Source organism: Ascidiella aspersa, chromosome 3, assembly GCF_963924565.1.
Source record: "Ascidiella aspersa chromosome 3, kaAscAspe10.2, whole genome shotgun sequence".
Classification (NCBI taxonomy): domain Eukaryota; kingdom Metazoa; phylum Chordata; class Ascidiacea; order Phlebobranchia; family Ascidiidae; genus Ascidiella; species Ascidiella aspersa.
Genome location: NC_139449.1, coordinates 29533658 through 29749544, shown reverse-complemented (window position 1 = coordinate 29749544; position 215887 = coordinate 29533658). Strand labels below are relative to the sequence as shown.

The 215887-nt window shown below is 37.6% G+C and overlaps 13 protein-coding genes across 13 annotated transcripts; 9 read left to right on the top strand and 4 right to left on the bottom strand.

The window, feature by feature from the left end:
- The first annotated feature begins 21980 nt into the window (after positions 1–21980).
- LOC146161478 (uncharacterized) lies at positions 21981–30192 on the top strand. Its single transcript, XM_083383848.1, has 3 exons — positions 21981–22616; positions 25465–25684; positions 28667–30192. Exons 1-3 carry the CDS (start codon positions 22143–22145, stop codon positions 29194–29196), a joined length of 1224 nt encoding a protein of 407 aa, XP_083239974.1. The 5' UTR covers positions 21981–22142; the 3' UTR covers positions 29197–30192.
- A 1393-nt stretch (positions 30193–31585) lies between these two features.
- On the bottom strand, positions 31586–33149 carry LOC146161477 (voltage-gated potassium channel subunit beta-2-like). Its single transcript, XM_083383849.1, has one exon. The coding sequence runs from the start codon at positions 33060–33062 to the stop codon at positions 32073–32075; it is 990 nt and encodes a 329-aa protein (XP_083239975.1). The 5' UTR covers positions 33063–33149; the 3' UTR covers positions 31586–32072.
- A 491-nt stretch (positions 33150–33640) lies between these two features.
- LOC146161476 (PAN2-PAN3 deadenylation complex subunit pan3-like) lies at positions 33641–53239 on the top strand. Its single transcript, XM_083383468.1, has 18 exons — positions 33641–33911; positions 34893–35102; positions 36664–36741; positions 37435–37619; positions 37972–38158; positions 38668–38817; positions 40226–40390; positions 40940–41064; positions 42114–42276; positions 44132–44290; positions 45521–45637; positions 46579–46704; positions 48163–48292; positions 48902–49016; positions 49082–49194; positions 50087–50216; positions 51711–51914; positions 52736–53239. The coding sequence occupies exons 1-18, from the start codon at positions 33866–33868 to the stop codon at positions 52871–52873; spliced, it is 2541 nt and encodes an 846-aa protein (XP_083239594.1). The 5' UTR covers positions 33641–33865; the 3' UTR covers positions 52874–53239.
- A 4401-nt stretch (positions 53240–57640) lies between these two features.
- Positions 57641–85836, bottom strand: LOC146161475 (uncharacterized). The gene is made up of 23 exons (XM_083385167.1): positions 85721–85836; positions 78786–79094; positions 78093–78229; positions 77275–77400; positions 76702–76807; positions 76572–76616; positions 75707–75830; positions 75048–75151; positions 74699–74795; positions 73906–74055; positions 73215–73412; positions 72657–73153; positions 68919–69021; positions 67845–67992; positions 66550–66792; positions 64904–65129; positions 63068–63112; positions 62655–62778; positions 61832–61935; positions 61268–61364; positions 60460–60615; positions 59455–59623; positions 57641–57756 (listed from the first exon to the last, which is right to left on the bottom strand). The coding sequence occupies exons 1-23, from the start codon at positions 85834–85836 to the stop codon at positions 57641–57643; spliced, it is 3540 nt and encodes a 1179-aa protein (XP_083241293.1).
- Positions 85837–88608: 2772 nt separating this feature from the next.
- Positions 88609–96476, top strand: LOC146161474 (uncharacterized). The gene is made up of 5 exons (XM_083384747.1): positions 88609–89045; positions 91005–91120; positions 93507–93654; positions 94135–94345; positions 95127–96476. The coding sequence occupies exons 1-5, from the start codon at positions 88749–88751 to the stop codon at positions 95312–95314; spliced, it is 960 nt and encodes a 319-aa protein (XP_083240873.1). The 5' UTR covers positions 88609–88748; the 3' UTR covers positions 95315–96476.
- Positions 96477–96707: 231 nt separating this feature from the next.
- LOC146161473 (acidic leucine-rich nuclear phosphoprotein 32 family member A-like) lies at positions 96708–100966 on the top strand. Its single transcript, XM_083385166.1, has 8 exons — positions 96708–96900; positions 97787–97933; positions 98185–98304; positions 98491–98659; positions 99106–99278; positions 99850–99975; positions 100576–100660; positions 100831–100966. The coding sequence occupies exons 1-8, from the start codon at positions 96853–96855 to the stop codon at positions 100887–100889; spliced, it is 927 nt and encodes a 308-aa protein (XP_083241292.1). The 5' UTR covers positions 96708–96852; the 3' UTR covers positions 100890–100966.
- A 1530-nt stretch (positions 100967–102496) lies between these two features.
- On the top strand, positions 102497–104565 carry LOC146161472 (uncharacterized). The gene is made up of 3 exons (XM_083385356.1): positions 102497–102779; positions 103302–103422; positions 103635–104565. Exons 1-3 carry the CDS (start codon positions 102548–102550, stop codon positions 104476–104478), a joined length of 1197 nt encoding a protein of 398 aa, XP_083241482.1. The 5' UTR covers positions 102497–102547; the 3' UTR covers positions 104479–104565.
- Positions 104566–105473: 908 nt separating this feature from the next.
- On the top strand, positions 105474–130658 carry LOC146161471 (ral GTPase-activating protein subunit beta-like). Its single transcript, XM_083385165.1, has 29 exons — positions 105474–105713; positions 106405–106454; positions 106590–106795; positions 106905–107071; positions 107856–108042; positions 108815–108946; positions 109158–109333; positions 109761–109867; positions 110567–110819; positions 113299–113518; positions 114477–114635; positions 115172–115286; positions 115918–116062; positions 116598–116720; positions 117126–117244; positions 117690–117875; positions 119289–119443; positions 119834–120042; positions 120948–121029; positions 121951–122128; positions 122677–122747; positions 123501–123651; positions 124970–125098; positions 125598–125760; positions 126576–126802; positions 127441–127573; positions 128227–128296; positions 128541–128680; positions 129283–130658. The coding sequence occupies exons 1-29, from the start codon at positions 105572–105574 to the stop codon at positions 129561–129563; spliced, it is 4476 nt and encodes a 1491-aa protein (XP_083241291.1). The 5' UTR covers positions 105474–105571; the 3' UTR covers positions 129564–130658.
- A 2744-nt stretch (positions 130659–133402) lies between these two features.
- LOC146161470 (uncharacterized) lies at positions 133403–156972 on the top strand. Its single transcript, XM_083385164.1, is given in 28 exon segments — positions 133403–133656; positions 134213–134310; positions 134435–134543; positions 134649–134788; positions 135295–135446; positions 136221–136414; positions 137397–137552; positions 139422–139821; positions 140636–140743; positions 142019–142100; positions 142734–143089; positions 143789–143929; positions 145310–145372; positions 145805–145927; positions 146056–146263; positions 146683–146764; positions 147115–147219; positions 148265–148458; positions 150087–150204; positions 150983–151085; positions 151873–152020; positions 152922–153084; positions 153640–153778; positions 154382–154506; positions 155097–155222; positions 155600–155754; positions 156142–156274; positions 156857–156972. Coding segments are annotated over 28 exon segments (4284 nt in total). The 3' UTR covers positions 156966–156972.
- A 14214-nt stretch (positions 156973–171186) lies between these two features.
- Positions 171187–198404, bottom strand: LOC146161469 (intraflagellar transport protein 140 homolog). The gene is made up of 33 exons (XM_083385163.1): positions 198258–198404; positions 196110–196334; positions 195077–195216; positions 194408–194553; positions 193998–194122; positions 193079–193218; positions 192526–192626; positions 191985–192127; positions 190995–191169; positions 190527–190633; positions 190371–190443; positions 189503–189615; positions 188877–189004; positions 187709–187826; positions 186996–187132; positions 184998–185169; positions 182669–182800; positions 182388–182465; positions 181817–181962; positions 180978–181155; positions 180095–180178; positions 179743–179849; positions 179416–179511; positions 178625–178757; positions 177874–178017; positions 176538–176666; positions 175833–176015; positions 175201–175304; positions 174770–174866; positions 174153–174365; positions 172902–173068; positions 172106–172247; positions 171187–171564 (listed from the first exon to the last, which is right to left on the bottom strand). The coding sequence occupies exons 1-33, from the start codon at positions 198402–198404 to the stop codon at positions 171334–171336; spliced, it is 4554 nt and encodes a 1517-aa protein (XP_083241289.1). The 3' UTR covers positions 171187–171333.
- Positions 198405–199582: 1178 nt separating this feature from the next.
- Positions 199583–201856, top strand: LOC146161468 (peroxisomal 2,4-dienoyl-CoA reductase [(3E)-enoyl-CoA-producing]-like). The gene is made up of 8 exons (XM_083385841.1): positions 199583–199945; positions 200025–200093; positions 200167–200284; positions 200441–200510; positions 200591–200715; positions 200793–200886; positions 200958–201062; positions 201338–201856. Exons 1-8 carry the CDS (start codon positions 199758–199760, stop codon positions 201544–201546), a joined length of 978 nt encoding a protein of 325 aa, XP_083241967.1. The 5' UTR covers positions 199583–199757; the 3' UTR covers positions 201547–201856.
- LOC146161466 (nuclear pore complex protein Nup85-like) lies at positions 201701–214415 on the bottom strand. The gene is made up of 20 exons (XM_083385840.1): positions 214308–214415; positions 213334–213436; positions 212871–212969; positions 212623–212686; positions 212315–212388; positions 212182–212216; positions 212042–212111; positions 211625–211776; positions 211381–211446; positions 210879–210926; positions 207465–207587; positions 206726–206857; positions 206211–206297; positions 205591–205691; positions 205162–205379; positions 204584–204669; positions 202561–202693; positions 202392–202491; positions 202008–202128; positions 201701–201904 (listed from the first exon to the last, which is right to left on the bottom strand). The coding sequence occupies exons 1-20, from the start codon at positions 214344–214346 to the stop codon at positions 201800–201802; spliced, it is 1956 nt and encodes a 651-aa protein (XP_083241966.1). The 5' UTR covers positions 214347–214415; the 3' UTR covers positions 201701–201799.
- Positions 208337–210894, top strand: LOC146161467 (uncharacterized). The gene is made up of 4 exons (XM_083385842.1): positions 208337–208549; positions 208903–209138; positions 209247–209342; positions 210438–210894. The coding sequence occupies exons 1-4, from the start codon at positions 208413–208415 to the stop codon at positions 210653–210655; spliced, it is 687 nt and encodes a 228-aa protein (XP_083241968.1). The 5' UTR covers positions 208337–208412; the 3' UTR covers positions 210656–210894.
- Positions 214416–215887: the final 1472 nt, after the last annotated feature.

Sequence of the window (215887 nt, the reverse complement as noted above, 5' to 3'; positions counted from 1 at the left end):
TACACAAGTAGCGGAAGATCTTCTTATTTTAGTTCCACTTCTAAATGAGTGGATCTTAACCCCTGGCTTGTGACCCAAACATAGGTCACTAAGGTTGGTAAACTCTGGCCAAAACGGCCTGCGTGTGGTGCCATATTTAACGTAGACATGAAACCCGCGTAAAGGTCCTGGCAGTTTAAAGAGTTTCGCCTGTAAATATTACTATGTTTTGGGTATAAAGCCAGAAATGAAGGGAAAGAAAGCTTTTAATTGTTAAGTAAGTTTTTTCCACGAAAATGAGTAAGATCGCAAATTGCGGATGAAACTTCTGTACGGAACTGGACCTGAAGAGAAAACCGACACTATCACTTGTCATCTGGTGTCGCCTCTGATCCAATCGTATCGGACAACCCTATTGGCCAAAACATGCAGGAAACGCAAGGTACCCAGATCGACCCCCGGGCGGGGCCAGGCGGCAAACGAAAAATATACACGGATGACATTGATCGCAAGTTTCTATCGTACGCGACGACGGAAAGGGCGCGTTCTTCTAATCGATGTTCAACGGTCGGCGCTCGCGTTATTCGAACAGGATGCAACCGTCCGACGGCGGAGGCCTTGCATCGCATCGTATATCGATCAAAAATCATAATGAGGCGAGCGACGACCGTCTGTTCGCCAAGCGCCCGATGTTTTCCGCAATGCGAGCGCGTGTGTTCTATTTGTCCTATAGGAGCGGCATTGTTCCTTGGCATAAAAAGCGGAATCCAGTACTTGCAGTGTAGCGCATTTCCGACAAGTCAAAGGGGTTGTACTAAGAATATCTATACAGGATGTCTTTATCAGGGACTGTAACAACACCACGCACAACGTAAAATGTCACAAAAAAAATATAAAAATACGATAACCAACGAGCAAAGTCTAAAAAGGCGAAAAGGGCTACGACGCACAATTTTAGCTAATACACGTCATAATATTGTATAACCTTTTTCTAGTAATGTAGGATAAAGCCCCAAAAAGGATATATCTGGAAAAATAAGCCCAGCGTATTTCGAGGTGCTCATGTAACAGACAGAAACGAACCCATAGTGACGAGTCAGAAACGAACCCATAGTGACGTGTTTGTACTCAAAACTTTAAGGAGAAGCTTACAAAAACTAAAATTAAGGAGAAGCTTACAAAAACATATCGACAATGGAGCTGATTGACGCAAAACGTAACCAATAATAAAAACATCTGTTATTTTATCACCTAATGTAAACTGAATCGCAAAAAACGCAAAAATAGCATTCTTATGTCAAACAATATGGGTTAAGGGCGAACGTTAAATCACGAAACCAATTTTAGGGAATTACGCCTCACGTTTTTTTTGGCTAAAATCATGGGAGCCCAAACGTTTTTATGGGGCTTTCTACTAGCTCGCATAAAAGTTTCAAAAATTAAAGTTACAATTATACAAAAGGACTAAAAAAATGTTTATTATAGCTGAAATAAGAATATTAATGTTTACATTTGGAAAAGCGCCAGACACACTCTCCAACAAAGCTTCTGCGTCTCTTTTCACCATTTTACAGAATACTTTTTGCCACCCTGCAATTTGGACGAGGGTTTTTTAACAGGTTGAAAAAAAAAACCGTGCTGACCGACTTCTCACAGGAGGAACAGACCCGACAACTCACACCACCCGGCCAGGTTTCGCAACCATTTCTGTGTAGATAGACTCACACGGACACAATTTCGACATCGGACAAACACGGCTGCACGTTTAGTCAAGATTCATGAGGTTCAAAGTAAATATTTGCTTTGAGTCGCAACTGCGCTTGGAAAAGGCAAATGCGAGCAATGTTGCGATTTAGTTTTAGGAATTTCGAATGGAATTGAATAGCACTGGAAAATGTAAATAAGCTTGAATGCCAGAACAAAACGCAGAAAGCTACGTTTTCTTTCAGTGCACCTTTTTTATACGGTGAATGTCTTTATCTTTCCTGAACTCTTACTACACACCAAGCTTGACAAAGAAAACTAAATCGCACCAAGAAAAAGCGTATGAGTTAAAAATATCCATTTTTATCAAAGTTAACACAAAGTATCTTTCAGGCTAAGGGCGCATCTGAAAGCTAGACAAGTGGTTCTTGACCTTTTTAATCGCACCCACCTTTTGTAATTGTCCTGTAACTTGCGTTCATGTATTAATTAGGTGACATACCAAAAGTAATCGGGTATTTCTAGATCAGTAAGACAAACATTGATATACTAATGCGGGCTATTGATTGAGCAAAATTCCAAAAATGAATCTCCTGACAAATGAGTAAAGTATACGGAAGTTTTTAAAGAACTAAGCTTCACTCACCTTCACTAAACGGGCCTGCCAATTGTAAGACACGGGCAGAACAGCAAGCATGCCATGATGTAAGTGACGTCATCCATAAATGGGGACTTGATCGAACGCTGTCGTGTACGCAATTTGCATACCCGATTGATTTTTTGCAAACTAGTTACGGGTGCATTTGGTCACACAGCGGGAATACCTGAGTGGATTGATTTATAACCGAACAGCAGTATGAGGTAAGTAAAGCACTTTAAAAATCTCTCGTCTTATACCCTTTTGTTGAATATCGACTGATCCTACATTAAAAGGTCACGAAATGCGGCCCAGACGATTTTAATAGCAAATCATTTAAAAAACAAAAAATCAAAATTTTTTTTTGCCGAGCTGCCTAGCTAAACTCTACACAACTTTTTGCGTTTGAGACACATGTTGTATTTGGAATAAAAATAAATGAAACTTGTTGAGCAATAATTCTAATACCTCGACCTTTGTTAAAACTGAAAAATCCCACTTCGTTCTGCCACACCCAAGTGATTTATTTTCGCTGTACCACCTGTTAATTATTTTTATTCATGTAAAACATTTTCATTCATGTGCGAAAATTACTAAAATCGTATGTCACACGAAAAAAAGTTGCAAATAAAAACCACAATGCTCCCACATTTATTATTTCTTAGGAGTAACATAGATAAAACTATTTGTTTCTTTGCAATTTTGTCGAAAGGCCTGATCACGACCACTTAAGAAACGTCCCTTTTGGGCAATTTTCGTTTTTCCGTTTCAAGTGTTTCATCCGTTTTTGTGCAATTTTCGCTGGAGTCCGATTTGGGAGTAAAACGTATAAAAAGAGACAGGATACAAAAGCGCGCTTATAAAGTAGCCTAGCGCTTTTTAAAACGGCCACGTCGAGACGAGAGGGGCGGCAGCTGCGACCGTTTGCGAAAAAAAAAAAACGCCGAGAACGAAAATCGGGGTCGTTTCGTGACACGGCGTTACGAGCGCGGTTTTACCAGAGACAAAGGTGTCGTTCGCGGCCGAAAATCCGACAGACAATAGGCCGACCCAAACCCCCCACTGCTCGTTTTGGCCCCTGGGCGCGGGGCGTCGCGTCCGACTGATAAAAAAACAAATCCAACAATCCCGGTTCGATGGTTAAATTTCGTCAAGCCATTGAGCGGCGCGACTGGCCAAAAACCTGCTGGCCCGGTTAACGGCTAAAAACTTAAAAATGGCAGAGAAATAAGCCTTTTATTACTCTCTTCTTTACTTGTTTTCTAATTTTCAATTTTTCCTTGCCTTAGTTAGGGTGCACATTTGTACGTTACCGGAAGTAATGATCATTATGAAAATATCTACTTAACGCCCTTTACAACTATGGCGTTTATCATTTTTTAACCGGTTGCCAGCTTTCATGCCCGTTTTGAAAACATGTGTCCTCATATCAGGCGCAAGTAGAACAGAAGCAAAAAAGCGGCAATCAAATTTTAGGAACGAATAGCTTAAGCCAATTAACGTGGCCACTTCGCTATTAGCTTTCGATTTAGGCACTTCGGCTTTATTTTGCTTATTTTGTAATACATTGCACTGGGGCAAAATGGCATCAAATTCGCAACGATATTGAATGTGTCGTCTGTTAATTGTAATTTAACCATTCCCAGAGGAACTGTTTTTTTTATTTATATTACTATGCCTGGTAATAACAGTTTATATACAATGTTTCCCACTGCAAACGGCCACGATGTAAGCGCTAATCGCACTTTGGAAAAAAAATCTTCTTGCATCTTGGGAGATGCAAAAGGCACAAAAAAAACGACGCACTACGCTTCGGGGAGCGTGACGTAACAGTCCTTTTCGTGTCGCCAACGCCAGGAGATGGATTTGCTTTTGTTTGTCAAAGCGTCGCCCCCCTGCTGGCACGCGTTCGTTGTTTATGGATTTTTTCACGCGATTTCCTCGGCTGTGTCGAAGAACGGGCGAAGTATGCCAGGGTTATGTGTTACGTTACACAAATATATCCCGGAATTTGGAACTTTAAGCCAAGTTTCCAAACAACTGAACCTTAGGAGCACTAAACACGAATCTGTTCAGAATCTTCAGTAGAACAAGAGTGGCCCAAATAAGTTTACCGCAATGAAGATGGCATAAGCATTTGCCGAAACGTATGCAAATAAAAAAAATAAATGAATCTTTTATCATTTATAAAATGAATCTTTTATCATTTATTTGGGCCACTCTTTTTTAACTGAACCTTTTTTTTTCAAATGACTTATCGGATTTGTGAAACTGGGTTAAAAATACAAATTTTGTAAAATGGTATAAAAGGAGAGTGCCTTAAACTTTGAAGCAACTTAATAAGAATTGAAGTTGAAATTTAAATTCTTTGCTTATCTTTTCAAAAGTGTTTTATTTTAGGCCGAAAATGTCCCTGGCAAGAAAGCGCAGTTGAGGCTTCCACGTCACGAGAGCCACAGGTTCAATAGCAAGTTTGCAAAACGTTCACAAAGTCGTGTATCGATGTGCTGCTAACAGTGAGCATAATGGCTAATTGATACAGAGAACAGATGGTGGTTATGGCAAATATAGAATCGTTCAAGAATTGCACATTTTATGGAGACATTCTCCTTGTTTCAAAGCAGCACGTTAACAACCGACGAGTCAAAAAATAATAACCAGTGGGTCGAAAACGTTGACAAAAGTTACTTGTTACAGAGAGGTATTACTTTACGTGTGAGTTTATGCGCTTCAAAAACTCGACATGCCTTAAAAACGAAATGTACGTTAAGATGACGCCTCAGCCAAAGTGTTGGTTTGCTGGGTCAAAGATAGCTTATTTGTATCACCGTCGTTGTTGCATACAACAATTTGTCGCTTGATTGCAGGTAAAAGCCAAAATATGACGATTGTTGAAGAAACACTCACTTTAAAATTCTATACGACGGCACACTATTACACTAAAACGCTTTCAGGGAAACAAACTCTAAACTAGTCACGTTTTCACAGTACATTTAAAAACAATACCCAGCAACTGGCAGTGTTGTATTGAATTAAGTCAATGACATGACTTAAGTGCACTTAGGTCACTGTTTTTAAATGGCTTGACTTAAGTCGTTTCGGTAAAATGACTTAACTTAACTTGAATTAAGTCTCTTGGACAAATGACTTGGTTTAAAAAAAGTGTTCATGCTTAATGTTGAACAACATAAGCTTTTTGTCTCATTTTTTCCACCTAAAACAATTAGATTGTTAAACGTTGTTTCTGGTTAATTTTTAATTGGGTTATTGCTCATAATCGGACGAGTTAATATATTTGAAAGGTTTATCGTTATATTTTTATATCAGTGATTTGATTGTAGTTAACTTGCTCTATAAATGACTTGGCAGGGAATTGACTGTTATTTTTTGAAAAGACTTGACTTGGACTCAAGTTATTTTACAATGACCCGACTGGGACTTTCAAAATGACTCGTTTACAACACTGCCAGCTGATCAACAAGTTTCGGCACCTGATTAAACGAAACTGAACAAAACAACCGCAAGAACGACGCACACATAAGAACAGTTGCCTAATCAACTTAGCAAGCTTTATTTCCCAGCCGGTCCAGCAGCTGTAGCAGGCCTTGCAATGTTGCATCAATCAAACGTTTTCTTGTAGACGCGGTTTGGCGCAGTGGGGCGGCATTTCCTTTTCAAGCGTCAGCCGCTATAAGTGTATACAGAAACGCGGCTGACGGTGGCACGACCTTTGTATAGCCTTAAAGCCGTCCTGGACATGACACTGGACTTGAACAGCAATTCTCTCAAGGCCAGTACGAGTTGCTTTTCAATACCGATAGGTTCAGTTTCCTTACGCCTTGCTTTGTAAAGCCGTTTTCGCAAAAACAGTGTCGCGCCAAATTGAAAAGGCTCGAAAAGTCATGGTCGAAAAGCGTTCACCCTACCACTTGTCCGTAAAAAGTCACGTTATGGGGCTTATTACAAACGAAATTAACTCGTGTCGCGTAAGTGCCTTTAACATCGGCGGCAACAAATGCACATTAGTGACTCAAGAATGTGATTCCTTTATGTGTTCTGAGTATCTACCTCTATGTTTTCTGAGTAGGTTCCTCTATGTTTCTGAGTAGAGCATATTTCGTAGATTGCCAAAACAGTAAGCAGTTTACATTTGGGTTTCATAAGAACACTGCTGAACAGCTGCAGTTCAACAAAACTACACAAACGTAAAAGAATTCTGTCTCTTTTTTAAAGACTCTTTTCTATTGGTTGTGCTACCGTCGCACCCGCAGTATTTTGCGCAACTACCCCACCTTAAAACACACTGTTAGCAACCTAACTTAGGGTTTCGCCTGCGCGAACTAATCGCCTTTCACCAAAAAAATCGCCTTTTAAAAAATAAGCCGTGGTGAAGTGACAAACCGTTTTTTAAACGAAACACGCGGCCGCTGGAAAAGGATCAAAAGCGAGGCTGGCATTTAGAGCAAAACGTTTATAGAGCGGAGAGGTGGATCGTTTCGATCCGAAAACGGCGCGTTTCCATCGGGAATCGATCGGCGACCGCGGGGCCCGTCTCGAACACCCAAGACGCGGTTTGCGCGGGGGTAGAGCGGTTGGGGGGGTGGGGGCGCGGAGTAATGTTTACGTCACGCGAGTCTTACCCTGACTGAAACTGGTCGACGCGCCGCGCATATTAGGCGTAAACTCGAAAGTGCGCACGTGCTTGCGCTTTGTCTGCGCCAAAGGAAAGACACGCGTGAATTTTAACACAGAGGAATGGACAATTGCAAACCTAATGTTTCGAGAAGATATCGCCCGCCTTTGCGAGTAAACGACGAAGGTGACTTCAAATGAAAGCAGATTTTCCGACTCTTCCGAGTTTTCTAGAGACTGGCGGTGATGCCATTTTAGGCGAACTTTATTCCTCTTTACAACTTTTCATAAAATGAAAAAAAAAATAAAACTACTGACTTTCATTGTGCCAGAAAAGTCTAAAGAATACTTGCAAAGAAATGAAAACTGACTTTGCCAAAAAACGCCCCTTAGTGTGTTTTAACTTACGAGGATATGGATATCCATTGTTATTTTACTTTTCATATTAACACAAAACAGGTAAACGGTATTAAAGTCGTACTTTAATACCTAAAGAGTAAAATGCGTATCCTGAAAAACGGCCAATCCGTTGGCCTCCTACAAAACTGTAACATGAGCTGCTAAAAGAAAATGCTATCCGCTAAAAAGCCCTTCGGAAAATCAAGCTGACGTATTTCACCGAATTACTCACGAAGGTAAACTGTTCACAAGCGGATGTTTGAAAACAGAAACAGGAGCCATCAAATGTCGACTGAACGGCAGCCGAATCCGGTCGGTTTTGATTTGCGTTACGTTAAAGCGAGGCGCGCTATGCTCTGTGTCTGGGTGGACGCTTTTATGGAGAATCTGAGCCCAGAAAACAAACACTATTCGATTCCGGGTTTAAGACGCGCAAGGAATATCAAGCGCCTCAATTGGACGCGAATACAACAAAGGATTCGGGTTCGGATTTTATTTTGCCAAAATATACGCGCAAAAACGCAGAAAGGACACATTGTGCTCTCTCGCTATAAACCTTGCTCTGAATATACTGTTGCTGCAAGTAATTGTTTAGAATTGTAAAAATTTTTTCCGGCAAACTTCTATTTAAATACCAACATTTCAAATACTTATTCGGACATCTTCATCATGGCAATATTATTGCAACTATATGTGAAAAATATATGCACTAGACAAACAATAAAGGAAAAACAATTGACCGTGTTCCAACAAACTTATACCACAATCCATGCCCATTTACGAAAATCGAAACTGGCTTCAATTCTATTTTTCCAGTATATTGTTCAGAACACTAAAGACAAAGGTATTTAACGTCAAACAAACATGAAATGCTATCACTGCTTTACAAAGGGCACAGCCTTTGGTTAAGTTCAATTTAACAATAGTATCAACAGCCATCGCCTGCCACAGCCAATGAGCAAAGCTGTCGGGGCCTAATACGCTGCTAAATTCTCTGCCGTTTGACTCCAATACGCGTTTTAGTGTGCCTGGCAGTCTAACCGGGCGAACACAGAGCAGCAGACGAAGCTTCTAAGGCTAACGAGCGATCTTAAAAGGCTTGCCCCGCTGAAATCGACCGGCATAATATCTTACCGTCAATGCGCGCAAATCGATTTTTGCGCCGGCGCATTTCAATAGATGGCCGACCGAAACGGATTTCTGCGCTGTATTTCTTCAGCTCGAGTCGCTTTATAAGAAGCGCCCTGACTTTTTTGCCTTTGCCGCAACTTGTATACATTGCCAAGGTTTCTGCGACGGTGTTAAACGCAACGAAACCCAACGCAAATCCTTTTTTTGGGCCGCAAACTTTTAAACAAAAACATTGGCGCCGTCTACCACCTCTTTTTTACCAGTACCCTTAAAGGCTTTAAAACTACGAAGAAAGACGCGGTTTTTGGTCATGTTTACTGGCCAACTTTGGCAGCTAAATCAGTTGGACGCGGTTAAACCGCAAAAAAATACGTTTGAAACAATTACTTATCCAAACATTGTTAATCTTAATTAAAGCCTCCGAGCTGCAGAAATTCAAAAAGGGTCAGAGTACGTATCTTCAAGAGAGATATAACTGTAACCTTTCTTATCTACATATTAATTTGCAGAGAATCACAGCATATTAAATCCAATAAAGTCGCCGACTTCAAACCAAATGGCGGAATATATCGGCTCTTCTTTTCCTTACAATACTCTACAAACCTCTTTCAAAGTGCCTTGGTCCTGGCTTTGTGCCCGCACATGCCGGCATGGCTGTTTCAGCTGTCGGCCAATAAACTTTACGGCGTATTATTGTTCGCGATTGCGGACATTCCTAGTTCCGGCACAAGGCAAATCTTCAACCAGACAAGCGTAAAAAAACACCGCCGCCGCTGCTACTGTGTTGCCAAATCCAGGTCTGCCTGTCCGGCGCCGTTCAGCCGAAAACAGAGCTGCGTGGAACCTTTTTTTTAAAAGTATGACGTCGCCTGCCTCGTGACGCGACGCTACCAGCACTGTTTTGTTGCTGAATTGCCAGGGACAACAAGAGCTCCAATGCGAGCCCCAATTTTAACTCCCGCTGAGGTAAAGTTGTAAAACGCAAAGCGCTTAAATCGTAGGCTCTAAAGCAGTGGTCGGCAAACCTTTTTTGTCACGGCCCAAAATACTCTTTCCAGGACTGTTATAGGCCCACTACGTAAAAGCACAACGACAACAGGGGAGGATCCAGGATTTTTGTTTGTTGGCGGCATAGAAATTTTTAGAATGACGTCACAACGCTACGCCACACACAATAACTTATAAAATTTAGTACAATAAATGTTCGGCTAGCAGTCATGGGGCCGACAACTGCATAATAAAACTGAACTATTAAAAAGTAGCTTACGGCCCACTAAAAATGGCTCTGCGGCTCACTTTTGGGACGCGGCCCACAGTTTGCCGACCACTGCTCTAAAGGTTTAAAGAAATGGATTCATGTTACTACGTCTAAGCCAGTCAACTAAACACCAGGAGTATAAACACCTTTCTGTTATTGTCTACATTCCGGTCAGAAAAATCTAGAAAAATGCACAGATTATTATCAAAGCAAAACACTTCTTTAGAACGCTAGTCTGGCAGCAACACACTTAACAGCGCCTGTCACTCAATTCGCGATTCGTACTAGCTCCGCCTATAAACGCCCAACGAAATTGTGGCTTTCTCGCGCGAGCTACCGAGTCTGCGGGCTGCTCCAGTCGCCTTGGGCGAAAAAGAGCGCCTCTGTTTAACACTTGTATTTGTTTTACACGACGAGGTCATGTTGTGTTTAGGTGTAGATCGGTAATTTGCCGTACGATTAGATGAAAGCTCCGTAAGACGATTCTGCTGGATCTATGGCGACAGTTGACTCTTCCAAAGCGACCTTTCCTGTACAAGACAGCCAACCCAACGCTTTTGAAATGACGATCAAATTCAACACTGGATAAAAATGGTTTAAAACAGGTTTTAAAGAGAAACCCTTGTCTAGCGCATTGGCACTACTTGTATTGTCAGCTTAATCGATACGTTACAAAGTTAAAACGTTTCCACTTGTTAGCGTGACGTTAGGCAAAACAAGTAAACTGACTAAATAATGCGTTTTGGCTTCATTATCAATGAGTACCAGCCACGCATCAGGGAATAGATGTGACGTCATAGACGACCTATTTCAATAAGGTGTAGAGTTACTTCGAGTATCGTATGCGTTCAATACAGGATAAGCCATGGGCTGTAAATCTCTGTCAACATTTTTTTACAGATTTAACTGAGAAACCTTTCAGTTATTTACAATGGCAAACTTAATGTTATAACGCACATATATTTGACAACCAAAATGTTTGCACTTTGGAAGCCAACATTTTAATGAAATACTTTTTACATACTATTATAAATATGCAGTGCTATGTACAAAATAATTAACCAAACAAACCATGGTCTCACACAAATAAACATAAAAAGTTAAAAAAAATTATAAAAAATAGTGTTTAAAACTGACAGTTATTGCCATATAAGCTTTGATAAATAATAAATAGTTTGATTGCTTATATTATTGATTAATGTTGTTTGAAACTGGTTATAGAATATCAACATTCATGGATTAGACCAGAATTGCACTTTAAAAACATAAAACCAGTCAGGCATAACTATCCAAAGACATAAACATGGAATGTTTTACAGTTACACATATGGTGAGGTTGTATAATTTAGAAGAGCTCTACATTATTGTTATATTAGATTGCAAGATTACTATGTTTTGTATATCGAGTCTCATTTTTAAACAATTTGCAATGCATAAAACAAAAATAAAACTGATAAAATATCATAAAAAGACTTGAAACACAAGTTCATATGAGTCAGAAGGTAATACAAAGCAACCCCAGTCATATGCCATTGATCGAAATAGTTTCACAATATTGCCAGCTGGAGACAGATAATACAAAAACACTGTGTGAAACAAAAATACAGGACTAAATGGTTACAAGGCTGTTTTACAGCACCACAAAGCCAAGAAACAACACCGTGTGCTGTATACCGAGCTGTATAACGTCCGGTACACACCGCAAAGAGCTCACAGAGCTAGCTTATTAAAGCCTCTATACGCCTATAAATGCAGTTCTGTAAAGCCATGGTGTTCTAACTGTATATGACAGCACATTTAAGCCCATACCCTTGGCCTTACTCAGCACAACTGAAATGCCAGAGTTCAAATCGAGTTTAGAACTGTCTAACGCAATCCATTTTAATTGCTTCGCCCGGCATACACAACTAACTGTAAAAAGCAATTGTTAAGAGCTCCCTCAGCACTTTTTCACATTGACTGCATAAACCTGTGTCCGCGGCTGTAATCCATAATTCATGTGCTCTAATTTTTACAAAGCCACTTCGCTATTTAGCCGTAACTATAGAAAACTTTCAGCGTCCGGCCAAAAACACACGCTTACGCGTTCGACAATTGCGTGTTGTGGCTTCTGAGAACAGCCGTTCCACTTTAGCAGATTCGCGCATCGCAATATCAACAAAAGAGACGCGAGCGTAAAACAGGGGATTTTTTAACGCTTTGCTGCCCTCGTGCAGATTAAAGTTTTCACTATTTTAGACACAAAACAACTCCGTTGAACGACACATCAAAAGGGGTATTTGGCAGTGTTGTAATAACTTAAGTCATTGACTTGACTTAACTGCATTTAATTTACTGTTTTCAAATTACTTTACTAGACTTAAGTCTTTGGGACAAATGCCTTGACTTGGATGTAGGGCCTACTTAAGTCATTTTGTCAAATAACTTTAATTTGTGATTAAAAAAAGTGTTTTTCATTTGCTCTCGTAATGACTTGACTTTGGCAACCAATGACTTGGACTGGTACTTGACTTGTTATTTTTGCAAAAGACTCAACTTGGACTAAGGTTTAAGTTTTATTTGGAGCACAAATAGCACCATTTTGAAAATGAAATTATTTCAGTTTATGTGGGGTTTTAGGTGGGAGTGAATTAAGAGCCAAAATGATTCGCAAACACCAAAAATAGAGGGGTAGCCTAAATATGCCGGATGTTGACGCATCTCGTTGAACATTAATTGGTTATCTAGACCTTTTGAAAACGAATGCAATGTACCGCGAAAAATGATGGAGAAGGTCTTTCTGGCAGTCAGAGGATTCAATTACATTTTTTATATTTCTTAATTAAGTTGTCGCTCAACACAATTGTAATGCTTTAACATTTTGTTTTTATGTCAATGGCGGACATGACTTGCTCTAATTTGACTGGGACTTAACTTTGGCAACTGATGACGTGTGCCGATACTTTGTTATTTCTATATAGCTTTTTAACCACACTGACTATCGCTAAATAGAAGAATAACGTTAAAAAGTGCAGTTTTATTATATAAACAGACATAAATCGTGTTGTATTACGCCATCTTTACGAGTCACTACTACCTTGCCAGAATTTAACAATTGGAAAACCGGAAGTGACGTGAGCCATCAAGATTCACGCTGAGATTTAGGTCGTGAGCAGGCTATGTACGTGCGGATGAACAACAATTACAAAAAATGTCAGCGAAAGTTTTTCGGGCAAAATTAAAGTTTGTCTATATGTGTTGCTTTGCCCTCAACTAGTTTATGAAAAAAGCAAAATATTACGTTTGTTAATTTTCTTGTATTACTTGACACGTCCAAGTGTTAAGGTATAGACAGGGTTGCCATACCGTCCTTGTTTCTAAGATTTGTCCTTATTTTGAAGAGCCAGGTCTTACAAAACCTTCATTTCCTTATTTCTAAGAAATGCCTTGTTTTCGATTTGCGTCCTTATTTTGTTTATTTTCAACTGCTACTGAACTTCGATCGTTTTCCTCTGGTAGCCGGTGTTCAATAATATTCTGAAATTATGCTTTTGCGCCAAGATTTTATGACATCATAAACGAAAAGGTACTCCTGTGGCGTACAAGTCTCAGAATTTTACTTGTAAGTGGTGAGATAGGTAGGGCAGTGAACACAGCAGCAGACAGCATTTTAGCAGTAAACAGCAGTACAAGGTTGCTGCTGTTTAGGCTACATCAGAATAGGGTGCGACAAAGCAGACTTTTTTGCGAAGTGGTTGGTAATGAGAAACGGGTGCGCAGTGCAGTCGACACTGTGATTAAATCAGCAAAGCTATAAGCAGGGGTTACCAACACTTTGAAGCAACATTAACAGGAGTAGACCAAAAACCAAATCACAAACCTTGATAAATTGCTGAAGCAGATTGTTTCTGGCAAAAAGTATGGAATGTTATATGACACGGCTCGCATAAATACAATACATTTCTAAAAACGTTTTTTGAATTCTTATCTAATTTTTCGGTTGTACTTATTTTTTGTCCATGTCGATGGCAACCCTGGGTATAGACCAGGGGTGGGCAATTATTTATTAACCGCGGGACGCATGAAAAACTTAAACTGTTGTGGCGGACCGGGTTCACAATAGGATCTCAAATACATGCAATGACGTCATACTCTGACGGTATAAAATAAATGAGCCAATGAACTTGTTATTACGTTTGGAGGTGTGCGCAAATATGCGATTTAAGTCGAATTTGAAGGCCATGGGGCGTTGTTGACAAAATTGCGACTATAGGCATTTGTTTTAAAATGCAACTTTAATTTAAATTTACAGGAAACGTGACGCATGGAGCACAGATAAAAAATGTACATTGCTTGATATATTGGCGTTTATCAAGTTGTGTTGACCCAAAAGTTAAGATTAAAATATTTTTTCTGCTTTTTGAGGTTTTAAGTTACCGATGTGTTACCTGCGGTACAACGGCCATTTGCAAAGACGATATAAATCGGGAGAAACACATAACACGGCATTAACTAAAAATACTAAACTTATCTGAATTCGAAACATTTAAAACATTTTTCCCCAGTGTTGAACCAACACAGTATATTACCAATGTATAACCAATAAAATACCAATAGTTCAATACACTTGAAGTCAAATAAATCTGCCCTTAAAAAAATTATCACGGAAAAAATTTATTAGCATGCTAGACTGTTAAAGCGTTACGTCTAAAGAACCTCTGCATTAAAGTTTAACAGTTTTGTAATGTTTGGAAGTTTTGTATTAATACGACATTCTCGTGTATGTGGAGGCTTTAACTACATCCGTTTTAAAGACGCAAAGCCTCACAATATGTTTATTGCTTAAGTTGTTCGATTTAAATCCACCAAGAAACTTTGAAAACTATTTTCTGGTTAGGGTGTGTTTTTCAAATCGAAAAAAAAACATTCGACATAGCCTAATGATGAAACAGGTTGTACAGCTTAATGTAGCGTTTCACCGTTGCATGGAGCCTGTATTTAGGGACAGGCTTCATCCGGCGCCTTTTGACATCTTGAAGTGACAGCTTCCGGTGCGCGCGCAGGCCTGATCCTTTGTGCGGTCACAATGCGTGCGACGATCCCAACCTCGTTAAACAGCAGTCCTGTACATTCATAATGCGTTTGCTGGGTGCTTCGGGTGGGAATAAAGCATAACGTAGAATCACAGACGATACTGATGTTAAGCGTTCGCATTCCTACTGTATACATGCCGATTCCACCAAATAAATATGTGCATTTCAGCCATGGTTTACCTTTTGATTTGGGATTGTCAAGCTTGGAGATGAAACTTTACAGAAAGAGTAAATACCTTTTGAATTAACTAAAGCTTATCATAAACGCTAATGCACATTTTTTCGAACGACCTGGAAAGCATTACCTTAGCATAAAATTTTTTACACATATCAGGTATTTGTATGGAAAAAAATCGCTATACGTACGAATAGAGGAGGAAGAATGCTCTGAAAATAACAAGATGTATAAAATCACCAGCTGTTTTTTATTCAGGTTAGTATGCTTGCGACGTTATTCAGGTAATATCATGCGTCCCGGGTAATGGGCTTTATAAAACTATTTCTGTATATCGTATAAGTAGGCCATATCGACGAGAGTATGGGTTTGTGTGGCAACTTTTTATTGCTGTAATATAATATCCGATACATTTGACAAGTGGTTTTTCATATTCAATACCAAAAGCAGTATTATCGAAATTAAAATTGATATAAACCAAACCAAAACTACACTGATTAAGGTCCAAAATTGTTTGGAATTTTCAATATTAAAATACCAGTGTTTAAAAATAGTACACGTTATTATTATATGTGCAGAGTATAGGCTACATGTAGCAAATAGATTTTGTAATTAGTGTAAACCAAACTCGTTTTTGTGTATGTCATGATGATCAAAAGGCAATATCTCTAACGGCAAAATACAGATTTATAATGCACGTTTTGACGTAGCCCCTTTCAAGGATCACCACGCCAAAAATTACATTAAACAAAGCAATAAATGCCCACGAGAAAAAAGGGTACCAATTTCTTTGCAATCCCGCTTTATTTTGCACTTGGCATGCCACATTCAACGGTTCACCATACAGGTCAAGGCGTTCAAAAATCACAAAGCGGCGGGGAAACGAAAACGGAGGATTTATTCGCGTCGTCACGTTGTGTCTAATGTCGCGTGAAGCCACCTCGCAGCGTCACGACAGCAGGCAGTGACCAGCACCCAGCAGCAATCAGCAAATAAAGCGGTGAGCCGTCGCAAACGGACAGCGCGTGCGGTGCGCTAATTACATGGGCCCATATCGCACTACGTTAAATTGTTATTTGCCTGTACGGGGCCCTGCTGTACAGGACGGCGGGCGTGATTAATAGCAAAACATTGCGCATGCGAACAGGAAACGACGCGATGCAGCGTGATGTCATACGTCATGCAGCCAGGCAGAAGAGCATCAGAAGCTCGACGGAAGATAAACAAAGAGCACTTGTTTAGCACTGAGTGTGTCGAACCACACACGAGGCGCAATTAGCCGGGATTTCAGAGAGAACGAGAAAGAGCAAGGGGTGTCGGAGAGAAGTGTTTGTTTGTGTTTGCCGGCGTTATTGATGAATCCGGTATGCTTTGTTTTGTTTTTTATTGTTTTCGTATTTGCTTGGCCTCTAGGTCGTTATTGCTGCCGTTGCCTTTCTGTCAGGCTTTTTAAATTTGTTTATTGTACACCGTGGATTAATGAGTAGAGATAAATCTCTTTTCGTTTTGCTTGTAGCGATATGTGCTTTTGCAACAATGTGTGCATTTGTAGGGGAAAAACTAATCGAAGAAACGGGAAGTGAGTTAAATGATATATTTTTTTCAAAAATATGTGTTTAATTTTGAAATGCTTACAGGGGGAAAATAATATAAATATGGCTTGTTGGTAATATAGTCGTAAGCAATTTTAATATGAAATCGCGACGTTGAACAATGATTGGCTAAAAATGATTAAAATAGTAAAGCAGGACTGTCACAACTTCTTTCTTAGTCGTAAAAGCTAATGATTGCCGTTAAGGTTTATTGGTTTTAAAGCTACCTATTAGCGTTTATTGAAAAAATAAATGGGGTTTAAATTGCCTATATAATTTAAAGATAACATTAAGAAAAACAGTGGCCTTAAAACTTGAGTACGCGGACACCTGTGCGCCCGCCATAAAGTTTCAGGGAAGTTGATCGACTGTAATTTATATTCTCTTATTGAGTTTCAATGATAATAAATTTGACAGCGCTTGTGTAGATAAAGTATACGTTTGTATTCTGTTGTAGTTTGGATTTTCAATAATGGAGTAACTATTAATTTGTTATTGAGTTATTTTTATTTAAAATTTATATGATCGACCATTTTTTTAAGAAATTAAAATAAGTCTGGCAGGTACAAAGGTTTTAGAACCAGAAAAATACGGACAGATTACGTTGCACTGATGCGTTTTACTGCGTTGGTATTTCAATCGAATGGGCTGAATACGTTTGTTGTTTTGCTTCTCGTCTTTATACAGTATAATAATACAGTTGTGAAATATGTCAAAAAATGCATAGACATAGGGCTAGTGATTCTTAACCTTTTATGGCTTACGCCACCCCTAAAAAATAATAAGTAAATTTTCGGCACCCGACTTGACTTTTCGTTAAGTATTTTGCTGAAAGTGTCACTATAAATGGAACTGGAATCAACTTACAACTTGTACGAAAATGTCATCTTATATAATTGTATCTAATCGTACACAAATAGTTGTATCAAGATGCTTACCAACTCAGTAAAAATCAGATTCTTAAAAATTCTCAAATACTTATCGGCACCCTTAAGCATGAGAAATGGCATACAGGGCGCCGCGGCACCCCGGTTGAGAACAGCTGCATTAGACGCTTTAACATAATAAAGGTTATTGGAGTCCTGCTCAATCTAGGCAATGATCAGTTTTCGGGAGTGACGTCACACGTTTGTTGCAAGGTCTGACGAGGAAGCAGGTATACGAAGTGACGTCGGTTGTCCGTTTGTCGGAAGTTTCCTGACCTCTCATTGTTGCAATAGGACTGTCGTGTGTTGCCTTCCAAGGTTTAAAGCAGTGGTTCTCAACCGGGGTGCCGCGGCGTCCTGATGTGCCATTTCTCATGCTCAAAGGTGCCGATAGGTGTGTGAGAATTTTAAGAATCTGATTTTTGCTCATTTGGTAATATGTCAAATGACATTTTCCTCAATGTTTTTAGTTTATTGTGTTGTTCCAGTTCCATTTATAGTAACAATGCAATAAAATACTCCACGAAAATTCCAGTCAGAGTACCGAAAATCTATTTATTATTTTTGAGGGGTGCCGTAAGCCATAAAAGGTTAAGAATCACTTAAAAGTTTTAAATCAATGGGTGTTAAACAATGGGGACCCCTGGAGGTCACCAAGTCACCAAGAAAAAATTCGTTGACATCTTTAAATTCGTTGACTGGTAAATTATATTAGCTGGAGAGCATTCTTTCGTTTGAGATTTATTGATATAACAAACACTTTGACACTTTGTTTACAGCAATTCGTTTTATTGTTATAGTTTTCATAGAATGTTAGCGTAATTAAGTACTGATATTAATTAAATATTTCGCGTTTGAAAAATCTGATAGGTTCCTCCATTCGTTGCAAGAAAGTAAGGTCTGACAGGTGAAAACGTTTTAGAACCGCTCGTTCAAAATATTCCAAATACTATTATCGTGTAGCGGCTTAGCTATCCAACTTTAAAAAAACAGTAATGTTGATCTTTTATTGATTAGTTAAACTTGATTTTTTTGGCTCCAAAGTAAAAAGGTCTGGTGCATATATGTTTACAAGCACCTTAATGTTAAAGGAGGAAAATAAATCTTAGTGTGAAGATCGAATCTGATAGGTTGAGGTAGATTGTGTGTTTTGCTCTATATACGCTGCACAATAGCGGTCTTTAACATTTTTTAACAACGAACAACTTAACTGCATTTAAGGCACTGTTTTTTGGTTTGTTTTTTGCTTGACCTGACTAAAGTAATTTACGCAAAATGACTTGTTTACAACACTGCCTAATCTAAAATAGAAGGTATCTCGTTGCCATGTTTTGGCTAACTTTCATATGATGTTCTAGTTCCAATAAACTATACCCTTCAGTACAAGAAACCTTTTTGCTCACTTCCACGTATGCCTTTGCTCAGCTAGATTTATCATTGATGTTGTACACTAACAATATTTCGTGAAGTCATTTTGGTGATTTTTCGTTTAACAGGAGTAGGATTTAAGCAGGGTTGGGTCCCTTATATTTGTTTGAGGGGGCACGGTAAAAACGTGATGCCATTAAGTAAGTCTCGTGCGCAAATATGCAACGGAAATCAAGCAGAATCATTAAAGGGCAAGGCGACAAAATTCTTAACCTTTTACGCAAATTACAGAGAAAGCCATCGCAGACCCACCAAATCTGTCGATCAATGATGCAAGCAGGACAGGCTAGAAAAACAACTAGCCTGTAGTGAGGTTTAGGCAAACTGTCATACGACGCACATCATGTTTATACTGATAAAATTTCTCAAACGGGCAAAGACATATTGAAAAGGCAACGAGTTTCGCATTTAATAAGTTAAGATAGGCAAGCAATAAAGCACACGAAAGTTGACACTGAACATCCTAAAAAACTGAAATACAACCTGAAACGTAAGAACCGCATAAAACTTAATATTGAGCCGCATGCGTCTCGCGAGCGACTGTTTAGCCACCCTTGAACTATGGGATACATTAAAAAACACATAAACATAAGTCAGTTTCCTTTAATGTTAAACTATGCTAACCCTACCTTACTTAAAAACTGCTTGAAATGAGCTATTGAATAAACATGAACCTATATTGCAAATAACAGTAATGAGAACGCTTTGGAAGACGTTGGTCAACTTGTTTTGCTGCCACGCAGAACTTTCTTTATAAAGCTCTATAATAATGTAGAAAAAAGCGTATGACACCTGCTAGTTCGCAAGGCGCGTTTTACGACGGGAAGAGGCTTCTATATATAATACGAACAGGCAAGGACGAAAAAGGAGAAAGCTTCATTAAGTTAGTAGATTGTTTCATCGGTCAGAAGTACAGAGTGACAGAAAACAGAAATTATAGACTTCATCCCAATTCAAGTTAAGTTTTAAGGCTATCGGCTTATCTGTAAAACCCTGTCGAACAAGACCGTTATGTTTAACCTAACACTGTTTCCGAACACTGTTGAATTTAGGCTATTCTTTATCATTTGTTGGAGACTATTGGAAATGGATCCACCACCTATAGGTTTGTTCTATATAGGTAGATTGGACCTGTCTACCTTGACATACAATATGACAGATGTTGTTTATTATTATTTGTGTCTTTAACGCTGACCAAAATGTAAATTGACTTGGGCCTAAATTCAAATGCTGCGAGTTGCAACAATTCATATTAAAGTATATCAGCGACATGTATGTCATCTTTGTTTTAAGTCTAATTTTGTCTCTCTCTCTCTTTCAAAAAAGTAATTTAAAAACTAAAAGAGTTGGGTAAACAAAGCATTTTCGTAAAATACAAACCACATTGACTTTTTACCGTAGAAATGTTTCCAACGTTATTGATTAACGCACCTGTTGATAGGGTTGCCAATTTTGTCAATGGAAAATAAAGGACAAAAAATAATATGCATATGTTTTATATATATATATATATATCCTTTTTAACAAAATATTTAAACATAACCATTATGGTTGCGTTACATAACTTAAAAGTAACAAAAACACGTATTTTCCTTTTCAACAATTTCAAAAATGGTAATTATGAGTTTATGACATGCATGAAATAACACAAATAAGAAATACATTATAGAATGTTCATTTTTTCGTAGTATATTTGTAACTATTATTTTTTTAAATTATATTTTTTCTGAGATTTTGCTGTCTTAAGTAGCACAGAATCTTGTTTTACGCTTTAGTAACGATTTCATTTGCTTCGGTAGCTAGTAAGGCATTTTCACATACATGATACATGCTCTTGATTTTTAATAGATATTCTAAATAATAACGTTTTTGAATGAAATCTAGTACAAAAGATCAAAATAAAGGACATTTGGCGTCCTTTATGAATGTCAAAAAGGACAAGGACAAAAAAGGAAAATAAAGGACTGTCCTTTGTAATAAAGGACGGTTGGCAACCCTACCTGTTGATTAGTTAATTGGTGAAATGTGTCTTGTTTAGTTTGTCAATATAGTATTTAAGTCTCAGTGATTGGTAATATCTTGTATTTGTGGACAACTTGAAATTTATATGCCCGTTTGCTTCCTTAAACACTACAAAGTAATAGGTCTACGTTTAATGTCAAACTGAAATAATGTCTTTCACGAATTGGCCCGTACAGCTTTGTGCGCCCAGCACGTTTAATAAAATCAGAGATCGTCAGAGTTAATCAGCATTTGCTTCTCTTGTGTAACTACATAGAACGACTGGAAGTGGACGTAGGCTGTGACAGCTTAAACTGGTACAGCAGCTATAGGTTCAGAAGGCTGTATACTAATATACACTGCTGATTTGTTATTATTGGTGGTATCAATATACGATATTGGCGAGTGTTTTACTACGTTTTACGTCTTTTACAATTTTCTTGATTTTAAATGTTATTTAATTGTTGAAATATTAAGCTAGCTTTAGTAAATTTAGACAGAATGGTTTAATACTTAATTGTTTGGTACAGTCGATGTCAATATATTTAGTTGTAAAGTGATCGTATCTTGGACCGATTTGCTTAAAATTAATTTGAGGAGGCAAGGCTATTTGAAAGTATTTTTTATCAACTTGTTTATGACACTAATACTATTTAAATGTGTTATTTTAGGCGTTATCAAACTTTTTCTCCGTGAAGGGCCGGATAACTGGACTGGCGATCACACCGACGGGATATAAATTGTCGAACTTTATTAACTTGCTTATTTATCGTTCAACAACGTGAAGTTTAATAACTATTGAGTAAGAACTGTAACAATTAGCGTCATGACATTCAGTTTAAAAGTTCATCAAAACTTGGTTAGTAGGGCCTTATTGCATCTGACAACTTTTCACATGTATTTTAACTTCATTCGTTATTTAGTGACACTGTGTTATTTGAAACTTTTACGTTTGTAAGACGTCAAAAAGGTCAATTTGTAAAATATTTTAATGTAGTCTGTTTGCCATATTCAAATTGTCTACTTACGTAGCCAGTAATAAACATGTTGTAGAACAGACTAAGCCTGTTACTTGTTTCGACAGGTGAAGCGTGTCCATAAACAATTAAGCATGGCGACATAACCCACGATACTGTAAAGCTGTACAACAGGAACCTACGATACCGCAAATCTGCACAACGGCAATCCAGATTAAAGCAAACAGTATTATGGATGCAAACGCAAATGGCCGTCGCGAAGAACGGGAGCACTTCTTTGCGGGCGAAATTAGGGCCGAGAGTTCGGCAGATTCTCCGACTTCATCTACGTCACAAACCAGGCTGCTGCGAGACTCGATCGCCTCGCTCCCAGAAGGGGGAAGTCCGCATCAGCAGACGACTGAGAGAGTGTACGAAGTAAAGTACAGGAGCGGTCGTGCCCCCAGCGCACGTCACACCCCTGTGGGCGGACACAGGCTGGATAGGGGCGAAGGCAGGAACTACGTCCGTCGGGCACCGTCGCCCATAGTCGGAGTCGGGCCTTCTGGTAGGAGGCCACACTCTGCCAACTCGCCGTTGCAGTTCGCCACGCGAACCAGCACCTCGCAGGAATACGTTAGCAACGAGGTGTTCCTGCCAGCCAGCAGTTCAAGCAGAATCGGCTACCGGGTTTCGGTCACCAGCATTCCAGGTGGGCTGCTAAGTGTGTGCTCGTATTTAGTAGCGTGATTAGTTAACTTAGAGGCTATTTTGGTGACGCCATATGGCTCTTAAAATGAGACAATTTTGTCCGCAGATAAGGCTAAGCTATCATTCTAGCATGATGTGAATAAAACTGCACGTGGCTATATGGCCACTTTCCAAACTATACTTTTTATTTTTTAATACGAGCTTTGCGTGAATCCTATTTGTCTATTGGTTGTTGTTAGTCCGTTTGAATCTCTTATTGTTCCAAACGTCATGTTGGTATCATGGCACTCTGTAATTAAAGTTTCGTAAACTTAACTAATGCACTTTTTCGCGCTTAATATGCTCTGTCTTTTAAATAAGAACAGAACAAACAGCCCTATTTAACTCATCATTTTGTTTCAGCATAAACTAGATGTTAAAACATGTTTATATGTCTCTTATCAAAGTACTACCAAAAGTATTCCGCTTTTATGGCTCCTTTAGGTAAAAGGTTCCCGACCCATGACTTATAGTAACCTTCACTGACAATTGTTGTACGAAACAACTTCGGTTGTACTATTATGGTTTTGTTGTGTGGTTAACGCTCGAAATTACAGCGGAAACTAAAACACTCATGCACAATATATGACTGTGTCAACAACGGCACACGTATCAATATTACCTCAAGAGCCTTTGCGGAGCCGTATAAAATCATTTAAACTATATAAAAAGAAAACCTTTCAGAACAATAAATTTGTAAAAAAGATATATAAAACTGTATGACTAGGTCATGTTCTTGTGAATATGAAACAGCATTTACAAATCTCCATCATAATGCGCATACTTCCTGTAATTAAATTTCAATTGGTTGCAACAAGGTATACTCGTTGTTGATTGCAGAAAGAAACCACATGCTTTTGTTTTTATAAATTAATTGGTTTTGTTTAATATAGTCCGTATAGAAATGTATAATTAAAGAGGTGTGATTATGCTGTCATTTAAACCAAGCAGCATCCATTCTTATTAATATTATTATTCAACGCCACATATCTGACATAAAGTAATAGGCGAACCGCTTATTTAAAAGGAATAGTGTAAGACAATAAGTAAGTTTGGTTTGAACTTTTTTTAACTTTGGTTTGAAATTTTTTTTTTAACTTTATGTTTTTGGGTGTTTAATTTGTTTTGATCGTTTGAAAGCAATTGGACTGGGTTAGTAGCACTGCAAATTTGAGTTGAAAGTAATTTACTGTTTTTATGTGTTTTATAGGACGAAAAATCCATAATTTTTTTTTCATAAATACAAAAATAACGGTTATATTTGGAATTTGGGGCTGTCGTTGAGAAATTACAGCATGTTTAAATTATATAGAGCAGTGCTCCTTATACCAGTTTTGCCAATTTGTTTATTCTGCGCGTCTAGCCTATTGCCAAAGAAGGTTATGCACGGATACATTCGGCCAAGGGGTCTAATATACATCAAGGAAAAAGTGATTCGTTAGAATAATCTTTTTAGGACGATATTTTGTTTCAAATTGCCGTTATATTACCCTAGACTCGTTATAGATAAGGATGGTATTAATAAAGGCTGGAATTCAATGAAAGCTAGCTCCTTTTATTGACAAAATGGAAAGTTATAATTACAAGAGAGCGCGAGCAATTGGCGACGACCCAGATGGGTTAGTTTGGCATTTATTTTTGACCAGCAGAGCTGCGCCTCATTTACATTGTAAGCGCTCGGCTGCAGATATCGAAAGCATAACTGCTCTTGTTTCTGTGGATAAATACTTTTGTAGTGCAAGTTTTAAAAAGCACTTGCGTTTGGTCTCCAGCAGTTAAGTAAAATATGGAATTTTAAAGAATAAGAAATGTCATGTTTCTCGATGATGGCTTTTTATATCGTACATAAATAAAAATTGGTTGACTTTGAATAAAAATCTCAGTAGGCCTAGCTATTGTTAGTACTTTTTGGTGAAAGAATTGTCTTGTTTGATTTGGTACCTTGCACTGATCTGGTAAATCTCTTTAGTGGCGTACGATTTAATTCGGTAAACTTACAGTCTGTTTGTAAGAGTCGTTTTGTTGTGACGTAATTGTTTTTAGTAGCGTTATGCTATGACGTGTTTCCGTTGAAAAGTCAAACCGGTTGGAACTAAAAGGATTAACATGTTACTAAGCCCTTTAAAAAAAGACAAACACGAATAGTTTTATAAGATTTAAGAGTTTATCCAATAACGGATCCCACTAAACCAGTGCATTAGTAACAGATAATTTTATTTTTATAGAAAAAGGTTTTGAAACAAAACATAACGAAAAAACAAGTTTATGGTGGTGTACACATGAGATTAGGGACAGGGATTCCCAACCAGGGGCACATGAACCCACAATTGGCCGTAAAATGGTTACAGGGGTCTGCGAGCTTTCTGAAAATTTACATACTGAACTCGCTGCTTATCTCTTGGCCGTAGCTTTTAATGCGAATTAACGAATGATCCTGGTTGGCGGTGCAATGGAAGTTTGGAATCAGAGTAAGTCAAGAAAATGTGGTGTTCTACAAAATATTTGCAATTAGAGGCCCTAAGGGATTTTGACGATAAAAATTCATAGCTTATAAAACACTCAACATTCATAACTCTCTTGACAATTTTTACGCGTGCCGTGAAAACATTGATTTAGTTTGTTCGAAGACTTATCTGCCTAATATTCATGCGTATAGAGATCCAATCCTACACACAAAAGAAAATTTCGACCAGAACCACTTTCTTTCATCTTTTATCCCAATCTTTGATTTTTCTGTAGCCCTTTTTCATAGCTTATAAAACACTAATCATTCAACTCTTTCTCTCTCTCTTCAGATGCGCACCGGATGGTTTCGAGGAGCGAGAGCCGTCATTCGCGCACATCTTCCTCCGGGAGTGTGTCCTTTCTCTCCCGGACTTCCTCCTCCGTGAGCGAGATGCACAACATCCCTCTGCGCGAGAGCAACCTCGCCGAGGAGGCGCTCAACGCTCCACGCATCAGCGGAAGCCAGTCGCGAGCCTCCGGGAGGCAGAGCATCGGGCAGGAGTGGACGCGACATCATTGGGATAAAATCAAGGACCTCGGTAATTGTGTGGTTTTAGTGTTAATTTGCCTTTAGGCTAGAAGTAATGCTTTCAAGCAGTGGAGTCCAGAAACTCCCATAAATAGATTACAAGAGTGCGCAAACTCTGGAAATTGACAGAAAAACAAATTCTGGAAATTGACAGAAAACAGCTTCAGAAAAATGTTTAAATTAGCTATTGTTGTAGGACGCTATTTCGTATGAGTTATACCCACAATTCGTTAGATTCGTCACTGGCTGTCGTTATGTATTCTTTCCAAAAAACGAACAATAACTATAAAAAGATCTTAAATGTCGTTCTTTCAGTTACGTTACATGATTGATTCTAAGTAATATGAAAAACAGCTTTAAATTTTAACATCAAAACGATTAATTATACAGACAATAGACTAAAATACTTAGAGGCCTGCTTTGAATTTGCTTTGTGAAAAACTTTGTTCAACTCACAGCAGCTAAATGCGAATATATCTTTGAACGAATTATTTATGTGCATAAATTTCGAATTCATTCAACTTTTGTTATTTTTCTTTGGTATACTTGACTTTTTGACTTTACCCCACTTAAGTTAAAAAGCAGTGGCTTCATAAAACACAAACTAGGTGTGTAACATGAAGACTTGTTTATGCTTATAAAAAATGAAAATAATGCTTTTTGATCGCTAATGCATCGATTACGTGTCGTACAGATATAGCATATTAAAATATGTTAGCAATAAAAGATTCAGCGAAATACGTTGGTTAATTGACAAGTCAGCAATGACCTTGTGATCATTACCAGTTAAAGTTGCGTGTAGAGCTGACGCACTTAAATCATTTCGAACAAACCGACATGAAACGTCGCTTAATCATTTTAGCAGCAGACAAAATCGGAAAAAAAACGAATTAGCGTCTTGCAAATCAAGGTATATTTGTTCTTTTGAGCGAAATGTACTTTATAAGCGAAATAAACCTGAAATAAAATCCTCTCGTAAGCACCAAGATTTTCGTTAGTTTAGTGCTTGTTCAATGTCGGACAATACGCTATGACCCTATGATAATAATGACTAAAAATTTACAGCATTATTGGTCATTGGCCGAGTTTTATCATCATAACGTAATTATAAGTTAGTTACACACAAACAACGCCCCAGACGCTGATATTTTAAGATGGGACCACAAACCCCAATTTTGTTTGGAACTTCCAAATATAAATACGCTGTTAAAAATATCCTGAAACTGACGTATGCAAATCATGCGATTTATCAGGGAGTTTATTCATGAATTTCGTGATAGGTATGTAAGGCTAAGTGGGGCTCCACGAAAAGCTGTCATGTCATAACATGATAAGATAAAATAAATATTAGCCTACATTTTTTTAGGGTAGAGTTACAACCTTTTCATTCAGTCTTTATAAGTATGTTCACTTCTATTAACTATTGGTCGAGAAATGAAAACCAAAACTTTATTTTGGTAATTAAGTAATGTCACATGAATATCTCGGTAAATAAAAAATGCTGGTAAAATATACAATTGTTTACTTAAACTAATTCTAATAACAGAGACTTCGATTACGGATACGAAAGCGACAGTAAACAAATGAGTTAATACCGGGCCGAATTTGAACGAATTGAAAAACCATAACTTTTTTCAACGCCCACCTGGTTGAAAAATGGTGGTTAGTGTATCAGTAACTTCTATCAACCAACCAATGAAAATTTACAATTTTAATCTTGATAACAAAATACATCGAAGATTTTTCTTCTTCGCATAAGTTAATATGTTTCAGATAAAATCGTGTATTATTTTAAAATCATGTGAACCTTCTAAACTACATGTTCAGCTCGAGATGAAACTAAACGTAATATCCTGTAACATAACATGATGTGCGAAATGCGTAAATTACATTGGATGAACCTATAGAACGCGGTTTATAACTCAGGATAGAATGGTGCTGAACACGACAAGTACTTGAGAATTATCGATGTAAATCAAAAATATGGCGTACTTTAATAAACGTTAAACCTGGAAGTGTAAATTCTTTAGATTCCCCCTGCCCAAAAGATGGTTAACAAGTAATTTTGCAGTCACTAAGCATTTTTTCAATATAAGTCTGTATCTTTAGAAATGCCTCGTATAGCCTACACCGTATTTTTATATAATATAAGAAAGCCATCCTTGCCTATAATGTTCAAGGCACGAAAGATCTAAGAAAAACTCCGTAAAAATAAATCTTTTACGATATGCAAAAATTAGCGTAGTTCTCGCTCCTTTTTAAACGCTTTGCTATATATGCTATCTTATGTAACCATGTGAGTAAAAAAATAGTAATAGAAAAGTATAAAATCAGCCAATTTTTAAAATATTTAGGGTCTTTCATTTTACAAAAAAATTAAGAGCCTTCTGCGCCAAAAGCTACCGGTTACTGCATTATCCTTACTTAATTTTCAAGTTAAAGTCCAGTCACAAAATAATGAAAGCCGTGACGAAAATGCTGCTATTTCAATAAAAATCAATAGGCCAAAAAGTGCAAAAAATCAGCATATATAGTTTCCTCTTTTTTAAACGCTTTGCTATATATGCCATCTCATGTCACCATGTGAGTATAAAAAAGATATTAAAAAAGTATAAACTCCCCAAATTTAAGTATTCAGGGTCTTCAATTGTACAAAAAATTTAAGTGCGTTTTGTGTCAAATGCTACTGGTAACTATATAATCCATGCCTATATTGTTGAAGTCAAAGACTAGTCATGAGTAACGAAAGTCCTAACGGAATGCTGCTGTTTCAATAAAATTAAATAGGCCAGGATGTGCAAAAAATCAGCATAATTCCTGATGTTTTAAACGTTTTGCTATAATGCCATCTCATGTCGTCAAATTTATAAAATATTTAGGGTCTTTCATTTTAATTAAGAGTGTTCTTAGCCCAAATGCTACTGGTAACTTTATCTTCTTGAAGCGTTAAAATGCACCAAGTCACCCATAATGTATTTATTGCCTCCCACAGAGCAAGAGTCGGAGCGCGCGCGACGCTGCTCCAAGCTTTCCAGCGGTTTCGCGCCGCTCATGGTCTTCGGCGGCCTCGTCTTCGTCTGCATCGGCATCAGCGCCAGCACCAACACAGGCAAGGACCAGGCTCGCCTCAAGAAGCTAAGTGCGGCGCCTATGGCAATGGGCATTTTCATGCTGGCTCTCGGCTTCTTCCTCATTGCTTCGTGGTTCGGATGCCGCGCCAGGGCCAGACAACTCGACCGCAAGCTTCTACACGGCTCGCGACGCAACTCGCTTGAAGGCGGAGTCGGCGGTGTCGCTGTAGAGGAAAACCTGGTCGACGCCGTGCTGGCAAAGCTGTACAGCCAGGTGGGCAGCATTGTGACGGCGCGCGGCAACCGCCCGGAGACGCCAACCCTACCCGGTGTGACTCTGGACGGCGTGATCGCGCACAAGGAGGCAAACACTAACGCGTCGTCGTCCAACGACGGCGGTTCGGCCCCGGGAAATGCAGAGACCGCTGTTTTGCGAGAGACGAGCCTCTAGCGTGGATTGCTGTTCTTGTCTTTTGCGTTTCCGCAGAACCTTTACATGCCGTTTTAGTCTGGTCGAAACGGTAAGCTGTACACTCAACAACTGCCGTTTTTTTGGCGTGCATAACGGTGTCATATGCTAAGCGTTGAGTGGCGCTTGGGCCACGTGAAACGTGTGAAAGAAGAGAATTGGACCGCATGTAGCCGAGAGTTGCGCCCTTCCAACTTTAAATAGCCAGCAAAATAACGCCTAATCTGAAACATTGTCCTGCAAACGTTTTCCTTACATTGCAAAACATTATATACGCCCGCTGCAAATGCCTGTAGTATGGGCAAAAACTTGTGATTTTGTCTAAAATGAAACTGCTTTTTTAGTTTTATATATTTTCCTGGCTAGGGGCCCGGCCCTAGTGACTCCACACTCTATTGTCGTTTGCGAACTGATCCATTTTGTAAAATGCTATAGGTATTGATAACCATTGTGCATACCGCGGAAAAAACTCAAAGGCCAGACCAGGCAAGGTGAAAAACAGTGAACCACCGCCGTCCACTGATATTAACAACAAAGTATCTCGCTAAAGCCGGATATGAACTAAAGGTATGACAGCCAGTCATATTGGTTTGTCATTTTCGCTCGAAAGAGCTGACGACAACGAATAACATCCGCTTCGTGAAAAGCCTAAACAAATACTAGTCAGCGCTTACCTTATTACTAAAAGTCAATTGGCCCAGATAAAACACTGATGTGTTTATGTGGTTCCTTCAAAATTCGTTATCTATTCTCACTTCATGTCATACTAAAAACTGAAGCCAAATGTTTTAAAGTGTGCTGCGGTAGGCTGTTCACTGGCCTACTGGTTATGACTGACTTTGCACCAAGGCTACGGAATAACTATATAGACGCACAAGAGTTGCAATCGTTTACTGGTTTATTGTGTACTGCCTTATTGTTGTTTTTAAGTTACTTTTAAACTCCCCAGGGACATATATTTCGCAAATAAAAACATATATACTGTGAAAACTTGGGTGCTCTGTTATAAGCTCATAACAGGATAAGCATATTACCTCATATTTTAAAATACGACAGTACAGAGCTTACATAAATCGGTAGTCGGTATAACACAAATTCGCATAAAGACCTAAATGCATGCCAAGTTAAAGCGGTGACTGTAGCTTTATAAAACCCTTTCAAAAGAGCAATTAATAAACTACTTTTTCCGTTACAGTCGGTTGCAGCGTAGCTTGGAACGCAGCAGCTTTACAAATTACAAAGCTCTTACAAAACAACAATCGAGGGCGTATACTCAACTGGTTTTATTTAGAGAAAGGTGTGTGATGCAATACCAAAGATATAGGCAAGTTTAAATAATTGCTTGAACACACATTTAGCCCAATCGCCAGACATGCCGCAGTGTTCGAAATGACCTTTGCGCTTTGAAGAAACCGAAATGTTTAAGCCTGCGATTAACGTGATAAATGTATGGCAAATGGGTAAAGACCAAATGGTAAGGGGGTTGTATGACGACGCTCATCAACCATATTATAACAGTAAGGTGGAAGCTATTACTGGACTAAAGTGTTCAAAAGGATTGATTTTATTAGTTGTGTCTGCGCCTCGTGAAGTTTACACAGGGCAAGATAACCCGCACAAATAGTCCATCGAAACGTACAGTTACTACAGGCGACTAAACACGCCTGATGCGTCTCGGCCGCTGTGGTAGCGAGTCATTGGTGATGGGGGTGCGGTCGCTGATTGAGGCGATCTCCATACCGCCGAGATCCAGACCTCGCAGTGCGGACCTGCGTCCGGGGCCAATGCCTCGGATCACGACCCTCACGTGCTTGTGACAGCCCTTGAGAAGGCTGCGCTCGGCTGCCGTGCGGCCCACAGTCTCGCCCGCGAGCTCGCTTTTTTTCTGCGCCTTCTGGAAGCCGACGCTGCGACAGGAGATAAGGCAGTAGGTGGTATCGCGCGTTGTCACAGCCACTTGGGTGTTGTTCCAGCCCGCGCGCACGTAGACGACCGGCAGCTTGTCGTAGGTGAGCCCGTCAAAGTTGAGGTGCCTGCGGCGCTGAAAAATCGGCGTCGGCTGCGCAAAGGGTCCCGTCTTCGGTGTTGATTCCTCCATAGGGATTGGCGCGAAGTTTTGGCTACGCACGCGAATGTAGGCCGGGTCGTCGGTTACTTTGAACAGCGGCTTCGCCCCTGCTTGATTACTGAGGAATGCCTTTCTTGCACAACCGACGTTCACTACAGCAGAGGCTGTGGATGCGCGCTTTAAACAGCCCGCCATGGCTCCGATGCACACACGCACGGCCATGTGGAAACCGTGCTTCTGCTGGGTTTCTTATATTTAAACCTCAACCACAGTCTACATACATAAGATTTGTTATTCATTGAGCAGAAAAGTAACAAATATGGAATAAAAAGTACAGTGTAGCTTGGAAAGCATAGTACAGTGAGCTAATATAAAACTATATATATATATATATAATATATGAAATTTTTAATTGAATTCCCTGAAAAACAGTTTTAAATAAATCACATGGAATTTTTAACTGATAAATACATAACTACACAACCTTTAATTAAAATCGAACTTTTTTTAAACTCAATTAGTTTTGTCCTGAATACTTTGCAGCCACTTGGGTCTGGTTAGTCTTCCAAAATGTATTACTTGGGTATAATGCTCTTGATGTCTGCCACTAATTATGAATGACACTACAAAAGTGTTTGAACCTCACTACAAAAGTGTTTGAACCTTGTTCTTTATACAAGGGCATGTATGGTAAAAGTTTATAGAAATATAAAAGCATTTAAAAATGGGCATTTTGAAAAATATGACATGCAGTTACAATACATTAAGACACATTCATTCCCATTTTAAGTCATTCTACATTGCTTGATGGGGAGTTTCCTAATATCGAATCGATTTCATTTAACACGGAGGGATCCACAAGTTTTGGAAGACACTGCAGCGACTTGAGATTTTCGTAAAGTTGCTCAGTAGAAGAAGCACCAATTATAACACCACTGTTTATGTCATAGCGAAGGCACCAGGCAATCGCTAACTGGGCAACAGTACACCCCAGCCTGTCGGCAACAATCTCAATTTCCTTGAGTTTTGCCTGTTGTCTTCTCCCATCTTCGGAAAGGATCTTTTCCTTTAGCCAGCCAAAACCTTTGAGCTCTGCTCTCGAGTAGGCAGGAATTCCCTGGGAGTATTTTCCAGTGATTGTTCCGCAGGCGAGTGGTGACCATGACAACGATCCGATCCCGAGTTTTTCATGAAGAGGCGGAAACAGGCTCTCAACCATTTCCCTTTCAAAGAGGTTGTACTCGGTTTGTTCTACGACCGGGGCGATGAGGTTCAATTGTTTTGCTACAGAACACGCCTCCATGATCTCCATCGGACTCCACCTGGATGTTCCCCAGTACATTGCCTTGCCCTCGTTGATGAGCTGTGTAAATGCACGCACAGTTTCCTCCATAGGAGTCCGTGGATCTGATTTGTTGGCAAACACAACATCGACATAGGTGAGCTGCAGTCTCTGCAATGACAGGTTCAGCCCTTCGATAATGTGCTTTCTGGACAGTCCCTGTTCAGTTTCCGCTTTCCCACCCCAGAATAACTTTGTCGATATGACCAAACTCGAACGACGCCACTTCTTCTTTTTTAAGATGTTCCCAAGCAGTATCTCGGCCCGCCCTCCGGCGTAAACCTCCGCGGTGTCAAAGAAGTTGACGCCGTTTTCGTACGCGATTGTGACCAGTTCTTCGGCCACCTCGTCGCTAATTTGGTTCGCGAAAGTCGCCCACGTTCCCAGGCCAATGCAAGATACGCGAAGGCCTGAGCTGCCTAGATTTCTGTATATCATGTTACGCCAAAATGACTAAAATAGAAAACGTTTATCTAAATTTAGCCTAAATTTGCCTTTAACCGTGTGTTAAGTTTACTAGAAAGTTTTTCCAAAACCAGCACCTGAACTGTTTGAAACGCTTGAGTAATTATGTGCAAAACTGTTTTTCATGATAAAACGGGGCGATCAACACAAATAGACCTTAGTAGCTAGTTGTCTGCGGTTACTAAGAATCCGTATTTATTGAACTATATGTAAACAAAATCACAACATAAATTTTATTTAAACCGCACTATTATTTGTGATACTTATCTATTAAAATATTTATGCAAAAATATTGATATGAAAACTGAAAGAAAACTTTTTTGTTGCATTTGTACCGAGAAAAGTCCGTTATGTATTATTTTCGACACAAACTTAAAGGAAAAAGGCATGCAAAAATGTTCCAAAAGGTGCAACAATATTTCAACAGCCAACCCAAAATTAATCTTATACTCACGTTGATTAATGCAGCTGAACAGAAGGTCGCAACCTGCAGCTAAAATTTGTAAAAAAAAATGCGGCAGATGTCTTTCCGTAAATCATGCATTGAATTGTTTACTTACGGAAGTGGCATTGGCTACAAACTTGCAAACACCTGTGTTTATTTTGCAGCGTTTGTAATTTTTTACCGCCAACAAAATCCTATTGTTCCTGCCAAATAATTCCTCAGGTTTTGACATTTTTATTTCATTAATTTGTAACGAACTTTTTACGATGTTTTGAAATCCATGAATGTCCACGTACTTGTGGCTCTATATTCCGTTTCATAAAACTTCAAAATGGGCGAATTTTCGCCCAATGATCCGTCAATGTATGCAGAACATAGTAAGTAAAGCATAAACTCATTTTTTTTTTCTATTTTTATACTGTAAACCTTTTTTTTAATTTACTTCACTATTTTAACATCTTCGTGGACTGTTTAACTGTTTTTGTCGTGAACTATGTTATATTTTGTAAGAAAAAGCATCTTTAGTCTGTTTCCATCAGTGTAATTTGTATGATGTTTATCACAGTTAATATGATATGCACCTGTCTTTCAATTTGACCTCCATTATTCGATAGTGATTTTATACTCCCATGTCGCTTACTTGTTTTCAATTTAAAGAATGAAGAGGTATCACAATGCTTTTTATAACACTATGTTTATAATGCTATACAACCTCCCACTGGTGTATTGTTTACCTTACATTAAGAATAAAGTCGGGCCCACATATCGCATGTTTGCAAACCCACTTGATCCCAATGCATTATTCCTGAAATGTTTTGTCAAGAAATTAGCTTAGTAGTGTTCGGTCAAAAACCCAACCAGTGATAAGATTGACTTTTGCCATGTGTTTAACAAACATATTTACACAAATTTTACCAATTTACAAATGTTTTGGTGAAGATGATTCAAGGAAATGTTATTAGAAGCTTACAGGTTAAATTTGTAAAAATATTTGTCAATTTTAAACTATCGGATTAGGTTGTACCAGTGGTAATAATATGCAATAATTTTTATCTTAATTAGGATATACAAAGTAACTCATTGGTTTATTTTGAATTTCTCGTCAGTTTTCCTTATGCATGCTTCAAGGTTAATTATTTTACACACCAAATTTTTTTCACTTTAAGACAATGGAATGACCTATGCATCAAACGCTGCAAAATATATAATTGTTTCATGACTTGTAATTAAGTGCCCTTGATTATATTTTGAATACCAAAAACGAAGGGCCATACAAGTGGTTGAAGCGTTTTATTTAGGGTTTGGGTTTAAAAAGGTTTAAATATACATTTTTTTATCAAGTAAATACTTGCTTTCAGTCAACAGCGCCCTCGTCGGCGAACTTCCGTCGTTCGGTATCGCAACCGAATCAAAGTTCCAGCAGCTGATGCAGCGAAGTCAAAGTCAGACACCGGAGGGACAGATGCTCAGTAATCAGCAGCACAACAACATGATGACCCAAGACATGCAAGGCTACGGACTGGACACTTCACTGTCAGTGGAAGCCAAAGCATTCCAACCAATTTCAGGTTTGGTTTATATAAACACTTTTTATCCTTGTAACTTTTTTGTAAACAGAATTATTGATAAAATATTTTCTGTTTGCTGTAATATTGCTGTTTTTCTGACCAGTTCATTTACCGGTAAAAATATTCTTGCTAAGAGACCGATTTAAGTGTAGGTGTTTAAGGTAGGGTATGACTATTACTTGCATTGCTTAACTCTGTTAACTATCATATTGGCTTTAGAGAAGCAGAATTGTAAAATAAACTTTTGATGTAAATTATCTGTTAAATTATAAAAAAATGGGAGAATATATTTAGGAATACAAAAGTATATGTTAAAAATACACAACATGTAAACCTTTTTAGCGTATACAGCAGGGGTCTGCAACCCCTGGCATGTGTGCCACTTTTGGCATGCGAGATGATTTTTCAGGGCACGCCAATTGATTCAACGCTCATGCTATATCACCTTACAAAAGTACAACCATTGCATCACTAACACTAGCGCTAACTAAATGGTTGAACACATTTCCAGTTCGTGTCAGGAATATGTAAACTGTTGTATTTAACAGATTTTTATGGGTGTTAAACTTGTTGTTTACGACTAAACATTTGTATTACGTCACAATGCCCCAAAAGTGGCATGACTTTCACTGCTTCAATGCAGGGCATTCTACATCAGTAATTCTCATCAACCGCCAGTACGCGTCAACTTTCCTGCCGGTCCGTCAAATATATTACAATTTTATATTTTAATTGCAAAATGCAAGATGTTGAAGGCTGCTTGTCCATCCAATTTAGAACTTCACCAGTTCTGTAATTTGCAGCATTGTGACGTAACATAGAGTTAATGGTCTACTGTGGACTTTATTGTACGTCACAATGCTGTAAGTGTCGTGCCAAACTGTTTAAAATTAGGCTACAACTCATTTAAGTCTTAAACTTTACGACCAGTTATACATGAAAGACTTAGAAACCATGTAAAACACATATGATGTCAAAAAGACAGCAGAAAATTGCTCATTACATTGAAGTTTTCGTTATTTGCTTTCAAGTTGCATACTTTTGTCGTTATTATATTTTGGGTTGATTTTCATTTTTGAAGGTCCACCGGTCCGCAAAATTTTGTTTTAAAATTTTACCGGTCCATATGCTAAAAAGGTTGAGAACCACTGTTGAGAAACCAACTAAAAGAAAAACTTATAGCTATTATTTCTAGGTATCCGCTGAAAAACATTGAAGTATGTTTCAAAAAAGATACGTAAATTAGATGTCAGATCACAGGGCTGCAGAGTCGGACTCCCGACATGTGCGCGTGCGTTTCAAAATTAACAAGATAGAAAACAGTGCAAAACTAAACATAGAAAAATGTGTACAAAAGGTTGCCGACCCCTGGTATACAGAATATATATATATATATTTAATATTCATTCATGTCAACTGTATTTTTTATATATTGTTTTACCATAGATTGCCCGCAACTAAATTACACTGTGTGTCATGTACTATTAATTGGGAATGTCATTGAACAAGTATATATTATGCTTAATTATGATTGACTGAAAAAAATATTTTGTTTTTGCAGCATCTCCATTTATGCCCCAGTCATCAATGGCCAATGCTATCAACTCGTTTGAAGCGCTTGACATTAATAATGGAATGGGTAAGGCTCTTGTTTTTGCCATTTATAGAATTTTGTAAACAATTTTAATTGATACTATGTTAAAAAAACTTTTATAGAATTTTTTTAAGTGTTTAGCTAATCTGTAATATGCAAATTTATTTAAACTAAGTATAAACTTTTATGTGCATGAGACTAGGACCATGTGTTTAAGTGTTTAAATCGAACAAAACTGGGCTTTTACAGTAATTATATTGTACATAGATATTTGTCAATTATACATCTTATCTGTGATATATACATATAGATGGCCCAAATATTTTGGATAATTTTAAATTGCCTACACACGATGCCAAGTGGTATTATCAATACTAGGATGGTATTGATATAGATACCAATGTTATTTAATTTTAATGATTTTAACTAAGATTTGCAATTGGACAGAGCGTTTTTAACTTTAAAAGGTACATTTTTTAGAAAGTATAATATCAACAATAAAGTTAACCAAGCTTCCCCACACTAAAGCAATTGTTTGCTTAACATCCCAGTAACTTATTTTTGCCCATTGTAGTTGGTCTACATTGCTTATTGAAACAGTTAAACATCATTTTTCATTGTCATAGTTTTATTGGGATTCATGATGCCATCCCCAATTGTGTACATATCTTGCATATATACCATTTTTGTCACTATCCCTTTAACCAGGTCCTGCATTGTCACTATCCCTCTTACCAGGTCCCCCAAATAACATGCAACAGATGGTTGGACACGGTCAGCCGAATCCAGTGGCCAGGGAATTTGTTCCGAGAAACATGTCTGCCCCTAACCTGAACCACGTTCAGCGCAACACCGACACATTCCAGAGCATACCTGAATTCATACCCAATCGCAATGCTCACAAAATAAACGGAATGCCCCCGGTTTGCACAAGTTTTGTATTTTTGTTATTTGCTTGTTTTATTGGTTATTCTTGGTTTTTAATAACAAAAATGAAAAAGTCCACAAAAATTAAAGTAAAAAAAAATTAAAGGACCATACTAGGTGTGAAAATAAAAACTGAAATGACCATACTTGGCGTGAAAAAAATTGTCAAGGTTGTGCGACTAAAATCAGTTTATTTAAAAGTTTATTAAAATTTGATAAGTTATTGAACACATAGGAATCTTAAATTTGTATTTCACAATACAGTATTTGTCATTTGATTTGTAGCGAAGTTATTTGTTCTTTAGAGCATCTTGACAAAATCAAAAAAATAATTTTACTTCTGTACAGCAACAACAGCAACAACAGCAGCAGCAGCAACAACAGCAACAACAGCAGCAGCAACAGAACCAGTTTGTGCCTCCCCAGGGCAACCAATTCTCAGTTCAGCAAGGGGGTCTGATGGGGAACCACCCTGAACCTGGTGGGGTCCGAATGCCAAACAGCAACAGCTCACCCATGATAGAATACCTTCCGGGTAAATATATCCCTTTTTCGGTAAATATATTTCCTTTTAAATATATTTCCTTTTTTGTGGCTCACTTAAATGTCTCCATAGTGCAATCAATAATGCAGACGAGTTGTACATATTTTTTCCAAACTGTTTGTCACGAGACAACCACAGAGGTTTATTAGGAAAATATACAAGCTTTAAAATCGCAAGAATTTGTTGTAATTTGTAAATAGCTTTGTTTTTGTGTTATTTATTTGTGTTGAGTAGAAATCAGTTTGAGCCACATGCTTGAGATTTAGAGAAAATTTACTACAGTTGGTTTCTTGTACTTCAGTTATCTGATTAAACGACCTGTCATTCATCATATATAATTAAAAAGTGTTAATGTCCGTTTTATGCTATTTCATTTCTTCTGATTGAAATAATATTGTGGCCTGCTTTAGGACTTCGAAACATTTTGTTACCTCTCACTGCAAACTGGCACTCATTGCGTTGTGTTTGTACTAACATCTTGGTTTTGTTTCACCCCAAAGGCACCCACATACCATCTCCTGCCCCAGGCCCCATGATGGACCCGCGTTTATCCTCATCTTCAGTATTCACCTCCCCCCAGTCTCACAACACCTCCTCCCCCTACTATGGTGGCGACAGCAACACCCCACTGACTGCGAATTCAATGGGAGGTCAGTTGTTCTTATCACATGCTGTTAAACCTATTTAAAGTTGGAAGTGTTTGTTTTATTGTCTTTTAATAAAAAATATTTTATTTTGTTGAGCCTTTCGTTTTATACATATATAAAAATTGACATTGTTCTGTTTATCAAAATTTATCTGAAGATAATTCAGAAATTAGGCTCTAATAACAAGCTTTACACTCAAGGAAATTTTGTTACTCCGCACTTTCTTGCTTTTCTGCAATTTATAAAATACCAATGTGAAGCGACTGACCCTGTTTCTACAAAAAAGTTTATAACAGCCTTTATCAGATAGATCATATTAACATTGCATGGTTTCATTTGGATTTAATATCAGCAGAAATGTTTTATTTAAAGCAGCATGGGTGCACTGGGTTCTTGAGCTTAAAAGTTCAAATCTGTACTTTGTACTCAAATCTCATGAAGGCTAAATCGTGCTTTAAATCAACGGTGCATTACCCTGTTTTGTTTGCTATTTTTTAAGTTTAAATTATTGACTTGCAATTGCAAACAGATTATTACTTTTGTTTTTCAATAGTTCATGGTAACCTTGTGTTATGAAGTTAATTTATATATACCAAGTCAGCTATAAAAAGCTAAGTTTAGCTATCTTTAGTGAAGCCATAAATAATCTTACAAATAAGTTAGGTCGACCTTTGTAGCTAGTGTAATATTACTAGTTGGAACAATCTCCAGGCATAAAACAGTCACACAGAATAGTTAATTGGACCTCAAGACAAAGCAGTCTGTCAAATGGTGAGACTGTTTGTTTACTTTCCTGGTCTCATTATAACCTTACTGGCGTGTTTTGAATACAATTCAGGAAAAAGGAGAAAATGCAGCAAAGATTTAAGAGCCAGCCTGCGATTCATTGAAGAATATGTGCAGAGATTTCTTAACAAAAAAGATGTGATTGACATCTGCAAAATTGATACCGACAATGGTTTGAGTCAGTGCAAATTTAGCCTTTTTTAGGGGTTGATAAGAAACCTCCTTTACTTGTTACCAACATTCCAGTGTAAAATCAAAAAATTTCCTGTTTGTATGCATGTATCTATTTATTAACAGAAATCAAGAAATTAAAGCCAGGACTGTACTTAATGCCATATATCAATTAAAAAAACATGTTAATATAATGCTGACGGTTGAAATATAAGAGTTAGCTAGAAATCAAATTTCCAGAAACCATTAATGCAGTCTACATTATTCTTGAGCTAACATGTAATACAGTTTTGTTTTGGTCAGTGATTAAAAATGTACAAAATTATTTTATTTTAATTTTATTTATACTGAGCAGTTTTCCAGCAGCACAGAAACTTTTGTTACAAGCAAAAAAAAAGTACCAGTAGTGCAGCTTTTTTAGTAAGAATGCCAATTTAAAAAAAAATGTTTGCAGCATTTTCCACTCCTGGGTCACCGTCCCCGTTTCCACGCCAACCGGTGGATTCCCTTTCTACAGCTCACGCCACTCCGGAGCGCACATCTCCACTTCTGACGAGGCGCTTGAATGTTCACCGAGGGTCTCCATCGCTTGGACCTGTCAGCACTGGCATGCCCATAGGTTTGTGTGCTTTTTCTACTGTGGTTGTTTCTGATAATATCAAGGGCAGAAACCATTATGATTTTAAATTTTCCTAAGTGGGATTATACACACACAGTATATCAGTATATCAGTTAGTGCTTATTGGGTGGAAAACGGGTTTTGGTTGGCAAGACTTGGGTTGTTTTTTATTTGATGCTTCCAGCCCCTGACTTGGGTGGAAAGTTGTCAAAGAATGTTTTAAATATTTTATCTTCATAGTTAAATGGATATTAAAGTGTATTGTACATTTCAAAAGGGTTAAATACTCTTTAGCCTGAAACTTTATCGTCTTTTTAATTATCGTAGCTTCTATTTGTTGTTAAGATCAAAATTGATGCTTAACAATCCAGTATTGATAGCAGTCTACTGCAAGTCGACTGTTCTTTTAGGACTAATATACTACAAAGACAGATTTAACTTGAAATGAATTGGAGAACAACACTTTAAAGTTTTTAAAAAGTGTACGATGTTTTTCTCGTACGAAGATATTTCCAATATTATGAAAAATCTCTCACCTATGGTTTACAGATCGCTCCAAATCAAAATTCAGCGACACGGACGGTGGTCACAATGCCCAGCAGCATGTGATTCAGGAGAACGGTGGAACCACCTACTTCTATACACAGAAGGCTGTGCAGCAAAATATGTCGGTTGTAAGTATTTATAATGTTGAAGTTTCGTTTAAATTGGAAAAGAAATAAGCTTTCAGCGCTTGTTGCTTCAAATTTAAGCCTTAGTTGTGATTAGTGGATAAACTAAATTTTTGCTTGTGTTGCTAGATATTGCGCACTTAACCTTTTTTATTTTCAAACTAAAAACAATTATTGTTAACAAAGGCGACTTTAGTAGAAAAGTCGTTTACTTTTGCATTTTGTCTTTGGTTTATACTTCAATTTATAAATTGCTTCAAATTTAAATTAAATTCCCTTTTGTGTATCTTCCAAACATTGAAAACAAAGAACACACAAAAATACAAGGACAGTGAGAGGACATTACGGCCACCTAGCCTTCGTTAATGTAAATTACAGCAATGACAGTTGTGCAGAATGCAACGAAAACAGCATTGCACTAATGTATTGTTTAACCGTTGGTCTGTTACCCGTTAATAAAATTTATTGGCAAGTACAACCCCATTCTCTTTACTTAGTTCCAAGGCAACAATTGGACCGAAAATCTTCCCTATAATGTGGCAAACCACAACAGCGGCAACAATGCACGGCCTAGCATTATATACTCCGAAGGAAAGCAACAAGCCCCTACCACACTTGTATTTAACATATAGTTTATTTTATTGCTAAGCAATTTGCAGTATTAATTAATTTTAAACTATTACAGGTGACAGGCATTTTGTAGTTACCTAGTCTAGAGTGTTTTCATACAGACTTATGCCATTATTAACATTATAATTTGACATGTTTAAAAAAATAATTTACGATATTTGTATTTAAGAAGAGATACTCAGTCTATAGTAGTAGAACAATTATAAAGAGCTTTTCTTTGGCTTGTTGTTGTAAAACCACCATGAAGTTTCGCTTTTTTGCTTTCTTGCTTGTTTTAGTCTCTTGACTAATTGTCTTTGAATGTTGACAATATTTTCGCAACTACAGCTTGTCGACAGTTCCATCCGATTTCCAGCCTTCAAAAGAAATCAGAAACGCTATCATTATCTCAAAACCGTAATCACCCTCGCCTCCTATCCTAGGTGATGCCGTCATTCCACATGTTCCCCGGCTCACCGCCCAACATCGAGTACATGACGCTCAAGGCCAACGCTCCCTCCTTCTTCATGTCGAACGAGCTGCGCCAGGTGATCATGCGCAAGCACAACCTCGCCATGCTCACCGTCGACACCGAGCAGGACCCCAGTGAGTAGCATTGTCAGGCAATTGTTTTGGAGGGAACTTGTTTATTGCACATTAATTATTTTGTTGAAGCCTAATGGACGAAGGTTAGTGGAATGGATATCAAAGCCCGCATAGAAGTAGGTAACATTGTTGAAAATGGTGAAAGAGTAATTCGAAACGTACAGAAATGTTACCTACTTCTACTGTGGCTTTAATATTCGTCACAAGTCTAATTGTATCGTGTTACGAAAACCTTTGCGAGTATGACTATAATAAAGTGTGGTAATGGCACTCTATTCAATGTACTCCATTGAATGCAATGTAATATAGTCTTCATAGTGTTTTTTTAAATAATGAGACTGTGGAAAACGTGATCGATAGCAGTTAATGCAACTGTTTAAAGTATCTGCGGTGGCGTAACATTATAAAAATGAACTGCAGCGAGTTTAAACCTAAAAAAGCTTAGTTTCGACTCAAGGTATTAAAATGGTAAAAAAAAATTTATTCAACAGCAACTGCCTAAAATAAAATTGTTATTGCCAAAGTTTGTACTAAAAATCGCTTAGATTCGGTAAATTCACTCTGGTCAGTCCAATTACGCACTGTGGCCTTTCTCGCCATGCAGCATAAGACCAGCAGGCAGATGGGGAAATAGACCGGGATAACGCTTTTCCTATATGGGCGTCCTTCTTAATACTTTGCGAAAACGGAAATTATTTAAACTAGGTATTTTGGTGATACTAATGCCCGCCAACTGTTTTGGCAAGGTATGCCCGAATATTTGGCGTTTTTTTTTTGGTTATTTGAGTTTTACGTTTAATGAACACTGTAAATAATTTCAGTTTTTTACCGAGACTGGAAGAATGTGGCATACAGATCTAAACATCCTGAAGGCTTGCTAAGAGCGACTGATTAATGTCGTTTTAAAAAATGATTTCTACTTTTTAATTAAGCTTAATATGTGTTTCCACAGCAGAATCTTGCCCTCCAACAGAACACGTAATGCCGACGATTAAAGTTCTAAACAAATTTTTTTATTTAAGGTTTAGAACTTGCTGCCTGATTTTTGTTTCTTGGTAATTGCCGCTATACATGTTGATTAACGACCACTTTCGACTCTAAAAGAGCACAAACATCACCTAGCTAGTCTCTCCTGTCGTTTTATTTGCTTCTATTCAAATCCGGGTGCGGATAAAAGTGCCGTGAACCAAACCGCATAATTCTACTACAGAAGTGGAGAAACGCACTTTAAACGAACAATAGCCGGGTGTTTGGCTTCGTGAAGACACAATTTGTTAAGGCCTTTCTAAATCATTAATATTTCAGTACGCGATTTTATGCATCAGTCTATTAAAATTCCATTACTGATATTTGTAGTAGACTTTCGATCGTCGCTACCACGTTATAATACCAATTTATGGTATTATATATTTTACATAAGTTCATGGTAGATTTATAGATTTCCCAGTCAGATAAGTGCGATATTTCAGGATGACTTTTTTATATCAATATAAGTGTGGCAATACCGCCTGTAGGCGTTCGTTCCTCATGTTTACCAACTATGCTGTGCATAGACCTGTTTTATGAGTTACACACCAGAATTCGTTTACAAATTAGCAATATAAACCTTCAGTGAATATGCTGTTGCTGCCAGGCATTGTTTCAATTGTACAATTGTTCTTCCGGCAAAACTTTATTAAAGTGCCAATGTTTCGACCACCTATTCCGGCAATCTTTTTCAGGGCAATATAATTGCATCTAAAGGCGAAAACATATTGTTTGTTAGTTACAATAAACCAGAGTTGAGAGGAGAAACACCGTTCCCAAGCGTTCCCACCACCCCCTGCATTTTTGCATAAATTTCTTCTTATTCCAGGTATCCCGGCGGAGGTGGACAGCTACCACAGTCTCTTCCCTCTGGAGCCTCTGCCCGAGAACCCCATCCACAAGTCCAACACCTATGGCTTCATAACCTCCTGCTACAAGGCCATCAAGTACAAGGACGGCCTGCCCTACTGCCTCAGAAGAATACACGGTAAGTTTTCGCCACTTTTTGCTTATATTTTATAAAGGAAAAACGAAAAAAAGCGTCCCCCAAACAAGAGCGATGACTTTTTGAGTGAATACTAAACCACAAGCTTGCTTTTGACAAGAAGTGAAACCGCCAATACTTCTATTAATACAAAGATCGGAAGCTTACACTCGAGTTTCGATTACTAAAAACAAAACACTGCCTTAACGCTCCACACGCACTTAAGGCTAAACTATCTCCTAAGTTTAGCTTTGCAGGCCTAACTTGCCCTATTGAATATTTTGGATATTTGTACATACTTTTTTATTTATTTTTTACTAAAATGTAATTATTGTAGTCTAAAGTATAAGTTGAAGTGATAATGAGACGTAGGTGCCGATTAAGACATTTAGAAGAAAGCTATTCTTAACATTTTTAACAATATGATCTCAAATTGCGACTTCACAGCTGCGCTTTTTTGGCCCGAAATTACTTGCGACCTAATAACGTGTTATATAACCAATCGTTCTAAATATATATAATTTATACGCAGCCATTAACTACGCAAATTGAAACCCCTATTTATATCATATCTTCTCTGTAACAACAGCATTTACTTGAAAAAATCGCATATAAACTAACTCCTCACGTGCGGGTTGGCTAAAGTAGACACATCCGCCGCCAATTTACAAAAAAACTCTCTTCTCTTTACTCGAAGTGTCACCTTTTAAGTGCAGAGAGGTAAAAAATAGAAAACCGCCTTTAATATTGCTTGCTGCCGTCTATAGCGCTTTATAAGAGAGAAAGAGTCAAAAGTCAACATAGCCGCGCCTATTGGTCGGTTGTAACCGCCCTTTGATTTTACACTTTCTTAAATCAATTGCATACACCATTTCATATTCTCAGGCTGTAACTTGAAACCGACTTTAAGTTGCGTTAATCTGCTACATTTTAAACCAAACAACAAAAGTCGTAACCCGAGTTCCATTCGAAGCTTCATTTGAGCTTTAGCGGTAAGATAAATGTTGTAACCTGACATCAATTTAAAGCCAAACTTAAGTCTTAACCGAATAAGAAAAGCTATAGCCCGCCTTCAATGCGAGGCTTCATTTGAATTTTAGCCGTAAGACAAAATTTGTAACCGGACTTCCATTTAAGGCCAAATTTAAGTCTTAAGAGATAAAAATTTGTCACCCGACTTCTATTAATTTAAGTCTCTGCCGAATGAAACATCGCTCGCCTTTTGATTGACAGGTTCGAGCCGCGTGAACGAGAAGTGCATGGTGCTGGTCGACATGTGGAAAAAGCTACAACATGCCAACGTCGTCCAGCTGCGAGAGGTCTTCACATCCAAGGCCTTCGGCGAACATTGTGAGTAAAGGCCTGAAATGCGCTGGTGTGTTTAACTTGCGTATTATGCTATCGGGTGTTTAATCGATACTAGCCCTGTAGTTTACTTACGGGTTAATGGTGATTCGCTTTAGGGATTTCAGATAATATCAGAGCCGATACCCGATGCCAAGTGGTAGTATCGGTACACGTCCAATATTAAGGTGGTATCGGTGCTGCTGCGATGCCAAATTAATGTAGAAATTTCAGCTAAGATTTGCGATCCAAAACAGCGATTCTCTCGTAAAAGGTAACATTTTATATTAGTAAGTTAAGAATAGAGCATCTCAACGCTAAAACAAAGCGTGGCCATAAACGTGAAGAAAAACCTCTTAATGGTCGAACTGTATCTATTTAGCTTGCTTGAGCATAATAATGCGTCATTTGGCATCGGACCACAATACTTTTAGCTCAAAAAATCGGGTATCGGTATCGGAATAAAAGTATCGGACATCCCTAGTTCGGTTTTTCCCGGCACATTGTTAAGTTTACCCTTTGCCAGATTGTGGTGGGGGGGGGGGTCGTCCAGTGTGTGTTTTTATAGATTTCGCCGTTTTTTATTGACAGGATAAAAAGTAGCATATAATTTAGTCACTAATCGACAAAAAGGATTTTTGTGCAATATGAATAAAAAATACCTTGTAAGGTTAACTGACTGTAAATAACCACTAATTAATGCAATTCGCGTCCGATCTAAATGTTTCTACATACTGTGTGGCGGTGTAAAAGATTGTTCTATAAACCGTGGGACAATTTTATCCACAAAAATATGCACTCGTAAACTTTACGACCAACTAACGGTAAGACCGCTGACCTACAACCCTATTGTTCTTCGGCAACTTTGTAAAAAAAAGCTGAGACGCGCCTTCAAACGTCGTTTGTTCCGTCACAATTCACAATCACTTGTTTTTGTTCAAAACCAGCCCTGATCTTCGCGCACGATTTCCACGCCGGCGCCGAAACGATGATGTCGCGTCACTTCCAGAACCCGAGCAACAACTTCGCGTCGAAAGCAAAGTGGAACGGAGGCACGACGAGACAGAACGCAGGTAAACCTGTTTGGAACAAACAGTAGTTTAACCTGTAAGTTACAAAGTTTTGATCTAGATTTTTGTATTTCATTTGCTCGTTTGAACACCCACTGCGCAAGAAGTAGTCTATTTTGTAAACTTGTAAAGCATTGTCAATTATTGCGTCGTCTTTGTAAGAACCCCCTTTTTTTCAAATTCGAAACCCAACCTACTTTTATGAGGTAAAATACCCGTCTTTTTATGAGAAATACGCGTATTTTTTTAAATTAACAGTGATCTAACTAAAAGTAAATTCTTTTTTTTTTTTGCGAATTCGGATCTCCAATCAATTTTTGCCTTCTGAAAAAGCTTTATTTCTAGTCTTTCAAATCTGCTTACGTCAACCGCATTTCTGCCCCACTTAAAATAAACTGTATTTTGAATGAAACACCAAACTTAAATTCTGACATCCATCTTCGCCCAATATAAATGCAATTACAGGAAAACTGATTACGCCAAGTTTTCACAGTTTTAAAAATGAAAATGGTTCAAATCGAAATGACCAAAATAAATGTAAATTTGCCTGGCTTTTTACGTAACCTCAATGCACTTTTTCTGGTAACTAATTTTCCGAGATAATTATTTGTCAATCAATTCATTTAAAGTCACTGTAAAGCATTTATCACCTAATGCGTGTTGTAAAAAAAAGATTTTTCTTTCGATTTCAGCCAAAAATTCAAAAAGAGATAAGTTCACGTTATTGCTTGGTATGGTTTTAATAACTGACTTTATGTCAGAAAAAGTAAAAAAAACACTGGCGTGTTCACTTTAGTATTTCCATTGGATCGGAATCAATAGACTATAATTATGCTTAGGCACTTAGTAGGAAGACATAATTAGCTCAAGTACTATCAGGAATAATTAGTGAAAATGTTAAAAGGGCTTCGGTCAATACTTCGACCTTAATAGTAGTGCTGGTAGGTATAGTGGTGCTAATAGTCAAGTATTGATTAAAACCTCTTGTCTTATAAATACTCTGCTTTAATGTTCGCTTGGCTAAGCCGAGCGCTAGTGCATAAGCTGGTTTGTAATGACTTGTATTGATTAGACTTTTGTATTGATTATACTTTAATACTTGAATTTTTTATTCTTCGGGGCAAAATGTCTTAGCTTGATTTAAGTCACTGGACAAATAACTTGAGCCGGACTCAATTTTGCAAATTATTTGTCCCGTACGCGTTTTGGTTAAATAAACTTAGTAAGATTTGCCTTTTCTCTAAATTTTTACTGGTAAACAGGTGACTACTGTTTTGCGTTTTTGTATTGTAAAGTATTGCCGGGAAAAGGACTTCGGCAACTGATGACTTGGAGTTGATTTGCAATTGAATCAATTAGGCTTGGAATTTACACAACGCCTTTGTCAAGTGAAGCCTTTTTATCTTCCCAAAACCTCCCCAAGGTTATCGGCCAAGTTTAACTTGTATTTTTTTGTTGTAGGCCTACTTCCAGAGAGTTTGATATGGACGTACGTCGTGCAACTGACTTCAGCGCTTCGCTGCATTCACACTGCTGGTCTGGCATGTCGAGTAGTGGATCCCACCAAGATTTTGATCACAGACAAATCAAGGTAATGTCTGAAAGATTTAACTTAACATTTTTCAGGTAGTCAGGTTTCCACTTTCATTTGGTGAGTATAAAACTCAAATATATATATATATATATATATATAGAAGGGCGTAATGGTTTTAACCCAAATAAAACTGAAAATAATGGTCCACACTAAAAGCGCTGTGTGTAAGGCAAACGTCGGCACACGAACGTAAAAATAGATTTGCGTCGCGGAAATTTGAAATATTCAACTTAGACATTTTAGGTTGTGAGCGAGGAAATTTGCATTAACGCAGTTGCAACCTACTCTAGCGTTTGACGCGTGAGTCGAGCTAAAATTTAAACTCGACTGACCTTATTTCGAACCAGTATAACGAATTTAAAAATTCCAACCTTTCATTGAGTTGGATGGCACCACACGCATGTTGTTATGCTATGCATTTATTTTAAAATACTATGGATGGTCGATCGGCAATTTTTGTTCGTAAACGTTTGAATATGCATAGAGAAATCGTAAAATAGCCTATAGTCCAAACCAGCCTTAGGAATTCTGGCGTGACGTTGATAAAACGATATGATGGAAAAGGCCAACCCCGCTAAAAACCTTTTTTCGGCCGTTTTTCAACAGAATCCGCATTAACGGAGTCGGAATTCTGGACGTCCTTGCCTTCGACAGCTCGCACGCCAACCCGCGAGCCCACATGCAGCAGTACCAGCAGGACGATATGGTCGCACTGGGGAAGGTGCGCTTCTTTGCATGTTGTCTGCGTTCCGTTGATCAGGCTTTGATTTAGTTTATTTTCCTTAGGTTGTGTTGGCGCTAGCTTGCAACTCGGTGAGTTCGATCCAGCGCGATAACCTTCCAAACTCGCTGAAACTCGTCGAGATGTACTACTCGAACGACCTGAAGAACCTGATCTTGTGAGTTTGAAGGAATTTGTTTGCAGTTCTCGAGGTTATTTTAGGCCAACGCCAGGCGGGGCATAGACAAAGCGAAGTTTGGCGGCTTTAATTTTAACTTACAACGGAACAGAGCTCTATTTGGCGACCCTTCTTTCTAAGAAATATTTCGAAACCAACTATTTTGTTAAATAACTGGAAAACAAGCAAAAAAGAACGGTGTTTGTTCAAAGAGAGTTATTGGCCAATATACCAACGAACGCGAGTGTACCAAAACAGATGACACATTTAAATTCATTCATTAATATTTGTTTCGTGCAAATCGATCGTTATTGGTGTTCATGTTCTGTATTTCACAACAAGCATCGTGGTAGTCAAACAATATTTATTCCAATATTCACAATTAAAATTGCCATTACTGGTATTTAGAGGATTGAACAACTAGTACGACCCATAAGCCTGGTTACAAATCTGCTCTTAGTTATGCCCGTTATAATTTAAGTAAATGTTAGATACGTTCGTTTGTTTCAAAGCACAAATATAACGCCCATTTAGTTAACATTGGATCAGCTCTTAGTGTATTTAATGGTCCGGCGTCTTAACCAATTATGTTTTAGCGAACGACCGTTTAGTTAACATTCGAGCGTCTGTGTATTTATTCTGTATTTATCTGGCGTTTGAACCACTTTATTAAGCAAACGCCCGTGGGGTGGATTCGTACAATTCATTCCCATCTGGGTTAGATTAACATAGGGTGTAAAACAGCATTATCCGCCCTGAAGGTTAGAACGTTATATCCACCTTTGGGTGTTTTACGGAAAATAGAACCCAGGGGCATAAAATTGTTCACTAGCGAAGGTAGATACAGTATTTCCACCTTTTCAGTTCACAGTGTGTCTCGTTTTTTACCCAGGTACCTACTGACTCCTCAGCAGCGCCCACATAGCGTGAATGACATCATGCCCATGATCGGCGCTCGCTTCTACACGCAGCTCGACGCGTCACTGCTGCGTTGTGACGTCATCGAAAACGAACTCGCGAAGGTAAATGTCAAGGAGCCGATTTTAGTGGCTTCCTGTTTTGAGGGCGAAGGCCCTGATCATTAAGCCAACTTTTCGCGTCTCATTTCCTAGATTGTTTCGCTGGCCTCAATTTACAAAGTACTAGCGTCGAACTTTAGATTTCAATAAAAATATTAAAGCTATTATATTCGAAAATCGACATTACGCTGTTACACACGTTTCGGCCATAAGTCATGCCATTATCAATGTAAAAATAAGTCAAAATACAAGTTTTTATTAAAATTACTAAAAAAAACGTGTAATGTGTTCCAAAGAAACTCAAAACTGTTCTGCACAATCTGCAAATAAAATACATTAAACATTTAAAGAACTGCCCGGAGCCATTCATTTTGGCCTAATGTAAGACCCTGCAAAAAATGCCCAAAAAAGGTCAAAACAAGTTAAAAATAACCATTCTCGTGAGAGTGATTTGTGATTAGAGAATGTGTTAGGTCGAAATCTCTTAATTGGCATTAAAGGTTTGTCGTCCACCGTTCATAAACTCCCAGTTTTACTTTTTTTTATGGGACGATGTAAGTTTGTTATTGGTACCGAGCGGCACCAAACGGCAAACAGTATCTGTACCCTTTTGATGGAAATGCCTTGAGCATTGGAATATCGTAAGCACTGACTTTACATGCGACTCATTTTATGCTTTGTTTTTCCTGACCTTTAACCCTTTCTCTTTAAATATTATAAAGAAAATTATGAGAAAACAAAGTTATGCCGGTGCGCCAAAGCGACATTACCTCTTTCCAATCGGCTGGAACGGTCGAAAATACGATATTTCCTACGTCGTATTTTATTTTCCATCCTTTTCTTTTAAATAATATGAAGGAAAATAAGATTTATTTCGAAAAGCATACGAAAACGAAATTATGCTCCAAAGCGACATTACCCCGTTTCGAATCGGCTGGGTCAAATAAAAAAGCTAATCGATTTTTCTACTCTTTTATTTTTTTTATTATTGCTAACTAAAAGAAAGCAAGGAAAGTAAAATGTAAAATAAATGTAAAGGTGACGTGGCGTATTCTTCCCATTGACCAAAAAGTAGCTCGGGAATGCCTGAAGTGTTAGTATTGTTCGAGCCCAGTCCTCAGGACAACCATTCTCCCAAAGGGAGATGGTGCCGCCACTTGGAGGTAGGGATAGAGTTGAACTGAGCATCGGCAGAAGGTTAACATTTTATCTTTTTGGTTATGGTGTAAGTGTTAATATCAGTGTAAATGTAAGTTATAGTTTTAGTATTTATACTGGCCAAAAAACAAACGGTTTTACCCGGGAAAAAATGCCACGACACAAACCCCGCAGTGATCCGGTTAAAGACCACCGTCAGGTAAGTATCTTTTTATTTTTCTACTCTCACAAAAGAATATAACATTTAATCCAAATTGCATACTAAAGAGGAAACATATACCAATGCTCCAAAGCAACACCACATCTTTTCAACCCTTCCATTTTCAACCACTCCTCCAGGAAATGGAGAACGGCCGCTTGTTCCGGATGCTGGCCAAGCTTGGCGTGGTCAACGAGCGACCGGAGTTCGGCATCGAGCCCACCTGGTCGGAGACGGGGGATCGCTACCTGCTCAAGCTCTTCCGCGACCACCTCTTCCATCAGGTCACCGAGACCGGAGCGCCCTGGATCGACCTCGCCCACATCGTACAATGTCTCAACAAGGTAACGTCACTGAATTTAAATTTATACTACCGCCATCCAAACCCCAACACCTACCCCAGCCCTAACCTAAGTCAATGCTTGATCAGCGATCAGCTTAGCACGTATGGGTAAAAGATCGATCCGGGCAAATAGCCGCTTCGTGTTTTTTTTACTTGCTCTCGCATTATCGTTCAATACATTAGGACACGCGCGTGTATCTTTGCCAAAACATCTGATTTTAAAGCGGGTTTAAGGAACTGTAACTCACAACAGACCTCCCCCCCCCCCCGGAAATCTTTCTATACGTATACGCAGTATGGCAAAATGCTGGCGACTTGGCGAGTATGTCGGCCGAAGAATCATCTAGAAAAACGAAGAAATTGGTGTGAAAAAATTAGGTAAAAAAAAAAATTTGAAATTTTTTTTCAATTTTTTTCCAACATCCAATTTACAAAATACCTTGTGGTCGTTTCCACACATATTTAATCACATCTATTTTTGAACAGCGGAAATATGTAATAACTAGGGCCTTTTTATTATAACCTAAAAAAAAAATTTTTTAACTTTATTTTTATCAAATTTTACCTTTATTTTAACCTAACGAAATTGCTTGTTTCTAGAGGCCACAGTTCTTCCTTGAATTGATGCCAGTTACCCAAACATGATATTTTGTCGATTTCAGACTCAAACGTAATATTTTGTCGCAAAGTCAAGGTGTTTTATGGATTATAAAAAGTGCATCAGTTTTTTTGTCGATAGATTGAGCTTGCTTAGGCATTTTTGTATTATTTACTGGTAAATAACCCTATTTATAAATGTTGATAATCCCTTGCTTCCTATAGCTTGACAGCGGTGTTCCCGAGAAGGTGTGTCTGATGTCGCGCGACGAACAGAACGTGCTGGTGGTCAGCTACGCCGAGCTCAAGAAGGCCTTCTCCAAGTGCTTCAACGAGCTGCTCAACACCTCCGTGCGTCAGTAGCGATGACGTCACCCAACGTCGACCGTCGCGAGGCTGCGTGATGACGTCACGCGCCACGCCTTCGGGTCAAACTCGTGCCTTATACTGTGCCCCTCGCTGCCCCTGTTGTGGAGTGTTCTGCGCAAACTGCTGCGATCGAAAAAAAAACGGAAAACGGTTTTTGGGCGCCAGTTTTTCTTTCGACGGGAAAGCAGCATTTTTTATTCTTACAACCAGTACTCGATGTGATGGACCTGCGCGCGCAATAGCTACAACCCCCCACCCCCCTACCATTTGTTCAGCATCTGTGTCCGAAACTGCCACGTTCTCAGCAACGAACCCGAAATGCTCGCTATCTTCGTCTTTGTCGTGTTAATTTAACTCCGCTGTCCCCCCTCCCCTCCCCAAGTTCTTCGCGTTTGTTCCCCCGTTTTTTCGCCTGTTCTATCACCATTGCTATTGCTATGAATTTTGTTTGAGAGTTTTGTTTTCCGTTTTGAGGAATCGAACGTTGACCGAAAAAGCGCAGAAGACTTCGGCGCGAAAACCCGAGAAAAAGTTTTGCTATTTTTTGTAGATCCAGTCTTACGGGCGTTGTTGTTTCTTGACTCTCGCTCTCCCCCTATTTGCCTTTATGCATCTTTTTAATGTGATTGTATTTTTATAAGGTTAGACCCGCGCTCCTGTATACTGTGTGCAATAGAAATACGAAGTTGCGCCGCAGTGGCCTGAACTATCACCATCTACAATATTCTGTAAAACTCTCTCTGCCAACAGAAACTAAAAAAAAAACAGACAAAAACAACCATTTCCCTACATCGCTGGTCGCTGCTGTTTTTTCTTGTTTGTTTCTCGTTTGTTTTTCAGCGTTTAGCTTTCTGCAAATTTTCTCCCGAGGTGTCGTTTCATTCTCTGCACTTTTTCCTACAAAGACCGAGGTTTGACATTTAATCCACAATCACGGCGACCAAAAGCAACTTTAGAAGTAGGAAGAACGCATTGTAATCACGAACCCAGCTGTTTTCAGCACACAGTAGCCCTTCGTTTTTCCCAGCCGTGGAGGAAAACTGAGCACGCTTTCAAAACAATCAACGACAAATTTTATTCCTGTTCCTTTTATACCTGAAAAAAATCAGAAAAAAATAACTTTTTTACGACTGAATAAACACACGCGAACGCCGGTATCGAAATTTTCCAACGTCTGCCCTTTTTACTCTACATACATAGTACAGTTTCGCCTGTTTATCGCTTGGTGATGTTGCATCGAAGGCGGGAAAGTCCCCGCTTTCCTGCTCGAAACAGAACGGAAGGTTTCATAGCGCCCTCTTGCGGCGACTCGTCGCTTTCGTGCGCGCAGACGTTGTTTTTTCTTTTTTTTTACCGGTCGGCTTTTCCCTTGGAACGGCGGTAGCGTTCCACCTGAAGTTGCCAAGTGTTTGCAATGCCCACAATAAAATAAACGAAATAATCGACGCGTGTTCTTTTCCGCGTCTCTGTATAGGTCAGTTTTTCTTGAACCTTGTATGATTGCTTCACAGGCGGTAACTTGGCGTGGTCAGACTGTGATCTGGAGCTGTTAGTTGTGACGGCTTGGTAGGAAAGAGCAATAATTAACCTTTTCAAAAGGTTTTTAATACAATGTGTTGTTTTGTTGTATTAACTACTCGGTATGGTTAACGATTAGCTAAGTCCTGGAATCCACATGGCTATACACTGTCATCAGGTCTGCAGAAGCAGTACTGACTGCTGACCACCTACATTACGGCATAGAACTACTTATGAATACATCGGCTACCTTCGAAATGCTATTATCTAAATCAGTATTGCTTAATGGCACTACAATCCTGATTAGGTCCACTGATTTCGGCAACCTTTCCAAAGGAGAAAAGCAACACTGAATTACCCTTTTCTTAGTTTTAGTGCCTCAATTACGGAACCTGACCCATGTATAACTCTCGAAACCAGAGGTGAAAGTATAGATTAATTTTCTTACTAGAACGATGAAAAATTGTCTTCCTGAAACGCATGATTTTTTTTGAAGATGACCTCACGAGGTTGCTTCATAACAAAACGTCTGAAGCAAGTATCTTAGGAAATCCGAGATCATCGTTTAATGTAGTGCATAAATGCAACTGAGTTATTTGATTGAATAAAAGTTTAAGGAGTAACGGGATGGCCCGGTAAAAGAGGGATATGCACATTTAAAACTGAGTATTCGTTAATAGTTATGAAGTTTATTGTAAGCCTTACTGTCAGCAGCATCTTTATTGGATAATTTGTGCAACCATCCAGCACCAGCCACTCAGTGTTTATTCTTACGCGCGTACGTCGAATTGCTTGAAATAATGACGCAATATTTCGTCACCAATTACCAATTGTTTGCTCACAATCCAACGTTGATCGGCCGGTAGCCAGAATACAGCTTACCGATGTTTGCCGAGGTTTCATAAACAAACGCTCAGCAGCAGACTATACAACTAAACGGCGTCAAGGTATTTAAGATTCGATATTCGTTAAACGAAGGGCAATGGCAAACAATGAGTTTTAGTGGTTGCGAGTAGGGATACATTTCTGTGTTTTTTGTAGATTGAACTCTTGCACCTTCCTATGCTATGAAATCTAAAACAGAGCAGTAGTCTCCGACCGTTTTATCAACCGACAAAAATTTTACTTGTGACCCCAAGTTTGTTTTCCGATAAGTAATTTTTAAACTTTTTACACAAGCAATAAAATGTCATGCTTAAGATATATGCAATTTCAGAGAACTGTGGCTACACATGTGTAGCAAGACGAGAAGTTTAAATTAAACCATGGATTTTATTAGCATTTTTAATATACTCATTACGCTCGTTTAAACCACAAGCGCACTGAAATCACTAAAACTGCAGCAAATGGTGAGTGATGGCGACTCCAGAATAGGTTTAGACGACCCCATGGGGTCGAGACCCATAGGTCTGAGACCACTGACATAAAGGGTTGTGTCCCTAAAAGTGTATTGCGTACTTGTTAATCCACAGTTTCTGGAGTGACGTTCGGCTACAAAATCTTGCTGTTTCACAGAAAAGTTAAGATGAACAAGATTGAAGCAATGTCCAATTCCATTAGTTTCACGAGTGGGAGATTTACTAACGTGTTACATCACATCTTTTATAAAATCCCCACTATGTCTGCACCCGACTAGAGATAGCACAATGATTTTTTTTTAATCTATCAATCTTTTATCATTCAAACTAAGCTTTACTTTGAACCTAACTTTAATTTAGACTAAATGAACGACAAAGGCTTCCGTAATCAAAGCATACGCCTTAACCATATTTCAACAGGCTGGTTTACTGCATTAACAACGGTCTTTTATAGCGAAACAACAAAACAAATACATTCACAAAATACAGATTCGAGCTGAAAGCCACAACACGTCAATTAGGACTTCTATATGCCAATAATGTAAAACAGGATAAACTTTTATACGCCAATATTGCGAAATGGAATGAATACAAACAGCTATTGACAGAAATAAAGTCACGCTCATGGACCGAGTGATAAATGAAAAATCAACACACTGTTTTTTAACCGACTGTCAGATTTGCCGAGTCATTTTCGCCCATGTGTACACACTGGCCAGATTGGTCACTTGTTGTAGTCGCTCCAAAAGCAGTTTAATTTGAAGTGACAACGCGTGATTGCCTCTATTTTGTTTGATCAACTTACGCAAACACTGTTCATCAAAGGTGTTCCGGTACAGGAACTTTAACCTAACCGTAAAGATGTATTGCAAAACAAAGCCCAAGCTAAATTTCGGTGCGGCTTGAATCATGTTTAGATATAGATCCACAATTTGTCACCTAAAGGCAATGGATAGTTTTCATTGCAGGCATCAGCAAAAATAAAAGTTTTTATCTTTCACTTGGCATTTGAGGCATTTGTAGGTCAGCAAACGAGAAAACTAGACATCGCAAATGGATTGGTTAAATACCGGTACTCATTATAACATCATAATGTACAGGTTTACAGTACTGCTAACGAATGAATAGCCAATTGTAATAAAAGCTAAATTTGTTATACAGCATATTGTCATTGTTTTTTCACAATACAAAACAATCCCAGCAATTAGGACAACAAACAATTACTTCTGATATTATAACACTATACTGTTTTTTTATTTATTGTATAAAAGCGCTTTTAATATGAGAAAAACATAGTTGCTAAACTTTGGCACGGGAAAAAGTTATAAGATAAAATTTGGCACGTCGGCATGTTTGAGTTGGACACCCCTGAATTAACCCAAACTATGTTTACAATGAACTGGTACGTGATAAAACGTGATTCAATGCCTTTCTCAATAGGCACGCTATAGCTGCGTCCATACCATTGTCATGTAAAGAATTATCATCATTCGTTGTGAGAATATACATTTCAGAACCATAGTCGAAGTGACAATGAAAAATACGAATTATTCAATATTTATGGTTTTGTGTAAATTATATATGGCATAAAATAGTTGTCCGTTACTGCTCTAATCACAATTCCATTACATAAAACAATGTGACGTTATTCATTGGATCAAACTTGTGGATTGTATACGATGTTATTTCAAGAAATATACAATAAAATCAAGTGCGGCGTTGGAGCAACACAAAAAATCTTCGAACAACAAACAACCCATTCAGAAACATATAACGAAATTAACTATATAAGAAAAAGTCGTGTGTACAGAAAAAAATGTAAAAATTAACAGCGAAATAAAAGAATTAAAATTTGTGATATTAGTCCCGTCGCTGGTTCGATCCTTTAAAAAGCAACACCATAGGTTTCGTCAGTTTCATCCACTTTGTCGGGTTCCAAATCGTCAACAGGGGGCGGGGGAACCACCTCCAGCAGTTCTTGTAGAAATGTCGTCACAGGGTCTGAAAAAGATTTTAGGTAAATGGATTATTTTAGCTACGGCGTGTTTCGGTGGGCCAAAAATGCAATAAAGACCGCAAGCTTAGTGGACGCTTCTTCTACCAAAAATACGCACTTGTATGAAAAACTGGAAAAATGTTTTTGTTGGTAAAAGCATGGATTAGAGCAGTGCTTCTTAAACTTTTATAGTTTTGTTCACCCCTAGCATCTATCTCCAGATTTTATTCACCCCTGTCACATGATATGATAAAACTATCTCGTCTATGTATAACAGCACATAATGACTTAGGCTGTTTCGATTTTTGTTAATATCAACTCAAGCTAAGTCTCACCATTGCAAATCTACAATTTCCCGAGTACAGAAATATAAAGCAACAAAACAACAAAACAAAGTCAGCAAATTTTTGTAATTATACTAGGGTTACCATATTTTTAGCACCCCAAAAGAGGACATTTTTTTGCCTGCAAGTAAAACGAAAATTGAATTGTTACGTTTGAGAAATACGTGCCATATGCACACCATTTTTCAGCAGCGGCACCTTTGGTAATTTTCCGTTGCCTTGCACACCCCCGACGAAAAGCAATTCGGCATTTTCAGTTAAATATCACTGAGACAACTTGAATATAGTGATGTTTGCTATCGGCCGCGTAAAGCGCGAAAAAAAATTGGATTTAAATGGTTGAATTGGCGATAAACTGTAAAATCAGGAGGATTTTCGCAAAACATTGCGTCCCCCTGTTTCTAGCCTGTTATCCAATTATATAAAATATGGCAAAAAAATAGTTCAAACGGTGGATGATATATCGTTTATCTATAAGTTAGCAAAATTATAATTAAATAGGGCCGTTATACCTTCGATGATATGAAAACATGCAATGGCACTCAAAGAGACTTTGTGCTCAAAAAAGTAAACAAAATTAGATAACAGAAGATTCGCAAAGTTTCTTTTGACAGTTTTAATGTTGTTGGCAAAAACAGAGTTTGTACAGCGCTGTAGGAGTGGTGTACAACCAAAAAAACCCATTAGAATCATTGCAAAAGAATTAAATAATAATTAGAGCTCGACTACAGAACTGCGCAACAGTTCAGTAGTCAATTTACTTCAGAAAATTGTTTACTATGGATGCTCCTGAACTTTCGTTCACCCTTATTCACCTCTTTTGGTTGGTTCACCCCTGCAAAAATTTTATTCACCCTGGGGTGAACCATTCACCACTTTAAGAAACACTGGATTAGAGTTAGAGGAAAGCCTTTAAATGTTACATGAATCGCTTGAATCCTGTAACTATAACTTTTCGGAAATAGTGCCTCGGAATAATGACTTCGTTCGCGATATTGTTGATTTTATTAGTGACTAAAAATACAAATATTTTTTAAGGTTTATTTGAAGAGATATTGACGGTGTAACTATTGACGAAATAAATTTAACTCAAACATATTTTCACAAGTATTGTATAAAACGACTAACTTTGATTACGTCCAATGGCAGTCTGAATATCATTTACAGAATTTTGGGGTTGAATCGAAACAGCTAACTTACAAAAGTTGTTTAAAAAAAATATATTCTTTAAAAAAATATTCTAAATTCCAAACTAAAATAAAGAGCAAATCTGTTCATACATATAGGTAAACAAAAATGCCTGCAAACGGAACAACCTCCGAGCCTGCCCCAAAATTCCGAACTGACAAAATATATTACCCATAAACGGTGCGTTTAGCTTGAAGTAGACGAAGGGGAAATAGAAGATAAGTCCTGCAACGATGAAGATAGCAGCGTAAAGGTAGGCGAGCGATGGGGCTTCGATGATGGGTGCAATGACCAGGTATATAGAGGCCAGGAAGCATATTGCCGGGATCACGATGAAAACCTGATGCGGGAAATTTTTCAAGGGTAATGGTAAATCTAACTATTATGCCAATTTTATATAGGGGGGTAAAGCTACATCGAAGGACGTGGTAAGACGAACGTGATTCTAACAATGCTATACAAGCTCTGCGATAAGCCAGCTTTAATTGGAAGCAAGAATAGATGTTTGTATTTCAATCCAATTTGTACAAAAGGATCAGCAACGTCTTAACTCAAGCCCAAATGGAAATCTTCATTGAAAATAGAACAAGGCAAAGTGAAAGCGCTTTATATTCAATGTCACGCAATAGTTTTTTGTACTTAAAAATAGGCCAATGTTTTATATTTAAAAGTATGCAAAAAATTGGATTATCATGTTCGTATTTGATTTTAAGCTAAATTTATACCATTTTTGCCATATATATCTTAGTAAATTTAAAAGTATGTTAGTAAATTTAAAATCTTAGTAAATTTAAAAGGGTTCAAAGGGTGTTTCGCGAATACGTATATTAAACAGCGTAAAATAAGTAAGGCTTAAGTGAAGTCAAGTCATTGTCCAAAATACTTAAGTAAGGTTTAAATCAAGTCAAGTCATCTGAAAACAGTAATTTATAGGTCATTACAGACCTGGTGTAGAAGTAAAGTTAAGTCAAGTCATTTGTACAAAAACCTAAGTCAAGTCAAGTTATCTGTCCAAAGGACTAAAGTCAAGTCTTTGTCCAAAAGACTTAAGTCAGACTTAGGTCATCTGAAAACATTGATATAGGACATTACAGATCTGGTGTAGAGGTAAAGTTACGTCAAGTGAAGTCATTTGAAAGCAGTGGCCTAAATAACACATTATATTGGTCAGCTTACCTTGAAGGGTCGCTCCCACTCGGGTCGGCGGAACCTTAGGACGATCACAGAGAGAAAGGCGAGGCCGTAGAAGATCCACGAGGCAAATGTGAAGTAGTCGATAAGCGTGGAAAAGTTGGCTGCGTCCGGGACGATCATCAGCAGCGCAATGATCGACTGGAACGTTTAAAACGGGCAACTTTACTCAAAATGCTGCAAGGACAACAAAAGTAAAATGTCTCGTTCGCACAGCGCATGATAACGTTATTGTCACTATCAATAATACGTATTACTGAGTTGGTAAAAAATGCAACCAACATGAAAGTCCTGTTTTAATTCGTATTCCCCCTTCACATAATCGTATTTTAATACACCGGCTTAGCCGAAGCATAGTTTGCATGATAACCCCCATTCCAAATTCCACCAAAAACAAAGAGTGGGATTGGGGCCAGGACATGTCTGAGAACTATGCCAAAAAGAATAAAAAAAATGCAACCATTTAAATTTTTTAAAAGCCCACCCACGTAGAATCGTACGACTATATTATATAACATTTTTTTTGGTTTATTACTTTTAATTTAAATAAGTTCACACTTGTTAGCAGGTCACGCCTTTTGTTTGTTTAAGTCCAATAAGATGGTATTTCTCTAAAAATGAAATTTCAGAATTTGGGGGTTCATACGGGGGGAAAGATACACCAAACACAATTTGGGTCAATAGAACGCCAAATTGAACATCTGTCCAACAGATCCAACGTCAACCTATCGTATATTATTACTCATAGCGCCCCCAATATACGCTGGGCGGCACAAATTGACCGGCAACTTACGTTAAAGATAAGCGCCGGCGACGGGGTGAGACAAGTGATGCTGATGTAGGAAAATATCTGCAGTGTGTGCCCGTTTCTTCCTGCGGCGAACGTCAGTCTGTTGAAACAACTGGTTATGAAAAAAATATTCTAATCAAGTGACTCAACTCTTCGCATTTTTTCACTTTCTACATGATACAAAAAATGTTTTCCTATAATACCAAACGGTGCATATATCCGCATTTGTATACTGCCATACAGGTACTTGTTTTGCGTCCTACGAAAAACATTAATTATTGCGTCAAAAATGAGCGTAAGGTTTACCCTGGTTAAAGACTGTTAAGAATTGTAATAGAAAAACGAGGGCTAAAATGGTGGCAGCCCAGCAAACGAAACGCAAAAGCAAATATTAATTTGTTTTTAATAGGAAAATATTGACCAATCAGTCACATCTTTCGTCAAGAAATTTTAAATTATTACCAAGAGTTAAAAACTTTTCAAAAAAAATGCGAAAGTGGGCCTTTAATACAGTCCCTTATTGTGGCGACCATGCAAACAGAACGTGCAGATTTTCACTTTGTTTACCTGCCAGCAGTAAAGGCGCTACCGTTGGCTGCTCCGAACGTGGAACAGGCGACCGCTATGGGGACGACGAAGCTAGCTGGACCAAACACCCGGTCACCGAACGTCTGCAATTTTACACACACGATATGATTTTTAAACACGATCACACATGTTTTATAGAAATTGTTATATTCCCAAGAACAGGTGGACCTGTTTGATGTCTGTTATGCAACTTAAGATGCTATACTTGCTGCTAGTATCTGTCGATACGATAACAAAATGCGTCTTAATTAGGGTTCCAAGGAAATTCACATAACCTATACGTTTAAAAACGGTTTAAGGGCTAAGTTTTGTTGTAAGATAAACGAATACGGTATTGGGCGAATAGAGACTACATCTTGTCATACAGAAGTTTAATTTAGTTAGATTTTTTGTTAGTAAAACGTTAACAAATAGTTGTTTTTAGATGCCTTATACTGGACAAAGGATGAATATCACTCAGCCAGGGGCGGACCCAGGTGTATCGTGGCCATTGTTCCACCAAACGGTATTTTTTGCCTGATACAGCTACGTAAATCCAAATTATTTTCTTGCTTAAAGGCGCCGCGCGTCTCTACGCACCCTTTTAAATGCAATGTTCACGCTGTAAGAGTGTGTTTTCCGCATTTTTAATATAAGGAATACGTCACGTTTTTACTAACTCAGTGACGTAACTTGCCATGTCACGCTTGGGGTAATTCTGTGACTCCATCCCCGGAATTGTTTCATGACCTCCCACCAACAAACGTCCTTGATATGCCCCTGTCTACAATAATCCTATATTTGTTGTCATATAGGTTCTGACCAATGCGACAGCCGTGGAGGACTTGATCTCGTTTGGAGTCATCACAGTGAAGTAAGCGATGTTCACCAGGATGTAGAGAACTGTTACAAGGGGAATGCCCAGACAAATAATGATGGGGAAGTTTCTGCAAAAAGAGAAACGTCAATCATTAATTAATATTTTTCGCGAAATGTTGGGTAAGTTTTGGACGAATGTATGATAAGTGTTATTTTATGCTCGGGCCAATTGTTGGCTATTTTATATCTTAAAAAATGAAGCAATAATTAGTGTATCTGCCTAAAAATAGAAATATACAGAGTTTTTTGCGTTTTTTAGGCCACAAATTTGTACAATGTGCAGATTAAAGAATCTAGTAAAGGGTGATAGTGAAAAAGCAGAATGTTACCAATAAAAAGGTTAGGTGCAACACTTACTTGACTGGGTTTTCCAGTTCTTCAGTGACGAAGTTCAACTGATTCCTATACAAAATGAAATAAGAAATGCTTTTTATACTCACACAAATGCTAACTATGGCTCCGCACGCCACGAGTATACCTTTTTCGTTTAAAAACATCACATAGGTTGTTCTTACATTGAATCGTTTTATTGTTAGGTTGCCAAACACTTGTTTTGTACAGTTTTCTCTACATTATATCGTTTATTTAGGATTGCAGAGAAATCGGTTGTTCGGCCTGTATGACGAAATACACAATGAAAAGGTTGGCATAAAGTGATTTAGCGGGTACCGTCGGAAGGCCATTGCAAACATTGCACGATTGCAGTGCAAGCAAGGTCAGAACACAAGTAGACTGCGGTGAGGTTAGAACTCACGACCTCGGCAAGATCTGTACAGTCGCTCTGGCAATTGAGCTACAGACGTTCAGAGAGGAGGAGGCTTACAAACGACCACGTCACCCTTGCCTGCTATATCCTGTTAGCGAAAACAACTTAATATTAGGATGATCAAAAGCCCGGCACAAGCAACTGACCAAGGAAATGCATATGTAGATAGACTGTAATGAGCCCTGATGATCAATAAATGTTATTGTTTTATTACACTAACCTGACCACGGTAAAGTCATAAAACGTAAGCCTAATGTTTTTGGGAAGCTGCAAAATAACAACATGTCATTAAAATTGGTGCATCCGCTTATTTACAATTGCTGGATGACTTTGAAGTGAACAAATTTTCTATTTTTTTTTTATATTTGTTTATTTATATAGTCTGAGGGGTGTAATTCAAACATAAAAAGTAATATTGAATTTTGATTTCTTTATCATGGATTTGCGGTTTTAGCGTATTCTCCTTATTTACGAGTAAAACTCATAGCAAAAAACGTGAGTAAAATCAGGATCAGACGTTTTGTTTAAAAGGAAAATATATTTCGCCAAGCGGCATCACTAGTTCCTGTAAGAGTACAAATAAATAAATAAAATCCTTATTTACGTTTACAGATAGAAATCAGGGCATGATAAATCACTACACTTGACTCCGCGGTTTAACAAAGATGTAACGTAGAAAGCTTTCGGTGCTAAATCATTGGAAACCAGAAACCAGCCAAAGATTAGACCTGTCGTAAAGTGGCGCGCGCAGAAATGTAAACGCTTCGCCAGCTCGTATTTGGTTAATGATAAAACCACAAGCGATTGCGGGAGGGCTGGCAAAGGTACAACACAAATACCACTCATCGAGTGTGATTACCTACACATATAACAATTTTTGTTCGACCGCAGCGAATTGTACAAACGCATTTGACAAAATGTAAGAAATGAGATATCGTAGTAAAATATAAGTTGTTGGAGTGAACCATTTTGCTTTAACAAATTGTTTTTTATATTGATTATACCAATTTCCTCATGTTGATACGAAATTGTTTGTGACAAATGTGGCTTTCGTATCAACACAAGTAAGTTAGAAATCTCTAAAACGCTAAAATGGAATTTCCACAAGCTAATCGTAACATAAGGTGGTTTATTAATAACCAAGATAAGATTAGCACAAACGTCTGACGACTATACTGTAAAATGAAATTACACACGCCATAGTAAAAGAGATGTTATATAGGCCTAGTTGGCTGAAACTGTCGCCTATAAAAACTATTAACTAAACCTGTTCTGCAAATTCCATCATCGGGATTATATAAAAAAGAGCGCAAGACATAGGAACGCTTAAACTTTTAGCGCGACCAAGTAGTAACAGCTTATAGCTGACTGCCGTCCTCTTCTGGATTTGTTTTACTTTTACTCCCAGGAAAAAAAACGAATCTTACCATCCGTCGTACGACCAGAGCCCGCTGTAGAATCCAAGGGCAATGGCCGAAAAAGACGACACCGTCCCGGCAAACGCGTCTTCGAAGTTTTCAGTCTTTCCCTGGCCAATCATAACGAATCCACCGACAACGATGGCAGCTATGATGGCCAGCTTTGCGATAGTGAAGAAAATCTGCACGGCGTTGCTCAGTTTTACGCTGAAGCAGTTGATGGCTGTGATGAGAACTGTACGACGAAAACAGCCTGGGTTTGTTCCTGGTATTTTCTAAACGGTGTTTTTCAACCTTATTAAGCCACGGGACCCCTTATACACTAGAATACTCTTGCGGAACACCTAAATTTGTAAGGCATTAAAAAATAAAGAAAAATCTGGATTGATGTACGGGCTGTACCCTACAGCAACAGACAAACTCAATTACCATCGTACTTTTATTACACACTCGTATTTTTATTACACGAGTCATATTATCAAAATACCATGAATGAAACTAATTAAAATACATATAAACTGGTCATTGTGGATAATTACTTCCATAAAACAAAAGCTTTTTATAGGTCTATTGTGGAGACAGTGATTTTCGAACGGTTCTCTGTGGATTATTTGTCAAAATAACAAATCTGCTCACAATTATACCACTAGTAAACTTTAAAAGTTTGCTTTTAGGTATATGGACAATGGTAAATTAGCCGTTTGCATTTTTCAAGGTTATATTAGTGCTGTTTCAATTAATTGCTATATACGCAAACGCAGAAGCAGATATTCAGGCGTTGAAAATCTCAAGTGTACAGTTAAGATAAAGGAAGCCATGTTTGAACAATTGAAGTTCGATCAAACATTATGCTACGTCAATTGTTGACTGATTGGCCTAAGAGCTAAAACTGACTATGCAGGCATAAATCACGCTTAATGACCCTAGCAAACGTCGCCAAACGGACCAAACATTGCTTTTGAGCAGCGTGTCACGGCGATTACGACGTCCTAAGAGTTATTACTGCAAAGACTGGCGACAACGTCCTAGCAGAAAACACGGTTAAAGCTGCTCAACCCTCTTGCAACAACAATCCTGTTATAATTCTCACGGACTCACAGTCTTGTCGGAAAAATTGTGCAAAAATTAACTCGTCTGGAAAACGCTATGTTTTTGTGGCCAGTTAGCAGCCCAAATCATCACACAATGTTAAGCCTTACCACAGTTTTAATTTTTTTAAAACGCCCAGCAGTCGTCTAGTTTTTTCTTTTCATTTTTTTAAGTTTTTTGGGTGGTTTTAACCCAGACCGAAATGAGACAAGTTTAGAACCACTGGATAGGACGATCAATACAAAACTTTACTGGCTTTTCGTTTTCGAACTTTCGTATTTTAATCTTAATAAATATTTGAATACCATATTTTTTTGGCAAAAAAGAACTACCGCCCACCACGATACTAACTAAGTTATTTCTCTTGAAAATTGAACGAATTGCAACGTACAAGTGTCTCACGTTTTCAAAAAATTCTGAGATGCCAGGAAACTTGATAAACTTTCTGGTAATAGGCTATCTCTTTTAAATAACAAGACTTTTCACATGGAAATGTTAATTTTCCAAATTAATTAAGCATCGGGTATTTCCAGTTAACATCTGTATCTAAACAAACGGTCACTTACGAATGCAAAAAGCAGCGGCGCACTTTTGAATGGTGGCGGGCGGCGTGCAGCCGGGATAGAAGGGTGACGTCACGTACTCGGCGAATCCCACTGCGATGATGGCGAAGCTGGACGGCTTGGTGATTATGACGGTGGTCCAGGCCTGCAGGAAGGCCACCATGTCGCCAAAGGCCGCGTGTATATACTGGTAATCGCCGCCCGACTTGCGAATCATCAGACCCAGCTCGATGTAGCTCAGCGCACCTTGAAAAAAAAAGGGGGGGGGGGGGTGTTATGGGATCTTAAAATAAACCAATGTGATTGACTAATAGGTGAGTTTCGTACTAGATCTTTTAAAACTAAAAAAATGGATTTTAAGAAAAACGGCATAATTGGACTTCTTATATAGGATAAGTATGAAAGTTTAAAGAACCAAAAAAAACTTAAAGACTAAATAATTGATTTTCAACCTTTAGTTAGAAGACGTGGCTCCTTTCTTAAGCTTTAAAGTTAAACCCTCTGTGCGAGAATATACGTTGAGAAAGAAGTGTGTTGATACGTTATAAAAACTAGATTATATTTTGGTGGACAGGGATATGGTTACCCATAATGTCTCTGGCAAAACGCACAAACGATATAGTATACAGTCCTGTTTAAATGTAGACGATCATTTGAATGGTCGATTCCAGAGCACACAAGCAATAACATGTTTAGTATCAGCCGGTGGTATTTTTTTTATTTTAACCGATTTCCGTCGCGAGTTTATTTTTGGCGGCAATTGGATTATGTGCTCGACTGCTCGTAGCTTTACAATGAATTATCGATTTTCCCTGGAGACAAACATAGAAACTAAAACATATAGAATTTGTTGACCATAGAAAATAAATTCAATAAATCTGGTTACTTAACGAGAAACCAAACCCTGGCGCTGTTCTCTGTGGTTTGTGCTCTGTGTTCGATTCATATGTGTAACGAACGACTTATCAGGAGTATAAAGGTTTTAGTAATGTAACCCTTTTTCTTAAAGAAAGACTATTCACAGGGAAAAGTTTGGGCTGTAGACCAAAGATTGCTACGAATAAGTAGGTTCAATATCATATGGATAAGGACGGGGTTAGATTTCATAGGACAGTGGCTAAAACCGAGTTGTGACGAAACGCTTAACACAAAGTGCGACGTCACAACACGATAACCGCTGCATATGACGTCTCAAAATTATAAACTGCTCTGAACTAACGAGTTGATTAGTTATTTGTCCTGTGATCTGCTGCCACGGATATACGTTTTTATAATAATATTCAACCCAACTAACTCACTGAGGGTTGCAAGAAGTCCGCACCCGGCCCAAATGCACAGACTGGCGCCGACCGATCCTGAGTTGATGAGGATACCTGCTGGAGAAAGGAAAATGCCAGATCCTATCATTGTTCCCACCACCAGTGAGAGACCTCCGAGGATCCCAACCTGTTAAAGCATATGCAAAAGTTAAGTTCTGAGTGGTCTTTTCTCCATTTGCTTTAAGAGAAACTTTAAAAACAATGAAACAGCGAAAAGGCGAACGTGGTGTTTTTATATAAATGGTTACTCTAAAGAGGAATCGAAGCAAATTGAAGAACCACCCCATCTTAAGTTGTTTTCTGTTTAGTGAAGTGAACAAAAAATATTTTTATGTTTCAATTGACAAACTATGCATTTGTTTTGGTTGTAAAACCAAAATTTTGTTTCAAACAAACAAAAATGCCAAAATGTAAGACAGTACAACATTTACTCCGGCATTGCGTTAGGAATGGAACGGGTTTCCTGCTAGATTTGAGTCATGTGAACACTAAAGTTTTCCAGATTCGCTATCAAATGACCAAGTGTAAATATTTACTCCAACAGTCGCAGCAGCATGCATACGGAGTCGTGTACGTAATTCGCGGTTTGGTTACACATTAATTGGCGTCGGGTCGGTTTTCCTTCCAACCAATATTGAAAGAGTGTCTGTTTATGTCGAAGAAGTTTAAAACATTAGGCTGTTGAACAACTCATTAAAAAGTGTGCCCTAAACAGCAGAAAATATCTAACGTGATATATCAAAGTTTCAATGAGGGTGTTTTGCAAATATGCCCTCTTCTTAATCATTGACACACGTGTCAGATGTTCTAATTCTTGGTAAATTAATTATCAGGACAAAGCACTCCACGAAAGTGTATAATCTCATCACTTTAATAGTCCAACATCTGACTGTTCAAATCATCTGATTCTTCTGTTTAATTCGCGAGAGCGCTTTCTGCATCTTGTGCTTTATGTTGTTTCCACTGTTGTTTTCAGTTAAACGCTCCACAAGTGTGTCCCCTATATAATTAGAATACTAGAAAAATATTTTTCACATCTTGCCTATAACTTACCTCCTTCTTAAGTTCAACAATGTCGCTTCTGGAATCCTCCTTACTACTTTCGGCCAGCGAGCCATTTTTCCGCTTGCGTAATTCCGTTCCCATTGGCCCAGTAGTTTAGGTTTGTAGTCTTGAACACAAGTTTCCTAGAAATCTGATAGGTAAAATGCCGCTCAGTAATATGCATGCGCTAAAGTTAAGTCCGCAAAGGGGACAAGATATATTTGAAGACGTGGATAGGCCTTATGTCAAGTTTAAAATTCCATTGTTCTATTCTTTTTAATAGAGCAATGGAATTTTAATCTTATAATGGAAAAAAATGTTTAAACTGACAGCGCTATAAAAAGTATTTTTTTAGACAGTCATTCCAAGTTATTGTCATCTCTTATGATTCCGGTTTCGAAGCTGTATGCGCTATATACAAGGTTTTGTGGCTCTTTTGTTCGGGGACTCAAGTGCCTCTCAGGAGGTCAACCAAGAGTGGCCAGGGAACCGCCCTGATGTCTTAACGACGGTCTGAGCTGTTTTAAAATGCTAATAAATGCCTAAACAGTGAAGAGTATATCACAGATTAGCAAACAATGTAGACTACATAGTGTTCCGCGCAATATCCGTAACAACGGGTCCATTGCTTCTCGAAGCTGCCCTTGTGTCTCAGTTACTTGCTGGTAGAAATTACCTAAAAACCCTCTCTGTGAACCGTTCAATATGCCTATCATAAAACGTATTTTCTTCCGCTACAAAACCATTTGGTTGCACAACCATGTTAATAAAATTATCGTATGAACCAAAATGGGCAGAGAACAGTAATCATGGGCGACAGCAGTTATTAGCCTAAATGGAGCTCGGTAGGAATAGACTTCAAATGTTTAACCCATACATTTATACACTATTGCGCGTTAAAAAAATTAGGCAAGTTTTACCTATTTTTAATTTTTTTTTAAAGAATCAGTTAAAACCACAAACTGAATCCATCAAATGAATCTTGTCCCGATAAGGGTAAATAATAAAGTAAACCTTAAGCTTTAGTAACCAGGCTTTTATACACAAATGAGGGAACTAAAGCACCCTGTCAAGAGAATATAGTCAAAGCTACCGACTGGGTACCAACATCACAGCAAATCCAACTCGTAAAAAAACTTGCGCAATAAACTAAGCGGAGCTGCAACTGCTCATCGTCCATCCACAAAGCGAGGTAACCGTCCAAACAAACACAGGATGAATGCAAGACCGCGGTTGGCAATCCAAAGAATAGATTTATCTCGGCAAAACACAAAGCAAAGTGCTTTCAAGTAAGAAAACGTCGCCACCTCCCATCGGTGTTCCGCGCGGCCACCTTTTGTGTATCTGGAAGCAGTCACAGTCTGCTTAAAAGGCAATTTTCTTTTTCCTTTGTGTTTGGTTTTAACATTCCGTAAGCTGTAGTCGCGAGGTTTTGTTGCCCCACTCTCCAGGCACGCCATTGGCTTGTGCTGTGGGACACGGGATTTAGCTTTTTGTATTACTTGCAGTGTTTCTCGGAATCATTTTTTTTTGTAAAAAAGAAAATGTCACCCCTTCGCTCAATGCTAAATTTGTGCATTTGCTGGTTCTTCTTCAAGACATTAAAGGTAGGTATAAGAAATTTTCCTAAATTTGTATCAAATATTTATAAAAACAAAATACTTCACATTTCTACATGCAAAAAAGGCCGTTATAACATAAATACATTTATATAATAAGGCTCCATCAGTCATTTGTTGAATACCAGTGGATATTCCACATCCAACTGTTTGCTCTTACGGCCACTCCCGTTCGCGCAAACAAACCATGCAAACTTTGTACCCTGAAAACAGTAATTTCACCGAACAATATCACTTACAAAATTATGTGGTCAACATTCTCCTGAATGCAGTTATTACCCTTGTTACCCCATAGCCAAGGTTTCAAACCTTTATTATTTTGACTAGTAAAGTCCGATAATATTAGATAGGAACCATTACCAGAGGCAAAATGGTAGTATGATCGCTATCTCTCCGATACCTAATTTATGTAGGATTTTTTCAATAATCTTTTACCCAAAACAGCGATTTTCCTATGAAAGGTTAATTTTTTGAAAAAAAATTGGTTAACAGCCCAAAGTATAACTAAACGTTTTAACTTAAGGGCAAATTTATTCAGAATAACCTAGCAACAAGGCTTTAAAACGTGTAGATTTCATCTATTTTTCTTGCTTGAGTACATAATAATAATGACAGAATTTGGTATCTAAATGGGTTGCGACATTTTGGTCAAAAATATCGGTATGGAATTGAATGTCAAGTGTCCGACATTCCTATTTTTAATGTTTACCAGCTAACACTATAAACAATTAACTACAGGCTGTATTTTACGCAGATATAGATATTTATTAATATATATATATATATATATATATATACTGGTACTGGTATAAACAGTTAACTACAGGCTGTATTGTACGCATATGTATATAAATATATCGTGTAACAAAAGTGGTAATTTCGTTACAATTAAGTGTAATAAATTAATATTATGTTTTAGCCAACTAGTAAACTTCGCTGTTAAAGATTATTATACAAGTGTTTTCGAATCTGACTAAACTTGCACGATTTAATTAAATGCTAATTAACACCTTCTTGTCTACTAAAGAATATTTTATTCCACAAAACAAATATGAGTGCTGCAGCAAATAAATATAAAGCAAAATAAATATTTTTAACTACATTAACTAACTATGCTAGGCTTTTGTGTAGCGCAGTTTACGTCATTTTTAAAGGGATGTGCAAAAAGAAAAAAAATGGCGTTAAACATATGAAGCAAAAATACTGTGCAACTTCACGCTTGAGACTGGAAACATCGTATACACAACACCAGGACAAAAAGTCTGAAAATATAATCATTCAACATTGAATAATAACAAAAATAGAAAACTTTTTTCAGCGATAGAAGTTACGCGTGTTTTTCGACAGCGACTTTTTCAAAATTAGGTAAAAAATCCTGACTTTGATCAAACGAAAAATCCGTCGAACAATACGCTATTTAGTTGACATTCGTGCTGCAGCATCGTTAGTCTTGCAATGAATTCGTTTTGGGCGGAGTCCGAAATGCATTTGCTACAGTCCCGGTTCGACCTCTTCCACCATTGACTGGGTAAGTAGTTGGAAAAACTCCGTGCTCCTCTCTGCAAAACAAAATCGGTGGAACTACAGGCCAACCAACGTTCGGATGGTAAACTGTTTTATTTTTTAGCAGCAAAGACTTCATCGACTTTTTTTAATTTTTCAAAATGATTTTCTGAGATAGCCTATAATAGAAAGGTAGTGCCAACACTGTGCGGTAAGACAAAGAGCAAACACTAGATGATGCACATAATATTCAACAGATAATATTCCTGTATGTTTCGTGTAATTAATCAACTATACATGTGTAGTCGACTAGTCGTGGATTACTGGTGTTTGATAAAATAGGTAGGCTATTATTTAAAGCACTATGGATTTTTTTTGGGATATTTAAAGCACTATGGAAATTTTTTTGGATAACAGGGTTCTTTGAAACTGTCTCCCATAAGCTGTTGTGTTTCCTAAATATATTCCTATGGAACAGGGCCGACAAAAATGGTACTGTAGGCCTAAGGCTGTTTACTATGGAGAAGGGTCTAGGTTTGCAAACCAAGCTACAAAAACTCACACACAAGTCACACATTGACTCGCATTGACTCGACTGTCATTCGTTTTTATGCAAAAACTGTACTTGTACTGGTACTGGTACTGGTACTGGTACTGGTACTGGTTGACTCGACTGTCATTCGTTTTTATGCAAAAACTGTACTGGTACTGGTACTGGTACTGGTACTGGTACTGGTTGACTCGACTGTCATTCGTTTTTATGCAAAAACTGTACTGGTACTGGTACTGGTACTGGTACTGGTACTGGTACTGGTACTGGTACTGGTACTGGTACTGGTACTGGTACTGGTACTGGTACTGGTACTGGTACTGGTACTGGTACTGGTACTGGTACTGGTACTGGTACTGGTACTGGTACTGGTACTGGTACTGGTACTGGTACTGGTACTGGTACTGGTACTGGTACTGGTACTGGTACTGGTACTGGTACTGGTACTGGTACTGGTACTGGTACTGGTACTGGTACTGGTACTGGTACTGGTACTGGTACTGGTACTGGTACTGGTACTGGTACTGGTACTGGTACTGGTACTGGTACTGGTACTGGTACTGGTACTGGTACTGGTATCATTATCAGGCAGCTCAGGCTTATAAAGCTCTAACCTTAAAATAAATTGAGGGCCAAATTTTTCCGCGTGCACCCACCGTAAATATTCCTCATCGGCTGGGGCTTTTTCATCCAGACGAAGAGCAAATAGACGGGAGCCGACGAGAGAACCATTAAGGTTCCGAGGCCGCTCTCGACAGGCGCTTCCTTGAAGGAAAGTAGGCCAGTTCCGTAGCACAGAATGGCGGCCAGCACGGGAACGACCAACGGAAGCTGACAAGAAAATGGATGTTTTGTCTATTTGATTAGACTTTTTTTACAGAAACTTTAAGACCATAATGGGCCATTTTAGGTGTAATTGACGGAATTGAATGTTCTACTGTGTTGGTCTTTTACGATAGCTGAATGCATTCAGCACTTAGTTGTTTTACATCTTTGAAAAAAATGTAATAAGGTTGATAAAGATGTAAAATTAGGAATTGAAACGCAGTCAAAGCTCTGTTATTTATTAGAACAAAGTAACATATTAGATCGTTATAAGAACAAGTACCAAAAAAGTCACCTTAGATATTGCTTTTAACAAAGTTCTTTTTCATTAACTTCAACTTTTACCCAAATAACAGGACACTTTACACAGCAACACTGAATAACGTAAAAGGAAAAATGTACCAACGTTTAGCTTAAGCACAAAGATTGCGAACCATATATTGTAACGATCTAATGCGAATTACGCCGACGAGTAAGGAGAAGCGAATGTTTCGTTTACCTTAAGAGGTCTTTCCAGTTCCGGACACCTAAAGCGCAAGATGATCAGACCTGTGATGGCAAGGCCCATGGCGAGGTAATACACGAAGTTCACGTAGTTGATCAGCAGGAACACGTTGTCGGCGATCATATACGCGGCGGACAGGAAACTCTGACAATAAAAGCGATTCAAGGCATGATTCAAAAATTGCAATCAGGGATGTCCGATGCTTGACATTTTATTTGAATACAGAGACCCTATCCTTTGGACCAAAGGCATGTCGATCCAAATCCGTAATTTTGCCAAGTTATTTAACCAAAATTTGCTGGTTATAGTTACTATTAGTTGTTAACCTACTATATATTGTGATAAATATATTAAAAAAAAAACTTTTAAGGCAGAAATCACCTCGTTCGATTGCAAATCATGGCTGAAATTCCTATTTTTTGTTATGGAAAGAAAATAGTTGGCTTATTTCTCAGTCTCTACTGGTTTTTAGTCTCGCTTACTCTAAGAAGAACTCGATTGAATCGATTATCCTTTAAAATAATGGCTTAAAATCTACTTAACAAATTACCCATTTAAAATAATTTGGTTAACAACTGCTTTATTGGGTGGACAGAATATTAAGAAAATGTACTTCCGAGCAGTGGGCTCATTTGGATATTTTATATAGTGGACACAATCGATGAGATACATGAAGACTATATGGATGCGTCGCTATTGTGGCCAATAGCAAAAACATTTCAACAAGGATTCGAACATACTACAGAACATAAACAAAATGTGTTGTAGACTGCCATACTGTACTTACGATCACAACGATTGAAGGAATCGGTGTGAGGTTGTTTACGTTGACCATCCCCATTATAGAAGGTAGGTGCCCTTCGCAGGCGCCGATGTAGAACAGTCTATAATAAGACATACACGTGTTTAGCATGCTATGTATGCCATTCCTTTGAAAATACAAACTAAAATTCGAGTGCATGTAAATTATTGAAAGCCTGTAATAAGTGAGGTATTTGTTTGACCTTGTGATACGTTTACGATCGTGGGATTTTGCTTTACTATACACCAGTTTGTTTGATTACGACCAACGCACATACAAGGACCGAACATCACTGCACAACTGCAACGAAGTTCAATAGGTTTCTCTGTAGTACCTTGATGACGTGAAAACCGACCCGTTGATCCCGCCAAAGCAACAGAAAGCGACAAATATAGGGATACAGAGACTCCAATCTCCCATCGTCAACTTGCCAAAAACCTGTTGAAAACAAACGCTACTGAAACGGCGAATGTCTTGGTTTACAGTGTTATTTACAAAGTTAAGTTAAAATAAAAAAAAGTAGAAAGCAACACCAAGTGTGTTAGTTAAAAGTTGCTATTTTTTAAATAAAGGCATGTGTTGTTTGCCAACGGTTACTACTTTCATTGTTTCCACGACTTACATAACTTTGCAGCAAGTTGTGCGCAGGCGAAGGTGTCGTTCATTTAAAATCCGTTAATCTAGCTAGAAATGCGATTCTTTCAAAAAAAGTAACAGGTCGCACCACAGTTTGTTTAAAGTTTTACCATGGCGACCGCTCACAAATGTTATTCGCAGATTTTATAAGAGAAAGTTAGCAATTATACGGCATAAAAGTAACCAGAGCTGTAGTTGCAACGATAAAATAAGATACAGTTGAAGAAATTTCAGATAAACTTATACTTTTAAAATACAGCCCTACAAAATGAACTTTATTTCATAACAATCTGCTTTCCCACGTCGCCACAAAGCAACACTGCTCACAGAATCTAGTTAAATAATACTTTGCTTTACCACTGCCGTGGCCCCAGTTTCGGCCATTTGGGAAGGTATCAAAACGGTGAAGTAGGCAAGATTGACAGTAACGTAAAGCACAGTGATGATGAAAATTGATGTTATAATGGCCAGAGGAAGGTTTCTGCAAAGCAGTAAATTTTAAGTTAAACAACTACTTACATTTAAACGGAACACGTAAAATGTATATTATTGAAAGCTCGTACATAAAGTTAAAAAAATGTTTTTCTTAACCCTTTTTTGCATAGACCCAAACACTAAGCATAAATACAACAAGAAGCTTTGGTTACCTAAAAGTAAAACAAAACAATAAGTAAACAGCATATTAAGTTCTAATTTCAAGCACTTAGTGATGTTTTCGTATTGCTTTCGCAATTACCCAAATGTTGCATAAATCTTTCTCAAAACCAAAATTAATATATCTGTACTACGCGAATTACTACAGTAGGCAACTCAATTAAATCAACGGCGACCCAACACCCAATAGCCCTGGGTTGAGAAACACTGTTGTAAAAATTTACGATTGAATCAGTCAATTTAAATTCGAAAATCATAACTTAATTTTACAGCATCCTATGTTTTCTTTTGAAGCCACATCAAAACGTAAACGGCATCCTATAAAAGTCTTCAGCACCAGATAACTGGTCGGCCTGACTGGCGTAGTGTACAAATAGTTTCGCAATTTAGCACACGCGCCAAGTATTTGCAAGTTTAACGAAAACAAAAGAAACGATTTTGGGTTCAGTCTCATTTTTAATTTGGGTTTTACTGTTTGTTTTTTTTGTTTTATTATGTAATAAACTTTTATTGCGTTCAAACTAAAAAATGTTGGCAATAGCTTGCAACACAGTCCAGGCAATTTTACCTCGCTGGATTCTTTATCTCGTCTGTTATGTAGTTTAATTCGTTCCTGTTAGAAGAAAAACAATAAAGGCAATTTAGTCAAAATACATTTTACCGAAACATATAGAACTAGTACAAAGAGCATATTTTACCATCCAGAAAACGCCCAGAGCCCGGCATTAACAGCCATAATGATTTTTCTCATGTCAGTGGTGCTGCCGTCAAAAACCTTGTCAGGTTGAAGATTCTCCAAGTGGCCTGTTAAGACATCAATATGTATAAACAAATACAAATTATGACCTGCTGTTCACGATTATAACAAGAATCACAAAAGTTTGTTTTTTATTTGACTTCTGCTTTAAACAGATAAAGCCATTTTTGATTCAGAGTGTAGCAAGCATTTGCACCATGGTTGTTTCTCGACTCGCTCCCATCTGAGCCTGTGTAGCTCAGTTGCTAGAGCGCCGGTCCCGGTATGGCCGGAGGTCACGAGTTCGAACCTCACTGCAGGCTATAGCTGTTTTTCTAGCCTGCCTTGCTTGCATCGTTAATCGACAGATTCGGTTAGTCTACGATGGCTTCCGGTGTAGGCTTGCAATGTTTTTATAGGCTTGCAATGTTTTGTATAAAATCATGAATTAAGGCAAATGTCTAACTAAAACTGCGCACTAATTTGCCATATATGGGATATTTGTTTGGTACGCATCGAGTTTTATGTCCTTTACCATTAGCAATCTTAACAATCCCGATGAATATAATGATGAGCAGTGCCACTACTTTTCCTGCTGTGAAGAGGTTCTGGGCTCGCGTAGCCCAAGACGAACTCTTGCAATTAAGCCACGCCACCGCTCCTGCAATATTAAAGCGGGAGTTTAGCAAGCGCAAACTCGAACGTGGCCGGATTTGAACAAAATTTGGTGCACGAATATTGGGACATTGTGTATTGTCAACGCAACCATTAACGTCTTTTGATAAATTGGACTGCAATTGGGAAGTATTTCTATTATTTTACCCAATAGTAATAGGCATAACTTAAAACGATGAAATTGAATATTTATGTGTTTCTTAAACATGTTGTATATATGTGCAATTTTACCGAAAGATCAAGCTCACTGATGAAAAACCCAGGTTCACAACTAATTGGTAACAATAAATTTAAAAAATAGTAACAAAACACGCACTTTCATCGCGCTCCGAAACTGACTAAACCAGTGGTCGGCAACCTTTTTTGCATCGAGGACCAGCTAAAAATAAAATTTTATAGCGGACCGGCCTTTAAAACAGTGTACATTCAGTAATAAAACTTTTTACCATTTTAAATCAAGTTTTGCCCCGGCAACAAGTTAAAAAAGTACGCAAAATAATAATGCAACATGTAGTTACGCCGACCAAAAACCTAATCTATTGGCAATAATGAAGAACTACAAATAACAAACATATTTGCCGACCACTGGTCTAAACGATATAAGAAGTTTGATCGAGCTCCAAAACCGCCTGAACGACAAACAAAAATAGTGTGGCAGCTAACTAACAACACTCTCACCGATAGCTAAAAGTGATATAAGTTGCAGGGCTACTGGGGGAACTTCGCTGCAGGTAACTTGCACGAGGTAAGTGGCCAGCGTGAGTGCTATGATAGCATGGGATGCGGGTCTTATCACAACCAGCTCAATCCATAACCTGAAAAAGAACACAAAACAAAACAGCAAGTTAGGCAACTGGACTGCCGTCACTTTCATTTTGAGTTAAAAAGCTTATTTGGCCGCAAAAATATGTGAGTATAGACAGTTATTTCAAAAAAATAAACCATAGACGCTGTCCATAACGATGGACGTTAAATCATAGATGTAAGTAGAAATTATACGACTTCTATAGTATCGGAATATTTCGTCATACATTTATAGTTTTTTCAAAATAAAACCCTTCTCATAAACGATAATGCTCAACTAATAAAGGTCGAGAACGACCAGTTAACATCAATTATACGAAGACGTATTATTGAAATAACAATTCCATATGATATACAGTAATACTGCTAACGATCCCCGGCTCTGTTCGGTTTTATATTAATCCAATCCAAAGTATAACTCGCTTTATGCCTACCCAAACGGGCTTAAAATCCACAAAGGCATATTTAATGGAGCAAAATACTTCCGAAATAAAATATTTGAAAACAATGAACATTGATAGAACGATATACATTCCCGCCATGCATTTATCCTTCGTAAAAACCCACCTCATAAACGCCATGAACGGCCCGAACACCTCCAGTATGTAGAGGTAGTCACCACCCGATCGCGGAATGGTCGTTCCCAGTTCGGCAAAAGAAAGAGCGCCCAAAGCCGAGAAGGCGCCACATAGTGTCCAGATCACCAGGCTCAGTCCGACCGAGCCCGAATTAACAGCGACACCTGCCGGCGATAGGAATATACCGGAACCGACGATGATGCCGAGCACGATCGAGACGCCTTCTGCGAAACCGACCGTTCTTTTCATCATCACTTTACTGCTGCTGTCGTCGGACGATTGCGTCGTATTTCGCGCGCTGTTTTTTTAGGAAAAGCAGCGCGTGGTTGGACTATAGGCAGTTTGTCTTGCTGTTATTATGTATAGTCCAAGTGGTTCTTAAACTTAAAAAAAAACTAGGTGGCGGACGCCTTTACGATATCTTTAAAGAGTGGCGGTTCTTTTAAATTAAAATAGGCTAAAAAGTAAAACCAAACGTTACTATAGTTAAAAACCGAGAAAAATCGATCTATGAAAAAAAGGGTAAGCTTCTGACGTTGCAACCTATTCAGTTAATTTGTTGTAACCTTTTTCTTGTCAAGTAACGTGTTAACCGTCCGAAACGTTTATTCACTTTAAAGTTGGCATTTTTAAAGCCAAATTGAAGGCACGATATGAGATAGTCGCTAGGTATATGAGGGCGACTTTGGAAATTTTTTTTTCGGCTTTTAATTTTGGTACTGGCTACCTGCCTTCCCCGATACCTTGTGGTGGTCCAAACGTCTAAATATCCTATGCAAAAATTGAACCATTCAGCACACTTATAAATTTGCATACCTAAATAATAGGTGGAGTCTTAAATTTTGTTATCTTCGAGTTGACGAAAATCGATTTAAATAAATTTTACCCCCATAACATTTTATCCGTTTTTTGCCATTTGGAACCTTAAATTTTAATGTTTTTTACAATTTTATTTTCTACGGTCTTTAAAGAAAAAAAGTATTATGAAAAGAATCTTACCTTGCGGTTCGTAGGCCTATAGAGTTTGGTCAAGACTAATTCGGCCTGATTATGTATAAAACCAAACCCCATACCTGCAATTAATTACCTTCTGTTCGCTATGATTTTTTTGGAAACATATAAATAGAAGTGTCTATCTGTCGTTGAAGAAGTAAAATTTTCCCTATAAACATGCCAACGAAGTGTTAGTCAATACCACTGAAACATTTCACCTCTTAAAGGGATTTCATAACTTCCTTAAAAATCGCCCCTTGGGGGGGCCACAGAGCTGTCATTGGGGGGCCACGAGCATAAGTCTGTAGCAATGTCGTAGTATCGCAAAACCCGTGTCACTATGTTTAATATTTGTAGTTAAACTCAAACTTGCAGGGTTAAACCTTTTTTGATATTGTAACGCATTTTTTTCTACACGTTACTATACTTGCCATCTGCTCGCCAAATTACCAAACATTGTTACGTCACATGCAACCAACACTTTTTTTGTGTTTCTAGTTTACTCAGTTTTTCTTTGCAACGTTGAACCAGCGTTTTAATTAGTTTGTTCAAACGATAGCAAAACTAATACAAGCAAGTTTAATATGGTTTCGCAAAACGTCGGAAAGATTTTGTTGTTCCATTGAATAAATTTTGTGGTAAATTTAATTGTGTTAAGTCAGGGGTGGGCAACTAACGGCCCGCGGGCCAAATCCGGCCCGCCAACGCAAATCTTGACCAATATTACAAACTGAGCACGAGGCCATTCCTCATTATTTTTGACTTTTTCAACTAAGTAAAAGCAACTTTTTTTGGCGATGTGTGCAAATCTCTTTTTTTTTTCCTGTATCGAATGTAACATGTATAGTTTAGACCCAGGCCCCCTTTTAACTGCAAAATGGCATACCTTACTGTGTAACACTCGTTGCCGCTGTTATTATAAAATGCGTCGTACACAAGGCTACACAGTTTAAATTAAACTGCCCGCAGACCCCTGTGTTAAATGGCAAGTCAAAGCAAGCTTAACAGAACGAAGGATAGTTGAATTGCCAATACTTTTAGAGAAGTTTACTATTGAAAATACGTTTTTACACGAAGCTTAAAACAAGGTTTTGTGTTAAATGGTGCGAGAGTTAAAAGCATCCCCGAAGGAAGAACGATGCCGCCGATGTTATTTCTGCCAAAATAATATGGTTTGACCAGGAAGCGACGTTACCTGATTTCGGATTTTAAGTGTATTTGTATTTATTCGTTGGCTTTCGTTCAATCGAAGTGTTTTTTTACTAACGTGATGAAACAAAATAAGTGAAAACACGTTAAACACAATTCTAGCTATTGTTTTTATAATCGAGGGGGGCACGAGGATAAAAAGCCTTTGGAAGGGGGGCACGAGGCATGAAAGGTTGATAACCACTGTTTTAGACGCTATGAAGCGTTTTCTTTATTTACCGTAAACGTTCTTAACTTAAGGACTTCCTTATCTTGTTGGTACTGTTGAACGAGAGGCTATATCACTACATACATAGATGAAGAAATTTATAATTGGCCTGTGACGACGAGAACATTACGCTGAGCGAGTCTAAGTTCATACTCGGTGTGTATAACTTAATTCGCCGCTTTTTGACCGGGAGATCTTGCAAAACAGCTAAAACCAGTCAATTCGTTGATAGTGTAGACCAGGGTTTCCCAAACTTTTTTGGACCACGGACCACTATTTGTAAATCTGTTTTTTCGTGGACCGCAATACAAAGCAAATAATAAATAAAACCGAACTTTAATTATTTACGAAACTGACAACATCAATGGGACGAATGCCATTGATTCTTTCTGCTTCGTTTCACTAACTTTTGCGTAGGCAAACGGTTGGAATGATCTCAACAAAACCAAATCGTATTATATTATTACGTCATAGACGAGGAATACGAGGGGCGCAACAAGTAAGATTTATAATACTGGATAGCAAAAGCTTTCGAAATTATTAAGTTGTGAATAACTGCGGCAATCATATATGAAAGAGTGCGTACTGCACAACGTATACGTGCGACATTTTAGTTTCTTGTCATATCGCCACGGACCACCTGTACAGTCGTCGCGGACCACAGTTTGGGAAACCCTGGTGTAAACTACTCTGGGCGCTGTACTACCTAAAAAGTTGTGTTTTCTTACACGTTTTTACGTAACACCAAATCTGAACAAGACCCTGCAAGCACAACAACGCCCTAAAGTTTTTTTTCTTTAAAAAATCTGACTAAAATCTCACAACCTGCAGCTGGAAAACAAATATCCGCAATCGGTCTTCGCATTCTACAGAAATGACGATTGTCTTTCCTTTTTAATTTAGAATATCAGGATGGCCACATCACAATTGACGTCGCATAGGTTATTTCTGTGAACCGCTGAAAGGGCATGCGCGGTCGCACAACATATACAAAAATCGATTCACCACCGCAAGCATACGAAACGCTCAATCCTAACTGATTATTTTCCGAATTGCAATAACCACCCTAATTATAAAATAGTCAAACTTTGTTCCAATAACACAACCAATACCACATAAGAGCAAATAACAACTACAGGCCCTTATTTACCTAAGAAGGTGCATACCTTTTTGGAAAACCCTTTAATAGAAAGCAGGAAACTAAACTAGAGAACTCTGGTTATCAACCTTAAAGAAACCTAAGCTTGGGTGGTAATAGGACATTAGTCATAAATTTCGCATTTTTTTATTAGCGGCCTAATTGTTGATGAATATTTAAAATTTATTAGTTAGTTATCGAAAGGCTTTAAGGAACTTTTGTGCGTTAACATTAACCGTTACCTGTATGATAATAGTACATAATAGCTAAGTAGCCTAAACTGTGATCTTGACCCATTGTTTTACAGCAGGGGTTCTGAAACTTTTTTTACCGCGGACCCCTAACTTTTTTTTGCTTTGCATGGACCCCGCTAGACAGGAAATGCTCCAAAATGACGTCATGAATTGACGTCACAAAACAAATATTCTTCATGACTCTGTTATTTCGGTTCGAAAAATGCGAAAGTTAAATGGAGTCTAAATATACATCCATTCAAAAACCGTTTAATTTTAAATTGAAGTGTTTTCTTTTAAAAATTGATTGCTTTAAGTATATACACTAGTTTTTAACTAGGCCTTCATGGACCCCCTAAAACTAGTTCACGGACCCCCAGGGGGTCCATGGACCCCAGTTTAAGAACCCCTGTTTTAAAGTGATGTAAGCAATGATGTTGCACCGATTATTTCGTTTGTGTGTGCGTTATTGTTTCTCAGTTTTATCGTTTGAACGCGTGTTTTCGTTTACCTCTTTCTTTCTCACTCACGTAAATTATATCGCTTTTCCACATTTGCACCTCACCTTTTACGCTTTATTTCTTATCTTATCACGTTTTCCGTTGGCACCTAATAATTAGTTACATTTGACACACACACACCTTTTTTCCTCTCGTTGTAATTGGCGTACCCGAAAACCAATGTTGGTAGTCGTGTTTTGGGGCTAGCTTGAGAATCATTATAGAAACCCTGGGAATTGACGTTTCTGTCACCTTTTTAGGCGTTGGCCGCTTTTCTTCGTTTTAGTGTTTTATTATTTTACTTGCTTATTTTAATACAATTAAAAGACACGCATTGTAGCGCTTGGCTGCCGACAGGCCGTGAAGTGGAGTTGTGGAATAGTTTAACGTAACAATTATATATAAAACAGTTTTGGTATTTATTGCTAAAATACGGTAAATCATACCCATCATGAGTAATGTTATTAATCGAAAGGTACAAGATAACATAACTGAATCGACCCCTTTTGTTTGACTAACTTAACATGCTGACATCGATCACATAGATATGTTATAGAAAAATTAACTAGCAGCCTATACTTTTCTATTGCCACCTAATCGTAGAGTGACTAAGCTGACTTAATGCATTCTAGTTCTACAAAGGCACTATAGGAGTCTACACAGATACACAAATACTAGAACATATAACGGCTTTTCGTTGTACACTGTTAAAAAAAAACAGAATGGTGCCGCACTGCCAAATTAAACATCATCTCCACGTGTGTTGGTAAGTATTGAGACAGACTGACTGGGCTTGTTCTCAAATTACCACTTGTTTGTTATGGCATCAGACGAATAAGGTGCACTTAAGTTGGAAAAATGTTATTCATCGCTTATTCTATATTGCATCACCAAAATATTTTTTCTGTTGATTTGCCGATGACTAATACGAATACATATATATGACGTCATTTAAATAAACAAATCTCGGCTTAAACGGCTAGGGTCGTTATTGACGTTTGATTGCTTTCTCCTCGATATCGGTTTATAAGTCTCAACTTTCTTAGCAATTAAATGACAAAAATTGAAGCGGGTGTAACACGCCCAGTTTAGTGCTAATAAAGCATGTCTAGTCGGCTAAAAAAACGCAGCTGCGCATTAACATCTTTCCTTCTTTAGTGTAGCTTATGACGATAACCGCCCTTCAAAGTTTAAGCGCGAGTCAAAACAATTTCAACGGCAAAACGCACTCATTATTAGCAAACCCAAGTGCCGTAAATACACATGCACACAGCCGAAACAAAACTCATAATTTATGCATTATTGCGATGTAGCTTTCAGGGTAAATCCTTTTTTGTTATGCATTACACACACCACACCGCTATCCAGAAATTGGCCATTGTTGACATATTCTTATCAAGCATTTATATTTGCAACGTTTGTATTTGCTTTGCTGCCGAAAAAAGACCAAAAATAAGCACGCTACTACGAAAAAAACAATACTCCATAAAAAAAAAAAAAAATAAGCACGCCATTACGAGAAAAACAGTAAACTATGAAAATTAAGTACGCTATTCTACGAAAAACTAAGTACGCTATTGATAACTCGGGGCGGGTCCAGGATTTTTTTTGGAAGGGGCATCCAAATATAAATAATCCTAAAAACATTTGTTGTACTCTGCGAAAATACAGCTTAAAACAGCTTAATCGCGCAAAAGCGTTTGTTTGGTTAAATTGGCAAAACTTTTAATTAAAAGGGAAACATGGCGCCTTCGGCCAGGATTCACCATTTTTTTCATAAAGGGAAAGATAATTTTAAAGCCTGGCCAACGGGGTCGGATAACCGTCACGATTTACGATTGTGGGCTAATATTTTTATCGAACTTTTTGAACTTGATCACCTTTAAACGAAAGAAATATAAGAACCATGCAATATAAATATATATAAACTGTGGTGGGCTTACTAAATTATAAAACTAGACAAACCAAGCACACAACTAAAAAATAAGCACGTTTCTTAGAATTAAGCACAGTAGTATTTTCTAAGAAACTGCAACCGAAAATAGGCACAGTCTAAGGAGAAATATTAACAATGGTGGTTTCGCCAACTTATTCTGAATCCATTTTATTGCGCTTCGAACGAATTCATTACATGCAGATTTTTAATGGCTTTGATAGGACCATATTTCGCCGAGGCGAGCGAATTACGCAAGATTGGCTAAAAGACTTGGTGGCCTATTGTGCGAATCGTCTTTGACGTCATTCGCCTCAATTCGAGCGTGTTAACCACACCTCGTTGCTCTGCGTATGTCGAAACGACGAGGCAAATTCAAGTAAAACCGACCAAATTAAAAAAAGGCTGACTATATGTCCACTCCCAAGGCCTTGTTTTTGACCTGGAATGCGCAGTAGGGGTGTTCTGTTACAGTTGATTTTGCTGCTGAACTATACATAGAACTTTGAACAAAGGGCGTTCGTGTACGGCAAACTCAAATATAATTGTGTAAAAATTCAGTTAAGAAAGTTTGTTTAAATTGGACTGGGCTTTCGATCTTTTTTAGTAAATATTTTAAAATAAATGGCACATTTTGAACATATTTTAATGAGAGGTCAAGTTTACTTGGCGTAAAACGTCCATAATGCCATACAAAGGTGAAAACTCACTTGGATATGACGATGCTTTTAACAGGTGATATCGTAGGTTTGGTGGTCTTTGAAGCGGGGATATTCTCTCGTTTGCTAAGCAGTGGTCGCATTTCATCTTCGCTGTTAGATTCCATGGTGACCTTAAAGGCAGTTATAGACGTTCAGAAATGTTTGGTCACAATATAAACAGATACAGCTGAAATAGAGACTTTTTTATAACGTTTTCTTGAAGTGAGACATATTTAAACATTGTACTACTTTTGGCCAAAGCGCCTACATTTTACACTTTAATACGTTTAATATTGATTAGCACAATTAAACATGCCAAATGCAAACCACTGTATATAAATAATTGTTTATAGATTTAAAACCACACCAAACATAACGTTTAATTAACAGAATGTACGTGCCTGCAATTACAAAAAGTCTTGATCCTGGGCAATTTTTTTACGATAAACGCAGTATTTTGTTATCTATGCTTATAATGTGTTAGCGAAGTACTGGTAATGCAAGTTTTTTTCTAAGATACATAAGTCGTTTATATCTAAAAATGCCAAAAACTGTATAAACGTCGCTTGTCTGTGTTGTTTGTAAGGTAAAATAGTATAAATACACTGATGCAATTTCTGCATCCGGAAAAAGGCAAACGAAACAAGTATTCCTAAAATATTTAAGAAACTAGTGTTTACGATCTGGCCTACCTTACCTTGCTTTAACGTTGAACAGTATAAACACTATCCAACTTGGATTTTAAACTTTATTCAAATTTAAAGCTGTCAGAAATCCCTTATTTCCATGAAGTACAGAGTGTTACACTTGCTGCTTTAAACGACTTTTTTGAATGACTAATTTAGTGCTTTATTTTGCTTGCAAAACAAGTTGGTGCTTGATTTGGTGTCACACAATCAGCGACTCTTGTCTTCCTTATGGCGATCTCATCAGCCGAAGGCCATGCGGGATAATTGATGTACCTTGTTAACGTTAGTTGAAGTTTGTTTTCTTTCTTTTTATATGGATTACGCAATACTTTTTATTTTAGATCAACATGTTTGTAAATTGAACTATAAAACATTATAAAACTCTTCTAATTATGATCGGAATATATAAACATAAACTCAGTCGCAATTTTGCAAATGATTAACAAGTCAAACCTGGTTTTGTACTTTTTTATACGACGGTTGATTAATTTAACGTTATTAAAAGGCTATGACGCAATGTCCGAAGCAGCGAATACCTGTGCCAACAAAATTCCTTACCCCATAGCCCCTGCCATACTCTGCAGAATTTAATGTCTTAGGCATTGCGAAGTATTTTGCCTTTTGTTGAAACGGTCGGCCAGGATTACAGTAAGACCCGAACAAAAGCTCGTAGGTCCATGTGATCTACGTATGGGTATATGGGTGACTTTCGGCAGAGCAGGCTTTGAAAGGTTTGGTCGTGTTGTTTTGTGGTTGGTTTGCAAGACTACAAGCAGGCATATTGTATAGGGCAGGTGTAACGTTATAGGTCACAAAGCTGTGTGGACAACCTTTACTTTGTAGCTATAATTAAGTCAGGTTTAAGTTGATTCAATTCAGGCATTGACTAGCACGTCCTGAACTCCGGTCAGAAGTGATAGTCAATCAACCCGAAAAATAAATAAAACAATTGAATTGTAAAAAGGCAGGTGGGTAAAATGAGAGTGGACTCACGCAGTGCAATGTGGTCCGAAATTTATTTTTTTGTTTTCATAAAGTTCTAAATAAAACAAGGAATGATTCCAACTGGCTTACGTTTTTAGCTTGGGTAAATGACAGAGTTATTTTTTACTTAAGGTATAGATTAGACTAATTAGGTTTTGAACTTGTTTTGGTGTTGTAATGTGAATTTGAAGCAACTTCTTTGTAGAAACCTTATGAGAAATATCTTCCGAATGATTTTTTTACCCTCGTTTCCACAATCTTGACTTGTTTTTCATCAGCAAGGCCAAGGTTGTTGTCGGTTCAAATCCAAAAGACACCTCACATGATGATGTTAATTCTTTTTATTTCACGTCAACGCCAGCGTGCTAGTGAAAGGCAATCGAAGTGCGATCATACGCGACTTCTTCATTTGTCGTACGTGTTGGGAACTTAACGCCTGGGAAGTTCCATAGCCATAGCCTTTCGAAGTGAACGGGTTGAGGAAGGTGTGCCGGCTCGCTTGACTGAAAACGGGTTTCTCAGATCGCCAGAATTAAGGGTGGCTATTTATTACGCTCTGGTTTGGTTTCGAGGTGTAAGTCTTATACAGGGGACGAATGGGTTATAACAAGGTGAAATGGTGCTATTCTAATATTAACGTTAGAACAGTTGTTAGTTTAAACAAGGTACTAGTACAGCAACAGATTTTACTCGTATGAGGATGTTTTCGTTTGGTTTAGTAACATTTGATACTTTTTGTACGTGATTTGTATTCTTAAAAGCGATGCCGTTCGATCATTAAGGACTGTGTTTGTGCGTAAAGTAAGAATCGTGATATAACTTTACTGCGATATTACTTTCAATTTAAACTTCTGCGACTAACTTGTCGTGTGTGCATTACGCAATGATACAAGTGGTAAAATAGTACGAATTAACCTATAATTGAATACTAAATTACTCCCAGCGCCTGTGGCATTTAATTAAGTCCGTCTAATATGGTATTTTGTTATTACTTTACTTTTTCATACATTTTGTTGAAACTGATCTGATTCTATAGCGACTGATTATGCACAAAAATTCCACATTCTATCATACCACGCCACTTTAATATTTAGATATATATTTTGTGTCCGTGGAATAAATTCTGGATGTTAGGGGCTTGAAGTTTTTTACAGTGTTTTGTAAAAAAAAATGGTCAGCAATCGATTTGAAAACAATCCGACTATCATTTACTATTTCAGGTTTAGGTCACTTATAACACCAACCTGTCAATTTATTTTTTGTTTTATCTCATCGCATGTTTAGTTAAAGTTACCTATAGTTACGTTTTCCACACTTGTTCTGCCGCTCTACTGAAGAGCAACAAGGCGAAACCGCCAAAGCACATGCGCTGCCAAGCACTCCTGGATCGTCATACAAGGCAACTGGGCCTTGAATATGCCCATCAAGAGGCGTCGCCAAGGGCCGCGGGCCCGAAATCTCTTCTTCCGTCCACCTCAACATCACGACACAATGTCACTTGGCTATTCGTCCTAATGTTGACGTTTAGCAGCCTTCTACTGTGTGGGGTCGCCCAAGCAGTCACCGTACAGGCCGATATGCGGTTATACAGTGACTCGGGATTCGCAAACGAGCTATCCGGGGACTTGACGGTGGCAACTGACAAGAGGCTCTACGTCCAGGTATGCACATCAAACTAACTGTATCTCGTTGTGTATAAAATGGTTTATGGCAGGGTTTCTCAACCGTGGCCCTTGGCCACGGAACTGTCATGGGGGGCGAGCATAAGTCTGTAGCAATGTCGTGGTATTGCAAAACCTTGTGACTATTTTCATTTTTTTCAGTTAAACTCAAACTTGTAGTGTTAAACCAACATTGACCTATTGTAACGCATTTTTTCTTACATGTTATTACTACCTGTTGTTCGTGGGAATTTTGCAACAGTCGACCTTAAGCTTGCAATTCTTTGTCTGTCGCCTAATTGCCAAACTTTGTTACGTCACTTACAACCAACATTTGTGTTTTTCTAGTTTACTCCGTATTTCTTCAGAATGTTTAACCAGCATTTTAACTATTTGTAAACGGCAAGTTAGAATGATAGCAAAACTTATACAAGAAAGTTGAACATTTTTTCACAAAACGTCAAATAACGATATTACCATTTTGGCGTAGAGATAGATTTGTTGTTGTTCCATTGATAAATTATGTGTAAAATTAATTGTGTTAAAGCCAGCTTAAAAGGACAAAGAATAGTTGAATTGAACATAGTCATACTTGCAGATGTTTACTATTGAAAATACGTTTTTACAGAAAGCTCAAACAAGGTTTTGTGTTATCAAATGTCGAAAATTCCCAAATCTGCACTGCTCCGTGGTGATGTTAAATACGTCATTATGACCCTCAAAACTTAATAAAAAGAAATTATGCCGCCACAAATTCTAGCAATTTCTTTTATAATCGAGGGGGCCACGAGGATTAAAAGCCTTTGCTAAGGGGGCCACGAGATATAAAAGGTTAAAAACCGCTGGTTTAGGGGGTGGGCTGTCTTTGGTGCGACGGCGCGGCCTCGGCTACTACCGTTGGGTCTTCACGTCTTAAGGTTAAGATTTTTAAACCATTTGCGGCCCTTTTAAGTCAGTTCTCCTAAACACTTTCCAATCAAACAAAACATAAAGACCTTTTTTACTATAGGGTGTCGTATGGAGGTATCCAGACCGGGCGCCAATCAAGATATTTGCTGTGCTCTGTCGTCAACAGAGCCGAGTTACTATCTTTTAACAAAACCGCAAGCGCAAATTTGTAATTCACTAAAAAATAAGTAGCCACCATCATCGTGCTGTATTTTCTTTGTTTTTTTGTTTGTTTTATTGTTAGACAAATGCGTGTTGAAAAACTTGAAATGACCGACAACATTATGAGATGGGCGACGGACAAACGTTGAGATCCAATATAGTTTAAGGTGGCGAAACTGATGTGATATTTGGGAATTTTATTCGGGATTGCGATGTTTCGATAGATACCTTAGGCTTAGTGGAATAGTTACTAGGATGAGGTCACCAATGATACTATACAAGAAAAAGAAACTAAGTGTCTGAATACTATTCGTATCGATTCTGGTCGGAAACCGGATTTTGGAGTTAAATATGTTATGTATGATGGCCATGTATCGCAATAGGACAAAAGTACCTGGGATCCATAAACGAGCGATTTGCCAATTTTCGGTTATTTCCGATTGCGCTTTCGAAAGGGTCGTTTCAAGCCTTTTCCGAAATAGGACAAAAAGCACCTGCTGGAATCCATAAGCGAGCGGCTTGCCAATTTTCGGGTATATTGCTTTCGAAAGGGTCGGTTTAAGCCTGTTTTTATCGGAGAGCAGCTTAAGTTGTCATCGTGCTCACAACATCTAATTTTCGGGAAGTGCGTCAACAACTGAATAAATCATGCCCCTGTCTCGTACACATCGCAACTGGTGCTTATCCATGCACTGTTTACACAATTTTTTAATGAATGTCACGTCCCTCGGATCGCTGACAAACACACTTACATCTTGGAGCTGTTTTTGTCCTTGATTGCTCGCGAAATTGCGACGCCATTCCCAAGTATGTATTTGATCTGAACGCAAATTCCCGTGATCCGTTTAGGTCTCCGCCGATCTTTACGCATCGTCAGTCGTCAAAGTCGTGCTGTCTCGCTGCTGGGCGACACCCACCACATCGGCAAGCGATCCGACCGTGCACAATCTCATCAACAATCCCGGGTAAATGTTATGTATACAGGAACAATATAATTATGAAGTTGCTTATAGATTAGCGATAAGCAGTGTACCAGTGTTGTAATAACTTAAGTCATTGTGTGTTAAATGACTTGACCTATTCTTTTAGACAAATGACTTGACTTTAGTTAAGTCTTATGGTCCTTTAGATTAGACAAATGAGGGGGTTCTTATGGAAAAATGACTTGACATTGTTTTTGTAAGATTGGGCTATTTATCTCAATTTGTACATGTTAAACGATAAGCTTGCTTTGTGTTGCGCTTTGCGTATTCGTTTTTTAGTTGAGTTATTGCTCATAATCGGAGGAGTTTGCTAATTTTAATAGTTTAACGTTAAATTTTAATGATAAGGACTTGACTTGAAATTGACTTGCTCGTATTATGACTTGATTTGAACTCGGCTAGATATTGATTCAAAACGACTTGACTTGGACTTTAGTTCTTTTACAAATGACTTGACTGGGTCTTGGGTTATAAATTAATATCTCGCAGCCTATTTTTTATAATAAAGCGCTACAGTACAAGGCCTTGTCCATGGCTAAATGCGCAATCTTTATTACTTTTTTCTAATAGATTAAATGGAAATAAGAACATTGCCAACGCATCGTTTTGTCCTGTTTAAAATGCAAGTTTCCGTATTTAAAATACCAATCTTTGTAAAGGGCAGCAGTTGACTAATTCTAAATAGGATAATCAGGTTGCACCAGTGACTATATATAAAGACAAATTGCATTGAAAGCCTGTCAAGATTTTAATACAATTTATCTTTAGATATAGTGCCACCTGATTACTCTTTTATAATATATTGTGTAAAGCGCCTGTATATTATTTAAGTCCGGCTGCTATAGTGCCTTTTAACTCCCGAGGGTCTTTAATAAATGTCCAAAAAATTTCAACTTGTGAGTTGTTAAGTGACAGACTTGTTTAACACTAAAATATGCTGGTGAAAGGGTATGTGATGAAAGGGTATAACATCGTTCTGTTAATAGATGCGGTGGAACATCATTTAAAAAACTTTATATATAAAGATACAAATACGCAATCCCCGTGCTAAACTGCGTCAAACGTGAGAAAAATCCTCATTAAAAAAACAAATGCTTACTGTTAACTGCTGCAATAAAGCTTTTTTCGCGAAGTCTGCATTGTTTTTTGCGTGGGTAAACACATTGTAAGAAGTCATTAGGCTTTGGCCTCAATCACTATCGCTAACAAACGGCTTTAAAATAAAAATTCAATTCTTCGTAAATTTGCGAACTCTACCTAAATTTTACGCGTAAACAGGCATCAATAAGTTCCTAAACATAATAGTCTTAGTTGAAAACATTAAAATTTTACATTATGAAGAAAATCTACAAAATGCGGTCCTTAGAGATTTTGTGCGACACGTAAAAATAATTGTTGGGTTAGTGATGCAAAATACTCTATTAAAATAGGAACAACCTGAATAGCGATATGCCACGAAAACTTTACGTCACAATTACAGCACTGACGTAATCCTAAGTCCGAAACACACAAGGAGTGGTCGCCGTCTTTGACGTATGTCGCCCTGATACAACAAATGCTCATCCTATTTATAGCGAAGGTGGAAGCTCGAATCGGTGTGGTTTCGAAACTAGTGAAGCGCACCGGGGGATAATACCACTGACGTAGCATGGTTTTGTACCCAAATTAGCCTCGGGATGTGACGCAACTATTAATTATTTTTGATTAGAACACCCGCATAAGCCGTGTGTTTTATTCTCCGTGTTTTAACTTATGTTGTCCCTTATACCAGTGGTATTAACCTTATTATTAACCAACACAATTACATATAAAATGAAACAAGCATTTACATGCGACCCTAGGTTGTTTTCTCATAAGTAATTTTTAAACTCATAAACAAATGATTGAATATCATGCTTAAGTTAACAATTTCAGAGAACTGTTGCCACACTACTATAGGAGAAGTTTAAACTACCACATGGATTTAAAGTTAACACATGAACACGGCTTTTTTAATTTTTTTAATAGTTTTAACATACCTATTACGCTCGTTTAAACCATAAGCCCAATGAAATCACTAAAACTTCAGTTATTGATGAGTGATGGCGACCCCATAAAAGGTTTAGGCGACCCCACATGAGGTCGCGACCTATTGGGTAAAAAACACTGCTTTATACGACCCGCAAGGATTTTAGCTACTTTAGCTACAGCAGAAAGCTCAATAATATCGCCAACCCATTCGCCGTTTTGTATTTATACTAAAATTCTTCCCTTCTATGTGATCTCTGGAGTACGATTTAATCTACAAAAGAACTGATGAGCAAAACTTGTTTTTTTCATTAGCTATATATTTTGGTATCTATAACAAATAGTAAATATTTGCTGGCAGATGTTCAGCGGACAGTCAATCTATCGAAGTGATGACGAACGGACAAGGCTCATATGCCAGGTTCAACTACCAGGTGTTCAAGTTTGCCTCCAGCCCAACTGTGACGCTCTTCTGCTCACTCAAGCTCTGCGTCGAAACCTGTGCGCCGGTAGGTGGCGACCGCGAGTAAATTAAAAAATCTAGATAACGTCCAAAGGAAAAGACCTTAACGACTGAGGAAGGCATTTTTAGGAGAACTATACCACTTGATTATCAAATGGTAACTTTAATGTGACACCAAACAGGACAATAGCTTTTGCTTAATCGTTGTCTATTTTTATCGACTGATTGTGTAGCCAGGGAACTTAAACTACTGAAATGACAAAAAGGCGCAAGGTCCAACAAAGTGTTAACCTGTGGTGAATATTCAACTTTAAAGTTATTTGGTGAAATGTGACAACTATTTAAAATAACTTATTGATCGCTTATGTCAATAAAACAAAGCGATCTTGGCGCAAATAAAGCATGGATTAAGAGCAAAACCTAAAATTTTCGACGCTTAGTGTTTTTAGTTTCGCAAAAGTGGCGAACCTCCGGCTAACGAGCAAGGTGGTACCTAACTTTAGATTTCAAACTTGCTTCACGTCAGGCGTGCTCTTCAAGGAAGCGACGCAGCGAAGACGATTCACCGGCGGACGTTTTGCCGGAGTCCGCGACGGTTTCACGCACAGTGACTGTTCAAAGTGTGGTCGCGCAACCCCACCAATTGCTACCCGGGGTGGATGAGAAGGCTCACAACGTCACGAGTGACGACACCGGCTCTCCTGCGCTACCTAGGGACGATGCGTCGGAGCTTTCAGGTATGCTGTTTGTGCTTCAGTTCTAACACAGTCTCAGAATGCAACAATTACTCGTAGACTGGAACGATGCCACATAAGGTTGTTGTGGTTCAATTTACTGTTGAGATGATGTTGATGGTAGAGCTGGGCGTCAATTAAACTCGGATCATTAATTTTACCAGTCAATTTTCAAGCAGAATAATTCCTGTGCGAGCATTAATGTTGCCTGCCCGGCTATACCTAAGTATTATATCACTTTCCTGCTGTGATCGAACTAAGACTCAGTTGCCGTTTCCCCGTGGTTGCTTCATCGATTTATCTAATCCCCTAATAATAGCATCGAGCATATAGATTTAAAAACGATCAAGGAGAGAGTAGGTATTAACCGTTCACTGCGCTGAATAACATGTAGCAATTTTATTTGACAGGACATGCATTGAAACAAAGCAGGCGAGTGATTTTCGTGCTTGCCAAACACTTAAATAAAAGTTTCGCGTGTAAAGCAAAGTGTTCCAAACAAATTTATCACAAAATTTTTTTTAATAAATTGCTTTGTTGAAAAAGCGCAAAAAGTTGATTTTTATACGGATTAGCACACTAGGATGCCAGGTTAGATTATTTCAGGTTGATTTCTGCCCACATCAGCAATCAACTTCAATATTCAAGCTTGATAACTACATGGGGCGGTTATCTACACGCGTACACAACAGAACTTAAATCGCAATATAGCCATATACGAAAGCTTAAAACCTTAATTGACCCAAATAAACTAAAGCAATAACGCATGCGATTTCGTTGACAGAACAATTACGGGACAATCTGCTGATCGCCGTTGGAGCACTGGCGGGCGTCACCCTTCTCTGCATCATCTCTACATTTCTCCTAATCCGCCATAGGAGGATGAAACTGCTGAAGAAGCAGGAAGCAATGAAACGAAACGTCGATGTAAACACGATCATTCCGATCGACGAAAAAGTCGGACGAGAGTGATAAGGTCTTTTAGCACTACCGAACTTTTTTTTTTTTGAATTTGTCTCTTGGGGCGATATTGGGATGCTTCCGTCGTCTAATTTTATCGTCTGATTTAACTCGCCAGCTGATCACGTCTATGCTGAAGGCTGTCGGATCTTTTGTTAACCTTTAAAAGGTGGTGGAACAGTTAAACAGCGATCCGCCTACTGTTTGAAGGCAGATTAAACAAATTAAAATAACTAACAGCCTAATAATATTATTGGTGACTAAAAGTTTGGTTTGGCAATATTGTGACGCCTGAACCTAATTTAACAGTTTAATTAATTTTAATATAATCTCTCAACTCGTTTAAAAAAAGATGTTATGTATGTTGTACCTGTGCATATTTCCGAAATGATTGTTTGTTGCAAAACGTATTGTGTTTCTATGTGAGGCCGTGTGCTTAAACGATAACTGGTTGTTTATGATGGCACACGACTGCAGAACTAAAAAAAATCCAAGGCAAACAGCGTCCGCATTCCCGTAAATTCGGACAAGCTAAGAAAAAACAAAAATATTTCTCCACCAACTTGGTAACGGTTGATAAAAAATGGTTTATTGACTTAGCACTAAGTGTTGTTCATTATAAAGTAAGCTGGGCCCGAAAGATAACCCATAGTAATCCTTCGAGCAAGTTTTTAATACAAATATAAGAAATATTACATTTAGGATTAAACATTTTGCTTTCTGTGTGTCTAGTCTTTGTTTACTGAGTTTTTTCAAAGTTGACAGGTTACTTCTTGCATATTTTTATGTTTTTGTTCTACTTTATTTGTGTATGTTTTCTTATAGTATGTGTACAAATCTATATGCTTTAACCTAAATCGAGTGTTTTCTGATATATATGTGAAGTAAAAACTAATAAACCTAATTTAATTGCACCAAGCAGATATACAATACAATTTTAAAACATATGACAAGTTAAAAGTAAGCTGATTTTTGAAGGTAAACTTGTACAAGCAGTTGTCGAAAACGACAATGCTACGCACTGGCCGTAAGATATATTTACATTTTTATTTCATCACTTAATTCAGCAAGCGCATTTGGCCGAAAATTGGTTTCTGTGACCAACCCGCCGTAAGATAATTGCTGGCCGGCTTAACAGGCATAGATCACAACGAGATCGATATTCACGCTTTCAGCACGTGAACAAATTCACTCGACTCGAACGCGTCACGCTTTGATGCCCGCCGACGACCCGGCACGTGCTCGAACCGGCCGATTTGATTGGCCGCTGCGAATAGGCTGGATAAAGCCGCGCTCGGTGCGCGAGGAGCGTGGGTGTGCCTTGAACGTGCTCGTTTCTCGCACACACAAACAGAGAGCGAGAGTCGCCAATGCGCTCTCGCGGGCTGCCTCGCCGTTGAAGCAAGATTGTTTGGTTGCTTTGTATAGCAAAGTGCGATCGCGTAGTATTTTCTAACCAGACTGTCCGAACGGCGCGCCGTGTCTTTTACGATTGTGATTCCTGCTGTATTCTTGACGAGTTTTAATTCAGTTTTTGCACAAAAGAAGCCATGTTGAAAAGAATACAGCTAGAATGTCGTGGCAGAAGTCCAGAAGAGGTAAGTTTGTTGTTTGCTACTTTGTACAAATTATACGCACTTTTAAATGAGAAAATACCTTTGAAGTGCAAGATCAATTAACTGTCGCACAGATAAGCTGACTAGTGCGGTCGTTAATTCCGTAACATTGCAAGCACTATTTGCTGTCATGCTATGTTATGATGACTTGTTTAGTCAGGCGATTGTTTACGTAATAAAAATACACTAGTAAGACTAAAAGCCATATTTATTTGTTGAATGATATGCGAAGGACTGTACCAACATTACGTTTTTCAAAGTTAATGGACACTTTATTTCTCACAGATGTAACTTACGTTTAGATTTTTATGCCTAAACTCGTTTTACAGTTTCCAGTCGACATCCCTATAAAGTACAAGGTGTTTGTTTGATTTGCAGATCTATACATTTGTAGTTTCACTTATCCACGCTGTTTGGCGCTTTACGATACCTATGGTTTGTGTAATTAGGCTGTCATCTACAATGTATACCATTTTGGTTAAAATTGTAGTTAAATTACCCGTACAAGATTAGAATGAAGAGTGTTTATTAATTTCGCACGTTATTGCGTTTTGAACAAAGCGGAAATGCGTTGACAATGGCAAAAATCGATTATTTTGACAAACGCCTCATCGAAGAGCGATTTAATATGCACTACTAGCGGTTAATGATCTTTTTTGTTGTTTTAAGTTCTAAGTAACCGGAATTGGCCGATATTAATTTCGTAAGCATTTGTCAATTTATTCTGTCGCATGGGATATTTTGCTGCGATCGCTGCATTTAAAATGTTAACCAAAACAAAATAAGGGCGAAGTAGTTCAAAGTGAAGCGTAAAACTTGTTTCTTGTTTAAATCCGATAATGTGTATAACGTATACACGTGCACTTAGGTGTCGGAGCTTAACTTGGACAACTGCAGAAGCACAGGTGAACCGGAAGGCCTGACAGATGAATTTACGGCACTTCAAAGTCTTTCAATGGTCAAGGCTGGCCTTACCACCCTTAAGGGCTTTCCCGATTTACCAAGTCTCGAAAAAGTAAGCACCTAAAACTATTTTTTTTAATTAATTGTTTTAAAAAGTTTATGTCAGTACATTTACAAAACGTTTTTGGAGCACCCGAGTTAGTTAAGTTTAACGTAATAAATATTACTATGACGTCACAGTTTGACACATGAACGCGTCATGCAAATTATATTAACAATGTTAAGCGAATATGCTACTCTTATATGATATCATAAAACGAGTGATGCTGTCATATAGGTTACAAGTTATTGTTCTCCTTTCAGTTGGACATCAGTGGGAATCGTATCTCTGGCACCTTGTCATGTCTGAAGGGATGTACTTCCATCACAAATTTAAACATAAGTGAAAACAGATTAAAAACAATGGACGCTCTGGAACCGTTGGTAAGCCTTGTAGACTTAATCTAATTGTTGTTCTGATGAATAAGTTTACTAACTAACTAATAAGCTAGCAGAAAATAAAATTTTCTTTTTTTAAGTATTTCAATTACAAACTCTTTTGTTGATAGTTATTCTATCTTGTTCTGTTTATTTGGAACCTCTTCATTCCTAATGGTTTAATATTTTTAGGCTGAAATTCCCAACCTAACCACCTTGGACTTATCCAACTGTGAAGTGACTAAATGGCCCAAATATCGAGAGATGATGTTCGCGCTGATTCCCAGCCTCCAATACTTGGACGGTTTCGATGTCAATGATCAGGAAGTGTTAGATTCGGAAGACGAAGATGAGGTTGATGGTAAGTTAAAAGATTGTATAAATTTAATAAATGTACTGTTGACTAATGATGACAACTCCACTGATTTACTGATGAACATGTGCAGGGCTGTGGAGTCAGACTTGGGACTCAACGGAGTCGGTTTGTTTTGCTAGAGTCGGACTCAAGACTGGAAAAAACTACCAGAGTCTTAAGTCCGACATGTGCAGCTGTATCAAATTTCAAACTGATATAGCCGCAAAAAATATATTGTAAAAGCGGAATAGCATACATGGTTAAATATATTCCAACCATGTATTTTGGCTGAATGAGCTATCTGGTGGCGTATCCAGGGGGGAGGGCGGTGGGTTTGGGTGTCCGGACAAGGTTTTTTAAAAAAACAGTATAATGTTTACATAGAGGAAACACTTTTTGGCTGCTCCGTCTGCATTGTACTAACTTTTCAATGTTTCTTCTGTTTGTTTTAGAAGAGGAAGAGAATGGCGAGGTTAATAACAGTGATGGACTGGACGAAGATGAAGATGATGAAATTGACGAGGAAGATGATATTGTTGATGGAGAAGAAGAAGAAGAAGAAGAAGAAGAGGAGGATGAAGATGAAGCGGAAGAGAAGCAAGCAAACCACTCCAACGTGGAGGAGGTGATTGGATAATTCCTGCATTAAAGTGTTGGCAATAACCGTTTAATGACCCTGAGTGAAGTTAGGAACTCTTTACATACTGTAAATGTAAAGAATATTATACCATATTATTTTTTTTATTTCGAACCAGACTTGTATGTGTGTGTTTTCATTAGAAACAGAGTGAAAAATTGCACAGCAATAATGTAGATTTCAGAAATTTGTTATGTACATAAACTAGGGTTGCGGAGATGGGTTGGGATTCTGGACCAGGACTCAACAGAGTAAATTTATTTCTGGAATTTGATTCGGGACACAAGTAAGGCCACTTAAGACCTAGAGTCCCGAGTCCCACGCTCAGTACTAAATTTAAAATCGCGAATGTTACAAAATGTAACTTGTAAAGGTGGAATATTGGAATTAGCATATTGTCGAATATTTTCCAACCATGTATTGCTGGTGTATGAGTGCTCCTATGAGTGGATATCCACCCAATCTGCCACTATAGTTGAACTTATAGTTGAAATTCATAGCCCTGCTAAAAACTGGTAATAATGTTTACTAATGACAGTAATGTTATTTGCCATTCTAGGTTCCTCAAAATGCTAAGTTGCAGTACGGTGATGAGGATGGGGAAGATGGCGACGAAGAAAGCGACGCAGAATCAGATGAAGAACAGGAATATGATCTTGCCTACCTCGATGGTGCTGACATTCAGGTTCGCCTTCCATAATCGTAATTTTAAACTATGTTTTGTAAACACGTCTGAACAGTGTTGTAAACAATTTGTATAAATAAGCCAGTCCAAGTCATCAGTGGTGCAAGTCATGTCCTTGGCATAAAAATAATATGTTGAAGTATTATAATTTTTAATCTTATACGATTATGAAAAATAACCGAACTAAAAAATAAGAAAAATGCAACATATTGCAAGCAACTTGTTTTATGTGCAAAGATTAGGATAAATAACGCAATTTTATAAAAAAATACTTCAAGAAAACACTTCATTTCAACCCAAGTCTTTAAGTCAAGACAAGTAAATTGTCCAAAAGGCTTGAGTCAAGTCCAGCCATTTTGCCAAAATGATTTGAGTCAAGTCAAGTCATTTGAAAACAGTGACTTATGTGCACTTAAGTCAAGTCATAAGTCATTACAACACTGTGTCTTAATACCGGCAGATTGAAAACCATGTGCAAATAACAAACACTGTCTCATGTGAATCGATTGCATGTTGTTACTTGTTGTTTAACAACAGCTGAATGACTCCATAAGTAAACTGTTATGTTTTAAATTTGCCAGCATTGTTTTGTTACAATAGGACGAAGACAGTGAGGAAGATGAGGATTACGAGGGAGGCGAGGAACAAGCGGATGAGGAAATCGACGAAGAAGATGAAGATGCAGGTCAGTTTTTGCATCTTTGCTTATTTGGAAAATGTAAAAACTGGAAACAAGTGGCAATGTGTGTATTTTAAGTGGTGAAACTCCGATTTAAATATGCTGGAGCATTAGTTTAATGTAAAACTCCCAAGAAGATGCTTTTACAATTTATTAAACTTTTTTTGGTTCTGCAGCCGGCGACGCACCGCGTGGAGTAAAGCGCAAGCACGCCGAAGAAGAAGAGAACGCGTGATGAGCGAAACCCGGCGTTTCACCACCATCCTTTTTTTAGAAGTCCCGTTTCTACAACTGCCGCCGCTCCACAGAGACTCCTTGTCGCCCACACCACTGTCTTCGCTTGGGAGCAATTGTCTCTCCAGCCTTGCTCGTTTTGTATGAAACGGACAAGCTGTTGTGTGGTGCCCTGTTTTTTGTCTCCATTGTACGCCGCCGTGTTTTCTTGTCCTTGTACACATTTATACCAGTTTCACTCCGCGCACGCGCCCCGTCGCTGCATTTGACGCTGTTATTTGTACTTTTAATAAATGTCGCGCCGAGTATGACGAGAACTTCCGATTTCGCAAAAATACCTCAGAAATATTATCCATCGTTCAAGTTTTACAGAACACCCGGGAATTTTTTTAGATAAGAAAAAAATGCAGGTTTCACGACTTAAGAAGATAATAGGATATTTTGTAGCTCGGGGAAAAAAGTTTAACAAAATGGCCTTTATCTTTTTTAAATGAGCCGATTATGGTGATGTTATTTTCTAAGACTACAAATCTATTGATTTATTGACAGAATAGACGCTCTGATCACAATGTTGTTCCACAAATGCCATTTTATAAGCAGTCAAACCAAAAATGACTCCAGTATTCCGACTTAAGCGCCACCTAGCGTTAGCAGACAAAACAAACAAAACTTGCTTGACACTTCAGAAAAAAAAACAATAGCCTGAGGCAATGCAATAAGATGATTGCTATTTGGAAAAAATATATCGGTCGAGTGTCTACCACTTGTAAATCCTTTGTATTGCATCGGTTTTTATTAATGTCTCCATTGGCCTAACACTAAATATTGAATACAGTTTAAATTGCAACATTGTGTTACAATTTTAGGCGCTGGTCTAGAATCCTACCACAGTTCTAAAATCAACGCACAAAATTTGAGTTAAGGTGCGGGTTAGCGTTTGGGTGTGGGTGGGTCAAGTATTAATATATTGTTTGTTTAATAATAATACTTGACCCACCTTAACCCAAACGCTAACCCGCACCCTAACCCAAATGGTGTTTCGTTGTGGTAGGATTCTAGACCAGCGCCCAATTTTATCGTGTCAAACATGTATTGACTTACCTTACGTAAGTAATATCTATTGAACAACAGCTTTGTCTTGCACTTTACAAAAAATCCACGCGGTGGTTTTGTGCTATGAAACATGCTATCCAGTATTGAGCGCCCAAAACTGTCTGTACTCATAGTCTTAGGCAATCAATATGTTGTGTTTTCACATCTAAAGAGGCGAGTATCGGCTCTTAACAAACCACAAAGTCCTGCGTTTATAATAACAACTTGATAGTTAAAGAACAGGTTAGTCATAGCTCTCTTTTCAATGTTTGGGTTTACCAGGTGTTTATATTGTAGCCTTAGTAAACCAGAACAATTTTACAGAATTAATAAAATAATAATATTATGTTTTTTTATTGTTTAAATTGGGATCTAATCCTGGAGTTTGAATTAAGATTCTAAGCAAAACTGAGATGCACATTTGCCTTAAGTTAGTATATTCTGCTTTTACTTAATAAAGTTGTTTTAGATCTTTTTTATACCCTTTGTGCTTTTGTTTGGATTTTTTACAGAATGTTACCCATGCCATAATAAAGTGCTAGGCTTGATGAAAAGTGTTGTTGTTTGATGTTTATATACACAATGGAATCTCCAGAAAACAGTCAAAATGAGGTTGTAACCCAATCTCAACCAAGTGTTATTTCCCAAACAAATGCTGAAATTTTTACTTCTGCATCTACTCCACTTCATAAGTCGCAGCTTGAACAGTCATCTGTTAAAGAATCATATCATTGTCCACAGTGCAGTTTTTCAACGGCATGGAAAAGCAGCCTGTCAATTCACCTTAAAACTCACACAAGTTTGTAAAACCATTTATTGAAAAAATGTTGTTTTTATTAAATTACAAAACTTTATATTTGTTTTGCACATTTTTGGGGACAAAGAAAGCAAACAGATATATAATAATGTTGCTATTTTAATATGCCAAAACAAAAACGAATAGTTTTTTATCAGTTGTTAACACATAACTAAGTATGAATTGTATCTTAACAATAAGAGTTTTTTGACGGTGGTCTAAAATCCTACAACATTTTTTTAGGCACAGCCCCGATCAGTCACCAAAAATTAAAAACCAATCGTCCAAACTGTAAATATAGTAGCAATTATTATTATATTTACTCTCCCATATTTATCTCTCAATTTTAAAGTTTGACAATGTTCTCATTTCGATACATTTCCTTTTGTTAAAAGAAGTCCCATTCTAGACCAGCACCTTTTATCTTTGAATTATAATTTTATTAGCTTAAAATAATTTACCTTTTTTATTCAGACAACAGAATTGTTGCCTGATCTTTATTTTATGGTTTTATATGATTTTCAGATGAAAGGCCGTGGCAATGTGCGTTGTGTGACAAGCACTTCAAACTAAAACATCACCTAAAGCATCACATACTTACTCATTCAGCAAGCAAACCATTTAAATGCAATCTGTGCAATTACAAGTAAGAAAATGCAAAATTGTTATTTTTGAAATTTTTATTATCAGCATCTGGCTAAAAATACTGCAGTTCATTTTTGTTGAGCTCCAATGTATAACAAAACTTCAAATGGGTGGTTGAAACAGCACTTTATACGACTGTAACTAACCTGAGATCTTGCCTTAATTGTAATTGTTGATAATTTTATTTGTATGTAATACGCAAATATTCCACAGAACTGCCGACAGTCGTAACATCCAGAGGCACAAGTTCAACAAGCACCGAACCACCTTTTTGAAGAGGCGTGGCGCAGAAAAACTCTCTCTCCCGACAATGGTTCCAGGAACACACGGCCAATTTTCCGGTTTGAATCCCTTTGTTGAACAGAACATGAACTATTCGCAAGGAATGACAAGCAACACTCCGTTGTGCACTCCAAGTTTCCATGGATCTTTATCCTCACCTGTGTTTCAATCTCCACCCGCCTATAACATAGCGGCCAGCTCGCAGTGGACACAGAAGAGTACTGGTGCGACAGGTGGCTTTTCTCAAACGAGAATAATGCAAAATCTAGCGGAAAGCACTCTGGCCGATATACAGGAGAAATCAATGTTTTTCGGCAGCACCAACTTGCACGATTCCTCATCAGACAGCATTCCAATGGTCAAAGAAGAATCAGAGCCGCGGCAGCGAAAACGGACGTTTACATCTGATATGTCCTCCGACACTCCTCCCTCCACTGGACAACCAGAGTCTAATTTTAGCATTTTAAATGTCACCGGCGCGGCATCAAGTATAGGGCAAAAATTTGTCTTGGTTGAAAGCGACTCCAATGAATCAGTGATATCGAAAAATCTGCAGGCCGTGCCCAACCTGAGTAGCAAGCATAATGAGCCACAACCTACTGCCGAGTGGAAGTGTGAACATTGCCAGATTGTTTTCCCCGATAACATAATGTACGGCCTACATATGGGTTGTCATTCTGTGTCAAATGTTTTTCAGTGCAACATCTGTGGCGCAGTGTGCAATGACAAGCATGACTTTATGTTTCACTTCACCATAGGAAAGCACCAGAAGTAAATTTATATGCTTTGCTTATTTGTTTTTGCCTATACATAGTTTTGACCTTTTTGGGCCCTGGGAAGCGTTGTACATGCTTAAAAATTTGGTGAAATCCACAAACATTGAAGTTTCATTTTGGTGTTGTTATTTTTTACGTTATTACATATAATGAACTTTATATAATCTTTTCTTCTGTTGTTGTCTTATCAGAATGACCACTACAATGAATTACCGTTTTCACATAACTAGTACTTTATTTTTCTTTTTAGAATCTTTGTAGCAATATTATTGTTAAAATAAGTTAACAATTTCGTGAAAAACGAATGATTTGGTTTGCAAATGCATTTTCAACATGTGGTCTACTTAATTACATAAATACGTTTTCGTCAGTGTTTCTCTTGCTTTGTAATGTAATATAGCACTGTAGAGTTTTTCACATTTGCATTGTTTTTTTTTATAATGTTCTTTGCAGTGCGTTGGTTTTTATTCGTTTTTCCTGTACCAAAGTCTGCTTTTTACCACTGCCAACCTTTTTATACCTGCTTTTTATAAGAAAATCAAATAAATCATTATGTAAAGTTTGATTTCCTTGCGGTGTATTTAGGCAAAAATGTGAATGTTTACCCAGAAATATTGCCTTTGTATGACTTAACTTGCCCGTTAGTTAAAAAAGTAATTTTGTCTTGACAAGCGAGTCTTCAATAGTTACAAATGAGTCATACAACGTAATTTTGTTCAAATCTCTTTGAACGTAACAAAATACAAAAATATATCGATCCAGCTAAGCGTGGGTCGTTAACGGCAGCAGGATAAAATTCCCAAGGAAAGAATGCCTTCGCACATTCGCGCGAAATCTGTTTATTTATTTAAGTTGAGGAAAAGAGAGTAACAAAATTGTCAAAATCAAAAATCACCAAAATCCAATGTCACGTGACTGATTTCGCGCATCGCTGGCTACGAAACGACATTATGTTGTTTACTAATTAACCTGTCCCAACCTAGTCCAGGTTAAGACGTATGTTAAACTGGTGTTATTAGACGAGCTTTTTGAGTTACACTTTCGTGTGAAAAAGACAACAGTGATTTCGCCGTGATACGGTTTTATTTCACCATGTACTCCGAGTGGCCTTCCATTGAAAGAGACGTGCTGGACTTGGAAAAATGTCGAAGTGTTTTGCACACCTATCCTTCAAACGTCGGAAGGGATGTGGCCAAATCTGTTGTGCAGAGCCTGTACCCTAACTTACAACCAGGTGTAGTAATTGTTTTTCAATTTTATGTTGGTGCAGCAATGCAAAGCGTGATACTGCCTTAAAATCTGTTCTTATTGTGCACCGATTTTACTTTTTTTAAACCTACTTTCCTAGTTTTAGGTACTAAGTATCTGCAGAAAGTTTGATTTACAATCAATCCACAACCACCCTAATATTTATACCTATAATACAAGTTACAACCTACTTTTTTGATAAAAATATAACTGCATAAGGAATAAATCGATATTGTCCATACGCTTCAAATAAATTTCACCTTTTTTGTCCAAATTGGGTTTCATGGCCCTTTTTTTCATTGTATGGTACACTTGTTTAGGATCTAAGTGACAATGATAAATTTTCAGGTGTGTAATCAATTGTTTTGTACACACGAGGTTCCGATTTGTACAAGAAGTCAGCCCTTTTTTCTAAAGTTTAGACATACACAATAATTTCTTTAAAAAAATGAGTGTGTACCTGCCACATAATGCAGACTGGCTACTCATTGTAACAAATTTGTAATAACACCAAGCATGGACTTCATATATGTATGATATCCATATATGTATTATATCCTGCAAAATGTTAGTGTCGTATTTTATATAATAAGGTTTCATTGCAGATTGAATATTTTGTCCATTAAACTTTTGTGTGGTCATTGACACCAAAATACTTATTAAGATATTTTTTGTAGGACATATATCCCAGAGCACACCATTGCCAAGTCTTACAACTGACACACAGGTATTCTTCAGCTTATGGATATACAAACTTAATGTATAAGTTGTATTTAATAAACTTAAAAAAAAACATGTTTACCACATTACAAAATGGCCTACAACTAATTACGACTTGTTGAAAACCCATATTTATCCCTAGGTTAAATGGACAATGGAGGCAGTCTGCTTTGGTCTGAGTCTAACACTTTCAGAGATAGAGACGCTGAAGGCCAGTGTGCTTCTTTACTTGGATTGGCTGACAGCCATTGGGACTGCAAAGCCAACTGTGCCAATACCAGTTCGCCGTGACCCTCTTCCCTATGTTCAGAAGATTATTTGTCATATGGAGAATCTTTTCATACCCAGGTATTAAACTGCCTGTCAAAGTTTTAAAATCTGTTAAACTACCTTGTCAAATTTTTTTTTTTTTTTTGTTTTGCTATTATTTTTGTCAATGCATTTTATTTATATCTAGGTCTGATGGAACATCTCAAACACAACTCAACCTTTGTCAAACTGTGCTGAAAACAATCCAGACCCAAGTCCATGAATCAACAATTTTAGATCGAGTTACCTGGGAGTCTATTCTTATGTTTATATTGAAAGTTTCGGATATTATTCTTGGACCTCCATCACAACCAAGTAAAACAAACAATTTATCATATTTATTAATAGTAGAGCTTCTGTTTTAAAGTTTATGCAAACAAAGTTTTATAAGTGCCACCTGTGTTATTGTATTGGAACATATAATATTGTGAAGTTTATGTAATTCGGGGAGTGCTAACATTTTTAAGTCCCACTTCTAATAAAACAATTCTGGTTCATATGACAACTTTTTGTTAACTGCCTAAAAATAAAATTAGTTATATATATCTTTAGGGCTGAAAGAAACAAAGCCCTTACCAAGGGAAAACATTGTGTGAACAGATTAGTATAAATCTCTTTTAATGTAATTTTATTTTTAACATTGCTGTTTTTAGCAGTATTACTCCTTGCTATGGGCGTTCATGTTTAGTAACCTTTGTCAAACTATATCAGGGGTTCTTAAACTGGGGTCCATGGACCACTTGGGGGTATGTGAAATAGTTTTTGGGAAGTTCATGAAGCCCTAATTTTGGTATTAGTGTATATTTAAAAAATAATCATTTTTTAATTTTTTTTTTTTTAATGTATATTTAGACTCAATGCGCTTTCAAATTTTTTTGATCGGAAACAGCAAATGTTGCGATATTAATTTATTTAGTCATCTCTAAAAAATTCCTTGCCTACACTGGTCTACATGAAGCAAAAATATTTTCTAGGAGTCTGGGGTAAAAAAAAGTTTAAGAACCCCTGAACTAGAACCTCCAACCATGTGTTTAAAAAATATTTAGGACTACTATTTTAGGAATTTGTCATATATTTTTTTTGTTGTGTGCTTTTTCAGACAGCTTTTCAGAGCAGATGTGCGAGAACCTGATGCACACACTTTTCGATCTTTGGATGCTCGCCTGTTCTAGAAGCTTCCCGACCCCTTCATTGTGGAAAACGGCTCAACAGATGCTGGCCTGTTGGCGCCACCACCCTCAGGTTGTGGAATATTGGAGCAGGATTTCGTTGGCCCTTACTTCAAAGTCAGTATATATATAAGTTTTTACTGCAGTTGTAATATATGTTGTACTTGCCTTAATTTCCACTTAAAATAAAAATCTGCCTGTGTACCAACTTAAAAGCCCCCACGAACCTCCCTTTTATAGTAGATGTATGGCGCTTTAAGTAAACTACTTTCCTCTAAAAGACGCTAGTTACTTTGCCAGTCTCAGTCATATAAAAAATGCTTTTGATACTGTTTTAGTATTAAAGCACAATAGTACAGTGGTGCTTATCAACCCTTTTAAATTAATCACCTTAGATGAGTCCTAAAATTTATACAAATTTCAGTGCAATTAATGTAAATATGTTATGAAATATTTTTCACAAATTGATACCTTCAAAAATGTTATTTCGGCTAACTGTAGTGTACCAATTTTTGTTAATAATTCAACCTTGTCAGTTATCTAATCAGGCGAAATAAAGATATGTATGTTTGTCTGCTTGCATATTTTGTTATACAGTTAATTAATTTAGTTTGTAAAATTACAAAAGTTTCACGTTACACCTAATAATCTCTTGAGACACAAATCTCGAAAAATGCTACTTAAAATTAAAACCAAATCGTATTACTAAATTCTAAGAAAAATTTGCCAATGCAATATATTTCCTTAAAGGAATCATTGGGCTTGTGTTAAAAAAAATCGTTATTACCTAATTTTGAAACAAATAAAACATCTATGTAAAATTGTAAACACTGATTTTGCATAAACTAGTTGTAACAGGATATGATTTAACTCTGCAATTGTTTGACAGGTTGTTGTCGTTTATGTACGGACCAAACTTTCCACCATTCAAAGTTTCAGACGATGACCTTAAATACATTCCAAAGGAGATGAGCAATGAAGTAATAGCACAGGTCTGGTTCAGAATGTTGCATTTAATTGGGTAAGTTTTCTCGTTACTTGTAATATAGCCGTCATGATCTTTAATTACTTTGTATTTGTAAACAACAAGGATTTCATTTTATGCACACATAAAATAATTATCTTTTTTCTTTGCTTTAGGTCTAGTTATTTGTGTAGTACGCTAGTTTAAAATCACATGTATTCACACAGTTACACTACTGCTTCTCATTTTTTTGAATTTTTTTTCACAGCGATCCTGTGCAGCTGAGCAACACCCAGTTTATCACCAAAACTAAAAAATTTATGGAGTTCCAGCTGAACATGGAAAACTACCTGGACATGAGCCAGCATCCCTGCCTTCGAATGCTGCCTTACATCTTCCTAAAGGCAATGAAGGGTGTGTCGTCCATTGTTGATGCCTTTCTAGGTATGTAAGGGTGGGTGTTACTGTACAATGCATAATTGTACATGGTCACATTTCACATGTACAGTGCCAGCTTTTCTACAGCTTTTTTGCCAGTTTTAGCTAATTTCATCAAAAATGTTGTACAAAATTTTCTGCATGTATATAATAGTACAGTAGGTCAGTTTGTTGGGAAAGGGCCGTTTACGAAGTCTAGTTTTATATTTACATGCCTTTTTTGTTATGAAATAAATTTCAACATAAAATTTGTTTATTTTTTTGCAAATATGTCTAGGATAAGAGAGTTTTGTTTGCCTCCCTTTTGTCTTTGTAATGTAAAGACATTGTTTTACAAGAGTCCATTTAGATATTTTAGAAAAAATATCACTGTAATTTTTGTGTTTATGAAAGCGTAACACACATGCGTTCACACGTTCTTATATTTTGGCAGGCTTGAGCAATCAAAAAAAGTATGAAGTGACTTATCCACACATCCTCATGCAAATATCAACTCCAATTACGCCAACCAACGCACGGAAGTCTGGCAAAGCAAAGAAGGTGATTGGCATAGTCATGGATATTTTAATGCCTCGGCAGATAGGCGGGCGGCTCTACTAGTTTCAAACAACAGTATTTCCGAGAGCTTAATATATTTTTGTGATACTGTAAATAGGGTGCATCATTTTCCCAAACTTGTGGTGTTAAATACACAAATTGAATTAAAGTCTATTTTTTAGAAATTATCTATGTTAGCAGCAGTTTTAAAATGGGTTTCTTGGCTTAATGTATAACAGTGCTCCGCATCCAATATGAAGCGAAACCGTACCAGGTGTGTCGCGACGTTCCCGGAGGGTTTTGCTCTTTTTAGGGTACTGTTTAAATAGTATAATTACCACGAAAAATGTACATCTCGTCAAGACAGGCATTTTAACCTCATGCAATAAATCAACCGTTTTGGACATTTTAATCATAAATCGATCCTTTTTCTCTGGAATGACTTGGATATTTGCTAATGTTGTCTTTCGTCGATCAACACATATTTTCGCAGCTGTGGAAAGTGCAGGTATGCTGCAAGTAAAAAATGGTTGCGGAGCCCTGATATAAAATAAGAGTTTTAACCATCTTTTGTTCTTTGATATAATAAATAATTTGAGTTAAAGCAAAATAAATAATATCCAATTTTAGCACAGATTGTCTCAACGCCCTAATACGGCCTATTTTTTTAACATAAACATCTTAAAATCGTTAATTATGCAGGGCACTTCGGCCGCCGCCCTTCCGCGCCCCCCGGCCTCCCCGGGTCCCCCGACCACGAGCCCCGGTTCCACGTCATCGATCACCCCTCCCTCGGGAAGCGCGGCCCCAGTAGGGGCTTCCCCGTCGATCGACATGCGGCCCCACCCGGCTGTGGACCGACCCCAGTGCAATAGCATTTTACACATGTTCGGCGAATGGCTCTTTGACGCCGCATTGGCCGGATGCAAGTTCGAAGCAACCAAGGAAAAAGCAGGTAAGTTGGGCAAGTTTACGTATATTAAACTACAAACAGAAATAAAAGTGCCGTGAACATTACCCTCCGCGCCATCGCCACATAGGACCATTAAAGTCTATTCAATTGAAACTTTTTTCAGAACTTCGTTTCGTTTAATTTTCTACCACGTGTGCAGGTGCTCAAATTTTTTGTAAAAGTGCTTAAACAAGCTTCGTGAACCTTTTTTATGGTTTACACTTGCTTTCAGTGTGCTAACGTCTGTATCATTCAAACATTACACCTGTATTTTCTTTGACGTCATTAGAATTATGGGAATTTACCTAATTGGCAAATTCTAAAAGTTGCCAGACGCAAAAATATATTCGATATTTCTGTTTTTATTAACTCCCAAATAAAATAAAATTACTATTGTATTATTCTTATTTTCGCGCAGCTAGAATAAAACTAGGTTTGGCCTTTTTTGTCCGTACGTAACTAGAATAAAAACTAATTTGGTTACTTTTTATTCTAACGTAGCTCGAATAAAATAATTTTGGAAGTTTATAGTTTGTACGTATATCGAATGTAAAGGCATTTGGAAACTTAAGTGAAGTAAAAATTAGGTTCTGCAGCTACAGTGGACGATCACGTTTAAAAACTGTTAAAAAGTAACATTTGATTTTTTGTTGGCGCAAAATACATAAAATCGTTCGATAAAAAGTAAGCTTTGGCCCTGAATTTTAATACTTTTTACAAAATGTGCTATAATTTAATGTTTAATTTTATGAAAGGTATGGTTTTATTGTAAAATGTTTTCAGAATTTTTTTTTTATGCATTCCTCTGCATGGTATTAATATATTTGTACACTGAACACGCTTAGGTTGTTGCAATCTGGAATAAAATAGTATATTGAAACGCCTATACCAGTGGTCTTCATCCTTTTCACCAAGCGACCTCAATTTGAATAAAACGAAATCAGAATTCACACTGCGACCCCATTTTGTTTTCAGATGCGAATAAAAATATTTAAATAATACTGGAATAAAGTTACACGAGCAAAGATGCGTAAATTATAGCACTGTGGCTCACATGTTCACAAAAATATTTGCCTTTAGGAAGTTTTAGTTAGTATCTAAATTTCAATTTAACAAACGAATGATCACAAAAAATTCCTCACATAGCCTTGTGGTTAGAAATACGACTCACTTTCTCAATTTTATTTGAAAACTTTACAAAGCAATTGACAAATTAGTTTTGGACAACAATTGCGAACGAGTTTAACCAGCACCCCTCTCACAGATAGTGGCGACATTTTAGGGAGCACACAATACGACCTAAAAAGCATGCAACAATACCTAAATCAGAAAAATCTATAATACCATAGTATTAAAACCAATGAGATAACAAAGCCAGTAATAGCCACGAGAGAATAGGAACTTAATCGTCTGAATAAGACTTAAACCTGTCGGACTAAGTACTAAATTCATCGGAATAAGTCCTTAAATAGCCAAAATGACGCATGAAATTGTAGGGAAGAGGATATGGGTCAATCGGGGGCCGTCGGTCTGGCATTAACCGATTTGGTGATGACGTTTGGGTGCTCTAGTTTGAACGGTGACTGTTTTAGAACCGGATTTTTTGGGGGCTGTTTGGGGTTATTAGTGGGTTATGGGTGGGGTTAGAAAATTGATTAGGGTTGAAATTATTAGTAAATTTTGTTATGTACTTTGGGGTTAGGTAAAGTGTTGTATAGGCCCGAGTCTGACCATAAGGGCCTTACTCCGTCGGTTTTAGAACTTATTTCGATTTATACGGTATGACTATTATGTATTAGTACTATTCTGGTTTTAATCCAAATAAAACCAAGTCAAAATATTAATACCAACTCAAAATATTAATGCCAACACAAAATAATAATACCAACACAAAATAATATTTCCAACACAAAATGACAAAACCATCACAAAATATAAAATTGGTTAGGGTTGAAATTAGTAGGGGTAGGGTTTGGGACTTATTTCGATTTAAACGGTTATATGACTATTATGTATTTATTAGTCCTATTCTGGTAACACCAAATAATAATACCAACTTAAAATGACAAAACCAACCAAAATAATAAAACCAACACAAAATATCAATACCAACTCAATTTAGGGTTGAAGTTATTCGGAAATTAGTAAGGGTGAGGTTTGAGGAGGTAAAGTGTTGTATAGGCCTGGTTTAGGATTTATTTCGATTTATACGGTAATATGACCTATTATGGTCTTAAACCGAATAAAACCAACTCAGAATATTAATACCATCACAAAATATTAATACCAACTCAAAATAATAAAACTAACACAAAACGACAAAACCATCATAAAATAATAATACCAACACAAAATATAGAATTGATTAGGGTTGAAATTATTAGGAGATTTGTAAGGGTGGGGTTTGGGATTAGGTAAAGTGTTCCTATTGTGATGTTAATCCAAATAAAGCCAACTCATAATATACCACTTCTTTTCTCAGAATCGCGAGCTCGTTCCACCAGCATTCCCTTCTCGACCTCGGGCAGTCTCCTAAACGTGTCGGCGCCACCCGGCGACAACCTGGTCTCCAACCCGATGTTCGACGGTTCCGAGTTTCCCGAGTCCAATGACGCCGGGCGCGCCGAGGCGTGCGCCACCTTGTGTCGGATCATGTCGTGCAAGAAGACGGGCGAGAACATCCTGCCCGTCTACCTGTCAAGGTGCGTTTTTATTTGTTTTTAGAGTAAAGTTTGAGGTTTAGGTTGAAGGGTTTATATGGCTTGGCCGTTACGTAAGACTGTCTGGTTCAGTAGAGTTCCGCCGTTTTTCTCGGCGAATTTTTTTTTTGTATTTTTTTGTATGTTATAATTTTTATCTGCCATTTTACCATGGACCCTATCGTGGTGGCTATACTTGGTAGCTTTAGAACGAGCAAATAAATAAATAATATAAAAAAAAACAAAGGGCGTTGTTTGGCGAAATAGCCAATTTTTTTTTTAATTTTCAGTTTTTATGCCTATATTCAAAAACAATAAACACAATAAAAAATCAAGAAAGGTGCTTGGTTGTCAGAAGACTGGGCGTGAACCATCACCGAATCGATGGAACATTCCCGGCCTCTTTTTGGTCGATGGAAAGAAACAGCCAGAACCCTTACCTACTTTGCTTCTTACTTTCCTTTATACTATCTCTTAGTTAAATCACTGTTCATGGCCAAAAAATTAATCATGATTTGTAGATTATATTGCTTAACCGTTGATGAGGTGTTTTCTTTCTGAAAAAAAAAAAATTATTAGGGATTACATTTTAAACAGTAGAAGCGGCTAATAAGTTAGACCGGCGAAAAGTTTCAGAAAAATGCATCGACAAATGAATTTCAATGGCATCCTGTAAGGGTAGCCAAAACTCTGGATAAAATAAATAGCAAATTACCGGAAGACTTTTTTTTCAAATATATTAAACGCTCACGAACGGTTAGTCAAATACTACAAATATAAAACAAGTAATTCTTACCCAAATTATTCGGCCGATTAATGATATCTATGTAAAACGAGACTTAGGAAGCCTAGAAAAAAAACGAGCGTGTAGTGCAATTTTAACTCCACAGCTTGGCCGTACAGGCACCCGTACAGAAGTAGCGAAAAGAAACCTGGACTAAACTTTTTGTTCTTCTTCCAGGTTCTATTTGGTGCTGAGCCGCGGCCTACTCGGCGAAAGCAAGCAAGTTCTGGCCAGCATTCTGCTCAACTCGGTCGACTTGATGAGAATTGACCTTCCTGGCATCACCTGCCTCGTTCCCGCTGTACTTGAGGCGCTCGAAACCATACTTCCGGACAAGTAAGACAGTGGGAGGGCATTTTTGTGGCTGCTCGACAGTGTTGTAATTACTTTAGTCAATGACTTATGGCTTGACTAGGGATCACTGAAGTCACTGTTTTTGTATGACTTGGCCTGTAAGTCTTTTTAACAATTGACTTGACTTGAACTTCAGACATTTTGTCAAATGACATATGCGAAAATAAAGCGTTTTTTTTAATACATTTTAATAAATCGGGTAAATTATCTCAATTTTGCACGTAAAATATATCGTACTGTATATTCCGCTTTTTTGTTATTTTTTAGCTCGTTTTCTTTCTTTATTTAGTCGCTTTTGGATTTCTGAGCATTGTCTGAAGTGAATAGGAAGCTTCTTGTTAAATAATGCTGGTGTTCTTTTCTAAACCAAACCTTGAGTTTTTTTTATATATTACTGCCCGGTTTTTCACAGCGAGCTAAAATCTGTTTTTTTATTATGAAGAGTTATTATCTCTTATATCAGTTAAGAGTGTGTTTTTTTTTTCAAAACAAATCCTTAGCCTGGAATTCTATTGCAGGGAACTTCAGCAATTCAAACCTTACCTGAGCGTGACTGAACTGCGCCGAGCTGGCACCCACCTGCTTATTTCAATGTTGCCACTCGCTCTTCACTATACCACGCTCCAAGTCGAGGTCTGTAACGCGTTTCACGAATCTAAGACTTTTTATTTTATTTTATAAAGCATATTATACGTTTTGACCAAATGCTTGAACGAGAACTATTAAGTATATCAAGTCATTTATAAAGGAAGTTATCGTCAAATAAACCTACTCTATTTTTTAAAAAGCTCGACGCATTTAAAATGATTTTATAATATAAACTATATTTTTGCAATAGTTTCGTATATAAATCTTTTCAATAACTATTAACTTAATCAAGTCATTTATAAATTAAGTTGTTGCCTAATAAATATACTTACAATTTTTCAAGCTTTAGTTATCGATAATATGAATTCCATTTTACAATATTTTCCATCGTAAAACGTCCATTTCTGGATTTTTAGTAAACTGTGGAGCTTAGCTTTATAAAATTTTCATAAAGGTTTCCCATCAAATGCCCTCCTAGTATACATTACGCTATGCACTCGCGCGTAATTTGCACATTGACTCGTCTGGACTAAAACGGCGAAACCCTTGGAAAATTTACATACGTTTGAATTCTAGTAAATTACCTCGTTTCTGCCTACGCCAACATGCAGCGTGTGCTTCCATCAACCCCGAACGATAGCCAATGTAACAGGTTAATCTAAATAAACGTTCGCAGGACCTAAGGGAAGCCTGGTCTGGTCAGCCGAGCGGTGGCACAAACACGAGGGTCACTTTCCAGTCGTTGAAGAAACGTCTGCTCGACTTGCTCATCGGTACACTACAGTGCGAGTCCGACCCCATCAACACGCAGATGATACTAGGTGAGCAGGGTTATTGTATTGATTTTTTTTTCTGATTTCTCGACTAGGCAGTATAATAAGTTATAAATTAGTCTTGCAGATTTTTTACCATGCAAGATTTTTATAATGTTTTAACTTGTATTGCACGAAATTTCGAATTTACATTTTCAATTAGTGGATTTCTTTCTCCCGTTATATATGCTGAGTAAGCAATATTTCTAAATTTCACTCTCATATATGCAGACTTATTTAGTTTAGATTTTTCAAATTAGATTAGAATTTCAATTAGATAATTTTATTTCTCCAAATTAGATTAGGATTATAATTAGAATTACCAAATTCTAAAACAACGAATTTAAACTGGAATTTGTAGTAGAACTACGTTACAATTTTTACGTTTTTGCATAGCCTATTGTTTTTAGAATGAATCAAACCACTTACAAGTTGTACCGACCAAAGGGTTTTATTTCAAATTCTCTGTTTAATCTAAGGCCGATTAACAATGTTATACACAAACAACGTTATAACGATTTTACCAGCTATCTTTTTGTACCAGGTGCCCTGCACCTCGCCCTCCACGACTCGGCTTTGTTTGAAGCGGCAGGAGACGACCTCACCGCTAGAGGGGGTAAGATGGCAGGAGTGGTGCAACCTTCCGAGAACGAAAACGTCAAAGTCGGTAGGTATAAGGCATAAGCTGAAATCCAGTTAATGTAAACTAATATACTGAAGTCTTAATCAATGTGTGCAGGAATTTATAACAAATCCATGGCTTACTCAACTGTCTTATCTTATTTAATCAGAATAGGTAGTACGTACAAACCAGTGAAATTATAACAACATTAGTGTAAGTAGTAGCAACAGTTTTGTCATACACACACATACATTTTACCAACATAATGAGCTGGTCCAACTGGTACTAATTCCTGTGGTAAGGACAGGTACATTTTCGAGGAACCATGTGCTCAGTGGCCTTTGACCACAAGTTGCTTATACAATTAAATCGGTCATAAAGTACTTGTTAAATGCGCAAGGGTAACGAAAGGGGTTGATTAAAGAAGCCCATCTTGATTTTTGCTCGCAGACACAGCTTACGGACTCTTCGTGCAAATCGTTCACCTCGTCTCACAAAAGCTCGACACCTGGAAGTCTGACGTCACTATTTCACTGGCGGCCCTCGAGTTGCTGAGCGGTCTTGCGCAGGTACGTTTTTATATTTTTTTTTTCTTGAAAAAACTTAAACGTTGGTGTTGTATAATCCATAACTCCACGCAGTGTCATTTTGATTAACACTTTAAAGTAACATAATTTGAGGCAAAGTTTGTGTTTTCGGGTATTGCAGATTACTAAAGCAAAAAAAATACATGTCTAAGCTAGCAGCGAATTGGTGAACTAGAAAATTTAATGGAATCAGCAATACAAAGATATACTAGAGGCAACTAAGTTAATTGCAAAGCAGATTAAAAAAACCAAAGTATTTTGAAATAATATATGCAAAAAACAAAGGATTGTGGGCCAACATTCCGTGATATTTTTAACTTTAATTCAAGTTAAACTAACTTAAAACCTATGTGGTTGTATAAAAGGACCAAAATAAGCCAATTCATTGATGACAACACTGTCATAAAACTTTCATACGTTTCCTCAGGCACCGGTAAACCTGCATGACCGCAACGAATGCAGACGCGCAGTTCACGAGTTGTGTCAGTACATCGTCCACCAGTGCGAGCGCCCGCCTCCACAGCACAAGAGGGAACTTCACTCAATGATCGTCACTGCCTTCCAAACACTGGCCTGCTGGCTGCTCGAACACCCATACCTTATGGACGCAAAAGTAGGGGCGTTAGATCGTGCGCATTTGTTCGATTTGCTTTTCAAATGAGATGTTATATAGGAGTGTTTTTAAACTTTCGGTAGAGCTCGCATGGCGAGTGCCTTGTGGATTTGTTTAGTATTTTACTGACTGATTTTGTAATTTTGTAATAAAACTGCTGGACAGCGAGGTTTACTAACATAGGTACATTGGCTTCGGTTCAATAGTTAATTAATCTATTTTTGATATAGATTAATTAACGAGTGCATAATTCAAGGCATAATCTACTTCAATATATAAGCAAAATATGTGCTTTTATATGAATGGTTAAATACCAAACTCCCAACCCATATTATAGTAAGCTTTTATAATAATGGTTAAATACATAAAACTCCAAACGCATATCCAATAAACAAAATTGCTGTATATGTATAGTAGGGTTGTTCAAAAAAACACTTTTTTGTCAAATTTTAGTGGGGACCCCCTGGAATTGTTAGGTTGCGTCTAAAAACCCCACAAACCAAATCTGAGCACGTTTGGTTCAGTATTGACTGGCTACGTCAATTGGAAAATTCAGATTTGGGCTAAAATTTTTGAAAAAATAAATTATCCTCCCCCTGAAAAAAATTTTTTTCTTCTTTTTTTTACATTGCTTTGCACTTGAATGGCTATAATTAAATCTGTTTTGCAGTTAAAAAGTGAGTAGTCCTGGTATAAATGTCACATTTCAACAACATTTGTTAGGCTGTTTTGTACGAAAAATGTTTTTTTTAGATAAGTAATTGATATAATTGTTTAAAGACTAAATGCACTATTTTATTAATTTGATGTCATGTCTGCTGCATCTACTGTATTTTAAAATTTTAAGCCATTTTTCATACAAAACAGCCTAACAAATGTTGTTGAAATGTGACATTTGTACCATGACTGCTCACTTTTTTACTGCAAAACAGGTTTATTTATGGCTATTCAATTGCAAAGCAATGCCCCAAAAACAAAATTTTTTTAGGGGGAGGACAAATACTTTTTTTCAAAATTTTAGCCCAAATTTGAATTTTCAAATTGACGTAGCACGGTCAATACTGAACCAAACGTGCTCAGATTTGGTTTGTGGGGTTTTTAGACGCAACCTAACAATTCCAGGGGTCCCCACTGAAATTTGACAAAAAGTGTTTTTTTGAACAACCCTAATGTATAGTATACGTTCGAATTAGGATATGCTTTCAAGTGCAATGTGTTTGTCAGTTAAGTCTGAAGCCATACGATCAAACCTGGTCAAGAATTTAAAACGTTAAAATTTGCTCACAGATGTTGCCCAACTCCAAAAATTCTTGCCAAAATGTATGAACTATATTGCAAAGTGTCATGCCAGACTGAACTGTTAATTTCTTTAGACTCGTTTCCTAGGTAAGCAATTTACATTTGACTTTGCAGGATTGCTTGTACGAAGTGCTGGAGATCATAGAGCTCGGCATTTCCGGGAGCAAGTCCAAACCGGTTTCGGGCGGTTCTCCGGTGCTCAAGTCCGACAAGGAACTTAACCCGGTTTCTATGCGCGTTATGGAAGCCGCCGAGTCCGTTCTCATTCTGTGAGTTGTTTGAATTTCCTACCTGTGAATTTTCGATGTAAAACAATTATTGATTGGATATAATTATTCAAAATCCGAAAATTTACGTTAAAAAGCCAGTGCATTCACGAAAAATATTTTTTCTGTAAGATCGTGTTTAATGCTCACAAGCTGTAAGGTCGTTTTTTACCAGACATCAATAAAGGTTAAAGCGTTTTTTAGTAAATATAATGAACAGCAAGTATTCTTTTTATTGAACACAATGTAAGGTTGGCCTTTATAACAGCTTTTAAAATAACAAAGATTATTTTCTTAACTTCGCTGAACCAGAAATGTTAGAAATTAATAGTTTGTTTGTACTCTAATCGCCATTTTCAACACGTCGACTGATATTTTATTCAAAATTTCCAGGGTCTTCGAGCACATGGGTGCTTTTCCCAGCCCCTGCTCCCCCAGCGCCTCGTGTAGTCTCCTGGACGAATGCTCCCTGGTCCAGTACGCCCAGGGGTCCGACAGCGCCGCCCTCGAGATGGCCGAGGCGGTCCGATCGTTTCGCTACTTCGGCCTGCACAACGGTCTGCTGCTCGGAATACTGGAGCAAAACCTACAAAATGAGCAAGGTCGGCTTTGGAGGCTCTTTGGATTGTCTGGGCATTTTGATAAACACGCTTTTATGGTTGAAGTGAGCGCAGGAAACGTGGAATGTTCTAGGACAGGGGCTACCAAACCACGGCCACATGCGGCCCGCCGGTTTAAGTAATATTTCCTTATTAAAGATGAAAGATGAAGTACAGTTGAAATGTGGTCGGATGCAACTTAAAACTAAACTTTGATAAAAATTTAAACGGAAAATTTATTACATCACGCTGCAGTTTTTATTGCATAATTTTTTTTTTCTGCGTTTAACGATAACCAAGTTCATGAATTTCGATAACCAAGTTCATGAAGTTCGATAACCAAGTTCATGAAGTTCGATAACCAAGTTCACAAAGAAGATTTATATCCGACCGGCGATCGTATATCCTAACATTTATCCGGCCCGTGAATGTCGAACCTTATAGTTATCCGGCCCTTTGTGAACAAAGTTTGGTAACTTCTGCTCTAGAAAGTGAATGATGTGCTTGTAGCGCGGAAAATTTTCGCATTTTGTAAATGTGTGCCTGTCACGCAGGGCATTTCCAAGCCGTTACCAGTTAAAAGCCTTTAGCGCGCCTGCGAATTTTAAACGTACCATTCTTTACGTTAATTAACCTGATTTTTTACTGCTTAATGATTCAAAAAGCCCTTCAGGCCGCTGCCTTGTCACGTGTCTAATAAAGCACGACATCGCAGAAAGTGGAAATCTTTTTTAAACGTCTATGAATTTAAAATATCGTTGAATATATTTCCAAAGAATATCGAACACCTCGAATGCCAATCCACATTCTCAATGTGCACATTGCACAATTGCATATTTTGTATTGCCTATAAAGTTGCAAAGACCCTGACTTAATGCGTTTTGTAATAATTTTCATTTTTTTCTTAGAACCTGTTCCAACAGTGACAATCGTGCTACGAGGTCCTTCTGGTCGCAAAGTTTGGACGATGCAGCTGCGCCAGACACCAAGGTGCAGTTTTGCATGTTAAAAAATAATTACAAAGGCTGAAAAATATTATAAATATTTGTATTGGATAAAAAACGTTTCGGTGTAAGTACGTCCAACAATACAGTCACCAGTTATAAACTTTTTGAGTGAACGTTGAAATCACGCACGTGGTTTCTGATATCCCCAATCAAACTGTCAGCAAATCTCTAAAGTACACGGAAAGTTAAATCGGCACCATCTTTGTCGGTTCTGTGTAAATACTATTTACGAACTTTGTTTGCGAAACACGTTTCCAGTCATATAAGGCAGCCCTGCTGTTGGCTGCACTGTGCCGACCTCGCTTGCTATTACTGAAGTTAAGTAGCTTGCTTCGCTAATATCGATCGTTACACAGACCCGGTGTACCGGTCTAATGTTTCTCACAGCTAAGTCGGTATAATGTTTCATTTTATTAGTTTTGACGTTAATAAATATTCGTTTTGATTATCGTAAGTTCTATTCTACAAATAACGTCACGTTGATATATAAGTTACAGACATAACCCGTTTTGCGACTATGGAAAACCTGGCTCTACGACCATTTCCATGACCATGAGATTGTAGCCAATTCAGTAAGATTTTGCCTACTTATAATTCCTTAAATCTATATAATTATTAATGGCCCAAAATGAAGTAGTGTTTTGACACCAATACAGGACTAACTGATGTTGCAATACGCAACAGCCAGAAAGCTATTTGTAAAGCAGGTTGCTGCAATGTTGAGCGGAATATATAACACTTGATAAATTAAAAAAAAAAAAAAAAAAAAAAAAAAAAACTTTCTTTGATTTTGTAATAAAGATCCACCAACAAAATTAGACATGTCGTGACTATTCACAAATCTCTTCGGTTTGAAATACTATATTTTCAAAATAAGCTAATTTCTTAACCCCTTTTTACGCAGAAGCGACCCGCTTTCACCCAGCGACTACCTGACCCGCCCCGAGCGCCCCAAGCCCCAGGAAGGGGGCGAACCCTTCCAGCGCCCTAAATACCGCACGTTCCCCGAGGAGGTGGACCGTATACCTGCGGTGAAGGCCGATTATAGCATTCCACTATTAGCAGACGTTCCCAACGAAGAGGTAATGTATTGCTAAGATTCTTCAGCGTAAAATTGTAAAAATCTATTTATCGCATTAACGTTAGTGCATTGCTAAAATCCTCAAGGAATCCTGAAAAATCAAGAAATTCATTTATCGCATTCTCGTTAATGCGATAATCGCACTAACTGTTTATAACAAAAAAATTAAACAATTTGGCGAAACACTATAAAATATAACGCCGACAATATTTTTTATCGTTTTACTTCGTTAAAACCCGTCCTAATATTTACGCAAATAGTTTTTTTACTAAAATAAGAAAACAATTACGTATAAACAATAGTTTTTGCAATTTTACTTGAAGAAGTCGAAATATCTAGCAAGCGTGTTACGCTAGATATTTTTGATTTTTTTTTGTAACCCAATAAAAATGAGAGAAATATATTTGATCACTTTGAAATAATATCAACAAACTGAATGCGTTTTTTAATATAACTGGGTTGCTTTTTACCGAACATTTGTCTTGTGAGCTTATTGAAAAGTGTAACTGTGTTGAAAACAAGCAGAACGAGTTTATGTTTTTATCGCAGCAAGCAGTCAACGTCGCCACACTTAAGAACCTCATCGAGCTGCAGAAAAAATACGACGACGCAATTGCAAGGTAAAAAGCAAAATTACGGTAAAGTAGGTCGAACAAAACTCAGCCGGAACATAACCCGCTGGCGGACCATTGTATTCCAACAACTTTTTAGACGTATAATTGAATAATAAGTGTTAAGACTACCTGTGAGTTTGCTAAAGCGTATTTTGATGTAAGTGCTTGCTTTATGGCCTATTTAATTGTGTAAGCATTCTATTACTTGCGGTAAAACGGCCATAGGTCATTGACCAGTGAGCACATGGTGCCTTGACATTGTAGTTGTTATTACGGAAGTTGGTGTTACTACCTTGTCGCTGAAGGAGCTCATATTGTTAGTTACTGTTATGTGTTTGGCGATGATGTTTAACGTACACTGGATGCTGTTTCTGTTTAAATAACACTGTTTTGTATTTATTCGAATTAAGATATGAATCCACTTGTGTAAGCCTTTGTGTTTTAAATAAATTCCTGTACACCAATAAAGACTTCAGTATGGGATCGGATTTGGATCCATTAGTTTTCAGCAGCAAAATTGACGAAATAACAATACATCTTTATTTAAGTTAAGACTTACGCAACTTGCGTGACGTCACCCATATATATTCCCGAAACTAAAATCCTGGGTGAACCCTGGTTTCGTGACAACACCCTTAAATTTATCGCTGATTGCGCCACTGTGTATAACTGTTATCATCACTGCCAATTTTCTTTAATAAACACCATTTTTTTCAGTCTCGTTAAAACCCTAGAATTAACTCGAACTTGGTTTTGCAGCGAACGCGAGTCGAACCCGGACGCGGTGACCGAGTGCGCACCCGCCCAGCCGAGTCACGAGTTCCACGCCGCGCGACTCTTCCTCTCGCACATGAACCTACTCACCCTCGACTCAGTGAAGCCGCAGCCGCAAGCCCGACTCGGACCCGATGTGAGTTTTGACCAAAAAATGCCCATTTAAAGAGTTTTACTAAGAATGTGCACTAAATGCATGTATTATAGCAGCCTTTCTTAACCTGGGGTAAATTTCCTCGTTTTAGGGGGTAAATCCAAGGGTATGTATTCAAGTTATGAATATTCTGGTTCCGTTTTCTTTAACTAACCAATGCGAAACGGCTTCTCTACATTGCTTAGCCCACTATCAAATCTAAAGAACGAAACCCACCTAACATGTTGAATCTGGTATTTGTTGTGCATATTCTACTACTTTACCAGACATTGAACAACTTGTTGCCAAAATAACGGGCAGCCGTCGAACTAAATATAGTGTATTTTGTTACTTTCGTTTTTTAATAAATTAAGACCACTTTATATATTGGGGGTAAATTTGATATTCATTTTTGTTAAGAGGGTACAACATGCAAAAAAGGTTAAGAACCCCTGTATTATAGTCTCATTAATTTCCGGTAATTGTCGTATTTCTAACGGGATTCAGTGCTAAATTATGCATTATAAAGTCAAATCAAAGTATTCTTTCGAATAGCAAAATCTGCCTGAATCCGAATAGTGAAAACAAACGATTCTGGTTGCACATCATTTGTAAAGGTTAAACTAAAACCAAAACTTAGTAAACCGAAAATCAGTTTGTTTGTATGTTATAAAAAGATAAATATATTTCGCTATCAAGCATCATCAGTATCTTATTCAAATAGAATCCTTTTATAACATACAAACAAACTGATTTTCGGTTTACTAAGTTTTGTACTTAGTTTAATCTTTATAAAGTCAAACTAACAAATTATCCAAATGGAAAGCTTAACACATCCTTAGCTAAGTGTTTATTACCAAACTGAAGTTTTTAGATTCGGAAGATGCTTCCAATATTAAAAACGAACTGAGCTGAAAAAAGATTGCCTAATGAGCTTTCGGCATGTAAATGTCACACTGTTGGGCTATAAATGCAGAAAAGTTTCTCGATTAACTGTAGCTGCTCCCGTGTAATTAATGGGAGTATTATACCTATTAGAAAACCCTACAATAAAGGAATTAAAACTAATTGCATTTCTGTTTGATAAAATCATATTACTATTATTATTATTTTTTGTTAATATTGGGATCTAAGCCTGTTCCGACATTTCTAGTTTTTGATCTTTTCTCCAAATCGTAAGATCCAAACAAAACCACAAAGGTAATCAAAAAGATCCAAATCTTTATTCAACAAGAGCAGAATACTATATTTACGCAAAATTACAATATCAGTTCTGCTGAAAATCTTATTCAAAAATAATTGAATTTTTGTTTTCATTCAGCTTGCGATGCTGAACTCGAGTGACTACTCTTTTGCTTCGGACCTTGAAAGCGTCGACTGGATACCGACAAGAAACCACGACACGGTGTATGTGTTCTACCTCAGGGCTGGACAGTCCGAAATGGAGCAGGTAGGTCGTTAGCGCATACCGGATTATGCAGCCTTAAATTACTGATTTTCACCGTCTTTTTGTTGAATATAAATCCAGTTTGGCGCTAGTATTCTCGTATTTACTTGCTCTCAGTGAGCAAGCGTAAAAAAGTCGTCCCTTTCAAGATATGTAGATTTGCAACGAAAGTGTATGATAATGATATGGGTATATTTTTAGAAGAAAATTTTAAAATATGGTGCGCATACTAAAAATTAAGTAATCGACTTTTATGTCTTTTTAACACTTTTTTTGTGCGAGGCTTTTGATAAACGCTAATAAAACGTTAAAAAAACTACGAACTCATAAATTAAAAACCTACGCTTTTGATAAACAGAAGGTCAACAAAACGTTAAAAAAATTACAAACCCTTGAATAAAAAATACGTTTTTAAAAAACAGAAAGTCAATAAAACGTGAAAACTGCGAATCCTAATGCAATTTACAAAATCAAAGCTCACACGACCGACATTCTTCGCCAGGTGCTTTTGAACGCTAGCGGCGCCAACGGCCCGGTGCAGCCGGCCTTCAGCGAGTTCCTGCTGTCCCTGGGGTGGCCAGTGGACGTCCGAAGGCACCCGGGGTGGTGCGGGCGCATCAAGGAATCCTGGAAGCTGCGGCGAAACGCCAACTCAAAGAATACGGGTGCGTGGTTGCATACATGGTTGTTGGACTTTGTATAATTTTTTCGTGCCGAACCAAATACTAAGCTAGGGTTTAATAGAGAAGCTTCGGCGACCCAGTTCTCTTCGCTAAACTTATTGTGAGCAAAACATCAGACACGTTTTCATTATTTTAAGAAAAAAAAACATTGTCCCTTCAGTGGTATAAACAAAGTTCCAGCTGTAAACTATAGAGGTGATTGTTAATAAACGCGGACCAAGGTTTAACAAAAATTGGGTCTTGGGGTTAAATAACTTGATAATTGGGGTTTGGGGTTAAATAACTTAGTTTAACAAAAATTGTGTCTTGGGGTTAAATAACTTGATAAAACTGAGTTAAAAAAACTTGGTGCAAAAGGTATGTGAGACTTGGTATAACTATATAACCCAACATTTCTCGAATTTTTTTGTGTCGAACCAAAACCTAAGCTAGGGTTTGATAGAGAAGCTTCGGCGACCCAATTCTTTTCACTAAACTTATTGTAAGTGAGCAAAACATCAGACACGTTTTCATTATTTAAAAAAAAAAACATTGTCCCTTTAGTGGTATAAACAAAGTTCCAGCTGTAAACTATAGAGGTGATGTTTAAACGGGGACCAAGGTTAAAAAAATCGGTTGGGGTAAAATAACATGATAAAAACTCAGTTAAAAAACTATGCAAAAGGTATAAAACAGGGTCTGAGAATAAATACAGGTTAAGGTAAAAAAATATATTAAGATAAAAAAAAAACTGTGCACGAGTCACCGCTACTTTTGGCTCAGTTTGAACTAACCCACTTAACGTTTTGCAGCAGCAGCCGAACTGGACTTGAACAGGGACCCTCCGTCTACCTTCTGCGGAGACCCTCACATCCTCTACTACGCCGACGCCATTACCGAGGTGGCCTTTATCGTACCCGGGCGCAAGCGGCCTGACGCCGACTCTGCCGCCCCGGACGGAACCGAGACCGATGGCCTGCGGGACCGGGTCAAGCCGGAGCTGACCCTTGACCTCTCGTTAGTCAACTCGACCACACTGACCCAGGTGAAACCTGTAATTTGACAGAAAGGTTTTAAAATCTAAAAAACGCACATTGGTGTTAGCTAGTACTTTTTCAAATTAAAATTATTGGTGGGATAACATCGCAATTCGATGAAATATTATTGTTACAAATTTTGGTTATTTTCCTGCGCACATGAGAAAAGCATACCGTGAATAAATATTGTTGCGCCTTTGTGGCCTAACAGTTATTGGTCAAGATCTTTTTTTTATTTTACTTAAAACGTACCGAAATAACCGCTATGAGTAACACAATTTACATGACCATAAAAAATAACAACCCATTTCTTTGTCATTTACACACATATCTTTGTGAAGCTGGCTTTGTTGTGAACGTAGCACACTAACTGTTATAAATAGGCCGCCAATTTTACTACTGCTGTTGCTGTCAATATAAATAAAACAATTCGTAATGTTCTTTAAACGATCTTTTTCACTTTCCTTCAACTCTTTTCCACCACACCATAGCTTTGCATTTTTGCCAACGCTTCCACTGACAAAGATAAGAGAACAAACCAGTTGATTTTGAAACCGCTTGTCTTCAAGCCAACCTGTTCACTTCGCCGGCTTCGAAACAGAACTCGTGTAGCTCTAAATAAACAGTTTTGTTGTGTTCTGCGCAGGAGAGCCCTACCAGCCCAACGAGCGGTCAGCCTCCGAACAAGCGCAAGACTTCGTCGGCTGCCAGAACCAACCCTCACGTGCTTCCCGATACCAGGGTGGCAGTGCTGTGGTGCGAGAGCTACGACAGCTTCGGTGAGTCCTTATTTAAAACGTTACTGAGTTATGCAATTTGACGGAGTTAGTAGCTGTATAACGTAAACGCAAAATCGTTTATCAATAAAGTGACAAGTTACCTTTTTTTTAAATCGTTTTTAATCAAAGTTATTTTTGTACCTGATCAAATAAAAAAATATATATTGAAGGCAAGTTGCCGGAGGAATACTGTATTTTTTCGATTTTTTTGCAATTTTAAGCCTTATTAACTTAAAGGTATTTCTTACAAGGTGTAATTTGGTCGATTAAGATTAGCAACAACGTATTTTTATAACGCGCTGATTTTTTTAAATTAGTCATGACTAAATTTTGTGCCACATATACTTTAGTTGCGTGGTCGAGGCAGCCGATATTGTTTTTTCCTAGTTTGGCAGGTTTTTGCGAACAAAATGCGTTCCGCGCTAAACGTAGCCTTAGGCTTTCACTTTCACATGTTTCCTTGCTAAGTCGATAGGCAATTGGTAACCGTCCACCACTTTGCAACAGAAACTTGATTTCCAACTCGAGAGGCAAAAATTTTATCTTAAGCGGCTCTTTATTATCGGCTCGATCGTTAAATTGAACTGCCGGTGTGCCTGAAAGTTTTACTTGTGATTGTCTTGGCATAATTTCTCCCCACTTTATTATCACAGATAACTTCGCCTTTGACAAACTGGAACGCGAAATGAACTTCGATTCCACTGTGCCGAATTTGCAAAGCAAGTAAGTGCAATTATAGTTTCAAAACCTTAAAAAAAAAAATTTTGTAGTATAAATAAGGCTTCTGACTTACTAGGAAAGAGAGCTGTAAAACTTTTTCCAGATTTTACAGTATATATGAGTAAAAATCATCTCGATTTTTTTAATAAAAAATCATATCGAGTTTAGAAAGTGACTTCAAGTTCAAAAACTGTGGATTACAAAATAAAAACATTCTTTTATCCTTTTCTTAAAATCTTTATTTCAGAACCAAGGATCTTGTAGTGATCCTCATTTATCCACTGGCCAGCGGACTGTTCCGCATTTTCGTTCACGGACAAAGCGGAACAAAAGGAGGCGTGGCTGTCCCTCTAGTGTCAGGCATGGTGGTCAGCAGACGGTCGCTAGGTGGGTGTCGCGTCGCTACCTATTACATCATTGATCTTGTATAATAGTGTCTTAACAAAGATGTAGCTTAACGCATGTTGTGGTGGCTAACAAATAAAGGCTTGGCCATGCAAAATGTAGTTAACTTTATTACCGTATATTTAATTTAAGTGCAATTAAGGTATTAGGTATTACCTTGTTTTATGATTTGTAGTTTTTGCAAAATGGCTGCTAAATCTTTTGCAGACTTCAGGCTAATCGCCTTATAACGATACTTACTTCGTAACAGTTTCAGGTCAAATCAAATGACTTAAAAATCAAAGTAAAACTAATAAAGCAGTGTTATTCGATCCCATGAATTTTTCGCATTCCAAAAAACAAAAACTGATCACATGGAAAACAAACTGATTTTGGTGTAAAAAATTAGGAAATATAAGATAATTTTAAACTCCAATAAGGATGTGTGTCTCAAAAGACTTAGTTACAGGCCGTATAGTCAAAACACGCAATTGAAGTGCAGTGGTGCATTTAGTTTCCAATCATATAACCAAATCGCTTAGATAACGGTTAAGAGCTACTGCCCATAATAATCCTCATGTAACACTGCTAATTGCCCTAAACAGGCACGATGGTCCGCATGACGGCCATGAACGTGTGCCGGCGTCGGCGCCTGGCCAGCGACGCCTACTCACCACCACACGTCAGACGCAAGCAGCGCATCAACGAGCTCTTCAGCAAGTACCAGCGGCGCTGTACAGAGCCCGAGTTCTTTACAGCTATCTTCACCGACTGCAGAAAGGACGAGGCTGGTACTAATGCTGCTGCTGGTTCTGGTGGAACTACTGTGGTCGACGGACAACAGCGTGTTGTTTCGGCGGTGCCTAACCCCGTTGCGGTGGCGTAACGCGTTTTACGTTAGACGGCTTTTGTTAATTTCTTCGCAGCATTTTCAAGCACGGGCGCTAACAGTAGCTGCCATTTGATTGCTGCGTTACAGCGCTGTTTGATACTTTTTTTCCTGTTATGATGTCCGTCATTTAGGGCGAAAGTACGGCTATCCGACCCTATACCAAATGGCGCAATTCAAAACGCGCGAATGCACTGTATTTAGGTTTCAAGTCAAATTTACTGTAGCGATAAAACTCTAGCTTGCCTGGGAATTTACTATTTTCTGGCAAAAATATAAATTGTTGGCTGAAAATAAATTCCACAATGAAAACTAGGTATCGTGTCGACAGCGATACTACCACTTGGGATCGGGTATCGGCTTCATTTCGATATTATGTAATATAAAAACAAAACATTTATGAGTTATTAGCTTAAATATCTTTACTTTTTTTGCGGCTAGTGATTGGATTTGTCAGCGGGCTAGATGATTACCATAACCTTATACGAAGTCACTAAAATTTGTTTTCGCATTTGTGTAGTAAAATTGCTCATTGTTTCGCCGATTTCGCAACGCACAAAAACAACTAAAACGCGAGATTTTTAAAATTATTCAACAGCAATAAGTTGTCGAAATATGATCGCTACCTTATTGATAATTTGAGAGTAAAACGAATCTGGGTTAAACCTAAATTAGAAAACTTGTCATGAAGTGTCCTAATCCACGCTGTTTGATAATGATCCAGATACAATAAGTAATTTCTAAATTGCTATTGTACCGATCCAACAAAACTGTTTGATTAAATTTCCACTCGCTATTGCAATTTTTCGACGTCGTGCATCTGCGGTGCTACCAGCACAATTGACCAGCATATTTGCAATCAAAACGAACTGGTGCGTTGAACCAACCTTCCGTTGCCTCGTAACCAAACTTTTTGTCACTTAAAAATAAAAACACATTCAAACCAACAAATGATTGGTTATGCTAATGCGGCCTGCTACATCATACGGGCCTACAAAAAGCACGAGACTATTTTATTTCTAGGTTCACCATTAAATTAAGATTCTATTTTGTTTTGAAAAATATCCGTGACTTAAACAATATTATGAAATGGCCGCCTTTTTTTTTGATCTTGTTCAAAAAAATATAGAAGCACATGCAGTTGTGTAAACCATATAGAAAGCCTTTTTTAATCTGAATGTATTTGTGTACATTCGTTTTTGTCTGTCTTCGCAATTTCTTCAGCTCAGTTTATTGCCGTTAGTTTCCCTACTGTAACTGTCGGTTTGTTTTGTCGACGTTGTGCACTTCACATATTTCCTTGTTTTTTGGTCGGTCGAGCAACGTTTGTAAGAGGTTGAAATTCCACACACATCTAGTGATGCATCTGTTGACCCGATAAAAATATACTATAATCAACTTGGCCAACTAAACACAATCATATAAATTTACCCATTTTGCAGATTTTTCGTAACAAAAAAATTGTTAAAAACCACGGCTTTAAATTGCTATAAAGCTATGCTTAAGAGTTTTTTAGGCAGGTTGAGTGAAAGTTTGTGTTTGATGCCACCATATTTTCTATCATTATATTTTGTCTTGTAGGTATCTAATGCTTTACACGAACGTTGAAAATTGTGCAATGATCGCTTTACGTGTTGAATCTAGTATTTGTCCCTCAATAAAGGTATGATTTTTGATTTTGTCTTGTTAATATTGTGTGATGCATATTAAAACTGTCATTCGTGATTACAGAATATTTTAGGTACACTGCCTCTGGGAATTTTTGTCCTCAAAAATGGCCTATTTTGGGGGATGTAAAGCATAAACGCCATACCAATAGAGTATATCTTTTTATGTATGGGTGTTTATGGCACAGTTTGTTTTAAAGTTTGGATTATGGTAGAAGGATCATTCATACCTAAAGCTATGTTTTAGTCAGCAAAAATAAATAGGCAAAAGTTTCAAGCAATTCAAAATTATAGAGGCAAAAGAAAACAAAAAAACATTGCACCAATAAAAAAAATTTAGTGCTAGATACGATCTCTTTTAAAATAATTTTGTCCTCTTGAAAAAAAAAAAATAAAAAAAATAGAAAAAATAGCCCTCTCAGCGAAGACTGAAAATACTAACATGGCCCAACGACATATAAAGATATGTCATTGCATGGCCAGAAGTGGCATATTGCGATTTTGTACTTTTCTTTTTAGGTAGGCCTACCTACCATGTGTCCTTTTGTAGTAGGATTTGTCGTTTTTTCTCAAAAAAAGTGAATGGTCCTCCGAGGATGCTCAAAATGGCCCAAATATCCTCTTCTTTTGAGTTAGTTGCTTATACTTTCAACAAGACTTTAGGCGAGACGTTATATTTATTTCTAAAAAATTACTGTAGCCATGAAACATGCTAAATAACTGGTTTAAAAAAAGTTTTCCAACAAATGGCCCTACCAGACCTACCTTCTTGATTGTTATTGCAAACATTGCGCCAGAAAAATTGCAACAGAACCATACATGTAAAAAGTCCCATTATTAAAGCAAAGGTGTGAGTTTGTAGGCCTAGCCTACTGTACTACTGTCAGTGTCATTGTATGTCCAGCAATACTTCCAGCTTTGCACACCCGAAGAAATGGTTAGCTGTTGCCTGCATCTACCAAGGAAATGTAAAACATCATCAAACTCAAACGTAAGAAATCTACTTTCGTTTTACTTGCCGGCCAAAAATGTTCTCTTTTTGGGTCCTGAAAATATGGCAGCCCTATTTTTAAGACTTTTATTTTATGAGACCTAGTTAGGTTAGATGTGTTTTCGGCGACAGAATAAGTTATATAGATAAAGGGAAACACCAAATATTCATGGTAAAATAAATTTATCTAGTTTTTGTGGCTTTTTAGCCTGCTACTTTACCTTAATTTTAAATAATAATCCCAAAATAGTCGAAAAATCACTTTTAAGTAAGTCAATTTGATTGTACTTTTTTGTCCAATTCTTCATTTAGAGGTGGAAATATGGCAGGCCTACCTTATTTCATATCACCAACATTATGTCAACAATTTTACTAGCTTTGCAGTTCAAATTCATCCACAGGCAATAAACATGACAACGCAAATACTAACCCTGCGTCACAATGACCATTGTATATCCAGGACAACGTGGTCTTTAACAATAAAAACCCACAAAACTTTACTGGAAAATATCAATTTTTATTAACTGCTTGGTTGTTATATATTGCTGTGTTTCGTTACGTTGGCTCTTTCGGCAGGTAAGTGGAAACATGGATAGTTTCTTTTTTTGTGATTTTTGCTTTATTCTGTTAGTTATTTAGTGACAGACTTCGCAAGGGATTTGCCATGCTAATTTAAATGGGGTGGATTCTTCTAAAATTTTATATAGCTAGCGAAGGTAAAGAGTGTGGGTATTTTAAAAACCGTAACAAAAGCTACCATAAGTGTTTGCAATAGCGGCACTTACATGGGTTAGGATGCATACGGCAGGCGAGTTCTTTTACACTTTAGGTTTAAGCAATTGGTTTGTGGCCATTTTAAATCCACAACTTGTACGTCAGCAGTTTTGCTATTTGTAGACGTAAAAAGGGGAAAACTCTTTTTAAAGCATTGTCAAAAACAACAAAACCGCCATTTAAATTGGTTTGAAATTGTTTTGAGTATTTTTGTCCGGATAAACAAACAATTCTGAGGGAGGCAATCCGTAACTAAACCAGAGCTTTTTAAACTATAAGTCACGACGCTACAGGGGGCCGCGAAAATCCGAATCATTAATTTTGAATTCCACTATTTGTTTGGCAGCGTATTGCCGAACTAATCTAGTAAATAAGCCCCATAACATCCTCTTTTTGCAGTTACAATGGAACGGCCGCCAATGTCCGACATACAGTGGGACCATTTAAGCAGGCGATTTCGGTTAGATCCGATTTTTCGGGACTACTTCAACAAGTTCCTCTGTCTACCAGTGTTTGGTCAGAAACTGGCCTACCTCCTCAGCAAGGGGGCATTTATCTTCGACCCGCCACCGTTGAGGTCTGGTGTTAAGAGAGCCAAGATCTCCAACGAGCTGGTTTGGATTTGGGCTTTAAACCAGCGCCTGGCTTTCTTTCGGAGGTAAGCTGCTACGAGGTTACAAACGGTTAATAAATCTATTACTAAACTTTATAATGTTGTTTTTGAAAATTAACAATCAAATTGTGACCAGAATAAAGGTGGAGAAAGCATAGCGCAGTCAGTAGAATTTTTTGATTTAAGCAACTAATTTAACTCCAAACTGGGAATAGATTAGTAGGGAATAGTTTTTTTGGGTCATTTCCTCTTTAAAAAGGTGTTTTTAAACGTACCGGTATGTCAAGTTTGCTAACGGCTCCAATTTAAAAAAATGTCCAAAAAACGCCTGTTTGCCTGTTTTTGATTTATTATTATATATCCCTGCTTTTCAAAACTAGTAACACATGTTCTGACTAAACTTCAAGCAATGATACACTACTCGAAAATTAGTTTCAAAAACTTAACAGACTAGAAAGTAGTAATAACTCTAGATTGTCTGAGACAGACTGTTATGGCACTGCAGATAACTGAACAACTCTAACATGACAAAAGTTTAAAATTCGAATAAAAATATTGCATACCCTGGCCCCGCCCATGGAATTTTTTATGTTATTTACAGATCATCGGCATGGTCGGAGTATAGCCTCTGTCGGCAGTTACTTAACGCGCCATATTGGAATGAAAAAGAGTGCGAAACGCCAGCCGACGTATTTAACGGTATTTGTTTATCTCTTAAAATCTTGACCAACATTATAATACCGTTTAAAATTTATATAGGTCGATTTACGTTACATGGACGTTCCAACATTATGCAATATTTTGTACATTATTATTTTTTAAGGGCTCCGTGAATTAGACCAGCTGAAGGAAAAAAGCTTACAAAATGTTTCTCAGTTTATAAAATTCTCAAAGATGATGGAAAACACCAAATATGACCACGACTTGATAAGGTAAGAACACCTCGCGTAGAATGAGACTTTTTCTGCTTGTGATTTATCTTAAATTACACGCGTCGTGTTCTTGTTTTTCTAAGACATTTTCTTGGTTTAATCTAGATTCTGGGTCGAAGCGGATCGCTTAGTAATTGGGGACGAATCGGAAAAAAATGAGAAGTTGAGAGCTATTCAGCGAAAGTACTACCCAAGCTCGAGCAAACACCGCTTGCCAGCCGCCCTGCTTGACGCAGTATATCCAGGTCTGATACCCAGCAGCCTATTGACCTGTACCCTATTAATAAATATATATAGGCTCTAAACTGTTTAATCTTTATAGCCTATTGATATCTTGACCCCTTCTCTGCTCTGACCCTTACACTGAACCTCTGTCCCCTACTCTGAACTGTATTTTTAACAAAGGAATTTTGGTCGTTTGTTTAGGGATTTGCATCTGTCCCATGGTAATCTGCTGACAATCTTTTAGATTAAATTATTAGAGGTTTAAAATTAAACTGATATAGTTTACTCTATTGGCTAAGAAAATAATTATTTTTATAATACTTCTACGTTTTGTATTCGGTCTGTTAAAGTTGAAATTGATTTATATGAGTAAGTCACCCCTAATGATTCTTGCTATAACAAAACAAAAAAAGCTGCCAAAGTTATTATTGCTTTTTCAACCTTTGAAAACTTTGCGCAACCCTGTTTAGAATAAACGTCGATCCTTCAATAAATTTGCTTCGTAAAGCTGTTTTCACGAAAACAGACAGGACAAACGACAGCACAGCGTTCGATCACGCTCGCACCCTAAGACTCAAGAAACTGGTCTTTGATCGACTGCACTCTTACTGGTTTCCCAAGTTTGTGCTGAATTCACGCAACGATATCGATCCCAAAACAAAGATGAAACTAAAAAAGGTAAGGTCAGTTTGTGCTGCTCGACTAAAAGCTATTAACTACACAGATAATAACGAACTATTTTCAAAGGCCTCTTCACAAACCCGTCCCCATCAGCGTTTTTACTTAAAACGATTACTTGTATTCAATGCTTTGGCGTCTTTCGCTAATTAATATATCTGAAAAACATTCCTATTTTTAATGTACCATAGATACAACATTTTAAGGATTTTTACTCCCTTTAAACCGTTTAACGCGCATTACAACATAGTGGGTAAAAATACAACATTTTTTTGGTTTATGAATGCATTAAAAAACAATTCTGTTTTTTAGCATAGAGTATACTGTTGTATTAGCCTCGGATAAGCAGGTCGCACACTATACGAAGCCTTAAACACAAAATATCTCCTGCTCAACGCTCTATTTAAGGGGTTCTTAAACTTTTTTTACCGTGGACCCCAAAAATATTTTTTGACTTAGCATGGACCGGGTTAGGCAAGATATTTTGAGAGATGACGTTTAAGTTGACGTCACATTGCTTATAGACTTCAGAAATCTCCATTTTCCGGTCCAAAAAATGTGAAAGTAAAATGGAGTTTTAATACATACAGTGATAAAACGTTTTTATTTTATTTGACTTTTAAAAATAAAAATTATTACCTCTTAAATATACACCAATATTTCAATTAGGCTTTCATGTACCCCCTAAAACTAATTCCCGTACCCCCAAGGGGTCAATGGTTTAGGAACCCCTGCTCTGTATTGAATTCCCTTCCAAACTTTACAATTATCCAGATCGCCGCTGCCTGGGGTCACATGGAAGCGAGAAAGAAGCGCGACTGGCCGCTGACCAAATCCAAGCTGGTGAGACTCATCCCGGATCCCGAGGCCCTCTGGAAGGATGACCCGCTCTTCCACGGACCCCACACAGAGTTGCCTCTGGAGGATGAGGAGGAAGATAACTTCTTGATCCAACGGGAGTCTGAACGGTGAGCATTCATTCATTTATCAAAGCTGCAAAAATAATCGTTTTTCAATCTAGATCAGGGATTCTTAAACGGGGTTCCATGAACCACATGGGGTACGTGAACTAGTTTTAGGGGGTCCATGAAGGCCTTATTGAAATGTTAGTGTATATTTAAAAAGTCATCATTTTTTCAAAGAAAACATAACAAAACGGTTTTGCACTGACTGTATTCAGACTTCATTTCACTTTCACATTTTTTTGACCGAAATCAACAGATTTGTAAAGTTTATTTGTATTGTGACGTCAATTTATGACGCCATTTTTTTAATTTTTTTTGCCTATCGTTGTCCACACGAATCCAAAATAAATTTTAGGGGTCCGCGGTAAGACAAGTTAAAGAAACCATGAGCTAGATCAATATTAAAAGCTTAGGCATGCTTGGAAAACTCGACCACGATTAATCGTGATTCTCTCTTTCGATTTTTTTTTGTGTCGGTTTTCTGATTCCTAAAATACTTGACTAGCAGCACGTTAAGTTCTTTATAGTTGCTATTTTATTGGTTTTTATTTGCCTTTATCGCCTACTAAATAAATAATCTGTTATTTTTGGAAATGACCTATTTTTAAATATAAACATTGGTTTTATTATTAACTTACGAACATAATAAACTGGAAATCTAAATTTTAATTATAGTCAAACTTAAATTTTAGTTGCATTCTTAGGTATTAACGCAAATTGTTTAATTTTGGCAGCAGCTATTTTGCAAGCCACCCTTTATGCAGTATTGTCTCAATGTTCAAATACTGCATTAGGGTATTAAAATTGTATCATTTTTATTTCCAGTTTTTTCACCTCAACTGATAAAATATCACAGTTTTAAAATTAAGACTTGAAGTTTGCATAAAATTACTCCAGTATGCATAAAATGACTCAACACCTTTATTTATCGTGGGGCTCCAAGGCGTAATCCGCTCGTAACGCCTAACATTTTTATCATTTTCAGTGAAATCTGGGCAGAAGAGCACAATACCTCCCGGACGGATGTCCACCGTCACGGCTCCGAGATGCTGGGATCGGACAACATTAAGTACATACACGAGCACATCTTCGGCAAGGATTACTCTAGATACGAAGAGTCTGATGTCGTTTCCAAAGTGACGTAAGTCAGCAGTGGACTTCGTACAGTTTTCAGTGTTCACATTTCTTGCACATAAAACCTTAAGGCGTGGCCTGCTAAAAAAATGAAACAACGGCTTACTGGCAGACTTGGACAACTAGATAATTATATTCAGTAGAAAGAGAGTGGCCCAAATAATAGATAAAAGATTCATTCTTTTATTAGCAAACGTTTCGGCAATTTCTTTTGCCATCATCAGTGCAGTAAGTTTTGCTAATAAAAGAATGAATCTTTTATCTATTATTTGGGCCACTCTCTTTCTACTGAAGATAATCAACAGATCCGTGTTTAGTGTTCCTAGATAATTATAGTTTTCTAATTCATTGAATTAGATCAAATTGCGGCTAATTCTGATTCTAATTTGTGAATTTTTTGTGGGTTCTAATTCTAATTCTAATGTAATTTGGATTTTACCAAAAAAACTACTTTGTCTAGCGGCATTTTTAGTCTCTCAGTTCAAACACAGAATTTCAATTAAAATTTTCTGGTTGGAACGACTTGTATGTCATTTTTACAGGCTAAAAAGCTTAAAAATGCTTAAAAATTAGCACACACATTTTATCATTCAAGTTCTTATGAGAAGAAATTGCGATTAAATTAAATTGGTTGTAAAAACTAAATGTGATTTTAGTTCAAATTCTAGTTGAAATTTGATGTTTTAGGAATTCGTTAATTCTAATTCTACTCTAATTTGAGAAAACTCACAACGATCTAATTCTAATTCTAATCTAATTTGGAAAAACTAAAATGCTCTAATTTTAATTCTAATCTAATTTTAAAAAGCTAAAATAAATCTAGTTGTCAAGTCTGCTTACAGGTAGGGATGTCTGATGCTGTTTTTTGGCGGATACCGATACCCGATGTTTTGGACAAAAAATTTTGCGATACGATCCGATACCTATGTCGTCCGTAGTATACTTAAACAATCAATATACATTAAATTAAAACGTTTAAACTCCAGTGTTTTCAGGTTTTAGCCGTGATTTGCTTTACCGTTGAGAGGTTTAATTACATTCTGTGTTTCACCTATATAGTTTTGATAAATTTACGCATTAAGGTAGAAATCGCTGCGTTGGGTCGATGCAGAAAACTAAACTCGTTGACTTGTGTGTTTTTTTTTTAATTAAATCGAACTTCCGCTTGGCACGAACGCTTCTTTTTTAAACGATATGGCACATGAATCTTAAAAGAAACTCGTTTAAAAAGCTAACAATAAACTAACCAGACAACCGCTGCCAAATTAGTTCGCACCTTGAGCAATAAAGGATTGTCCTTCGGCTTCAGGGCTAATTTGCGATTTGGTGTCAACGAAAAAGCGTGTGAAATCAAAAATAAACCTGAACGAAAAAGTAACGGTAATGGGCCCGCGCAAGTACTTTTTTATGACGTTGCTTGTTGCATTTGAAATTGATGCTTTTAGGACATCTATTTTACAAAATAGGAAATATTTTCAATATGTCTGGCATACACCGCTTCTCTTTAGTGCAAATATAGTATTCAAGCATATTGGTATGCTTATTGTGGTAGGCCGTAATATACATCATTATTTCTAACTTGACCAAGTCATAAAAATGGCGACCCCTGACGAGTTGTAGTGCGTAGAATTATGGTTATTTATTAATTGCATTGGTTGCAAAAAAACACCCTTGAACCAAAATTCTTAAATGTTTCAAAATAGGCCAATTCGTAAAAACAAGGTGATTTTCGGATTAGTGGCATAAAATACCCCTAAACCCTTAAAACTGTATTGGCACCAAAATGTGGGCTGTACAGTGTAATAATATATACTACGTTTTAATCACTTCTCATCCTCTTCTGGGTAGAGTCTGACCTCTCCTTTTCTTCATCCAGCGGAAGCTCCCTGGCCGTCCACCTGCAGGAGCTGCAGTCTCTCCGGGAGACCTACGAGCTATTCCCCGGACGCAATGTGATCGTGAAGCGCGACTCGGAGAGCGAGATCGACCTCCATCTCAACGAGAAGAGCGCCTTCGGCTCGCCAGATTCCATCGAGAGTCCTCCGGGAGGTTTCGCCAAGCACCAGGAGGAGCAGGAGGGATTAAGGAAGCTCTGTGAAGTAAAGGCGACGCGCTCTGAGGGCGCCTTGCCGGAGGTGAACCCGGAGTTGGCCTACCTCCCGGGAGTGAAGAGCCTTCTGGCGAACATCGATGAAGAGCTGGAGGAAAACGTGGTCAACTGTTTCAGGCGTCGCGCATCCGTGTCGCAGAGCATCATCACTCAACCGTACGCTAAGGTGCTTGAAGAAGGGTTACCGCTATATATGAGTATACCGTAGTCGTTGGTCAGTACTATATACACTAGAGCGGATGGATTTACTAAAGGGAAGCATGCAGCTCGAAATTCTATCGTTTAATATCTCCCGGAAGTAAACAAGATATCGGTCAGAAAATTTAACACATTACTCAAAGTAACATAACTTAGCCAGCAATTAGACTTTTATAAAAAAAATATTAATATTTATCTTCCGGAGATATGACACGATGACATTTTGAGCTGCATGCTTTCTTTGGTTATGGATTACAGTATATAGCCAAAAAAGTGGGCTTGATGGCTCAGTTGAACTTTAGGGATGTTATATGTTTATGTTTTCTAAATGGCAAGCTAAGAGGCATAAAGAGACCTTCAGAACTTTTCTATATATTGTATGAGAAAAACTTATTTTAATGAAAGGTTTGTACAAAGGCCAATGATTTCTTCACACATTTTGTTAAAGTGTCGTATGCGCATGAAAGGGATCACATGTATTTTTTTTTATGTAGATGTGTTTAATGTGCGTACGCAGAACTGGGAAAGTCAGTAAAATTGAAAATTGTTTTTGGTTGTAAAAATTGGCGAAAAACGGGCAACTCAGTTCTTATTGTTTAGTGCTGTTTCGTATTTTTACTGTATTTTTGATAAACAAGTTGACTCCGGAATTTACAAGTAAGCTTGGGCGTTTCTTTGAAAGATATTAATGTTAGATTTTCTCATGCACCTTGTTCGACTTTCGAAAGGTCAGGCAATTTGACGGAAGTTAGCCAAATTTGATAAACTAACTCTGCTTTCAGACACATGCCTTGGTGTCCGACCCCCCGAAAAGAAGCAAGAGCGATATGACTGTTCCCAAGTCTCCCGAGAAACGATCTCGCGCCAGCCGACGCAGCACCAACTCATCGGTAAGTTTTTGGAAAAAATTTTCGAATCGTGACAAAAAACGTACCCTGAAATTGCTTTTCTTTCAGTGAGTAGAATAAGATAAAAGGTTGCCTGTTTTATAGAGTTTATTGTTTGGAAATCATACATTGGTGCAGTTAAATGTAATGTTATTTATAGTAAAATATTATTGCCATTTATTCCCATATAGCGTGTGAATATTATTTTGTTTCGTAAATTTAGTATAATTCGTTAGATTTTGCTGCGTAGTCTGCTTAGCACAGTGGTCCTCAACCTTTCTTCTCTCATGGCACATTTTCGTTGCACAAAAGTTCTATGGCCCAATAATTTTGATGAAAGAACAAACTATAAAAAATGTTTATAACAAAAAACAGCGGAGAATTTGTCAAAACGGATTATTTATTCAACGTATTAGTGAGGTATACTTGCTTCTGAACAATAAATTTACGTTTCATTTACATTCCTTCTCAATTTCTCCCCAAGCCAATATTCCTGTAAAATTAAGTATAGTGATACAGATTAAACTTAATTCTTCAATAAATCTAGCTTTTTTTAATTTGACTATGGCCCACCTAAAATGTTCTTATGGCCCACCAGTGAGCCATGGCCCACTTGTTGAGAACCGCTGCATTTCTTGCCCATAGAAACTTTATAACGTGGCCTGCTAAGCAAATGGACGAACGGCTCGCAGGTCCGATACTTGTCATATTTATCCGATACCGATTACCCGATATTTTGAAAAAAAGTATCGCGATCCGCTGCTATACCAATGACGTCATTAGTGTACTCAAACAAACAAAATTCATTAAATTTAAACGTTCAAAGGTACTTTTTCAAGTTATTACTTTAGCCATATTTTGCTTCAGGGCTGAGACGTTTAATTACCTTCTGTTGTTAACCTACTAATTAATTTTGTAATAAGAATATCAAAGCCCATACAGAAGTAGGTATCATTTTGATGTTGAAAGCGAATAAAGAGTTATTCGAAACGTTCAAAATGACACCTACTTCTGTATGGACTTTGATATTCTTATTTCGTCTTACTCCAACCTCCAACCATTATGCTCAAATATTTAATTTTGCTTTAGCGTTGGGTCGCAAATCGTAGCTAAAATACCTATACTAATTTGGTATCATGTCGACCCGATACTACCTTAGTATCGGACAGGTACCGATACTTTTACTTGGTATCGTGTATGGATTCCTATCCAATATTACCGGGCACCCCTACACAGACATTTAAGTCCGTAAATGTTTTTTTTGTGTTTGCATTTCAGTCGAAGCCTTGTTCGAACGTGTCGTCATGCTCTCTGCCGCCTCTATCGCCCGATTCCAGCAGCAGAATAACAACCGAATCACGTAATATGTTTTTATATGTTTTCAACTATAACAAAATATTTTTTTAGAATAGGTACAAAAAACACTTCTTCAAGTTAACATAAGTAGTTTGATCAAACTTGTTAGAAAAAGCTACATTTTTCTCTGTTTATTTTATTGAGATTTGCTCGCATTACTATAATTTATAACAACAACAATTCAAATCCAAAATATATTGCTTATAGGTGTCTAAGCCTGGTAAGGCTATATAGTTGTCAAACGCATAGTAAACAGCATAGCTATTTCTCTATCACCTTTCCCCAATAGAAAAGCACAATACATATCGTGTACATCGTACAAAATGCGCACAGCTGTTCCAGTTTCCAGCACTTTCTCAAACATTCATTTTTTAGGAACACTAAACAGTAAACACGGATCTGTTTATAATCTTAAGTAGACAAAGAGTGGCCAAATAAATGATAAAAGAATCATTCTTTTATTTCCACACGTTCCGGCAAGTGCTTATGCCGTTTTTTAACGCATTGGAATAATAAGCCTTTGCCGAAATGTATGCAAATAAAATGAATATTTCATCATTCATTTGGGCTACTATTTTTCTACTGAAGATTAATTTTTTTAATTCAATTTTTGATATTTTTGATATTTTGCTCACAGCCGCGTCGAGTTGTACACAGACTACCACCATCCTCACCCCGTCTCTTCCGGACTCCAGGGCGTCGGGGGACCGTTCCTCTACCCCTAGCACGCGCATCCCCAGCATCGAAGAGGAGGACGTACTCAGGGGGGTCGAACTCGGCGCCATTTTCTCAGAGGTGCTGGCCTCCGACGAGCAGGCCGGCTTTCCGTTTCGCTCTTACCTTATTTCCTGCCCGGACGCCGGTAAAAGGCGGAGCAGTCCGTCTACTGTGGACGCGTCCGGCATGCTCTCGCAAGCGTACGACCTCTGGCGGCACATCGACGACCTGAAACGCACCTACTTCAAGCTGAACTCGTGCGAGCTGCGACAAAAGGTTGGTGGAAAGAGGGGAATTGTCTCGGATGCAACGAAATGTTTTTGAAGTTTGAGAAAGTGAAAGGACGCATTCGGTCGGTTTTCGGACTGGGCTTGTGTGCAATCGGTATCCAGATATTCTGAAAGCATAATTTTCGCAGAACCGTAGCCGTCGGTTGCCGATTGCACTGCCGCCCGACAAAAAAATGTTCAATGTTCGTTAAAACATTTCAGGTCTGAAAAATAGTTGCATTTAAATTTAAGACTGAGTCAAACGTTTAACGATTAACCACGCGTTCAGGTTTACTCGCTAAGTTACTATGGCTCGGTTTTTCGGAACGGTATAATATCAAATTGAAGAAAAGGGCGTTTAATTACATTTGCGATAGCATGGGCAGCAAAGTCCTACTATACGACGAGGATTTTGCATGTAATTAGTCTGAAAATTCAAGTTTAGGTTTAATTTAAACAGTTACTCAAACCAAAAAATCAATTGCTATTATATTTTTTGATATAACCGGAGGAGCCATAGTTATCATAGGGTTTTTGCTATTTTATTTAAAATTAACTCTGCCGGAAAAAATATAGCTAGGACTTAAAATTAGCATATTTAATAGAAAGCTTGCGCAAGTGTTAATCTGTTGTTTTATTCTCAAGTACTTTTATAATTAAACAAAATTTCAATCCAGAATAAAATTGTGACAATCACGCTTCGCAGCTGACCTACCTCGTTCACGTTCTATTCGGCGCCGAGATCTTAAAACGGAGCGACATTATGTCGGTGGTGAGCCTCTTCAATTTCCTGCCTGAGAGTCCCTTCCCAGATGGCCTCGTGCAATTCCAGATGAGCCTCGAAACGGTGAGTGTTACGGTTAGAATGTTGCGCCATAGTTTATTCTCTGCTGTCGACCTGTCACCTGATGTCGCACTTAAATTGAAGATGAGTGTTTATTATCGAAATGGCCGTGTGCCACGAACGCCAACACTAGGCTCAATCTTTTATAAAACCAACCGCACCGTACCACTCAACGCCGAAAACCACACTGTCGGTTTTTTTTAGTTTGAGTAGTTACCAAAACTAAAGAATTGCCCTTTAGCATTAAAACAAAGGCGGAAAACAACTAGTGGTCATAAGTGGAAACCGCAAAAGAAGAAAGGCAACAGAACTGACAAAGTGAGTTGTGAAGTGAATTGAACAAAACAAGACAAAGTTAAATAAAGCGAACTAAAATGTAATTTTGCATTACAAGATACCGTCATTGTCGTGACCTAGAGTATAACCGTCTTAGACGTAATAAAGTAGTTCTTTAATTGAGGTCCATGGACCCTCTTGGTTGTACGCGGAGTAGTTTTAGGGGGTACACGAATGCATAATAAAAATCCTAGTGTATGTTTAAAAATATATAGGTTTGACCTAACCAGCGCGTTTTTTTAAGTCGCTACAGGTTTTATGACGTCATGTTTAAAATATTCAGCCGACGGATAATCCACGCAACCCAAAAATATTTAGGGTCCGTTTAAATAATACTTTAGGCACTCTTGGCGTAAAGAAACTCTTAAAAAACAAAACTTTAGGCATCGGCCTGTATGCTTTTATGGCGACATTGGATCGAGTTATATTGAAGAATAATTGTCACTGAAGTTATGATTTGAGTTACTCTAAACCAGGGATGTCTAACCTGCAGCGTGCCTAATGTTTACGTGCGGCCCACCACTTATTCTCACTTTCAGTAGCCTTCGTTCAAAACAATTGTTTTGACTATCATCAAAATGTGTAAAATGCGCAGTGTTTGATGTAGACCTAATCTAATATCTTTTCTGAGACTATAATGGAGTCTAATGTCGTATTTCAACATCCATCGAACACTTGCGCACCCATCATTGTTAAGCAAGATGTGTGTTTTTCCAAATGTGTTTTTGCGGACCGTTTTAAGTAAATTTATCTAAATGTGTCGTACCATGGCATGATACGGCATGTGAACTCAATTTTTCGCGTTTCGCGCGATTAGACCGAAATTCACTTTTTGTTTGCGCCCGAGTTCACTCTGGAAGAGCGGGTGTTTATAAGTTAAGTTCTTTTATGACGTAACTTATGACGTCATCCCTTTAATTTACTGGGTTTTGCGGCGCATCGAAAATTTTAAAGTGGCAATGCGGCCCATCCTGCTAAAAGGTTGGACATCCCTGCTCTAAATCGACGCCAGAAGATGAAGCTAATGTACTTTTTTGTTTCGTATAGGTTTTGGAACCACCCTGGGTGAAATTCGCTTCAGCCGATCAGATGGAATTCAAACACGCGGCGGTTTGTTGAATTGTTTTTTTCCTTTTTTATATAGCCTTAATATTGAAAGTTATATATATTTTTTTATATTTTTGTATCAGATAAAACGTTTTCGTTTTCGCCTATTTAGCGTCTAGATATTTCAGGGCTAGTTTACCGTTCCACAAAGTGTAGCTTACTAAGTTTTATGAAACAACAACTGATAAATAAGCTATTTACTTGACCCCCTATATAGTCTAGCACAAATATACGTAATCGGCAATTAACTTATTATATATATATTTGTGCTTATACCGGTTTTAGGAATATATAAAAAACGCAAATTGTTTATATAATTTTGCAAAAAAATGTTCTTACTTAAAAAACTCTGAATTTTAACATCGCGTCATACCTAAAAAGAAGGCAATTCCAGTTTGGTTCGACAATAGAGTGTTTCATTGATTATTTTCGTAGATAACCACTGAGCGACGGTACTTCCCCCACCGCTATTCTTTTCCGGGTCTCCCCGGTGAAATGAGAGCCCAGCCGATCCTTCGAGAACCCATGGACAACATTGATAAGTACTTGGAAAGCGAGGTTAGTTTTTGTTTGTTTAACAGTTTTGCGCACTTTTGTTTAAGTACATACCTACAAGTTCCAATAAAAACTTGGGTACAATATTTAAGTTGTACAAGTCAGTCGCGCAATTAGCCTTATCCGTGCAGGAAGATGTATCCTGCGGTTACCTTGCAACACTCGGATACGGTGGCGAAGGTCACATTCGCTACCGGACGTCGCGCGCCTTTCGCATGCTGATGACGTCATCCGGCAATGACGTCTACCAGCACGAGCGCTACACGGATCTGGTCGGTGACGACAGCAGTGACGAAGAAGGGGGTCTCCCTCCGTTGAGACCGAAACTTTACGTCAAATGTAACGTTTTGGATTATATTTTAATAAGTAATATATAACAAATATTAAGTTGGTTCCATGTTCAATATTTTTGGATTAGCTGTTTTCGCAACCAACCTGTTTTCTTATTCAAGTTAAAAAAATAGTTTTTCTTGTTTTATAACGCCTAATTACTCATTATCATTCTAAGCTTGTCTAGTTTCTGTTATAAAAAAATAGAAAATATCTAAAAAAATAAAATCATTATTTTAACTTTTGTAATCAAATAACTTTTTTATCGTTGAAGGAAATAGGTTTGTTATTTTATGTAAAAAAGTTAGTTTCTATAGTGGAGTTTGTTTTGATGTAGTTTTATTTCCGAAAAACTATCATGTTCAACAAAAATTAGGTATTAAATGGCAACTGATCGCATTATATACTTAACATAGATATATTTTTAGTGCCCGAACTGGACTCCCGCACGATTGCACAGCACAGTGCCAGCGAATATCCACGGCAAGGAATCGACTACGGACTTTACAAGTGAGAAGTTAAATACTTATTAAACAGACAACCCTCATACAATTTTTTCACGAAGACACTTCGAAATTATTTTTTACATCATCAACTGACTTATAATATAACATCAACTAAATTTACGATTAGAACATCTGACTTGTTTGAACTGTCATTTTTTCGCATATTTGTGAACGACATCGATAAAGTCAGGTTTCTTAAGGTTAGATTTTTTTAGACGGCCCATTTTGTCATCTGTAAAAAACTATGCGTGTCGGTACGACCTTTTTTTCTCCCGGAAAGAAAATCAATCTACGTTTACCTCTGTATGAATATCAAACTAGAACTAGAAATTGACGTTTGTCTTTCCTCAACAGAGCACTGCAAACGGTTCCACTTTTCAACGTTGACCAGAGGCCGATATACTTGAGGCCAATACGAAAACGCGGAGTCATCCTTACGCGGCCCACGGAACGACCAAAGTAAGCTAAAATAAAAGCAATGTTATCAGATTTACTTGTTTCAGTGGATCATAATTTTAAAACGAAAATTTTGTTGGTTTTAAATACTGACTGGTTTCTGAATATCTAATTGAAGAAAATAATTTATTCGCTACAATTGTGCACTGACCAAAGTTTCCGCAGCCTGTTTATTGTTGTTTTTCCATTTTTAAGCATTCTTATCGCTATCACCTACTGTATAAGTTAAAAAGGTAAAACTAGACTAATCTCATTCTAACATCATCTTGATTCATACCTACCTATAGTGTCTTCACTCAAAATATTACCGAGTCACAATGTCATGCAAATAACTAGATACATTAATAACATTTTAACAATATTGTGCTGAAAAAAACTAAACACCGTAAATTAAGGCGGAGTTGCGTTTCCTTCTTTTATCCATATAGGCTAAAACCCTTTATTCCAAAAACTTCCAAACTTCGTGTGAAGTCGTTAAAAATAGCGACCTAACTGCTCGAACTCATTATGGCACTGATCAATAAGCATTTAATTGATGTGTTGTGTCAATATACCCAACAAACAGAAACTGAGGACATTTTTAGTCAACCTATGTCAGACCTGGGAAAACTACGACCACCAAGTAAATTATTCCGACCCGCGGCTCATTTTCAATAAACATCTTTCAAATAGAAATAGGCATTTCATTTTTGTTTCATTTGAAACTATCTGTTGAATAAATTACACTTGTAAGGCATTCTTGCCTGGTACTACTCTCAAAAGCTTGTCACAACAAGGATATTTACTACTTTATTTTGGAAGTAATAAAACCAATTTTCGAAAACATTTACTCTTCCATATGCGTCCCCCTGTCAAAATAATTGCCCGCCCCTCAGTTATATGGACAATAATTTGCAACACAAACAGTGACTTAATTTTTAATATTCAAGTCATGAACAAGAATTACCAACACTGTTTTGCTGGCGTTTAAGCGACGCTACAAACACACACAACAGCGGCCAAGATTTCCCGCAGGTCGTTTAAAAGTCCTAATAGTGCTGTTTTGCAGACATTTGATCGACGTGCTTCGCGACCCGCTCCACTTTGAATTCTTCAAGCGTTACATGAAGATTCACAAGTCGGAGACGCCGCTGCTCTTCTGGAAGGCTGTCGAGCTGCTAAGGAGGACCGACAGCTCACTCACGAGGCAAAAGAAGGCGCAGCAGATCCTCAAGAAGTTCTTTGGTCGACTTGCTGGAGGAGGTAGGCCTATATGCAAGATTCATTGCCCACTATATTATCCAGTCGTGTTCGTTGGACGGCGTCAGGTTGTCACCATAATAGTGTTCAAAATTTTTTTTGACCAGGTACTATAACCATTAACCAACACATTCTGTAAGTAATAACAATCTTGTGTGACCAGCACCCATCTCATCACACAATCAAGAAGATAAACGCCGGTTTAGTGGACTTTGTGACAGCATTCAAAATATTATGCAGTTCCTAAGATAAAACCATCGGTACATATTCCACCGCATTTTCCCAGGATATAGAATTTCCGTTAAAGAACTTACCAAGTTCTGAACATATTCACCTCTAGTAGGCAACTGTCGAGTGATTTGCAAAATAGAAGCTCTTCTAATTAGGGCTTTGGAGCCGGAGACGGAGCATGGAGCCGGAACCGTGGATTTTCAACGGAGCTGGAGCCGGAGCTCTACGTGAAATTCAAATGGAGCTGGAGCAGGAGCTGAAGCCAGTTGATTAAGAAATAGCTCCGGTTCCGAAGTATTTCATAAGACACTATGCTACCACTAATGGCTGATTGCACATAATTTAGCAGCAATCCTTAACAAAATTGAGAATTGTTGCATCTTTGGTGCCGCCTTTTCTAACTAACCACGTTGCTGGGGGATTTGACAGCAGACTGAGCAGAGCAGTCAGCTGAACCGATGGTACCGGCTACTGACTGATCCCATTTAATAGTTTTTACCGGAGCTGGAGCTGAAGCAGTGGTACCAATAAGCTCCAGAGCTGGAGCTGGAGCTAACCTATGATAAAAGAGACCTCCGGAGCTGGAGCTGGAGCTAACCTATGATAAAAGAGACCTCCGGAGCTGGAGCCGGAGCAATTTAACATGTACGGCTGCTCCAAAGCCCTGCTTCTAATAATAGGCCTACTTTTCCTTCATTGTTATATCGATTAAATACAGAAAATGAAATTGCATACGATTGAAAAGCTTTTACTTGCATTACAATTTGTTCAAAAACGTCATTGTCATATCTTTAACCCTTCGTTTTACTAAATCCAATGTTTTGTTTCTGTCTCCTTGAATGATTTTTACAATTTCCTTCATAACTGGCATCATCACCCAATCGTATGGGCTTTCTTTTGCTTTTCAATGTGATAAGAGGCGACATACGAAGAATGAACAGCAGTTTTATTGACTGAAATTAATGCTTTCTTGACACCTTCTTGTGATTGAAGAGATTGCAATTTACGTTTGAAAAACACAGCTGGTTTATCTCAGCTGGTTTATCAACGCTGACTGTAAAAAGTCGACTTTTAGGAAAAAAACAGCCTTTTGATTACTAATTAAAGAATGTGACTTTAGCGCTAAATCAACGAAGTCCGATTTTGTGAAATGTCACGTTAGCTAATTTAGCAACTCTTGAGAGCTAAAAACAGCAATTTTATGTAGAAGAAACGAAAGCTTGTCTCCGCTATCCACTCAGTCTCGTTTATTAGTGTGACGTCATTGTAAAAAAAACAAATACATAATCGGACTAAAACAGCAGAAATTTGATAAGTCGTGGCGACCCCACAGGTTGGAGACCACTGGATTACGAAATATTGTTTTTTTATTTACGCGTGTTTCAACCTGTTGTCTTCAGGAATGATGCTTCAATGCGATTCTGACGTCGTAAGGGAGATAGCCATTGTCGAAACAGTCACGACCTCAATGCTACTTCAGGCGTCCACCGACGTCATGAAAAGCATGGAGAAAAACTGGTACTTTATATTGCAAATACCGATTTACTTGTTTAAAGAAATATGGTATTTTTTTGCTAGTATTTTTTTTTTGGTGAGAGGAAGAGAGGAATACGCCAACTTTAAAAAAAATGGCTTGTACCTGTATTTGTTTTATTTAAAAACTGTAATACAGTTTTCATCATTGAAATAGGATTAACTGCATTTTAATACCGTTTTTATTTTTTTTTGGTAAATATATTAGAATGTATTTTGCCTTTTGAAGGTCCCACCAGAATTTTATATATTTAAGAATAAAACAAATACCAGTTTGCACCCATGCGCATTTTTGCAAAGTTTTAGTTTATTTTAAACCGGTAAAAGCAGGGCTGCGGAGTCGGTTAAAAATAACCCGAGTCCGACTCCGGCCAAATGTAAGATTTTGTCGAGTCCCGAGTCCAGCTCTGACTCTACAGCCTGTATTTTACCCATTTACGCAACTAAATTAAGGTGGATTTTCTGCAATCCACACATATTGGTGTCATAATTGATCCACCAGCATTACATGGTTTAAAAATATTTCACCATTTGCTATTACACTTTTTCAACTTAGATTTTGCCGCCTTAACAGTTTTAAAATTTGATACTGCGCATGCGCACGTCGGACTCGGGACTAACAATAACTTGTTTAATCAAAATCTTATCGATAAGTAAAAATATTAATTTTGTCAGAATATTTTCGATTCAAATAACATGCAGATATGAACTGTATTTATTAAAATAAGCGAACGTTAACCTTCCTGATATTGTGTGGTGACAGGGCAGCCCGTTACTTCAGCACTTTCACCGAACCCGAATATGCGGACAGCGATTTCGACTCGGACGATGGCAGACTCGGTATGAGGGCCTTCAAAACCAAACTGGTAAGGCTCTTGCTGTTTCATGTTTCGTGTAACCTTAGTTGCACTAGCTGGAGAAAATTCCCTAAGGTCATTTACCCTTCTCAGTTGCTTTACAGTCTAAAGCAGACCTAGGCATACTACAGCCCGCCAAAACTTCTCTTTAAACAAAAATAAGCCTTAACGTCTTTTTCTCGAATTAAGCATATTTTACTGAATAAATAACACTGTATTCCCAAGTATTCCTAGTCTTACCACATTGTCAAAACAAGGATATTTACTGCTTTCTTTCGAGAGAAACCACACTTTATATGACACGTATTTCATTTCCCTTTTTAAGCCGTCCCTCTAAGACATTTTCTGTTTCTCATGCGGCCCGCTTTTAAAAATAATTGCCCACCCCGTCTAAATTCAGTCTTTCGGTGAGAGATTGCAGGTCAGTCGTTACGTCACTACGGTATTCTAAGCATTGTTGCCGTAATTTGCTCGGGTTGTGGCCCACAGATTACGAGACAGGGTTTAGATTTTGCGAATTGTGTTCATTCAAAAAAGTTATAGTTTAAAGGCGCACTTCGATTTTACTAGATATATGTATAAACGTACTTACAGTGTGAAATAAGGTCATCTATTAAAACCGTTCAACAATATTTTTTTTAAATACGAATTTTACTTGTTTGCTATGAAAATTGCAAAGTGACTTCAATGTGACATAAATGGTCTTTTTTTTTCACAAATTATTTCGCCTTGACTAGATTGGACTTGGTCTATCTAAAGTAATTAACAACCATTTTATTTATACCGCTCTCCCCAGAGTCACATCTGGGAAATCTTTTGCGAGTTTATGCGGCGAGCGGCTCGTTTCATCGTGTGCATGCGAAACCCGGACACCTTCGCCAACTTCACCGAGTTCCTTAACTCACTCGTCACCAACACGGAACAAAAACCAATCGCGGCCGGAGGTCGGTGCAGTAGGGGTCGTTTGCGGTTGGGCATAAAAAAGCAAGCTTTCCATTTAAGATTGGTTGTATATTTCACCCACATTGCATTCAAAAAAAGTTCGGTGTGAACGATTTTTGTGGCATACCGGATGTTATGTTAATTGTTAAACATCAAGGGTATTTAAGGACAAGGTCATTGGTCAGTAGTGCTAAAACATTTATGCAAACACTCGATGTGGTGAAATGGCAAGAAATGGCATTTACAGCAAGGGTTGCAAGGCCATTGATCAGTAAAGTGATTAAATGCTCAAATGGTGAAATAGCCAGCATTCACTATAATTATACTCGCTCTTTTAATGTTGTTTGTTTTTAATTTGAGAAAACTGTGGGATATATGCCAAGACATGCATTACAAAAATTGAATTAGAGTTTATTTATGTTATTTGTCTTGTTCAATTATATAAAGTTCATTAATTTGAATTGGGTCGCCAAAGCCTTCGTATATTTACGAAATCGCACATTTGGCCGGAGTCGGACTCGGGTTATTTTTAACCGACTTTGCAGCCCTGGTTTGGTGGGCCCACGTCTTTTATAATTTGCTCGTTTAATGACTAGCTATTGTTATGGAGGCGTTTTAAAAGTTGGGTAAATAATTATTTTGAGAAAATAAATTCTTAATATTAGAAAAGCCGCTTGATGCAATATATATTGATCTATTTGACACGATTTCCTGTTCAAAATAATATTTAGTTTTTTTCCAAACTTATAGAATGGAGAAATACCAGTAAAATGAGTTTGGGTGAAACATGCCAGAAATGCCAGTAAATGGCACACTTGAAACGGTCGAGTATTAGACTCAACCAAAAACTTGTATTTGAGGCACATTTCTTGGATTCACGACTTTAGGCACATTGTTACTCAGACGCGAGCAGCACGGCGGTGGCGTTTACTACGTACCAGACCCAGGTTTATAAGCACCATGACACCGATCTGGTCTACAAGTTCATAACCAGGAAGGTGCTGGGTCGAAAGATTACACTTAACTTTCTCGCTAACGATTTGGCATTCTGGATCGATGCTGACCGGTAAGCTGACATGTTGGCAGTTTGTGTCGTTTTACTTTGCGTGGTGTTAAGCGTGGTGTTGTTGCATTTCCCGATGGAAGCATTCTGTATATTATGTAACCGAAACGTTGAATAAAAAGTTAGCCGCGGAGAGCTTATTTTCAGTATATGTTAGCTCTTTTCTATTGTGTTTGTTAGGGAATCAGATGAAATGTTTCAGAATTAAAGCCAATTTTAAAGAAATTCACCGAAGAATCGTAATGTCACAATTGGGTAACACATTTAAAATGTCTCATTAAAATGTGGGTTGAAAATGCCCAGAAGTATACCGATCGTTTAAGGCCATATAGTTTTGTTAGCATTTCAAAAAAATGTATATATATATATATATATATATATATAGATTGAGCCAATATGTTTATAGTTTTACTTCGCATTTATAGCTGCCTATATGAAGAGTTTTTGACATTATTTTGACATGCGTAATGCGTAGGCTGATCTCTACAATACAGGAGGCGTTAAAGCTAGTAGAATAACTGTTGTGTAAATAGCAAACATTGCTTCTGTTTTACCCAGGTACATAGCAATGTGGGACAACGTGCAGCAGATGGTATTGGCGGGTTGCTATGTTAAAGGGGACAACGACCTTGTAAAGGAGAAGGCCGAACGAACAGTCGCTTGTTACCTAGACTCGCACATTCCACCCAAAACAAGAGTAAGCGTCCACAGTTTATGTATTGCATTACTTAACATACTGACGAGGCAGACAGTAACCCTTAGACATCAATCACGTCACCTCAAGAAGTTTCCGTTTCTGTGGTTCAATTTTTGAGTTGTCATATGCATTGACACATTTTAATCGCAAAGAGCACAAGTTGGGGCAAACTTATTTTAATTTTAGAATGGACGATTTAACTCTATTTTTTTGTCAGAATTCTTTACGCTACCGAGTGATAAAAATATGAACCCATACTATCTTCGAAATTGATAGAGTTTTGCTTATTGCGTCCGAAACTAATTGTTTGGTGGTTGAGGAAACATTTTTTATAAAAAAAGCAAAATTTTGCAGGAAAAAATGAAAACTAAAGAAAGCCAACGGACTGTTAATAACGACCTCAACACTATATAAAAGTGGGGGAATATGTTTGTAATAAATAATACAATTCAAGTTGAGCTTTTTGCTAAATACCAAAAAAGTATTGAACTAAACCTATATAGTAGAAAGAAAAATAAAACCACAAAAACAAATACCGGTACGCCGTTTTCTAAATCCATGAAAAACAGGTTGGAGGTTTATGACATTCGTATATCTCTTAAGGTCAACCTCGATCCTAAAATAGTGGATTCGATCGTCGAGAACGTCCGGAAGGGAGTGAACGAGCGCGGGATCTTCCACGAGGCGATCCTCGTCACCTTCCCTCTTCTCCTGCACTACTGGAGGATGTGAGTCGTCTTCCTTTCATCCTTATAGCCTCTCCTACTGATTCACTTTACTCGGCCATCTGAAACTAATGCTTTAAAGCAGGGTTTATTAACCAGGGGTATGGGGATGCTGAATCAGTCGCAGACTGTATTACTGAAATTTAGTTCTTTGCTCAGCTAAATGTAAAACTAACTCACATTTTGGTTTTGTGTTACTCTGTGTTATCAGTTACTTTTATAAAAATGGTTTTGTTATTTAAGCAATTCTATAGGTAATGCGAGAAACTATTGAATATTTAGTTTGCTGTTGACAGAAAGTTTAGCCTATGTTATGATATTAAATGTGTACAATAATATTTGGTATAATATGAAAAGTCTGCATGCTAATCAAGCACAAACTTTCATTTGTATTCAGTCTTGTGTTACCCTATAAACTTAGTCACAGTGCGAGCTGTTTTATTTCTTTTTTTTTTGTTTTATATGCGATTTTATACACCCGCTGTAGCCAGGACTCAGGGGTTTACTTTCGCCATGAACTGAATGAAATACAAGTGTGTGAAAACATACTGGTTTGTTGTCCAAACCTCCAAATTGTCACTTTTGTCGTTCAGCTACCGCCACAACAAGTTTAGGTACGTGGCGAGGAGGGTGCTTCGTGCACAGCACCGCGCAGACGTCAAGGAAAGGGCAACCCTCATCAAGAAACAGAAGTTGAAGCAGAAAAGGAGAAAAGCGAGGTTGAAACACAAGGTCCAGGTATTGTGTTTTAAAGATACAGAAACCGCCTGGTTACTTTGTGACTTTGGATATCGTTTGGTCTCCTTGAATCAATGTACTCAATCAAATTAGGTGAACGAATAGTAGTTTTATAGTTGTGCGTATAGCATAGTTTGGACTTTTAAACAGGTATTGGACAAAACTATGCGAAGTCTTTCTAAAAAAATGATATTTCACGAATAACATGTAGCATAGTACTGAATTAAAAACAGAAACGTGTTTGATGCATTGGATTTGATATTGTTTATTTATTTAATTTTTCCGGTGCGTTCTTTATATATATTTTATTTGGTACGGTATAAATGTCAAATGTTTTTTAGAATATTTTATTTATAAGAAGTTACAAATCTGTTTCGCGTTTCTAGTTTTCCAAAACGTCTTTAGACAGCAGTGAAGCGGTGCGACCAAGCACCAGCGACGAAAAGTTTCCCGATTACGTAAACGGCCTCGTCAAGAAAAAGAATCCCTACGAAAAAGTCAAGGGACTTATTCGTAAGTCGCAGTAGTATGGTGGTATAAACGAATTCCGCTCGTTTTTCAACATTAAACTGAAATAGGGTATAAATAAAGATTAAACCGAATTTTTTTATTACACTTAATCAACTTTTTGGTAAAATTTTGACTAAAAATAGCAAAGTGAACAGTAACGCCCATTTTTAGAACAATAGTCGCAAAAGCGATTTGGATTTGAACGTTACCTTATACCTAAACGTTTTAAAACAAGCTCCTTTGAGATACGCAGTAACTTGACGCACCCGAGTATGACAAACCTAAAAAAGCCAAGTCCGACCACTTCTGCTAATTATTATTGCCAACTAAAGTAATCGCTCCGTAAGTTGCTCGCCCGGCATATCATTCATCTTCTTCGTCCTCTTGCAGACAGCGATCCTCCCACACTCCACTTCACTCTTGAGCACGGACTCAAGTTGATCCTTCCTCCACGAAAGAGGATTGTGGACAGATTTGGAGATCTCGAAAACGACGAGGCGCCATTCATGGATGTCTGGACACGGTCGGCCACTGTTTATTTATTTATTAATTATTTTCGGGCTGCAAAATCAATAAACTAGTTTGAAGGGTTTTTTTTGGGGGGGGGGGGGGCAACCTGTTAGATATATTCGAACCTGGTTTACGCCGGAAGTTGGGTCACAAACGTTTTTAAAGTGTTATATATGCTTAGTTATAGAATTTGAAAACACCCAAAACAATAACCTTAATATCTAACTTCAATATCGGTGTAATAAAGAAGACCTTTTAAGTCATGGGTTTGAAATGTGTGGAAAAAAGAATATAACTAAAATCTATGTCGTTTTTGTTGTTTTAAATTGATAGAATAAAAGTTTTCCAGAACAATTTGTTGGCTTTTAATTGCTCACAATAGATTATTATTATTTTTTGTTAAATCACATTTTTGTTTTTTGCTAATTACATTCCCCCCTAAAACCAGCCTTATATTACTTCAGGGGTCACTATAGTATAGTGTTTTGCACGTTTTACCAAGTTTTGTTCGACTGATGCTGCTTTTAAACAGTTTACACGAAATAGACCCATGCTAAGTAATTGTACTTCTTGAATAATTGTTTTTTGTTTTTAGTGGGGCCAAAGTGGTCCAAGTGTTCCGCGAAGGTTCGGACCCCAAACTGCTCGACCTCAACGAGCGAAAGAAGGGATTTCGCGTTAAATGCGATTTAGTTAATCCTTGAAATAAACAAAAAGTGCAATCCAGATGTGGTTATAACGATGAGTTTTTCTTGGAGACAAATAAAGGAGTTTATTAACCTAACAACTACCAGTTTGGCAAAGAATAATTTCACAGAATGAAGTTTAACGGTTGTTCCATTTGTCTATTTTTTTTAATTTAAAATACTAAAAAAGTTTTTTTTTTTTTAATTTCGAACCTACTGAACCAAGGCCAGAATTTAAAAATGGCTAAGTTTCGCTTGCCTTTTCAAAACCTTCCAACTTTCATACAAACACCAGATGTACAGTGTTAACTAGCTATGTGCATTAAATTTAGTTAATTTTTAGTAATTAAAACATTGTTCTTCCGTCTATGGCAAATAAAAATACACTTTCAATTTATTTTCATATAAAATTAACCGTAATTTGCTTTAACAACGACCTATGTTAGTGACTTTATATAAAATATAAATCACACTCACACAATTTCGGTTTTTAAGTTATACGTATATCAATTATATTGGAAGTATACTACAAGTTTGCAATTCATATTGGCGCCTAATCGCTGTGGAATATAACAACAAACAGCAGAAATAATTTTATTTTGTTACCAATGCTTTAGGTTTGAAGTAATTGACGCTGATGACGCACAGAAACCAGAAGAGGAATTATTGAAAACGCATTAAGTGTAATATAAACAAAAACGTTTTTACGAAATAACTATATATGCAAGATAAAATTAGCACAAAGATGAAACATTTCGTTTAAAATACACTTGACAGAAATGTTACAATGTTTTTACGAAATGTATAGAAACTATATGCAAGATAAATTAGCACAAAGAGGAAGCATTTCGTTTGTCACTAAAGTGGACTGTTATATAACTGTAACGCCGTTGGGAAGAATACTAAAATAAAGAAATGTTCGTTCTATGGGGATGGATTCCGTAGTTGACTTCTTGTATGGCAGTTCAACCTCTGCGGTTACGGTTTGTGATGGATACACACGACGACGAACCGATATGGGAGCTAGTCTGCAAGTAAAATATAAAAATTTTAAATCACAAACTATGTTTTAACAAATTATCTTGGTCGCCCGCTTCCTTAGCACTTAAAACCTACAAATTTGTATTAAAATGTTGTGAAATAATTGCACAACATGGCATAAATCTATCATAGAACCTTACCGTGTTTGAGAAAAAAGCCAGCGAGCGGAATATGCATTCCTCATCTGCCAGTTGTCGAGTTCCAGTTGGCAGGGCGCAACAAGCTAGTCATTTGGCAAAGAAGGTGTTGAAATACGCTGGTGTTGAGGTGGTACGCTTTAGTCACATTGGGCGTTGAAATGTAGCTACACTACAGCAGGTGTTGTGGAATCGCGGAAGACCTCCAAAATTCCTGTTTAAAAGATTTGGTCAACCGATTGTTTTGTGCGCAAAATCCTAACTATTGGGATCAATACAATACTATTGGATACTTAGATTTGCAAATACTAACAAATTTTATAACCTACGCATTTTTTAAATTGTCTTAACTACCGGTGTAGACTTATAACCAATGCAGAAATCTATTATAGAACCTTACCGTGTTTGACAAAAAAGCCAGCGAGCGGAATATGCATTCTCCTCATCTGCCAGTTGTTGAGTTTTCAAGTTGGCAGGGAGCAGCATACTTGTCATTTGGCAAAGAAGGTTTTACGTGTTGAAATGTTTATTTCGCGAAGAAAGCGTTTGCTAAGCTGGTGTTTGAGGGCTGTACGTTCGGTCACCTTGGGCTTTGTAATATGACTGCAGCAGATGTAGATAAACGCAGAGATCTTCAAAATCTGTTTAAAAATATTGGTCAACCGATTGTGTTGCGACAAATATTTATGTCGTAAAATTCTCGGCCATAGGGCCAATACAATATTATTGGATACTTAAATTTGCAAATACTTACTAGGCAGTTTGTGGGTCCATTTTTAAAACTATCCATGGCATCTGGGGAGTTGGCGTTGTGTTGATAATCGCAGAGATCTTTTTAAAGTTTCTGTTTAAAAGATTTGGTAAACCGATTGTTTTGTAACAAATATTTTGGTCGCAAAATCCTTAACTATTGGGACCAATACAATACTATCGGATACTTAAGTTTGCAACTACTACTGTTTTAACATTCGCTTCGTCGCCTGCCGCCATAGCGCTTAAAGCGTATAACCCACGCATTATTAAAATTGTAAAATAATTGCGCAAATACAAGTTATAACTTCCGCTGTAGCCTATATTAACATGAGAAATCTATTATAGAACCTTAATTACCGCGTTTGAGAAAAAAGCCAGCGAGCGGAATATGCATTCCTCATCTGCCAGTTGTTGAGTTCCAGTTGGCAGGGCGCGTTGCAATGTTCACTTGGCTGAGAAGGTTTTACGTGTTGAAATGTTCATTTGGCAAAGAAAGCCTTGGCAAAAGCTGGTGTTGGGGGGGGGGGGGGGGGGGGGGTGGTACGTTTGGTCCCATTGGGCGTTGAAATGTAGCTACCAGCAGGTATAGAATCGCGGAAGATCTTCAAAATACCTGTTCAAAAAATATTTTATCAACCGATTGTTTTGTGACAAATATTTTGGTCGCAAAATCGTTAACTATTGTGACCAATGAAAGACACACACAAACATGTGTGTTTAATAACATCTGTGATCTAGCCCCTCGGAAGTTGCTTTATGACCAACGATTACGGCTTCCGTATCAATAGTACACCGAAAAGCCATCGCAAAGCCATCGCAGACTCGCCGAATCTGTCGATCTATGATGCAAGCAGAGCAAGCCAGAAAAACAACTGGCCTGCAGTGAGGTTCGATCTAGCCCCTCGGAAGTTGCTTTATGAGGCCGTAATCGTTGGTCATAAAGCAACTTCCGAGGGGCTAGATCACAGATGTTATTAAACACACATGTTTGTGTGTGTCTTTCATTGATTGATACGGACTGATGATCCCCCAGTGTGAAGTTGCTTGTACTAACAAAATGTGCAAGTATTGGCGCATGGTTGTTTCTCGACTCGCTCCTCTCTGAGCCTGCATAGCTCAGTTGGTAGAGCGACGGTCCCGGCTTGACCGGAGGTCGTGAGTTCGAACCTCACTGCAGGCCAGTTGTTTTTCTGGCTTGCTCTGCTTGCATCATAGATCGACAGATTCGGCGAGTCTGCGATGGCTTTTCGGTGTACTATTGTGACCAATACAATATTATTGGATACTTAAGTTTGCAACTACTACTGTTTTAACAAATTCGCTTCGTCGCCTACCGCCATAGCGCTTAAAGCGTATAACCTACGCATTATGAAATTACCGCTGCAGATATATAACCATGGTAGAAATCTATCATAGAAACTTACCGCGTTTGAGAAAAAAGCCAGCGAGCGGAATATACATTCTTCATCTGCGAGTTGTTAGTTATGTATTGAAATGTTATTTGACGAAGATGATGTTGGCGAAAAAAGATGTTACGTGTTAAAATAAGCTGGTGTTGAGGTGGTACGTTTGGTCCCATTGGGCGTTGAATTGTCGCTACAAGCAGGTGTAGTAGAATCGCGGAAGACGTCCAAAATTCCTGTTTAAAAGATTTTGTCAACCGATTGTTTTGTGACAAATAATTTGGGCGCAAAATCCTAACTATTGGGATCAATACAATACTTAACCATTGGGACCAATACAATATTATTGGATACTTAACTTTCCAAATACTACTGTTTTAACAAATTCGCTTGGTCGCCTGCCGCCATAGCGCTTAAAGCGTATAACCTACGTATTATTAAAATTGTAAAATAATTGCACAAATACAAGTTATAAATAACTTCCGCTGTATACCTATTTTGGCCTTGAAACGTAGCTACTATAGCAGGTGCAGAATCGCAGAAGATCTTCAAAATACCTGTTTAAAAAATATTTTATCAACCGATTGTTTTGTGACAAATATTTTGGTCGCAAAATCGTTAACTATTGGGACCAATACAATATTATTGGATACTTAATTTTCGAAATACTACTGTTTTAACAAACTCGCTTCGATGCCTAACGCCATAGCGCTTAAAGCGTATAACCTACGCATTATGAAATTACCGCTGCAGATTTATGTATTGAAATATGTTGAAATAAGCTGGTGTTGAGGTTGACGTTTGATCACATTTGGCGTTAAAATGAAGCTACACTACAGCAGGTGTAGTAGAATCGCGGAAGAAATTCCTGTTTAAAAGATTTGGTCAACCGATTTATTTTTGTCGAAAAATCCTTAACTATTGGGACCAATAGGCTACAATAATATTGGATACTTACTGGGCAGTTTGTGGGTCGAACTATCCATGGCATCAGAGGGTTGGCGTTGAAATGTATGTAGCTAATACTCTCTGGACAGTTTACGGGTCCATTTTTTTTAACTTCATGGCATTTGGAGGGTTGGCGTTGAAATGTAGCCACAGCAGGTGGTGTTGATCATCGCAGAGAATCTTCAAAATTCCTGTTGAATTGATTTGGTAACTATTGGGACCAATACAATATTACTTAAATTTACAAATACTTACTGGGCAGTTTGAGAGTCCAATTATCGATGGCATCGGGGAGATTATCTGGCGAGGAGGATGTGGCCAAAAATGTACAGTCGTGCTGGTGATGATGATTGATGGTGGTACGCCGTGATCTTGATATTTTGGCACCGTTCGCGATTAAAAAACAAAAAGAAAAAAAAATGTGTAACGGCTAACTTGCATAAAATTAGATTGCAATAATGCCCCATAGTTTCAAAATTTCACCCTTCTTCCAATCAGAAAGAAAACCCGCTAGTTTTCGCTATCCGGCAATTTCACGAAAAAAAACTTTTTTCGGGCTGGACAAAGGTTTAAGGACTGTTTGCGCGAAAATGCCGAGACACCGTCCACAATAAGGTTTTCATCGATAGAAGCAACCAATCAAGGCCTAAAGATCCAAACAACAAACCTATTGAAAGATTCCTAATTCGGCAATTTCACAATTATTCTATGGGCTGGACAAAAGGGACTTGTGTGCAGGTGTGAAATTGCCGGAATTAGGCTTGCTTTCAACGTTTAGCTTGCGTCTGATCTTACCCCGCCTTATGAATGATACTTACCGTTTGTAAATAGTTAACGCAAAATGTTGGCGACTTACCATTACAGGCTAAAGAACTTCGTTCAAGGGACTTACCTTTTATTTTTTTTATTTGCGCAAAATTAATTGCACAAACGTAAAGGACGCCAAACCGGGTTTGGATACAAAATGGACGCTAAACCGAGTTTGGATACAATATGGACGCCAAACCGAGTTTGGATACATTCGTCGCGACTCTGAATGAGCGAAAAGATTTTGGGCTAGGAAGAAGCCCAATTGCAGATAACGTCCAGGAGAGAAATTGAATATCAGAGTTATATAGCCTGCAAAGAAACACAAACACGAACACGAACAAAATGTGAAGACGCGCAGCTTAGTGTCCTGGCATCTGAGCTTCCTGCCCTAAACTGCAAGGAAATACACGGAAGCATGGGCATAGTTAACTAACGGCAGCAACGAAAGTGCAGCTTATCTGTTAACTATCTTATTTATTAAGGTTACAAAGAGTTCGATAGCCTTGACTCCCCTGACTAAGTGATAATTAACTAAAAAAATATGTCGTCGATGAGTAGAGATGTGGGATGTCGTGAACTCGATCGGATACGTCCATACTCGTCGTCGTATCTGGACTCAACCGCTGTTTCGTACTCGCTCGTCATCCACACGCCCCATCGAGTTGTGTAATCGTACTCATCTCATCTCGGTTATTTTTCGAGTTCGATATCTGACAAATTTTACACGAAAACTTCGCTGCTGCCGCGTACTCGCAATCTAGGGCGTAACAACGAGTCAACAAAAGACAAAGTTCGTGCAAATTAAGTGCAAATAACTCGCCGCCCCAGACCGCACTTTGACTCTAGCTAAGCGACAAAATGTACACAAAAAATTGGTGCAAAACAATAGAAGGCGAGGCTGCCGCGCGATTTGTAGTTTGCCCAGTTTAAAAACTTAAAAAAAGAGCGCAATATTACCAAGTTACATAGGAAAAGGTTAAAACGTTGGTTTGGGCGGAACGACAAAGCCAACAACGACCGTGGGGTAAATTTAGCATAAATAATACCTGCTACAGGACAATCTAAGGTAGTCGAGGTGAAAAAAAGGGTGAGCTGATGACCGGACGATTGCTCTTGCAGGAGAGGAATCGTTACACGCCCAGAAAGGACGGGGACAAGACCTAGTTGGTAAGACCATGGATTTAGTTTGAATACAACGGCGACCTTTAACTGGGAATAATTTAACACGATCAGATCAAACTGGTTTTCAACGGTTTTCTTTTCTTTTCCGGCATTTTCAAAAGCCTAATGGGTGGGAAATGGGGGTAATGTGTGAGTATGGGTTGAAAATGCTAGGAAAAGAACTGGTTTCTAAAGTGAAGTTTAAAATGTAGGAATATAGCTGGCATGCTGCAAAGTACAATCTAGATACGCTCAAATACTCGCACTACATTGAAAACCAGTGTCTATGGGAGCCGGTCACAAGTCCACAAAAAAGTCAAACAAAGACCCTAGGGCTAGCAGTTAGATGGGAAAACGCTAACACGGTGTTGTAAGAACGGCACCTTTCAAACGCAAGGGCCTATCTAGCATCGTAGGTACCAGTTCATTCTAAACAAAACCCACGTTGAATATCGCGTAAATTTGTTACGAAGGGGCGCAAAGCGTGCTGAACTAAAACGCAATCCTTACGGGAATGTTAAATGGACTCCGCACTCTTGCTACACGAACCTATTGTGATCTTGGCGGATACCCAGCACCCACTAAGATTTTAAAGTGGAGTTTCTAAATGCCACCCTATTTTATTTATTTCATCAAAGGGTGCCACGCTAATGGTCACCTGAGCTACTCCGGCTTTCCAGTGGCACCCGCTTGTTGTACCACCCAGTGCAAATCAAGGTCCCCTGCTGAACCCCAACTTACACCAGACGGTTTCTCTGTAAGGCAAGGTGGTTAGTGATATAGGCCTAAACCCCACGGCCGGAGATTGACGCGCGCGACAGCCTCTATATATTTATACAGCACTTTTCGTTTCCACATATCGAAACGCAGTGTTGACGCCGCATAAAGGTGTCATCGAGGACCGGTCGCCCCTCTGAAGATGGATGTCTAGCGCTGCTACTTGTTTCCGACGAAAGGTTTCGTGTTCCGCGGTTTCCGTTTCAAAAAAATAAATCCACTTTGCTTCCATCAGCCGGTTCCCCGAAACGCCGCCGAAGACAAGTCAGCAAAAAATCTTAAAGCATAGGAGTTGAATAAAAATCAGCGCTTTAAAAAGTGTGTAAACTTTAAAAACTGTTTTACGAATATTGGCAATTACGTCAAGAGAGAAAAACTACACCCGATGACAAATATTGTACCGTATTGCGGTGCACATCCGATACCAAATTCATTTGTGCATTTCAGTCAGGGTGTTATAGTTCCAAATTAACATTTTCTACATGAAATGTTTTTATCTCATAGTAACTTACCTTTGCAGCTGAATGCCTTCGCGTGTTAAGTTGCTTCTTTTGTTCAGATTTGTCTTTGTCGTGCGTAAACTTTGTTGCAGTTCCAGATTATGAAAAAATCGAAATGGTCAAATTACAAAAGGATACTAGGCGCTAAATTAAAAACTTTTTATATAAATAAACCGACGAACACAATTAACCTTTTGTTTTTTGAAGCAGGGCCTTTCAGGCAAACGTTTTAGAGATCCAGCTGATTTCAGCGGCGAGCGACGATGGCGTTGAAGAAGAAGAAGAAGAAGTCCCGGGATATTGTGGATGACGTAACAGAGGATGACGTCAGTAGCGAGTCGCGACGAAAACGAAATTGCTCTCAATGAAAGAATGTTTGTACTAGGTAATGTTTGACCACATAGCAACTGTCCTTCAGCCGGATAACCGTGCACATATATGCCAACATGCCATTGTCATTGTCATTGTTTTTTGGCGTTATAACTTTGTCATGCTAAATGTGCTTTACAGTTTGCTGTTGTTTTATGTTTTTGCGATTTACATTAGTTACGTACATCAGTTTTTCTAACGAGCAACACAAAATCAGGGGCCAAGGTCTTGACGCCGCCCCAAGAAAAACATTAAAAATGGGTGGCCAAGGTCTAGGTGCCGCCCCTAGAAAAACATTTAAAATGGGTGGCCAAGGTCTAGGTGCCGCCCCAAGAGAAACAAAACTGGGTGGCCAAGGTCTAGGTGCCGCCCCAAGAGGAAACAAACTGGGTGGCCAAGGTCTATGTGCCGCCCCAAGAGAAACAAAACTGGGTGGCCAAGGTCTAGGTGCCGCCCCAAGAAGAAACAAAACTGGGTGGCCAAGGTCTAGGTGACGCCCCAAGAGAAACAAATAGGGGTGGCCAAGGTCTAAGTGCCACCCAAAGAGAAACAAAGTGGCCAAGGTCTAGGTGCCGCCCCAAGAAAAACAAAATGGGGGGCCAAGGTCTTGGTGCCGCCCCAAGAAACACAATAAAATGGGTGGCCAAGGTCTAGGTGCCGCCCCAAGAAAAACAATAAAATGGGTGGCCAAGGTCTAGGTGCTGCCCCTAGAAAAACATTTAAAATGGGTGGCCAAGGTCCAGGTGCCGCCCCAAAAGGAAACAAAACTGGGTGGCCCAGGTCTAGGTGCCGCCCCAAAAAGAAACAAAACTGGGTGGCCCAGGTCTAGGTGCCGCCCCAAGAGAAACAAAACTGGGTGGCTAAGGTCTAGGTGCCGCCCCAAGAGGAAACAAACTGGGTGGCCAAGGTCTATGTGCCTCCCCAAGAGAAACATTAAAAATGGGTGGCCAAGGTCTAGGTGCCGCCCCAAGAGAAACAAAACTGGGTGGCCAAGGTCTAGGTGCCACCCAAAGAGAAACAAAAATGGGTGGCCAAGGTCTAGGTGCCGCCCCAACATAAACAAAAATGGAGAGCCAAGGTAATGGAGAGCCAAGGTCAAGGTGTCGCCCCAACATAAACAAAAATGGGGGCCAAGGACTAGCTGCCGCCCCAACATAAACAAAAATGGGGAGCCAAGGTCTTGGTGCCGCCTCAAGAAAAACATTTAAAATGGGTGGCCAAGGTCTAGCTAGGTGCCGCCCAAAGTCTAGGTGCCGCCCCAAGAGTAACGAACATGGGTGGCCAAGGTCTAGGTGCCGCACCAAGAAAAACATTTAAAATGGGTGGCCAAGGTCTAGCTAGGTGCCGCCCCAAGAGTAACGAACATGGGTGGCCAAGGTCTAGGTACCGCCCCAACATAAACAATATGGGGAGCCAAGGTCTAGGTGCCGCCATAAGAGAAACAAAAATGGGGAGCCAAGGTCTAGGTGCCGCCCCAACATAAACGTTAAAATGGGGGGCCAAGGTCTAGGTGCCGCCACAACACAAACATTAAAATAGGGGGCCAAGGTCTAGGTGCCGCCCCAAGAGAAACAAAAATGGGTGGCCAAGGTCTAGGTGCCTCCCCAAGAAAAACAAAAATGGGGAGCCAAAGTCTAGGTGCCGCCCCAACATGAACATTAAAACGGGTGGCCAAGGTCTAGGTGCCTTCCCAAGTGAAACATTAAAATAAGGGGGCCAAGGTCTAGGTGCCGCCCCAAGAAAAACAAAATGGGTGGCCAAGGTCTAGGTGCCGCCCCAAGAGAAACAAAAATGGGTGGCCAAGGTCTAGGTGCCGCCCCAAGAGAAACAAATAGGGGTGGCCAAGGTCTAGGTGCCGCCCCAAGAGAAACAAATAGGGGTGGCCAAGGTCTAGGTGCCGCCCCAAGAGAAACACAAACATTAAAATGGGGGGCCAAGGTCTAGGTGCCGCCCCAAGAGAAACAAAAATGGGGGGCCAAGGTCTAGGTGCCGCCCCAAGAGAAACAAAAATGGGTGGCCAAGGTCTAGGTGCCACCCCAACATAAACAAAATGGGTAGCCAAAGTCTAGGTCCCGCCCCAAGTGAAACATTAAAATAAGGGGGCCAAGGTCTAGGTGCCGCCCCAAGAAAAACAAAATGGGTGGCCAAGGTCTAGGTGCCGCCCCAAGAGAAACAAAAATGGGTGGCCAAGGTCTAGGTGCCGCCCCAAGAGAAACAAAAATGGGTAGCCAAGATCTAGGTGCTGCCCCAACATAAACAAAATGGGGGGCCAAGGTCTAGGTGCCGCCCCAAGAGAAACAGAAATGGGTAGCCAAGGTCTAGGTGCCGCCCCAAGAGAAACAAAATGGGTGGCCAAGGTCTAGGTGCCTTCCCAAGTAAAACATTAAAATAAGGGGGCCAAGGTCTAGGTGCCGCCCCAAGAAAAACAAAATGGGTGGCCAAGGTCTAGGTGCCGCCCCAAGAGAAACAAAAATGGGTGGCCAAGGTCTAGGTGCCGCCCCAACATAAACAATATGGGGGGCCAAGGTCTAGGTGCCGCCCCAAGAGAAACAAAAATGGGGAGCCAAGGTCTAGGTGCTGCCCCAACATAAAAAAATGGGTGGCCAAGGTCTAGGTGCCTCCCAAGAGAAACAAAAATGGGTAGCCAAAGTCTAGGTCCCGCCCCAAGTGAAACATTAAAATAAGGGGGCCAAGGTCTAGGTGCCGCCCCAAGAAAAACAAAATGGGTGGCCAAGGTCTAGGTGCCGCCCCAAGAGAAACAAAAATGGGTGGCCAAGGTCTAGGTGCCGCCCCAAGAGAAACAAAAATGGGGGGCCAAGGTCTAGGCGCCGCCCCAAGAGAAACAGAAATGGGTAGCCAAGATCTAGGTGCCACCCCAACATAAACAAAATGGGTGGCCAAGGTCTAGGTGCCTTCCCAAGTAAAACATTAAAATAAGGGGGCCAAGGTCTAGGTGCCGCCCCAAGAAAAACAAAATGGGTGGCCAAGGTCTAGGTGCCGCCCCAAGAGAAACAAAAATGGGTGGCCAAGGTCTAGGTGCCGCCCCAACATAAACAATATGGGGGGCCAAGGTCTAGGTGCCGCCCCAACATAAACAATATGGGCCGGCCAAGGTCTAGGTGCCGCCCCAAGAGAAACAAAAATGGGTGGCCAAGGTCTAGGTGCCGCCCCAACATAAACAATATGGGGGGCCAAGGTCTAGGTGCCGCCCCAAGAGAAACAAATATGGGGTGGCCAAGGTCTAGGTGCCGCCCCAAGAGAAACAAAAATGGGTGGCCAAGGTCTAGGTGCCGCCCCAAGAGAAACAAAAATGGGTGGCCAAGGTCTAGGTGCCGCCCCAACATAAACAAAATGGGGGGCCAAGGTCTAGGTGCTGCCCCAACATAAACAAAATGGGGGGCCAAGGTCTAGGTGCCGCCCCAAGAGAAACAAAAATGGTTGGCCAAGGTCTAGGTGCCGCCCCAACATAAACAATATGGGGGGCCAAGGTCTAGGTGCCGCCCCAAGAGAAACAAAAATGGTTGGCCAAGGTCTAGGTGCCGCCCCAAGAGAAACGAACATGGGTGGCCAAGGTCTAGGTGCCGCCCCAACATAAACAATATGGGCCGGCCAAGGTCTAGGTGCCGCCCCAAGAGAAACAAAAATGGGTAGCCAAGATCTAGGTGCCACCCCAACATAAACAAAATGGGTGGCCAAGGTCTAGGTGCCTCCCCAACATAAACAATATGGGGTGGCCAAGGTCTAGGTGCCGCCCCAACATAAACATTAAAATGGCTGGCCGAGGTCTAGGTGCCTTTCCAAGTAAAACATTAAAATAAGGGGGCCAAGGTCTAGGTGCCGACCCAAGAAAAACAAAATGGGTGGCCAAGGTCTAGGTGCCTTCCCAAGTAAAACATTAAAATAGGGGGACCAAGGTCTAGGTGCCTCCCCAAGAGAAACAAAAATGGGGAGCCAAAGTCTAGGTGCCGCCCAGATTTTTTTAACAGAAAGCAAATTTACCTCTTTAAGTTGGGAGCACTATTTTGCTCGTGCTGAAAGCAGGGTCCATGATGCGACGTTTCTGTAAAAAAATTGCGATTACCCTGCCTCCAATAAGACTTCTGCACTTGTTTTTTAACAAACTCCATGTTCTCCTAAATGCTGTTTGAAATTCTACTTCTATTGCTCTCACTCTAACTCTAACTTAAAATGTATACTTTGACAATAATTCTTACGCAAACTGCAAACTAACAAAGAAAATAGTATATGTTGAAACAAGTTTAATAATTGTGGATATTTAAACAAACGCCTATCACTATGCAAATATATAACTAGTCAGTGAAGAAATGCACCACAGACAAAGCTTCCCAGTCACACAGTGGGGCCAGTCTAAAATGCCACCCGGACAACCTATTTTAAAATTCCCAACGCCACCCTTGGAAGTGTTCCTACCCATCCCTTGGCCCCACAAACACATCAGACCACAAAACCAACAAACCGATTGCATATACAATAAAACTAACAAACCTTTATTCAAGGGAGATATTATAACAAACGCTTACCTGCTGAAAACTTGTGGTACCTAATGTCGCCAAGACACACATATCATTATTTAAAATATTATCAACGAAATAAAACTTACCCCCCAAAAAAACACGTCCTCCTTCGCCGAAGTTTCTTTAAAACTGAGCACGAGGTCCAAAAATTTCCAGTCGCGTTTGCGAAAGCCAAAATTCGCAATCGAGAGGAATTTCTCGCCGCGCGTCTTCTAATTAAGTGACGTATCCTGCTCAAGGTGTCTCAAAATGGCGGACGAAGCGTCTCGCTACTTTTTTGCTGACAAAACTTAAAAATAACTTTTCATTTTTTATGCCTGTTTTTGAAACAGAGAAAATGTGTTTTTCCAACTAAACTATTTATCACAAAATTAGTTTTGCATTGCCATATTTTCTAAGTTCAGCATGTTTAAATCAAACGGTGCTGCTGATAGACTTTCTTGATGAGATTACCAGGTCAAAACTATTAGATTAGATCATGTGACTCATTTCCTCGTTGTTATTGGCTGATTGATTTGGCATGACTTCAAGACTTGGCCAATTTCAAGCAAATTAGCATTGAATCAATATGACTAACTACAGCCAAAATACTAGTAATGAATCGCGATTTTAATTATTCTAGATTAATTATCCTTGTGTTGTAGGATTGCTTTTGAAGTCTATGTTATTCTTTCAGGTGCGCAACAGCTTGTTTTCAGCAACAAACTGTAATGTTGACCTAAAAAGTAACCCGACTTTTCTCTTACTTCTAGTGCGTTTTACTTGGCATACAGATTAAATAGAACATTGTGTTAAAGCTTTACAAATATTGTATCGACAAGTCTTTAATGGAGTTCCCTGTTTAGGTCCTAAATATAGAAAACTTAGCAGATGCTTGTTCTGTTCAATGTACTGGCCTGCTATCAAATAAAAACGAAAATCAGTCATGTCGGTCGTAAGAAATTTATTTACAAAAAATAGTATGTTTAAATAAAATAAACTGAACAAAATAGGGTGCAGCTGCCGAAGTAATTTAAGCGAGTAAACGTAGACTATTCGGCAGCAAAATGGAACATCGACAAACCCATAGAAAAACGACGGTAAAACGGTTAGTTTGACACACAAATATATTGAAATATAGAATTTATGAAATTGTGTTCGTGCTTTGTTTGTACAGTGTAGGTTGCTCAAAATACGGAAGGAAAATTATAAAACACTCGATCTTTCTAAGTTTCAACGATGCCACGCACATACCGTTTAGACAAGTTAAATGATGTCATTAAAAATATATATGATGTGTTCAATTGCCAGCGTCTTGTTTTCAACGGTAAAATAAACAGCACTAGTATCGATGCAGCGAACCAAAGTAAGAAGGATCACAACCGACACATATCACGCACCCAAACATAGACAACAGAATCTGATCTGCGGACTACACAGCACACACATAGGTTTTTTAAGGTATACCGTGGATGAACTTTTTAAAGGACCAAAAATATTTTATCTACATATGTGAAAATAGCTATAGGTGCTAAAATGAAGTTGCTAGCATTTTTAAGCCAAAACTTAATCATTTAATTTATTTGTTTGTTGTAAATAGTTTTTCAACAGTTTTAAAAAGAAATTTTAAGAAACCATTGTAGAATTTCAATGCACTGTTTCGGTTCACAAAAACCTTTTAAAATCAGTACACATACACACAAAAACACACACACGCACAGACAAACAAGCAACAAAATCTAACCAGCGCGACACACATACATACACGCGCGTATGAACAAACGCACAAGTCACACATACGGTACACAGGATCGGATCAGCAAAGACAAAAGGGCGCGTAAGCATACGCCCTAAGACGCAAATAAAAGACAGTACGGACAAGGTAGGAATCCGATCCAATTAGCGAAGATACACAACCACATACAGTTAATAGCGGAGACTCACAGAGACAAGCAAAGCAATTCGTAATTCGATCAGCGGAAGCCAAAAGCTGCTGCATCGTCGTCGTACAGTTCCTCGGTAACTTCGTCTTCTTCATCCCCGTCTTCAGGTAAATTGCGACTGACGTCTCCGTTTCCGTAGTTTACTCGAGTCGTCGGTGCTCCTACGGCTTGATGAACGGTCTCTATGGTTCGAGCGCTCATGTAGTAGGAGAGGTTGAGCGTCGGCTGTCGGGCGCGAAGCTCCTGTATGAAGTGGTACGCCTGCCGGATAAAAATAAATCAAGGTTTACCATTTTGCACGATCATCAGTGATTTTATCTATTCCTTGTCATGGGTTGTTGCGATAATTGCCGCAGGGGCTTCCGTTTTAAAAAGTAATTTTTTTAACGCAAGTTTGCGGGATTTAAAATTGCAAAAGAGTGCGGAAATATGTGTAAGTGTTGTTTTAAACTGGATTGTACAAAAAAAAATTTTTGTCACCCTAAAATCCGTAAAAAGCGCAATTATTTCTGTCAAATTAAGTCATTATAAAACGCTAAGTTTTACTCCGAGTTTTTGATGACTTACAAAATTAAAAAAAACAATTATTTAAAAATCAATCATATCAAGCGAACAACTCCAGATATATCACTAACAACAGTCAATTGAGGGGCACATTCAAGAAGATTTGCGGGTTGCTAGCCACTCGGCTAATTCAAGAAGTTTTCACTTTTCATCTCAAAACAATGCACAACAAGGTATATGAAAAGCTCCACTGGTCTTGGTACACGTGGTACAGCGTATGTAATGCAACCTGACGTACCTTGTCGAAGCTTTGCTGTGAGGCGTGGTACTCGATCAGGAGGGCGTACACGTCACCGAACCGTACCGAGCTTTCCAGGGTCGACTCGTGCAGGAGAGCTTGACACTGACGCTGAGCTTCCTCGGGGTCCGTCTCGAACAGTCTGGGAAAGGTGAGAGAGTCGATTTTGTTTTTTAAAGGTAGTGCTTGCTTTTGGCCACTACTAAACAAGACCATAGTACTATTTTTCGCTGGCAAAGATTTTTTTGGCATTTTATTGTAACATGGTACGCAGTTTTTTGTGATTTTTACGTTAAAACGTTTTGTCAAAAAAAGCTGGCAGAAAACAATACACAAAAGAAGGAACTGAAATAAAAAATTTAGTTTATTTTTTCGAATTTTTGGAATATCCCATAATAAATATTAAGAAAGCAACCTCCGTTAAAATATTTTTTATTAAAGCGGTATTATGAAAATAATCATTTCTTCATAAATATCTGAAACTCATGAAAATTTACCAGGATTAGATATTGTTCGCCTAGATACCCGAACAATGAGCTTAGTTAGCGAAAAAAAACACACTCAGTGTGACATCTATTAAGCACTATGTTGACAATTAATATACAGAAACGTTCAAAATGCTACCTACTTTTGAATAGATTTTATATTCTTACTACGTCTTACCACTAACTCCAACCATTATGCTTCAAAGTTTAATGACAATTATATTACCCCCTTTGGCTGCTTAGTATAACTGAACTTTTTTAACTGATTTTTAAGTTTTAATGGTTTGTAGGACCGTCGCCGCAAATAGTACCTCCGCGTTTGAATAAATTTCTTCATGAGCGCGATTCGACCCTTGACCTCTGCGACCTTGCTCTCCTGCAGTTGGCGGTCGGCCATCTTGGCCTTGGTCAGACACTTGAGGGCCTCAGTGAGCGCGCCCACCGCCTTGTCGTAATTCTGGTACTCGTCGATTTCAACCTATACAGCGAAAAGCAGTAGTTTAAAATATTGTTCATTTGTTTACCATTTGTTCCTTTTTTTTAGTATGCGTAGGTGTGTAATCATCATACATAAAGTTTCCCTGGAATGTTTTAATGCCTTTAAACCTGGAAATTAGCATTGCGTACCAATAGGTTCTAACATGATCCAGGTAAGCAACTTGCTTATAAACGGAATTGGTCTTAGAGAGATATAAATAGTAAAATGTTACCAAACACAAAGCCAATAACTCACTCGGATATGTTGCCCGGATCATGCTTAAAGGTAAAACAAAAACAAAATTTGAGTACTATACGTTCGAACAAGACCAGCCCAAAAGATTGCCAGGTCAGCAACTTGCTTTTAAACGAAATTGGTCTTAGAGAGATATATGTTTACTTAACATGGGTAACTTTCAGTGTAAAAACACGTTTGTAATTTTATTTGGCTTAGGACTCGGTATCATGCTATTCTCATAGATGTAAAACAAAACGATGGTAACGAAGCAAAATTATGCACGCATATAGTCACAAAGAGATGTCTGTCTTTGAGCTTTAGGTTATTAACGATCGTCCCTTGTGGAAAACAATCTGATATTAAAATGACAATGCCAATATGACACATGACGCACCGCTTTATTGCAATAAGAATGCGCGATTATAGCGCAAGTGTCGTGATTCATAAAATTTCCAGTTAACTATCTATCGAGTAGTTACACAATACTGCCTTAAATGTTTCGCCATATAAACCCGCACAGGCCTCTAACCGGTTTGTTCGCCTGTGCTTAAACTTACAGTGAACAAAAATAACCAAAGGGTTAACTACAGTAGAACTTTTTTAGTTTTGTTCAACCCTAGCATCTATATCCAGATTTCATTCACCCTTGTCTAAAAACAAATTCTCACCTGTCCACTAAACAGGTTGACCACCCAGAATATCCGCCTTGCTCGTAAGCTATTATTCATTTCTGACGGATTACCCTTATTCACCCCTTTTGGTTGGTTAAGCTCTGCAAAAATTTTATTCACCCTGGGGTGAACCATTCACCTGATTAGCAAACACTGAACTACAGTATAGAGCATACCTGGGCGCAGGCGTCGTAGAAGCCGGCGAGGGAGTCTAGGGCTCGACCCTTGGTGTAAAATCCGATGATTCCCTTCATGATCTCGGGGTCCTTACGCCAGTCGAGCGACTGCAGGTAGTTGGCCGCCATCACGTAGATGTTGCGCGCTCGCGAAACCGTGGCGAAGAACATGATCTTCTCGGTGTCGCCCGACTTGAGCAGAGCGCGCATCGCCTGGCAGATAAAAGAACCGGTTTGAACTGGTTATAACTTGGTGAGAGTAGTAAAAAGATTTGGATTTTTGGACCGTACAAGAACAGAAGGCTTCGTTAATGAACCATATTTATGCAATTATAAGCCGTAAAGTACAAAAATTAAGTGACCTTTATTAAGTGTGCGAAGTGTGTGTTAAAGTCGACATAACTGTAAAAATGGTATTTATGAGAACACCCTAAGACGCTTACCCCAAAGTTCGTCACTTAATATTCCCGTTCTTATTAAGGTTATTGTGTTTCTAGTTGCAACGCAAATAACCTTAACGTCCAATCGCGTTTTTGTGCTATTATCCTTGTTTATGGAGTATTTTAAGAAGAAAACTTGATTTTCAAATAGGCGATTTTAGGCTGTGCTAAGGTTACCTTTTCCTTGTCACCAGCTTGCGTGTAGATTCTGCACGCCAAGTGGTACTCTCCTTGTTTCACGCAACAGTCAGCCAGTTGTACGTGGAGACGGTCTCTGTGAAATATGAATAGTAAAACTATTACCAAAAACCAGGTCGAAAACTTACTCCGATATGTCGCCCGGTTGATGTGTAAAGTCAAACTATAAAACAAAATTTAAGGGCTACACGTTCGAACTAGACCAGTTAAAAATATTGTCAATAATACAGAATATTTTTTTATACGTTTTAGGCAGTAAAATCTAATATTTTTTTATATATGGGCTTTTAGTTTACCAAACAATGCGTATCAATTGCGTGTATGTACAATTGCACACCGTGAACTGTACATGTACATGCACAATTGCACATCGCAATTACACCAGGCAAGTTTAAAGTGATTTAATTTACCTTTGCCCGGCTTCCATTGAGCCCTTTGGTATCGTCATCTTGGTGACAAGTTCCTCGTTCAAGCGAACGTCACGATTACTGCAGATTGATATAGCTTCCGAATACTAAAAACAGATAAAAACAACAATATTTCAACTAACGCTAAAATGATGTTTCAGTAACAACATAATACTCGAAATAAACCATCGTTTAAATTTGTAAATTCTCACTAAATCTACACAAAAGGAACGAATCATTTTATAACTTTTCAATGAAATTATGGCAACACAAAAAAGTATTTTTAGGTCGTAATGACGTAACCTACAAAAAATATTAAAAAAGGGGACCTAAGACCTAAAGAAACTTAAATTTATAGTTTGGCTATCAAAAAGTAAAAAGGATTAAAATTAGGATTTAAAACCTGAAATTGTCAGAATCAAAACTTAAATCCTAAATAGCGTAAAATTTAGTCCTTGTAAACCTAAACGTTTTTAGAATTTAAAATGTAAGATTTTCCCTTTAATACCTACCATTTATTATAATTTAAAATCTAAAATCTAAAAATAGTAAAATTTCTCGTTTTAAACCGAAAAGTTATCAAAATTTGAATTGTAAATCCAAAAAAAGAGTAAGATTCCGGCCCGGAAACTAGCCTTCTTGGCAACAACAAGCATGGCGACGGCTCGGTCGTGCTGTTCGTGCTCCATGAAGAAGTCGGCGCATCTCTCCAGCAGCACAGGATCCGTTCTCTCGTCCAGCTCTTGCGAGATAAGCTCCAGAGCGCCGAACTGTCGGCTCTCGAAGGCAAGCTCCAGCGCTTTGGAGAAGTGACCGGCCTGGAGTGAAAGGTGAATGTTTAAATCGATTTCGAAATTTTTGACAACTATGTTTGTAAGTGTTCACTCGTCGAGTATGCGGTTCTGTACGCGGTCTTTAATGGATTTTTTATGCGGTGTTTACCGATTCTTATAGGATAGAAAATATACTTATACAACGCTTCTGGTCGACTATACACATTTAGCTGAATATGTAATAATGCCAATCGCCCAACGTAGCAGCAACCAGTCAACACAGTTATTAATAAATTTAACTGTGGTCTAATAGAAATATGGCGTTCGAGCTAATGACAAATTAGTTGTATTTTTTTTTAAATGTAGAGATTATAATTCACTGCTTTTGATGGAAAAATTGACTACAAGAAAGTCATGTAATACAAAATTACGGCAAAAATTACGTCTTCATTTGACCAAGCATTATTGTGAAGCTATGTATCATGTCTTAAATTGAGAAATATGTGCAAACTATATAGAGTGAGGCAACCAATATAAATACTAATGCATTCAGTCCTACCACTCTACCTTGTGATAGAGCATGACAGCCTTGTCCATAGTGTCGGGTCTCTCCTCGTAGTAAGTTGCAGCCTCCACCATATCGGTAGGAGTGCTCAGTAGGGCAAGGTTCATGAGTTGGTCCTCAAAACCGTGCTCCTGGGAAAAGAAAACAAAAGGGTTTCAGTGTTTAGGTCGTGTAACATAGTGGTTCTCAACCTTTTTTAGCTTACGGACCGGTAAAATTTCAAAACAAATTTTGCGGACCGGAGGACCTTAAAAAATCAAAATCAACCCAAAATGTAATTACGACAAAAGTGTGCAACTTAAAAGCAAAGACTGGAAACTTCAATTAAATTAGCAATTTTCTGCTGTCTTTCTAATATCATACGTGATATACGAAAGTTTTTCACATACAACTATCTTAAAGTAGAAGACTTCCACGACGTGTAGCCTACTTATAAACAGTTAGGCACAACACTGCGCATTGTAACGTATGGTAAGTCCAAAGTAGACAATTAACTTTATGTTACGTCACAATGCTGCAAATTACGGAACTGGCGAAGTTCTTAATTTGGTGAACAAGCTTTTACATCTTGCATTTTGCAATTGAGATATAAAATTGTAATATATTTGGCATTCCGGCAGAAAAGTTGACGCGGACCGGCGGTTGAGAACCACTGTTGTAACGTATAATTTGGTAATCCTATATAATGGGTTTCGTATTTTGCTAACTTTTCTAATAAATAGTAAAAAAAGTAGAACTATAGGTACACCATGCACGGAGCTGTAATGTAGCTTAATACTGAATTCCAAAGCCCGAACAGACGAGTAAATCGAAATCATCTTACTAAAGATGTTTCTGTACGTAGGCTACTTGTATCATTATCAGTTAATGATTAAGTGATGGTAATATGTACGTATCGAGACGTCGTTAACAAAAATAACAACAAAGCGCATTTTACTGCTACATTCTAGTAAAAATGGTTATTCGTGGCTTCATTCAAATTTAAACTATAAAAGGTTAAAAAATATGATATTTTTTCGAAAAATATTACTTATTACCTGGACTGAGGAGTCGAAGTCGGACTCGGGGCTCGAGTAAGGCCATGTGAAACTACCCCAGTCCGACGTGCGCATGTGCAGTACAAAATTTTAACGGATATGGCCACCAACTGTATATTGCTATTTTTTTAACCGTCTTCTCGGCTCGCATTTTACGCATTCATGAGGAGACAAACATGGCTATAGACGGCGATGCGTTTATTGATAGATCAAGCTCCGAATCTTTTGATATGGATCAGGCGTACATTTTTATAGGTGTAATTTTTACCAAGAAAGTAACCGGGCACGAGTTGACACCAACCTTGCAAATCCGTATCGCGTTGCCGTAAGCCATCGCTCTCGTGAAGAAATGGATGGCTCGCTTAATGTCGTCGTTGTTCTCGAACTGACGAGCCAAGTGATAGCAAGCCGCACGATCGCCAGTCTCGTTCGCAACCTCGGCTGCCTAAAGAGACAACATAACAGATGCTTACATCTACGGCATTGCTAGCGTTTATGCGTATATTACGAAGCTATAAAAAGCTTCACAACACTTTAAACAACATTAGTAGTTGCGCTATTTTTTACAATCTAATAATTAGAGTCCTTGGATCACGAAACTTGATCATGCATGCCGAAAGGATCACGTCTTTGTGACGTTGTACAAAATGAAGACTATCGTCATGTTATTTTTTAGGAGCTTAATTTGACTTGAAAATTACCTAGGTTATTTTACGTTTTTTTAAACTAGCCTTTTTAGCTTTGATTTAAAGCACATTTTTTCAAAATGAACGGCTTTAGTTTGTCGTAACATTGTACCTTAAAATTCTTAATGCAATCGGTAAATTGTTTTATTCATCTTATAGTGTAATTCAAAACGGCACCTATATTAATATTTATTATCCGGTATCAGTTCATACTCATATCACATTTACGGCTTTGCCAACTTAAAAAAATCACCGCGTCCACATAAAGCGAAACGTACCAAATAAAGGAAAATGCAACAAACATATTTTGCCAAAATGCCTTTAACTTGAAACGACAGGTCTAAATAGCTCTGCCCAACTACTTACCTTTTCAGCGTTGCCGCAGTAGCAGTAAACCCGCACCAGGGACAGAGGGTCGGCCGCCTGCTGGTAATACTTGAGCGCCGTGTCCATGTCGCCGGTCGACTCCATGTACTGCGCCCACCACTTACGTAGCTTCCTGAAAAGCAAGTTTATAAGCTGAATTTCACACTGTAGGACAGTGATTACGTAGCTTCCTGAAAAAAAAACTGTGTGCCGCGGCAGACTAGTGTGTGTCGAAAGATTGTCAAATGTGCCACGAAACTTTTTGTAATATCGGAAGTAGAGTATTTGTATTACCAATAGGCATACACGCAAGCATGTAGACTTAAATACGCACTATCTATGACAAATTAATCATATTGAGACATTTACATATAGTTTGTCGTGTGTTAAGGGCGCATGTAAAATGACATCATTGTTGTTCTGTTAAAAGTGTGCCGCAAAATATTTAAGATTTTTTTAGTGTGCCACGAGCTGAAAGAAGTTTGAGAACCACTCCGCTGTTACTTCACGCACTTTTTGCAGGGGCTTCAGTCAATAAATCAATCAATTATCAAATCAATCAGGAAAATATATTTAACAGGCTGGGTGTCCGTTTTTAATGGGGATTTTCAGATGTGAAGTCACGCCATGTTTTAAGGTTTTGTAGTACAACAAAAATGTACAGCCGGGTAACGAAACGCTGCCATAATGTCACGCTCTTAAGCGGGAATTTGCGGTGCTAATGATGTTGAAAATAGGAGGAAAGCATTGCCTTATGTTAAAACTGTGATATTGTTGTTATTGTGACTAACCTGTCCTTGCTTTTGAGAATGTAGGCTTCCAGCATTTCCGACTCGTCGAAGAGCATTCGCGGCACTTCAAAGTACTGGGTCCCAGATTTCTCGAAGCTAAAAATACAAGCGTCATAATGTGGACAACAGATGTACGCGCAAGGTATGTTTAGCAACTTTCAGGTCATCATCCGAACTGAAATATAAACTGTAATAGAGAATCCCGACACTAAGTTCTTAAAAGCACAATACATTTCACCGCTATGCTCTTAAAACCACCTTACAAAACCCTATTTCCAGAAACGTGCATTGTGATTCTTAGCGTTGAAAAACACTTAAACCACATACTTTGGAATAGCACCCGCGATGTCGCCCGAGGTCTCCAGGTGTTTTGCGTATTTGTAGAAGGTAGAGCGAAGATTGATTCGATCGAACTGCTCCGCTGTGTCAAGCGCCTAAACAAAAACATTCAGAAGTCTGCGACCTTTTTAAAAGCACAAACAGAAAGTTTTTGTTAAAACAATGTCGGGTTATTTTTGTATAGTGCGCGGCGAATAAACAGAGCGAAGCAGAATTTGGCATTATTCGACCACTGCGTTTTTAAGCGAATTTTTGAATCAACTCTTTTGTTTTCTTGTTTCCACTGGGTAGCTATTTGTTGCCTAAGTGCTAACATGCACAGCAACACTTTTTTATTTACCTTTCCCCACTGTCCAGTGGCTTGGTAGAAAATGTTGAGCAGATCGTAACGCCCGCAGTTCGTGTAAAGCTTTTCCGCTTCGTCCTTGACAAAAAAGAAAAGCTAAATATTAACCTGTGTTTGGGAAAAAAAGTTATCTTACGATTGGGCCATAACATGTTCTGTAAATCAGAAGACATTTACTTTTTAAGGCACGAATTAGGATTTTTTTAATTGTTTACCTTTTTTATAGTGTTTGACAAATAATTACAAGAGCTTAACTTTGCATACCTTAAATATTAATCTTATATGATACGCATGACCTTATTAGGCAATATACAGATGATCTGTTAAAATGCGCCACGTGTCATGAAAGTAAAATGGTTAACTAAAAATGAAACGTTTTTATTTCGACATTGCAAGTTCAAAGTGCAGTCTGAAAGTTACATAAGACGGCATTATCAGGCCTTCACCCCCCAACTAAATTACAACAAAACTGAATCGATAAACCTCGTATAGGCTAGAGTGCACTGGCTAATAAATACAACGTTGAAAGTGTTGCCAATACTGTAAAGAAAAAGTGCGGTTCATGTTAGAAAAATTGCACACATCCCATGTGATTAAATGAGAGGAACTTTATGTAACTTTGGTAGCCACAATTGACAATTAATAATCAGGATTTTTTTACGGCTGTGATGAAACTTCATATTAGGCTTTAAATTTAATTTGGCATAATATTAAATGGGTGACGAAGCACATAGGGTTCATCAGTTTTTTACACAAAATTAAAAAATATAAAGAAATCGAGTTAAACCTGCTTTTACAGAAGTGTAAGCCTGTTTACATTAACACCAAACGATTGCTAAAAGAGTAAAGTAGATATCCGCCTTCTTGTACGCCTTACGTTCATTCCGAGCTCGATTGCGAGCCTTGCGATCTTGACGTCGCGTTCCGGTTCCTTCTCGACCTCCTTGAGGGCCCGGGCGCCCCTGGCGTGGCCCATGTTGGCCAGGCACACTCGGGCCACGTCCAGGCGCCGAGTTTTCACACACATACGCGCCATGCTCTCCCAGACCGCCACCCTGGTGACACAGTTTCGGTATTAGTTTTTTTATTTTAGTGCAATGGCTCATTTTTGTGGTTTATTCAACCAACAGTGGTTTTATTCAACCAACAGTGGTTTTATTCAACCAAAACTGTTTTTTATAATAAATTGCAAAGCCAAAAAGGTCGAGTAGATCGATATCATCTTGATTAAGACATTTCGATGCGAGCTTGTATCATCTGCAGTAAATTAATCAAGATGATGTCGATATACAAGCCATTTTTTGCTTTGCAATTTATTATCAAGCTACATTACAGATACGTGCATAGCGTACCCAAACGTTATTTCACCAAAAAAGTTATTTTAGTTTTGTAGGTCAACTTTAATATTGGAGGCGGGGTGATATTCAGCCGCTTGAAAGCAAAACATATTGATATTCCGCGGGACATTTCCGCTTATTTTTTTAAATGAGAATTGGAGGGTTCGGCTACAGTCAGGTCACACACTTGTTTACATTGCTCATGAAAATGTTTATCTCGAAACTTACGTTGTTATATAAATATAGAACTATAATCAATTTAACAAAAAAATAAAACCTCTTTTCAGGTGGATTGGGAAACTCAATTTTAGGAATAACAATGGGGGTTCCAAAAATAAAAAACACTTTGTAATGTAGCGAATACGCTAACACCGCTCACCCTTTAATGAGTTTAATAGCCTTAAATGCCTCGTCCATGTCGCCTATAGTGAGGTAATAGGAGAAGTTGAGCATGGCTGCAAGTGAGCCGCTGTCGCTGTCGTCCAAGCCCACGAAATCGCGCATTGTTCTCCTTAAAGAGATCATCTGCGTTGCAAAAATATTTCAAATGATCTTAGTAGGTGAAAATAACAAGTAATTTAGAGCACATTGAAATAAATGGTACAACTACCTTCTTTAAAGGCGTTATGTGATTGCTGATTAAAAAAGCACAACGGATATATAAAAAAAAACACTCTAATCACCAAGGCTTGCCAGATTTTCTCTCAGGTAGCAGTTTTAAAAAGGTGGTAAATCTTGATAACAAATACGATCCATTGAATACTAATATTTAAGTTCGGCAGAAACCAATATTTATATATTTATTAAAACTGACTCAATCTAGATGTGTCTACAGGTATAACCACGGACATACAAATACGGATTTATACATTAAACCGCCGACAAGTCAAATCTTTGTAATTTGTTGGAATCAATTGCATACTACCAACGAAAGCTAAAATTCTAAATACCTTGGATTTTTCCGCCTTAGTTTTATCTTCAGATCGTGGAGATTCAACGCCACTCGGCAGCGATGTAGACGAGGTAGTCTAAAAACATTACGTTGTTTGTTAAAAAATATGAATTATAAATTTAATTGCAACCACACATTTACTAAATACACTGAACTAAAATATTATTTTGCTGAATCCGAGTTTTAGAAATAATTTGGCCTAAATTTATGGATGATTACTTAATAATTGCTACAACTGTAGTTATGTATAAGAGCTATACATTTCCCATAAACACTTACGGTTTTTGCGAAGTAGAAGTAGGGCACCTTCATCCCAATCATTTCACCCAGGTCGACGCCCCTTGGGAAAGACCCCTGGAGCATGAGGCCGTGGTCCTGGGTGCTGAACAGGGAAACCACCATGACTTCACACTAGGGAAAATAGAAAGGGGTAAAATTAATGAATGCTTTTAATCAGGGGCGGGCAACTTCTCCGGTCGGCGGGCCAGATATGGCAAATGAAGTACTTGGCGGGCCGGATTAAGTACTTTTAAAGCTTGCGTGTTTCGTCGCATAATAGCGACTAACGTTGTACTCCTTAAACACGGCAACACTTTTTTGCCGACTTAAAGAATAAACTAAGTACAACTTTATATAGCGAAAATCGGTTTGTTTAGAATTGAGATGTTATGAGATAAATAATTACACGTTAGGTAAAAAATTGTCAAAATTATTTCAAGTCAAAAACAATTAAAAATGCACAAAAATCGTTTACAAAATTAAAAAAAACTATTATCAGCTTTTTTATAATTGACGTTATGTTAAAATGCTTTTAAAAAAAGTTTAGTTTTGAGTTATATTCAACAACATTTTAACTGTGTTATATATACGCGAGCTTCCAAAATTATCCACCCTGTCCAAGTTTATCGCATTAGGCTCAGCTTCGTTTTTGCATTATACAGTTGTTTATTTCTGATTTGAACAAATGTATTGAACAGTATTTGCTGTCTGTTTTCTCTTGACAACATTTTTTAAAATAACCAGCGTCTTTGTTTTCTTCGGCAATTTATAGTTATTTGACTTTTTGAAATGACAAAAGTATCAACTAAGGATTCCAATAATTTTGTATAATTCCGAAAAAATAGCTGATTTGTGTTCGACCGATAGTCAGTAAAATATGAAAAACGTGTTGTTGACGACGCCAAGACACTATGTTGTTGTTTAAAATAATCAATATATTTATAATAGGTCAAAATTTATTTTTTTAGGTCAAAAAATAATCGCCCTACTGATAATGCTTTTATTAGCGAATTATTTTTATCTCTTAACATCCAAACATTTTTTATTATCATTGATGTGCAACCAGAATCATGACGTTCACTTTATGTACAATCCACGTAAATTACATCGTACACTTTACGTCAGAGATTCCCAAACTTTTTATTCTCGCGTACCATTTTGAGCTTTTGTACAGTGTTTATGTACCACCTTAGACCTGGTTAGAAATACATTGATTTAAATAGCTTATTGTTGTTTGGAGTACTTCATTAGTGTCTTGGCGTCTTCAACATTTTTTCGGGTTTATGCATAACTCAAGAAAATACTTAGTTGATATTTTTGTCTTTTTTTTAAAAAAATACTGATTCTTAACGATTTGAGTGAAAAAGTACTTGGGCATTCAATCCTTGTTAAATTCGCGACACTCCTTCTCAAACTTACGTTTCTGGGCAAATCCATGAGAAAATATCTTTGTAAATTCTAAATATAACTTCAACCCAAAACAAATAATCTAAAAACTTAAAGAAAACAAAGAGTCAAAGAATAACTAACAATCTTTATAAATTGACGTAGTAAGCAAGTAATGGGGGATTGTGGCAGAATGTGGCCGCGAACCCGGCCCGCGGGCCGTATGTTTCCCGCCCCTGCTTTAAATGGTACGCGGCAAAAATACATTTATTCTGTTACAGGGCTGCTGCTTAATTTTCAGTCAATCAATAAAAATGGAATCAATTCAACGATATTGAGCCAATTAGGAAACACTGTAAAACAATGCTGAAAATTCATAGAGATATGCGAAACGTTTAAAATGTTACTTACTTATCTATATGGGCTTTTATATTCCTAATATACCTTAAAAGTAATCATTTTTTCGAAAAAGTTTGGTCAAACTATTTCTGTATTCAGAGATATTTTGGAAAAATGAAAAGCAAACCTAACTTTTGGCAAATAAAAGTAAACATAATTTATTCTTAGGAAAACTTACGTAATTTTACCCGGAAATTAATACGATAGTTTAGAATAGATAAAGTTATTAACAAAACAGAACAAATTACAATTTCAATAACTTCGAAACACTACTACTTTTCGTTCTTTTTTTAAGAACGTTGAACTTTAGACAATTGACACAAAATTTGCCAGATTTGAAAAAAAAACAGGATAACCAAATTCAGACACGTTAAGTTTTTTCCTAATTTTTTTCTTTAAAATCTTAAAAAAATATCCTGCCCATATTATCTACATATTTCAGCCTTGTGCTAAAATAAACACGGATGCGCAACAAAAAAATAAAAAATGTACAGCGAATATCGACCGACCAATAAGTATTTTAAAAAACGAAACGTAAGCTCACCGGTTTCGGCGTCGGCGAGGTCGTTCCGCCCAGCAGCGACTTCTTTCCGGTGACGTCATACCCGGCGTCGGCAAGGCGAGCTTCGCACGCGAGCAGCCGCCGCTCGGTGGCGTCCCAGCGCGCGCACACCGGGTAGCGGCCGGCGACCTCACGAGCTGCGTCGGAACGACTCCTGTTACGGGTTAAAGAGTTGCTTTAAATCAGGGGTTCTCAAACTTGGGTCCATGGACCCCTTGGGGGTCCGTGGCCTAATTTTAGGGGTTCCATGAAGGTTAAATTGAAATATTAGTGTATATTTAAGAAGTATATAATCAAGTATTCAAAGTAAAGAGTATAATGAAAAACAAACGTTTTAGCACTGAATGTATTTGACTCAATTTTACTTAATACTTCTGAATTTGTTGTGTGATGTAAATTGATGAAAATATCAGCATATTTCTAAAGTGTATTTAATTGTGACGTCAATTTATGATGTAATTTTTTGAAAATTTATTGTCTATCGTTGTCCACGCAAAGCAAAAAGAAATATTTAGAGGTCCGCGGTAAAAAAAGTTTAAGAACCCTTGCTTTATACCAAGGGTGGGCAACCTTTTTCTAGTCGCGGGCCCAAACCAAACTCAGGAAGGTTTTTGCGGGCCGTTTTCAACTGTGTAGACTTATTATAACAACCGCAGCGACTGTTATCAGGGATAAAACTAGGGTATTTTATAATTGAAAAGACTCTAACTGCATATTAAACTTGATGCAGGAACAAGATTTGTGCCGAGCGCAAAACAAATTGCTTTACGTATTTAAAATAGGCCAATAAACATAAGGAATGGGCTCGTGCCTAATCTATAAGATAGTTTGCGGGCTAGAAGATTTGCTTTGGCGAGCCGGATCTGGCCCGCGGGCTGTAGGTTGCCCTCCCTGCTTTAAACAGTGGCTATGATACGTTTTTCTGGCTAGCTCTTTGGGAACAAATCATACCAGGTATAATTAAAGGTATTCAAGAAAATCACAGTCCTGTGTTTTTAGGATAGAAAAGAGGTATATCTGATACCTCGGGCTCGGAAGCAACGTTGGCCATTATATGGTGCTTTTGCTATCGACCCGTCGTCTTATTGAACGCATTTTAAACCAAAATAGGCGACTGAACGCTTGTTTAACCAGATAAAAAACTTTTGGGTGAATCAGGGTGGTTCAAAACCAGGACCAGGGGAAAAACGTGTGGTCAAACACGATATCCCTATTCGCTTTACAAGTTCCTAGTTAGTGGTATAACTACAACGGTATACATTCAAAGGCGATATTATAAGGGAAAAAATACTGTTTATAAAATCAAAGTAGGCATCACACATTTTAGCAGAAAACAGTCGTTCATATTATGTTTTTCGATGGGGGCGCGTAATACTGGCACAATATTTGCTGGCATGTTGACGTGTTGTAAACCGCATTTTTACCACTTTAATCGATACCAGACTTTGATTCGATCGAGGGGCGTCGAGCCTAATGAGCAAAAATCAGTTTCCAATCATCAAAGCAAGACCGTGACTTTGATGCTTTCTTTAAGCAAACACGAGTCAAATTCGACCGCCGTACCTATTCGTCGCCATATGTTTCGGATTAAGTGTGAGAGTCGGTCAACAACCTAAGGCCGTTTGTTTTGACATTTTAAAAGGAAGATTCCCAGAAAAAAGAAAATGAGATCCTTTGTTAATTTTCAACAAGAAAATCATCTCTAGAAAAACAATTGGTGCATTTTTTTTTAACGAAAAAACTGCTTCTATAGAAGACACAATATAATTAAAGCTTCTTTTAACAAAAACAAAATACATTTAAAATGAACAATATTAGTGCCACTTTTTTTACACAAAAATTTACATCAAGAAAGAAAGAATTTAGAGCCATTTTTCATTTTTACCAAAAAAACAACATAAAAAAAGTTAGCACTTTTTCCCACTTTTCACAAACGTCTGGAAAACAATCAGGTTATATTCGTTAAGTGTGTATTCTTACTGTTCGACGTCGGACTTAGGACCCGTGTCGTTGCCGAACTCGTCCTGGTCGTTTCGTCCATTCACAAAGTCGAAGTTCTCAACCGTGTCTTGCTCGGTGTTGTACACGTACACTTTGCTGTCGGGTACGCCATTGTCCTGAATGACGTGACAAGTAAATGCGATATAGTTACCCAAGTGGGATATCATGTCATATATACTTTTCCAAAACAAAAATACGTTTAAATCTCAATAGAAGACATCAAACTGCCAAACAATTAAAGGGAACTGATGTGTTTGACTTAGATTAAAACAAATTAAGTTTTTTTTTATCTATAAAATATTCTCCTTGTTTTTACGAGGTGTTAATATACAACCTTTTTATACATGGTTTTGTTTCAAAACTAAAAACGTTTAAATGTCTAGTAATAATAAAAGCTATTTCCAGTATCATGGGTTTTCATCCGTCAGTCAAGAAGTATTAGTCGCCCGTAGGATTTCCACAGGGCAAGGCTGACCAGAAACTATGGAATAACAACAAAAATGTAACACAAATCTTATACACAACATTTCCTTCCGATACAAGGGCGGAATATTTAAAGAAAATAGGTTGAACTCCGCAAAAATACCAACAAAAACGGTCCATTGAACAGCACAATTTTTTTACTATACAAGATCGCTGATTACCTGCACTTATTGAAATACTCATAACTGAAACAGTTTAGAATAGAATACCTTTATGCAAACGACGGCGACCTTAGACCCGTTGTGGTTACACGAGAGCGAATAAAAAGCGCCGAATCGCTCGATTACTTCCGCCATGTTCTTGCTGCTGCAATGAGGCTTGGCGTCCCTGAGAAAATTTCAAAACGACATTGAAATTTTAAGTTTATTGTATGTTTAATGCAATAGGGGTCACGCGACCTTTTACCATGGTTCGAAGATATTCTCAGATTCAAGTTGCTATACTCAAAACTTCTTAAGTTGAAACAATACTTTTAGGCGTTATTCAATTTTGACAATAAATTGGTTTCTAAAATTTGTTTTAAAACTGGAAATCATTAAACAGCTTTACTTAAGGTAAACCTGGTGTATTTTTTGTTTGCTTGTGAACAACAACGTTTTTTAATAACAACATTGGGCAGAGGGACAGTCTAAGTCAGCCGAAAAAAATATTTCCTTCTAACGACGATTACCTGCATACGTATATGTCGAACCATGATATTTATATTTTTTCTGATAATCGATATGTAAATGTTGTCTGATCTTTTTTTTAAAAACACACACATTTCCAAAAACTTGTTGGGTAATTAAAATTACAGAACGGTTCGGTGTAAGCTTTTCAAATTACTCTGCCTTGAAGCAACTACGCAAATATTACGTTTCAACCCATTTTAAATGCGCTTATTCCCACAAAGCGATTTACAACTGAGTGTTGCGCTTTCCAAATTTTTTATGTGACATTGTCTAGACATCTGTAAAATACATATCCAACATTACATAATTATTTTTAACACCTTCTATTAAGCGTAATACAAAGCTGTTTCGTGAAGAAACTTTTAGTGGTATTAAAGAGGTAGAGAGAGGGACGTTATGTTTGACCTATTTCCAATTTTATTTTTTAACGACGATGACCTGCATACGTATAGGCAAAACCATGGCTGAATTTAGCATCCGATAACGGTGCTTAATCAAAATCACTAATTGATGTTTTTTCTCATATTCGATATGTAAATGTTGTACATAAGTGGTATATTAAGTTACATGTGACACAACTCCTGGACAAGTCGTTTAAATGCGTAATGTTGATGTTTTTGTCATAATCAATATGTAAGTGTTGTCTGATCTTTAAAAAACAGACAAAATTTCCAGGAAAACATATATTAAACTACACATGACACACCTTCTGGACAGGTCGTAGACCCTTAAATGGCCGATGCTTGTTCCCACCACCATGAAGTCGCCCGTGACCGACATAATCAAGGGGTCCCCCTCGTTCTCCTGGAAGTGGATCAGCTGCTTGACGGTCCCCTGCGAAAAAGGCACCAAGCCAACGTTACTAACAACTTAATATTACTCAATTTTTAAAAGCACTGCGTTGGTGTTTTAAGGTTATTTTTTTAATTCAAGCTTGGAAATTGAACTTTATACAATTAACTTCAACGTTACAACTTTATATTGCTGACCAGAGCGGTTTCGCCGCGGTGCGTTTTTGTGAACTTGGTTTTTACTCAAATTTACGACGTGACGTATTACACTCGCAAAGGTACCCTATATTTTTTCAAATACTTCGGAACAATATTTACCCAATTTATTCGGTAACAAACTTTGTGATATAAATTTAGGTCACCCAAAATTGTTGTTTGGTAAAGTGTATATGTATTAGTTTATTTTAATAGCACTGCATTGATGTTTCAATGTTATTTTTAAATTAATGCTTGAAAATAAAACTTTATATGAAAACTAAAAAAATCTAATAAAATAACCTGTTACCTATAGCTACCGAAATGCTTTTGAGATTTTGCCCACCTGAAAATTCCTGGCCTGAATCTTGGTGCGGTCTTTCGCATCTTTGGGCGCCTCAATACAGAAAAGACTCTGGTCGTGCAAAGCGTTCACGTGCGATTGGCACTCGAACGAACCTGGTAAAATAAAAAGATACATAAAAATACTTTATAGTAAAAAAATGATAAAATGTCTACATAGTAGGGTTGTTTAGAAAAACACTTTTTTGTCGAATTTCAGTGGGGACCCCCTTGAATTGTTATGTTGTGTCTGAAAACTCACAAACTAAATCTGAGCACGTTTGGTTCAGTATTAACCGTGCTGCTACGTCAATTTGTATTACATAGTTGAATTTAGTTTCTATTCAAACCTAGATATCTCGTAAAACCAGTTGACATACACGTTTTATAAATACAACGGCATACTTACAAATCATCTTTAAAGAAACGGCAACAAAGTAGCTGTTAAAGTGATGTTTTCACCAAAATTAGGGCCAAAGGAAATTTCACGCGGCTTTTAATAGAGGTGATATACTTCAGAGAATGCTAAACCCAATATTTTGCCGGCTAGGCCATACCTAAACTATCACTTGCAAATTATTCACTGTTATAAAGGTTACAATCGGCAAGAGAACAAGGATGGTAATCTCTTTCCTAAGAGAAAATTGTTATAATCAGTAAAAAGGTTAAGAAGCGAAACCGCTTCGAACAAACAGGAGCTAGCAAGGTGTTAAAACTTCATAACTTGTTTAAACACATCGTTAACTGAAGTTTTTTTAAATTTTAGAACTTTGACCCCCGGCAAAAATGTGTTCTCTTGGAGGGCAAGATTATGTTGTTGAGTAATAAAAAAGAAAAAAGAAACAAGCTTAGCAGCAAAATTGCTTTCTTACCGACGACAGTTTGCGAACGTTGGTTGACTTCGAAAACCTCCATCTGCTTTCCGTTCCAAACCGCCACAAATTCCTTGAAAAACATAAATATTTCGAGTCAAAATTCGTCCGCGTAAATAAATATCGCTTTGCAAAACGCTCGCCACTTTCGCTTACGTTAGAAACGGCCACTCCGTTGAAGGTCGTATCCACTTGGAGGTCAACGTGACTTTCGACCTTCGTCTCGGGGTCAAAGGTCGTGTGAGAAGGGGAGAGCCCGAGTCCTGCAAGAAAGTTATTTAACGTTTTTTGTTTTGTTTTAAAGTAAGCTGTACAGATTTAACAACAAATCTGTTAAAATACGCCAAAAATTAAAGTATTTAATACATTACAAAAATCAAAAAAATTAATCTGGTAATATTGTTTTCAAAACATAGGGATTTTATTTGGGTAGGCAAAACAATAGCGTTAGATAGGCTTACAACCGCAACGCTATATAGAAGTAACAATAAATTTGAGTAATTTCACTTATTCTTTAAGAAAGTCTCTCTCTAACTAAATAAACAAAAACAGCTAATGTTAATTTAAAGGTTTGTCAGCATAAAATGCAGGCCTTTTTACAGGAGTCTTAATAAATCCCATTACCGGTGAGACTCGATTTCTGCTGGGTTTTCTGTCCAATGAGATCGATGGACAGCTGACGGGGTCCGGTCTGCACTGCCACCATGGTGCCAGACATCGCGGATTTGGACATCTCCTCTGCCAGGACAAGTGCTCCCTCGCTGGAGGCGCCACCAAGCACGGGGAATTTAGTACACCACTGCACACGTTAGAGAAAGAAAGAGATTGTACTTTAAGGTTTTAAATAACATCTGAAATATAATAATTTAGCGATTAGTGTCAGTTTAAATCTGTTTTAACACCACCAAACGAGTTTAACAAAAAGTTACAAAAAGAAAGAGATTGTGCTTTAAGGTTTTTAATAAGTACTGAATACAATTTAGCGGCAGAGCGTTGGTTTAAATCTTCTTAACGCCACGAAACCAGTTTAATAGAAGCAAACATAGTAAGCCTAAACCTTCTATATTTTAGGGCATTATATGAGTAATAGTTCAGCAATTTGCGTGATTAGTAAAAAGGTTTGAGAGTTGTTGACTGCTAAGCTTTTATAGCAGTGATTCTCAAGCTGTGAAACTTGAATGCACACCAGAAACCTGACAATATTAGGTAGTGGTCGACAATTTTTTTGGTCGCGGCTCAAAATACTTTTTCCAAAGCTATTAAAGGCCCACCATACGTAAACCACTACAATAACAGGAAAAGGATCCAGGATTTTTGTTTGGGTTTTGGCCATGCGAATTTTTAGAACGACGTCACAAAGTTACAACACACACAACAAGTTTTAAAAATTGGAACAAATAATGCACGACTATCAGTGACGCGGCCCACAACTACGTGATAAAACTATACTAATAAAAAATAGCTCGCAGTCCACAGTTTGCCCACCACTTTATTAGCGCATTTAACTATAGTGGGTTAGGCTGACCAAGTACAAAACGGAATGACGTGAAATTAAGAAGATATAGAATTTGGTTTGCAATTAGTGATTCGATAAGTTAGAAATGACAACAATACCTCGATTTTATCACAGGAAAACGCCACGTTCACGGCAGACTGAAGTTGCCATTTATCTTCGGGCTCGGACTTTGCTTTTGACGTTGGAGGAACTGATTTCCAAATGGCAATTTTGCTGAGGTTGGTTCCAGCCGCAATCATTCCTACATAAAATGGTAAAAACATTTGACGAAAATATGAAACTAAATATGAAGAAAATAATATTAATCGAATTGAATATTTTTTTTTCAATTGTTTGTCAATGATGTCAGCACTTGTTTGCCATCAATAGGATTCGTTTATCGACATGCGACCAATACTAATAAATATGCGCCCGAATTATACTTTTAGACATATTTTGATTACGTAGACAAAAACTGCTGAAAGTTGACAAAAATAGATAAAAATTTTCTTACCGAAAAAGCTTGCTCGATTCAGTAACACTGTCAGCTGATAAAACCTCGGCGCTAAAAACTACAATTAAGCCTGATGTTTATTATCGGTGCTTGTTGTTTTAAACTTGATTAAAATGTTGTTTTTGTGCGGTTTTCGCGTTCTGTACCTTTTACACAGGACACATTGGTGATGAATTCGCCCTTTGAAAAGCCGGCGGATTCTTGCAGCTGTAGAGTGAAGTTGTCGCCGGACACCAAATCCCACAATCTATTGAAATAAATGGCTTTAGGCAAACGCACAGTGGCTACAATTTTTCGCATATATTGTTGGTTGCTTTCCAAGTTAAACGTAACTTGCTGTTTAGAATTTGAAATTAAAACCACAGTTGGTCAATTGAAATTTTGCGGGCCTGGATTAAAGAGAAACTAATCGGATTTAATGGGACATTTTCTACGGAAATATGGAGTCTGAATAGGAAGTTCGATTCGCGGTTCGAAAAAACAAATAGTGATTTGTTTAAATGAACCATTTACTATTTAAAACGAACGATTTACTACACCACTCAACGAACACTTGTAAAAACAGCTAAAATTACACTAAAAAATATAATATTAACTGGACATTGTAAAAAAGGCAAAAACACCTGACTTATAATAATAGATTTTTATTCAAAAGGGCATTAAAAACATTTCTGTATTTTTTTTAAACAAAACGCCAACCTCAGCGACTGGTCAGATGTAGCGGCAGCCAGCAGTCCAACGTCAGCCCAAGCTATCCTTGCGCTTCTTTCTTTTCCACTGAACTTCACCTTTTCCAGCTCCTCAACATCACCGCTGTCGTGCACTTGGCATTTTATGACCTGCGTTTAAAAGCAAAAGGTAGGAACTGTTTTTAGGTTTAGCCTCACCAAATGCACTTTCTAACGTTAGCTATGTACAGCCCAATCGGCACAAGTACAATCATTGTTGCCGGTTCCAGCTATTAAGTATGTGCCTTATTGTTTTAGTGGTCGTCTGTGCTACCAGACGAGTTTTAACTTCAAAGAGGGGTCAATGCGATTCATGATAAAATTATAGTTCATAGCTATTTCACGTAATACTGAACTGATGTAGAAAATCCATAGTAATACTAGAGCAGTTCAATGTCGGACACATTTTTTCTCAAAAATAAACTTAAACAAAATACCTTAGAAAGCAGCTTAATAAGAGCATAATAAAAATAAAAAAGATATACAAGAATCTAACAAAAACAGCAAAAATACACAACAAAAAAGTAATGTACAGCCCCCCAAAATTGCTATAATGTAAATTACTCAATAAATTTCATGCAAGGAAATGGTATGCTACACACAACAAAAGCAGATTTTAAATCAACAAAAAAGGAGGCTATTGACTGCAAAAAAAGAGCAATTTAAAATTTTAGTGAGCATTAATAATTTTAAAATTACGATAATTCTTTATTTCTCCTAAAATATCATAAATGTCTATATATATTATATATATATGTGTTTTATTTGTTTATTTAAAATCACGAATCAGTAGGTTACAGAACTTGGCTATTTAATATAGAAAAAGCAAGTGTTTCCAAACAAGATTTAACTAGGTTTAAAAAGTTAGCATTTTGGTCTAGTATGGGAACCTGTAAGTCGCATGAAACAGCAACGAGGAAATCTTTTTCACTGCAGTAAAGTATTTGCTGGACTGAAGAATCAAGTGTGAAGCAAGCCGACCTTGAGCCTTTTTCGTCAATATGGTGGACCACTCCTGCGAAAACAAACAGAAACCTTTGTATAAAGTTACATATGATCCTTAACATAAGTTAGTATCGAGGAATACAGGAGTACCGGTGTTTAGCAATGATATCATTACACTCTTATGATGTACATAACCAGGATCTAAAAATAAAATTTTCTAACTTTTTAATATTATTTCTTAGTTAATTTTCAAATTTTCTTATTTTTTATGGTATTTTTAACCACAATACCTATAGTTCCCAATTAAAATCTCTTTATATAACAAAAAAGGCTGGAGTCGCCAGTTGTCAGTTACCATCTGAAGTTCCGACGTAGAAAGACAATTCCTCGCTTTTGTGAGGTTTAAGTCTCAGCCTTGAATCTTTGCTGTGCTGGTTTGCGAGCATGTCAAGGGCATGTTCATCACCTCTAACTGCTGCCCTGGCCAGCTGGGCAATGATCCTGGCAAGAAAAGAGTATTGGGTGTTTCAATAAAGTAAGAAAAAAACATATGTTTGCAGTTTATAGTTAATAAACACATCATAAACCAACTTGTTGTCATCATAAACCATTAACCCTGACAAATTGTTAAAAGCACTTATGACATGGGTATTCAAGTATGTGTCAAGAGGCTCTCAAAAAATTAGGACATTGAAATACATAATTAATTGATCAAATCAAACTTTAACAATGTTATAATTGTTTTACACTTAATATAAATTATAATACACCAAACAAAATAGAATATTTATTGAAAGGTTTTGTCTACACCTTAACTAACAAAAATATACTCAACAGTTTTAACATTTGATCAAAAGACTAGTATAAAATTAAAGTTCCATTATTTGATACGACAAAACACACCATCCAGAAATAGATTTAATTTTAAAACATATTAAGGCAAGATATTGGTCCATGATAAGTTGTGTATTTTCTAAATTGCTTTAACAACAATAAGCAGTAAAATTGAAAAAAATACACTTACTCTTGATTGGACTGTCCGTCCACTGTATTTGCGTATTTAGCAATGGCATCGGTGACAGCTGGCCCAAGGTCGTGTCGGCTTAAAGGATTGTGTTGAATACGACCTTGGCCGTCAATTTTCCACACGGCAAACACACCTTCCTGTAATAGAAAAAAAACTTATTTTCGGTTATTTTGCTATTTTCGATTAGAGGTGAGGTTATCTGATTCCCAACAACCCAATCTAATGTATTTTGGACACAGTATGCATGGAACTGTAATGTAGCTTAAAAATTAATGCCAAAGCCAAAAATGTCGAGTAAATTGACATCATCTACAAAAAGACAAGCTCATTTAACCTTTTTGCTAGGAAGGTTATAACTGGTAATTGACAAACATATTTAAAAACAAGACTACAAAACTATGAAATATGTAAACAGAAACCATTTACTGAGACAACATGTACACCAGTTCTTCCCAACCAGTGGGCCACAAACTATTTCAGGTGGTTTGAAAAGCATTTCTAAATTTTACAGTTTTCTATTAGATGTGGCCAGGTTTTTTTGTAAGGTTTGGTTTTGGTGACCGCTAAGTAGTTTTAAGAGACCGCAAGTGTTTCATTTAAATACCAAAAAGTTGCAAGTCCAAAATTTGGGAAACCGCTGGAGAAATACCCAAAACACCTTCAAAAAAACAGTGGATGTGGCAATTATTCAATTATCATTACATAACTGTCACTGAATCCAAGGCTCGGAACAGCCTTAAAACAGACACTCCCAATGCTATGTTGTGTGTGATAAGCTTGTCTCCAATCAAGCCTAAACTTGATCTGATAGTATCCAATATGCAAGCTCAAGTTTTACATTAATAGTAGATTGCATGTGTATACATTGGTTCTTTGGTGATTAATTTGTTTTCCATTTGTTTGGTTATATCTCATCGTAAGTCGCATAATAAAGCTTGCATTAAAAGTAGGTCAAGAACTAAAAAAAGGTTGGGAAGCACTGATCTACACTATAGTTTTCCTAATGTTTAGTTTAAAAAACAAAACTAACAGAATCTCCTGAAGCCAATCGGGTTCCCTGACCAGTCCATGAAATGGTAGATATTGCTTTAGTGTGTAGGCCTGGTACTTCATGCAATTCCTTCTTTTGGTCATTCCAGATTAGCAAATCACCATTTTCCCAACCAACAGCAAGAAGCTGGTTTTTGGGACTCCAAGCTGCGACTGTAGGTGGTGCCGTACGCTTCATGACCCCACCAGGTGATAGATTTGCACCCTGGAAACAAAAAACAAACAAGATTTTAGCAATTCCAAATTTGGATTTTTACTAGAGCGATGTCAAGATAACTTTTTTTGGATCATTTAATCAAACAACTCTTATTTTGCATATATTAACTCAGGGGTCAGCAACCTACGGCCCACGGCTGGATCCTGACAAATTAGACACGAGTCTATTTCACATACTTTTTTACTATTATAACTACGTAATTGCGAAAAATTTTCACGCTTCGCGTGAATGTTCATCATACGTCCTGTTTGTTTCCGTTTTGATGCTGCCTTTTTTTAATTTCTATTTTCGGCAATGTAATGAAACTTGCAAAAAATTTAATAGAAATACCGGTATACAAATCGCACTCGCTATGCTCGCAAGATGCACCTTGACTTGACAGTTAACAAACACTGAGCTAGATTAACTTTAGATGTTATTGCGTTCCTTCAAAGTAATTTTATTACACTTTTTATTCGCTTTGCGTCAACACTTTACTGCCTCTGTAAATGTAATTATAAACACGTTTTTAAGTGCAAAAAATATCCGAGGCCTGCCTGATTCACAGTTGTTCTAACATTTTAATAACACATTTCTTAGTTATCATTTTGTGCGGCCCACAGAGACCTTTTTAGTTTGGTTTTGGCCCGCGACTAGAAAAAGGTTGCCGACCCCTGTATTAACTTAACATGAAAACTGAAAACACTAGACCAAACACTATGTTAAATCAGTCAGCCATGAAAACACGGCTATTGACATATTTCGGAGATTATACTTAAATAATTTGTTTGTTTTTAAGGCAAAGTTATACAAAATTTTTAGGGTAACTCAAATTACCAGATACCTATATATCAGTAGAACCCCATTGAGTGATATTGATCAGTCTGTTTCTAATTTATATCACCCTATTCCTGATTTTATTCAGGAATCTTTTATCAATGTTAAATTCTTTTTTGGAGACACATATTAAAAAATAATAATTCTGACTCACGTTATTATTTCAAAAAATGTTATTCTTGAAAATTGTTGTCCTTTTCAATACTATGCTGAATATTTTTATTGCCCAGTGTTTTGCTGCTATAAATGCCTAAATACTTTACACCAAACTTAAAGGTCTTTTTAGGACTTTGCTGTGTTGACCATGTTGAAGATGCGGTTTTGTTTTGTGTTTAAAAGTTTGTTTATTTGTGCTAATCCTTATTATGGCAACAAATAAACAGTTATGTCTTATAACACAATGTCGGGAACCTGTGGTTCGCGATCCATATTTGGCTCTTTTGATGATGCAATCTTGCTTGCAGATAAATCTGAGCTATCATTTCTTATCATACATTGAATAAAACTGCAAGCGGCCTTGACCCCTTTTACACTTTAATTGTTTAATTTAAAACTATAATAACAAATTTTTAGTGCTTCACACGAATCCTATTGTTGTTTTCGTGACTGATTAGAAGAAATTCCTTTGCATCTAAAAAGCCTTGTTTGTGCCATGGGCTCCGTAAACAAACTTTTGCAAACTTAGCCAACTTATTTTTTCGCTCTTACTATGTAGCCTTTTTAAATGGCCTATTCCAAATCACTGTTTTTGCCAACCTAAACAATTGTTAAAACACATTACATGGCTCTCATGGAAATACAACAAAAAACATTTGGCTTTTATGGCTCCCTTAGCTGAAAAGGTTCCCAGCCCCTGTTATAATGCAACATCAGTCACTATAGAGGTTTTACAAACATATAGGCAAAAAAATAAAGTGCACTTTGTTTCGGGATGCACTTTGGAAAGGTTGAAAAACATTTTGAGGGTGCACTTGCTATACTTTCCACAGAACACTATTAGCAGTTTATGTACATAAAGAACTATAAGGCCGTTTAGCAAGAAAAAACATTCAAATTAAAACAGAGACACCAAATTAGAGTAAAACTTGTACGTACATCCTTGTTGTAAAGTTGGACAATGCCATTCACTCCTCCTGTCAACTGATAACCAACGGCTAGAATTCCTTGTTGATTGTGCCATGATAAGCAACTTGCTGAAGAACCAGGTGGACTGTCAAGATTAGAATCAAAATAAAGAGCCATAGTGCTCGGCTAACAAAACAAACACCTTTTAATACACAATTAGCGTCAAATTATGAGGGTAAAAAACGATCAACGGTGAAATGTAGCTCAGAGAAACTTGTTCTAAAAATAGCAGTACTGCAAACAAGTCATTTTGAACCAACTAAAGTCCCAGTCAATTCAAGTCATATGTAAAATAACTAAAGTCCAAGTCCAGTATTTTTGAATAAATAACAAGTCAAGTCCCAGTCAGGTCATAGTTAAAGCAAGTCAATTTAAAGTCAAATCCTTGTCAAAAAATATACAGGTTAAGCTATTAAAATTGGGTAAACTCGCACGATTATGAGCAATACCAGAACTAGAAAATACTAAAAAGGCAACAGAGGGCAAGAAAATGGTTTCATGTGCAAAAATTAGGATAAATAACCCAATTTTACCAAAAAATGTCTAATGAAAAAACTTAATTTCAAACCAAGTCATTTGTCTAAAAGACTAAAGTCAAGTCAATTCTTGGCGCTGGTCTAGAATCCTACCACAGTTCTAAAATCATTTAGCGTTTGGGTGTGGGTGGGTCAAGTATTATTATATTCTTTGTTTAATAATAATACTTGACCCACCTTAACCCAAACGCTAACCCGCACCCTAACCCAAATGGTGTTTCGTTGTGGTAGGATCCTAGACCAGCGCCCAATTCTTTTTGCGCAAAAGACTTAAGTAAAGTCAATTCATTTAAAAACAGTTACTTGAGTGCACTTAAGTTAAGTTATGTTATTAACTTAAGTCATTACAACCCTGAAAAATAATAATACTATTAACTAGAGTTTAGCTCTGCCATTTTTTCAACAACAAGTACGTAGTCCAATATAGTTTAGGTAAACAAATTCAAATTACAAGCGAAAAAAATTGAACAGTATTATTCTTTTTATTACATTTTAAAGGTTTGTTAACATAAATTCTTGTACGTCAATCAATGAAGCGCGTCTGCGTTAAATGAAGCTGTTTAAAAGTATTAAAATGTCATTTGGGTTCAAAAGTAATTCTCTTTTTCAATATAACGATTTGTTGTTCACGACTTTTAAATATATGCAAGCCTAAACATTAATTTGGAATTTAGCGACTAGCTTCCGGGCAAAAACTTACACATTAAACAAACGACAATATTAGTTATTCTACTTGACACTCGCACATAAAAAGTTGGCAGTTTGCCTTTTATATCTTGCCTCATAATGTAAACAAAGTAACATAAATCAATTTGGCTGGGTCATTTTGATGAATTTGCATAGTCACGCTGAACCTTTGCACCTGCGAAAGCACGTCAGATAATATCAAAAAACATCACGAATGTAAACAAACTGAGGCTTTCTGAAAAACGCAATGCTTACCGGTCTGTCGTCACGCATTGCGAAAGTATCTATTTCAACTATAGTTGTAGCAAACTCGAAGCAATTATTTCACAACAACTGTCGTTTAATGGCATATCCAAGCAGAAATAGTAAAAATGAAGTCGATGGCGACGATTGCATGAAACACTACAACTACGTCTTTAAGCCGGATTTGCTAAAGTAAGTATACGGAACTCAAAAACCAAAAAATTGGTATTGGACTTTACAGTTACAGTAGCTAAATTAAATATTTTAACAGGGATAAGGTCGCTTTTATTACTGGCGGAGGATCAGGAATTGGTTTTCGAATTACTGAGGTATTAATGAGGTGAGTTGTTAGTGCTTGTATAACTTTGGTTACAAGGCAGGTAGTAAAATTGACCATACGTTACGTATTTTAGACATGGATGCAAAACTGCAATTGCAAGCAGAAAACTTGACAAAGTGCAAGCTGCTGCAAAGAAACTGGAGGAAGCAACTGGTGGATCATGTGCTGCATTTCAAGTAGATGTCCGACAGGTAAACATTTATTTTGGCAATTCTATGATATATTAAAATTCTAATATCTAGAAAAAAAAAATCATTTCTATTTTTTCGAAAGCCAATAAGATCCCAAGGTAATCATTTATTAGTATCAGAGCCTTAAATTCTTAATTATTATTTGTTTTTTCACAGCCTGCACTTGTGGAAAAAGCAGTTGATGACATCTTATCTCATTATGGAAAGGTTAATATCCTTGTTAACAGTAAGTTTTTTGTACTCTTCTGTTTATTTATTTGTGTTGTTTTCAACTTAAATATTTTACTATGCTGCCTGTACATTTAGATGCTGCTGGCAATTTCTTGTGCCCCATAGAAGACTTGTCCTACAATGCTTTTAAAAATGTCATTGACATAGACACAGTTGGCACTTTTAATGTAACAAAAGCACTATACAGCAAATATTTTAAGGTGAATATATTATTTGTTCTAGTTTGTAAAGGACATACTTAAGAACGCAGTCACCCTAATAAAATTTGTTTCCTTAGCAACATGGAGGAAATGTTATAAACATCACTGCAGCTTTGGCCTACAGGGGAACCTCAATGCAACTTCATGCTGGTAGCGCAAAGGCGGCTATTGGTGTGTAAAAAGCAGAACCTTAATTTTGTTAGTATCGCAAAACAACCCCACTAAACTAGTGAACTCTTTAGATGCAATGATCAAACACATGGCTGTGGAGTGGGGCATGAAAGGAATAAGAGTAAATGGAATTGCTCCCGGTCCCATTGGAGGAACAGAAGGGATGAGAAAACTAGGTAACCACCTAGGTCTCTTATTAAACTATATCAATGCATAAGAGTTATAGATTTTAACATTCACATAAGTTAAATGGACTTCTAAACCTGTACAATGTGAAATCAAGATAAATGAAAAAAAGAGAAGGCTTTAAAGGTACAGACTCTTGTTTGAATAATTTTTAACAGGGGGATTTCTTTGCTGAAATTTATAAAAGTGCTGAACATTTAAGTTACATATCTAAAAACCATATGCTATTTAGCTGGCTTGTGCATATAAAAAACTGCACTTGCAGGTGGACAAAGCAAACTGGCTGAGCAAGCAAAACAGATGATTCCACTTGGCAGATGGGGCATGAAATCTGAAATTGCGGACAGTGCTCTGTACCTTGCTAGCGATGCTTCCTCTTATGTCACCGGAACAGTTTTACTGGTTGATGGAGGGTCTTGGTTAACATCCGTGAATGCACCAGATATGTCAATGTTACTAAAGGGTGCCATGTAGAATAGAAATTAAGAAATCTGTGTTTATCATTGCAGTCTGTAACTTATATTTATAATCATTTATCGCATTTGAGCGTGCTCCTTAATCATTTTATGCAATTAAACTACACACATCCCCTACACCTGTGCATTTATTTTACTTTTTTTCAAATTACTAGGATCATGTCAAGTTTTATTATTTTTATGTAAAACGTGTCCAACCAAAAAGGTACACATATGATTGTGAAAAAAGGAAAATACAAAAAGGATTTAGCTTAAGAAACAATAGCTCTGGCTAGGTTATTGGTCAATGCAAGGCGTAGATGCTTCATCTTCTGTTGATAGTTGTACTGTTCAACATCAGAACGTTGCTCACTTTTCTAAATTGACAAAAGGTCTTTTGGTAAAATTGACACATAACAAGGTTTTATGGCCAATATAACCTGATTAACAAATTTAAAGAAAGGTTTTAATGATTCCTACCTTGTTTTGCTGATCAAGTTTGTTTAAACAACTCAAGAGAGTAGATGTTTCATCAACACCATAAATTAGGTCATCATGATCAAGCAAGGGTAACGCGTCCATCAAAAGTGACAGCCACAGTCTGCAAAAACAAAAACGTATATTGTTTAGTGACACAAACCAATTGAAAATGTAAATAAAGAAACTATTGAAAAATCAGTAGTTAACAATATGTGAAAAGTTTGAACAAACGGCTTCAACGTATCTTTACATAATCATGCTTTAATGCAATCTTTTTTAACGTTTGTATAAAGCTTCTTTTGATCAAACGTTATATCATTATTTAATTTTTTTCACTAAGTTTAACTATATTTTACTACTTTACGGTTGTTCTAAAAAAATTACTCTTTTGGTGCTATGTTTGATGCCAAGAGATTTAGTAGCAAATTCCCAGCCTCTTTATACTTCTCATCGCCATAGAGCTTGTGAAAGTCTCTGTACTTCCCTGAAACAAAAGCTGTGGTATTTTCATTGTGAGCAGATTTTATACACTTAAAATAACAGGAAACACAACCTAAAAACGTCAACCGCTCCGACATCAGAATTGTAGCCCCGAGGTAATCAATCACATCGATGTTGGTAAAAGTTCCAGTCTTTGCATACTCTTTAAGCATTTGATCAGCGATGTACATCGCGAATGGAGAATCCTTGGAATTAATCAACAATGTTTTTATTACACTCATAGGCACCGAACAATGGGTGTTTAGAAGCTCTGGATTGGATTTTTGGCAGGGCGCCAAAACGACCCGGAATTTGACCAAGTTACACTTGCAATTAGTGGTTAAGTTCCACTTCTGAAAAAAATATACTAAAGATACCCCGCCAGTTGCACAGTTGAGTTTTACTAAAATAAGTGCAAAACTTACAGCGTGGGGCATTATCCGTTGGCAGGTATATAAACCCAAGTGCTCGCAGACAACGGCCAGCCTATGTAAGTCATCCGGCCTGCAACCTGTTCACAAACTGGACACGAGACCGTACCCTGTATTTTTTAAATATTTTTCCAACGTAAATGCATTTTTTTCGCGCTTGGCGCGAATCTTGTTTATGCATCTGGTAAGTACCGTTTTAAGGGTTTTTTCTCACTAAATGCGCAAACCTCTTTTTGTAAAATCAATAAAACGAGTATGCCACAAAAAAATCGCGTTTGCTTTGCTTGCCAGCACTTCAGGCATGCTACGACTTTGTCAGCAAGTATAACTTAAACCCTTTACCATTCAGTATGGTGAATAATAATGGTGTATTGTGAAAATATTATATTGTTCACTAACAGACAACGCTTTGATCATTTATTTGTTGTGAGCAGAGAAGTTCTCCACTATATGTCGTCCTACATCGTTTTAGAGCGCATATTTACGAGCGCATTGTTGTAATGCTAAAATACGAAAGCGCTAATCGGTTTTCAAAAGTACTGTTACTAGGGATGTTCAAAGTAGAATACCAAGGTATTCTAGAATAATAGGTTCCGAATCTAGAATAACGAATCCAGGCCCACATTCACAGCAATAAATCGCCCAAACAATTTGCTAACATGTGAACATTATAATAAAAAATGTTTTACATTCTTAACAACTGTCATTTGAAGCAGTTGTGTAAACTGTAATACATGTCCACTTTCCAGGTTGTTGCCAAAACTTATATTTTTGCCAATAGTGAGTACAATGGAACACTGCACACAGAACTCTTTAGCAATTCGGTACAGTTTTTAAAAGCATTGTTGGGTCTTCTTTTTTGACTAATTGATCTGTTATGCAGTCAAATAATGTACTGCAAAGAATACAAAGTTACCATTGACATAACGAATACTTGATTTACGCTGTGCAGAACTGCATAACCTCGCTGAATATTGGCCTAAAGTTGACCTTATGTAACCCTATAGCGCACGCATTTTCTCGATGGTCAGCACGTGTTACTTTTGCAACTTAACGCATTTAGGGAAATTGCGAACTCCGCTCCTGACATTACACGTTAGTCGCTCGCCCAATAACGCTTGATTGACACTTAATTATTAGACGAACGTTGTCGCCAGACGCGAAGTAATTGGTCGCCCGAAAAAACGCTGACACTGCACTACCAGGTTACATTTAAAGCAAGCACTATAAATTGGTCGCCGCAGCGACATGCCAACTTACCACACGCATTTGTACAATTAGGCGCAACAATCGACGGTAAAACATTAAATTATATCGGTTCCAATTACCCGAAATAAACGACAGAATTGGATTCGATATTCTACTTTGAGCATCCCTAACTGTTACGTTTTGCTGATGATTACTGATAAAAAAGCATTTCGTACTTAGTCCAGTTCTTGTGATAAAGTCCGGCGCCTATGATTACACAACCTCCTCTAAAGTATTTACATTCTACAAAAAGGCTTTGTGGATAATCAGATTCTGTTGAGCACTGTACTAATAAGTTTTCCATATTCCATATTAAAGTGTAGCAGATTAATATGAACGATTTGTGATTGATAAATTAATTCTATCCAAAACATGATATATACTTTTTGAATACATTTATAAAGGCAGTTATCTTACGTTTGACTTTATGCTCCATAGAAGGGCATTTCCTAACCGCTTTCCTCGTAGTGCTGCCATTGCCATCTGTTTGCAAATGCTATGTGCTGTTGGAATACAACATACTGATGAAGTTTACTGTCTAAGCCCATTACATAAGCAATCCCCCTCAAAATATAAAGGTACATGTACAACACATAGCCTATGACAAAAAACTATTTAAAGCAACATTTACTGACAAAACAAGCATTCTCTAGTGCAGTGATTTCCAAACTGTGTGCCGCGGCACACTATAGTGTGCCTTGAGAGATTGACATAGTATGGCGCGTTTTTTTTAATTTCGGAAAATTAAGTATTTGTATTACCAATAGACATACAGGCAAGCATTTTAGACCTAAATATGCACTAGCCTTAACAAATTAATCATATTGAGACATTTACATATAGTTTGTTGTGTGTTGAGGGCGTTTGTAAAATTACTCGTTTCTTTTTCCTTAAATTGTGCCACGAAGTATTTCAGATATAGTGTGCCGCGAGCCAAAAAAGATTGGGAACCACTGCTCTAGTGTTTAGATCTGAGATAGACTAAACATCCAAACCTTCTGTGGTTAAATTGTGCTTTGCGCAAAGTCTCAAAACCTTGGCAACCTTCTTCTCAGAAGTCAACGGAATCCTTTGAACATGTAAGCTCAAATAGTTTTCAGCTTGCGACCCCGAACAGGACAGGTAGTCGGCCACAACGTTCCATAAACTGTCCACGCCTGACAGTGAGTTGGCATACTGGACTATTAGATATTCTCGCAATTCCATGCTATTTCTGCGCATAAAATAGTCATAAGAAAATAACTATGAATAAACCAAAGTTTTTAGGAAACAAACTTTTTTCTTTTTTTGACATACTAATTCTGCCACCACCAGGCAACCAACTTAATTAAAAGGCAGTTTGTTACATTACGAAAAAGGAAAACTCAACAATTCTTAAAAGTCTTATTAAAGAGTTGATAACTCGTCTTTCCCTGTAAACCTACTCGGATGCATTGCTTGGCAGAAGTTCGGAGTTGTAGAGCAAGTCTGTGAGATGAGCAGGAAGCCACCAATTGCTAAGATGTACACAACATTCCCTGATCACCTGTGAGCAAAAACATTGTTTAAACATTATACTTTACTCTACATATGGTTTAAGCTTAGCAAGTTATGCAAATTATAATCCTTAATTATTCAAATTGCTTTCAATACATTCAACAGGCAAGTACTGTAAAAAAACGTTTTGTTTAAAATCATACTTTGAATAAGTTAGAACTTAGAACCAACATAAAATATTTAAATATACAACTATTTTTATGTAACAAATAAAAATATTAAGAAGTTTAAAAATATTTTAATGGAAAGACACTTTTATACAATAATTTGACAGAAACGCTTTTTTGTTTACAAAAACATAGTAGGCTGCACAAGGACTACAATATTTTTTGTAAAAAAAATCTATGCCCCACTAAAATTTGCCCAGGCCCCACACGTGGGTGTACAACTCACTACTCAACCACTGGACTAGGCCCTCAAACGGACCTGTTAGCATCCTAAAGGCACTAAATAATATTATGATGAAATATATTTCAAATTCAATATTTGGTAAATAAATGTGACCAACCTGTGACAAATCAAATTTCAAAGCAGCAAGTAGAATGTTGTCCAAGGCTCCAAGTTGCGAATGCCCTCCAAACATATCGATACAGATCTGTCAGTTAAATTTTCATCAGTTTTATGCAGGATAAGTTGAGCAGCAGAAAAATATTTTGTGTTATTTAAAAATAGTTAGCACATATGATATTTCTTTTTTAGTAGGATCTCAGCTTTTGTCTAAAAGATAGTATAATTAGGTTCACTCTGAATAAGGCGATTTGAATAGGTTGCAAAAACGTTGGTTAACAAATACAATTACCAACTGAGTTGTTTTTGATTATTATAATTAGAATGTTTAATACTTGACATTTTTTCATACAGTGAATAAGAGATATTTTTTAAATTATATCATGGTTTAAAAAATGTATTTGGTCAGCATGTATTACAATGTAGCAAATACTGCACACTTTGTTAAAAAAGTGAGAGCTGTCTTAAAGGTTTATTTTTGTATTTAACCCAAGTCAATTTCACTAACATCCTTACCTTGCTGTGGTAGTGTAGATCGTACAGTCCAATAGTGGGATTAGTAAATAAAAGGTAAGAGGCCAGCAGACAATACCAGTTACCACTGAGCTCTGTAAGTTCTTGGAAAACTTCAAGATCGCCACACAGAATCTGTCCAATAAAAAAATATTGGATTCACAGAAAAAAACTTAGAAAATAAATGGGAAAATAAATTGGCAGACAATTCAATTATAAATATATTCAAAAAATTATAACTTAGAAAGATAGATGTTAAACTAGGGTTGATAAGAATAATTTTCAAGTGCAATGATATCCAAGATTGATAAAGGTTTAAATAAAAAATAATTTTTTATTAGATTTTCAAATTAGTAGTTTTTTATTACATTTTAAAATATTAATTATATATATTAAAACATTAATTTATGGCCCATGTTAAAATTTTGCTTTTTGTGTAAAAAGTAATTTAAGCGATATGCATTTGACACTTTTGGTTTTCAACAACAAGACACAATTGACTCCACATACACTGATTACTTTTTGCTAGTCCAAACAGGCAAGCTTTTAAGAAACTAAGCAACTGTAAAATAAAGAAAAATACAACAGGTTTATTATATATCAAACTGAAAATTATTAAAAATGAAAACTGTGCCACAACATTATATAAAAAACGAAGTTAAGTTACAGCTACTTAATATGTGCAACAAGAAGCAACCTTTTCTCTATACTTTAATTGTAACTTTAATAGTAAATCACAGACCTTGCAAATCGTTTTCAACTTGGGCATGGTTTCGAAATCACCAGAATGCAGTCGATTTGTGCATTCTTCCTGCCAATGTCTCCACTTCATTTCAAACTCTGCGATTGACTGTCCCTGGTGGTACTGTAAATAAAAAAATTAAAATAAATGAAAACAATTGTAGACTTTAAAAGCATTACTGCTAATACCCCAAAACTTGGTGAATAACTCCACCTTAAAAGTAAGATAGACATATATGCACAAGACATATTTTTATGTTTTGTTTTGATAAAATTTAGGTCAAATTTAATAGGTTGGTTTAATATAGTTGAGTGCTAAAATTGAAACAATAATATGGAAGAAAATAAGCATGGTACGAAAATTCTATTCAGAGGAGATATCTTGCCAAAACAAACACCAACATTTAAACATTAAAGCAGGGCCCGGAGTGAAATTCTACCACCCAGGCAACAATGTCTTTTCAGGCATACACAAAGGGATGTGTTGATTTTGCTTGAGACAAAACCAGCGGCAAGAAACTTGACCCCATTGTGTGAGAGTTTGCCGTGAAACAACTCTGCCAGTGCCGGTGTGCGTTTACTTTCTTCCAGTTTGTATAGGTAGTCACACTGGTAAGTGTGTATCAATAAGCAGCACGTGCAGATTTTTGAAAGTAAACAGCAGCACAGTCAAATTCCTGGTTGAAACAGGTTTAGCTTAAACTTTAGGTTCGGATTTATGGGAGATTATATCATCAAATGTTTGCTCGAGAGATTTAAAAAATATATAGATGACACATAACAATTTCTTGTCACAGTAATTTCATTTACCTTTAGCAAACTATACTGAAGCTATTAATGTACAGGTCGTTGGTCATTAAGAAAAAGAATCACGGCAAACTAGGTTTAATTAAAGGTAGCTTGTTAGTATTTGGATGTGTATAACACCAACTATTTAAAGAAAAAGCTCATGGCATCTGAAAAGAAAAAGGCCAGAGCACCATCTCTGCTAGATTCTCCACATTACCAGACCGCATTGCGATTTAACGACTTAGAAAATAACAGACTGGAAAAGGTGACCACGTCAATATCAAAGAAAAAGGAAAAGTAAGTGGATGACAGTCAAATCACGTAGAGGAACAAAAATAAAATTTAGAAGCTATAAATTTAGAATATTATAAAAAAGTTATTATTGTGGTTTGTTAAAATGTATTTTTTAACATATATATAATTAATTAAAATGTAAACATGATTAAAGTAGGATATTTCCTAATATAATAAATGGAAACAAATGTGTTTGGTTTACAGTATACAGAGACAGAACCCTTTTCTGTGTAATCTTATTTCACAACTCAGAACTAACTCTAATTCCTTAGTCCAAAAAGTCATATATTTCAATTATAAACAGCAAAATATTTGCATTTGTTGGATTAGATAAAAACATATATACATTGTCGCAGAGCTTACGGATACAGAAAGAGACAGTGGGAGGGAACCCAGATATGGCGGCAACAGATTCGCAAGACAACAGGAAGAGTGGATTTGCGCAAGTACGACAAGATACTTAAGGCGAAAGAACAAGAGGAAGATGATGACACAGTTCCCGAATATTATTTTATGTATGGAATTTCGATTGGAAAAAGACCACAGCTGATGAAGAACTTTCTCGGGAGACCAAAGGCACATACCGGCAAAAGTAAACTATAAAATATCAAATTTAATGAAAGACACACATGTGTTGAACGACTGTGATCTATTGAATGTAAGTTTGATTTGCTAACTTAAAACACAACAATATTTTTAGTGAAGGAAACAAAGGTGGAAGACACTAAGCTTGATTATTTGGACAGGCTTCTAGAAGACAATATAACAGATTCAGCCTCGACTTGCAGCACCAAAGGTATAGCTGTTTGAATAAATTGTAAAGAACAGTGGATCTAGGTTGACAGGATATAATGTTAAATAATTTCAAAAGTCAAACAAACAATATTTAGCCATATGTATCTTTAAGAATGGATGCACAACCTTTTGACCTTAAAGGCCTTTAAAGCAGACCTAGGGAAACTACTGCCTGCGGGCCAAACAAAGCCCGCGAAGCAATTTTATCCAACCGGTGGCTTACTTTTTAAAAAACTATTTTAATAGAAATATGCCATTCAAGTTTTTTAATTTTGGAATATTTATTGAATGAATTATATACATAAAAAGAAAAACAAGGCATCCTCACTGTCACAAATTTAATTATTGTAATCCTTTGAAGCATAACTAATGTGTTAGGCCGCGGGAACTGCCGTCCGGGTCGGCTACCCGCCGCCACGGTTTCCCCTCAGGGACAAAACTTTGTGTGAGTTTTGTAGCCTCGCTTTTCTCAGCTCTGCGTGATATCTTTGTGTCGATTTCGTTTGCTATTGCGTGGTGTCGTTTTGATATTATTCATCGGTGGATACCGAGAGAATCGGATGCATTTTGAGCACAGTTTGCAATCTTGTTGGTTAGAGACAAGCTGTAGCCTTATGCGAGCACTTGGTGTGCATGGTTATATGCCGTATACTGATTGTCGTTCTGTCCAATTAACGTCTTGCTCGAGAAAGTAAAGTCATTCCTATCCTTAGCAGCTACTTTGGGGATTGTGTCCCGATCTAGTCTGCAACACTCACTGATTCCTATACTCTTAAAAAAAATTTGTATCTCATGCGGCCCCCTTTTAAAAATTATTGCCTACCTCTGCTCTAAAAATCTTAATTTTTTTAAAAAGTCACAGCTGGTTAGTTGTCTTAAAAGCTACACACAATTAAAGCACAACAAAAAATATTTCCAAAGCAGTATTGGGTCAAATCGTTTACTTACAATACTTTTTGTATCTGACAAGACATTTAGCTACCAAAATGACTATAACAATTAAAGTTGGGCAGGGCTAGCTGTCATTTTAATAAAGCAAAACATATATATGAAGGGTATGAAAATCCTACATTAACTGAGAGTATTGCAATTGCAGACAGTCTGAGTTCACCTACGCCAAGGTACAACCAAGTAATGATAGACAGCCAAGTGGTGACACAAGTACCAATTGGCTACAGCAAGGCCTGCACACGGGCACATCACTGGCACACTAAATGCACCAGCGAAAGCATGAAGGTTGAAAACATCAGGGTACCGGACTATTATAAGATGAAGTACAAATATGTCAATCCGCCAGAGAACATGTTCAGTTGATTGCAATTAAAAAGCACTTTTTTGTAGCAATAATTGTGTGTTTTCTAAAATTGTGTTATTTGAAGCCCATGCAAAGCAACCAGTAATAACACCCAATTATTGATACACTTTAACCAATTTTACACTATGTGTTACTATTTAACAACTTTTTTATTTTGCACATTACTTCGTTGAGTACACTGTATTTTTTTAAACACTTGAACATAAAATTGACTGCACTTACCGAAAACAGTGGCATTTTTCTGAGCAGTTCATCAATGCTAGAGAAAGACTGTCAAAAAAAAAAAGTGAGAAGTAATGCAAAAGATGTTTTTAGATTTAACATCTTTTGATAAAATAGTTTTATTTAAGTTTCATTTTATCATTCTAATAAATAAAACAATGTTTGCCGTTAACACTACTACTTTTCGCTTCTATAAAAAATATTTTTAATAATCATCAATATCACACTGTATTACCTTATATTAGTTATTTATCTATCGCAGTGGATCCCAACGCTTTTTTCATGGCGCTCAAAAATTTAGGAAAATATCATACTGGTTAATATTACCACCTAAGCCTCTTCTGGTAAGGAGCTAAGCAAGAATTTTGTTTCGTGGCATACAAATTTTAGGGTTGCACTGGTCTAGAGGGATAGTTAACATAATAGATAAGAATATATACTGACTTCTAGCACAACATATAACTGACATACTGTGCAACTTTTTACACTAGTAGCAACTTACATCATAAACTTGAGTCTGATATTGAGGATGGAACTTTAACAAATCACGAACTTCTGAAATCCTTCCCTGCATAAAGAAAATCAACTTTACAGAAAAGATATGAAAAACAAGATTTTTTGTGAAGATGATACATGACAACGACTCCATAACACATCAATTTACCAAACAAAATTCAAATTAGGTGTGGCATTCAAAATATTTTATTATTTAATCAGCTGCAAAATACAAAGATTTATGAGAGAACCTGTAGGACAAGGGCACACACAGCATCCCAGTACTTGGGGTGATCAGCAGGTGGTATCTCATCTGGAAATTGAAGGCACTCTTGCACCAACTCGTTAGCAAGAGGAAAGTGCCATTTGCACCACTCCATTAGCTGCATCAAAACGACGCCATCTTTAAAAAAAAAATAAAAAAATAATAATTTTAAGTTTAATTAGAAATTTCTCCAAGGTGTTTACAACAATTTGCTTTTTGTGGCCATACCATAATAACCATTTGGCATTTATAGTAAATACATTAATTTTAGAGAAGTATTTCATCAATTTAATAAATTGTATTGCAAACAATAAAAAACTAAAAAAATTCTAAAAAAAAGTTGTTTGCAAAATGCAGCACTCTAAAACCACAAATTTTAATCAATTGTTATTTGCATTGTTACCTGGGAGATTTTCAACAAAGAGGATTTCACAGAGACTCCAAATAAGCTCCATCATTTTGTACAATTGCATCTGAAAAGTTAACATAATATTCAACTTTCTGCAACAGTTTGGAGCTCAACATATATTAACTAAAACATACCTGGTACTCCAAATAAGCGTCACTTTCATCTGAATCTGTAAAAAGAGCAACAAAAGTACATTAATAGAAAAAACTCAAAAAAATCTCATCTTTTAAAACTAAAATTATTTATTTTCTCTCCTTTAAGTTTTACCTTCATGCTTCAAGCGCATTTCAAGAAAGTTTGAATGCAGAACAGATCTGTATTTTCTGCTAAACTTCAGCAATCTGTGCAGAATTTGTGGAAATTATGTGAAGAATGTTGCTATTAATCGTTGATATGTTCAATTAAATTTCAATTAAATTAACCTAGACTAGCAGCACACATGTAATTTTAGGATAGAACTTTTACCTTTAGTTATTTCTATTTCAATATCTTGATTAAGGTTTGAATAAATTTATACCAATTTTAAATAAAATATTTATCTATAAAATTCGGGCAAAACAATAAAAATGACCTACATTGACTTGCTAACAGATTCTTCTCCGTTTTCAGCTTTTAACTTTTGCAAACTGGAAAATATCACTAAAAATAAATATAACAGCTTTAAATTTTGTTGTGAAATATAAAATCTTTGACAAATTCCTCCGCGGTTAAATACATTTGAGCCAAATTTAATTCAAATATGAAAAACCCTAGTTGGAAAAATATGAAGAAAAAACAGGTAAAAGTTAAATAAACAAAATCAGGTAAATAGATCATTACTTACTGTGTGACTCATTTGTTAGTTTTCGTGAATTTGAGTAGTTTGGCTCAGTATTCAGTTGGACACTGTGTAGACACACTGGGAACTGTCCTGCTGTTGTATCTATAATATGACAAAAACACTGAAATATTCTGGTAATAAACACATTAAAGGCCATAAAATAAAACAAATACAAACCTAATCAACATAGTTCAATGTTTGTAAAACACTCAAGGTTACAGATGAACTTTACCCATTTGCTTTTTAGTATATTTAATAATTAGGTTAAATTTCAAATGCATGTGGAAATACAATAAACCCGCCTGGGATCAGTATAGCAGTTCTCGGCAAGATCACTAAAATATAGCGGTGACAGGACATCAAAGTCAAAAAGTGCACCTCTCTTGTTTTTTGCGGGGTGTATGTTTGATGTATTTATTTAGTCTTGGCCCTACTAACATTACCAACATATAAGGTACTCATTTACCAGCGCCTTCGTCGACACTTGGAGATACAAATAATGTGACTTTGTTTCCACTTTGCCATTTCCCTTTCAGGCCAAATTTGTCGGTAAGAGGATCAGAGATGAACTGAACAACAATATAAGGTTAGTAGAAGGTTATTAGGATTTCACCTTTTTGTTTGTCTTTCAGATGTTAGCTAAAATAAGAAATGCCTCTAGAATCCTTGCACTTATTTTAGGTTCAGTTACCAAACCAGTCATCAAAATGGAATAAATATAATATTACTGCATAAAACAATTTTTCCTCCAGGGTTTTATAGCATTGCTGACATTATTTAGGTTGTAGGGTGCAAGTTAGCAGTTGGGTAGGTCAACAACATGTTTATTTCTTCCTTGAGATTTCAATTTTAACAACTCGTGTGATTACTGTAAAACAGTGGTAGGACTCTAGACCAGCACGGTACAAATCTTTGTTACATTTTTTGGCGCTCTTTCACTATTGTACATGAAAAGTTATGCAAAAAAAAAAATAATAATACCCCATACCACAACGCATATTGTTTGGGTTAGGGTGCGGGTTAGCGTTTGGGTGAGGGTGGGTCAAGTTATTATTAATAATAAACATAATATTATTTGACCCACCCTCACCCAAACGCTAACCCGCACCCTAACCCAAACAATATGCGTTGTGGTATGTGGCATTTGAAGAATTTTTTTTTATTAATTTTTACTTACAATAGTGAAAGAGCGCCCATTTTTTACCAGTTTGATTAGCAATTTTTAGTCCAATCAACATATTTTTAATTAAATATCATCTAATAAAGAAAATTTATATTTAAACTTTCTGTAACTAATTTAAACTTTTCTGAAAACACACAGCTACAAACAAACTAACCATATAGATTTTTAAGTTTAATTTGTATTTAATGCATTATATGCACACGTTTCATCACATTACTGTTTACTTTTGACAAACATTGTATTTTATTAGGACTTACTATTTTATTAACTTTGTTAAATTCTACCAAATCTTCCATTTTCTTGTCTTTGTGGTTATATACAAATCCCGATTTTACTACAAATATTTTATTTTACCGGCTTACAATCAGAAAAGGGAAATTACCTAATATAGTAATTTTTTTGGACACTAAATCAAATAAAAGGCATGATTTGATGGCAAGGTTTTATCCTTCAGCGTTTTTATTTTTCATGATTTTTTGTCAAAATAAATCATTTAATTCAGTGCAGTGAGCTACTCTGGTGCAGTGGTTCTCAATCTCGTTTGCGGACCCCTTTTAAAAGAATTACAAGCTAACGAACCAAAAAAATTTACACTTGCGATCGTTACACGCTTTGTTTTGGTCAGATTAAATAAAAGTTTCTTATTTAATTTGTTTACCAATTTCATTCCACTTTTCCAAAGAGACGTCTTAAGCATGCACGAATTTAGTTTGTTAACCACCGTACATTCATTATTTGCTATTACAACCTAGTTCCTGAATGGCTAAGTTAACATTGTTATTATAACATCGGCTAAGTATAGACCTAGACATAGAAGAGGACATATACATAAATAATTTTCATTCAATCATTCAAGGAAAGAGGGGCTTTTTTCTTTAAAAACATTCACTTTTTCGACCCTCCTATAATTGTTTTTTAAGTCTTGCATGCTTGGCCGCATGCCTACTGGTGTTAGATATTATACTTCCTAAATTATAGGATGAGGAAAAATATCTGTATTAATGCCGCCAGTCTTTTAAAGTTTATATTACGCAACAATACTGTGCCACACGCACAGCACATGTTAGCAATGAAACGTTTTTTTTACTGTTGTATACAAGGGGTTCAAGTAGGCCCTATAGGATACAAAACAATAACCGGAATTTTGAAAGAAATTATAGGGTTATTTGCGTTAAAACAAAGGAATATAGCAATAATAACCCCAAATAAGAACAACATTAACGTCGGATTAAACGTCAGATCGGAATGAGAGCAAATTAGGAGTAAAACCTAATAGTCGTAATGATCGCCGTCTAAATCGGAATAAGTCCTAAATCCGTCTGAATATGACCTATTGCCTAACCAAGGCGTCTGGAACCTTTTGATTAACCCGAAACGCCTACCCTAACTTCATCACCAACTTCCTAATAATTTCAATTCTAACCCAATTTCTAACCCCACCCAGTGCCAGCCCTAAACCAAACAGGGAAAAACAATCCGTTACCAAAAGAGCGGTGCCCAAACGGCACCATTTAGACAAGGGTGTACGAACGTCGACACCACAACAGCCGGTGTAATACAGGTGTCCCCTAATCGTCTATACTCTCTCCCTACATTTAAAAAAAAAATGTTTTTCGTTATTTTGGCCATTTAAGCAATACCTATACAATAAGTCTTGATTTAATCTTTATTTCAGAAACATTTAGACCTATTCCGACATTTTTAGACCTTAAAGGGCGATTTTTTCGTGGATTTTACCGCGTATTTGACTTGTATTATGTCGTTGGTCTTAATACTATGATATTATAGATTATTTTATTCTACTTTGAACATTGTTTTTTTTAGTTCTCATTGGTTG

Bases quoted from the DNA above. Each gene is read 5' to 3' on its own strand.
- LOC146161471 (XM_083385165.1), top strand. From the start codon at position 105,572: ATGTACTCCGAGTGGCCTTCCATTGAAAGAGACGTGCTGGACTTGGAA. The intron at 105,714-106,404 runs GTGTAGTAATTG...TATTTTTTGTAG, and splicing joins GTACCCTAACTTACAACCAG to GACATATATCCCAGAGCACA. The intron at 117,876-119,288 runs GTAGGGGCGTTA...TTGACTTTGCAG, and splicing joins CATACCTTATGGACGCAAAA to GATTGCTTGTACGAAGTGCT.
- LOC146161467 (XM_083385842.1), top strand. From the start codon at position 208,413: ATGGCATCTGAAAAGAAAAAGGCCAGAGCACCATCTCTGCTAGATTCT. The intron at 208,550-208,902 runs GTAAGTGGATGA...ACATTGTCGCAG, and splicing joins ATATCAAAGAAAAAGGAAAA to AGCTTACGGATACAGAAAGA. The intron at 209,343-210,437 runs GTATAGCTGTTT...TTGCAATTGCAG, and splicing joins CTCGACTTGCAGCACCAAAG to ACAGTCTGAGTTCACCTACG.
- LOC146161468 (XM_083385841.1), top strand. From the start codon at position 199,758: ATGCTTACCGGTCTGTCGTCACGCATTGCGAAAGTATCTATTTCAACT. The intron at 199,946-200,024 runs GTAAGTATACGG...ATATTTTAACAG, and splicing joins TTTAAGCCGGATTTGCTAAA to GGATAAGGTCGCTTTTATTA. The intron at 201,063-201,337 runs GTAACCACCTAG...CTGCACTTGCAG, and splicing joins AGAAGGGATGAGAAAACTAG to GTGGACAAAGCAAACTGGCT.
- LOC146161475 (XM_083385167.1), bottom strand. From the start codon at position 85,836: ATGGAATCTAACAGCGAAGATGAAATGCGACCACTGCTTAGCAAACGA. The intron at 79,095-85,720 runs GTGAGTTTTCAC...CTAAAAAAACAG, and splicing joins AAAAGCATCGTCATATCCAA to CGCGCGAAATACGACGCAAT. The intron at 63,113-64,903 runs GTAAGATTCGTT...CATTTTGTATAG, and splicing joins CTCTGGTCGTACGACGGATG to GAATCAGTTGAACTTCGTCA.
- LOC146161469 (XM_083385163.1), bottom strand. From the start codon at position 198,404: ATGGCTCTTTATTTTGATTCTAATCTTGACAGTCCACCTGGTTCTTCA. The intron at 176,016-176,537 runs GTAGAGTGGTAG...CTTTCACTCCAG, and splicing joins CTGTCATGCTCTATCACAAG to GCCGGTCACTTCTCCAAAGC. The intron at 175,305-175,832 runs GCTAGTTTCCGG...ATCTGTTTTTAG, and splicing joins TGCTTGTTGTTGCCAAGAAG to TATTCGGAAGCTATATCAAT.
- LOC146161466 (XM_083385840.1), bottom strand. From the start codon at position 214,346: ATGGAAGATTTGGTAGAATTTAACAAAGTTAATAAAATA. The intron at 212,687-212,870 runs GTAAGTAATGAT...ATTTATTTTTAG, and splicing joins ACTAACAAATGAGTCACACA to TGATATTTTCCAGTTTGCAA. The intron at 207,588-210,878 runs GTAAGTGCAGTC...TTTTATTTACAG, and splicing joins GAAAAATGCCACTGTTTTCG to TACCACCAGGGACAGTCAAT.
- LOC146161476 (XM_083383468.1), top strand. From the start codon at position 33,866: ATGGGCGAATTTTCGCCCAATGATCCGTCAATGTATGCAGAACATA. The intron at 37,620-37,971 runs GTTTGCACAAGT...ACTTCTGTACAG, and splicing joins AAATAAACGGAATGCCCCCG to CAACAACAGCAACAACAGCA. The intron at 51,915-52,735 runs GTAACGTCACTG...TGCTTCCTATAG, and splicing joins TCGTACAATGTCTCAACAAG to CTTGACAGCGGTGTTCCCGA.
- LOC146161478 (XM_083383848.1), top strand. From the start codon at position 22,143: ATGGATGCAAACGCAAATGGCCGTCGCGAAGAACGGGAGCACTTCTTT. The intron at 22,617-25,464 runs GTGTGCTCGTAT...TCGAGGAGCGAG, and splicing joins TTCCAGGTGGGCTGCTAAGT to AGCCGTCATTCGCGCACATC. The intron at 25,685-28,666 runs GTAATTGTGTGG...TGCCTCCCACAG, and splicing joins GGATAAAATCAAGGACCTCG to AGCAAGAGTCGGAGCGCGCG.
- LOC146161474 (XM_083384747.1), top strand. From the start codon at position 88,749: ATGCGCTGCCAAGCACTCCTGGATCGTCATACAAGGCAACTGGGCCTT. The intron at 89,046-91,004 runs GTATGCACATCA...TGATCCGTTTAG, and splicing joins ACAAGAGGCTCTACGTCCAG to GTCTCCGCCGATCTTTACGC. The intron at 94,346-95,126 runs GTATGCTGTTTG...TTTCGTTGACAG, and splicing joins CGATGCGTCGGAGCTTTCAG to AACAATTACGGGACAATCTG.
- LOC146161477 (XM_083383849.1), bottom strand. From the start codon at position 33,062: ATGATATACAGAAATCTAGGCAGCTCAGGCCTTCGCGTATCTTGCATT.
- LOC146161472 (XM_083385356.1), top strand. From the start codon at position 102,548: ATGTTTATATACACAATGGAATCTCCAGAAAACAGTCAAAATGAGGTT. The intron at 102,780-103,301 runs GTTTGTAAAACC...TATGATTTTCAG, and splicing joins TCACCTTAAAACTCACACAA to ATGAAAGGCCGTGGCAATGT. The intron at 103,423-103,634 runs GTAAGAAAATGC...AATATTCCACAG, and splicing joins TGCAATCTGTGCAATTACAA to AACTGCCGACAGTCGTAACA.
- LOC146161473 (XM_083385166.1), top strand. From the start codon at position 96,853: ATGTTGAAAAGAATACAGCTAGAATGTCGTGGCAGAAGTCCAGAAGAG. The intron at 96,901-97,786 runs GTAAGTTTGTTG...ACGTGCACTTAG, and splicing joins GTGGCAGAAGTCCAGAAGAG to GTGTCGGAGCTTAACTTGGA. The intron at 100,661-100,830 runs GTCAGTTTTTGC...TTGGTTCTGCAG, and splicing joins CGAAGAAGATGAAGATGCAG to CCGGCGACGCACCGCGTGGA.